The sequence below is a fragment of the Jatropha curcas genome, chromosome 1 (assembly GCF_041381405.1).
Source record: "Jatropha curcas cultivar XTBG-Jc1 chromosome 1, XTBG_Jcur_1.0, whole genome shotgun sequence".
NCBI lineage: Eukaryota > Viridiplantae > Streptophyta > Magnoliopsida > Malpighiales > Euphorbiaceae > Jatropha > Jatropha curcas.
In genome coordinates this window covers 34,503,668-34,768,226 of record NC_143151.1, presented here as the reverse complement: position 1 = coordinate 34,768,226, position 264,559 = coordinate 34,503,668, and the positions used below count along the sequence as shown (strand labels likewise).

General features: G+C 35.9%; 56 protein-coding genes, 2 long non-coding RNA genes, 1 other non-coding gene and 1 pseudogene across 103 annotated transcripts; 26 read left to right on the top strand and 34 right to left on the bottom strand.

Moving 5' to 3' along the window:
• Positions 1–1,213: 1,213 nt before the first annotated feature.
• LOC105631166 (Eukaryotic aspartyl protease family protein) lies at positions 1,214–2,732 on the bottom strand. Its single transcript, XM_012213185.4, has one exon. It carries the CDS (start codon positions 2,674–2,676, stop codon positions 1,267–1,269), a length of 1,410 nt encoding a protein of 469 aa, XP_012068575.1. The 5' UTR covers positions 2,677–2,732; the 3' UTR covers positions 1,214–1,266.
• Positions 2,733–6,818: 4,086 nt separating this feature from the next.
• Positions 6,819–13,645, bottom strand: PRMT6 (protein arginine methyltransferase 6). Of its 2 annotated transcripts, XM_037639570.2 has the most exons (13): positions 13,216–13,644; positions 12,560–12,625; positions 12,117–12,185; positions 11,594–11,629; positions 10,586–10,651; positions 10,121–10,189; positions 9,854–9,931; positions 9,593–9,671; positions 9,367–9,461; positions 8,596–8,680; positions 7,996–8,174; positions 7,419–7,537; positions 6,819–7,327 (listed from the first exon to the last, which is right to left on the bottom strand). In XM_037639570.2, the coding sequence occupies exons 1-13, from the start codon at positions 13,456–13,458 to the stop codon at positions 7,285–7,287; spliced, it is 1,227 nt and encodes a 408-aa protein (XP_037495498.1). In that variant the 5' UTR covers positions 13,459–13,644; the 3' UTR covers positions 6,819–7,284. The 2 variants fall into 2 exon arrangements, with proteins under 2 accessions (XP_037495498.1, XP_037495499.1); XM_037639571.2 differs by lacking the exon at positions 10,121–10,189 and having other exon boundaries at positions 13,216–13,645.
• A 602-nt stretch (positions 13,646–14,247) lies between these two features.
• Positions 14,248–20,991, top strand: TOM40 (translocase of the outer mitochondrial membrane 40). Its single transcript, XM_012213187.4, has 11 exons — positions 14,248–14,500; positions 15,422–15,503; positions 15,580–15,679; positions 15,791–15,886; positions 16,021–16,071; positions 16,900–16,965; positions 17,794–17,895; positions 18,657–18,725; positions 18,798–18,881; positions 20,357–20,452; positions 20,616–20,991. Exons 1-11 carry the CDS (start codon positions 14,344–14,346, stop codon positions 20,667–20,669), a joined length of 957 nt encoding a protein of 318 aa, XP_012068577.1. The 5' UTR covers positions 14,248–14,343; the 3' UTR covers positions 20,670–20,991.
• Positions 20,992–21,126: 135 nt separating this feature from the next.
• Positions 21,127–21,859, top strand: LOC105631169 (uncharacterized). Its single transcript, XM_012213188.4, has one exon. It carries the CDS (start codon positions 21,253–21,255, stop codon positions 21,691–21,693), a length of 441 nt encoding a protein of 146 aa, XP_012068578.1. The 5' UTR covers positions 21,127–21,252; the 3' UTR covers positions 21,694–21,859.
• A 122-nt stretch (positions 21,860–21,981) lies between these two features.
• Positions 21,982–27,780, bottom strand: LOC105631170 (Calcium-binding EF hand family protein). 2 transcript variants are annotated; one of them, XM_012213190.4, is made up of 9 exons: positions 27,161–27,780; positions 26,619–26,821; positions 25,173–25,278; positions 25,025–25,090; positions 24,053–24,226; positions 23,868–23,964; positions 22,603–22,740; positions 22,443–22,465; positions 21,982–22,356 (listed from the first exon to the last, which is right to left on the bottom strand). In XM_012213190.4, the coding sequence occupies exons 1-7, from the start codon at positions 27,532–27,534 to the stop codon at positions 22,615–22,617; spliced, it is 1,146 nt and encodes a 381-aa protein (XP_012068580.1). In that variant the 5' UTR covers positions 27,535–27,780; the 3' UTR covers positions 21,982–22,356; positions 22,443–22,465; positions 22,603–22,614. The 2 variants fall into 2 exon arrangements, with proteins under 2 accessions (XP_012068580.1, XP_020534010.1); XM_020678351.3 differs by lacking the exons at positions 21,982–22,356; positions 22,443–22,465; positions 22,603–22,740 and adding an exon at positions 22,747–22,891.
• Positions 27,781–30,322: 2,542 nt separating this feature from the next.
• On the top strand, positions 30,323–36,392 carry LOC105631171 (Duplicated homeodomain-like superfamily protein). 5 transcript variants are annotated; one of them, XM_020678338.3, is made up of 4 exons: positions 30,331–30,478; positions 31,063–31,124; positions 31,481–32,237; positions 35,473–36,392. In XM_020678338.3, exons 3-4 carry the CDS (start codon positions 31,855–31,857, stop codon positions 35,990–35,992), a joined length of 903 nt encoding a protein of 300 aa, XP_020533997.1. In that variant the 5' UTR covers positions 30,331–30,478; positions 31,063–31,124; positions 31,481–31,854; the 3' UTR covers positions 35,993–36,392. The 5 variants fall into 5 exon arrangements, with proteins under 5 accessions (XP_012068582.1, XP_020533997.1, XP_020533998.1 ...); XM_020678339.3 differs by lacking the exon at positions 30,331–30,478 and adding an exon at positions 30,506–30,801; XM_012213192.3 differs by lacking the exon at positions 31,063–31,124 and having other exon boundaries at positions 30,323–30,478.
• Positions 36,393–37,413: 1,021 nt separating this feature from the next.
• On the top strand, positions 37,414–40,493 carry LOC105631634 (putative GEM-like protein 8). Its single transcript, XM_012213813.4, has 4 exons — positions 37,414–37,831; positions 37,927–38,201; positions 38,287–40,041; positions 40,146–40,493. The coding sequence occupies exons 1-3, from the start codon at positions 37,612–37,614 to the stop codon at positions 38,461–38,463; spliced, it is 672 nt and encodes a 223-aa protein (XP_012069203.1). The 5' UTR covers positions 37,414–37,611; the 3' UTR covers positions 38,464–40,041; positions 40,146–40,493.
• A 2,159-nt stretch (positions 40,494–42,652) lies between these two features.
• Positions 42,653–43,933, top strand: LOC105631173 (GEM-like protein 4). Its single transcript, XM_012213195.4, has 4 exons — positions 42,653–42,934; positions 43,025–43,105; positions 43,220–43,494; positions 43,612–43,933. Exons 1-4 carry the CDS (start codon positions 42,784–42,786, stop codon positions 43,807–43,809), a joined length of 705 nt encoding a protein of 234 aa, XP_012068585.1. The 5' UTR covers positions 42,653–42,783; the 3' UTR covers positions 43,810–43,933.
• A 1,003-nt stretch (positions 43,934–44,936) lies between these two features.
• Positions 44,937–47,039, bottom strand: LOC105631175 (RNI-like superfamily protein). Its single transcript, XM_012213198.4, has 2 exons — positions 46,556–47,039; positions 44,937–46,193 (listed from the first exon to the last, which is right to left on the bottom strand). Exons 1-2 carry the CDS (start codon positions 46,884–46,886, stop codon positions 45,301–45,303), a joined length of 1,224 nt encoding a protein of 407 aa, XP_012068588.1. The 5' UTR covers positions 46,887–47,039; the 3' UTR covers positions 44,937–45,300.
• A 148-nt stretch (positions 47,040–47,187) lies between these two features.
• Positions 47,188–49,739, top strand: LOC105631174 (Nucleotidylyl transferase superfamily protein). Its single transcript, XM_037639575.2, has 5 exons — positions 47,188–47,612; positions 47,774–47,826; positions 48,323–48,458; positions 48,765–48,940; positions 49,021–49,739. The coding sequence occupies exons 1-5, from the start codon at positions 47,353–47,355 to the stop codon at positions 49,527–49,529; spliced, it is 1,134 nt and encodes a 377-aa protein (XP_037495503.1). The 5' UTR covers positions 47,188–47,352; the 3' UTR covers positions 49,530–49,739.
• A 1,008-nt stretch (positions 49,740–50,747) lies between these two features.
• LOC105631177 (alpha/beta-Hydrolases superfamily protein) lies at positions 50,748–54,587 on the top strand. 2 transcript variants are annotated; one of them, XM_012213201.4, is made up of 6 exons: positions 50,748–51,027; positions 51,609–51,751; positions 51,932–52,800; positions 52,891–52,996; positions 53,775–53,974; positions 54,090–54,587. In XM_012213201.4, exons 3-6 carry the CDS (start codon positions 52,064–52,066, stop codon positions 54,355–54,357), a joined length of 1,311 nt encoding a protein of 436 aa, XP_012068591.1. In that variant the 5' UTR covers positions 50,748–51,027; positions 51,609–51,751; positions 51,932–52,063; the 3' UTR covers positions 54,358–54,587. The 2 variants fall into 2 exon arrangements, with proteins under 2 accessions (XP_012068591.1, XP_012068590.1); XM_012213200.4 differs by lacking the exon at positions 50,748–51,027 and adding an exon at positions 51,323–51,542.
• Positions 54,588–54,744: 157 nt separating this feature from the next.
• LOC105631176 (senescence-specific cysteine protease SAG39) lies at positions 54,745–56,152 on the bottom strand. Its single transcript, XM_012213199.4, has 2 exons — positions 55,544–56,152; positions 54,745–55,460 (listed from the first exon to the last, which is right to left on the bottom strand). The coding sequence occupies exons 1-2, from the start codon at positions 55,974–55,976 to the stop codon at positions 54,874–54,876; spliced, it is 1,020 nt and encodes a 339-aa protein (XP_012068589.1). The 5' UTR covers positions 55,977–56,152; the 3' UTR covers positions 54,745–54,873.
• Positions 56,153–56,255: 103 nt separating this feature from the next.
• Positions 56,256–60,061, bottom strand: LOC105631178 (probable glycerol-3-phosphate dehydrogenase [NAD(+)] 1, cytosolic). Its single transcript, NM_001306035.1, is given in 5 exon segments — positions 56,256–56,591; positions 56,758–56,897; positions 57,049–57,296; positions 58,464–58,685; positions 58,791–60,061. Coding segments are annotated over 5 exon segments (1,404 nt in total). The 5' UTR covers positions 59,458–60,061; the 3' UTR covers positions 56,256–56,464.
• A 66-nt stretch (positions 60,062–60,127) lies between these two features.
• LOC119370772 (uncharacterized) lies at positions 60,128–68,028 on the top strand. 3 transcript variants are annotated; one of them, XR_005178323.2, is made up of 3 exons: positions 60,128–60,600; positions 61,674–65,322; positions 66,427–68,028. It is a non-coding gene; the product is annotated as an uncharacterized LOC119370772 (long non-coding RNA). The 3 variants fall into 3 exon arrangements; XR_016320839.1 differs by having other exon boundaries at positions 60,128–62,290; positions 62,384–65,322; XR_016320840.1 differs by having other exon boundaries at positions 60,128–62,779.
• On the bottom strand, positions 64,437–66,891 carry CKX6 (cytokinin oxidase/dehydrogenase 6). The gene is made up of 5 exons (XM_012213203.4): positions 66,270–66,891; positions 65,854–65,981; positions 65,483–65,743; positions 65,039–65,301; positions 64,437–64,955 (listed from the first exon to the last, which is right to left on the bottom strand). Exons 1-5 carry the CDS (start codon positions 66,889–66,891, stop codon positions 64,634–64,636), a joined length of 1,596 nt encoding a protein of 531 aa, XP_012068593.1. The 3' UTR covers positions 64,437–64,633.
• Positions 68,029–70,588: 2,560 nt separating the features above from the next.
• Positions 70,589–73,697, bottom strand: IQD11 (IQ-domain 11). 4 transcript variants are annotated; one of them, XM_020678336.3, is made up of 6 exons: positions 73,158–73,697; positions 72,504–72,605; positions 72,070–72,426; positions 71,588–71,773; positions 71,347–71,478; positions 70,589–71,257 (listed from the first exon to the last, which is right to left on the bottom strand). In XM_020678336.3, exons 2-6 carry the CDS (start codon positions 72,576–72,578, stop codon positions 70,649–70,651), a joined length of 1,359 nt encoding a protein of 452 aa, XP_020533995.1. In that variant the 5' UTR covers positions 72,579–72,605; positions 73,158–73,697; the 3' UTR covers positions 70,589–70,648. The 4 variants fall into 4 exon arrangements, with proteins under 4 accessions (XP_020533995.1, XP_012068595.1, XP_020533993.1 ...); XM_012213205.4 differs by having other exon boundaries at positions 72,070–72,417; positions 73,158–73,688; XM_020678334.3 differs by lacking the exon at positions 73,158–73,697 and adding an exon at positions 72,902–73,151.
• A 1,096-nt stretch (positions 73,698–74,793) lies between these two features.
• LOC105631635 (uncharacterized) lies at positions 74,794–78,197 on the top strand. The gene is made up of 2 exons (XM_020678232.3): positions 74,794–75,086; positions 76,686–78,197. The coding sequence occupies exons 1-2, from the start codon at positions 74,978–74,980 to the stop codon at positions 77,885–77,887; spliced, it is 1,311 nt and encodes a 436-aa protein (XP_020533891.2). The 5' UTR covers positions 74,794–74,977; the 3' UTR covers positions 77,888–78,197.
• Positions 78,198–78,463: 266 nt separating this feature from the next.
• Positions 78,464–81,730, top strand: EMB3131 (Pentatricopeptide repeat (PPR-like) superfamily protein). Its single transcript, XM_089723249.1, has one exon. It carries the CDS (start codon positions 78,565–78,567, stop codon positions 80,707–80,709), a length of 2,145 nt encoding a protein of 714 aa, XP_089579375.1. The 5' UTR covers positions 78,464–78,564; the 3' UTR covers positions 80,710–81,730.
• Positions 81,731–81,836: 106 nt separating this feature from the next.
• HCF153 (high chlorophyll fluorescence 153) lies at positions 81,837–83,190 on the bottom strand. Its single transcript, XM_012213206.3, has 2 exons — positions 82,817–83,190; positions 81,837–82,248 (listed from the first exon to the last, which is right to left on the bottom strand). Exons 1-2 carry the CDS (start codon positions 83,093–83,095, stop codon positions 82,105–82,107), a joined length of 423 nt encoding a protein of 140 aa, XP_012068596.1. The 5' UTR covers positions 83,096–83,190; the 3' UTR covers positions 81,837–82,104.
• Positions 83,191–83,430: 240 nt separating this feature from the next.
• On the bottom strand, positions 83,431–88,775 carry KOB1 (elongation defective 1 protein / ELD1 protein). The gene is made up of 11 exons (XM_089723270.1): positions 88,332–88,775; positions 87,920–88,069; positions 87,770–87,822; positions 87,353–87,461; positions 87,101–87,235; positions 86,940–86,984; positions 86,289–86,476; positions 85,764–85,905; positions 84,701–84,747; positions 84,437–84,524; positions 83,431–84,123 (listed from the first exon to the last, which is right to left on the bottom strand). Exons 1-11 carry the CDS (start codon positions 88,710–88,712, stop codon positions 83,842–83,844), a joined length of 1,620 nt encoding a protein of 539 aa, XP_089579396.1. The 5' UTR covers positions 88,713–88,775; the 3' UTR covers positions 83,431–83,841.
• Positions 88,776–88,923: 148 nt separating this feature from the next.
• UBP24 (ubiquitin-specific protease 24) lies at positions 88,924–93,188 on the top strand. The gene is made up of 7 exons (XM_089723253.1): positions 88,924–89,303; positions 89,633–90,316; positions 90,463–90,647; positions 91,639–91,886; positions 92,078–92,223; positions 92,375–92,551; positions 92,789–93,188. The coding sequence occupies exons 1-7, from the start codon at positions 89,292–89,294 to the stop codon at positions 92,975–92,977; spliced, it is 1,641 nt and encodes a 546-aa protein (XP_089579379.1). The 5' UTR covers positions 88,924–89,291; the 3' UTR covers positions 92,978–93,188.
• A 903-nt stretch (positions 93,189–94,091) lies between these two features.
• Positions 94,092–95,690, bottom strand: LOC149499439 (Transducin/WD40 repeat-like superfamily protein). Its single transcript, XM_089723273.1, is given in 2 exon segments — positions 94,092–94,450; positions 94,452–95,690. Coding segments are annotated over 2 exon segments (1,260 nt in total). The 5' UTR covers positions 95,664–95,690; the 3' UTR covers positions 94,092–94,402.
• A 1,867-nt stretch (positions 95,691–97,557) lies between these two features.
• Positions 97,558–98,945, bottom strand: LOC149499438 (protein EARLY RESPONSIVE TO DEHYDRATION 15-like). Of its 3 annotated transcripts, none has more exons than XM_089716327.1 (4): positions 98,789–98,945; positions 98,341–98,705; positions 98,164–98,217; positions 97,558–97,971 (listed from the first exon to the last, which is right to left on the bottom strand). In XM_089716327.1, exons 2-4 carry the CDS (start codon positions 98,675–98,677, stop codon positions 97,796–97,798), a joined length of 567 nt encoding a protein of 188 aa, XP_089572453.1. In that variant the 5' UTR covers positions 98,678–98,705; positions 98,789–98,945; the 3' UTR covers positions 97,558–97,795. The 3 variants fall into 3 exon arrangements, with proteins under 3 accessions (XP_089572453.1, XP_089572456.1, XP_089572458.1); XM_089716330.1 differs by having other exon boundaries at positions 98,167–98,217; XM_089716332.1 differs by lacking the exon at positions 98,164–98,217.
• A 604-nt stretch (positions 98,946–99,549) lies between these two features.
• LOC149499437 (Bifunctional inhibitor/lipid-transfer protein/seed storage 2S albumin superfamily protein) lies at positions 99,550–100,145 on the bottom strand. Its single transcript, XM_089716339.1, has 2 exons — positions 99,773–100,145; positions 99,550–99,688 (listed from the first exon to the last, which is right to left on the bottom strand). The coding sequence occupies exons 1-2, from the start codon at positions 100,089–100,091 to the stop codon at positions 99,672–99,674; spliced, it is 336 nt and encodes a 111-aa protein (XP_089572465.1). The 5' UTR covers positions 100,092–100,145; the 3' UTR covers positions 99,550–99,671.
• A 436-nt stretch (positions 100,146–100,581) lies between these two features.
• Positions 100,582–107,879, top strand: MUS81 (Restriction endonuclease, type II-like superfamily protein). 2 transcript variants are annotated; one of them, XM_089726390.1, is made up of 15 exons: positions 100,583–100,903; positions 101,623–101,711; positions 101,801–101,879; positions 101,975–102,061; positions 102,160–102,285; positions 103,000–103,234; positions 103,555–103,759; positions 103,857–103,972; positions 104,119–104,267; positions 104,603–104,660; positions 105,356–105,514; positions 105,988–106,067; positions 106,808–107,045; positions 107,334–107,420; positions 107,740–107,879. In XM_089726390.1, exons 1-15 carry the CDS (start codon positions 100,710–100,712, stop codon positions 107,848–107,850), a joined length of 2,013 nt encoding a protein of 670 aa, XP_089582516.1. In that variant the 5' UTR covers positions 100,583–100,709; the 3' UTR covers positions 107,851–107,879. The 2 variants fall into 2 exon arrangements, with proteins under 2 accessions (XP_089582518.1, XP_089582516.1); XM_089726392.1 differs by lacking the exons at positions 101,623–101,711; positions 101,801–101,879; positions 101,975–102,061; positions 102,160–102,285 and having other exon boundaries at positions 100,582–100,903.
• Positions 107,740–111,527, bottom strand: LOC105631636 (putative inactive purple acid phosphatase 27). The gene is made up of 12 exons (XM_012213816.4): positions 111,112–111,527; positions 110,927–111,014; positions 110,191–110,457; positions 109,987–110,095; positions 109,794–109,908; positions 109,386–109,706; positions 109,094–109,280; positions 108,936–109,003; positions 108,760–108,844; positions 108,493–108,681; positions 108,322–108,402; positions 107,740–108,247 (listed from the first exon to the last, which is right to left on the bottom strand). The coding sequence occupies exons 1-12, from the start codon at positions 111,444–111,446 to the stop codon at positions 108,182–108,184; spliced, it is 1,911 nt and encodes a 636-aa protein (XP_012069206.1). The 5' UTR covers positions 111,447–111,527; the 3' UTR covers positions 107,740–108,181.
• Positions 111,528–114,407: 2,880 nt separating this feature from the next.
• LOC105631190 (scarecrow-like protein 3) lies at positions 114,408–117,297 on the top strand. The gene is made up of 2 exons (XM_012213216.3): positions 114,408–114,878; positions 115,712–117,297. The coding sequence occupies exon 2, from the start codon at positions 115,715–115,717 to the stop codon at positions 117,140–117,142; it is 1,428 nt and encodes a 475-aa protein (XP_012068606.1). The 5' UTR covers positions 114,408–114,878; positions 115,712–115,714; the 3' UTR covers positions 117,143–117,297.
• Positions 117,298–117,540: 243 nt separating this feature from the next.
• Positions 117,541–118,926, bottom strand: LOC105631191 (dirigent protein 22). Its single transcript, XM_012213219.4, has one exon. The coding sequence runs from the start codon at positions 118,134–118,136 to the stop codon at positions 117,582–117,584; it is 555 nt and encodes a 184-aa protein (XP_012068609.1). The 5' UTR covers positions 118,137–118,926; the 3' UTR covers positions 117,541–117,581.
• Positions 118,927–119,066: 140 nt separating this feature from the next.
• On the bottom strand, positions 119,067–120,013 carry LOC105631192 (dirigent protein 22). Its single transcript, XM_012213221.4, has one exon. It carries the CDS (start codon positions 119,814–119,816, stop codon positions 119,250–119,252), a length of 567 nt encoding a protein of 188 aa, XP_012068611.1. The 5' UTR covers positions 119,817–120,013; the 3' UTR covers positions 119,067–119,249.
• Positions 120,014–120,288: 275 nt separating this feature from the next.
• LOC105631193 (protein trichome birefringence-like 38) lies at positions 120,289–122,642 on the bottom strand. Its single transcript, XM_089720347.1, has 5 exons — positions 122,172–122,642; positions 121,324–121,495; positions 121,064–121,239; positions 120,818–120,976; positions 120,289–120,725 (listed from the first exon to the last, which is right to left on the bottom strand). Exons 1-5 carry the CDS (start codon positions 122,423–122,425, stop codon positions 120,434–120,436), a joined length of 1,053 nt encoding a protein of 350 aa, XP_089576473.1. The 5' UTR covers positions 122,426–122,642; the 3' UTR covers positions 120,289–120,433.
• Positions 122,643–123,287: 645 nt separating this feature from the next.
• LOC105631194 (uncharacterized) lies at positions 123,288–124,776 on the top strand. Of its 4 annotated transcripts, none has more exons than XM_012213224.4 (5): positions 123,288–123,444; positions 123,668–123,746; positions 123,863–123,954; positions 124,052–124,173; positions 124,323–124,776. In XM_012213224.4, the coding sequence occupies exons 2-5, from the start codon at positions 123,668–123,670 to the stop codon at positions 124,606–124,608; spliced, it is 579 nt and encodes a 192-aa protein (XP_012068614.1). In that variant the 5' UTR covers positions 123,288–123,444; the 3' UTR covers positions 124,609–124,776. The 4 variants fall into 4 exon arrangements, with proteins under 4 accessions (XP_012068614.1, XP_012068613.1, XP_020533980.1 ...); XM_012213223.4 differs by having other exon boundaries at positions 123,851–123,954; XM_020678321.3 differs by lacking the exon at positions 123,288–123,444 and adding an exon at positions 123,456–123,572 and having other exon boundaries at positions 123,851–123,954.
• Positions 124,777–126,090: 1,314 nt separating this feature from the next.
• Positions 126,091–129,586, bottom strand: LOC105631195 (Plant calmodulin-binding protein-like protein). Of its 2 annotated transcripts, none has more exons than XM_020678319.3 (2): positions 126,564–129,586; positions 126,091–126,473 (listed from the first exon to the last, which is right to left on the bottom strand). In XM_020678319.3, the coding sequence occupies exon 1, from the start codon at positions 129,227–129,229 to the stop codon at positions 126,578–126,580; it is 2,652 nt and encodes an 883-aa protein (XP_020533978.1). In that variant the 5' UTR covers positions 129,230–129,586; the 3' UTR covers positions 126,091–126,473; positions 126,564–126,577. The 2 variants fall into 2 exon arrangements, with proteins under 2 accessions (XP_020533978.1, XP_012068615.1); XM_012213225.4 differs by having other exon boundaries at positions 126,091–126,421; positions 126,564–129,584.
• A 3,413-nt stretch (positions 129,587–132,999) lies between these two features.
• Positions 133,000–138,318, bottom strand: LOC105631196 (cytochrome C oxidase subunit). The gene is made up of 7 exons (XM_012213226.4): positions 137,779–138,318; positions 137,082–137,419; positions 136,013–136,165; positions 134,772–134,864; positions 134,089–134,147; positions 133,569–133,662; positions 133,000–133,368 (listed from the first exon to the last, which is right to left on the bottom strand). The coding sequence occupies exons 1-7, from the start codon at positions 138,197–138,199 to the stop codon at positions 133,147–133,149; spliced, it is 1,380 nt and encodes a 459-aa protein (XP_012068616.1). The 5' UTR covers positions 138,200–138,318; the 3' UTR covers positions 133,000–133,146.
• A 255-nt stretch (positions 138,319–138,573) lies between these two features.
• On the bottom strand, positions 138,574–141,288 carry ABA2 (NAD(P)-binding Rossmann-fold superfamily protein). 2 transcript variants are annotated; one of them, XM_012213228.4, is made up of 2 exons: positions 141,130–141,288; positions 138,574–139,511 (listed from the first exon to the last, which is right to left on the bottom strand). In XM_012213228.4, the coding sequence occupies exons 1-2, from the start codon at positions 141,171–141,173 to the stop codon at positions 138,713–138,715; spliced, it is 843 nt and encodes a 280-aa protein (XP_012068618.1). In that variant the 5' UTR covers positions 141,174–141,288; the 3' UTR covers positions 138,574–138,712. The 2 variants fall into 2 exon arrangements, with proteins under 2 accessions (XP_012068618.1, XP_089575978.1); XM_089719852.1 differs by lacking the exon at positions 141,130–141,288 and adding an exon at positions 139,894–140,071.
• Positions 141,289–141,431: 143 nt separating this feature from the next.
• On the top strand, positions 141,432–151,886 carry EMB2765 (P-loop containing nucleoside triphosphate hydrolases superfamily protein). The gene is made up of 14 exons (XM_012213229.4): positions 141,432–142,079; positions 142,168–142,257; positions 142,384–142,446; positions 143,337–143,423; positions 143,514–143,666; positions 143,750–143,901; positions 144,260–144,494; positions 144,635–144,745; positions 145,583–146,641; positions 147,289–147,546; positions 148,227–148,412; positions 148,630–149,784; positions 150,087–150,437; positions 151,316–151,886. Exons 1-14 carry the CDS (start codon positions 141,651–141,653, stop codon positions 151,574–151,576), a joined length of 4,590 nt encoding a protein of 1,529 aa, XP_012068619.1. The 5' UTR covers positions 141,432–141,650; the 3' UTR covers positions 151,577–151,886.
• A 185-nt stretch (positions 151,887–152,071) lies between these two features.
• LOC105631200 (putative disease resistance RPP13-like protein 1 pseudogene) lies at positions 152,072–156,564 on the bottom strand (annotated as a pseudogene). The gene is made up of 2 exons (XR_016320187.1): positions 152,452–156,564; positions 152,072–152,350 (listed from the first exon to the last, which is right to left on the bottom strand). The product of XR_016320187.1 is annotated as a putative disease resistance RPP13-like protein 1 pseudogene (transcript).
• A 645-nt stretch (positions 156,565–157,209) lies between these two features.
• Positions 157,210–158,563, top strand: LOC105631637 (epi-neemfruitin B 7-O-acetyltransferse L7AT). Its single transcript, XM_012213817.3, is given in 3 exon segments — positions 157,210–157,387; positions 157,390–158,337; positions 158,340–158,563. Coding segments are annotated over 3 exon segments (1,350 nt in total).
• Positions 158,564–158,703: 140 nt separating this feature from the next.
• On the bottom strand, positions 158,704–161,975 carry IMP4 (Ribosomal RNA processing Brix domain protein). Of its 2 annotated transcripts, none has more exons than XM_012213231.4 (9): positions 161,759–161,970; positions 161,600–161,683; positions 161,390–161,499; positions 161,194–161,244; positions 160,723–160,866; positions 160,544–160,633; positions 159,718–159,824; positions 159,496–159,580; positions 158,704–159,013 (listed from the first exon to the last, which is right to left on the bottom strand). In XM_012213231.4, exons 1-9 carry the CDS (start codon positions 161,868–161,870, stop codon positions 158,915–158,917), a joined length of 882 nt encoding a protein of 293 aa, XP_012068621.1. In that variant the 5' UTR covers positions 161,871–161,970; the 3' UTR covers positions 158,704–158,914. The 2 variants fall into 2 exon arrangements, with proteins under 2 accessions (XP_012068621.1, XP_089576019.1); XM_089719893.1 differs by lacking the exon at positions 158,704–159,013 and adding an exon at positions 159,031–159,227 and having other exon boundaries at positions 161,759–161,975.
• Positions 161,976–162,233: 258 nt separating this feature from the next.
• LOC105631202 (uncharacterized) lies at positions 162,234–162,948 on the top strand. The gene is made up of 2 exons (XR_001046723.4): positions 162,234–162,641; positions 162,750–162,948. It is a non-coding gene; the product is annotated as an uncharacterized LOC105631202 (long non-coding RNA).
• A 683-nt stretch (positions 162,949–163,631) lies between these two features.
• LOC105631203 (U-box domain-containing protein 44) lies at positions 163,632–167,533 on the bottom strand. The gene is made up of 3 exons (XM_012213232.4): positions 165,997–167,533; positions 165,597–165,897; positions 163,632–165,180 (listed from the first exon to the last, which is right to left on the bottom strand). Exons 1-3 carry the CDS (start codon positions 166,762–166,764, stop codon positions 163,730–163,732), a joined length of 2,520 nt encoding a protein of 839 aa, XP_012068622.1. The 5' UTR covers positions 166,765–167,533; the 3' UTR covers positions 163,632–163,729.
• A 1,120-nt stretch (positions 167,534–168,653) lies between these two features.
• On the bottom strand, positions 168,654–170,987 carry ANNAT3 (annexin 3). Its single transcript, XM_012213233.4, has 6 exons — positions 170,606–170,987; positions 170,258–170,403; positions 169,733–169,960; positions 169,324–169,536; positions 169,143–169,232; positions 168,654–169,032 (listed from the first exon to the last, which is right to left on the bottom strand). The coding sequence occupies exons 1-6, from the start codon at positions 170,679–170,681 to the stop codon at positions 168,829–168,831; spliced, it is 957 nt and encodes a 318-aa protein (XP_012068623.1). The 5' UTR covers positions 170,682–170,987; the 3' UTR covers positions 168,654–168,828.
• Positions 170,988–172,909: 1,922 nt separating this feature from the next.
• Positions 172,910–174,543, top strand: ANNAT4 (annexin 4). The gene is made up of 6 exons (XM_012213235.4): positions 172,910–173,067; positions 173,154–173,326; positions 173,418–173,636; positions 173,736–173,960; positions 174,039–174,113; positions 174,206–174,543. Exons 1-6 carry the CDS (start codon positions 173,022–173,024, stop codon positions 174,413–174,415), a joined length of 948 nt encoding a protein of 315 aa, XP_012068625.1. The 5' UTR covers positions 172,910–173,021; the 3' UTR covers positions 174,416–174,543.
• A 698-nt stretch (positions 174,544–175,241) lies between these two features.
• On the bottom strand, positions 175,242–176,956 carry LOC105631206 (annexin-like protein RJ4). The gene is given in 6 exon segments (NM_001306040.1): positions 175,242–175,445; positions 175,538–175,630; positions 175,713–175,925; positions 176,022–176,237; positions 176,357–176,502; positions 176,884–176,956. Coding segments are annotated over 6 exon segments (945 nt in total).
• Positions 176,957–179,280: 2,324 nt separating this feature from the next.
• On the top strand, positions 179,281–179,353 carry TRNAR-ACG (transfer RNA arginine (anticodon ACG)). Its single transcript has one exon. It is a non-coding gene; the product is annotated as a tRNA-Arg (tRNA).
• Positions 179,354–180,266: 913 nt separating this feature from the next.
• LOC105631207 (agglutinin-like protein) lies at positions 180,267–187,521 on the top strand. 5 transcript variants are annotated; one of them, XM_012213238.4, is made up of 9 exons: positions 180,267–180,536; positions 182,777–183,122; positions 183,207–183,327; positions 183,970–184,288; positions 184,394–184,483; positions 185,095–185,817; positions 185,888–186,042; positions 186,716–187,064; positions 187,160–187,521. In XM_012213238.4, exons 1-8 carry the CDS (start codon positions 180,513–180,515, stop codon positions 187,032–187,034), a joined length of 2,097 nt encoding a protein of 698 aa, XP_012068628.1. In that variant the 5' UTR covers positions 180,267–180,512; the 3' UTR covers positions 187,035–187,064; positions 187,160–187,521. The 5 variants fall into 5 exon arrangements, with proteins under 5 accessions (XP_012068628.1, XP_020533901.1, XP_020533900.1 ...); XM_020678242.3 differs by having other exon boundaries at positions 182,777–183,119; positions 183,210–183,327; positions 186,716–187,521; XM_020678241.3 differs by having other exon boundaries at positions 182,777–183,119; positions 186,716–187,521.
• A 235-nt stretch (positions 187,522–187,756) lies between these two features.
• LOC105631209 (putative disease resistance protein RGA3) lies at positions 187,757–191,632 on the bottom strand. Its single transcript, XM_012213239.4, has one exon. It carries the CDS (start codon positions 191,440–191,442, stop codon positions 188,140–188,142), a length of 3,303 nt encoding a protein of 1,100 aa, XP_012068629.1. The 5' UTR covers positions 191,443–191,632; the 3' UTR covers positions 187,757–188,139.
• Positions 191,633–196,422: 4,790 nt separating this feature from the next.
• RPB5E (RNA polymerase II fifth largest subunit, E) lies at positions 196,423–198,722 on the bottom strand. The gene is made up of 4 exons (XM_012213240.4): positions 198,384–198,722; positions 198,114–198,290; positions 197,534–197,647; positions 196,423–196,730 (listed from the first exon to the last, which is right to left on the bottom strand). The coding sequence occupies exons 1-4, from the start codon at positions 198,648–198,650 to the stop codon at positions 196,605–196,607; spliced, it is 684 nt and encodes a 227-aa protein (XP_012068630.1). The 5' UTR covers positions 198,651–198,722; the 3' UTR covers positions 196,423–196,604.
• A 155-nt stretch (positions 198,723–198,877) lies between these two features.
• On the top strand, positions 198,878–201,519 carry SKIP5 (SKP1/ASK-interacting protein 5). The gene is made up of 5 exons (XM_012213242.4): positions 198,878–199,080; positions 199,821–199,965; positions 200,051–200,129; positions 200,476–200,534; positions 201,036–201,519. Exons 1-5 carry the CDS (start codon positions 198,954–198,956, stop codon positions 201,382–201,384), a joined length of 759 nt encoding a protein of 252 aa, XP_012068632.1. The 5' UTR covers positions 198,878–198,953; the 3' UTR covers positions 201,385–201,519.
• Positions 201,520–201,685: 166 nt separating this feature from the next.
• On the bottom strand, positions 201,686–206,856 carry LOC105631212 (NagB/RpiA/CoA transferase-like superfamily protein). Of its 5 annotated transcripts, none has more exons than XM_012213244.4 (11): positions 206,680–206,856; positions 206,327–206,397; positions 206,074–206,228; positions 204,664–204,951; positions 204,230–204,359; positions 203,887–203,994; positions 203,649–203,751; positions 203,430–203,555; positions 202,653–202,846; positions 202,342–202,471; positions 201,686–202,049 (listed from the first exon to the last, which is right to left on the bottom strand). In XM_012213244.4, the coding sequence occupies exons 2-10, from the start codon at positions 206,377–206,379 to the stop codon at positions 202,375–202,377; spliced, it is 1,254 nt and encodes a 417-aa protein (XP_012068634.1). In that variant the 5' UTR covers positions 206,380–206,397; positions 206,680–206,856; the 3' UTR covers positions 201,686–202,049; positions 202,342–202,374. The 5 variants fall into 5 exon arrangements, with proteins under 5 accessions (XP_012068634.1, XP_012068633.1, XP_012068635.1 ...); XM_012213243.4 differs by having other exon boundaries at positions 206,327–206,394; XM_012213245.4 differs by having other exon boundaries at positions 201,686–202,046; positions 206,327–206,394.
• Positions 206,857–208,085: 1,229 nt separating this feature from the next.
• On the top strand, positions 208,086–211,548 carry LOC105631213 (E3 ubiquitin-protein ligase DIS1). 4 transcript variants are annotated; one of them, XM_012213246.3, is made up of 5 exons: positions 208,086–208,583; positions 209,672–209,825; positions 209,992–210,216; positions 210,457–210,843; positions 211,013–211,548. In XM_012213246.3, exons 2-5 carry the CDS (start codon positions 209,799–209,801, stop codon positions 211,331–211,333), a joined length of 960 nt encoding a protein of 319 aa, XP_012068636.1. In that variant the 5' UTR covers positions 208,086–208,583; positions 209,672–209,798; the 3' UTR covers positions 211,334–211,548. The 4 variants fall into 4 exon arrangements, with proteins under 4 accessions (XP_012068636.1, XP_012068640.1, XP_012068638.1 ...); XM_012213248.3 differs by having other exon boundaries at positions 208,087–208,583; positions 209,672–209,752; XM_012213249.4 differs by lacking the exon at positions 208,086–208,583 and adding an exon at positions 208,625–208,939 and having other exon boundaries at positions 209,672–209,752.
• A 155-nt stretch (positions 211,549–211,703) lies between these two features.
• LOC105631215 (uridine 5'-monophosphate synthase / UMP synthase (PYRE-F) (UMPS)) lies at positions 211,704–215,949 on the bottom strand. Its single transcript, XM_012213251.4, has 6 exons — positions 214,064–215,949; positions 213,877–213,960; positions 212,758–212,840; positions 212,568–212,655; positions 212,236–212,490; positions 211,704–212,095 (listed from the first exon to the last, which is right to left on the bottom strand). Exons 1-6 carry the CDS (start codon positions 214,835–214,837, stop codon positions 211,967–211,969), a joined length of 1,413 nt encoding a protein of 470 aa, XP_012068641.1. The 5' UTR covers positions 214,838–215,949; the 3' UTR covers positions 211,704–211,966.
• A 1,761-nt stretch (positions 215,950–217,710) lies between these two features.
• On the top strand, positions 217,711–220,743 carry LOC105631217 (Calcium-dependent ARF-type GTPase activating protein family). 7 transcript variants are annotated; one of them, XM_037640718.2, is made up of 11 exons: positions 217,711–217,915; positions 218,017–218,050; positions 218,189–218,280; positions 218,488–218,562; positions 218,664–218,748; positions 218,862–218,937; positions 219,192–219,355; positions 219,439–219,658; positions 219,757–219,873; positions 219,966–220,061; positions 220,165–220,743. In XM_037640718.2, exons 3-11 carry the CDS (start codon positions 218,253–218,255, stop codon positions 220,444–220,446), a joined length of 1,143 nt encoding a protein of 380 aa, XP_037496646.1. In that variant the 5' UTR covers positions 217,711–217,915; positions 218,017–218,050; positions 218,189–218,252; the 3' UTR covers positions 220,447–220,743. The 7 variants fall into 7 exon arrangements, with proteins under 7 accessions (XP_037496646.1, XP_012068646.1, XP_012068643.1 ...); XM_012213256.4 differs by having other exon boundaries at positions 217,712–217,915; positions 218,494–218,562; positions 219,439–219,667; XM_012213253.4 differs by having other exon boundaries at positions 217,712–217,915; positions 219,439–219,667.
• A 1,542-nt stretch (positions 220,744–222,285) lies between these two features.
• On the bottom strand, positions 222,286–224,147 carry LOC105631218 (Glutaredoxin family protein). The gene has a single exon (XM_012213258.4). The coding sequence runs from the start codon at positions 223,471–223,473 to the stop codon at positions 222,673–222,675; it is 801 nt and encodes a 266-aa protein (XP_012068648.1). The 5' UTR covers positions 223,474–224,147; the 3' UTR covers positions 222,286–222,672.
• Positions 224,148–226,027: 1,880 nt separating this feature from the next.
• Positions 226,028–231,112, bottom strand: LOC105631638 (putative disease resistance RPP13-like protein 1). Of its 3 annotated transcripts, none has more exons than XM_089720958.1 (2): positions 227,070–231,112; positions 226,028–226,251 (listed from the first exon to the last, which is right to left on the bottom strand). In XM_089720958.1, exon 1 carries the CDS (start codon positions 230,693–230,695, stop codon positions 227,099–227,101), a length of 3,597 nt encoding a protein of 1,198 aa, XP_089577084.1. In that variant the 5' UTR covers positions 230,696–231,112; the 3' UTR covers positions 226,028–226,251; positions 227,070–227,098. The 3 variants fall into 3 exon arrangements, with proteins under 3 accessions (XP_089577084.1, XP_020533896.1, XP_020533897.1); XM_020678237.3 differs by having other exon boundaries at positions 226,028–226,246; XM_020678238.3 differs by having other exon boundaries at positions 226,028–226,191.
• Positions 231,113–231,168: 56 nt separating this feature from the next.
• FY (Transducin/WD40 repeat-like superfamily protein) lies at positions 231,169–238,130 on the top strand. Of its 2 annotated transcripts, none has more exons than XM_012213259.4 (17): positions 231,169–231,537; positions 231,639–231,802; positions 231,931–232,035; positions 232,991–233,086; positions 233,174–233,256; positions 233,380–233,451; positions 233,531–233,628; positions 234,187–234,246; positions 234,334–234,394; positions 234,768–234,855; positions 234,955–235,018; positions 235,292–235,370; positions 235,716–235,805; positions 236,398–236,486; positions 236,657–237,186; positions 237,371–237,619; positions 237,850–238,130. In XM_012213259.4, the coding sequence occupies exons 1-17, from the start codon at positions 231,348–231,350 to the stop codon at positions 237,919–237,921; spliced, it is 2,190 nt and encodes a 729-aa protein (XP_012068649.1). In that variant the 5' UTR covers positions 231,169–231,347; the 3' UTR covers positions 237,922–238,130. The 2 variants fall into 2 exon arrangements, with proteins under 2 accessions (XP_012068649.1, XP_012068650.1); XM_012213260.4 differs by having other exon boundaries at positions 231,170–231,537; positions 231,642–231,802.
• Positions 238,131–238,602: 472 nt separating this feature from the next.
• On the top strand, positions 238,603–244,605 carry LOC105631220 (SNF2 domain-containing protein / helicase domain-containing protein / F-box family protein). 3 transcript variants are annotated; one of them, XM_012213261.4, is made up of 9 exons: positions 238,616–239,349; positions 239,817–242,387; positions 242,475–242,688; positions 242,786–243,064; positions 243,148–243,207; positions 243,310–243,440; positions 243,888–244,002; positions 244,098–244,247; positions 244,334–244,605. In XM_012213261.4, exons 1-8 carry the CDS (start codon positions 238,838–238,840, stop codon positions 244,242–244,244), a joined length of 4,029 nt encoding a protein of 1,342 aa, XP_012068651.3. In that variant the 5' UTR covers positions 238,616–238,837; the 3' UTR covers positions 244,245–244,247; positions 244,334–244,605. The 3 variants fall into 3 exon arrangements, with proteins under 3 accessions (XP_037496726.2, XP_012068651.3, XP_012068652.1); XM_012213262.4 differs by having other exon boundaries at positions 239,210–239,349; positions 239,810–242,387; XM_037640798.2 differs by lacking the exons at positions 243,148–243,207; positions 243,310–243,440; positions 243,888–244,002; positions 244,098–244,247; positions 244,334–244,605 and having other exon boundaries at positions 238,603–239,349; positions 242,475–242,693; positions 242,786–242,999.
• A 136-nt stretch (positions 244,606–244,741) lies between these two features.
• Positions 244,742–252,233, bottom strand: LOC105631221 (PH, RCC1 and FYVE domains-containing protein 1). The gene is made up of 9 exons (XM_012213263.4): positions 251,640–252,233; positions 250,570–250,656; positions 250,174–250,263; positions 249,396–249,476; positions 249,011–249,205; positions 246,814–248,928; positions 246,561–246,707; positions 245,699–246,081; positions 244,742–245,258 (listed from the first exon to the last, which is right to left on the bottom strand). Exons 1-9 carry the CDS (start codon positions 251,691–251,693, stop codon positions 245,126–245,128), a joined length of 3,285 nt encoding a protein of 1,094 aa, XP_012068653.1. The 5' UTR covers positions 251,694–252,233; the 3' UTR covers positions 244,742–245,125.
• A 671-nt stretch (positions 252,234–252,904) lies between these two features.
• On the bottom strand, positions 252,905–254,270 carry LOC110009224 (two-component response regulator ARR9). Its single transcript, XM_020678276.3, has 4 exons — positions 253,879–254,270; positions 253,597–253,784; positions 253,432–253,502; positions 252,905–253,333 (listed from the first exon to the last, which is right to left on the bottom strand). The coding sequence occupies exons 1-4, from the start codon at positions 253,979–253,981 to the stop codon at positions 253,138–253,140; spliced, it is 558 nt and encodes a 185-aa protein (XP_020533935.1). The 5' UTR covers positions 253,982–254,270; the 3' UTR covers positions 252,905–253,137.
• A 4,554-nt stretch (positions 254,271–258,824) lies between these two features.
• On the top strand, positions 258,825–260,303 carry LOC105631639 ((R,S)-reticuline 7-O-methyltransferase). Its single transcript, XM_012213819.3, has 2 exons — positions 258,825–259,693; positions 259,850–260,303. Exons 1-2 carry the CDS (start codon positions 258,914–258,916, stop codon positions 260,144–260,146), a joined length of 1,077 nt encoding a protein of 358 aa, XP_012069209.1. The 5' UTR covers positions 258,825–258,913; the 3' UTR covers positions 260,147–260,303.
• LOC105631640 (Major facilitator superfamily protein) lies at positions 260,274–263,309 on the bottom strand. The gene is made up of 5 exons (XM_020678400.3): positions 263,114–263,309; positions 262,813–263,030; positions 262,464–262,715; positions 262,081–262,361; positions 260,274–261,394 (listed from the first exon to the last, which is right to left on the bottom strand). Exons 1-5 carry the CDS (start codon positions 263,262–263,264, stop codon positions 260,524–260,526), a joined length of 1,773 nt encoding a protein of 590 aa, XP_020534059.1. The 5' UTR covers positions 263,265–263,309; the 3' UTR covers positions 260,274–260,523.
• Positions 263,310–264,559: the final 1,250 nt, after the last annotated feature.

Below are 264,559 nucleotides of genomic sequence, written 5' to 3'. Positions count from 1 at the left end.
CTGGGCCAAATGGGCATGAAGGCTAGCTGTGCAGAACTCAGCTGACGGTGTCGACCAAGTCGAAGGCACATTTGCCACTTTACAATAGTTTTACATGTGTATGTAGTATATACTATATAATAATCAACAAGGAGATGCCCACCGTTTTTGTGAAAGTTAACGTGGGCCAGGAGAAGTGCCCCCGGTGGATCAGATGATGAGATGACTGGAACAGGATCAACTTTCTATGCATATGGGAGTCTTCTTGTTCTTTTCTTTTTTGGCTTTTTACATGGATCTTCTGTGGTTTGTCACAGGCCAAATACTAGATATGTAGGTCAAATATTGTTGATGTGTTATTTTTTCTTTGATAGTTTCTCTATTCTTGTTTCTTTGGGACCCCTTACTGACAATTTGGTGAAGTAATTTAGGTGAAAAAGTAAAATCACTCTATTGAAATATGAAAATTTCTTCCTTACTATTCCATTTCCGCCGCAAAATTAGCAAAACAAAGTCAAAAAGACTGGCTGCCAGTTGGACTCCAGGAAACCCTGGAGTTAGTTTCGAACCTCTTGGAGGCAACATTTTAGGAAGTGTCCTTACAAATTGTTGAATATCTGAGCTTGAAAGCTTAAGAAAGATTATTGAGCAGTTGTGTGGATGGAGAAATGAACGAGGAAACTAGTAAATGTAATGTGTTTAGCAGTGTGAAAAGGGGCTCTCAAATATATCAAAAACAAGGGGGAAAAAGGTAGTACCTTTGCAAAAGTGATTGCTTGAATGCACTCCAACTTAGGTTACATACATACAGAGACAGCCGGAGTGAGTGGGTGTGGTGGCTCCCTTCCCCTCATCATTCATAGCACTGTGGTCTTGTGAGAAAGGAAAGGGAAGGAATCTCTCTATGTCAAGATGTGAAATAAAGGTGTTAACTTTGGGAGCAATGAGCAGTTGTACAGTCTCAGACTCCATCGGAGACCGAGTTATATAGCCTAATAAAAGGACTCTCTTGGATCCTACCATTTCCCCTTTTTCTCATTCTTTTTCTTTTGACTAAACACAGATTTTTCCTCTCAGAATATTTTTGACTCTCTGATCCATGCATTTTCTTTACAGAATCCATTTTTTTTATTCGAAAGCATCACTTTAGTTTCACACAAGATAGCTAATCTGCAAACAAAAGGCCACGTTCTAATGAATATAGTATATACTAGTAATAACAATAGACTGAAAGGACTGACAAAATTTCCTTTACATAATGATAATGATAAGAATAATTACAGATACTTAGCAAACATTAGGACCAAATCCCACAAACCCACTTGCCCCGTCAAAAGAAATCTGAATACCCTCTTGTTGTATGTTCCCTATGATGGAAAGTCCTGAAGGAGAAGGTGCAAATGCAAAACAAAATGTCCCCACGTCATCCACTGGTATCAGAAAGTTCCTTGCTGGTAGTGTCAGGATTGGCCCCCCTGTAAAGTAGAACGACACTGTTGGCACCCGAACCGATACAAACCCAAATAGGTTGTAGCATGTATCGAATATGGATACTCCGGATGCCCGAGGCAGGTTTCCGGTCTGACCTATAAATGCATCTCGGAATGCCTCATAAGCCACCGTGGGGAGCCTTGTCACAGCAGTCCCAGTGTCCATCACAACGCCTCCATTCCCCATTTCATTCAACTGGAAAACATCTTCGGATATGTCCACCTTCTCTCCTCCTACTCCAAGACCCGACAGCCCGATATAATAAAAGCTCGAAGCACGTGGGTTTCGGATCAAAGGAATCCAAGCAGCACCCACTGGCATTGCTCCACGCCCGAATTCCAATGACCCGGTTGAATCGGTCCCCCGACTCACTAAACAATAACTGAATGTACCCCCTGTTTGACCACCCAATTGACCCACAAGTGACATGGTTCCCCCTCCCAGGCCTAACAGTCCGGCCGCCCCAACAAACATGCCGCGGTTCCTGTGCCCGCATCCAATAGCAACGTTTCGGACTACAGCCCGCCCGAATGTAAGTGTTTCAAGGGCAAGTGTCCCCTTGGTGTACGACCCATCGCCATACATCACCTCGTACCGACATCGACCCGCATGGCAATCCGCGTTCTCAACCCGGTCGCAAACGGCGGAGCTACAGGACACGCCTATGAAGGATGCGGAGTTGGCCGGGTCGAATACCGGGTCGGTTTGGTGGTAGCATTGGGTGCAAGGTTGACATTGGACCCAAACAATATCACTACCCGAATCAATAACCACGTATTGGTCTCGTGGCGGGCTACCAACGCCAATTCTAACAAAATATTCTCCGCTACCTTGATTCATGCCGGAAACCACCTCCGCCCCAAAGTCGTTGACCTGGTAAGTGGCAGCGGGGGATGAAAGGCGACGGATGAGGCTAGCCACCCTCTTGATGTCTCTGTTTATGCGTGCATGAAAAAGGTGGGTGTGATTGTGAAGCGAGTTGCTGGAAGTAATTATTCTGTCTCTATGGACAAGTTTAAGCTTCCATATCCCTTGGGATTGGGAGTCATTCTGGTTGATGAATAGCTGTTGATATTGGGAGGTTTGTGTTCGTGTTTGTGTAAGTATAAGTGCTTCTTTGACGTTGAAGAGTTGGAAAGCAGGGTAAGAGATGGTTTTGGCTGCGGTGGTTGCAAGAAGCAGCAGCAGAAAGAGAGAGGGAAGCATGTTTTTAGTTCCTGGGGTTTAGTGTTCGTGGGTTTTAGAGGGAAGGAGGGAGGGAGTGGGATTTATTTGAGTTGAGTGTGGGGTTTAGAATAATTATTGGAGAGATGTTTGTCTGTATGTTTTTACTTTTTTTTTGTAGTTTTGTGCTTGGCTTTTCAAGAAAATTTTTAAAGAAACACAAACACAGTGTGGATAAAATCAAGAATGATTTTGGCCAAATAGCAAGCACCGAATTAAGAATATATATAAATAATCATCTTTATTATATTCTAGCTTTAAACTCTGTTGATATATATTCATCTACGAATGATCAATGTATACGTAGGAGTGCTTTTCCTTCTTCTACATTATTACTCCATTATTATACACAGAGTTTAAGTTTAGAGTATGGAAATTCTGTACCTTCAAGGGGACAATATCATCATTTCTACTACTAAAGTAAAATATCTAGACTTGTATGTACATGCCAAACTGTAAACTCTGTTGTCCTGAAATTCTGTGGAAAACTTAGGTAGAGACAAAGTCAGCTGCAGCTCTCACTCTCTCTTTTCTCATATATATGTATATATATATTTAAGGCCTTGAGTTTAGTGGAGAATGTATATATTTTATTTATAGAAGTAATTTTATAGTGTAGGCCTTTCCAAATGAAAACCCATTAGATAGAAAAAAGGGAGGATTAAAATAATTTAATCAGATGTTAGCAAAAGTAATCATCTTTTTTCACTCTACTTTCTCCAAAGATTCCATCTTTTTTTTTTTTTTTTTGAACCCAGAGATGATCAAAATATGTACAGTAGAGAATAGCCTTATAGTTATACCCTTTCCAGAACATGCATTCATTAATCAAATTAAGGGAAGTTACGTGTGTAATAATGCACGTTGTCTTCCAACCTTAGGTTATTATTGGACATTATTTCACCACCATGGCTAACCATTCTTTTCATATTATGTTAATTATCACTAAACTTTTAATCATGCATCCTCTATGTACATGTATCAATTGCCTACCCCAAAAGAAAAATGGAAAAGAAGAAGAGAGCAGAAGATAAGAGAACATCTCCAATAGCTTGATGAAGAATCATTGAGTTGGTATAATTAATAGACCTCTTCATTACAAAATTAGGTCAAAGATAAATCACATGCATGTATAACCAAAACCCAAATCAATTAATGCTGATTAACCATTATTAATTTTCTGGAATCATATAGTCAAAACAACTAACACCTACAGAGCTTTTCACTTTAGAACAAGTCATAGGACCGTGTTTGGACAAACTATTTCGAGTGCATGATTAGTTGTGGGCACAGACCAAACATTATCATACAAGTAGTGGCCCATATTGCAATTGATTTAGGTAGACGAAGGTCAGAGCTTCCCTAATAATAATGAATCACTACTTTAGCAAGCAAATGGATGCCTTTGAGCTAAGGGACACAGTCACGCGTGGTGCAGGGCCAGGCCACATCCATTATTTCTTTTTTTTTTTTTGAACAAAGTTCTTGCACAACAACCGCAGTTTATGGAGACTTTCTCCTTCACTTCTAGGGTACCCTCCACAATCACGTCCTTTCAAGTTCCAAGTCTCGTGCCACTGGACTATTAATGGCAGAGTACCTGTTCACGTATTATACATGGTGAGAAGTTAAATCAAGATTAAAATCTCGACGCCCTTTTCTTTTAGAAAAAAGTAATGTCCATTTACGATCATCAAAGATGTTTTCTCTCCCTGAAAGCATACATGATTAATCAAAAGTAATGGATGATCCATCCTTTATTAGGTGAATGATATATGGATTATTTGAGGAAAAACTGTGTTTGTTATGTTGCAGCATAATAATGCAAGTTCACCCTTTAATTAATAAGCACTCACAATAACATTAACATCATCTTTGCCACTATCATGACTCACAATCGAGTGCTAGGTTAATCTAAAGTAAAGATTGCTCGTAATCTGACATTTAAAATCTATATTGGTTGCTGAGCTCATTGTCTCTTGGCAGAATTCTACTATAATAATATAAGCTGAAATTGACTATATAAACATATATATTGGCATGTAATGATTCAATTGGCTCAAGCAACTCAGGTTTCAACAAATGATTTGGTGATGATCCTAGCTAATAAATTTGAGCTTTAGAGATATGTTTTATTATATTTCAAGCAAAAAGCTTTATAGAAGATTATAATCTATCCAATGGTTAGAATTCAGCAATTAAATACAAGTGTTAATTGTGTTATGAGGAGAATGGTAGACAGCCTCAAGGCAGGCTCAAAGGGTAGATATTCAAGAAAGAAACTAAAATTGAAGGCGTGCATGCGTCTCTCCACTTACTTTGCTTCATTTGTCCTTTATTAAGTATAAGCTTTTGTAGACAATGAAATGATCTGAAGCCAAGATTGAATTGTGTTAATGCTCCTAAATACGACAAGGCCAACCAAAAATGATAGAATAGAAAATTAGCAAAGGAACTTTGGTGGCTGTACGCAATACAATAAAAAATTGGGATTAGGAGTAGAAAAGATATGCAGTTGATAATAATTGAGCAATTATTAGCACCTAAAAGTTGCTTCCATTTTCAATGTCAATTTTTTATCACGCACGCACAGAATGGTAGGTTGACGCATGTGCGTGCATGCATGCCATGTCCATACATGTACATGCATACATACATATATATATATAGCAGCCAGGCGTGCACACAGCATACAAACATAATAATGCCATCATGTGTGTGTGTAAATATAAACATGGAGATCATTCTTGACACGGATGTATAATGGTATTTTGGTGGCCTCTTTTCAAGAAAACGTGCATAACGCGTTTCAGTGCAGATAGAACCTTATGCATATCGTTTTCAAGGTCCAATTTGTTCTATTATTGTGCCTGGAAGAAAAATAATTAAAGTGCATAAAATTATAAATGTGAAGCTTTTGTGTTTGTGTGCAGATATACACATGTCGATCGGACCCATGAGAGAATAATCTTTCAAGTGCTATCATTGCAACGTTAATTGCTAGCCCAGATTATTATTAATATTCGTATTAAAAATTCATCTGCTGCTTCTAATTCATTGCTTTATATATATAGAGAGATCTTTGAGTTTGAGGCCTCTACCTTATTCATAGTGTCATTGGCCAGAGAAAGAATACATTTTTAGCTAGCTTATAGAAAGAAGAAAGATTCAAACTTGCAAACACATTAAATGAGCCGAGCAAGCAGGTAGAAAGGGCATCCTCTAAGCTAGCCTAACTAAAGTGATACAATGAATTGTTTCTTCTAAATTCTCATGTTGGGGAGATTATTAATCGCTATCTATCAACTCACAAATAATGCTACGTATTGGAAACTTTTTCATTAATTAAAGTCCAAAAACACTTCACTTTATATATATTTATAAAGGTTTCTAGAAGATAAGATAAGGTGAAGCTCTCTCTGTGTAGATAAACAAATATAGATTGGTTCCACTGAACTGTCAGTCTGTTAATGCTCCATTGTTAATGTTGCAACTAAGACTAATTGCTGCAGGTGATGCCTTATGGTATTTGTCCATAACATTTCTTAATTATAGTGCATGATAAGATTAATATATATATCTCTAAGATGTATGTTTATCTGAATATATTTATATATGAAAGTAGGGGTTTTACTTCTCTCTGATTGATGTATACTCATGCATGTGGTTACTCTATATATAGGATCCGTATTATCCTACAGAACTAGTAAATTAGCACGACAGTAATAATTAATGAAATCATAAACTGCCCAGAAGGAAGGGATTTGGTCGGTGTAGAGAGGGATTTGTTGGGCCCATCCTTTTTTTTGGTAGGTTGAAAACTTTTTAAGGATGAATGGGTCCTTTCGGCTCAGGATTTCAGCACTCTTCACCCGACCCATCGTTCTGTTCTTGTACAAAAGAAGCACTCGAATTGACAACCTGGATTGGTAGCCAGTCTTACTATTAAGTCTCTTTGTCTTGCCTCCAGAACTGTAGACATTAAGTGATAATGTCAACATTAGACATACTAGTGTCATTCTTCCTTGATAGATGGTGCAGAATCTTTGCTTGCAAATTGCACTGCATTATAACTTGATTAGTACTGCAATTTGCAAGAAAACGGCCAACTGAGAACATCTAAATTAGTAACAGACAAACGTAATTAACCCATTGAAAACGGTGTACATTGTAGTTTCAATACATAGTGGTCAGAAATCCAATGTATAGTAATCGGTTGGGTTGAGACTATTTCAAACCTGTTATAAGCAACGGATACGACAATTGACACAAACTACCGGCCCTCTCCTTCATGCCTTACATCTAGAGAGATAAACCCATCCCGAGAACTTAAAAAATGCAATCTCAGGCCACTGACAGGGTTAAATTCTAATTTCCTAAGTTGGTTCACCTATTTCTGTTTTGTAACAGTTTCACCTCTGAAGATAATAATTAGTAAGAGCCATAAATTTGCATCGTCAACCGCAGAGCTTCATTCAAAGAGTCGAAGTTTGCTAGGATTTGCATGGAAGGTGGCCACAAGGAGAATTTGAGCAACATAACAATCTCTTGATACTTGAAGAAAAATACTGGTAATGATTCTTAAGGTGATCACCTCATTACTGACTCTTTCACAAATGATCTACCACCAGAACTGCAACAGCAAATATCAAAGAGAGATTGTGTAAGAGGACATTTGTCGAATTTGAGGTGAATCTATAGCTTAAATGAATCTGGTGACTTACGTGTACTCAAGATGGATATTCATGAATCGACGATTTTCTTTGCTTTGTGATAGTGTCACTGAACCTTCAATGAGTTGATCTTGCTCCACCTCTATTGGGTCATAAAAGTAGATCACCGTCTGCAAAATGTTACTAAGTTGAGTAGAATGATTACAGTTACATCATAGAAATGTTTCAGTTGATTACTAGAAAATTCTTAACCAATTAGCAATTTCCTTTCAGGTAAATGCCCAATGGCAAATCAAGAATTTGCCAGTCTCTCTGCTAAGCCATCCTATGTAAAGGCCTCTCTCGGAATTTAGTCCATCATCAGTACATATTCAAGAAACAATATGTGGCAATCAATTGGTCAAGATGATTGCTACCCTGGACTTGAAATAGTTATACATGTTTGATCATGCTGATTAACAATACAAGTATGACGAGGTATTATATAGGTCATACTAGATGATATTATGGTTTTATTTGTTTGTGTCAACATAATCCGTGCATTGTAATTTGAAAAATGCTAGTGTCAATGATGGCAACCATAGAAATGTGAGAATACACAAATTAATGATGAGGACATGAGCAATACCTGTTGCCAGTGTGTTGGTGGGTCCTCAGGGGCAGTGGAAAGCACAAGTGCATCATTTGGATTTGTCCTTTTTTTACTCTGACTACCATCTATTGGAGGATTTGTGAGGGCATTTATAGGAGACATTGCAGGCCCGCTGAATTCAACATCAAACCAAAAGGCAAACCCATGCAATGGCGCTGGAATTTATTCAAACATTAAGATCACACGTAGAAAAAACAGTAAAAGGGACAAGAATGTCTAAAGTCTATTCAAATAAGAAAACAGAGATCTTCTGAAACAAAGCAAATATAAAAGCAACAGACATGAGATAGTATGTCAATACTGTTTTGTAATGTAATAAAACAGTTAGCTTTTCAAGCGAGTGATTGAAACAATGCACTAGAGCAGAAAACAGAGTTCAACAGGAAAGTGTCCCAAATTTACCATTTTGGGGGGAAAAGGTTGAGCCCACTAGAGAGTGTGGTGCTAAGTGTAATACTTTACCTTAATCTGATAATAGATATTTCTTTTCTTTTCTTTTTTTTTTTTTTTTTTTTTTTTTTTTTTTTTTTTGCAGGAGAATGTTGGTAAATTTGATGGTAGGTAAAGAAGATTTACCTCTCATCATTGACTTGAATTTGTATCTCGTTGTAACAGATTCTAGCTCATGAATTTCAATTGTATAGCAGTCCACATGCTTAACCTGTAAACAGTAATAAAATTTATAATTTTGGCTACAAATCATGTTTTGGAAGGGCACTCAAGATGCAACCTCGAAAAATACCAAGGTTTTGCAAGCCACTAAGATATCAAAAGAGTGCTCCTAACTATTTAGCGTCAGGGTAATGTCCACAATATCCATACAGGTACATGTCCAGTGGTTAAATAAAATAGGATGAGATGATTTTAAATGAATTTGTAGTATGATCAAAAAGACTATAACAATAGCATTAAGGGTGCTAATTGTAGTTACTAAGTGCACGATAGGACACATAAAGGTCCAGAAACTTAGGTGTGCACCTGAAACAGTTTAGATACAAAAAGAAAGAGCAAAAAAAAATTTTAAATTAGGATCTAATATTCATAACAAATCCAAAATGTTGACTCCATTAAACCAAATAGACCAAAGTGAAGAATCTTAAAAGGCATCAATCTGAAGTTCACAACTTTTGAACGACAAAGTTCACAATCTAAGCATGAGGAAAGAGAACATAAAATGGATGCAGACATGATAAAAAAAATTGATCTTCTCAATCATTTGTTTGAATGGCAGCATTTTGGGAATTCTAAAACACATAGTTAGGAACAACAATGACTAGCATGGTCAATAATATTATTTTCCAACTACAAGAAAAGTACAACACCAGTTATTAAAATGAGGAGACTCACCACATGTGGCCACGTCAATACATTCTCTCCAGATATTGTCTCCACAGATGGTTCTTCAAATGCGCATTGTTTTGCTAGTGGCATCATGGCAGACACTGCAACAAAGAGCAATGAGACAACTCCCTGGTAGGTAGCATCTCAAGTGCACACCTAGACATCTAAAAGCGAAAAAAAAATGGAAAATCACTTCATGATGAATGAGGATTTCACACATCTGGATACTCACTATCAATCCCATAAACATTGCGCCAAAAGTCAATGCTTTCACTATATCTGTCAGGATGCGTGATAGGGGCCATGTACAACTGTAGGCAGCAATTGTTGCAAATCAGTATCAAACACAAGTTTAGTGCTAGTCTAAATTCAATGTGTTAAAGGCTTTAACTTACAGCCAGCATTCTTCCAATGCGGACTTTTGCGCAAGTTCAGATTTTTCACTGTTATACTATACAAATTGGAATTTAGAAGTTTGATAAAGAAAATTTACCGTTGCATTTGATGGAAGAATAACACCTCCACGTTTTAACCAGCGATCCCTGGCAGTGATTACGCTTCCCAGCATGCTCTACAGTTCAGGAAAAAGAAAATCCCAAGACAATTGCTGGTTATTGTTAATGTTATTTTTTATTTATGAGGAAGGGGGAGGGATTGTCTATCATCAAATAGTTCAACATTTTGGTGACAGTTACAAATCTTAATCTAGTATATTAGCAGTTATAGAAATGGGCATAAAAATGGCGATTCTGGTGATCACCTCATACAAAAGCATGTAGCCCATCCACTCTGAAATTATAACATCAACTTCCTCATCAATTTCAACATCCTGCACAAATTTATTTACCGCGGTTATTCAATTGGATTACGAAAGCATTTCAGCTGATGGTCTGATTACTCTCCTTCTTCCCCAATATTTATAAAAAGGTTTCCTTTCAGATATTTTCAGTTTTCTAGTATGAGAGTAGACATTATGACTCAAACACAAGACCTTCATCAAAAAACATCTTCCGTATCTCCGTTCTAAGATAGGCACAAGGAGTATTTCAACTTTGAAGAAACAAACATACAGTTTTCACAATTCACAGACACGTCTGCATAAAAACTACCCTTCTTGTAAATCAACTACTCATGCATTTTCCAGTGCTCCATGTTACAAAGTTAATCAAACATACTAGGAACACCATAGCATAGGCATCATATCGCACAGTATAGATAGGCCTACCTCAACACGTCCATGTAACACAATAATCTTGTCAGATAAATTATTTGCCTTCACAACTTCATTTGCCTGTTTAAACAAATAGCAAGATCATCAATGCAAACCAAACCTTCATCTTGATTTCTTTAAAAGTTTACAATTACAAGTTTAATGAAACTAATAAGAGCAGATTAACTAAAACTCTATGACACATAACCCATAATCATACACATTTAGCAAAAATTGAGTTGCATAAATCAAGATATGCTGTGATGCACATATGCCAGCTTATTGAAGGTGCTACACATTTACTAAAAAAAAAAAAAAAAAAATTAAAGAAAGAAAAGGGCAGATTGGTTCTGAAGTCTAGAATCATTGCATAACTGATAGGGTGGACATTGAGGTGAACAACCTCTACTTATAGTCATTTGTTTCATGGGAAATAAAAATAGGGGAACTTTGGCAGAAATATTATCTCAGCAAAACATACAACTTGTCATGCCATTACTCAGTCGACCTCCACATTAAAAGAGCATGTATCCCAAGAAAAGGGGAAAATATAAAGTTCAAAAAATTGATAATTTCAAAAGAAAGGAGAGTATACAAGTTAAAACCTGAGAAAAGGGAAAGAGAAAAATACTTTAAAAACTAAATGCCCAATAGATTGCAAAATGTTAGAAGAAATAGTTTCGACTCCCCCATGTTTCTCCTCATTAATTGCATTTTCAGGATGCTTTAAAATATTGTTGAGAGGCTATATGCAAAGGTTAGATTGTAAATTTCATTTCCAGAAAATATAATATGCAGGCAATTCATCCCATAATGTTTAATGTGTATAATCTTTTTTTCCTTTCCTCTTCATAACAGTGAATGCATATTAGATTGCATGCGCACTCTTAATCGTTTCTTTCTTTTTTTTTTTTTTTTGGGGGGGGGGGGGTGGTAACTCATCTTCAGCCATATGGCAACCCAACCAAACAATCAGAAAAGAACAGTTCAAATGCCAGCCAAAAGAATAAGAACTAGGAGTACCTGTACAGCAATATCACTTGCATCCACTGCATATACCTGGAAAAATATTATCATTTTGAAGCATGATGTGCATGTAAATTCAATAATTGCAAGCATAGAAAAATATATGCATTAAGGTAGAATTATAATAAGAATACAAGGTTATAGTCAAAATTAAAATCAAAGGTTCTTTGTTCTTTTCTTTCTTTCTGTTTAATAGCTTTCACATGTAAGGAAAGAATCAACTCAATTGAAAATTGAAAGACCTATTGGCTTTGGACTGCACAGGGTAGGGTAGTCCTCCCCCCTCCTAGGACAAACAAGGGATCTTCAAGTCTTAACCACGAGGGTGGTATCTAACACAAAAAAATTTCTTCCTTTAAAAAAAATAATATGCCCAAAAGCTGGTTAGTATAGGATAACTTCCAGCAACATTGGCACATCATACTCCAAGAACAACATATTTTATCCACGAAACTCATAACAAATTTTGTTAAATACAATGCAGAAACTTTTTAAAAATACCAGTTCCAAGAAATCCTACCCTTTTAGCACCAGCCTGAGCACAAAATATGGAAAGAATTCCAGTGCCACAGCCAACATCCACAACAACCTGAAAACATGTACATATGCAAGCATGAGAGTTCAATTTGTTTGAAAGATTTTTGGCCTAAATACTTCTTAGAACTCAGCAGATAATTAATCTCCAAGAAGGGAAAAAAAATTTGAAGCTCCAAAGTGGAGTTTTGAGTTTTGACATCATAATACAGCACATATATTTCCAGAAGTCATTAAATATCTGACATAAAAAATCTCCTTAAAACTTTCATCCTTTTAGGATTAAATTTGAGAGCAGTTCAATTTACAAGCCTAGCATCATAATACTTATGTGGATTCAAAAAGTAATCAAATGTAAGTTTTTTATCAAGAAAAAAAAAGAGATGCAAGAGCATTTCCTAACTGAAATTTCAACAACAATGATATTACTTTGCCTTCAATGAAACTCTGATGTTGCATGATTGCAGCCCTATAAGTTTCTGTTCGCACACGATCCTGTAAAGATCAAACAAATCAGACATTCTCAAGTTAGTGAGTGAGATATTGTGATGCATGAATGAAGAAAGTTCCCAACAGTACAATAAACGAATTTCTTCAATAGATTATAAAGAGCATCAAAGATATTACAACCCAGTAAACATCTATCCTGCCTCTCGTCTTGTGCCATTTACCCTTGCATTCGCATACATTGAACCTAATAACCCCTTTTACAAGTCTCAGAACTCCATACCACAGGAGAGACATGATCAATGCCTATTTTTAATATTATTAACCACTGAAAGACTTATTTTTCCTAGGACCTGCAACAAAATCTTTATCTGCACTAATCTTACTATATGAAATTCATTTCTTAATTTTATTGGCTGTTCATTAATAGTTCACACCATGGATTAACAAACGAGTATAGCCAAGAGACTGACTCTACAAAGAAAATGAAAGGGAAAAAAAAGATGCTAGTCAACATCTATAAAGCGAGATGATTTCCCAAAACCCACAACCAAAGTAAGAAGGGAACAATAACACCACTGCAATGAACAGGAAAAAAAGTCACAACCATAAGAGAGAAGAGGAGAGGAGAGGTATACCTTAATCATCTCTTCGTGGATACCAACATGAGCATAGGAATGAAAGTATGCCATGTCGAAATCCGTACAAGGAGTTACGTTCTGCTCATCCTCCGACTGCTGCTCTTTAGAAACTCGAAACCCATCTCTACAGTCGCGTGAGCGACCGCCACGCACCCCTCTTCTTGCTCGCTCCCGGTGACTAGCCCCAACTCGATGAGGCTCGTTGTGATAGCCATTACTGTAATCAGAACTCGAATACATGTGGTTTGCTTCTGGAGAAGACTGTCAACTCATTCACAGGCTCAGACGCTGCTGACAGGAAGAGAAGAACCTTCTTTTACCTTCCAACGGCGGCGTTTTGTTTGTGCTAACTTCTTTTATTTGACAATGGCGTCGACCTGCCCTCTGTGAATCCGGATAGCAAACCCGCCCGAATTAGGTTTTTCTAGGACGGGTTTGATTTGTTAATTACGTTAATTAATTCGTCGCAATCGTTTTTTCTTTTTTGACCAAAAAATGTGGAAATAAATTTCAAGCTGTTTTTCTTTTATGGAAATAATTTTAAATCTACATTGCTATTTTTAAATCTACATTGAAAATATAAAATATAAAATATAAATTTAATCATTCATCCAAACTAAACTTATTAGAAAAGTATGAAATTTACATATTTTTCATAAAATTCTCTTTTATTTTAAGTTTCAAACTAATTAAATTAAAAATTTAAAAGAAATTTTAATTAACATGTTATGAAAAAATTGGATTTTCTCTTTCAAGATTTAAGTTTTTTTTTTTTTTTTTTTTTTTGTCTATCGAGCATTTTCAATTAATAAAATATTTAATGAAAAAATTAAAATAAATAAATTCATTAAATATAAACTTAAATTTAAAATTTTTTTAAAAAACTAAATGTAAGCATAAATAATAATATAAATTTATGAGAGTGTATTTGAGTAAATTTATAATTATTCTTCTAACTTTTACTAATCTTTAAAAACTTTTAAGGGTGGACCCCACAAAGTAGGTCACTTAAAACCCTTTCTTAAACCCCATAATAACGGAGTCCCCGAACGACACAGCCACTCTCTCTCGGCCTCTCCCTCTCTGCGCTACTCTGATTCATCGAATTGAAGCACAGCAACTGCAATGGCGGGGATGGTACCTCCAGGTACAACTATGCTAGGAGAGGCGGCAGCAGCAGCAGCAGCATCAGCTAAAAAGATCAATGAAGTAGAGAAGAAAGTCGATTACATGAACCTTCCTTGCCCTATTCCCTATGAAGAACTCCATCGCGAAGCTCTTAGTTCAGTTCCTTATCCCTGTTTCTCTATTCTTTAATTTCTCTCTTGCTCTTTCTCCTTAATTGATACTTCTTGATTTAATCAATAATTTCTTCCTGTTCTGTATTTATTCCTTTTTCCAATACTGATTCTCGATCTGAGTATTTGCTTTGTATATGTGCGTTGCTGTTGACTGACACATGAGATGTAGTTATTGCAGCCAACCTAACCGTGAAACCCTAATTTGTTTTAATTAGTAAATTTCTTATTTTGAGTTTTTTTGGTTTTGGAAAAGAGGTGCTTCGTTGCTAATTCATATTTTGTCATAATAGTGAAATTTTGCTTCTCTGTTGACAACTTGTGCGTGAAGCAGCCTTCTCTGAAAGGTTACAAGGCATGTGAGCTTTAAGGTTGTTCAATTGAAATATAGTGATAAACATCAGAATTATTTTTTTCAAAAGCGACTGAGTTTAGAAGATTTGGGTATTCCCAAAAGATTAAAAAAAGAAAAAAAGAAATTGGTTTCTCTCCAATTTAGGCTATTTTACACTAATATTAGGTGTCTTTTTCTTTTGTTTTTTGATGGACTGAAGTAGATCTTTATGTTATGTGAAATGCCTAGCTATATGTGATGAAAGTAACTTACTATTCCTCCTGAGTTTGGAATGTGGTAGTAATGGCTTTAGAACATCGTAACTTCAAGAAACTGTCTTCCATTTTTTGTATTTTTGGTCATGTTAAAACAGTTTTGGGACTAAATAGTTTCTTCAGAATCTTGTTTTTCCTGTGTTGCAATTGGAATCCTACGTTATTCACTTGTTGCAATACAAGTGCTTAACAGTTAGTTATTTTAACGTGTAATAGCCACAATAGAGCACCATTTTTTTAATGCATGTGCATCAGATATGTAGACCTGAAAAGCTAATTGTTGAAATGTTTTGCAGTGTCTTTAAAGCCAGAGGTTTTTGAGGGGATGCGCTTTGATTTTACCAAAGGACTCAATCAGAAATTCTCTCTCAGCCACAGGTTGTCCTTGCTTCTTCCGTTTTTAGGTGCTCTTCAGAATTCAATTGTGCTCTTTTTGACAATTTTTTCATATCAGTGTTTTTATGGGACCTATGGAACTTCCTTCTCAATCTTCGGAAACCATCAAAATTCCTACTGCTCATTATGAGTTTGGAGCTAACTACATTGACCCTAAGGTAAATATTTGTTCATATTTTGAATCCTCTTGCTCATAGATTCCTTAGTGATTATTGGATCTTCATTCTTATTAATCAAAAATGGTAAGATTAGTAAAGGGATTTCTGTAGTTAATGCTTTTTGGAAGGGTTCTGACGGATGGAAGACTAAATGCAAGAGTGAAGTGTGATTTGACCGACGATTTTACTCTGAAGGCTAATGCTCAGGTGGATTATCTGTTTACTTCATTTGGTTTTTTGGCTCATCTCTTCCTCCTCTTGCCTTTTTATGGTTGGAGTTGGTGGTTGGGGGTTATCTTTGAGCAAGCTACCTAAACTTTGTTATGTTCTTTTCCATCTAGCTTTCGAATGAGCCCCACATGTCACATGCCATGTTCAACTTTGATTACAAGGTTAGCCATCTCTTGCTGCCACCTTTTGGTATCTTTATTTCGTTACATATTATTTTCGTGATTACCTTATGGTTATATGTGTAATTGGCGTGATGGACGTTGTTGTTGCTTAACTATTCATAAAGGGCATTTATGGCAGCAGCAATCAAATCTAGGATGAAATCCATTTTGTTTATGTGTCCGCTGCAAAGCATGAAATGATGCTGTGTTCTTTGTAAGCCTTAAATTTCTTACAAATAACCTATATGATATCTTAAATATTTGCTTATTGTGTCCTCAACAGCCTGTTTTTTCATGTTGACTGTGAAATATCTTGGTTTTCATTTCACAATATTACTTCTCATACTACTTGTGAGACTATGATCTTAGTTCCATATTTGCTATATTCTTCTACTTATTGTTTTCTTTTTATAATATTCTTATGCTTATGATTAGCTTACTTGCAACATTTTTCTTCATTTTTTTTGTAATCCATTAGAAAATGTCCTAATCTGTTCCATTAATGGGGTCTTCTGCTTCTGATCTTTCAGGAAATTTGTAATATCTGAAGCTTTTTTTGAAATAAAAACTTTTTGAATTTATCATTTCATAGAAAATCATTGTTGTATTTAAGTACTTAGATATTGATTAGCATAAGTTCCAGTTACCTTTTGTCTTCTGGGCATGTATTTAGTTATATCTTTGGGCCTATTTTCTTGGCATTTTCGTCGCAGTTAATCTCGTGTTCATCAGTGGAAAATTGGTAGAAAATCTTGGTTATACTCTTTCTCTTTCTTTTCTTTTTCCTTTTTGCATCTCTATATTCTGACAACCATTTCCATTGCACAGGGTAATGATTACAGGACCCAGCTTCAGCTTGGAAATGGTGCCTTATTTGGGGCCAGTTACATTCAGGTAAATGATCTGATTCAAGCAATGCAGATGCCATTGTATTTCTAATGTTGTAAAGGTCAGGCTTAGAATGGATAGGAAATATGCATCTTGCTCTACATCAATTCAGTAAATCATTTGGAATTTTGCATCATGCTTTACATGTTAGGATCAATACTAAAATGTGGGCCAAATGAAAATCAACTTGTCCAAAGTTCCTAGAAAAATTTCCAATTTGCAGAGTAGACAGGAAAAAATTGATTATAAAGGTTTGTTGCATTCTTATAATAAGCAATTCCCTTTTTCAATAAGTGAGCACATGCAGACAAACACTTTTGTCCTTTCCAACTCTTTGAGGGCCTTTCTTGGCAACATCAAACTTAAGCAGAAATGTTTCTTAAAGGCTTTTCTTGGTTGTTGCATTCTGCATTTGGGGAGAAAATGGACCAAATATTACATTTTTTTTTGTTTTGGGGGGGGGGGGGGGGAGAAGATTAATGGAAGAAACATTGATGCTTTGTTTTCTTGTTTTACTGTCGATGTTTCTACCTAAATCACAGTTACACTTCATATGTTGAATTTATAAGCTTCTGATTCCTTCAGTAACATGTTATATAATTTAACTTCCTCGTTTTCATTGTGGTTGTTTACCTTAGTTTGTTCTCAATTCAATTGTTTTTGATTTGTTTTCATCTATTTGATGCAATTTTGCTTGCTGTGTGTTGATCTTAACGATCAGACCAAGTATTATAGTCCTTGGTATATTGGGAATAGTTTCTTCCCATCTCTTCTCTGTTTCCTGCTCTTTTCTAATGTTATTGTTCTTTTTATTGAATCTTCATATCGATGCAGAGTGTGACCCCGCATTTTTCTTTGGGTGGTGAAGTATTTTGGGCCGGTCAACATAGAAAGTCTGGTGTTGGATATGCTGGTCGATATGAAACAGATAAAATGGTATTTCAGCTTGACTTTCATTTTTTATGACAAGTCTGGGCCTTATGATTTATCATTAGCATACAATTCTGTAATACTTCATACCATATCATAACTATATGAGATGCTGTAGTTCTTGTTTCTCACTTTGTTGGTCAAGCTAAGATGGACATCACAATTTTCCTACCTCTGAACACTGAAGAGAGGCATTAAAGTTGTTCATACATCTTGGATAGATGTTGAACACTTGTATTGTTTTCCAATACAGTCTCTGAAAGGATCAATGAAGTCATTGGATTGGAGATCTGTTAGACATGATATTTGGCGGTGATGAAATTGATTATTGAATTAGGGTCTGATCTGATCTTAAAAGTATAAACTGTCACAGGTTACCAGTGTGTTCATTCTGTGGAAAATTTGTATGTAATGTTTATGCCATGTGTCCACATGCAAGACTAGATAACTATAGTTGTAAAATGTAACCCAGAAGAGAGCATAATAAATTGACTTCTGCTTAGGTTATTTTTGGAGGTGACAGAGTAGTGTATTTATCCTGTGAATGGTCCTGTTTCAGACTCCAATTATACACTTTGTGCATTTAACGTCAGTCTATGGGCACTGGACTCATGCAAGCGCACATGTGTACTGGCACTTATATTCGAATAATTTCTGTCTTATATTCGAATAATTTCTGTCATGCAGTGGTTGGAAGAATTTTCTTCTTTATTATGCACTCTTGCATTTTTTGCTTTGACCAAACAAAGTTACCATATTACCTACAGGTTGCAACAGGGCAAGTTGCTAGCACTGGAATGGTTCTTTTAAGCTATGTTCAGAAGATTTCTGAGAAGGTAGTGAAGTTTCTTAAGGAAGTTATTATTTGTTATTTAACCATAATGCTTACACTACTCTGTTCTATCAAGGTTTCACTAGCAACGGACTTCATGTACAACTACTTGTCAAGAGATGTGACAGCAAGTGTTGGTTATGATTACATCCTCCGACAAGTAAGTGATGTGATTCTAAAGTTTTTAATGTTTCATGAAATGCTAATTTTAATTTTACCAAGTAGGTACTCATTTCAGTATTACTTTAAAATTATTGTTTATTGTCCTTATCGTTGATAGAACTGTATGATACAATATCGGTGGCTGTGTTATTGTAATCCTATTATGGTGTTGGGGCTATCGATTAAATTAAAAGGCTTGATTTGCCAATTTTAAATAAGTGCCACCATATTCTATTATTTGTTGCTTGTCAGCATGACAACCGTATCTTTAAGGTTGATGAAACCAAATGCTCCTCTTCCTATATCCTAGACCACAAACCAGTTTGTCCTCTAGGCACAATGCTGTAAGATCTGTGAAAAACTTCTATTTGACTTGGTAGCTGTCTTCTGGATATAATGTTCATAGATAATGATGTGGAAACTTTTCTCCTACTGGTTCTCCTGTGCCCAAAGTTATTTAGATTTGATAGCTTGATTTTAAGGGGTGTTTGGAAGAAAATTACAACGACGACAATTCAGCCTTAGTCCCAAACGAGTTGGGCCTGGTATGTAAATCATTTGTTACCATTTTTGTTCTGATCAAATTAAGGCAGCATATAAGCGGAAGTATACAAAAGAAAACAGGAAAAGAGGTTTTGAAAGTAAAACAATTTTAGTAAAAGTATTTAAGGATTTGCTTTTTTTTTTAAAAAAAGAAAAAAAATAATATTTGCTTTGTTAAGAAGTAAATGAGTAAAAGATAGAAAATATCAAAAGGCCTAATGCTGAACCTAGCTGGAATCGGCTAGGTGGTTCTTTTGTTTCCATTTTGTTATATTCGTTTCTAAGTCTTCATCAATCTTTAGAAATTTTAGATTCTTCGTAACCATTTCCCTCCAAGTGATTCTAGGTCTACATCTTCTCTGTTTAGCCTCATCTACCACCAAAATATCACATTTTTAAACCGGGGAACTTGGCAAATCCATTTCAAACGTCCTCTTATTTTTTTGTTAGTTGCCTTTTGTCCAATGTGGTCATTCTTAATCTTTTACAATTTTGTATGGCACATCTATCTTAATATTCACATCTCAGCTATTTTCATCTTTTGAACATGCTGAGAAGTCAGTTCCCAACATTAACTCCCGTGTAACATTGCAGGTCTCCCTACGGTCCTATTGAATTGCATTGTCTAATTTCTTAATTTGTCAAGTTGAAAGTTACTGCACCTGTATCCTACTTTGAGTAAGGATCCATGTGTTTGTGCTTCTGGGAAATAGGGACATGTTACAATTTTTTTTGTTTTTGGACACCAACACTGTGTCCGTGTGCCATGCTGGCATGTTGCAAATCTATCCATGAGATGTTTTGTTTTTGTGTTGGTCTTGATCATGAATTGTTCAAAATTTAAATTGATTTACCCTAAAATCTAGTCTAGACATAGAGCTTTGATAAGATGATGTTACTTATATTCTTGCTTTTGTTGTGTTGTTTCAGGCCCGTCTAAGAGGAAAGATTGATTCGAATGGCTGTGCCACAGCTTACTTGGAAGAGCGCTTAAATATGGGTCTCAATTTCATTCTTTCTGCAGAGGTAAGGTGGCCAATGTGGCACTTTTTCTATTCTTAATGCGAGCTGGCTTAGAAAATTTATATTCATTTTTAATTTCCTTGTACTCGCATAAAGGTCTCGTAACCGGTATTAGATTTACAGTATGCCAGAATCATAATACTTGGTTTGAAATTACGTTTTGCAGTTAGATCATAAGAAGAAGGACTACAAGTTCGGGTTTGGTTTGACAGTGGGTTAAAATTAAAATTGAAGATCCAAACATTTGTATCATCAAAATCAAATTTTACATAAGAAGTTGTCGGTGATAGCTACTGAGGAAGGTGAACTTTGCGTTTGGTGCAAACGTCGAGGGATCTTTTTGTACTGTTTTGAGAGAACATTATTTGCGGGGGAGTATCAGCCTGCTGCAGACAGTTTTTATTAGCTTTTGAGTATTATTCATTGAATTGGTAGTTGTCATTTTATTTTCATTCTAGAGCTGTACAATTTTTATGTTAATGAGAAGTAGGGATGAAATGATTGCTATAATAAAGCTTTCCTTGAATAATTTTCATTGGAAAGATCCAATCTTTGAATGGAACAAGACTTTCTTACATTCACGAGACAAGCCAACAATCATCAACGGTAAGGAAGCAGGTTTCATCATTGATACAGTGTTTAACGCTACACTTAAAAAAAGTTACTATTATTAATAAGAAAATATAAAGGAAAATAAAAAAATAAAAAAAAAAAAAAGGGCCATATAGAAAGAAGATGAAATAGAAGCGTTTTCGTTTGTGTGTGTGTGTGTGAGGGCCAGTGGCAAGAAAGAGAGGAATAATATGAATAACGGGAAGAAAACCAGAAACAATGATGGAGGTGGAGATGAAGTGGAGGAAATGCTTCAGGCGGCGCAGGATGAGTTGCTCTTAAAGATGTCCGTTGATTCTCATATGTCCCGTGTCTCCCCCGACTACCTCCTCCCGGATCTCGACCGTCGATTCCAGGCTCTCAAATCTCGACCCTCAAAATCTTCAAATCAATCCACAACAGCCAAACCACAGCCACAGCCACCAGCTAACGGCGATGATGATCTCTTGACCAGATTTGCTGCTCTGAAAGCTTCCTCCTCTGTCGCTGTAGTTGACGCTGATAGCGGCGAGGACGAAGACGAAGAGGATGAGGTTGAGAAGATCATTCGGTGGGCCAAGGACGCTGCTCGTCTTGACCCCTCTCCACCCTCCGATGATGACGAGCGAGACGCAGTGAACAAGCGTACATAGTTTGAATTTGTTTGCGTTGCAGTTGCAGGGAGGATCCAAAGACGTCATTTTCATTACTCTTTCCTATCATCAATCATTCCAAGACATGTAATTTCTGCTTGTAATTCCACTCCTAGTTTTCCACCGAATATTCTACTCTGACAAAAAGATTTCTTATTTTCAAGCATTTAGCCATTGCTTGGAATTTTGGATTGTGAGGAAGCAATATTTCACTTATTTTTTAGAGAAATTACAAATTCTATCTTAAGATATCTTATTCTCAATATATAGATATAGAAATTACAAACCTTTTCCATCAGTAATGCAAATCACACTTCATTCTAACAATTGAGGTGATGTTTTATGAATTCTACATATATAGGCAAAAAATTGAAACAAGAGACAGTAAGTACTCTTTGGTATCACCCACAAAAAAATTTAAAACTTTTATGCACCTAAACTCCAAAAATTAGACATCCAACTTTAAATTACTAAACGTTTTTCGCCACAAAGTGGAAATTCGAACTACCCGCTGGCCAATGGAATATTTGCAGTACAGATTGGCATAAGAGCACCATAATCTTCAAAAATGAGAGACAACGCATGATGAGCCTTACAGTCCTCGGCTAATTATGCACATCGCATTGCAGCAGCAGCAGCACAATAGGTCACCAGATTTAGCGACTGTTTGGAGATCAAATTTACAGCCTCTTTATACTACTAATTTTATAGTGCACAAATTCCAGCTAATAAAGAAAAAGAAATCTAACCCTGTTTTCCTTCTCTTAGCAACCTGCATGTAATAGTGGGAGGTGAAATAAGTGATGAATCTATCACCTAACGAGCAGAACATATACTTCATTAATCGAAAGTGAAGGAATCCAAAATTAAAGAAGAAGAAAAAAAAAAAAAAGCAGAACCAGCACTTACCTACAGTTGAAATTATCTGAATTCATCATGGAAATCATAATCTTCATCTTCTTCGTCATTGAAAATAGCACTGTAAAATACGTATGGATTCTCAATCATCTCTGTCAATGATAGGCGCCCATCTTTATCTGTATCAGCCTGCAATGTGTTTTACACAACTTTCATACTTACAAGGAAAATTTGCATACTTACAAGCAACTGTCCTCCACTTAAGCTTCAGGCTTACTATAGAATGCAGCATTGACATGCTTCGTTTTTAACAATAGAATGCACCATTAGAATCGAGTTCCTGTTAGACCCACAAAAGGGTACGTCATAGGAACTTTATGACAAGATCATCTAAGGTAACCCTCATGACATTTAAACAGCAGATGTGGCGACTGAAGGCAATTGGATCCACAAGATGCAGCATGCTATGGTGAACTTACTATTCTCAAGAACAATTCCAAACCAACAGTACCAACTTCATTTCTATATAATCATTAATCAAGGTTCATATTGTAAATCACCCAACTATAATAGCACGTGCCATGGTGCAAACCAAATGCCTGCCATCTTCTCAAATAAGTATGACAGAATAGAGCATTTGCCCTTCGTTTTTTATTAAGGAGCTTATTCAAAGTCATTTCATGCATGTATGAAAGGTCCAGGTGTACACACGAACAGGGCCTTGTATGCATCTATTCATATACATGCAGGACGCAGATAATTCAATTGAGATAGAAAAAGACACAGGTTTAAAAGGCTGCTCCAGATTCTACAGAATTTCTTAAAGGCTTGCCACTTTGGCCCTCTATCTGAGTTAAAACAGTTTGTGATTAACATTTGATGTCAATAGAAGCCTATATATGTTGCTGAGAGACTTGAATGCTATCTTCGTACAATGTCGTAGAAGGTAAAAACTGGTTTTAAGGTTGCATATCTGCCCCAATATTTTAATTTTAATGCATGTGTTTTAAATGTGAATCTTTGTTTTTCAATTAAAATTAGTAACTGTTGTCAGTGGCTACTTCTTCCAAAAGATGTCCTGAATGTATTAACCAATGTAAATACATAACTATTGAATCATTATTTTATGATAGGATACCAAAAGAAATGATGACAATATCTACATAACTATTATCTACCTTGGTTAGGTCTATATTATTTTGAAGTCACTACCCATGCATATCCACATATACATAGTTCCTGTCAGCTGTTATAAGACATATATACCACAAACTGATGTATTCATCTAAATGTAAAACTACACCTGTTTGCAGTACCTGTGATATAATGTAATCAGCTTGTTGTTTTGCATAGTAACGCTCTGATGGATGGAGCTTCCCAATAATAGGTAGTAATTCAGTGTCTGACAAATATCTGAGCAAAGCAAGTTCAAACAATTAATTTAACTTATCAGACTCGGGAAATGATGATAATGATCTATCAATGGATTCCAGAAGTGTACCCATCACCATCTTTATCTAGCTGAGCAAACAACACCTTTGCTGGGGCCTCCATTGAATCATCAGAAAGATGTGAAGAATTCTGATTTTCTTCTTCATAGTTTCTCACCAAGTCAAAGAGCCCATGAAAGAATTCTTTAAAATTAACCTTCCCATCTTTGTCTGAATCCCGTTCCCTAAGGAAAAGAAGAAGGCAATCAGTTAGTTTCTAATGCAATGACTCACAATAAGTTCAGGTGTAACTACAAATGACAGATAAGTAGCCCTAGATCACAACAGAACTTTTTCATCAAGAGAAAGAGTTGCATTTTGACTTCAGGCCAACATTAAGAGTTTCATTAACAACTGCTCTATCTGAATTCATTGCATTAGGCTGCACCACTTGCATGAAATAACTGATAGAGATCCCAAACAAATTATACTTCCAAATATTTTCATGTGTTTCATTTTACAATAAACAGAAAACATTAGTTGGGGATACTTTCTCTTTGGATTTTCCTTCTAAGATTTACACAAAATGAATTAACTTCAGAACAAAAGAACCATCGCATGATGTCAGAAAATAGCCAGTGACATATTTCTCCAATCTGAGCCCTAAGACCACAACACTCTCATAGACTATGAAGAAGCCCACAACTACATGCATCTATGACGACTTTCCACCAGAAGATATTTGGCAGCCTCTTATGACTAAAAAGGGATATGTTCTTCAAGGATGTCCAGACATCTAGATAGAATATAATGAATTGAAAAGGAGAAAAATGTTACTCAAAAAAAAAAAAAGGCACAGAGAAAGATAGAAGAAAACCTATATATATATATATATATATATATGGTTTCAACTATTTAAGGATCTGTCCATCTCACCCATCCCCACTTTCTTTTCCCCGTATAAGCCAAAAGCCCAATGTCGATTCAGAGAAGACAAAACATATAAAACCCTAGATATCAGAAACTAATACAACCAATGTCACCTTACTTCCTCCTTGCACAACCATTGGAGCAGCTTTGGGTTTTTGCTATCAGCCGGATGCAGAAAGCTAAAAAAAGTCAGATAAAAGAATCAGGAGGAGCATCAATTAGAAGAAACTAACAAGGATTGGTAATCCAGTATAAGCTTACTCATTGAACTCTGTTATATTCAAAAGACCGTCTCCATCTGCATCTGATGCATTAAAATGTTCTTCTCTCCACCAACCCATATCATAGCCAAAAGAATCTTTTTCGGCTGCACAAAGAAAAGAATTAGATAAAAAAACTCAAAAAACAAGATCGTGATGGCCAATGAACCTGCTGTCAATGACCTATTCATGCCATTAAATTAAGAAGAAACTGAATGTACTAAAATCCCAGGAAAAAAAGAAAGAAAAACAAACACAATGTTCTAAACTCTATGGGATGAAACCATATTAGTAAGTTAGCACAGCAAACTGCATTTATGCAGAGCTGGAACTGCATGAAAGAAAACCTGACAATTAGTTTATATCAGTAGAAAGCCATGTTAATATTCAAGAATAGAAACTTTTAAAATATCTGGACCATGATCTCCCTCAGAATAACTTTAAGGTCAAGAACACCATTTGCCTCCTATTTAATGTCGTCATGGTCAAAACTCACTGTGACCCTCACCAATGACATTGTTTACTTTAGTTATTCGAGTCCCATCCAGGCATAAAACTAGTACTGAAAGCATAAACCAGTATGCCATATTACACATGAAAGTTTGTATCACAGTTCAGGATATTATTCAAGAAAAGAAAAAATTAACAACATCTTCATCCATCCTACCAAGTCATTCTTATGCAATGTCTACCACTGAAAAACATAGTTCTACGTACTGTCAATTTTACACATCAAATAGAAGGCAAAACTGCTTCACTCAGAGGAGGGAAAAAAAAGAGAGAAAAAGGTAAAGGTCCAAAAGTTGTATACCAAAAATTGCGGCATATATTGCATACATAACGTGACATTTTGTATCTACTACAGCAAGCTTATTTAAACAATGTTAAGCTGACTATAAAATTTTATCAAAAAGTTGAAAAATCACAGTGGCAAATATGATGCTGTAGCTATTCTTAAAATCTTATGCACCAAACATGTGAAATAAAAAAGTAAAGATTGTGTTAGTTTCCTCATCTCGAAGCACTCAAATAGCATACTCAGGTAGTATCCCCCAAATGTCATTCACTTCAAATATGTTCTCTGTTATCTATCAAAGAAGAGAGGATCAATATGGTGTTCACAAACATAGGCAGCAAGTCTTGGCAATTTTATTTGAAAAAAAAAATAAATAAAACAACAGTTCAGAAGAATAAAGACAACATCAGAGCACGCATCACATTATAAACCTGCAACATGGTACAGAGATTCAATAACGACTGCAAAAATATTAAGACATATCTGCCAATGCCATAAAGCTAAATAAACACATTCCAGTAATATTTGGAGAAAAGAAGTATCCAAAATACCAGGACATAATTGCCAATGTCATAAAGCTAAATAAACATATTCCACTGCTATTTGGAGAAAAATGGTATCCAAAATGCATCACAAAGATAAGTTATTAACCTGCACTGTGAACCCAAGTAGGGGGCTCATACTCAGCAAATGAAACGAACCCATCATGATTTTTATCATGAACATCCATCTCCCTTTGAGTCCGATGCAACACTTCCCTCTCAGCCTGGTTCAAGTTCCATTCAGTCAATTCGTGCTCGCTCACATAACCATCGATTGGGTCAACATCAATCTTCGGAAAAAGCAACAACAACCTGTCCAATTTTAGATATGTGTTCATGTCAATGCACATGAAATATTTGAAATAGTGAGAATATCGATTAATTAAATACATTTCCATTTCTCATCAAAGAAAAAAATGTATGAGCAGTACTTGCGCGTAAGCTTTACTCCACACGTAATCTCTGTTCGAGTGAGTTAAACATAAACAGTTTGGTTAGGCCAATTTCTCTTAAAAAGAAGAAGTAAAGGATTTTATGAATCCTATAAGCGGATAACTCCCTCCAGTAATCTAGTTAATCAAAATGTAGAGAATTTGAGTAAACAAAGCAGTAAAGATAGCGTAACATGTAGGTAGAGATGCAAACAAGAACCTGCTAGTGACATTGAATTTCTCTTCGTCATTCAAGTAATCCTCTGCATTGATGAAATCGTCCCACTCAGGCTGGGACTCGTGGCCAGGAGCGGGTTGATGGTGTTCAGTATGCGAAAGGATTTCAGGATGGGCGTGATCGAAGTAGTGCTTCTCCCATTGCTTATCCTCGCGGTGGCGCTCAATGTCGGCGATGAGAGGGTCAAAGGGAACAGGCTCATGGTGGAGAGGCTTATTAAAGTCGGAGAAGTTAAAAGTGGAACGGAGCTTAAGACGGCGGTGACGGTGGTTGGAAGGTTTGGAAGGGGAGTAAGAGATTAGGAAGAGGAAAAGAGCAGCCAAAGTAATATAAACGATAATTGAGAGTTTGGACATTGTCTAATTAAAGAGATCTAATCTTGTAACAGATGCTCAGATTTTTTGAGAGTTTGACGATTTGGACCGAGTCGGAGTCTGAGTTTGATACAGAGAGGGAATCGTAAAACAAAGATCAAACGAAAGAGACTCTTTCACGTCATACAGTTCAGTTCAGATTAGACACTGCGATCTGAATGCGACACGATCTTTCTTTCTTTCTTTTTTTTTTTTTTTTTTTGCCTTTTTCTTTTCAACTGCAACTCTTGAACTGTTAACTAACGAGAAAATATTGATTTAACTCGTGTTTCCCTCAAACTTTAAATATAAAGTATAATTTTCATATTTTCAATTATTTAATAAATATTTAATTAATTTAATTTTAATAATTAAAATATTTTATAGGTACTATTTTATAAAATTTTATTTTAATAATTAGATTTGTGTTTTTTTTAATTAATTTGGTAGTTAAAGTTCAAAATGATTATTTATTTAAATTGACCTAATATTTTTTCAATGGCCTTTTGTTTCACAGGGAAAAGGCCCATATTTATTAAAAAAAAGCCCATATAAGGCCCATATTTATTCAAAAAAAAAGCCCATATATGAATATATAGGCCCAATATTCGTTGATTACCTAAATACAGAAGTAATATATTTATATGGTACCTAGTACATGGAGAGACTATGAATTTTGAAAAACTTGGGGACAATTCCACTCATCAAATTTGCATATGATTTCTTTAAATCTGTAATATTTATTTAATTTACTTTGAAATACATATTGATATTACATTAAAGATATATATTTTATTTTAAAATTTTAATAATTTTTACTGTTAAATATATAAATATCTTTTAAAATTACGTTTTAGAGATCATTTTATAATATCCTAGAATAAATATATTCAATTTAGGATTTAAGAAAATGAGTAGGATTGATAAATAATTTTGAATGATAAATAATTTTTTATATTTTTATATTTTTAAAGAAAAAGTGTTATATTTTAAAGTAGTGAGAAAAATTATAAAATTATCTATAAATAGGATATAAAAAAATCAAATTTGATAAATTGTAAAAACTCCTCTTTCTATCCTAATAGGTAAAAAGGTAAAAAAAATCAATTATTGGACAAGTCTTGGAATGAATGATAGGAGAGAGAGCGTAGGACCACTTATTTGGCGGCCACGTGGTAGTTGGTTGCTCGTGTTTTGACCTTTTCATGCGTTTTTATGACATTTTGGGTGTTACTGTGAGACCTTTTTATCCTTTCATATGTAAATAAATTAATATTATCTTATTACAAAGATAAAAAAAATAAAAATTTCAATTTTTGTATCTGAAAATAAAGATTTTCCTATTACCAACAAATATAATTTTGAATGTGTTATTTTTCTAAAAAAACAAAAAAAAATCTGAATATGTATAAAATGGAAAATTGCATCTGTTGGGGAAAATAACAAAAGAATGCATAAATTCAGTTATTTTATTTTTGGACATAAATGCAATATGTCTCTTAGTCTTACTCTATACCTTATCCGGAAATTGATTGATTTTTTTTTTTCCAACCCAAAATTGATCGATTATCTCTTACTTCCTCCGTTCTATAATTTTTTTCGTTAACATTAAACAAAGAGATTTGAACTGTATCTAAATTTAAATCTAAATCTACTGTCGATCGTAAATATACTTACTTATTACCGGCAGTAAATGCACTTACTGCTGTTGACAGTAGCAGTAACTTCTTAGTTGTTATTATAAAAATTAAAAACAAACCAACAAATTTATTATTAATGTCCTCTTAATCAATAAGTATGGTGTACTTGCCATTCATATCCAATTACGATGAATAATTATAATCTGTAATTACAGTAACTTCCTTAACAGACCTAAAATTGGTCTGGCAATGACACACAAAACAGGAACATATTCAAAACTAAACTGGGAATTATGATCTTAATTTAGAAATTTGTTTAAAATTTAATTTCAAATAAAATATTTGATCTGCCAAAATGATTATTATCTGTAATCACTATCAGCATAGAAAAATACCACCCTTTTTGACTCCTTTCTCATGTTTCAATCTCATAAACTGAAAAGAGAAGGAAAAGCCACAAACTTTAACCCACCAATCAAACATTGGATTTTCTTTGCTCTGAATTCTGTTAGTATACAAGTCGAGGAAGAGGTAATCAATTCACATGCGTGTGTAATCTATATTATTATAACAATAATAATATAATCTCTCTGCAACTACTCTGCGTTCTTTTATATGCTGACAATCGCCAATCAATCAATATTGTTTTTTTGTCTGTTTGGGTAGAAAGAAAAGAAAGTGAGGAAGAGAAAATCAGTTCTATCTCTTTCTATAAAAAAAGGCCTTTGCTTTTCAATTTTCCTTTCCTCTTTTCATTTACTATTTCTAGAGGTTATTATCTTGTCAGATATTAATGGGTATTGCAGATTCCATAGTGTGGCAACTTGAAGCGAGCCTTTTTCAATCCCAGCTGTCCTTATATGTGTAAGCAAGTAGTTGTTGTTGTTGTTGGGGATGGGACCAATTGACCCATCCTGCTCCTGACCACCTCCTTTGTTGTTCTTTTCAGGATAAGCCATCAACATCAATCATAATTTCTATGGGTGCCATTGTAAATTTCAATCTTTGTAGCCCCTGTTTAAGTAATTTTCTTCCTTTTTTTGTTTTCTTTCATGATTTTTATTTTTGGGGCTATCTGGTTTTCTGGATAGTCCCAATTTTTGTTCTTAGCCTAATTTTTATTTATTTATTTATTATTATTTGTGTTGGCTTTGCTTAACATATGGGTTTCATTGTAAGATAAACATATATAAAAAATTAAATATGAGATTCAATGCTGTTAGTTTTGATTAGGCTCCAAGTTTTTTTCTTTATGAAAAGTTTACGGAGACAAAAATGAAGGTGGTAGTAAGGTTTGCACTGTCAAGGTTAGATTTTTTCTCCTCTTTCCTGTTTCTATAGTTTGTCTCACTAGCAGTACAAGTTCTGAAAAAAAAAAAAAAAGGGATTTTTTAGTGGTGGTTAAACTTTCAAAATCTCGTAGTGCAAGTATTTGAATTTGTAGGTAATGTTTCTTTTATGGCCTTTCGCACTGTTAGTGGAGTTGGAGTGTGAAAATGGAATCTGGGGATAGAGATTATTTTTCTTCTCTAATCAGGAGTGAGAAACCTTGAATTACTGGCCGTTCTACTCTCAATTAATGGCTTCTGTTCCCAGGAATTGCCCTTCAAATCTGCTGTTTATAACATAGGTATTAAATAGTGGTTTTACTTTCTGGACATCATTGACTTAAAAATTTGAGGGTTTTGAATTGTGAAAGTTTTTACAGCTCTGATTTTATTACTTTTTTATAGTAATTTCTGCCAATTTTTTTATCTTTCTAGTGAGATGTATGTTGGCTCTCTGTTTCTTCAAGAGTTATATTAGTAGAATTTGATTTCCCCTTTTCAAATAGCAAGTATGCAGTGTATATGTGATGCATGGTAATTGTAGTGTCTGGTTGGATTGGCAGAAGAAAACAAAGAATATGGAGCTGAAGCCTATGCTGTAAAAATTGAGCATGAAAGAGAAAAGGTGATGGTCATTGTATGATGAATTTTTGTGGGCCTGTGCTGTTAAAACTGTTGTTATCAAGTAGGGCACCCGGTTAACTGGGTTTTTGTTGGAATTAGAAATTGCATTTTGAGCACTTCTATTATTCATTGTAGGTTTCTGGGTTTTTATTCTTTGTTTAGTACTTCATTGTCTCTTTCATATCTCAGTATCCAAACCCTAATTACCATTCACTGTTCAATTCACCGTCGCATTAATTTCTCTATATGTATTTTTTTTATTCACTTTAAACTGCCATTTATTGCATCCTTGATTTAATTGTTTTCAGATATTTCTCATGGTCTAACTGAACTTTGTTGCTTTTCATTCAACAATAGGTCAGCAGTTCACAAGAGTCCAATTTTTTGAATTGTGGAGCAAATTACCATTGAATTCTTCACATACTCCGTTGGGATTTTGTGATTTTTATTGGAGGTGATCTCTGGTTCAGTTCTCTTGGCTTTTTTTGTGGGTCCATCTGCTTGTTTCTCGTCTTCCTTACCTCTACACCCTGACACATCCTGCTGCTTTCCCATAATTCTGTTCTACCATCACTCCAACTGTTGGTCATACCAAATATAGAAATTATTCAGATCCAAATTTCAAGAAACCGTTCTAGAATTTTTTTTTCAAGATTGGCTTATTAGTTTAGCCTAGATTCTAGAGCTAGGTTTTTCCTTTCTTTGCGAGTGTTAGATTCAAACCAGTCTAGATGATTGCGGATGAAGCAGACTGCAGCTCTGTGTGGACTAGGGAGCAGGATAAGGCATTTGAGGATGCCCTTGCAACATATCCTGAGGATGCTGTAGATCGGTGGGAGAAAATTGCTGCTGATGTTCCTGGGAAAACCTTAGAAGAGCTTAAACTTCACTATGAACTTCTGGTTGAAGATTTGAATCAGATTGAAGCTGGCTGTGTGCCTCTGCCTAACTACTCTTCTATGGAGGGTTCAATAAGCCAAGCTGGCGATGAAGGAACTACTAAGAAGGGTGGTCAAATGGGGCACCATAACAGTGAGTCTACTCATGGAAATAAGGCTTCAAGGTCAGATCAAGAACGCCGTAAAGGAATCGCTTGGACAGAGGATGAGCACAGGTAGATTTATAGCTGTTGGTTATTGATTTATTTTTGTTCTTCTTTTATTTCGCTGGTGCAGCTGCAAAATTTTGTGCAATTCTTAATTATGCTAATGATTGATGACTGATGTTTACTTTATTAATTAGTGTTGCCTTTGGTCTTGTCTTTGATTGCATGGTATCACAGTTATATCTTATTCTGTGGAATCCTTGTCCTGGTACTGAGTTGAAATCTTACACCTTCCTTCAACTGTTTATAATTTTTATTGTTGGAAGAATTTTAGCAGCATTGATTCTTTGCTGGCTTCCTTGACGTATTTCTAATGCATATCTGCTACTGAATTTGCTGAAAGGCCAAGCAAACAGTTAGGAAGTTTAGACGAACTAGGACATAAGCCATTATAAGGTGGTGATTTCGATAGCATGAGAGGCACCTTACTACATATGTAAAAATCAAAAGTTAAGAGGAAGAGGAGGTCTAATCCTTTACTAGTTGTTGTAGTTTCTTTATCAGCATTGCAATTTTCCCTTTCATTGAAAATTGAGAAAGCACTATAAATCCATACTTTGTGCTAATCGACTCTGGTGTCTTTTTATTTGGTTTAGGATTTTATTCTATTGCTTTAAATAGTTTTGAGAAAATCTTCCACAATTCCAGTACAGAGGTCATCATAGTTAAACTAATGCAAGCAATGGAGAGGAACAGTAACCTAAATAACTGACAGAAGGATGTTAATGGTCTAGAGTGTAACTCTAAGCCATTTGATTAATGGTTTAATACAATCTTGAAGATTGGTTGCCTTTTAATGAAATCTTGCCGATGAGTTTTACTTTGAATCTATTTGATTCTAACCCCCTTTTTTTTTTTTTTTGTGGATTTGCATAATTAATTGGTTCTGCGAATGGCTGAATAATTAAGGTTGGCATCTGAAGCATGGAAAACCATAAAACTCTATACATATGGGATTTAGTATTTGTGTATGAAATTTTGTTGCTGAGTCTGGTTGGTGCACCTGTAGATTTTGTTATTTGTTTAATTCTAGTTTTGCTTGCAAGATTTAATCACCTTTTAGAGTGTCCTTTCTGATATGTAGGTGGCTGTTTGTGAGCCTTCTACATTTTTATTTTATTCATTAGCGGGTGATTAATAGGATTCTTCTTCTATCGACTGCACATTTAACAAAGCTCCACTAGGTTTCTGTTTGGTTGTGGCTATCAGTTTCCTCTGACATTTCTTGGTTTCTCCTCCTTTGGTCTCTGGAGAAGCCTTTGTTTTCATCAAAGTTTGCCAATTATAAACCTATGCCTGTAAGTTGTTGAAATATTTCATCACTGAAAGCCTTTTATTTTTCTGTCTCTCTAAATCTGTTTGTTTTGCTAATGTTGAGTAAGTCTTGTAACAAAGAGAGTGAGAGAGAGTTTTGCATATTTACACTTGTTGACCTTGGAGGGACTAGAAGAGAACTTCTCATTTTTCTGTCAATTGTTTGAAACAGCTAACTATGTTTGCATGTGACCTTGTCATCTTTTGCAACATATATAAGAAACATTAACAATGTCAACTTCTAACACATTCTAAGCCTTGTCGATTTTGTGTATGGCCTCTATTAATTCTATATTCTGTGATATTGATATTTGGCTCACAACCATTGTATGTCTACAATATGTTTACTGTAAAATTAAAACATTAGCAAATTCTTTTCGGACCTTGTTGTCATTGTTGTTGGTTTGTTTCTCTCTCTCTCTCTCTCTCCCTCTCCCTTTTGTTTTTTTTTTTTTCTTTTTTTTTTTTTTGGGGGGGGGGGGGTGTTTGGTAATTGGCCCTTGAATCTCACATTCTAAGGTTTACAATTTACACCTTAGAAATTCCTTATAAACAGGCTGTGATCAAGAGTGTAGATTTATAGATTCTAGTCTTGACATGGTAAATGCACTTACCCTTTCATCTGCTTAGTTTGGAGGATTAATGCACATATTCAACAGCATTAGTGTTTCCATAATTATCCTGTCATTAACTAATTTCAAGTAGCAGGGGATCATAGCTACCGTATATGGATTGGCATTGCCAATCCTGAAGAACAAATTTTAGGCAAAAACTGACATGGAAGACATGAAATCTAATTTGGTGATATTGGACACAGTGTTAGCTAAGTTTATGTTTCTAATACCTCAGCATTATGCATTTCTAAAACTTTTTGCATATTGTTGTATGGTAAGTGGATTTTTGGCTACATGGCTAACTAGTGCTTCTTTTTTTTTTTTTTTTTTTTTTTTTTTTTTTCAGTTTTTCCTATTTAAAGTTTAGAGGTCCCAGTTTGTAGTTCCACATTAAGAATAGTATGCAAGCCAATAAAATATGGTAGGGATCTTGGAAGGCAAAATTTTGAAAGTCAAGTTGATGCTTTGTGGCATGCTGGCAGATGATGGTTAGTTTAGGGTTATGCTTAAAATTTGATGTTAGGTTGCTTGTGGGTAGTAGTGGTTACCACAGTTTGAAAGCAATTTGAAAACTGAAATAGCAGGTTTTGAATATCTGGAAGTCAAAGTTTCCAAATTTTAAGACGATGAATATTAGACACGTGCATATAACCACACATGTATTACATAGAATTTTGATGGATGTTCTGAAAGTGACCAAAGTATTTCTCATACAAAAATGCATATCGCATTGCAAAGTTGAAGGTTGTCTAAGATTAATCTGCTTTTTTTGTAAGAATGCCAGAGCCATCTCATGCATGCATAGAATTATTTTCTACTATGCCTATAGAGTTATGAAATTGAGAGTCTTCACCCTCCTGTTTACTGATTGGAAGTTGCATCGCAAGTCATATCAAAAAGTTGTAACTGTGTAGTGTCTAGATGGACTCCTTCATGTGCACAACTAACTTGCTGTATTTGGTTGGGAGTTAATGTGGAAAGCTTCATGTTTTCTGATTGCAAAGATGCTGTTCTTTTCAGATATTGTTTCTCTCTCAAGTTTTACCTTTCATATTTCATTTGTTAAATAAGAGTCATGAAGCTCTTTCATGTGCATAATGACTTGAGAGAAATATGGATTTCTACTGTGGGTTCTTTTAGTTGAGGAATATTTTTGGGCTAGGATGGTTTTCTTATCTAAGGATGCTGATATGTTCACCTGGGTTTTCTCTTGTTGCTCTATAGATTTTCTTTTTCAACGTCTAAAGTTTGATGACTGTAAGGGTACGTACTCAGATTTTATTGGCATTATTAATTTCTAAACACTTTGTTCACAGGTTATTTCTTCTTGGTTTGGACAAATATGGGAAAGGTGACTGGCGAAGTATTTCCAGAAACTTTGTTGTGACAAGGACACCTACGCAAGTGGCAAGCCATGCACAAAAATATTTCATTCGTTTGAACTCGATGAACAAAGATAGGAGGCGTTCCAGCATTCATGATATCACCAGTGTTGGCAATGGAGATATTTCAGCGCCACAAGGACCAATAACTGGTCAAACAAATGGTTCTGCTGCAGGAGGTTCCTCTGGTAAAGCTGCTAAACAACCCCCTCAACACCCTACTGGACCTCCAGGAGTTGGTGTTTATGGTCCTCCGACTATAGGGCAACCTATAGGAGGTCCCCTTGTCTCAGCAGTTGGCACCCCTGTGAATCTTCCTGCCCCTGCACACATGGCTTATGGCGTTAGAGCTCCTGTACCAGGAACAGTACCGGGAGCTGTGGTTCCTGGTGCACCAATGATGAACATGGGTCCTATGGCATATCCAATGCCACCGACAACTGCTCATAGGTGATATACATGGTTTAGCTGCAAAATGTACAAAGACAGAAGGCTACTTGCTTGTATTTCTGTTGGGTCAGTGGCTTCTCCATTTTAGCCTGAATAAAACTGCTTATTTGCAAGCAAAAATTGTCTGATGTCATTTGTTTATTCTGGTAGCAATATCAAATAAACCAATAGGTAGAGAAACTACATGCATTTGTATAGGCAGCAGCTGTGGAAAATATGGCAGCAGTTATGGGTAGGACACATTTTGGTACTTTTTTTTTGGTTTTACATTACAATGTTTAGTCTCAATAGCAGTCAGTTAATGGTATTTTACTTCTAATGACCAAATTTGTAAAGAATCCATTTATACGTTTTACTATTTTGAGTAGTAGATGTTGGCACATATTGTGCTTTAGCCTTTGTAATTTGTCTTTCTTATAAATTGCTGCTTTGGAGAATTGCTATCAAAATTCTGCCGAGTCAATATTAAATTGTTAGTTCATGGTTCTATAATTCCAATTTCCAATACAAGAAGGAATGTGGAATTAGTCACTAATCGGTAAAGCTCAATGCTTATTATGGTTCCTGGGTTTTTGGAGTTCTGGCACCTAATAGCTGTAGCTCAAGCGTGTGATTGCAATTTATATTCTTTTGCCAGAACCAGTGAAAGGACAATTGCCCATCTTTGACACCCAAACTGCCTAGAGGACTGGAAAAGAAGAAGATTGTTTGCAGCTATGAACATGTCTTTTTTTTAACCAATTCATCATCTTTGAGCACATATGCTGTGGAAATGTTGTGGAATTTGTAGATTAACAAAAGCGCTTTGAAATCCCAAGCTCAACATCAGGTTCTTGCCACCTATTGCTACATGAAATGAAAATAAAGTGGAGATTGCTCCAAGTTATGGGATTGCCAAAACCTTGTTTTCTCTTTTCTTTTTTCCCCTCCCTTTTGTTGTCTTGGATTTTCTTTTTAAAAAAGGGATGGTATCAGAAAGCTAAGATGCCAGCTCACAATCATCAATGAGACACCTTGGCAGATTCAATGCATGAGGTTTTAATAAGCTTACACAATCCTTGCTAGGATTGCATTTCCATGATTGAAATTTGAAAAGTTGTCCCAACTAATCAAATTCCCTCTCTCTTTTTGACCCTTCCACAAAAAAAAAAAGATAGAGATTTTCTTGACAATCAAAGGAGTCTTTGAATCTCATGATCTGTAAGTATATATATAAAACTTGAACCGAGTCATTTTCCATTATAATTTCAAGAAATTGTCCAGTGTGGATAGAATCTTTACAGTTGCTACTTGTTTTTTCAAATTCCATCAAATGTACCCGCCCTTAATAAGTCTTGTACAACAAAAGCTAATGTATATATATGTCTGAGACAATCCCAGAAAAGAAGACTTGACCTTTCTCTTAAAAGCAACCCAACTTACCATCTTCTCATTATCTTCAAATTAAAAATGTCATTATGAGTGTATGGTCTGTGCCTTTGTTACTTCCATTGATCATTGATGAGATGAGCCATGCATGACTCATGCAACAAAAAGCTCAAGATTCCACCCTTTAAATACTCCTGCAGAATAACAACACACACAGAATAAAACATTGGAAACCTATATTCATCAGAAACGAAAATGAAGAACCCATTTCAGGATCAAGTCATTGGAATCCCAATCAAATCAGTTAGCAGGTCTCCTGCAGTGGGATATTTACCTGAACCAGTAGACACCCAATGCCGTACTTCATGTTCTGCTAATGGCTCTAATGTTGCAGGCAAAACAGATTCAATGCTTAAAAGAATAAACAAGCTAGGAAAGAAAGCAGACAATTTTACCAATTGTGTCCTGGAGCATGGTAAGCTGATAAACATATTAAATAAATCTTTGAAATTTTACTTTTCTGAGACTCAGAGTTATGAACTTGGTTGCTTATTGATTTTAAAACTGTAGTAAGACTGGGACCAAAGATCACTGAAACTTTGAGAGGGAAGTTGAGGTTGGGAGCTAAAATTCTTCAAGTGGGTGGTGTGGAAAGAATTTTCAGGCAGTTATTTCCATTTAGTGAAGATGAGAAATTGTTGAAAGCTTCTCAATGCTATTTGTCAACAACAGCAGGCCCTATTGCTGGTCTCTTGTTTATCTCCACTCACAAAGTTGCATTTTGCAGTGAGAGATCAATCAAATTTTCCACTCCAAATGGGAAATCAGTTAGATTATACTACAAGGTAATTAACTTCCAATGCATATTAATTTGCTTCCTTATTCTTTTTATCAAGTACATTTTAATTAAACTTTGACTAATCCTTGCAGGTCTTGATTCCTCTTAGGAAGATAAAGAGTGTCAATGAAAGTGAGAATGTTAAAAAGCCATCACAGAAGTATATGGAAATAGTTACCGTAGATAATTTTGAATTCTGGTTTATGGGTTTCTTAAATTATCAGAAGGCTCTGAAATATATTCAGCAAGCAATCTCCCACAGATCATAATGTATCTATCAGAAAGCACTGTACATGTACAAAACACAAACTTTGCAAGATCAATAAAATTACAATGTATCAAATTTTTGTTCTGAAGTATGCTTTAAGGGATTTCTGTGTTATGGAGGCTAACTCCACTTTGATAATTTCGTTTTCACTGCTAAAACTGCACAACATATTCTTTACTTCAGTTCTACTTAACTTCAACTTGAAACCCTTAAATTTTAAGGCATTGCTCAATCCCGCCAACTTTTTCGAAAATGCGCCAAATGAACTGACAAAAGAAATTCTTTAACTTTACAGCAAATTAATTAATTAGTATCAAAAGCTCAAAATTAATAACAATTTTATCATAGATTGAGGCAAATATTGACTCTGTATAAAGAGTCACATGTAATGATACTATTCAAATTACTTATTGATTGAATTAACATTTCAACCTTTGATCGACCTTCTTGATGCCTATAAAAACGTTCCAATTGGTACTGCTTTCTAATTAAGGCAAAGCCAACAGCTACAGTATCACCCGACATCCTGCCTCCTTGGTTTACTGCTTTTTTTTTCTTTTTCTCCTTGTAAAGTTATAACTCATGCAACGCAAGCATGTCGTGTTAGTCTGCTGCATGGCTATCCATTCATTCCCACATCATCACTATAAAGAAACGAGCAACCTCAAAAAGAAATACTCCATTTTTTGTATTTTGTGCTTTTGTTGTATACCAGTAGTTCTATAATGTTTTTGATGTTTAGCCTTGTAATAAACTCATTTTGTATTAGCTTTATGCCAATTCATGCGAGCCTAACTCTTTATCTCTCTGGTATATATATATATATATATATATATACAGACATGTAGAGAGAAAATGAGGCTGATGTGGATATGATATGGCAAGGACATGCCTTTCCTCGAACAATCGTAAGCAATGAAGATTTTTCAAACTTGTTGTTTGGTATTCTCTTCCTATAGACAACAGAACTTAACGAACATGGTTTTTTGCTGACACGAGCAAATGCAAGAAATGTGTGGCCAACTGCCTAGTCACTTCCACCTCCTCACCATGGATAAAAAAAGATTTCATTCTATACAAGCAAAAAGGACTAGCAGTCCAATTTTGAAGCAATTGGTTGAGACCACGTGCATCTTTATTAATCTGTAAGAGCCTTTTCTTATCCCTATCCCATTGTAAATGGACCTTTCACAATTTAAGAAAAAAGTAGCCGTCCCATGTTGATTGGTCTTGCAAATGACTTTGTTCTGTATTTTGAACAATTTGAAATGAAAAAGAGGCTTCAAACTTTTTAAAAGAACTTTTCCAAAAGCAACCTCAACTGTCAATTGACGAGTCTGTCTCTCTCTCTTTATTGTTGTCAATGGGGCCTTAGCTGACTCAAGCCATAGAAATTGAAAAGGTGACATAACCCTTCTTGAAATACAATTACAAGCATAAATAGCATAAGATTTCTCTGAGTTTTCTTCCTCTCTCTCTCAACTCTTCAACATATAGATTACAACAGTGACAGTCTTGAGTAGAATGAACAAGTTTGGGAAGAAAGCTGAGAATTTTGCACAAGTTGTTCGAGAGCATGGTAACTACTTTTCCCTTATAACTTATACATGTAATTGAAAGGATTAAATTTAGAACCAAGGCTAATCAAGTTCTAACTTCATTTTGTTTTTCTGTAATCTACAGTGAAGTTGGGGCCACATGTAAGCGAAAGGTTAATCTGGGAGATAAAATTCTACAAGTTGGTGCTGTGCAGAAAATTTTCAGGCAGTTGTTTAGAGTTAAAGAAGAAGAGAAATTGTTGAACCCTGTTTTATCAGGAAATGCTGTACATTTGTACTGATGAGGAAAGATTCAAACTTCGCAGACACATTTACTATGTATATAATTTTTCCAATAGTCATTCACTGATAGCTTATCAGTCAGAATTGTGTGCTCTTTTCCCTGCCTGATTTTCCCATCTTCCTTGTTGCAATGAGAAAATTCAGGAAATGTCAGCAAGAACAATAAAAAACTTATTTCAATTAACAGATAGCAGAAGGTTCATGGAAGTTCCAAATCAAACAAATGAAAGCACTTTAGCTATCCAATTTAATGGCAATTAATACAGTACCCATATGATTAACGATACTAATTATATCACAAGCTTTCAACACATTGCAGTTTATTAGATTTGGAACTCAAAAACCCATTGATTAAAAATATAAAATATAAAATATGGGTCCGCCACTCCATATTTGAGTTGAGAAGCTCTGAATCGCACTTGGGATTTTTTGCCAAGTCTATAGAGTACATCAACAATAATATCGGGAAGGAAAGTTTCTTTCTTTTAAGTTTTCACCATCTTCCTCTTCTGTCTGTGTTTCTTCTTGCCATCTTCTTCACTGAGGCTCCTATTTATTGACCGGTCAATTCTCGGGTTCTAACGACAGTGGATCTTTCCAAGTATATAATTTTCACCCCAGATATTACCGTATATGCCCTTATGCAATGACGTAACAACAGATTAAATGTTGTCGTTTCTTATACGCGAACGACATAATAATTTAGTTGCTGTCGTTCATTCCTCCCTTCGCGATATGCTACTACTACTTGTACACATGAGAGAAATTAAAAATAACTCAAGGAAATAAGAGTAAAGATTTAAAAGATTAAAAATTAAAAACAAATCCTAAATTATGTTCAACTAATTAAACAAAAGAATTTATCAAACTTTTGGATTTTTATTTTTATTTCAATTCATTTTTTCAGAATAAAATACAAAATACACAATCAGAGGATAATATTGACCTATGTAGTTTGTATTTTTTTTTTTTTTTATATATATATGGAAGGTCCAATGAGCTGAAATAATATTGTGAGCTACATAATAAGGTAACTCTCTCCTTTGAATAAAATTTGTTAAATTGATGATAACTTTTACAGTAGAGAGGACTCGAACACGAGATGTCTCATTTCCTTGGTTGTATTTTAATTACCTCGCACATATTCATTGCTTATGAAATGCAGATATATTAATTATAATTAATATTAAAATTTTAATGTTTTATTCATTTCTTAATCCTAGTTATAAACGTATATTGACTTCTCCCATACCACACAACATAAGCATCGCAGCTCTTGACAGACAGACAGACATGAGGCTGATGTGGATATGATATGGTTTCCTCAAACATGTAAGCAATGAGGATTTTTTTTTTTAAAGTAGTTGTTTGATGTTCTTGGTAATAAAAAGAACAACATCTCAAATGCAAGAAAATGGGAGCCCAATTGCCTAGTCACCTCCACCTGGGCAGCTTTAAGATAAAAAAAGATTTTTGCTGCTTCCTTAATCTGCAAGACCTTTCTCTTATCTGAATCGCGCTGTAAATGGAATTTCACAATCTAAGAAAAAGCAGCCACCCATTTTGATATTATTTTTCTCGAAATATTATTAACTGCCTCTCATTTTGATTGAACCAACACATGCATGGTCTTTGCATTAAAGAGGGTTGCTGGCACAGAAAGCTACAATGCCAACTCAAAAGTCTTTAATGGCACTTCCTTACACAGTCAGCATTTTGGATAGAACCTCAAAAAGAAGGCACAGTCAGCAATATGGTGTTTGTTAGGATTTTATGCCTGAAAACAACTGTCTCAACTAATCAGGAAATTTTCTTTTTCTTTTTCTTTGGCCCCCATTTGAATGGAGATGAGATTTTCCAAAGATTTTCTGTCAGGAATTGCTCTTTCATTTTTAATCCTTTTTTCTTCCAGGAAATTTTCAAGAACCTCAGAATGATCTAGTCCTGTCTTGATTGATGTTCTTCTTGGCTGGAGTAATCAAGCTAACACTATAACTAGAATGAGCTTACTGTTTAGTTTCCATGGCAGTAAAAGGAACAAGTCAGAAAATGGGGGCCATAATATATTAATATTACTAACATGTAACTTAAATTGAATGGCTAAAGAGAGAAGATAATAAATTTCAAAAGGTAGAAAATTTGGAAAAAAAATGAAAATAAGTAGAATTGGGCCTACTATATCTTTTCTTAAAAGCAATTAAAAATGTCATCTTTTCTTTATCTTTCCTTAAAAATATATCATGTCGAGTCAATTTGTGTGCCTTTATGATCGTGGATGAGCCATGGATGACTCATGCAATGAAAAGTTGAGATTTCACCAAACACATATACATTCTTTTATATATATGTATTGCACAAACAAGGTTTCATCAACCGAATCATCTCCTAGCTACCTCTCTCTACATAGCACTTTCTGCAGAAGAAGTCTCTTACCTTTAAGGCATATACAAGTGAACATTCATTTTCTGTATTGATCCAAGATGAAGAATTCAACTCAGGAACAAGTTATTGGAATTCCAATCACCTCAGCAGCAAACGCAGTTGAGAGAATGCCAAGAATTCTCTTACTTGAAAATGCTGCCCCAACCTATGTTCCAACTCCTGCAAATAAATCCCTCGCAGTCAAGCAAGGTATCTCTTCTCTCATATTCAAGAAAGATTTAGTTTTTCTGTTCTGAAAAAATGAATGTGCTTTACTCATCAGCTGTGCTAATATTGCAGATAAAGTAGATTCAGTGCTTAAAAGAATGAATAAGCTAGGGAAAAAAGCTGACAAGTTTGCACATGGCATAAGAGAGCATGGTAAGTTCATACAGTGAAAGCGATTACAGATCATCTAAATTCTTTTGTGAAGCTAAAGAACTCAATTAATAATGGATGATAGCTAAATTCATATAAAATTTCGCGTAATTGCAGTGAGACTGGGAGCCAAGATCACTGAAACTCTGAAAGGAAAGTTGAGCTTAGGAGCTAGAATTCTTCAAGTAGGAGGAGTAAAGAAAGTGTTTAGGCAGTTATTTACAGTTAGAGAAGGAGAGAAATTGTTGAAGGCTTGTCAATGTTATTTGTCAACCACAGCGGGTCCTATCGCAGGACTTGTCTTTATCTCCACTGACAAGATTGCCTTCTGCAGTGAGAGATCAATTAAATTGTCTTCTACAGAAGGGAAAATAGCCAGAATCCATTACAAGGTAATTATCAGCAAAATAGAAACACTTTCCCTTCTCTCTTCTGCTGCCTTCTTAACAATTCCAAGTAATATTATCACTTCTACTCGCTAACATCCTGAAAACACCGATATTATGCAGGTTGTGATCCCACTGAGGAAGATAAAAACAGCGAATCAAACTGAAAATGTGAAGAAGCCATCACAAAAGTACATAGAGATTGTGACTGTTGATGATTTTGATTTCTGGTTAATGGGTTTCTTAAATTACCAGAAAGCTTTCAAATGCCTTCAGCAAGCAATATCTCAAGCCTGGACGAATGCAAGTCACTCCTTGTGACTTGAAAAGAACCCTTCACTTTTATTCATCTCATCAAATAGCATGATGATATGTCAACAAAATTTGTTGACCACAAAAGATTGTACAAAAATTTTACTAATGAGATTGCTTCTTGATTTTTCAAGCTCCATCTCCGTAGCTCATATTTCAAGAATCAGTTTTTCTTGTGTTAACCAATGTATCGCAACAAACTACAAGTGATTCCCTAATTCTTTCCAGGACCTTTTGTCAATTAGTGGTCTGCTTAAGAGTAAATTAAATACCAATTAATACTGTACCTAAGAGTAAATTAATCCTGGTTTGTTTAGACATATTTTGGGTTAATTAGGGAGTTAGTTACCAGGTCAGGACTATGTTGTTATAGACTGATTGTAACCCCTAAGCTCCTTGACAACTACAACAGAAACCAGAGAACAAGCTTGTGTTTGCAGCCTAATCAAAGGCTAGCGGAGCAATTGGGCTATTGGGTTCTCAAATTGCATTACTTATTAAAGCCACCACCTAAAATTGTGGCTAAAGTTTATAATTTCCTCTGGATGGCCTTGCAGCATGTTAATTTGGTCACAGAAGTAACTAGCTTTCGAAGCACTAAACTATAAAGCTAAAGTTAGTGGCTGGACGTAAAAGAATCTTTAGGATTCTCAGACCTACCCAGATGAGCCTTTTCTTCCGAAAAGGGTTTACTTCTATTGGTCGTGTCTTCCAGGCCACGACTCTCTGTCCATTCCTTCACATGGTAGGTATAAACACTACTGGCTTTTATGCATCTACCAAACTCCAACATCAGGGCCCACAAATTCTATCATACCCAAACTACCAAAGTGCCTAACGTAAGATTCATAGCTGGAAGCAGATATATAAACAGGGCAACCACATTATGTATTGAATCTTTCTGAACTGGTAACACCTTCAATGCATTTCATATAATTCGCTCAGTTGTTATTTAGGAATCGCTAACAGTATCACCTAATGAATTCTAAAGTTGGCATCTTTTGATTTATATGAATAAATAAAAAGGAAGACCAAAAAAAAATGTCACTACCTACACCTACCTCATTATAGCGTCCCACTGAGAAGCAAACAAATCTTCCATATAAAGAATAAGAGAAAAGAAAGCTCAGGGATCATGAACAAGATACTTATCATTATTATTATTCCAAGATAATGATACAACAACATTACACTGCTAGAAGGACAAATGGAACACCAAATATAAAAATAAGCAAACTGCAAAAACAGAAGACACAATGTACATGAAATGATAAAAAATATGCCAAATAATCATAGGTGATGATAAATAAAAGATGCCAAACAAGACTCAGATCAAAGTCAAATGTATGGTTCGAGCGAGAACAGGAGAAGACTCCCCAGCAAAAGCCTTGTTCATTCTGATACACAAACAGCATGGTCAGGAAGGGATAGGGATCGCTTAGAACTTTCCAAAGAATGAATTTCTCAAGAATTCCAATCCATTAGAATTCATCGAGAGTGTCAAACGAGAACATCTGGCTCATTTAAGCTTCCTGTGTAATTTACTTTACAACATTTAGGAAACTGCAGACCAGCCTCATCACAACCTGACTTTGTGACATGTGGGCAGGACCTCACATCAAGGTATTCTAAACCGTTGCATTTCTCCAACAGCATGCCTATCCCAGTCACAGTAATCTTTGGACAGTTACTGACCTTCAAAATCTTCAGCCCCAATTCAGTTTTAATAGTTGCTAAACCCTGAAAAGCAGCATCTGTAATCTCCTCACAGCATCCAATGTCAAGAGCCTCCAGATTTCTGCACTCAGTGAGGATGCAGCTTAATGAAGAGTCTGATACATTTAAACACCAATCCATTCGCAAAGTCTTCAAACTATTTTTACAGGCCGAGGCCAATAATTTTATAGAGTTATCTGAGATGTCTCGACAGCCACCAATGATAAGGGTTTCAAGATTATTGCAATATTTGGCTAAGGATGATATAGATTCATCCCCAACTTTGTAGCAATCCAACATCTTCAGTGTCTTGAGACAAGATGAACATGCCTTTGAAAGATTGGAAATTCCAACATCCCCAATATTGCTGCATTTGTTTATGTCTAAGAATTGAATCTGCTGACAACCACTAACAAGATATGTGAGCCCGTCGTCAGTTATACTGGTGCATCCTTGTAGGCCTAAGTCTTGTAGCTTATGACAGTTGTTAGAAAGAGCTCTTAACAAGCCATCAGTAATGAGTCTGCAGCCAGCAAGATGTAGACTCTGCAGATCTTTACAACCCTCAGCAACAGCCAACAATCCCTTGTCAGTTAGCTTTCTGCAAAAGGATACATCCAAGGATTGTAGAGAAGAAAGACCACATCCAATTGACCGCATTCCACTATCAGTAATACCTGTAATACACTAATGTAACAACAAGTAAGGAAATATGCAGAATGGTCATGTTCAAGAGAAAAATATACAAGAACTCAGGCAAGAAGCTAAAATTCTGATCCACAAAGTTGGTGAAGAGCAAAGTTTGGGAATAAACAAAAAGTATTTTGAGACATCTATACACATAATTAGGTGAAGACATCAATATGCATATCACCATGGTGGAGACACACAACATGAGAAGAACAATTTTCCACTAATGAGACATAACTAGGACCTAGTTCCATCAAATGTGACAATATCCCTCAACAAAATGAGCTCCAAGAATTCCACAACCCGTTATTCATTTTGTAAAATTTTGAGAGAAAGAACATTACTTTACCTTTACAATACTGCAAGCTGAGGATCCTCAAGCCTTTAAAACCATGAGCAATGACAGCGAGATCAGAATCAGTGACCCCAGGATAAAACGACCTGGAAATGGACTGAGAGAGGTCCAATTCGATCAAGCGAGAGAACCTTTGAGCCATTTTCTGAAGCATGTGAGGTCCAGCACGGGCAGCAAGTTTCTTCCTTTCTGTGCTTTGCAAGCGGAGCCATCTCTTGCATACCAAGCCGAATATCTCCTTATCCTTGTCGCTTTCCAGCTTGGACAGAATCGAGCGCAGCTCGTCATCTGTGAGAATTTCGTTAATGCAAATTGAAGAAGCCATGAAATTGGGATTAGGATTGACAAGGAACCCTAATCTATCCTTCGTTTCATCTGGAATGGCTGTTGTCGGTTGGTGAGAGGGAGTTGAAATGGCGTCCGTCCAGTATGTGAAAGTACAGAAATGAACCCCGTTTGTTGGAGAGTTTAAAGGTCGTTTTGGACTTTAAGCAACCATCTTTTAGAATTAGTTAGGTACCAAATTTTTTAATTTGTTTATAAGAGGTGAGAGTGAGATAGAGATGGAAAATATATTGTGGGCTGAAAAAAAAAGGGTCGGAAAATAATTTTTTTTTATAAGTCCAATAAATAGTGACTTCCCAAAGGGCGAAAAAAAATAAAAACAAACAAGGCGATGCGAACGATTGGAAAATCCCAGTACAATGAATTGGATGGTTGATTGAGGAAGAAAGAGCAAGTCAAATTAGAGTTTTTTGCTTCCTAAGTAACTGAAAAACCCAAACTTGATAATGTTGAGTGGTGGCTCTCGTATTTCCCTGCACTTGCGAGAGTGTAACCTCCATCACCATCAAGGCTTCGGGTTAGGGTTTTGCAGCACCAGATTCATTCGCCTCTCTTCTTTCATGTTCAGACCTTCCTCTGTTACCATAATCGGCGTTGCCGATAGTAATTGTTATTTCCCTCACCGGTTGCAGCAGAGAATGGTTTCTTCTTCAAGCCTCCGATCCAAATCCCCTGGCGAAATTCCCATTATGCCCGACTGCCTCAGGTTTTACTTGTATTCTATCCGCATTCGCTTCGTGCTCTTTATATTTAGGTTTCTGTTTTATGATTCAATTCCTAGGCTCCATTCTGTGTATATATGTCGTTCTTCCTGTCTAATACATCCTATGTTTGGTCAAGTAGCTGATGACTTTTCTTTGTGCAAAGCCAACAAGAAGATGATAATGAACTTCCATCTCAAGGATTGTTCCCATTGGCAGGTTTCTTTCTTTTATTTATTTTATTTATTTATTATTATTATTTTTTTGACTTCAGCTGATTTCTTCTTCCTCCATACTGCTTTATTTCTTTCTGTTGCACTTGCTCTTATAATTTAAATCATGGTAATTTGAGCAATTGATTGGCTTGTTAGTAATGTAAATGCAATCCCTGCTTTTGGAGTTCAAACATCTTTGAATGCATTTATTACTTTTGATTTGTGCCTTTTACAGAATGCTTCAATTGCCTGCACCTTACAATAAAACCTCCTATGATTTCTGTCTTTTCTTTTCTTCTACTTGGGTTTTTATCTTTTTGGTCATACAATCTCTTATCAAATGCTTTTTTTTTTTTTTTTTTTCAATTTTTCTATAGTAGCGTCATTCTTAACTTGATAGTTTTAACGCTAATTTGGACTAGGATTTAAGAGTTTTTCTGTCCATTTTTTTAGGCATACTAGTATTCTTAATATTGATCGCTTGATCATTATTCTTGCAGGAGGCATTGTAGCACTTGGTAAGTTTGATGCCCTTCATATTGGTCATCGGGAACTTGCAATTCAAGCATCAAAGGTTGGAAGTCCATATCTTTTATCTTTTGTGGGAATGGCAGAAGTACTTGGATGGGAGCCTAGGTATGGATGTTATTTTTTGTTCTTATTGCATTTTGTCGCTTGTGTGTCCCTTTTATGCTGTCGTCTATTCTTATGCCTTTTAGTTTTTAAAGAATTTAACCCCTCTTTTAGGATGTTTATTACTTGTTCTGATAACACGCGGTGTAAATTATTTGCCTTTTAGGTAGCAGTTTATTTTGTTGCTTCTGTTTCATTACATTGCTGAAAATTGTAGTGTTAGCCATAGCTAGGTTCTAACATGTTAACTTATCAATGATGAACAATTAGAATAACAATTTTGGCTGATATTTGAGCTTGCCTTAACAGGGCTCCAATAGTTGCCAAATGTGATCGGAGCAGGGTTCTTGCCACTTGGGCCCCATACTGTGGTAATATTGCCCCAACAGAGTTCCAAATTGAATTTTCAAGTGTTCGACATCTCAATCCGCGACAATTTGTTGAAAAGTTATCCAATGAACTTAAAGTATGTGGAGTGGTAGCAGGTAAGCTGGCAATGTCAACTGAATTTTCCATTTTTAATGCTATTATATTCAGTTGAAGTCTTAATGGGTAACTGTTTCAGGGGAAAACTACCGATTTGGATATAAAGCTGCTGGCGATGCATCAGAGCTGGTGAGGCTGTGTGAGGAGTATGGTATGGAAGCTTATATTATAAAGTCTGTGATGGACAAGAATAAAGATCTGAGAAACATGAACTTGAGTGATTTAAAGGACAGAGGACAAGTCTCTTCCACCCGTGTTCGCCATGCTTTAGCTGTAGGTGATATGAAATACGTGTCGGAACTTCTAGGTCGCAGACATCGCCTCGTGATGATGCTAAAAGACCAAAAAGGATTGACAAGTACTAGTAGTAAATGGAAATTCTCAATTACAAGGTCTTGTTTACTGAATCTACCCCCAAAGGATGGTTTCTACGAAAACTGTTTTCTTATCTTTGGTAATGCGGAGCCAGTGAAATGTAGTGTATTCATTGACTCAACATATATCCATTTAGAAATTGATGAGATAGGTCTCAGCAATTACAATAGTTCACAAGCTTTCCAGCTCATGGGTGTTGAATTTGGTGATTGATAAATTGATTGTGTTTAATTTATTTGTTTTCAATTTTTGCTTTTATTCAATTAGAGTAGATCACAGATGAGAAGTGTCTTCAATGTTTCAAAGCGAATGTATTATATGTGCTTTATGAGCAAGGGGATTCTTTGTAGTTTATTATTAGTTGACATATATTATTGTTTTCTACATCAGTATTTAATGAAGTTTTTTCACTGATTCTATGAATTGTTGCAAGCATCTGCAAAACACAGTTTCTTATGTGTAGGATGCATAAGACCGTACGAGTTATATGTTTGATTGTTGAATGATCTTTCAGTAGTTGATAGTGTTGCCTTGATGATTATAATCCTTGGAAAGATTTTTCAAGTACCTGGTTGAGGCTGGAATGACTGAAGAGAAAGTGGCTGAGCATGTCATGAAACCTGAGGCAACCACAACCAAATTTGTGACTTCTGTATATCTTTCTTGCTATTACAGTTCCCTATGAGATGCAAATTTTAAATATTCTTTGTGCTTTGTTTGGAATTCACAAATTAGTTTATCCAATCGGAATGAGTGCATGGTTCCTTAAAGTCTCTGAAATCATTTGAGAAATCCGTATTTTTCTTTGTGCATAGGGTTCATTTGTGTGAATGGCATGAAGCAGATTGTATATAGTAATCAAGAATATTTACACAAATAACTGTCTTGACTGATGAAACATGGTTCATACAATATTTTCACCAAGTGAAGGAATAGTGCAGTAATTTATTTTAGGAAAATAAAGGTGTGATTGGCTAGAAATTGTTATGAGTGCATTTTAGGCGAGGCAGGAGTTTGATGGCTGAAGAAGAAGAAGAAGAAGAAGAAGAAGAAATTATGGATTAGTAAGTTAACTGAATCGTGCAAGCAAACCATAAATGAGGTGGTAAAAAGTTACCAAGAAGGGAGTGGATGGTGTTTTTTGCTTATATGGTACGCGTGATGGATGACGATCCAAAGTGAGAGAGATTCCATTGCCATTGCCAACTGCCAAGACCACTCCCTCGCTTTGGTTGTTAGGTTTACGTAAACATAAAAGGAACATTTTATCTGCATCGAATATTCATTTGGGATATTCTATAAATCTTTCCTTTCCTCCTCATAGTATAACTAGTTATGCGGTACAATTTTTTTATAGTATTTTCAAAAATTCAAATAATATTGATTTAATGTTTATCTTCTTCTTATTTAAATTATAAAATTTGTTGTATTAATAAAATAAAAAAAAAGAAACTCTTTCAAAGGTGTTTTGTTTGATTAACTAAACTTCCTCATCACCCACACCGGTCACCATCATCACCTCCACCTCCACTATCAACGATTCAACGAATTAATCTGCCTCTCTTATAACTTTGGCATCTCCAAGAATCGAGGACTCTCACCCGTCCCTTCCTCTCTCTTTAAAACCCAAACACAGAGGAGAAGAAGAAGCAATGCAATTTGCATTCAGAAATAACTGACTGACTCCTTTCCCTTCTGCGGCTCTCAGGAGGTTAGTTCTCCCTTCCCTTTCCGTTTCTTTATTTACAGATCAAAACGGTTTTGAATTTTCCAAAGAAAACCAGTTTGTGTTTTTCCGAGCCAGACTCATTTTGGAAATGTCGCTCTCGCTTGCACGTATCAAAGATTCAAAGGGCAGAAATGTTATTTTGCCTGCAAAAGTTTTTTGTACCCTTCATTTTAGCGGCTCCAATTCTCGGTCTCCTGTTTGGTACTTTTCGGTAATTGCGTTATTTATTCACTTTTCCAATCTTACCCCCACGCCCCACCACACACCGCCGCTAATCTCCGGAACGAATTGTAATTCCTCTCTTTGCTGGCGTCAATCTGGGATCAAAACTGTCATTTTCATTTGATTTATTCATTGTATTAATTTATTGAGCTCCTAAAACATCGGGCATCGATTAATTATATTTTATTTAGCTATATATACGAATGTATCTATCACCATCACACAGTCGCATTCGCATAAGCATGCATAACACGCGAAGCTGAGGCCTGGTCGAAGTAAGATTAAAATTTCTTGTTTTATTATCATGTTGAACTTGTTTTTCATTAAAAAATTTTTCTCAGGGGACGCGTTTGGTGGAGGAGGCTTTTGCGTTTTGACTTCTGAAAATAAACAAATAAAGAAAGAAGCTTCTTGGTCGGTGGGAATCGGGCTGTCAAAGAAGGACGCTTGACAGCCCGATTTTCTTGGACTCTTTCCTATCAAGGTAAGTATCTCCACGTTACAACATTCGAATATACCAACTCTGACTCTTCCCGTGTTTACCCTCCTTGTGTTGGATTTGATCGATTATATCTACTTTTTTGTAAAAAATCAAAAAAACGGTTTTTATTGTTGCTCTCATCTTAAAAACTTCTTATCTTTGATTTGCTCCAATTTTTTGCAGGCGATTGTCTTTCTATTTTCTTCACCTATTTTGCTATCTGGGTTGTTGGCCGCAGTCAATTGTCTGCTTCTGTCTTTTATAGTGGATTTGCCTTCATATTTATGATAGATTTTCCCCTTCAATATCTCCTCTATGGGTTCCCTATCTGGAATCATTCAACGACCAATAGTTGCCGCTGCAGCTGTGGCCGCGGCTTCTGTTTCTACTGACCTTTCTGAGAAACTCCCATCTGTCAAATCTGTAGATACTTGTTCTGGCTCACTTCAATCACATTCTCCATTATCGGATCCAGTGCAAGAACCAAGCTTTTCATGGGTCTCTCATATATCAGTTTCCAGGCTAACCAAATTGTCCTTCGTCAATAGAATTCATGTACCTGTACCTAGCACTAATTTCCTAGTTCCTAATTCTATTCATAAATATGTCCCTAGTACATTAGCTTCTCCGCTTCTTCTTCATTCATATCAGTCAGCAGAATTGGCAAAGGGTCCTAAACCAACTGCATTGACAAATAAAATCTCTACTTCCGCCCCTGATGTCTTGTACAGATGGCATTTGCCAGAGCCAGATGCTATTGATGTTTCTGGATCTTCTAATTGCTCATCGGTGAAGTCTAGGACAGTAGTGGTTTTGTTAGGATGGTTAGGGTCAAAGCAGAAGCATCTTAAGAAATATGCTGAGTGGTATACTTCAAGGGGATTTCATGTCGTTACTTTTACTTTTCCGATGGCTGAGATTCTTAGTTACAAAGTTGGCGGAAAGGCTGAACAAGACATCGACTTGCTTGTGAACCATCTGGCTGATTGGCTGGAAGAGGAGCAAGGAAAGAACTTGGTATTTCATACTTTTAGCAACACTGGATGGTTAACGTAAGCTCTCTTCCATATGCATATCCACGCGTATCTGTTCTTGTGAAAACCTTTTGGCTTGATTTGTTTAGTTCCCGTGTCTTGTTGCAGATATGGAGTTATATTGGAGAAGTTTCAGAACCAGGATCCCTCTTTAATGGCAAATATTAGGGGTTGCATTGTGGATTCTGCACCAGTTGCAGCTCCTGACCCGCAGGTAATTGTGGCTTGCTCTTGCATTGGTTTGTTGATTACCAAGACGGACGTTAAAGATGTTTCACTGTGTACCATGACATGAAAATACCAGTACTGAGGATGGCAAGAATTAGAAAATCATAAAATTATTTGTTTGACACACTAAGTTTGTTAAAGTATTTGTCATTGCCTACTATTCTTCCATGTGACATGCATTTGGAATTGACTCGCATTAATTACCACGTTATATTCCTCTGGCTGCTGTCAAGTGTTGCTTTTCTGATTCTCTAATGATGAATATTTTTTTCCCTGGTGACTGCTGCATTAAGTTTAATGTATTTTTTGATTGCAATCACTTTACTTTCTTGTTTTGTTGGGGGTTTTGAGAGTACAGTTGGCAGGACTATGTTATAAACCTTTTGATTTTGAAACATGCTGCCTCTTGGTTAGGTGTAAGATTGTACCTTGATTTTGTTTATGTAAGCCTTGGCTTTAAGTTCATTCGAAACCCCCTTTCCAACTATATGTATTTACAATACATTTATCTTTTCACTGGCAATTGTATGACTTGATGACCCCTTGAGCAATGACGTGACAATGGTATGCTGGATCTAATGGTATCTCTCTCCTTACATGTTCGTGATTCTGTGCTGACCATTTTATTGGTAATCAATTCTATGGCAAGATAGGTTGTGATGCATCTCCAGTGTTTCAACTTATCATTTCTTTGAGGATGCTCTGTATTTGCCTTTCTTTACACTTTCAGAGATTAATGAGCTCAAATTATTTCATTTGTTTAGGTCTGGGCTTCAGGTTTCTCTGCAGCTTTTCTAAAAAAGAACAGTGTTGCTACAAGAGTTCATATGAGTTCAAGTGATGTGGAGGTATTTGTTGGCGGCAAAAAATTTGTAGAACCCAAACCTGCAGCAACTGAAGCAGCTTTATTAGTGATTCTGGAGAAGTTCTTTGAGGTGGTTTTGAATTTTCCTGCTGTGAGTAGGTAAGTGCTTTTACCAGCAAAAATGAATCTGAAAAAAGACATAATGCCAAATAAATAATATGGATGGAGTCCTTATAAATAGAAAATTATATAGAATTTCATTATCGCATTGCAGGAGGCTCTCTGCTGTGCTAAGCTTATTATCATCAAGACAACCTACTTGTCCACAGCTATATATTTATAGCACCGCGGATAGAGTCATCCCCGCAAAGTCTGTGGAGTCATTTATACAAGAACAGCGAAGAGCCGGGCATGAGGTCAGGGCTTGCAACTTTGTGTCCTCACCACATGTTGATCATTTCAGAAATGATCCAAATCTGTACAGCACTCAGCTTAGCCAGTTTTTGGATGATTATGTGCTTGCTTGTTGCAAACATTCTTAGTTGAAACTATTCAGGCGACAAGTTAAAACCTTGATTCTTTCTTTCTTTTTTAGTAGCTTACAAATTATACAGCTTACAGAAATTATTATTTTTCGAGAGTTTGGGGAATGAAATTCAGAACATCCCATTTAGAGAATAGGTGTGATTATCAACTAGGCTATGCTCAAACGACTTGTGCTAATTGTAATGGTTGTTCACATCAATGAAGTTACACAAATGTTTTTAGTTCATATTTTTTGTGTTAATACTATTTTGCTACATTCTGCTAATTCCTCTTTTGCTCCTTAAGATGTACTCTTTTATCCGAGTTATAGGCAGGGGGGTTCATAATTTTACATCTTGAAACCATTCAACAAATTTTTGTTAGGTTTAAGTTTCCTCTCAGAATTTATTAAGAAGCCATAGATAATTTTCACTTATATTATATGGTAACAGATGTGCAGACGCCTTTCTGATATAAGGAAGTTATGGGTTGTTGCTTAGATAGTACACAACCAATGGAGAAAATATTAAAAGCTACATAGTAGGGTAAGAGGCTTGCATTGCTATGCCACAGAGGCCTTCTTTTGCAGCTATATCTCTCTGCATTCTTATGTATCCTTTTTCACCCCACTGTGTTCCCCATGAGTTCTTCACCAGCCAAAACTTGTTCCCATCGTTAACTCCATAACCAACAGCAGCAACACCATGATCTAGTTCAGTTCCACAAGACCCTGTGAAGATTCCACTTGAATAGAATTGAAACTCAAATCCACTAGCATCAATGGCAACAGAAACTGGTTGGTTTGCAACGGCATTCAGTAGAGCAGCTTCATCATTTGCAGGCACATCTTCATACCCAGTTATCTTAACTGCAGGTTTGGCTTCCTCCTTGGTGTTGCAAGCGCTTTCTGCTGCATGATATGGGTAGGTAGCCTCACTGGCTAGACCATGCTTTTCAATGAATTTAAAAGCATCATCCATCAAACCACCCTGGCAGCCTTGATCCTCACCATTGTTATCACAGTCAACAAGCTCTTGCTCTGAAAGGGCAATCAATTTTCCAGTTTTTATCTGAGCGATTCCTTCCACTGCTGCTACTGCTGAAAATGCCCAACAAGAACCTGCATTGCAATTTGATTAAAAGAATTATGTATACATACATACATATATATATTTATGTATATAAACTTGTATAATGACTTACCACATTGGCCTTGATCCTTGATAGGTGTGACAGCTCCTTTCTTTCTCCAGTCCATGGTAGCAGGTACGGCAGTAACATTCTGATATCTAAAAGGACCTGCTTGGGCAGAACACATATGACCTTTGAATCTGTTCCTTGCTGTGTTGAATTCTTCATTTGTAAGATCTGCAAATTGATTGACACCAAGTCTGTAAGAACGTCTTGTGTCACTGTTAAAAGAATCTATCCGCTCAACATTTTCTTTGAATATTTTGTAACGCATCTCCTTCTCATTATCATCTTTGTACACTCGTCCATAACGAGTCATCCATTGTTCATGCTTCCGATACATTGGTGGCTTGTGGACGGTCCGAGCCATGGATTCACAAGTCCAAGCTCCTAAGATGAACAACAGGCCAAAGCCAATGCACAGATATTGCTTTGACAACCCCATTGGCCAAAGTTTAATAATAATGCAATAGGCATCCCGATGAGCTTTATATAGTGATGACACTGCATAATCTTTCAAATCTACGTGCCCTGGCAAATTTTCAAGCTTGCTTCAAATTTGTCTCACTATTAGTATATGGCAAGAATTTTAGTCTCTATCTTTTGGCACTCAGTGCTTTGGCATCAGAACAAACAAAAATTTCTCTCATCGTGCCGTTGCAACTTAATAATTTGTTTTCATTCCTTAACTAATCACATCAGACTCAAAATACATTGCTTCCTGTTTGGTATAAAAACTGTAAGATGAATTTCTCAAATCATAGTTAAACAAAAAAAATAAATAAATTGCTTTAGATTTGATTTTTGTTGTAAACTCAACAAATTATGGAATCCTAACCCTTTTCTCCTAATAATTTAGATACCAAACCTAAAATAGTTTAAACTACAAGCGGCAACAGTACACGCAAAAGATAGACAGCAGGAGGTATGCCATCAAGGCTCCTGTCCCAAAAGTGAAGGTCTGTAGAAAACATGGCTTTGTGCAATCTCAATGCGATCTCTAGGGTCATTCATTGTTTCATCCCTTAATGCTTGCAGAATGGCTTGTGCCGAGAACTCCCTGAATATTCAGACCAAACGGAAAGCATCATAATTTGATTCTGCACTGTCTCTAACAATATGAATTCAGATAAATGGAAACAGGATAGAGATTCCTGGTTCAACTTTACTTCATGCACTATGCTTGAGTTGCATGTACTCTATATATAGAATGAGTCCAAGATTACCTTGTTATGAGTATTCTATATAGCATCTTCAATATGGGACAAATTTCAACTGGAGCCACAGGCTTGTTTTCTTCAGGATGTAGAACACTTAAGCAGGATTGACTTAGCAGTTCATAGAAGGCTTTCACAGCAGATACACCCTGCAAAGCAAAAGGTGGACCAAGTATCTCACATATGATACATAGACTTAAACAGAACAAATAGAAACCCACATCATTAACCAGACCTCTCTCACTGCAACAGACTTTAGCATTTTTATTCACCATGTCTATGACTAGCAATGATTAATACCTGAATCATCCCCTTGCCCTTAATGCTATCGCCCATATCAAGGTTCAAGTCTCCTTTGGCCAAGTGCTGACCGTACCATGCATTACGACCTTTCAACAAGGTAACGTAAGTATCAGCCAATAGGGGACCGGCAAGTTTCTCAGGTTCTTCTGCCAACAAATGTGTGATAAATATCATCTCTGATGTACAATGTGCAAAGTACACTGATTTACTGGTTGCACTCTCGTTGGTAAGAGCGGCTACCATTCCTGCAATTTCATAATTGAAAGTTGAAACACAAAAAATATGAAACTAAATCATTCTTCAAGATAGTATCAACCTAATAAAGATTTTCCTATAATAGACACAAATTTCAAACAAAAGCAAAAAAGCTACATACACACAGCACGTTACATATCAACAGCAAAAATTTAGGCACTCAATCAATGGCACGTTTTATAACTTCTCTAGAGACAGAACTATCAATTATTCTTTTCATGAAGTGAATAAATGGGAATATAAGCAACTGAATCCTCTCAGATAATGCAAAAAAGGGACCAAGTGCTATGCAAACTTCATAATTGCAATGATAAAACAATTCCATATGATTCAAACAAGTACAGGATAGACACTTCGACAGATATGAAAACCAGTATCACCGACGAGAAATATCAGGAACACTGACTGCTACTGCTTTATCCTCAACAGGATACAAATACACCATAAAATATGGTAGAAACGAAGAGTGTAAGTTTACAGCAGTCACCAAAAAGTATTTCCATATCCTATCACATTAAGAACTGAGATTCATTATCATTTGGGAAAAAGGAGGGGGCAAAAGAAACTGAAAATAGTTCGATATCTCAACCATGGCATAAAAGAACAGCTAGGTAAGTTTAGCCTGTCTCTGTATCTTAACATTTACAGAGTGGATAGACTTGACAGATGGGTGGATGCCCTAATGCAACACACGTACTTACAATTAACATTTCATTTCTGTTGGATCTAAAGTCTATATGTTAACACAAATAACAAACAAAGGATTTGTTTGAACACAAACCTTATTTCTCAGGACCTAGCTATATTTTCAAGTATTACAAGATGAGTGTTCTAATTGTCACACTTGAATAAGGTAACCAATCAAATACCAGACAAAAAAAGTTTTTGGATTGACAAGTCCTATGCATTTTCCCCATGCACCACTATAAGAATGCATAATATGCATTCTAACATTCTTCCATATCAAGAATGCATGTTGCGCTTCCTGAAAACTTAAGAGCGCCATTAAATTAAAAAAGCTGCTTATGAGTCAGACAGGATTCAACTTCAAATACAATAACCACCTTGTCTAGGTTCAACCCAATTTTACTCTCTAATGCAGCGCCAAGCTCAAGCATATAACTGAATAACATCATTATTAAGAAAGTGAAGCATACCAGCTCCAATGGCATAGACATTTTTTAAGCCACCCATGAGTTCATGAGTAACAAGATCACCATTATCCCACACTATAAAGTGGGGCTGCCTTAAAAACATTGCCAAAGGTTTCCTCCATTTTTCTGCGCCACATATTCGGGCATTGGCATATTCCTTATTGTATATCTCTGAGGCAATGTTAGGTCCTCCAAGATAGAGGATGTTCTCCATTGGAATTCCAGCTGCAAAGCACAACATGATCAACTAAGATGTGAGTAAGATTGAATTAAAGAAAAGAAAAATCACAGAATTGATAGGAAAAAGTATTCTAAGAAATGCAGTTTTACTTGCTCGATTGATCATTTGAGTGGGAGTTATTACGCGTGGTTCAGGCTCCAACTCAGCCTCTACACCCTTTGCCAAAGAGATGATGACAGGTACAGTAATTCTCTCCTTCCAATACCTACTAATTTCTTCAAACACTTCAAGGGTTTCAGTTGAGGGCAGCCCGTTAATGACAATATCAGCATCCCACACAGCCTCCTGCAAATTGGTCACAACCTTCAAAGGGCAAAGAGGAGTATCAATCATATTTAAGCAAAAGCCATCTTTCAAAATCTCATCTGCATACAAAGTCCTATCACCTAATCTTGCTTCGACATACTTTAAGTAGGCACAACGCCTAATCAATCTCCTTAGTACATCTTCCCTTGAATTGATCACTTCAAATAAATGCTCAGCTGTGGCCCTATCAACTGATCTGCCAGGCCTTCTCCATATCCTTATCAAAGCCTTATGTCTTAGGTGACCATAACTATCTTGCAACAAAGCAGTAAACACGCTACCCCAAGCACCTGCGCCAATGCCGACAATCCTTAAAGGATCACCTTCTGCTTTGCCCATAAGACGCCGAAGCTGATCGAGTTTCTCTTCTAGAGGACCGTTTAAGGTTTGATTCTGAATCGACCCATTTGAATACACAGTTTGATTCGATGCTTCAGTATTTTCTACCATTTTCTCCACTCAATTACTCTAGGCAAGAAACGTCTACAAAACGTATAACCAATACCAAAGCAACAAACTTTCTTGGCGATATACCCGATGCTCCACAGACAATATTGAATGTATGTCTCTAAAGGTAAAAATCAAGTTTTGATCGATTTCTATGGATTTTGCCACAAGCCGATTTAAATATTTATATAGGCTATATCCCTCGAACAAAAGTAATAGCTTAGGTCAGCAAATCAACAATCGAGCATAACAACAGCTAGATTTTGTTGGCAAACACAATCACTGTCAGCAACCATTGACCCAGAAATCAGAAATTCTAGAGCATCGATCTAGAATGAATATTCTGACTCGAGTTTTTCAAGATACTCAATCCCATCAGCGGCTCACCGACAACCCGGTCAAGATATTGGCGAGAACTGCATATACTTAACAGTTGAAAAAGGAGACACGAAGAAGGAACAGCGAAACAACTTCACTTGTCGGCTTCCTCAAAGCGGTAACACCGATTTTAGTTTTGTGTTTGCTTCTGCTCATTCCACATGCCAATTCACGCAAACTTAACTGGGTACTTGAAGAAATGGAACGCCTTTGAAATGGATAGTTGCTCAGAATAAAGCGAAAGGAACCGTGTCCATGTCATAGTTCGTCAGAGAACGAAGAAGAAGATGGCGTCAGAAAGTTAGAGACATAGCTGACGTGTCGCCAATCACAGCGCCATTAGCAAAGGTTTGGCTCTACGATCATGCCATGTGGCAAAGGCTGTTAATTATTTGGAAGACTAATCATTTCCAGCAAGAAAAATAAAAGATACTGGTAACGACGTCGTTTTTTGGTAAACTGAACAACTCTAGCTGGGCTGGGCCTGTGGGCGACGTCTTCTGTTAAAAATCCATAACAAGTAACCACCTCCTTCACTTGGCGAATCCACTGTGATTGGTGTAACCTACAGTACAATAGCCCAATTGATTTCCGATTATGCTCTTGTTCCTATTGCGGGAACACAGCCTAACGATCAGAGTGTCTGCAACTTCGCGCGCTCTGTAGGGTCTTGCAACAAAGACTTAGGCTTGAGTTGCACTTGTTCTTCCACTTCCTCTTCCTCCAGCAAGAGTGAATGGAATTGTATTTAGTTCTCTTTTATCTCCGGTAACAGTTTCTTCTTTATGTATCGATCAGAGCGGTTTGTGTTTATTTTTATGGTCTTATACCTTACACGATTCTATGTTTATGTTCTGTTGCCTATATTTTCGATAAGAATTTAGCCTAAACCATTGAGAAAGCAAAGTGAAAGAAGTTGATGCATTTTCTTCTTCAGCTGTGTAGCATATTTCAGTCATTATCCCAAATAATATGTATGAACTATATCTTAAGAGCAACATGGTAACTTTTTATGCAAATGGATCCCAACTGGCATTTGTTGTTGAGGATATTGTTATTGCAAGTCATTGCTTCAGCCAATCCAACTGTTGAATGGTCATCCTTTATTCTTGCTTTGCATTAGTCAACTGTCAAGTTTTATACTTGAGTTTGTCAGAAAGAAAAATAGAGAACAATAGCTTCTGTTATGTGTTGCCAGATATCCTGGGTAAAGGGTTTTCAGATTCTATTAAGATCATCGCTAGCGGAGTTGTGTCTTGGTTCATGAGATCAATGAACAGCATTGAGAAGTGGGAGCTAAAACGTGTATTCCTTAAATTTCAAAACTAATAACATCTTATAATCTATTGTAGATTGTACACAACACTTCCCTGGGAGCAAATTCACTCTTGCAAACTTTTACTCTGAGAACAGGGGAAAAGAGGAACTCTCTTGTGAATCTTGTAGGAAAATTAGGATTGATGAACTGTGCATTTGCTTCCAAGTCCCAATACTAGTAGTGAGTAGTGACTTTGACCTTAAAGTTAGTAATATGTTGCAGCAACTTCTCTTCTTGTTCATTGACATTTTTCTAAAGTTTACTTTGACAGAGATAATTACATCTTCTAACAATAATCTAGAACTACTTATATTCCTGGGCCATTGTTTGTGGCATGGATCAATTTTTTTCTTTTTAATTTTTTTCTCTCTAATTGTTGCCTCATGTTTTCTTCTTAAATTTGGAATAAGTCGTAGTCTACTTTAAGCTGTCTTTTTCATACTATAAAGCTGCATGCATCCTGTCTTGAATGACTTATCTTTTATATACCTACTAGAGCTTTTGAATTTGTTTATTTTGCTAGGCTGATGTATGAACTGGAGCAATCAAGATGATTGCATGATTTCATGCCTGAGAAGGTGAAGATGGGACTTTTTGACAATAAATTGGAGCTAGACTAAGATGATTTATGTACTATGTGAATCTATTTATTCAGTTATACATTGGTGCACAGAAGCGACTAAGCTCATCTAATAGTTTTTTTCCCCTGATAATGAGCTCATGTAGTAGGTTGTGAAAAAAGGTGTAGACCAAAAATTATGTGAATTGAAGCGGAAAATAATTTTTTGCTATAGCAACACTTAGTAAAAGATATATTTACCCTAAAAAAGCTTAATAGAGGAAAAAGGATTTGTATATAACTTCACATTAACTAGTTTCAGTCTGAGGTTAAGTTGTGTGGAGTTGTGCAATGATGATGGTGATTCAACTCCATCAAAACCAGATTATTTAGCCAAATATATCTTCCATTGACCTAAAGAATGAAGAAAAGAAAATTGATCTGACCTTTCCTAACTTATATCTGATGCTTCTGTTTGTATATTCTGAATTTATTTTGTATTACTAAGTGCAAGTTGCTTTTGAGGAGTACTTGACTGTTACACCACAAAGGATGAGACTCAGGCTTCAACAGCAAGGAAGGTCATTTCAGTTATTTAGCTTGTGCTTTGTGCCTTGGATTGGATCTCAGATGAGCAAATTTATTACACTAAATGCTTTATTTCTTATCATCAGAGTGTGGACCAAACAATACTCTTACGGTAACTTCAGAAAAGAAAAATAAAAAAAAGGCACGGACTCTGGCCACGTATTCCATTGACCACTGTACTACAACATCTCCTTCATGGGGCACTCCTTCCCAGTTGACCTCAATTCTTGGGTTCAGAGGGATGTCATAAAGGCAGAGTCATTCTTGTGTCTTGCATTCATCATGTAATTTTTTCCATAGTTATCACCTTGTTGGTCAATTTTGCATAGATAAAGATTTGTTAGGATACTTTTTTTTTTTTTGTCAGCAAACAACCTTTTGAGTGCTTTTGATACTAGCAGAATATGTTATTTGTACCAAAAAAGCAACACCAGCGCAACAATTTCTTCAAGCAAGGAAAGTAGGAGATGATACGCTACCAGGTAGATCTTCGAAATTTTGTTTGCACTGGAAAGTTCTGAATTTACTTTCAAGATCATCAAATTGTTGATTTTCATCTGGATATTTTGCTCCTGGTTAGATGGTAGTGTGAGTTTGCTGGTGGGATTAATGTTTTGAGTGCTTATTTGATTTGTCAACTCTACTGCTTGTACTCTGTTGGAGTTCAATTCCTTTTCATGTGAATATTCTATACCATATGTCTCTTTAGTGTTTAATGGAAAATGGAAGTGTTACTTTATGCTGTACCAAACTTGGTCTTTCCAGTGCCCGTGCTAGGTGAATGGTTCCAAGAAACAATGGTGGGTATCTGTTAACTGATGAAAAGTGGAAGTTGCTTTGCCTGTGGTATGACTTTGCTTGAGAACATGTAGTACAGTGTTTACAAAGTACGAACTGTGTGAACCACTGAAAGTGCAATACTTCTGACATACAGATGCTCCAGAATCTCTTACACAACAAAATATTGCTGCTTTTAGAGTTAATTTTTCTTTTTGGCTGACATGGATGAATGTAGAATGAAATTGTAGGACCCAGTTCATTAATTATTGTTCATTGATAAAGCAGGGATATGAGGATCATGTCACATATGCTTAGTAGCCTCTTAAAATACGAACCTACTGATTCCTAGAAAGTTAAAGAGCTTGTACATGTAAACGAGGTCCTTTGCATATTACACCATGGTTCTTTCACTTACATGTTCAATTTCCCTCTCTTTTATGAAAGAATATATTGTAATGTTTTAATCTAAGGATTAGCGTTCTTCAATATTATGACAAACTATTTTATGCCTGGCTGCCAAATTTATTGAGGTTGATGACTATAAATAGTGTCACTGGCCAAAAATCTACAATTCCTTTTTCCTGATATCTCACTTGTGATCATACCCACAAAATGACAGTCAAGTGGAAACTCTTTGATCTAGATGTTTTTGATTGTGTTTTCTTCCTTAATATACTCAATTTGGACGTTTTGCTATTGGACTCACTGAACCTGATAAAATTAAAGAGAGCAAAAATGAGGAGAATGCTTTAAATAAAGAAGGTATTAGCACAGAGCAACGAAGGTAGCTAGAATGCTTCATTGTCATTTCAATGTTGGGTGTGCTTTGTTTGAGGAGAGTTGGTGTTCGCGCTGATAGATTTCAGTGCCTTCACTGATGTTGCTATTGTAAGCTTTTTGAGATAAAGTTGTAAGAGGTGGTATTTGATGCTTCTGCTTTTACTAATTGTGAATGAATCTGAAAGTACTATGTGATGTATTGTTTCGTGCAATCATGGAAGTAGCTATACAATAGTTTCATGTTGTTTTTTGGCGTCATTCTGAAAAGTGTGTGGATTGTAACTAGTAACATTCCTTATTGGGTCTGAAGTATGTCCATGATAAATTTAGTATTTTACTTGGATATACTGTTTATAACTATTATTTGTCCTCTTTACTTTTCAAGATTTCTGTTCACTTTGGAATTTTTTTTTTTTTTTTTTTTTGGAATCATGGAACTGGCCCTCTGTGTGTTTTGTGAAATCATTATGCAGGAAATATAATCTGTAAATATTCAGATTTATTATGGAGAATAATCAACACTTAGTTTATGAAATCACAATACACATTCTTTACAGTGTTATCACTCTTCAAGTGCCGTTTTTGATAATTAATACTTTATATATCAGAAATATTTGACCTTTTTGGGAAACAATTCAACTAGCTCCTGCAGCTTTCCTGTTGCACTTGCAGTATATTACTAAATAGGAAGATTTGATAGTTATCTATTTACACAGAGGTTAAGCCTCTTTCCACGTGCTGTGAGGGCTCTTTTTTATATAAAAATGTCACCAATGTCATGAGAAAGATATTGCCTTTTGAAATATTCTTTGTCCAGGTGCAAGTATTGCCAAAGGGTCATAAGTAGATTTCCTTCGCACAAAAATTTCCCACTGTGGGCCAAAGTGAGCTTGCCAGTCTTCATGTTTAGTGTAATGGGGTAGATATTGCTTGACACCAAGATGTGCAGTGCCACAAAATTCTAGAATTCGTCTGTTCTGAGTTAGGATATGTTCTAAGCCATCCGTTCCTGTGGAAGAGGGAACAGCAGAGGAAAGGAATGCCACTAAGTAGAAAATATCTTCTTCTGGAATAACAGCTGAAGTTCTGTTGTCCCACCTGAAATAATAATAAATAAAATAATCAGTCAAGAAAAACTAATAGAATTTACGGAAATAAAATTATCTTTGTTGAATTGTTACTTTGATTTGTTAACTGGGTAGATTAGGATGGGGCCATTGCTGGTGTCTGTGAGGATATTGCCAAAGACTTCTTCAGCGAAATTGTGAATTTTGCTTTTGGGTACAAGAAGATTTAGCCATGGATGCGGAACTTCCCACAAGCCTTTGGATCGTAGTTTGACCTCAGAAACATGAACCCTGTCCAAGAATTCTACGTATGGAACTTCTGATAGAAAAAGTGTTGATGGGATATATCTTAATTGAGACAACAACAACTTCACTTCCTGCATGGTATAATGTATAAAGTAAGTGCGATTTATTTATATATATATATATATATATATATATATATATATATATATATATATATATATATATATTTATATTTTATGTACCCATAATTTATTAATCAATTTTGCTAAACAATTTAGGAAAACCACCAAATGGTGGGTCATTGCTTCTGACCTCATTCATTACATCTGTCTTGTCTGTGTTGAAGTATTTTGCCAATTCTAAACAAAATAGAGTTCTTCCATCTGACTCAAACTGGCTAGCTTGGACTGGGTCTTGAGGATTAAAGGATGACCTCCAGTTATTCAAAAGACCAGTCCTGTTAATTATCACAAATCCTTCAATATAGTCAAATGTGATTTCTGCAGATATTAAGTGCTCCTGGTCACTGGCAAATGTGGCGAAGTCTGAGTAGAGAACTCTAATCCATTTCACCTATTTCAAATGCAGAATTCTGTTATTAGAAGCAAAACTTTCCACCATAACTTAGAGCTGTTATTCCTGTTCAAATTTATTGATACTCCAAAAGGCCATGCTTTTTTTACCTTGTCAGGTGCTGGTTCCAGTGATATTTGAGCCCTTGTTATGATGCCAAACTGCCCAAGTCCTCCAAGAACACCGTGGAATAGGTCACCGTTCTGCTTCTCTGAGCAGTTCACTACTTCTCCTTTCCCTGCACACAGTTTCAATCTATTCTATGTCAGAATTTATGTGATGCACAGTATTCATGTGTTTATATATTGATGTACGTATGTGACATATGTTATATATATAAAAACTATGGAGTGAATCAAATTATGGTCAATGGTAGAAAACTATTCTCATGGAATGAAGGTCTAAGCAGCGTGCATGAGTAAGAAACCTGCCAATATCATGAATGTTTATTCACTCGATCTTGTTTCCACTACTTATGAGGCAAATTATCACTACTTGGTGTGCCTACAGTTTGCTTTAATTTTACCTGTTACAACTTCCAGCTGATAAACGTTACTTATTTGAGGACCATGCCGAAATGCTTGCCCACTAATCCCTGCATTGGACAAAGTACCACCAACAGTTAAATGTAGGTAGTCTGTCCATGATTTTGGTGCTAATCCATATTTCACGCTTTCATGCAGGATATTTATCCACAACTCGCCTCCAGAGACATCGATATATGGATACTTTCCAGCGTGAATTTGCATTTTAGGGCCCTGGAGAGATTCCATATTGATGACAACTCCTTGGTGGGCTTGTGCCTGACCCTGGAGTGAGTGCCCATGGCCTCTAGCTGCAACTGTGAGCTGTGAATGAGGACCTAACTGCCAAATATGTTTTATTGTATTGGCAATGTCAGAAACTGACCTTGGATGCAGTACTGCAAGAGGTAGCAACTGAAACCTATTGCCAAAGTCCTTGGCTGCATGGTGCAAATCATCGAAGGTAAAATGCCCATCAACAGAAAGCGTTTTCAATGAAGAATGGTAGCTGGAAAAACACAAGTTTAGTCTAATAGTCATGCAGCTTAAGAACAAAACCATGAAGCTTTTTATAAAAAGCATATTATTTTCTTTATGGAAGCTAATGGGACGACAATATCTCATCTTTCGGTAGGAAAAGTTGAAGGGAGTTGAGAGAAAAAAGTGGTTTAAGCAGGTATCTATTGTTTCTTTGTGAGCAAAAGCAAAGGGGGAGTTGTGGAAGAGCAAGAAAATGAAAGGTCGAGGAAAGAATTTAAAGGTGAAGAATTGGGTGGCTGAGGCGACCAATATTCAGTTGTGAGAATCCGTATGAAGACTGCCTACTTGAGTGGGTGGTGTAATGGAAGAGTTTTAGGATTTTACCTTTTGATTCTTTTTTTCTTGGGTTATTATTTATAAGAAGGGGAAACCATCTTATACGTGCCAATTGTTGAATAGGAAAAGTGGCAAGAAAGAAAGATTTCACGAATCTTGAACTTTATGACACAGTTGCAACCACAATCCCGCATTCACAGCCAAAGATAAACATGTCTGGAAAGTTTTTATCCTCAGCTATGTTAAGGATACTCCTCCTATATTTAGAAAAGCGGATGGCATTGGCAGAAGAAGTATCTATCTGCCTTAAATGACAGGTATGTCCATACTTGAGTCACGCACACTTAAATGATGATAAATTATGTTCTTGTTGAATGTATAGCTGTCGGAACGTGAGCATTGCATATCTGCACTGAGATCAGATGAGAGTGACTTTTGGGGCCACTCTTTCGATTTGTTTGACACAGAGTAATGACCAGGTGGGGTATTGATGGGTCCACAGGACATGTGATATTCAAATGGCTGTGTGCTTTTATGAGGCGGGGAAGGATTATGATTGGCTATGTTGGGACCCTTGTGAAGGGGGGGTAAAAATGGTGAAGAAATGGAGATAGAGGTGACAGCTTGGAGGAAGCATTGAAAGACTCGTCTTCCGCCAATCTGGTCTTTGAAGCCTTAGTTCCCAGCAATTGGACAAATCTCCATGATTCTCATGTTTATATGTTTCAAGAATGCAATTAGTGTCATTTTAACCTTTTGTAACAAGTTGCAGTGCATGGGAGATTTGCACTTCCAAAGGGAAGCAAGCAAGCAAGCATCTTTCACTTCCCTTGGTGTCTTATTTATTTTGGGTTCAACAGTAGCAAATGTCTTAAATAGGAAAAATGGAAGTTTAATTTCTAAGTTTGGTCTATATTTATGTCATCTATTACTCAACTTGGGATACTATATTTTTGGGTAACTAGATTATGTGGCCTTGGGTCATCTAAAGAACAAATGGGTAAGAGAGTCCCACGGTCACTCTTTTTGGCTGCTAGTTAGAAGTAGTTGTTTAGTTAAAGCAAACGAACAACTGAGAAGTGAGAAGTTAATGTGTAATAGAAAATGACACGACAACAATGATACGAGGAAGAAAACAAGATGACAATGACTGCATGGAAAAAAACACAAGAAAAAAATAAAACACGCACTAACTCATGCTTCTCAATTCCCACGGAGTGGATTTTGAGTTTGACTAGTATGTTTCTTCTTTATACATATATATTTATACGAAATTCTTCATTCTTTTGTCCTAAACCATGTGTCCTTATAAGGACTACATATTTAGGATTATAATATCATAAATAGTATTGAAATTAGAAGTTCTAGAATGTGAACTGTTTCTCTTTTTTTCTTTTTTTTAAAAGTTAATCTTTAACTAAACCGACCATTAAAAAAGAAAATGAAGACACAATTAGTAGAGTAATGATTGTAAGGTAAAATCCCATATTGTAAAATATACAAATATATAGTGGAAAAGCATCAATCTGTTTTTGTTTTTGTTGTTATTATTGCGATGATTCAGTTGTGGCGTGCATTAGAATTGGGGATTATAATTTAGCAATTGTGCTTGTGCAGGTTTTGTCACGAAAGAAATGAAGAGGGCGGCTGGCTGTGGCTCCCATCCCACTTTGTATGGTCGACTTTCATTGATCCACCACTTGACATGTAAACACCTTCTGCTTCATTTCGATTGGCCAGTCTGCGATTTTAAACTATCCAATCATTTTGCGGCAAGTAGGTGAGCTGACACTACCCAAAGGTGCGATAGGTATTAGACCAAATCACCAATATTACCTTCCACGTCATTTAAATTAAAAAAAATTTCTTTCTTTCTTTAATTCATTCATCAACTACTTTAACAGATTAACCCATCCAAAACAACTTTCTTTATTAGTTTGCTTATTGATTGAAGCAAGCAATAACTTTATTCAATGCTAATTACAAATTACCATACTTATCTTGTTCCCTAAACCACTTTTTATTCCACTTTAATCAATGTCTCCTTGTCTTTTCCCCTGGAATGCCCATTTGTCGTTTTTCAAATTTAACCCACCCAGTTAAAGAAACATACATACGAATTCATTTGTACTGATGGAGGATTGATTAATTTGACCACACCATCCTCCACTATCACTGCACTTGATCTTCTGAATGATCGTGTTCTTGTTGTTTATATTTCTTAGGTAGGGCTTAATTACCACCATAGCCATTAATTAGCAAAGGTAGCTACTTGCTAGAGAGGGTTTTGTTCGTTTGCATTTTATATTGTGATTGTTCAATCTATCAATCTTTTCTTCTTGTCATCACTTTTATTTGTTTTTATTATTTTAGCCAATGCTTCCTCAAAGCTGAAGAAGAAAAAAAAAAAAAAAATACTCTTACTACTTTGAACTATTAGTATTTAGCTTAATGCAGTTACCGTTAGATTATGTTTTAATGTACTACAGATAATCACGTCTAAATCCATTTTCAGTTTTTCAAATTTGAAAAAAAAAAAAAAGAAAAGAAAAAGAAACTTTTACTATTAGGACAAGTAAACAAAGACATGATAATATCTTTGATCGATTTATTCAACTAATAACTCCAAAACCAACTTTTACTATTTCTTCATAATAGCAATAATTGAGTGCCTCAGTCTTATTTGAACTTCAAAACTCATAATTTAATAAATCTTTTGAGTCTTCATATGTTTTCTACATCCATTGAACATTTCAACAATAACAAAAGAAATAGATGATTTGGACTTGACATAAACATGGTCAATCATGCATGAAAAGATTTTTAAGCAATGAAACAAAAAGAAGGCATTCAATCCAAGCATTTGAATTGAGTACTATTCTTTTTTTTTTTTTTTTTTTTTTTTTTTTTTTTTTTTTACAAATGTCATTTTCCAAAGCAATATAACTTAATTACAACAGAAAATGACTCCCACAAGTCACAAATTCAAGAAGATTGTTCTAAAACTCTAAATAGTATCTATCTAGGTGGATGGAGATGGACCTTCCTTTGCTTTTGAATGACTTTTCATTCAAAGTAGCAAGTACATAACGTTGTTTTGCTTGACTATTCTCGAGCCATCACGTGTCAATTTTTTTGTCGGCCGTGGATGACTTCATTTTAGAAATCCACATTTTATAGTGGTTAGGCCCAAGTCCATTTACTAACGTTGGTGACCCTTTACTTAGTGGAACTGGCTACTTTAATCATCTACACCTTTTCAACGTTTATTACAATATCAATCTAGCTTGTAATTGAAAATTTCATATTCTCATTTGGGATAGATTAGATCCATTAATTTAAATTTTTTCTTTTTCAAAGGATGTAATAATAATTTATTGAATAAGGGCCTTGTCTTAATCTTGGGTTCTAATGACTAGGTAGGGCTTGCCTTCTAAGCCCATTGAGCTAAATTTCAGGTAGCTACGTATTGAGCTTCGGTAATCAATTCAGTAGTCACAAACCATTTTCCCGCTAATTCATCATCTTATTATTATTATTATTCTGTAATTACAAACTAAATAAACTAAAATTGAAGAGCAGTTTTTTGATTCCAAGTCCTGAAAGAGCATTCAGAATCAAAGCTCAGATCTTTGAAAGGTGTGTTAGATTTGACAGGACCTGGAAGCCCCTTCAAGCTTGGAGACCTTTGCTGCTGGTAACCACTTGACCTTCCAAATCTACCATTTCCATTTGTAGCAATGGATGATATCCTATTCTTACATGGGGAATAGCTATCAGAATATGCATCACAGGTTCCTGGCCTTAGCTTCGGTGAGCTCATTGATCTTGCTTTTGCCTTTGCAGATTCGGTTGCAGCCATGTAAGTTGGAATCACAGGTGACGTTGAGAAGGGATTTTCTTCCCCTAGCGAGCACTGCCTTCTGTGAAATGATCTTCTTGGAGCTGCTGCGGTTGGAGACTCTGTTCCTTCTACGTTATACTGTTTTTGTAAACCTCTCAATCTCAGTTTTTTCCCTTTATAATTGTATTCTACTCTTGGCTTTGGTGTTGAAGTTATAATTGTATCCAAATCTTCTAGCTCGTTACTTTTAGTAACTTGAGTATCTACCCAGTTCTCTAGCCAATATCTCCAACTCCCATTGCTCTTGTTCCTCTCAGTTTCTGCTGAATTCTGCAAATTTTTTCAAAATTTTCAGTTCCACTGATTCTCTAGGAAAAGCTAAATCTTGAAATGAAAGAATGTTGTCGGAAAAAACTTACGCGGTGATTAAAGGAGTATTCTTTTATCCTTTCTCTCTTCATTGCAGCCTCTTTCTTGCTAAGAAACAATGCTTCTGCTTCCTCCTTTGTCAAAATGCTTCCATCCCATCTTCTTTGACTGTTAGTGTCCATCTGAGATTTGGTTATAAGCAAGTTTCCAGTTTATTTGAGTTTCTGAAATATTGAAGAAACAAAAACAAAACAAACAAACAAGCAAGCATCTTCAATGGTTTATACCTACCTTTATTATCTTATCACTCAAATTTTGCAATTGTTTATTTTCATCATAGCAACAGATTTGTGACTGTATATTTACAATGGATTGCAAGCATTTCAGAGTCTTGATAGCCTGGCGTCTCACATTTCGCCCTCGAATAATAGCTTGAAGCTTCACTATCCCTTTGAGTGCTCGCAGAGCTTTCCTGGCCTGCAATGCTCCCAAATATACTTACCATCATTTCAAGGACACAATACAATTTAGATTCTGCAGTCTTTTGTCAGGTTCTTTGAAATCCAAACTCAGGGTTGAGATTCCTGGGACTAAATTTCATTATTATAAACCAATGAATAATCATCTCAGGTGTTTTCTTCAAAATCCATTCCTATATATTTCATCAAAATGTGTTCTTTATAGAAATTCAGTAATCCAACCTTATGCAAATGGCAAGAAATTGATAAATCTTACAAAAATAAGAATAAATCTAACTCGATAATGAAACTCACAAGATAACCCCGAAAGGCAGCTTGAATTTTAATGGCTGAAATTTCTTTGATCTCCTTCTCATATTGATGAGTACTAGAGAGTATTTTGATGGGTGAATTCTTTTCTTCTCTTTGTTTGTCAAATTGATGGGTAGAGTTGCGCACACCAGTTAGGAAAACAACCTCAGCAGCAGCAGCAGTAGTGGCAAGTGCAACATTTAAAGCAAGCTTGCTCTGCTCTTCCTCTGCTTCACTCAGTCTTGTTCTTTCTCCTTCTATGTCTCTTGGTGGTGATGGTGCTGAGAGTGAGGGTAATCTGCTTTTCACCTTCACCCTTCCAAATAAAACCCATTTTCTTCTTTTGTCCTTCTGATAATGCTTATATCATTTTAAGTTAATACAATTCAATCAATACATACAATTACAAAAAGAGGAACTGTGTGTTCATGTATTACCTTTTCTTGCTTTGCAGGTGTGTCTGAAATGAAAAACTTTCTCACTAGATTGAACCAGTTCCTCTTCTTAGCCATTGAAGCACCATTACTAGTTGTAATTCACTACACATTACACACAACAAAAAGATGTTTTAAAATCTTTGAAATCTGTAGCTAATTTGCTATTTTGGTGTGTGTTTGTGAGGTAAGGAAGCTAAAGCAGGACATGCATTCTGCGGAGAGACTGCAAGAATACCTTTTCTGAAGCTGATTGGTGCAAGAAATATTTTAACAAAGATATTCACATGGCAAATTAATTTAAAAATTCTTTTAAGCTACTTGCGGAGAAATAATTAAAATAGTACTCAAAATGCTAAATCCTATGCAGAATGTGGACAAAATAAACTAAAATTGCTTACTCATCTCCTGAAATCCTGTGATTTAGTGAATAAAACAAGAACAACTGCTTCAAGAAATATGTATTCTTCTTGGGAACTTAGAGTACTAGTTTTCTGAAACTGAGAAAGATTGCCTAAAATTCAGATCAAACTATTGTTTACTACACCAAAAGCCAAAGAAATGTGATAGTAAAAGAACTCTACAAGATGGAGCCTTTTTTTCCTCGAGCAACGGAAATCACAAACACCAAAAAGTAAAGTAAATTCAGGAGTTTACGAGAATCTTGACGCCTGATGGGTATGTCTGAATATTTATGCAATAATGCATATTTTAAATGATGAGTTTGATCTGTTCATAGATGTGGGCCTTTATTGAAGCACTATTTAGGAAAAGGTAGAACGATATTGCACTAATGGAGATGGAGGGAGCCTCTGTAATGAATTATGAGAGAAGTCTTTTTAAGCTTCATGGGACCTCCCCATCCTTTTCCAACTATAAATCTATAACAGACATCTTCAATTGTCTGTTGGGGTTGAAATTATTCAATTACCCTTTTCCCCAATCTCACTCCTGCAAGCATTTGCAATAACTTGGAAGGGCACCTACTATACATAACATCTACTGACTGTATTATCTTCGCTGTAAATGACAAGATTGGTTTTCTAACAACAATCTGTATTAGTCATTACTAAAAGCCAACGTCTTCTTTGAAGATTTGCATATAAACTTAATGACTGTGTCCATTAGCCACAACAGAAGATTATTTGAAGTCAATAAAAGATTTTTTCTTTACTAGAAAGAAATGGAGCAATTTCCTTGAAAGATAACAAGTACAAGCAGACTGTTAAATAAGCACACGCCTGCACAGACACAAACACAGAGAAAGGTGGTATTATTGAGGGGCAGCAATTGCCATAGCTGAGTGGGAATGTGCAGAAGAAACAAAACAGCCTTGGGTTTCAATATGGAAAGACAGCTGTTAAAGGGCCCTATTAGCGGACCTGTCATAATTCTACTCTTCTTTTCTAAAAGAACAGAAAAGATAATTTCTCCTCTCCCTTTGGAGCATATATCCTTCCTTCTCTATCCCTAAGCCATCCATTTTTAGGTTCTTGTTGTTTTAGGTGATAACCCATGTTGTTTTGCAACCAATTTGATGAAAGATTAATCCTTTTTTGATTATAACTTATCATTTGCAATTATAGCTTCAATTAGATACCTGCTCAGAGTTAATTAGAAGCAAAAGGGATTAGCTGCCAAATATATAAGAAAATGGTAATCATCAAAGCAGTGGACTAAACCTTTGACTCTTCATCACATAATTGATAGAGCACTGTTTGAAACTTACAAGCACATGCAAAAGTGGGAATGGAATTGATTGGTTATGAGCTATGAGTATAGATCCAGCCCCCACATCAAATTCAAAGCAACTGAAAAAGAATCTGCCACAACTCAGCAGAATTCTTTCCCTTCTTCAGTATATAAGTTCTTCTCTGTTAAAGCAAACAGTGAATTTGACCATTGTTAGATCTTGACTTAAAGATTTTAATTTATGGGTTCAAACTGTCATCAATACTTTTTTTATTCTCTTTTTCCAAATTACAAAAAGAAAACTTTTTTTAAAATGGGCTTGAAAATTTGCTTCAAACACGTTAAAATTTGCATAACCTTAAATCTTGGAAAAATTAAGGCAAGTCGATCCAAAAACTCTCTTCTGTTGAGGCTATACATTGTAATTGTATGACTATAATTACAGTGCTCTAGCATATTGGGCTTGCCAGAGTGGACCTTAATGACAGGGATTATGTATAGGTCTGGGCTGGGCTTCCAACTTTGAGCTATAAGTGATTTGAGACCTATTTGAGTTCAGGCCCATGACTATCCACCAAAAACCATTTTGATATTTGACTGCTACTGCTAAATGTTACATTTTGGTCTATGAAGATTGAAAGCTTTGTTACATAAAGAGCTTGACATCAGGCAGAGAGCAAGGAACCTTCGTTCTATTCATCCGTCTCACTCGACCTTCCAAATTCTGAAGATGGTAAAATTGGTGTGAGGTTTAATTGAGAAGGTTTGTTGGACTCTAAATTGAAATGGGCAAGTGGAGAAATCGTCGACCGCGTAGATTCTTCTACCAGCGGGAATATAAAGATCCAGCATCTTCTTACTACGACCATGAAGATCCTCCTCCTCCCCATTCAGGTGTGTTCATGTCTGTGGTTATCGGTGAAAGTTTTTTTTTATGCAAATTTGTTGGCTTATGAATTTTTGTTGATGTGTTATAGTTCGAGTTTATTTATATTTGTCTAGCTCGTTGATTTATTTCCTTTTCATTTTTATAATTTCTTTTAAGTTGTCTTCTTTTATTCCCTGTTTGACTGCTAATCAGAAAAGACTTGAAATTTGTGTGTATATAGAGAATCACCAACATTAAGAAGTTCCATGAAATGCTAGCATGTATGACCGTCCAATCCAAGGTATTGAAAGCACCAATAAGACAACCCTATGTAATGCAATTTGGCTTTGTATCTCTCAAGTTATGCTTAGTACATGCTAGCATAGCAAATGGTTTTTGTATTTCCAAAGTGCCGGTTAGACTACCAAATAAGGATGAGGTTTAGTCTAGTACATCGTACAGGTATTAACTAGAACTACAAAAGGGTGACCTATGCATGAAGCATCTCACATTTGTGGGCTTTCGGGAGTATGTTTGTATGCAAACTTTCCCCTACTTTTCTTGCAAAGAAGCTGTTTATAACTATAAGTCGGAAAATAAATATTTTATTATTCCATATGTGAAATAGCATAGCTTAGGTGCTTTTTGAGTACTGGGTCTTTTTTTTTTTTTCTTTTTTTTTTTTGTTTGGATATTATAGCTATACTTCTTGGCATAGTTCACAGTGGGAAAGATCCACATTTTGCTGGGCACTAAGGGGAAGTATATTTCCTTATTAATCCAGTTCAACAAATGCTAAAATATTGCAAAGACCTAATGAATTGCAATTTCTTTAAATGCCTTTTAGGTCCAGTGAGTATTTACAAATTTTTATCCCTAAACACAAATAAGCATCCATCAGTGGCATTGTAACAATTTGTTTCTAGTTTTGTTTTGAGTGCAAATATTTAGCAAGTAAAATTACAAAAATCCACTATGACATAACGTGCAAGAAGTTTCAAATTTGAAAAGAAAAATGTTTTCTGTGTGCTTGGCAGTTTGTATAAAGCGCTCGGTGTTGCTCTTAATAAATGCTAATGTTGCACATCAGATATGTGGGTTGACAAACATTTTTTATTTTTAGATGTACAAGGAAGGAAGAATAGACTAGTCCTTGAAACACGCTCATTAGAAGGAATTCGTAATATGCCAAGGAAATTTTTTCTTGTTTCCTATTTGGAGAGAACATGGCTTTTTCCTAGGTATCATTTCAGCCTGAGGTTTTGACTTTAGCTTTTGCTTCTTTTCATTTTCCCCTATGGACTAATCCAAAAGTTAGAGAAGGGGTCATGGAAATGTGCTGAGCAGTGGCCTCAGACAACCCCTGAAGATGTTAATGCTATGTAAGGAATTTTGAATTGTCAGCTTCTTTATGTAGAGCTTTTGAGTGTTTTCATGCTCTATCATACCATCAAGTTTGGTGTTGGAAGATAGTTAATTTGTGTGTTAATTGTAGGAGTTTTTATCTAATCATAGCTACATGACTTGCAAGATTCCTCTGTCCTTTCTTTTTCATGAAATTTTCTTATCATCAAGAATGACAGGTCTGACCAAGGCTCTAAACTGATATAACCTCTTTTGTACAGGTTTTGTTGAAGATGGTGTGCCTTCATGGGAAAAGAGATTCTGTGATTTGGTTGGATCAGTACCATGGCAGAAGATTGTGAATTGTAAGAAGTTTATGTATTGCCATAGTAGTGTAATCAACTGGAATGATTCAGCTGGGGAAGAGGCATTTCAGAAAGCAAAAGGGCGCTTCTGGGCAGAGATCAATGGCCTCCGTTGGGAAATCTCTCTGCCTGATCCAGATATGTATGTTGATGATATAAACTGGGATCCCAATATTGATCCTGACTTGATAAAGGACTTAGAACAAGCTTTTTTTGCTCCTGAAGAGGGAAAACAGGACAAAATAGAGCTTGAAAGTGAAAAGACTGGGAACTTCATGTCTGTTCCTTCAGAAGGATGGAGCAGGAGTCCAAATGAAGTTAGAAGTTCTTGGGCATGTAACAAAAACACAGAAAGTGGTGTTGCAATGAAAGACAAAGCACAAAGCTGGAGCCAACAGCATGTTGGTACAAATAGTCCAAGTAACCTGAATAATGATGATAATCCCTGGGAGCATTTCTCTGCTCAGGAAAATGAAGCTGCAAAGACCAACACAAGGGGAGGTGGTGGTGATAAACTACAGGGATGGAACCACAATGGATACCATGCCAATCAGTCGAAGGAGTGGAGCAATAATAATTTAAATAATGATGATAACCCCTGGGAGTGCAGCTATCCTCAGGGACATGACGCTACTAAGGGCAACGAATGGGGAGACTGTAGTGAGAAATTATGGGGAAGGAGCCACTGGAGAAACCAAGTCAATCGGTCAAAGGGTTTGGATAGTGGTGCCAATCCTTGGAAGCAAAACAATCAGGTTTTAGGCCATGCAAAGAACAAAGCATGGGGCAATTTTGATAATATTTCTAGGGGCAATAAGCAGGAGCTGGGGAATTCTTGGCAATGCAACTTTACACAGGGCAGTGAAACTCCAAAAGATAGAGAATTGAGAGGTTGGAAACGGTGGGACAACCATAGCAGAGAGCCAAAAGATTTGGAATTTAGACAAATGGGTGGTGCTTGGGGAACACTGGATGATGGTCACCGGAAGAGAGAAGGTACCCATCAATATACAATAAGCGGTAACAAACATACAAGGTTTCAAGGGAATTATCATGAAACAAGTCATCGCTGGAGGGGCGAAGCAACCAACAAGAGGGTAGGTTTTGCATTTGAGTAGGTGTCATTGTAGGATAGGCCTGATGCTTTCCTCCCAGACTCATCTCCAATGCATAGCTTAAACTCCACAACATCAAATGAAGTGGCATTTTGCAGATGCCACCAAGCTTTTTGACAGTTTTGTGCTCTGCTTCTTCTATTATGATAATGTGCGTCCGTCGTGTACAATTCAAACAACACGAGAAAGATCAAATAGTAACAAAACAAAAAATTGCCACTTTCTGTATCCACACTGACTTCACAAAATTTTTGGACTTACACTGTTCTTGTAATAGATACATTCCTTCATTTCAGGCAAATTATTTATCTTATATTCTTTTTTTTTTTTTTTTTTTTTTGTGGGGTTAAATTTTTTGTCTTAAATTAGAAATTTCTTTTAGCAGAATCGAGACATATAATTTATATAAACAGAATTATTTAGTTGTGATTATTATATAGAAATTTTATATTTTAAAATTTTATTATTAAATAAAAAATTCATAAAAATAATAAATTATAGAGAGATTGTACAGCAATGTAATCACAGAAATGGACATAAATCTTAAAACGACGTCGGTTAGAGGATGCATAATTTCGTCTATTCATCAACAGTCCAGCTGCAGCAGCAAACGGCAACAAATCAAAGGGATGCAATTGCAGGAGGAGAGAAGAGGCAGAAGCACTAAGTAGATCCTCGCAATGCCACCTCGTAAACCTTACTTCTTCTACGGCCACCGCAAGCCATCACAAAACCGCCCTGTCGTCCGCGGTGGCCTCTTCTCCAATCGCCAGACGATAAAACCACCAACCCTATCAAAACCCCAAAACCCAAGCTCTCATTTTGACTTCCAAAAATGGGACCCTCAAAATCCATCACCCTCCAACCCCACATCTCTATCCCAAAACCATTCCCTTTCCTCAGTTTCCCAGCGCCTCTCCCCTATCTCTCGCTTCATCCGCGACGCCTTCAGGATAAACGGCAACCATTGGGGCCCACCAGTCGTAAATGAACTACGTAAGCTTCGCCGGGTGACGCCCGACATTGTAGCCGAAGTTCTGAAAGTCGAAAATAACCCTCACCTTGCCTCCAAATTCTTTCACTGGGCTGGTAAGCAAAAAGGGTACCAGCACAATTTCGCTTCTTACAATGCTTTTGCTTATTGTTTGAATAGAAGCAACTTGTTTCGTTCTGCTGATCAGTTACCTGAGCTAATGGATTCTCAAGGAAAACCACCCACTGAGAAACAGTTTGAAATTTTGATTAGAATGCATTCTGATGCGAACAGGGGACTCAGAGTTTTCTATGTCTATCAGAAGATGAAGAAATTTGGAGTCAAACCCCGTGTTTTCTTGTATAATAGAATTATGGATGCTTTAATTAAAACGGGTCATTTAGATTTGGCGCTATCAGTGTACGAGGATTTTAAGAGTGATGGATTAGTGGAAGACAGTGTTACATATATGATGTTGGCAAAGGGATTGTGTAAGGTTGGCAGGATAGAAGAAGCGATGGAGATTTTGGGTAGAATGAGGACGAATTTGTGCAAACCGGATGTTTTTGCATACACAGCAATGATTAGGGTGTTGGTTGGAGAAGGGAATTTGGATGGAAGTTTGCAGGTTTGGGAGGAGATGAAGAGAGATGGTGTGGATCCAGATGTGATGGCTTACGTGACTTTAGTTACGGGGTTGTGTAAAGGAGGGAGGGTAGTAAAAGGGTATGAGTTGTTTAAGGAGATGAAAAAGAAAGGGATTTTGATTGATAGGGCAGTTTATGGATTGCTGATTGATGCATTCGTGGAGGATGGAAAGGTTGGATCAGCTTGTGATTTGTTGAAGGATTTGATGGATTCTGGGTATAGGGCTGATTTGGGAATTTATAATTCACTTATTCAAGGTCTGTGCAATGTGAAGCAGGTCGATAAGGCTCATAAACTTTTTAAGTTTTTGGTTCATGAGGGTCTTGAACCAGACTTTAATACCGTGAATCCCATGTTAGTGTTTTATTCAGAGACAAAAAGGATGAATGATTTTTGCAATCTGCTTGTGCAGATGGACAAGTTGGGATTTTCTCTTATTGATGATATTTCCAAATTCTTCTCATTTTTGGTCGGGGAGGAAAGAACTATGATGGCGTTGGAAGTGTTTGAGGACTTAAAACTGAAAGGTTATAATAGTGTTCAAATCTACAATATTCTTATGGAGGCTTTTCTCAAGATTGGGGAGGTGAATAAGGCATTATCGCTTTTTAGTGAAATGAAGGATTTGAATTTTGAACCTGACTCAACTACTTACAGCATTGCAGTTATGTGTTTTGTAGAAGATGGAAATATCCAACAGGCATGCGTGTGTCATAATAAAATAATTGAGATGTCTTGTGTCCCTAGCATTCCTGCCTATTGCTCACTTGCAAAAGGGCTTTGTGATATTGGAGAGATTGATGAAGCCATGATGCTAGTTCGTGACTGCTTAGGCAATGTTACAAGTGGGCCAATGGAGTTCAAATATACTCTTACAATTCTTCATGTGTGCAGATCAGGTGATGCTGATAAAGTGATTGAAGTGCTGAATGAGATGATGCAGGAGGGTTGTCCTCCCAATGAGGTGGTATACTGTGCTATCATCTCTGGCATGTGTAAGCATGGGACTTTAGAAGAGGCAAGGAAGGTTTTTACAAGTATGAGAGAGCGCAAACTTTTGACAGAAGCCAAGACAATTGTTTATGATGAAATATTAATTGAACACATGAAGAAGAAGACAGCAGACTTGGTTCTCTCAGGATTGAAGTTTTTTGGTCTGGAATCAAAATTGAAAGCAAAGGGATGTACACTTCTGTCAAGTTGAACAGGTACATCGTTACTATTATCTACCACTTGAGAGAATGCAACATGTAATTTCAAGATGTACCTAATTCCTACGCTTCTGTCAAGAAGTACACTGCCAGTGACTACCATTTGAGAGAGCAATCTGTAATTTTTCATTTGCTGTAGATATTATTCGAATCCAGCAAATAAATATCTGAAGCGTTGTCACAGGAGTGAAGTGCAGATTTCCTGCAGGATTGTGATCCAGTTTTCCCATGTATGTAACAATATGGTCAGTATAAATCTGATTCAGTCTGGTGACCAGGAGTATTGTTCTAGCTTACTTGATCTCCATGCATCTCATAACACCTATTCAAATAGGTCAGTTGGATAATAGAGCCACTCTGAGATAACTATATGGTATTGTGCCCGGCAGTGACGAGCTTCAAGTTGGGAGATGCATTTTTTACTGCATATGGGGAGGCCAGACAGTAGAAAGCAAACCAATTTAGGGTAGATGTTGTGATTTTGGGCTTCAGGACACCATTAGATCAGACTAATTTTCACCCATACCATTGCTCATTCCAAAGTTTCTGGTCTTGCCATGGATTCCAACTATTACGTTGTTTGTTTAGGAACATTGAATGCATTCTGCAGCCCAAAGGGGAGAAGGCGAAGCCACTGAAGTTTTGCTTGATTATAATAAATTTATTGCTGATAGTGGAGATAACCAAGGAAATAAAAGGAACATAAGAAGTCCATCTCTCTGGTCGAGGGTGCTCTTTGATTTTCTTATTTATGTAGTTTGTCTGCTTGTTTTACCTGATGCATCGAATCCACTAATGAATGAGCACAGGAGAACTCAAGTTATACCTAAATATGATGGCTAGCTGGTTCTACGACTCCCTTTCTCCTACTAATGTTTTATTCTCAGAATTTTTCTTGGCGTTTCACTTGTTTAAACGGTATTTCAGAGCAGGCATTCATGTATGATTCAATGTAATTTGTAGTACATAAAGGAAATAGCTTTTTAAAAGAATCTGATTCTAATTTTTATTCAACTTTTTACCCTCTTGAACTTCCTCAGGTGCTCATAGTTTTCCCTTTTTTTCCATTATGGCACGTTGGTAACATTAATTTTCTAGGCGTCCAAAAACAGGCCAAGTCTAAAATCCGTTCTCAACAACATAATTACTAAAAATTGCATTAGAAGTATATAGATTATCTACGACAATTACAATATAATTATGAAGGCCAAGAGAAAGCAATTTCAACTAAAATCTAAAGTACAATTACGGAGCAATATATCTAAAGTTGGAAGCTCATTATAAATTTTAGGTGGGCTACAGTTGGCTTTCTATATTGGTTCGCCTGCTAATGCATGTGACTCCAAATCAAAAATTCATAATCATACAAACAAGAATGTAAATGAAGCCTAAGCCTCTCGTTTAGGCCGGTTGCGAGTTCGAGTGTCTCGAAGTGCTGGCTGCTTCACTTCTTCCTCTGTTGGAATATCAATGGCATCATCATCATCATCATCCTCTTCATCTGCTTCTCTGATTGCTTGATTAATTGCAAGCTGCTCCACAAAACAAGTCATGAATTACACTAGTGACACACGAAGCATGTATAAAATAAGTTTAAAATTTGACAACTCAATCAAAGGGAAACAAATCTTTCAATGGATACAAGTAACACAAGAAAGTGAAAATATGTTAAAACGGAGTTGGCAACATACTAGTGGTGGGAGGCCCTAGTTATCCATAGAAAGCCATGTTCAAGTTACACAGTATTCAAAAGCCACTATCCAGAACAGTAAGAATCAGGTACTTTCTATCCTAAGTACAGGGAAAGTAAGGAACTTGAGACCAAAAACTAAAATTTAAAAACTTGCTAGAAATGGCTAATGAAGATTAAAAACTTGCTCAAAGTTCCGGTATCGACTTGTATCAAGCACTTAATGAGTATAGCAGTGGAACTCCATTTCTAACACGAAATCCAAAAATAACCCAGATAAAAATATCAAACCGTGCAACAGCAACAAATACCAAAAACCCAGAATTCCAATTTTCTAAAACATCAGACCACATACACCCACTTCACAATTTCAAACAAATGTAGTACAAGATAAAGGTCTGTATCAAAACCTCCTCAAGATAGTCTCTATCAAGCTTATCAGCAATTTTAATAGAGGTAATGACGGTGGCAATGAGGAGAGACATAGGAAACACGAAAGCAAACACGTAACTAGTCGTGCTGGGACCCGCGCGTGTGACCAGAGACAAACCTCTCTTGGTTTGGCCGTCTCCGGCAAAGCGAATTGCCAGCGAGGTTGGCACGAGCAGAGGCTTGAAGGAGGCACGGATGCTTCTGGAGGCGGTTGGGAGTGTCAGAGTGGCGGAGTTGGGGGCTAAGAAGATGGCCATGGGCGCTTTTGGAGGGAAGAACTTGGAGAGGATATCGTATGGCCAAATGTTAAGAAATAAGAACCATCGAGGCTTTAGCCTGGTGGTTGAAAAAGCAAAAAGAAAAATTTCCTAACTTTAAATATTCATAAATCATAACAACTAACATTTAAGAAATTATTATTTTATCCCTGCAGTCTAACTGAAAAATAACTGATTCCTTGTTGAGGATTAATCCATTTAGACTATTTAAGTGCTGATGAAAATAATAAAATATGAGAAACTAAAATAATAAACATGGTTTTAGCTAAGCCTTCAATGGCCTAACTTTAAGCATTCCTTGACAAGAGAGAACATTAAAGAAACAAGATTAGCATTAGCTCATCTTAAATCATATTGAATCATTTAGACATTTCCTCAGATACAAAAGGTAAGGAATGGAAATCCTCACATTAATTAGTATCTTGAATGTCCACAATATCAAGAAATAATAGTTAAAACCCCTGATTGTCAAGACTCTGGTTTCTATACGATGCAAATGATGAGCCATGTTTCTGGTTGCGGCCAAAGTTGCCAGAACTTAAATCTCTCTATCCTAAAATGTACACAAAGCGCTTGGATCATGATCGGGAAGAACCAACATGTAACTCGCCACAGAGCTTGCTCTTTCTTTTCTCTCCTGATTCTTCCCTTCTAAGCAAGGTAGACCAAAATGATGACTAGTTGAACAGGAATGAGAAGAAGAAGCAATCGCGTCAATATATGGATCACACTTCCACAAGTGAGTGATCATTCACTCCTGGGGGAGACAGTGGTGGAACTGCTGCTTCATGAGAAGTGGTAGCTTCCAAATCCAAGATCTTCCTGGTAGCTGCCTGATGCTCTTTGCTTCTATTGATCTTTCTCGAGGGTAGTGATTCAGAGGCAACAGCTCTGGATGAGTTGTTTTTATTAATAGATGCTAAAAACTTGTCTTTTGAAAGAGTTGTTGGAGCAGATGCAATAATAGAGCTGAATACACCAGACTCTCTTAATGCCTGTATTATGACCTGACATTCCAAAGCAAGAATAGCAGAATACCTTTTAAGACACAAGCAAAAGAATCCAGACATATGTCTTATAAATGGGATTTTTTTTACACCTCTATGGAATGGAAAAGACCAGACTATAGACTATGTGTAACAATACCTTTAATGGTTCACATATAATGATTTCCACCACTTTAAGATATTTATCTTATTAGTAGTCTTCCTTTTAACAAATAAAACCATTCCATTTCATTTGTATGAACACTAATTCATTTGTATGATCGCACTTGATTCAGGAATAAAAAATGCAAAAGGAAACATCTGTTTCTCATACCATGGGAGAATATATGCGAGTTAAAATGCCCTTCCTCAAAAGTTTCAATTTGAGCTCTTTATCACCCCATACAACATGTTCATGGTACCTAAATCATAAGAAAAATACACAATAAAATTATTTTGGAAGGGAAAGATACACAAGTTAAGATGAGCAAAATAACAAAAAACCATGTGAATGTCACAAAAAAACAAAAACATGTGAATGCCACAGTACTGACACAACTATGTGTAGGAGTTCACTTTCCTGTGATCAAATACGTACCAGTTTAGCATTTCCTCCTCAGTTGTAGTTGAAGCAATTATGAATGCCTACAACCCACAATGTTTAATTCAACAGATGAACAAGTTGTTAGAAGAAAATGGATCAAAACAAATTGACGACTTGTAAGTAAAATTTTAGTTAGAAATTCAATCCCCTGCATCATGCTATCAACCAGACAGACCAATGTGAGAACTGACAAAAAGCCAACACCTCTTGGACTAAGAATTCACCGACTGAAAGTCCTATTTATTGGGATTTTCCTAGGGTTTACATCACTACTTTGACTGAGAAATCAGATCTGACAGAAGGCTAATACCATAAGTATCAGCATCCTTGCTGCTTAAATTATGGTAAGGACAAACTAATACCTCTTCAATTGAGGAAACCAGATCACTGAATCCCCAAGAAACAAATATATTCTCACTTTTTAAATGGTGCAAGGACACCATAACTAATGACCAACAAACTTACATGCATTCCCTAACTACCAAAATAGAAATCCTTAGTTTACAGGACACGATTTTTTAGTCAACAATACATAGTAAACACCACTCAGAATTGGCTTATGTCTCCCACTGAAAAGCCAATTAGGCCACCCACTGTCTGCTCATTATAACATATAGAATGCACAAAAGTTTCCACATTACAATTATCAAAACACCATTACTTGGGTCACAGCAAAATCAGCCATTTGTGGTGGTGCTCTTGTATGCCACCCATGTACTTTTAATAAAGGGATGTACACCTCAGGCAGTTCTTACTTCTTATACTCTTCTGTTTTGGATAACAGATCTAAAACAGAAACTTAAAAAATATTAATTATGCCATTATGCAACTAAAATGTCCTACATCTCTGTCCAAAATAGCTTATTTTTCTAGCATGGAATGGCCAATTCTCAAAACTTCAAAGTCAATACAAACTCCATATTCCACATGTAAGTCCATTGTACTTAAATGGCAGTTCATACTTTCATCACCATATTCTCAATGTCCCTTGACACAGAAAAGCAGTGACAATAGAAATGAAAAACGATATAAATAATAAGAAAGAGAAGGAACTCACAGATCTGTCAAATTCCAGCATAAAGCATCTTTTAACATCCTCTTTTGTGGGCTTGCAGCCACAACGATCACGTCTAGAAGTCAAGTCTGAGAATTTGGCATATGTGTAATGTAGAACTGCGGCCTCTTCCAGTTTTACCTCACTAAAATAAATACAAATAAATAATTGATAATTTTACAAAGGGGGGCGAAATTCTCACATCAGTATGACTATCAACAGAGGCAATGGCAATACAATTTTAAGAGCTCAAGCAGAACAAGATAATAAAATAAGTTGTGATTCTGAAAATGTAAAGGAAAGAGGTAAGTGCAATTGTAAAAGGTAACATTCAAGATCTACATATTATTCACAATGAAACCCACAGCATGACTGCTGTAGGGGCCGTGGTGCACCATTTTGTGCACATGTATGAATGTACTGTTGCATGCCTTTCATTGACAGGTTTTTATTTTTTTATTTTTATTTTTTTTGCTTAGATTGGAAGTTCAAATTAAGTACTCACATAATGTGATATAATCAACATACTTGGGGGTTTTCATGTAGTTGTGCCATCTGTGTGCACCATTAGGACGAAGATGATCTTGGATTCGAGCAGCTGATTTCCCATTTCCATAAGTTAAGAAATAGTTTGGATTACCACGAGTTGATTCCTTATACATGCCAAAGTATGTATCCTTTGGGAGGTGGTCATAATTTTTCTTGAACATTGAAACCTGTTAGCATTAACACATTAATATAACATGTGCAAAGATGGCAATTATTCTCAAAGGCATAAAAGCGTAAAGGCATACACAACATTTTTTTCCCCAAATACTAAGAAAAATAAACCAGCACATTACTCATCTAAAGCCAAAAAATTTAGAAACTATAACAATATGGACATATTATTGTTACAAAAGTTTCTTAGATAATAAAAGTCATTCACTATACATGTGCTGCCATACATTGTTTTTGTAACGCAACCTGATCAATCCTTCCATAAACTACAAAAGGTTTACAAGTGACACAAAATTTTGACTACAAAAAGTTCGTCGTACACAGTGCACTTGAAGTATAGCAAACCTAGGATAATAAGTTTCCGCCGAACTAATTAACTCGAATGTTAAGTTGCTAATGATTAATTTACTAAACAAAACTGGGAAAAAAAGGGGACACACATAATAAAAAAAGGTTTACCTCACTAAAGGGATCCTTTACATCATTGCGTTCAACGCTACTCTCCTGGAAAATAAAAGCAACACCATGATTTAAATAAAGAGATACAACACACAACCAACAAACTACCTAACTAATGCTATCATTAACAAAACATTCAAAACCTAAATGATTTCACTCACATAATTTGGAAATATAACCATATCTACATTCCCAGGAACATCCAGTAGTAATTGCCTCAAAGAATATTCACTAGCACCAGCGGGATGTATCAATTCATCAGTGTCAAGATGAAGTATCCAGTCCATGCCTGCATTCTACATTTTTGAGAAGCATAAGAATAAGGTCTAAAAGCATTATACAAGTACCTTTACTACAAACTACTAATAGAGAAAATTGCAACAGATGAGAATAAAATTCAATTTACTGCATACCCTTGCCATGACAATGGCCATTTCCATATTGAGAGATTGCTTCACAAACAGCTCATAATTGCACGGTTTGTAAAAGAAACTTGATAGCCATGTCTCATTCCAGATCCGGCTGATAAAAAAAAAAAAAAAAAAAAAAAAAAAACAGAAAATAGGAAAGGATAACGATAAATAGAACATCTCATAGAGGACATAAAAGAAAAATCATGTTGACGATTTCAAAGATGTTAAGCTCAAACACAGAAATAAGGTAAATGGTCTTAACTGACAAAATTATAAACCAATCCATCTGTCTGCTTCTGTGCTTCAAGGCTATCCTAAATTTGGCTAACTACAGATGCTAAGAACAAAAGCAGAAACTCTACAGGGGCACAATCCAAAGGGCATAATTCAACTGTCAATGAGGAAAGACCAAACTACCTTCTAGCCTGTTGCTCCTCTAGCTCTCTCGTTCTGTAAATCACTTTCACTCCCTGAGAAAACAACGAACTGTTTATGCTCAATATCTTGCAACAATAAATTAACACAAATCAAAGTAGAGAAACTCCGATGTCAACTATGCTAACTTACGGGAATCGATTCAAGAACTTTAGATACACTAGGAGATGCTGCCTTCCCTTCCACAAAAAGGAAAAACGTTGTGACCCCGAGAACCTTATGATAAAACATCCATGGAAGAATCTGATCTAAGCCAGCTGATGTACTTGTTGTAATACATATCTGCAAAGTGAGTAGCAAGGCAGCTTTTGAAAGAATATCACCCAACAGATAAAAAAGACTTCAAAAATAAATCTAAATCCGAACCGTACCACAAAAATTCAATCACCCAAAGGCAAACGAATCAATAACAAACTCAAGAGTACAGAGGTTAAAAAATCTTTAACTCCAACGCCAAGTTTGGTCCGCCTTGAGGTGCATATATTAAGCGTCAAAGCATGAGCATAAAAACATAAAATTCATTCAAAAAGAGGAAAATGCGAACCTTAGGCCTCAAATTGGCGTCGAAATCAAATTTCCAGTCACGATAATAAGGGAAAGAAGGGGACCCACTGCGGGCAAGACTAAAGCAATCAGAGGAATGGTGAGATTTAGGAGAAAGAATAGAAGCTGAGGTTTCCATGCCAGGGAAGATCTCGTGGTTGCGAGAACCTTGTGGAGCCCAGCGAGCAGTGACGGTTGTGGGGTCGTTGAGTCCTCCTCGATCGCCTTTCCATTGGAGGACAAAGGCAAGGGCCGCGAGAGAGAGGGGAAGGAGAGTGAGGAGAAGGATTAGCTTTGAGGTGAAGGATTGGTTCGAGGAAGAGTAAGTAGAAGATGACGGTCGGAGAGGGATATGCAGGTGGTGGTGGTGGTGGTTAGGCATGGTTGTTGAAGGCTGAGAGAGAAAAGTAATGCTCGAAATATTTCCAAGTGAAAAAACTAAAAGACCGTTTCAATTTTTCGAATTATAATAAAATTATAAAAAAAATCTTTTAATATTTAAAACAAAAATGAGAACGATGTCGTATGTCATTAAAACGGCAGGTAGTTCACCGTTCCCTTCCCTTTCCTTACCTAAGAGGGATAAAAGGCTAACCCTAATCAGATCAGGAAAGGAGTGCCCGCAACCAAAGTCCTTCTCTTTCCCTGTCAAGGATATCTACCTATGCTTCGCATCGTCGAGCTTCTCCTCTTTAAGCTTCAAAGAGAGGGTTTCGTCCTTAAATGTTCTCTCTCTTCAGACCCATCACAGTCTGCTCATATTTCATGTCTTCCATCGACGCCCCTCTTTCCTCTGCTCCTGGTTGTTCAGAGTGGAAGTGGTATCAAATCCTAACTGTTTTTCATATCTTCTTTATAAATCTTATTGTCTTTGCAACCCCTCTCTCTTTTTATCCCATAAACGACGATAGGTTCGGTTTTTTACGCTCTGCGGGTACTGAAGCTTTAGTTTTTACACAACATGAGTAACAAGGTCAGTTTTTTAAGCACTGCAAATTTTGCTTGATTGGTTGTTTTATTACTATATGAGCTATTGAATAGCTATCTTCAAAGAAGCCTTTTTTTTTTTTTTTTTTTTTGGAATGAACGATCAATTTAGAATTAGTTCTGGTGTTTATTGGGATTTGCAGTTCCTTGTGATAACTTTCTTCTAATATAATCACTTGGTATAATGACTTCACATATTAGGCATTATTTACAACTTACTGGAGATTCTGTATTTATGCTATTTGGTTATTAGTTGCTTCTTGGTTTCTTAATGTGTGCATAACTTTTGATCTTTTTTTTCTCCCAATCCAACAGGTGCTAGTATTTGGGTCATTCACTGAAGATGAAGCCAGGTCGTGGCTGCAAAAGCCATCATCTGAAACTGATGAAAAGCCTGTTGCCAAGAAAGAATTACAATTTGGTTCTTTAAATTTTGACACTGGAATAACTTTTGGAAATTTTAATAGTGCATCAAGCAGGCAACTAGATTCTGCAAATGGAAAAGTCGGTTTTCATACTACAAGTTCACTTAACAAGGATACGAAGATCGCAAACAAAGCTGACAATTTGCCTGGTTTACTGAGAAGTCCAAAAGAAAATGGAAGCATTAATAATTTTAGCCATAGAATCTCACTCAGTAACCTCACTAATGGTGTAAAAGACTTAAAAATGGAGAGTTTTGACTTGACTTCTTTGCACTCATCCCAGAATGAAGACAGTTCTTTAAATCAATCACAAAGCTCAAACTTTGATGTGCTTGATGTCCTTGATAGTGATGGGAATATGATGGGGTCTAAAAGTGATTCCACAGTATATGTGAAGAGAGAGGACATCCAGAAGCCAACTGATGGGCCTGTTGCAGCAGTTACAAATTTACTGCCTCGCGGCTTAATTAACTCCGGAAACTTATGTTTTCTCAATGCCTCTCTGCAGGCTCTTTTGTCCTGTTCTCCTTTTATTCAGCTTTTGCAGGACCTTAGAATTCGCAACATCCCAAAGGTATGCTTGTTTTGATGTTTTCATATAATTTCTTTTTGTTTGTGTTTAGTGAAACTTGTTTATATTCTAACTAAAACATGCATTATTACAAGGTTTGAATCCTCATTATACTACTGAAGCTATGTGTCTGCTTTACTGTGATGTAGGTTGGCTTTCCGACATTAACTGCATTTGCAGAGTTTTTTTCCAAATTTGACGCTCCCAGTAGTTCAAAGTTGAAAAAAGACACGACTATTATTGAGACTGGTAGGCCTTTTAGCCCTTCCATGTTTGAAGGCGTCCTTAAAAATTTTACTCCAGATGTGCCAAACAGCATATCAGGGCGACCAAGGTTTGTTTTTACTTTGCAAGCATTTTTTTTTCCACCTTACATTTACCACGTCAGTCGCTGCTTAAAAGATCAACCTGAACCTGTTTTTGACAATTATAAGGATTTCTGGCTGTAATAATGATGTTAGTGAGCAATGCCTTCAAGCAAATACTTCTTTTTTTTTTTTTTTTTGAGGGGATAAATATGATAGTTTTAGGTACTTTGTTTTGTTGAGTTCCTATGAAGATTGGAGGCTAAAGAGGGTTCATATTTGGTATCTACGAGTAGATGTGCTATGCAACTGCATATGCACTTATTGGTGTGTGCCATTGCCTCATGGTAATGTTTTTCAATAACCAATAAAACTATGACTTGACTGAAGTGGAATAGTGAGTAGCAAAAACTGTGCTTCATGTAAAATTTTGTTAGCAACTGCTTAATCTAGAAATAGCTGCGCATGCTGGAAAAATAATAAAAAAAGATATCCAATGTGTGAGGACATTCATGAAATTAGCTACCGTGTGAGACCTAATATGGAATATTCCTAATATCCAATCTGGTATAGGCATAGTCCTAAGGAATATAGACTATGCCAGGTCAATGTTATTACAGATATGGGTCTGGCCTCCCTCTACTGTATTAGCATGCAATTTATTTATCAACCTTTGTTCTTGCTGAGGACAATGGGCAGTATGACCAGCTTATGCCCGAAAGACTAGGGTTAGATGTGATGAAATTTGGTCCTTGCCAGTTGTACTGAGATTTATTTATTTGTGTGCTGTATTCATTATTGATTTTTTCTAAAATTCCTGTTTTTATACAAAATTTTTCATACATTTTCGTATTGTGATAATTGAATTAGGGTCCTTAATGTGAACCAAGCTTCTGAAGCTACTGTTGACTTTACTGTAATAATAAATTTTAGAACTACCGAAGATTGCTTGCCCTTGATGCACATATCACATCTTTTAGAATATAATGAATATGGGTTTCTGACATTATTTGCTTACAGGCAGGAGGATGCTCAGGAGTTCTTGAGTTTCATAATGGACCAAATGCATGATGAATTACTTAAGCTTGAGGGACAATCTATTTGCCAAAATGGTGCCAAATCTTCTCTGGTTTCTTCATCAGAGGATGATGAATGGGAAACAGTTGGCCCAAAAAACAAATCTGCAGTGACTAGAACACAAAGCTTTGTTCCTTCAGAGCTAAGTGATATTTTTGGAGGACAGTTGAGAAGTGTTGTGAAGGCAAGAGGTATCTTTAATATTTTTATCTTTACAGTTGTCATTGGAAGAATGTTTGAATGTTTATTTTAGATTTTGTTCTTTCTAGATTAAGTGGATTTGTCTTGGCAATTCATTGCTGGAGTGTAATTCTGCATTATGATCCCTTCTGTCATGGTTTATATAGTTTTCCTTACAATGCATCTCCTTTTTGTGGTTCAGGAAATAAAGCTTCTGCAACAGTTCAACCATTTCTCTTGCTTCACCTTGATATTTATCCCGAAGCAGTTCGTACTATTGAGGATGCGCTTCATTTATTCTCTGCACCAGAAAACCTCGAAGGATATCGGACATCCACGACTGGGAAGGTATCTCTCTTTGTTTTCATGTTGGCTATTATCTTTTGTATGGGAAACTGGTAAAACTTGGCTTTCTAGAGGCTGTTTTTGGAGTTAGTTTCTTAGAAATTGCTTTATATTCCCGAATATCAAATATTGAAATGCATTAATCCCTTTACAGGCTAGTGTAGTGACTGCAAGAAAATCTGTGAAGATACAGACACTGTCTAAAATAATGATATTGCACCTTATGCGCTTTAGTTATGGAAGCCAAGGGAGCACTAAATTGCACAAGCCTGTGCACTTTCCTCTTGAATTGGTGCTAGGTCGCGAACTACTTGTTTCTTCTTCAACTGAGGTGATATAACTTTATCTCGTTTCTTTTTCATTATTGTTTAATTTCTACAATACATCTATTCTGCTTGTGACAAGCTGTTACCTTTCATCAGTATTATTGTTATTGAATTAATCAAAGCATGTTGTGATACTGATTGGCTCCCAAGCCTGCTGTGAAATGGTTGTATTTATTTTATCATGTGATATAATGAGAAAGTTGTAAATGCTTATTGGTATTCCTGGTCTTTTAAATTCTCAGAGCCGGAAATATGAACTTGTAGCTACGATAACTCATCACGGAAGGGAGCCTTCCAAAGGTCATTATACTGCTGATGCCCGCAGCCCTTGTGGGCAGTGGCTGCGATTTGATGATTCATCTGTCACTGCAATTGGGGTGAGTAAGGTGTTGCATGAGCAGGCCTACGTCCTCTTCTACAAGCAAGTATAGAAAAGGAAGGAACTTCACCATGGGAGTGTGTGTGAAAGCCATTGAAGTTGTGTCAAGCGCCCATAGTCTGGTAGTTGACGTTGTATCAAGCAGCAATCTCTGTAAAAAAAAATTTTCCCTTGTCTTTTTATTTTAAATATACCAAAATGTATTGGGATTTCTCGATATTTGACTTGATGGATGCCCTAATCATAATGACTGTACCAGTTAATTGCGCTGCTTCCTTTCTTTCACAAGAATCTATAAGTTGTTTTTAAGGCGTCTTTCCTTTTTCCTCCATGGGCAACAATGTAACTGTGGTCCAGTTCTGGCCTCTAGTATTTTGATCTTAGTTTTCAAGTTTGAACTCTCAAGAGGTGGGTAACCGGTTGCTCATTCAACAAGCTATATTGGTTGCTTTAACATAGGTTAAGCAACTGTTCTTCTTCTTCTTTGTTCCAGAGTCCAATCCAAAGAAGAGTGACTGCAATTTTCTTTTTTTATCTATTTAAACCAACACTTGTAGAATATTATTTAGAACACTAAATCAAATAAGATTTGAATTCTGACACATAAAATTATAAGAATAAGAATATTTGAAATCTCAAATATTATATTTATAGAGAATAGAAGTGGAGAATAAGAATTAGCATTTTCCAAACCGCCAACCTGTTAGCCAATTGCATTAAGGTACTCTTTTTACTGCTTATTTGGTTAATCAAGAATAAATGGAAAGAACAGAGTGGAAAAATGAATAAAGCAAATTTGATAACCGAAGAACAGAGACCCTGGCATAATCAAAAGAAACTCAATATGATTCTTCTTCTTTTTGGTTGGTAAAGATTTTAAATTGGTGGGGTATTAATGTCAGGTCCATATGAAGCAATACCATGTTTTTCTTTAATTAAGTTCACCTTGTCATTAAAAAATAACAGATTCCAGACAGGAATACTAACTCCACATTATGCTTAATCTTTGTCTTCAACCAAGAAAGACAGATTCCAATTATGAATTATAAAACCCTAAGCTGTATGCAAGTCAATCATGTAAATGCTAAAGGACAAAAGTTATTTCATTGATTGTTTTATTCTCAGCGAAAACATTACAGTTATGAGAAATGTAAAAAAGCACAAGATGGAAAAAATAATTCACACCACTCTATTCATTGTATACCTCAATTTTTCTTTCCCTATATACTATTTTACACCAAAACCTCAAGCTCTAAAGACAATACAACAACAACAAATCAATTAAAATCTGGGAAAAAAGAAAAAGAAGAAGAAAATCTCAAAAACTCTTCAGTTTTGCTTTGCCTGTATTCTCCACACACTTGAATCTTAATCAAAAACTATTACACAACCTAATTAGAAGATCAAATGGAAGCACTAAAAGCACATAAAAAAGGGGAATCAGTGCTTCATCTTTAAAACCTTGAAAAAAATCTTGCTAAAACAAATTAATGGACTTTTCCTCTGTACTGCTCTGCAGAGTGGTCTTCTTGCAGCTTATTAGAATGTTTAGGCACCCACCAAACTCTTAAACTCTTGTCAAGACCACCACTATAGAGCAAGAAACCACCACCAACACTATTAGGTGATGCTTGCAAGCACTTGACTGGTCCTTCATGACCACTTATGACCCCAAATTTACAAAGCTTACCATAAGCCTCTCTTTTCCATATGCCAATACTCTTATCAGCTGACCCACTACACAAAAACAACTCCCCCATCAAACACATACACAAAACAGCCATTTGGTGTGCTTTTGTTTCAGATACTAATTTCCAACTCAGAAAGTCACTACTTCCTTCCCATCCCATCACAAACCCATCTGACCCTCCTCCATAAACCCATTTCCCATCTTCTGAGACAATAACTGAATTAAAAGAAACATCCTTATGACCCTCCAAAATCCCTTTCAAAGAATGAGAGGTTTTCCCTTCTTTTCCCCAAGCTTTAATCTTTCCATCTGCAGATGCTGAATAAACTGTCCCTTTACAAGCCACCAACCCATTTATTGCATCATCATGAGCCTTAATTGACTCCAGACACTTCAAATCTGATATTCTCCATACCTTAAGAGTTTTATCCCAAGAACCCGAATAGATCAATCCATTACAAACTGTTAAACAAGAAATACTATCTGCATGCTCTATCCATAATTTCTTATGATGCCTTCTAGTTTGGACGTAATTACTCTGTTTCATGAATTTCCCTAAATAGTCTTTTGTAGTAGGCAGAGTATCAACAAGCCTAAAAACATTCTCCGAGCTTCTTGACACCTTCCATACTCTAATTCTACTATCTTGATGGGCCGTAAAGACTTTATTACCAACTGTTACAAGTGCCTTAACAGAGCCATCTCCTTGACCAAACTTTGTAAATTGCCTTAAATCAGGCTGCTGCCAAACTATAATATCCTTCCCTTGCGAGGCACTTAAAATAAATTCACCACACAAAGCCAAGCAAGAAACTGATCCTATATGGTCGGATAATACTGCAAGAGACCGATACGAGTAAGACCCAGATAAAGATTTGGTTGGACAATGATAATTAACATCTTGGAGCTCAAAACGGAAGGATGATGGCGGGCTATCATCGCTAACCTCACTGCTGCTACTGCTGCTGCTGTTGCTAACGCTTATACTATCGGCTGCTGCAAATAATAAAGGAGTAGAAGGACTGGTTTTTGATATAATAGGATTCATGGTATTAGCCAAATCTTGATTTTCTGATCATAAAAGAGTGTGTTTTAGTTTGACAGGAAAGAGCAGAGATGGGTTTGGAACTTTGCGTATATATAAAGGGAGAAGACAGAGATTTCTTGATGGAAAGGAGATTCCTTGATTTGGTGAGTGTTTAAATGGAATGAGGAGAGGTCTAACGGCTACTTTGGAACTTATATTACTGTTAGTTTGATCATGAAAATCGAAAAGAAGTGGTTTATTACTAATAAGGGGACCACCAAACAAAAATTTCTACGTGTGGTGTTGACTAAGGATGTCATGACACATCGAGGCAACGGTGTCTTTGTAATCACGGCATTTATATTAGTAATATTTTTTTAATAAATTGAGCCACCTAATCAACTATTAGTACTATACTTATCTTCCCATGTAAATTTTGAATACTAATCACAATTTTTTTTTTTAAAAAAAGGACAAAATTACTGAAATTTGGGGAAAGATGTTACAAGAAGGATGTCATTTATTGAGCTAATGGCTATTTTTTTTTTATGACCAATCTCATTTTGGACCGTACAGCATTGACTGTGTCACTTAAAGACCCTCCATTTGCTTTTTTTTCCCCTTAAATAACTCCCAAACCATCCCAGCATTTGAAGAACTTAACACATGATTTGTATTGGTCAAACATGTTATATTTGAACACTACCATTAGCTATTTAGCTTTGCATAAATTGCACCATGCACAATCTTTCTGCTTGTGCCTGCTTTCATGGAAATTGTGAAAAAAGGAAATATGTATATTTTATATGTTGATGACTTCTATTAAAGCTCTCACCTAAGCTTTAACTTTAATACTGGACATCACTACCAAATCAAGATTAATCTTTTTTGTTAATTAATCTCCTAAAAGTGGTCGGTCATTATCATATGTTTATCTTGGAAATTAATTAATAGCAAAGCAACTGGCTCCCTCATGACAATGTCGCAGAAGTTTACGAGCAAAAGCAAGATTATATGTATTTAGTTTATGGTTAAACGATTCTTTCTTTTTTTTTTATTTTTTTTTTTTTAACTGGAAAAATGTTCGAGACATCTTTTGACTTTCTATAGAGGAGGCTAAGGCTAATATAATTGAATACAAGTGAAAAAGTAATAATAAACAATAATCTGAGGGGAAAAAACCGAAAAAGCCTCCCAACATGCAGGCCGCAGGAAGGGCTAAGCAAAATAAAATATACATTTGCAGTCCAAATCTTCGCTGTTAGGTCGGTGAAATGTTGGTTAGTCGGATCAAGAACGCTCCTTAGTTCTGTTTCCTCTCCAAAAAAAGAATTAAGAAAAAGAGACAGAAATTCCTTCTGGTTTTGTTCTTTCTAATTTCCTTGCTTAAAGACTGTTCATGCTATATAATACAATGCAACATCTTCTGCTTTTGTTTTCTTTTGCATTGATGTCGATCGGGTGGTTTCACAAAACATCGATCATTCACTAAGCAATGTTATTGAGAAACCAAATTCTTAAATTATAATTGTAGTTTGTTCTTGAAGTTTGCTGTTTTGTTTTTCATATATCGTGGATACAGACTTCCATGAAAAACAATCTCACAGGTAGTGTTGGACCAAGGATCACCTTTGGGCCAACGATTTTTGGCCCTTGGGTCATTCCATGTTCTAGAAATAAGGATAATATTACCAAAATCAAACCAAGTTTCTACAAGATTGCTCACTGAACTTGGATCCTCCCAAACTATTTTGGTGAATGGATTTGTGGCTTTTCTTGTTATTTTTGGCTCTTGCAGGTATTACTATGAACTACCAGAATCCGATTCTTTATTCAACAACATGAAAATGTCTTTACACTTTTACTCTCTATGAAGAAATGTTTGTACCGATTATTCTCGTGATTGAACTGCTCATAAACCCACAAAAGGAGGCAATTTCCATTATTTCTATTACACCAAGAAAGTACAAAGTACATTGCATTAACATGATCAAACATCACATAACATACAAAAGACCTGCAAACTTTAAGATGGTATGTACAAAAGAAGAGGCAGTTCAACTAAACTAGTGTCAGTGATGTTGCAACTATTCAAGTGCAACTTCAAAGATCCCTCTTTTATTAACCATAAGTCACACAATAATTTTTCCACTTCAACGGGGCTGGTGAATTTGGTGAATGCGTCGTGGAGCAGCAGACTTGGGGCTCAAATTGTGGCCAGCCTTCATTTGGTGCTTCGATGCCTTCCCCGGAGACTTTATACTCCTTTCTTTGCCATATTTTGGTACACTCAGATCCTTCAGTATACCTTTCACATCCATTTGAACACCTAATTAACAAGTTCATCAAACCAGCCATCATTAATCCCACGTTCAACAAGAAATTATCATTAATCCTGAACAAAAATGAAAAACCCTTTGCAATCGCATGCCTTCTTTAATAATTATATTCAATTAGCATAATTGTTAAAGTTAAAGTTTAGATCTTTCCTTTAATTCAGACTAAAGAACATAGATCATACTACCATTGACAAGCTGCTGCCTTTTCACTTCATCTTTGATCAACATGATCAGCTCTGAACAAAAATGAAAAACCCATTGCAATCACATGCCTTCTTTAATAATTATATTCAATTAGCATAATTGTTAAAGTTTAGATCTTTCCTTTAATTCAGACTAAAGAACATAGATCATAATACCATTGCCAAGCTGCTGCGTTTTCTCTGCATATTCGGTCAACATGATCAGCTCCTCAAACTGAGCTTCTAGGTTCCCATATTCCTCATCAAAACCCACGTCCAATCTCTCCGGTAAGAAATCCTCAACGCAATCATCGAACCCGCCGTCGCCACCACCAGCGCTGCCGTCGAAACTCCCCTCCGGATGTTCGCTCAGCCAGTAGTCACGAAACCATGTCGAAGTTGTCACCAGTTCCCACCACTGCGGAGAAAAATCCTCCACTTGACGGTACACGGCCGGAATGAAGAGCGGAGCATTTGGATTCAGTGTTGATCTCTGTCCTGCTACCAAAGCCATCGCCTTTTTCAACAATCAATACAATAACCTGCGACAAATTTGATGAAATTGTAAAACAAAAAAAATAAAAATTAGAATGTTAGAAATGAGAAGACCAGCGTCGATGTCTACCGTCCGATCTGAAGAAAAGCGCTATGCTTGCTGATTATGGATTGTCAGTGCGGGTTGATTGCAGAATCTAAAAAATTGCAGGTGATATAGTGGAAGATGGATAAGGAGAGAGAAAGGGTAATCCAAACCTGGTTGCTTCGGGTGTCCGAACCTGAGATGTAGGATGACTTGGACTTGATATTTTCCCTTGTTTTTTTCTATAACGGGTAAAAGCCGGTATGTCAGCGACCCGTATGGACACGTGGTAATTAAAGAACGTTCGAGACTGGATAATGGATTAGATAGTGGAACACAATCGACGGTCTAGAGGGATTGGCGCTCATCCGACGGCTAGAGTTCGATGGTGGTGGAGATATTTTTTAGTCTTTTGATGGGTTTAATACCTCCTCAAGAGTTTATCGGGCAAAAAGTAATATATCGCACATAGAATAAAAACGATGTCGTAGAAGGAGAAAAATTGTTGGATTGTCCGGCGCCGTGGCTCTGATTCGTTAGTTTTGTACGTTTGATTGAAGAGAGAGATATTTTAATTTTAGGCGATTAAATGACGCATTTGGTAAAGCGGCCGAACGACACGACGTAATAAAATTTTGTCGTTGGCACTCAGCAACGACTACTGGTCAAAGGACATATTTTTTTTTACCGCCAGGCTATATCTTAGCATGCATGATCAGTTTCTACGTGAAGATTTCATTCGAATTTCAGTTTGAATCGGATATATCCGTTATACTAGTGTCATGTGCATGATGAAAATACAGCGATTTAGAGAAAATAGCTACAGATTTTCATTCATTTTAGTTTCACAAGCAATCGCTAGAAAACATAAAATAGCTCGGCATAATCATATTATAAGCACTATAGGCTCTTTCGTTGCAACCAATATTCAGGGGACTGTATAACCTGCAATTTAGATAAAAAAAAGTTAGATTTTGATCCATATTTATATGTAAGTAATGGAGAAGAAGAGTAATAGTGAGTACTGACTTCCACATTTCATGCCATGAGGAAGTGGTTTGCCGCAGAAATCAGCAACGTGAACGACCTTATCCATGTCAAGGGCTTCTTCAATCTCCTTGGAGATATAGTTGCATGCGCATGGAATATCAACTGACTTGATCACATTGCAACACCCTGGAGATGGATCCCTTTTTGGACCAACCTTTTGAACGTACATTGCACATTCTGTTATGAGACCTTGAAGGTCACCTTGGCATGCTTGTCCAAAGACTACACTGTCATTGCAAGTAATCAGAAATGCAAGAATCATCATCGTCATCAACTTCATATTCACGAATGGCGCCATCTGGTTTAATTACTAGTTTCTTGAGTGATTTGCATAAGTAATTAAGGTAACTGGGTTATTATATATAGAGGAGAACTTTTGATCTTGAATGAGGATTTACCTTCTTGAAATGATTTGCATGTGACAAAACGCTTCCATCTTCTTCTTTTTTTGTTGTTTACTACGTTGTTTGAAACGTATACTTGAGAGACAGCTAGGAAGCACAAACGTGAACTTTGCTGTCTTATTTTTGGCAGCATATCGCATGCATATGTCTAAGGGCTTGTTTGTTTCAAAATGTTATATTTTCAAAGGAAATTATTTATTAGGAAGTGAATTTGAATATGGTTGGTACAATTGCCTAAGAAGTAAATTACAAAAAGGCAATAATGTTTGTGAGTTTTAAATGTTTAGATAGTAGGACAAAATCGTAAATTCATTCGAATTAAAAATGTACGAGGTTTTAAATGGCCCCTCAAAATAAGAACCGGCCCAAATGAGGCCCGGTCCATATCGAGAGAGCAATTTCAAACTGCACCCGACTCAGAAAAAACCTGGCGCGATCATTCTTTCTCCCCAAATCGAATACTCCCATTTCTTTGATAAAGTCTGTAAACCCAGAGATTTCAATCCGCCCAGATGCAGAATCAGAAACGAGTAATATGCCCCGAAAACGAAGAACTGGCGTCCTACATGCTGCAAAAGAGGCAAGAGTTGGCACAGAAGCCCAAAGGGATATCAGAGAACATTGACATGACTCTATCTAAGGCTTACAACAGTGTGTGTACCTCAAAGACTCCAATCAAAACACTTAAAGAATTATCTCAGATCAAGTATGTTTATGGTCTCTCTTTTTTTTTTTTTTTTTTTTTTTTCAGACAATTTGCATCTTCTTGGGGTAAAGTTCAGAACTTTAGTATTTCAGGTTGTATTTAAGTTGGCGGGAATTGGGTATCTATTTTGAAATGCATCGTCAAAATGTGACCTCTATCATATCATGAATGTGCGTTTATATTGCTGCACAGTAGGATTATAGCATTATCTTTCTGAAACAAGATGGACTCTTTCTGTGTTTTGATTTGTTTGTTTCTTGCAAGTGGTGGTTATTACCCGGGAAAGTAAGGGTCTTGATAATTTTTGGCAATGCATCTTGCGAGGAGATAGAAAATTTCGTAAATAAAGAACGCATAGTTGTATGCATTTATTCAACTATATCAGTTCCTTTGTGTTTTAATAACTGTTCCTGTATACGTTCTAGAGTTCCTAGATAATTTAATTCCTAGGCATATCATACCTGGTGAAAGAGTGTGTTTAATATGACAACTGCGGGGAGTGGGTGGATGTGTGCTAGAGGGAGAAATATGGTTGAGGATATCAATAAAGTTATTTGTCAATCTTAAAAAGGAAATATTACATTGAATTATTTGTTCATATACGAAACAAAATTCAAATAGTTCTGTTCATTTTGTGACCCAAATTTAGTGTATTCTGTTTTTCTTTTGCTCCCTTAGATTTCTTATTCTAGAAAATTTTGGTTCTATCCATGGAACAGGGGTGTGGGTAAATGGATTTTGAAGCTAATGCAAGAGTTTTTCAATAGTGGTTCAGGAATTTCTGAACCAGAAGATTTGACCAAAAAGGGTATGTATTAATCACATTGGAGTTCCTTGGTTATGTATTGTTTTACATAACATTTTGATTTTCCTAATCATACCATTTTTGTTGTTTAGCTAAGAGAACCAAAGGAGCAAAACGTTATGTGCCACAAAAGAATTCTGTGGCATATGCATTACTGATTACCCTTTACAGGTAGCTAAGCATCTCTTTTACTTGAGATTTTTATAGTTCTTTTTTTTTTCCTTTTAATGTTTCTAAAGAATGAGTTGAATATATCCTGAAAATAGGGGGACTTCAAATGGCAATGAATTTATGCGTAAACAGGAGCTTATTGATGCAGCTGAAGCAAGTGGGCTATCTCGGGCTCCTATTGTGTATGGTTTTAATAGTATTTTGAAACACCCTCATTGATTTTTTGAATCTCTTATGGAATTAGATTGATGGCTTCTGAACTGGGTTTGTACATTCCTAGGCCGGAAAATGGAAAAGGGAAACCTGGACAATTTGGAAGTTCTCCTAGGGACTGGTATAGTGGGTGGAGTTGCATGAAGACATTGATAACCAAAGGATTAGTTGTTAAATCGAGTTGCCCAGCAAAGTACGCTTTCTTTTGCACATTTCCACAATAATCTCTTTTATATGGTCTATTTGGTTTTCTTTTCCTTCTTGGGTTTAGCCTTTTCCCTCCTAGCAATTCATGAGGGGTGTTTCAAATTGAAATTATGAGAATGTTAATGAATTATTGTCAAAAATTTGCCTTGGTTGTTTTTAAGGCGCAAAGCATGAATTGTCATGGAGAAGTTCCTTTTCTCTTTAAAATGACATGTGTCCTCCTAAACATAGTCAAAGCACTAAAAGCTTGTGCTTTTTGTTGATATACTTGTCATTCAAGATTGTGCTTCATAATTTTCTCTTAAATTGTAATGATCACAACGTATTTTAATGTGTCGTTGATTGTTGCACATGCCTGATTGTTGTGCTTCAATATGTAAAGGACTTCTATAATACTTTCTGACAAATACAAAAGCAGCCTTTTGGAATTTGCATTATACTTTTATCCATGTTTTGAGTTCATAAGCTAAATGCTCACTTCTATTTTTGTGCTTCGAATTCTTCCTTTGGAAATAAATTGCATCCCTATTAGAAAACATACACTTAATTACTTGTTTATTTGTGCTTTAGCACAGTAGCACACAATGCTCTCTTGGCTTCTAGTCCTGCTTAGCTTCTTCAAAGCTAATATTGCAGGGACTATCTAAGATTGTTTATTTGATTTTTCATCATTAAAGAAATGTGAGTGTGCTATTTTTAGGTATATGCTGACTGAGGAAGGCCAGGAAGCAGCTCGTGAATGTCTCATGAGATCTTGTTTGTTGGATCCTAAAGAGTGTTCAGCTAATGTGGAGGATTCTTCTGCTACAGATATGAACAATGAGTCAGATTCTGAATCTGCTCGCGCTGATTCAACTAGACCAGTAACATCTTTGACTACTGGTTTAAGCAGTCAGACAAAACGAATTGATGTTCCTCTTGAATCTCTTGAAAGGGTCTGATATTTTGAATATATAATTTATTCTTTTTTTGTTTCCTAGTCTAGGGTGAAGGGTTATTGATTGATAGTATGAAATCCATCACCTCCTCTTCTATCCTTGAACTTTTGGGAGAAGTAATTGTTCATATATTTCTTCAAATGCAGTCTCTCTTACTATGAATATCATTGCTTCTTAAACTAAAGGGTGTACTTTTAGTGAAGATTCTGCCTTTGATTCTTTCTTATGCATAGCACATGATTTTTATTTTATTTTGGCTGCTATATTATTTCTAAAGATTCTGCTCTTGACTCTTTCTTGGACTTAATGTTCTGTAGTTTATGCGCTTGGGATACTCTAAGGAACAAGTTCTTAATGCTTTTGCTGAAGTTTCAGAAACTTCCCAAAACAAGGAGATTTCATCACTCTGGCCCGCAGCCTTGTGTCGTCTTCGAGAAGATCAAGTATATGGTCTCCATTCAGATCCTCAAAATTTAAGAAAGGATTGTCAAGCGACATCAACATCTTATGCATTTACAAATGGTAGGAACCTGACCTTTTACATGGTATTAATCCCTCAATTATTTGGTCATCCCTTTGGAAAATTTTCTTAACCTTTCTGATTGTTCACTTCAAGTAGATGTTGACATCGAGAGTGTTCAGATAGATTTGACTTGTGGTGGTGGAAACATTCCAAATTTCTATTCTGTCTGCTCCACAACTGATGCATTTACCTTGAGAGCTTGCTCCTCATCCGTATGTATGCATTTGTATTGAATACTTATTCATTAGTACCATACAATTTTGTTTCTTCATTTAGAAAAGTACTGCTTTGTTAATTAACTTTTGGTAACTTTATATAATTTATAATATATATTAAGTTACTTCCTGTCATCCTGTAGGGTTATCCCGTGAAAAAGACAAGTTTGGATGGACTGGAAGCAAACGTGAAAGTTTTAAGTAAGCCACCACTGAGCTTAGGCGAAAGATTTGAGGATATGTATGAAGTGATCCTGATTTTGGATGACAGAGAACAATTTGCCGTTCGGGGGTTGGTATTTGGAAACTTGCTTAGCTTGGGCATATCTTTTTTACGGCCTAGCATTGGATTTCAAATCATTCAATTTTCCACGAAAAACATATAAGGGTGTGATCTCTTTTTTTTTTTTGTTGCAACATGGCTATTGCACAACTTATTAGGTAGTGACACAAGAATGTATTGTTATACCTGCTGTTTCGCTATGATAAACTTTGACTCTCTCTTTTTGTTTGCATGAATTTTCTTTTAGGCTATTTTTTAGTGACATAATCTAGATGGTGTAATTACATTGCTGTTAAACTTTTGGGTTCATTGACTTATCATTTTCATGTTTTTATGGTTTACAGGTCAAAATATAGTAAACTTATTGAGAACATTTGCAAAGAACATAAAATTAAAATAGTGGTAAGCTTGTTTGATCTTTTTAACTTCTTTTCCCCCTTTGGAAGCTTGGTGAGAGCTACCTATATTTTATGTCCGAATCAGATTTTGAATGGGTTTTGGTTTGAAGGTTACTATGGAAAACTAGCTAGGGAACATAGCACCAGTTGGGTATCTAAAATTATTTGTTAATCGGTGGTTGAATGAATTTTGTTGCTTTGTGATTCAGTTCACTGAAACTTTCTTAAAAAATTTTGCATTATTTTCAATTCAGAATTTTGAAATAAGGATTAGCCTTTTGTTAGAATAGCATCGTATATTAAGGTAGATGTAAGAGCACCATGACTTTTGTAAATCAGAGTGATTTCACAAATAGAAACATGATCAATGCTGTTGCCATTTGTTCAGAAATTTTTTTCTCATTTGTCCTTTATGCTTGATCTGACCTCAAAATGTTATAAGAGGACTGCACAACTGAATTTTTAGCCTTTGTATTTCTGAATATGCCTTTTTAATGAAACTGAGACTGGTCTACTTCTCTGTTGGAACTTCTTTTCTGCTTCTAATTTGTGTCTCTGCCATTGGATCCCTAGTCTTTTGAAGTATCAAGGCTTCTCTTTCTGATTTTGGTGCAGCTGCCTTTGTTGTAGCAATGGAAATGTTTTATTAATGATCAATATGATATGACTGACCATGAAATTTACATGTCCATTCCTCAGGTGAGGCGATTACCTGTTGGAGATGGCATCTGGATAGCTCGCCACAAGTATCTGGGCAGTGAATATGTGCTTGATTTTATTGTTGAGAGGAAGAAAGTTGATGACTTGCGCTCTTCAATTAGGGACCACCGGTATAAAGATCAGAAACTGAGGCTTCTGGTTGTTTTTTGCACCCACCTCCCTCTCTCTATACATATCTCTGATAGCATTATAGATATATATTATTCTTACTTTATGTTTCATTTGCAATTCTAGTAGTTGATAGTCATTATATTCCTCTCATTTGTTGTGTCCATGATCAGTCAAAGGCTCTATGAAGTTTTTCTGTAAATCCATTTAGGAATTTGAGTTTCATCTTTTCAACATCTTTGTCATTTCACTTTTTTATTTTGGCTACAAATCACAATGTTGAAATGGCAAGAAAGTTCCAAGTATGGGTTTTGGCTAGTGGTCCTTTTGAGCCATGCTTAGGCTTATATTGATTTTGACAATTGTTGATTATTGAACAATTGCAACTCAATTTTTGAGTTAAAACGTACTTGAAATTGGCAATAAGTTGCTTAGGCTTAACTTGTTGATTTGGGTTATAATATTTCATAATGACAATTCAAGCACAAATTTGCATGTCGTAGAGATGCGGGCTTAAGAAGCTGATATATCTTGTGGAAGGTGATCCAAATTCCTCTGAAGCAGCTGAAAGCATCAAAACAGCGTAAGCTTTTTTTCCCTCCTACCAGTCACATCTTTGATTTGATATTTTGGGCAGATGGTTTATGGTGTCATGACGTTTTATGGTTCCCGGTAATGATTAATTGTGATAAAATCAAACAACAATTGTTTTGAATGATAATTCAAGATAACAGCTTTTGAATTGGGTTAGGATGTTTTATACCAAGATATGTAATTAACCCTATTGGCTTGCAACTATACCCTTGAAAAGGACAATGGTTAGTCATTGATCTTTTGTAGAATAAGGTTCTTTTACTTGCAGATTATATGGCAGCTGGATATTTTGATAATGAACTCCACATCACATCATGTTTGTGGGTTTTTGATATGATCATGGATTAGGCTGTGATGTTGGTCCACGCGGAACAGGATGTTTAATACTATTTCCATATTATATTTTGATCCTTATGGATACCTGACAATTAAAACATTCCTTTGTTCCCTCGGTTTCTATCTAAAGCTTTTCTAGCCTTCAACATGTTATAATTTGTCTTTTAATCATTATTATCTAGGACTAGAAGTCGTCCAAATGAGTAAACCTTGTTGAACTTATTTTTAATCTGAAGTCCTGGGACTGTTTCTGCCTTATTTTCAATTGTTTTTCATGCCATCTTTTTGACAGAAAATGTCTGGAACAATTAGTTGTGTATACCAGATGTGAATGCACCTTGCCTGTTGTGTGCTAACCAGTTTCTAACTTCAATTGTTTATAATCCTGTGCAGTTGTTTTACGACAGAGATTCTAGAAGGATTTGACGTTCAGAGAACAAGTTGCTTGCGTGATACACTCAAGAAATATGGCTATCTCACTCAGTCAATAACTCAGTACTATCAGTCGGAGCCCCCTGAAAATGAGTCAAAAAATGCTGGTGTCTGTCCTCCTTTTAATGAATTCATCCAAAGATGCCAAGACCTGGAAAAAATGACAGTCAGTGATGTATTTGCCATTCAGCTCATGCAGGTGCGGACATTTCTGTAGATCGAGCAGCTTTATTACCTGGGGTTCATTCTGTTAACTTCTGTGAAAGAATCTAATTTACCATATTTATGGGTCATCTGCACCCCAAAACCAATTTTGGGCTTTGGTGCTCACTGTTCACTGTATACCTTAATACATATTCTCATGGATAGGTGGGAGTGCATGGGCATATTTCTTGGATATCTTTTTGAGTTTTAAAATTGATAGTACGCCTAATTGCTCGTAGGGTTAAGTGATTTATTTTGCCTGTCTTGGAAATTGTGATTGCAGGTCCCACAAGTAACAGAGGAAATTGCCATTGCTGTTTTAGATCTGTATCCAACACTTATCTCTCTTGCTGGTGCCTATTCTCTTCTTGTGAGTTATTATTTACTTTCCGGAGACTATATTTATTGGAAACTGATGAATGATCTAACTGTTAGAATATAGCTTGCTGAGATATAAAAATTAAGACGAAAACCCAACCTTATCTCTGGCCAGTATATGCTAGTGGTCTTGGGTTAGTGGTGCAATGGAGATCTGTATCTGTTAAGTGGATTGAATTGATGTTTCTATTTAAAGATTTGCACGGTTTCATTGATTATTTTTCTTGTTCTTTTTGCTGTGACTTGATGGATTCTATATGCCAATTTTCTCCTTGTTTTACTCACTAACATCAGTCATCTGACTTTGAAAGGATGGGGATATTCGAGCCCAAGAGGAGATGCTTAGGAAGCAGAGTAACAATGCTGTCAGTGCCATTGCTAGTAGGAATATCTTCCGATTGATTTGGGGAAATGACCATTGACTCTCCTCATGACATGAAAAAGCAAATGCTATTTGCTTCATTTGTTGCTGTTTTTTTTTGTTTTGCTATGTAAATAAGGATTGCGTACACTGTTATTTGGAAAGGAACATGTATAGCACCAGCAGTATGTGTATTTCATGGTTGCAAGTTACGTTTTTGGCATTCTTTTTATTTAAAAAAAAAATTAGCAGATACAACGTAAACAAAAAAACTATAACTATTTATTCATTTGGCTTTGGGTATAGTATAGTCTTAGGTTTGAATCTATGTATTTAGAAAATTTCAAAAAAAAAAAAAAAAAAAAAAAAAAAGGAAAAAAGGAAGGAACAACCTATCTATTTTGCTTCTTGATGATCCGGAAAGTGTCTTCAACTTGTCTTGTATTTGAATTCACTAACTGCAAATAAGGGAAATGGGTTAGACAAGCGCACACCAAATGAAAGTTTTGCATTAAGCTTCTTGAGATTTAACCTCTAATTTGAGCTCCTCCTTAGATGCAAAAACTCTTGCAAACCCAAATTCAGATATCCTTTTCAAACTCCATTCAGGAACCTGTCCACCATGGATGAAATTGGAGTAAGTTTCCTTAATAAAAAGATCAATAGATTTGTCCTGCATTTTAAAAGAGAATAATCAACTTACAATAGGAGAGAAATGATCCAAAGTAAAGCCAGCCATGCCAATTATAGCATGCACTGGTGCTTTGTAACTGTTGTGATCGTAAGTGTCAATCCCACTTGCATCTTTCTCAGGCATTGCCATGCATTTGTTTTTATAAACAGAACAGCTTCTCTCGTAATTGTGAACATGACCAAACAGCACCAGATCAACCTAAACACACGTACACTTACTAATATTAAACACTTGAACCATCCAGTTAATTCAATTCAGATGCAGTAGCTAGCTAACCTTATACTCCAGCAACAATGGCTCCACGTTAGCAACAAAGTTCCCATCCACACTTGACATATCAGATGAGTACATGGGTCTGTGCCTGCAGTTCATGGTCAAAGTTTGAGAGGTTGAAGTGTATATACAATTGAAAAAAAAAAAAAAAGAGAAAAAGAAAAATCTCCTCAACTTACCCTCCGAAGACTAACCAAGGCGTTTTCTTTCGATCAACTGAAGCCATGTCCTTTCTCATCCATTGATACTGTTGACAATTGAAGTAGTATGTGATATGATCAGTTATTGCATAAAGCAGCAGCAGCAGCAGAGAAAATCAAAGTGGAAGAAAAAGTACCTGCTCAGATTTGGGAGTCCAATCATGCTCGGTTGAAATTACAGAGAAGTGAACACTTGCTTGTTCAATGGAGTACCACGGCTTATCCTTTGCTGGGGTTGGCATTGGAAAATAGGTTTCATAAGCAACTCCACATTCTCCACCTGAGTCTGGCGTTATGTAATTTGATCCTGTTTCTATGTAATCCCTGGATTGACAGGTTAATTTGGCCACAACATTAAACATTCTAGTGCATATAATGTATACATTAATGGGATAACAAGTAGACGACTTCGTGTAAGCCTATAATTACCTCTCATGGTTTCCTATTGCAGTCATGTATGAAACTTTAGAGGCCAATGGGGCTATAAGGTGAAGGAAAAAGTCCCACTCAACTAAGAATCCTGTTGCATAGCTTATATCTCCAATGTGGAAGATTGAGTCTACTTTCCCACTTTTTACCTCTTCAATCATAGCTTCAACCACAGACATGGATCCTGGCTGAATATAGTGTTCAACAGAAGCATCTCGAGGTGCTTTTCCCATATCTCCAAATGCAAGAAATCTAACTTCATTTGATCCTCCAACAGGTGGTGTCCGAAACTGTATTTGTTCACTCCACCCAACTGAATCACTGAATTCCAGAGATTTATTATAATCTCAGTTCACTGTCAATTAATAAATTTCTCTAAAAGCAAACAGCATCAAACATGACAGATACCTTCCATATCTGTAAGTGAAGATGCTTGAAGGGTTTAGTCCAGTCATTACTGCAGAATGAATGTAGCCAGGGTCATGCCACCCGAAATCCTTAGCCGGACTTGGAAAGACAGAACCTATATTACAAGATTATCAATCTCTACATATTTAAACCCGCAAAAATGAGAATGGAAAATGGGCAGGAATTAACTTACTGCACATATCTTTCGCGGAAAATGTTGTAACTTGGGATGGCACTGCTTTTCCATCTGCATATTGTACATGTTGAGGTTCTTTGCTGCCACTAACCCAAGTTACTCTCATCTGCACCAAAACTGAAGCTTTAAGTATAAAACGACATATATATTTGCTTCAACTTGTGAAGAAAGAAGAAAAAGAAAAAGGAAAAGAATGGTTACTGATGTTGCTGTAGAATCTGCGCTTGAAATATGTCCATATAATGGAGTGTTTGGATTGGCAAATTTCAAGGGAGAAGACTTGGCCAAAATGCAAGGAGTTTCAAATCCACCAGCAAAGAACACAAACTGGATATCGGTTCTGATATTGATCACATGAAACTTTATTGTACCACTGCAAGTTGTCACAGCACATTTCTTGTCATCGTAATTTTTGCATTCCTTTTTCTTGCATTTTAGATAGTTTGGATCATTGCTCACAAATTCTGCCTGCAAATTCAAGAACTCAGATTAAGCTTTTCTTTACTACAAGAATTTATTTAATTAATTGCAATATTTTTCCCTGATGAAATATATTATTGGAATAATATTTTTTTTTTTTATAAATATAACATTATAATTATTCTTTTTGATGAAAGATGAATGATTTAATTAGAGCAAGGACAAAAGGTCTCCATCCCTAATCAAATTATTGAATTGCGTAGAGGTTTTGTTTGTTGATGTCAACAGGCCATTTCCTAAATGCTTCTATTCCCATAATGCTTTTATTGCTTTACTTAGAATAATAGTGGGTCTATATTTTTTTAGTTAAATAGTGTGGAATGAATAGGCATTAAATGAAAAGTTGGCAACTTTAGGCATAAAAGAAGATGAGGATATTGAATTGCCATTTATTAGGAATAGGATAACTTGTGATGATACACAAAACAAAGAACATTAAAAAAAAAAAAATGCATACCTTAACAGGATAGTGGCAGAGTAGAGGGAGCTCACTAAGATCTCCAGTCTGTACATATTCAAATTTCTTCAGAGGACAGCTATTCACGCTGCACGTTCCACACACATATACATTATATGTATAGTTAATTATAATTATATAACAAAACATTTTTTTTTTTTTTTTTTTTTTTTGGTTTTACGTACTCAGAGTTAGAAGGTGAGATCATGGCAACCCAGTGATCACTTGAAGGATGGGAAACTCCAGTAACAGTTACAGTGACAAATTCTTCATTTGAGACATGAGTAGAGTTTAGCGATGAAGTGACTTTGATTTGTGCATAAGGGTTTTCAGATGGACATGCAATCAAAGCTCTTCTGTTCAAGACTCGAAAACTTGATATTCCTGTATGATTATGGTGTTGGATTATGGAGTTAACGATGGTTGAAGGCAAGGAATATGAAGAAGAAGGACAAGGAAATAACACGAACAAGAAGACTACTGACAAAATGAAGAAAAACTTAGGACGCAAGATATCCATCTTGTTTTCTTTTCTTTCTTTGTTTTGATAATTAGGACACACAAGAAACAAGAAACAAGAAACAAGAATCAAGAATGTATATATATATATATATAGAGAGAGAGAGAGAGAGAGAGTGTCTTTGGATTCTCCTCTCCTCTATTTATGGATTTTTAAGTTCAAAGTAGAGATTGTTGGTTTGGTTATGTTGATGTTTCGTTCAATTAATGTTTTTCTTTTTTGGCCCATACGTATAAATAAAGGTTTGCCGTAAACGTAACAATGTCCTGGACTAGAGTACACAATACATAATTTCCTATGCCAAACCATTGCCAATGTCAAAGATGAGACTACTCTTGTGCTCTTCTTTAAACATGCAAATGCCTAAAATAGTAGTCTTAGAAACCAGAACCTTAATTTAACTGATTTGGTCATATCTTGGTGATTTGCCTAATTACATGGGCTTTAAATAAGGAATATTTGCTCAAGGTTGTTCATATGGAATACAACAAAAGGCTTCAAGCTCTGCCTTGGGCTGGCTCATGACTCATGAGTTTCAGCAACTTAGTTTATTTATGGCCTGCTTGTTGATAATGTATTGATTGTTATTGGGTTGAAGAGTAGACATGGGCTCTTCTCTTCATAAACCCAAAATGTTTTTACTTTCCAATCAAACCCTTTTTCATTTTTTTCAATTCATTGGAAGGGTCATCGAACGGAATAATATTTTTTTACTACACTCACTAAATTGGTGAAACTCTTATAGTCGAGAGGACTTGAATTCAAGATCTTTCAGAACACACTTATGTCGGCAAAGTTTGTTTGTTTGTTTCTTCTTTTCTTATGCACTGCCATATTAATTATCTATGCTCTCTTGTTCTTAGCAAAAGGTAAGCTATAAGCTAGAAGAATTTGCCAAAATGCCATCTTTAACATATGAAAAACATTCTTGTGGGTCCATCTTCATTTGTTTTGACCTACACAATCTGCTAAGTTTTACACAAACTTTTGTTTCAATCGAGTTAAAATTAGTTTAACTTATATGCAATGGAAATTCCCTTTGAACAATTCCCAGACACTAACCTCCAAAATGTTTTGCCTTTGCCTTGAAAACACCCTCAATATACCTTGTTAAGACCGCAACCACTCAAGACAAGAAGCCTCCTTTCCTAGGAAAATGCCAATTTATATATGTCTTCCTAACTCACTAGTTAATCTAGTAAAAATGCCAAAACCCATCAACTCCTCCTTAATTAACCCTATCTCTTTAAAAGATTATATCTACACCCTCACATGTCTTTTATACTTATTTGTATATTTCACTTTTGTTTTTAGTGACCTTTCACTGATTCTGACCAGCCACCCACCTTTCAATTCTATAAAAACAAAAATAAATAAATAAATAAAAGTTATATAAAAACATCTTATTGGATAGACCTAGTCAACTTAGGATCTCATTGGCTGCTCTAAGAATGCCAAATTTAATTTTTTCTTAGAAATTACAAGTTATAGAAATAAGGGTAGACAGTTCGAACCTGAAACTATTATCTCGGAACATTAACTTTATCATTTAAATCGAGGATCATGTGCAAGAAGAATTTCTTATATATGTATATATAATTTTGAGATTTGGGGTTACATTTTCTAGCTACAATGGCCTTGTCAAGCATATTTCATTTAGACTATACCTACCCATCAATTTTTCATTTTCATGGGTTGAAGCTCTCTAATTGATGGATTAGAAAATAAAAGAGACAAAATGAAACCCTAGTTTGAATTACCTATGTTTGGCATTTTTGAAAGCAAAGACAATAAATTAATGGACAACAGGAAAACTATAAGTAGATGCTTTGAGTTGTCTAAACATAGTTCATATGTCATTAATTACACACCTGCCATTCCAGTTCAAATCTAGCCATGTACAAAGAATGTGTACTATGTACTAAGTACACTTTATTATTTTAGATTAGCTAATATTCTCCATTAGACAATAATCACAACGGGGATTACGAAAAGGTTTTAGAAGGTATGATTCTGAAAATACATATGATATATTCCTATCTAAACCTAGGACTAAAAATAATAATTTCTTTTTAAGAAATAAATTTGTTAATTCGGCTCGTTGATCTTCAAATGAATTAAAAAAAAAAAAAAAGACACAAACTTCCATTATAACATGATATAAATACACATGACATTGCCTTAATTTTATATGAAGAGTGAGCACATATGAATGGTGAATCCACAATGAAGAAGTAAATATCAAATCAAATCAAAAGTTTTGTTGAAAGAATGGTAGACACCTCCTTCTCCTCACACTTGTCATGTTTTAAATGTCTCAAATATTAGAAAATATGTTGGCCAATAGCACTATTATTATTAATTATCCCATCACTAAATATATGGAGATCATGAAAAAAAAAAAATTGAAAAATAAAAAAGATATGGTTGAGTGGGTATCATATATAAATGTTGTTATAAGTTCCACTATTAGATTCAACATATCTACTAGCACTAACCCATATAGTGTGGCAAGGATTAAGGGACTATATAATATAATTTAAAAAAGAAAGTGAAAAAAGAAATATTATGTGACAAAAAATAAGAAAAAGCATATTGTTAAATTAACAAGAAATGGGATGGGGGAATAGAATAGATATTCCAAGAACTCCCACTAGAGACTCCAAACCTAAAGTTAAAAGCTTCTATTTAGTTTTGGCTTCTTGTCTCTTTGTCCTAATGTAAGAAGAAAGCACCAAGTGGATGGTCTAATGGGTTTGATGGGTTTGAAAAGAAAACAAATTGGGTTCTGTTGGCATTTGTTTAGTCTTGACCTTGCAATACCCACTATCACCCACTAGCCAACAAGAAAGGGTGTTGTTTTGTTTTGTTAGGGCATGTTTGGAGTTTTGTAGTGTTTGAGCATAATACCAAGTTTTTCGCCAGCTCTTATTCTCCTTCCACCCCACATAGTGACAAAAAGAACTCTAACTCATAGAGAGAGAGAGAAACAAACAAAAAAACTATTTCTAGAGAGAGAAAGAGACTGAACTAAAGCATACGTCTTTGAGAGAGAAAATCTAGGTCTCTCTCTTTCTCTCTCTGTATTGTATTTCAAGAAATTCCATATTCTTCTGATCACTTCAAGGGACAACAAAACAAATGACGACAAAAACAACCTCTTGCATTGTCGCCAACGCAGCCATGGAAAAAGTCCTTGGCTTTAATTTCAAATTTCACTGCTCAGTTAGCAATAAACAAAACCCTAGCCCACAAACCCTTCAGAGAATTCCTAACCCACTTTTGATGGAGTAGGATATTTGGGTCACCAAGATTGGGAATTTCCTCAAGGGTTTTCTTGGATTATTCCGGAATTTTAAAGCCCAGTTGTTAATTTGAACTCACTGCTGATTTCAACAGTAATTCATAGGCGGATCCAGTGGACTGTTTCTGGTAATTTCCCTGTCTCTGTTTCGTGATTTGATTCCGCAAGTTTTTGAATTTTCTTGAGAAGATGGAAAAGGAATTCCTTTCTGGACTTGCTTTTTGAAAAACTCGTGCTTTGTTTATTTTTTGCATGAAAGCTTATTTTTTTGTTTTGTTTATCCTGTAGTTTGGGCTGATGCTCTGTTTGGTTACAGAGAAAATGTTGGAAAATAATGGAAGTGAAGTTTGCGAATTGAATGTTGAGAAACACACTGCCTTGAGATTCTTTTTGGCGTTTGAATTATCTTTCTTTGTGCAAGTCGTGTTCATTCTCTCTAGGGGAATGAGAAACAGTGTCCTCTTTTTCTTCACTCTTTTCTGTCCCTGTGCAACCAAACATCAAGCCTTTTTTTTTTTTTTTCTTTTTCTTTTCTGTTACTGCAGTTCACCTAATTGGAAGTTGGAAGGAGAATGACTGTTTTGTTGATTGTGTTATCCCATTCATTAGTGATTAGTTACTCTAATAGGATATGTTGTGTTTGGGAGAAGATGCTTGCAAGCAAAGCTGTGGCTTTCAAGCTAATAATTTCCATTTGCTTTCCCCATGTGTAGTTGCTATATTCAAAGAAATTCTAACATATGAAAATGTGAAGTACAACTATGAAAATTATATTCACTGATGTTTTATTATATCATTATTTTTCCCTTTCTGTTGATTCCTTTGGGGTCATTCATAATGCTGGGTTAAATATTAGTATAATTGATACTGTTGCTAATGGAATCTGGACTGCTCTGTATTATATTTAGAGCCAGATTTCCATCTCCAGGGCTATTGAGTTTGTTTTCACTGTTAATGACAGGAAATGGCTCCAGAAGACGGAGCATCTTCAGTAACTTCATCTCCTCTTCAGTTTTTTCCCTGGGTGTCACTTTCTCCAGGATATGGATCGCCATACCCATGGCTGAGGGAGTTGAAATCTGAAGAGAGGGGTCTGTGCCTGATTCATCTTCTTCTTGCTTGTGCCAATCACGTAGCTGCTGGTAGTGTTGAGAATGCAAATATTAGTCTTGAGCACATCTCCCACCTAGCTTCTGCTGATGGTGATACTATTCAGCGAATTGCTGCCTACTTCACTGAGGCACTCGCTGATAGGATTCTTAAAAGGGGGTGGCCTGGTTTGCATAGAGCCCTCACTTTCACAAAAAGATCTTTGGTGTCTGAGGAAATTCTTGTTCAGAGATTATTCTTTGAGCTGTTCCCATTTTTAAAACTTGCATATGTGATCACAAATCAGGCTATTGTAGAAGCAATGGAAGGGGAGAAGATGGTACACATTATTGATCTAAATTCATGTGAACCTGCACAGTGGATCAATCTTCTTCAGACATTAAGTGCACGACCAGGAGGCCCACCCCATTTGAGAATTACTGGTATTCATGAACAGAAAGAAGTGTTGGAGCAAATGGCTCTTCGGTTGACAGAAGAAGCTGAAAAGTTGGATATCCCATTTCAGTTCAATCCTATAGTGAGCAAACTAGAAGATCTAGACGTTGAAAGTTTGCGAGTTAAGACTGGAGAAGCTCTTGCTGTCAGTTCTGTGCTCCAGCTACATGCTCTTTTGGCAGCAGATGATGAAATGCATAAACGTAGCTCACCATCAGCATCAAAGGCTGCAAACTCTAACCAGTTTCAGAGAGCTTTGCATATAAGCAAAAACCAACGTACTTTAGGTGAGTGGCTTGAGAAAGATTTGGTCCATGTTTACAGTGCAAGTCCTGATTCAGCACTGTCTCCACTATCTCTAGCTCCTTCACCAAAGATGGGTAGTTTTCTAAATGCTCTTTGGGGTCTTTCACCAAAATTGATGGTGATAACTGAGCAGGAATCAAACTCTAATGGTTTTACTTTAATGGAGAGAGTCACAGAAGCATTGAACTTTTATGCTGCGCTGTTTGATTGCCTAGAATCTACTGTGACAAGAGCATCAGTAGAGCGACAAAAAGTTGAGAAGATGCTATTTGGGGAGGAAATTAAGAATATAATTGCATGTGAGGGAACTGATAGAAAGGAGAGGCATGAGAAGCTCGAGAAATGGATTCTAAGGCTTGACTTGGCTGGGTTTGGTAGAGTTCCTCTTAGCTACCATGGTATGCTGCAGGCCAGCAGGTTGTTACAGAGCTATGGCTATGATGGATACAAGATCAAAGAAGAGAATGGATGTTTGTTTATTTGCTGGCAGGATAGACCCCTTTTTTCGGTATCAGGCTGGAGATTTAGGAGGTATGATTGAGAGATTATTGACTGCGTGCAGATTGTGTTTTTCTTTTTCTTTCTTTTTTTTTTTTTCCCCTTTGGCTGTTTCATGTATAAAGGATGTTACGGTTTTTGTCTGCAATTGCATAGTGTTCCAATGAGAAGTTCGAATAATTTAGTTCTGTCTTACAATTTTCCAGTTATTTATTTCTCTCTATAGTTTCTTTTCTTTAAGTTCATGAATCTATAGAACTTCTTTGTCGTAGATTGCCAGTTCCATATCCGGAGATAGAATTTATTTTGTCCTCGGCAACCATATTCTGGAATACTATCTTTATAGACTCTAGAACAATGATACTGGGAAATTAAAACACTTCCCATTTCAACAAACACTAAAAGAAATTTCCCATTTCAACAAACAGTAAAAGAAAGAAATGATACGAAAAGCTGCAGGTCCCATAAATTAGACAAAATATTCAGAAGTGCATCACTGTCACATTGTATTCAACAACAGCATTTCCTGTCTTCTGATTTACTGACACTGTCTTTGCCAATGCATATCCTCGAGCATATCGGAAAAGTCCGCTACCTCCAATTACTGGCATTTCCCTCACCATACTGAAAATTGGATTACGACCCAGAATAGCTAGGGTACTTCCATTATACATACCCTCTACAAATGCAAGATTCATAACCATAAGCAACCCAATGTCATGTTGAGAAGCCAATCCATACATTCCCTGTGCTCTTCCCACAAGCTTTGAAGTAGGTTCCGGTCCTTCTGTCAAGGGGTCATCCATCATGAAAGTGCTGCCAAAGTTATTGGCAATCTTACTCGGTGGTCCAGCAATCAAGATGGCTGTTGGGTTATTTCCACTTGGGATATCATGGAAGTAGAAGTGGAGACGAGTCATTTTCTCCATTCGTTTTGTGGATATGGCTAAAGGGAATTGCTCAGAGAATTTGCCATTAAAACTGCTAAAGAGTGTGAAGGAAAAAACGATGAAATACAAGATAGAGAAGGTAGCCATAGTGATATTGTTTTTGAGCTGTGTGGGAAATTGCTAAAAGAGTTCATTTATAGGATGGTGAGAAGCCAAACTTCATGTTCTTTTTGAGGGGTTTTTGGGAAATAGGTGTTATGGGGCATAGTGATTATTGCTTGAGTTTGGGTGGTTCATCAAGAACAAGTACTTTCCTGACCAATGTCAGTGCTTTGGTATTCCTTGGATAATCGGGTTAATCGTTTAATATAATTGAATATTTATCTCATAATGTAATGAAATGGTGTTATTGCCAATCCTGCAAGCTAAGCTATGGTTCTTACTGATACCCTTTATTTTTCACCTTTTTCGATTAATGCAGGGCATATATGGATGGTGGGAGGGGTCAAGGTGAGATGGATGTATTCATTATAGCATGGTAAATGAAGTACTCTGTACATGCGCCCCCAATTCCCAGAGCATGCTTGCTTCCTTCACAATCAAAGCTAGGTTGAGCAGACTTATTTTTATCAGTGCCATCAAAGCCTTCCTTGCATGTTCAACTCAGCTCCATAAAGGGAAAAGTGCACTTCCTATTGCACTATAGTGATTAATAGCTGAGAAAATTCCATAGATAATATACTCCGAAACTATTAGAACTCAAGTATTGCGGTTGAAATTTCCAATTTCAGGGGCGAATAATGGACATCTTCTGACTTTGGTTATGCTATCTTAGCATCAGTAAGACATGTTTTTATCTTATGAGATAAGTTTTAACTTTACCTGTAATAATTTCCATGCTGCAGGACATGGAAACTATTACATAATAGTCTTCTTTACTTGATCTTGATGGGTCTTATATAAAAGATCCAGGATTAATAGCTTTTGCTGGGTTTATTTGCACTATGAGCCTATGCACAAGCAAAATTCACCTCTGAATTCTTGGTAGCACTCAGTGAGGTAAGGTAAAGCATAATGAGAACACGAAGTCGACATCCTAATATGTTCACATCTTACAAATACAACAACAATAACAACTAAGCATTGGTCTCAAACTAGTTGGGGTCGGCTTTTTCAAATATCCACTCTAATAACGCATATATTGGAAAAATAAAATCAACAATAGCTAGTTATCTTCCTAGTTCAGCCAATCCAACCTGTTCAGTAGTGTGTCATATAAACATTATATTCCACAGTGGCATCCCCAGTCTCCATATCAATTTGAACTGTATGTGCCAAAGCATAGCCATGAGCGAGCCGAAAAGCCCCACTGCCACCAACAACTGGCATTTCTCTCACGTCATTAAGTACTTGGTTCCTCCCAAGAATGCTAATGCTGCTTCCATTGTACGCACCATCTGTAAATGCATAATTCACAACCATCAACAATGAAAGATCATTTTGCGCAGCCATGGCATATAATCCTTGAGCTTTTCCTATCAGCTTCGAAGAAAGCTCAGGCCCTTCTGTTAATGGATCATCCATCATCATCGTATTGCCAAAGTTACCGAGGCCACTATCTGGGGGTCCTGCAATTCTTACAACAGTTGCATTCTTGCCACCAACTATATCATGAAAGTAGAAATGGAGATGAGTTGTCTTTTCTTCGCGCATTATAGCTATTCCATCAGCTAATTCTTCATAGAAAACTCCATGACTGATGCTTAAAAATGATATGAACAAGATAAAATGGAGGGTGAAGAGAGTGTAACTAACAAGAAAAGCCATTCTGAGATTTTTATTTTCAAGTCTGTATAGAATTACAGAGTTTTAAAGCGGCACTTGCCCTGTGTTGCTGCATTCCTAAGTTTATTTTTATTTTGTGGTTTTTCGTCCCTTTGAAGGAAGAATTTTCATGCTCCATCATTCAGCCCACCATCACAGGCCACTGGACAATTCTACCAAGCAAAAATGTTCCTGTCATTGTCTAAATTAAAAATTTAAAAAAAAAAAAAAAAAAAAAAAAAAAAAAAAAAAAAAAAGATAAAAATCTGAACTTAAGTAATAACACTTTTGCTGAGTGATAATCTTTGCTTAAAGGGAAGCTTTGCTCTGAGATTCTGTGCTTCTCCAATAATTAATTGTCCTTTCCCTTATCAGAACAGTGCTAATTAAGCAAAGGTCTAGGAACCTTTCCAACCAATACCTTATCAGAGATGACAAAAGAACATCATTAAATTCCCAAGTAAACATCTAATCATTAAAAAAAAAAAGTTCATACCATTATATTTCTGCTGGTTTCTTTATTCTGTAAATAAATTCATGAGACCTTTAAATGGCCTGGCTAACTACTTTGAATGACTAAAACAATAAGAATTGGTATCATATTGAAATTTATGTTGTAACTAATTAATAAGAGCTGTATAGAGAAGTTGATTCCAAGTGTCAGGAACTCCAGCAATGCACCAATGAGTGCAATCCATGGCTCTAAACCAATTGTAAGAGCTGGGATGTGCGTCTTTTCTCAGCTGTGAAAGAGTTGTTATGTTCAACAAATGAACTGGTTTCTTGATACCACTCAAAACATCCTCCACTACGGTTAATGCCAATGGCAGACCTCCAGGGTAAGTCGATCCGCTTATTGGTTCTGTTTCCTTTCCACAGTTTGTCACTCCTGGTTCATTCCATTCTGTTCCACTGATTCAACACAAAAAAAAAAATCTGTTTATATAATGGTTGTTTTGTTTCAGAAAGGAAGAAAACAACCAAGAAATAACTAAAATAATTACTTGTAATGGGAAGGAGAAATTCCTTGAAAAAAGACTCTGGTTTTAGTTGTATTCACATCAGAATCAACCCAATTTGCCCATGTCGTTAAGCCTTTACGAAAAGCAACCATACGGTCCATGTCTTTAACAATGCTGTCACCATCTTGAACATAATCCCATCTGAAAATCAAGAAACATTGGCCGGATTATAGATAGAGAAAGAAAAAGTGTCATTCTTCATTAGATAGAATAATTCTGAGTTCATACGGTTGCTTAGCTCCTCTTCTGTACCACCAGAGCCAAGTGTTAAAAATCAGGACATCCATATCTTTCCATACCGTTCCATTATTGATTGAATCAAGCTTTAGAACTCGACCAATGTCTTTCTGTTCAATGTCTACTAAGAATAGGGAATGAGACAGAATTATTGACACTCCATAATCCTGAGGAATTCAAGTTCAAGAAAATTAACAAGAAAAAATGTGTAAGAAAATTCCTTATTAAGTATAATAATTTAGTTAAGTTACCTCAAATACTACAGTAGGAAGAGACGCATTTGTGTCCTGCCTGATACTGGAATTAGGCATGGCAGCATTAAGCAAACACAACAGTGATTCATAATGATTCACACTCACTGAGTCCCCTATGAACATAATCTTCTTGCCTCGAAGCGTTTCCAGAAAATTTTGGCCATCAAACCTATCAGGACAAAGAAACAAACAGAAGACGACTCCTTACTGATTATCCTCCAATCCATAAGAGAATAAATTATAGTGGTTTGTTCCGGTTCATAATTTGACGACAATGTGAATATAAATTATATATGACTTGTCGTTTTGCAGATGTCCTGTGCCGTTTTTAGAAGATAAACGGTGGGGATGTACTGTGTACTAACTATACACATATAATTGTTTAACAATCATAAAGTATCACCAATGATTGTAAGAATAATTATGAGTACTAGTAATCAATCAAGTTGATTAATTTAACTATGAAAATTACTATTAATAATGGAATATAAATAAACAAGTCTATCCTTATCACGGAATTATTTATATTTAACTATGAAACGTCTAGACCCATATTCATTTATCATTCCAAGTAATCTGACTACGTCCCGTTGGCTCCGAGAGGCACCGTAGCTGCCCCTATCACAGAATTATTCATTTTTGGTTTTCGCTGTGGGCTGGCTTGCGTGCACGACAGCTCAAAAGAAGCTAAAAAAAAAGCTTGCCGTTGAATTTTAGTTTTATTGCAATCATTTCATTTCTCCCTAACATACTCCTTAATTGGGAATTAAAAGCTAGCATGTGCTAAAAACAGAAGTACATGTGCAGGTTTTAATGAAAGAGAGAGGGATAGAGGTAATTCTTACCTAGGCAAGTCACAGTGAGTGGGCTGCCATCTGAAATGAAGGTAGAGGTGATCAGTGCGGCCATACTTCAAACAGTCATACTCCTTGCGAATGAAGGGACAAGCCGATGAATTATAGAGTGGATACGACTCGTCGTGCACCCAACTCCCTTGGTACACATTACAGCTGCATTTGACATTGCAAAACAGACAAGAAAATATCACGAGCAGGATGGCTGATAGGACACAACAGCATCTTTTTGTCCCAAAGTCCATCCTCTCTGTCTTAGAATAGTGAGAGAAAGATCTCTTTTGCTTTCTTTTTGTCAAAACTAAATCAGCTGTAGTTGGTATCCACTTACGCTCTCTGTATATATGTGTGTGTGTGTGTGTGTGTATATATATATATATATATATATATATATATATGGAATGAAACAGTAGGTGCAAGCGTTACACACTTTCTTTAACAAGGCAGGCATATGTAAATTAATGAACCTTTTTCTAATTTTGTTCCTACTTATTTGGAATCCAAATGGCAAACCCATGAAATATAAACACAGCTACGTTAAGCAATATATATATATATAACGTTTTGTCATTTGGCCTCATTCTTGCACGTCTCAGAAATAAAAACAGTGAAAGATTGGAATAATAATAATGCAAGAAATATAGAAATGCCATCAAGCTAAGCTAATGGTGAAATTGGCCCACAAAAAAGGAACAAACACATGGCTTCTTTTTTAGAAGTCTTCCTTATAATGATAATATATATATATATATATATAATCACACATGACGCAGACAGGGAGAAAGTGAGAGTCTTTAAGAAAAATAATTCCTTTCTCATCTCACTAAAATATGAAAGAATCTTCCTTTGATTCTCTAAATATATAGTATAAATAGGAAACTTACTTAAATTAATCAATTAGATATCAATAATAAATTTTTTTCTCTCTTATCTATTAATTTTGCTCTCTGTTTCCATTTTTTTTCCTTTTCTCAGCCTTTCTTTCAATTTCTCAGTATCCAATCATCATCTTTTCTCCTTCATTTCACTATATGAGGCACTGCATGCATGTCTTTCTTTATCATTCCGCTAAAATTGTAGTGGGCTCAGTGCTTCTTCCACTGAAAGCTAAAATTATTCCAATGGGCCATCAAAAATCAAACTTTAAGTCCATCTATATAAAGCGGAAGTGGCCCAATAATAACAGCCTCTGCCCCAACCAGCCCTAGGGTGGGTCTTCGTCTTTCTTCTCTGAACTGAAGTATCATAAACTCACCGGAAACAGGTGAGTGTAGTCCTTTTTTTGTTTTGTTTTCTTTATTCTCTCTGTTATTGATCTTCATTTTTCACTTATTGCCTAAATTTTAGTTTCTTTAGGACCAGAACCAGTATAAAATTTTTGAAGTTGAAGTTGTTACGTAGTTTTTTTAATGATTTTTTATTATTCAGTAGCTTATTAAAAAGTTAAAGGAACTTACTTTGAGTTTGTGTTTTCTGATTGATGATAGATGGATGGCAGTTTTGCGAAAGAGCTTTACTCAGAAAGTTTGCATCTATCAAAATTAGAATTGGATTCTATTCCAACTGGTAAGTAGGATTGGTTGCAGAATTAATTTTAAGCCTTTTATTTATTGTTCTCTCCATTTTCTTGGTTGTTTTGGTTTAGAGCACGACATCTTACCCAGTTCCAGTTTGTGATGTAGATGATTTGCAGGCTGAAGATGGAAATATTTGGGATAGTTCTGATGACGAATTGGATAGGGAAGGGGAGATGAGGCGCAACCAATTTCATACGGTGATTTGATCACTAAGTTTCACTCTGCTTGTTGAGTTTTATACATGTAATGATTTACAAACGTTTATCGACCTTGTTTTTGTTTGATGAATTTTAGATTGGATATCGTGATGGTGTCATAGCAGGAAAAGAAGCTATTGCTCAAGATGGATTTAATATTGGTTTTAAGGAGTCGGTGCTTGAAGGATTCAATTGGGGTATTGTTAGAGGGGTTACCAGGTAAACTGAATAAATATGAAAGCAACATACTTGTCTAATTTGCAGAAAAGTCCTGAATTCTCTGCATTTTTGCTGTGAATTTTGTATTTTCTAACTTTGTTTTATTTTCTTTTCCTTTTCTATTCTTCTACATCTTCACTCCATAAAAGTGCACTTGCATGCCTTCCAGAAGGGTTGAGAGAGAGGCTTATTGAAACACAAGAAAAGAGAAACAAATTCCAATCCTTGTATGAATCTGTGCATTCTCTTTCGACAACAGATGCACTCAAATTGTTTCATGATGATATGATGACAAAGAAAGCAGTGGAGCAGAGTGAGCATGCTAATGCTACTTCTGAGACAGCAAGTTCGCACTGCAGTCTGGAAAAGTATACTGGAGTGCTTCAATCCCTTCTTCTGGAATCTCCTGTAATCAAGTCACATTTCTCGAAATGATTGTTGAAATAAAATAACTTTATTTGAGAGTTACACATAGTTGACTAGGAGGATCAATTTGATTGTAGCTCTCAGTAAATTTACTAAAGACGAAAATGATTTATTTGATGTTATGGTTATTTTGTACTGAAAGTAACATAATGAAAATAGTGTGAAAATTTTTCTGTACTTTGTTATTGTACATTTTATTGCTTCTTTCTGTGATTCATGCTTAAGAATTATCCTCTGACATTTATTAAGAATCTCACTGGAAATATCTCTTGTACATGTTCTTAACATTACTAGATGATGAAGCACGGAGATAAAAGCAACTGTAGGACTTTCATCCATATGGTTGTCATTGCTTTTGGAGGACAAATTTGGGGAAAATTTAGTGAAGGGGAAGGAAAAATAACCAACGCATAGGGTCTGGAAAACTGATGAGCATCTGCTAGTGAATTTGCTTAAGTCATCCTGTCTCTGTATATTTTCTGGTTGTAGTTATTACTGATTCAATTATGCATCTATTACAAAGCCTCTTGAAATTGAATCTGGTTGAGAATGGATATTGAACAGACATGTGATATATTCTTAATTTTAATATATTTTTTATCTAAAGAAACTTTTACGCCATTACCGTGACATAGTTGTTTCACAACACAAAATTGTATGTTATTTACTGCTTATAATTCTTCTGTATGTGTGTGTGAGAGAGAACTCATCTCAGGATTCAGTTTCCGCCTTCCTGCCAGTACCCTGCTCTAGTCCCTGAAATCCTTCAGTCATTATGAGTATTGTCATTATATGTCTGTGTTTTGCATGTTAATCAAGTTGGGTCTTATGCACATGCTTTGGTTCTCTCTTTTCGCACACGCTCATTCACAGTGTCTCCCACCTCTACAAGAATGCAAGAAATAAAAGAATTTTCAAAGATTATTGATCCACTAAATGTTAATGCTTGGTTATTGCTATTAGATTTATGATTTATCAACTGCGAGATTGCTGAATGGTTCTGTTAGCTGCAACTTGATGTATTTCTTTAAAAGTTTTAAAGAACTTGTTTAATATAAAAAGGTGATTGCATTCTGGGGACCTCAAACTTGTTCTGTCGAGAGAAGTAAATGAGATACTGCAGGTATTTATATCAATTGGCCTGTGCCAAAAATTGGTCAGACCCAAACTAGTTCAGTTTTGCTGCAGATTTGAACAGGTACGTTCAGGTTTATTATTTTTATTTTATGTTTGTTGCCGGGCCTGTGGAAATTAAGGTAGTCTTGATACTTGTTGACGTATGATATCTGTTTTGTTCTTAAGAACCTACTTGGGACTGAATTTTTTATTTTACCGAGTTTTGTTGTTTCTTGAAATTGATAATCAGTTTTTCCATAACTTTGATCTTATGTAACCACTTGATTGCAGAAAGATTGACGGAATTTCTTCTTCACTTTTCCTGTTGGAATGTGATTACGGACCATGGAGATGAATATGTTGGTCAGTTAGGCATGAACTTAATTACAATAATTTTACAACATTATAATACCAAACAGACAATAACCATAATAAGTTAAAAAACATTTGGAAGTTTCCCTCCTGTAATGACAAATTAACAACATATTTTATATTGCTATTACACATATTATTGAGCTAGAAAGTCTTCACTCGCACTTCACCAGTAAACTTAGCATTTCGACCTCCTTTCAGCCACCACATCAACGAGTTAGTTGCTCTATGTAGTTTACTCCTACAACATGAGCCCGGCTAGCTATGATCATACTCCCTAGATCAACAACTTATTAAAGATAGTGTTTTTAAGCTGCTTTCTCTTCATCATCAACTGCACAGCAATAAAGATGGAATGTGTCGATTTATCAGATTCAATTGAATTTCTGTTGTGTAAGTGACAACTGTAAGTCAATCAGTTATAAATTCTATAACAAAATGAAAAGAGTGAAAGCCTAGAAAATAACCCATTGTACCTTTGAAAGTGGTGTCAACTGCAAGCTTGAATAGGTCTTGAGTGAGAAAAGGCTGCTGATGCATGCCTGATATGACTTTCATATTTTGGTATGGGCAAGACTGTTTCAAAAGCTTCAACAAGTAGTGCCACCTTTCTCTTCCTAGCAGGAGCAAGTTTTGTGACAGCTTGTTGGAGTGCATAATCAAGCATCCATTCCTCAGCATTTTTCCTATCATCCATGATCTGATGTCTGAGATCAACCTTTTCTGACTCTGGGTCAGGAACAACAGGAAGGAAATTTGGTTCTTTTGGGTTAAATGTTCTCTCTTCCTCCAAGTCCATGATGTGCTTCTTGCATTTGATTGTCCATTTCCTGATGTCGCAGGTACTTCCAATTTCTTGGTTGAAATTGCTTCGTTTGTGAAGGAACTTGCTGTTTGATCCCGCAATGTTTCCATTACCAGTTGCAAGGAATGTTTCTGCAGTCTCTGACTTGTTGCAAACTTCCACTTCCATATTCATAACCTTTCCTGCATTGCATTCAGTTAAGCTCAAATCAATCTGTTCAGAATCAGTGGAAGTTGGGGTTTTGAACTTGTTAGCTCCATCTTGATCTTCCTTAAATAAGTTCTGGTTCTCAGCAACATTAATGCTATGATACTGGCCATCCAATAGGTGATCGCAATGCTTAGGTGGACTGTTTTCATCAACAAGCTCTTGACTTGCACTACTGTCTTCAGCAATAAAGTGGTTTTGGTAGTCATTTACCTCTGCACCATCTGGATCAGCTTCTGTCTTGTCAGGCTTCTGGCTTTCATTAGTTTCGACCTTGCTGCTCTCATAAAAAATCTGAGAAGAATCAGCAATTTGGCTTTTGAGCAACTTAGTTACTTCTTCGGCTTGAAGACATTCATCATCCTGGTAAGCATTCAAAGCTTCGGCTGTTAGGTTGACGTCACAATCATTTTCAGCATCTCCGAATTGAGGATTTTTTTCCACAGTAGCATCTTCTATTTCACAAACTTCAACCTTCAGAAAATTCTCATTGGCTGCTTCTGATTCCAGAACAGGCTCCCTCATTGAATTAGAAATGATCATAGCTCCAGTCAAATATCCCTCGGCTTCTTCATTCGTCTCTTCCATAGTTATTGGTTCCTTGATTGCATCTTCAATGGAAGAAATTTGGTCACAAGTTGAATCACCAGTGACTTGTATAGATTCAATAGTTTCCCAAGCCTGCAGCACATCTTCAATCCCGAAGTCATTATCATTGCATTGCGTGCCAAAGGAGGCGGTTTCTGCTTCAAAAAGTTCTTGTAGTATGTCATCAACTAGAATCTCCTCAGTGCAGTTACCAAGTATGTCATCTGAATGAATTATCTCAGGTTCATCAGGCAAATCAACCTTCTTGATATCTGATAGGTATTCAACACTGATATAAGATTCTTTGTCAGGCTTGTCGAGATAATGGATTTCTGTATAAATGTCTGAGGTGGAAAACTGCCCCTCCTCCCACTCCATATCACTAGATTCAGAAATGCTGTCATCTTTGTCACTACTTGCATCAGACAGGTTATCAGTAACTTGCTCCTTGTTTTCTTGCTTAGCTGCTGCTTGATTGCCATCCTGAGAAGAGGAATCGCCATTCTGTTCATTTGATTCTCCAGTAACACCAATTGATCCCTCACCACCGTCTCTGTGCTTTTCAATTGCTTCAGTGCCACCAACCATATTTTTGGCATAGATTTCAATAAAAAAGTCCTTGTCCGCTTCTTTTACCACAGGAGTTGTTGCTGTATCAATTGAATCCTCTTCCTTATGTAGAGGTTTATCATCAGAGAAATTTAGTTCACTGCTAATTTCCTCTGTTCCATCACCCGACAGCTTAGTTCTGCGTGGCGATAAAACCTCCAATATTGCACTCATCTGGGCCTTTAGTGACCTTCTCCTTGCCTTCAAGAAGCACTTCAAGGGAGGCAAAGGAGTGTGATGATGACCATTAAGAGAGCAGTAAGTATACGGACAGACCTTCAGAACCGAAGTTCCTTCTGCATCAGTACCCCCTGGATTGAGCATGAGGTACTCAGGAAACTTCGAATCCTTCAAAGTTGAAGAACAGGTAGCTTTCTGTACATTTATATCTGCACATAGAGCTACCCTGGAACATTTTTTTGCTGTACTTCTAGCCGGCTTAAAACTGGGGGTCTTTGTTAAAGTCCTAACCAGCTTCGAACTAGTCCTTGTCGGTTTATTACTAGAAGCAGAGCTAGTTTTTGAATTACTTGAGTTTCTGCGACGCAGATTCTTGCTATCTGAACCAGTTGAGGTACTCACCTGAGAATGCTCTTTTCTTGCCTCTGAACTGCTTGTAGCCTTCATGTAATTCGGTGATCCACCAGTTTTGATGATAGGCTGCTTCTGAGGGGTTGCTGCAGCGGATGGAGCATTGAAAGGTGGCGGCTTTCCTAGCTGGGATATGGTTTTCCTCGAAGGTGGTGAATTCAAGCTCTCAATATCTGAACGTTTGATTGATCTTGACCTTTTCATTTTCTTTCTCATATCTGGTCCTCTATTCTTGCCATCCTGGTGCTGACAAGAAGTTGGTTTCAGGTTCCCCAACCGCTTCTCGGATTTAACATGATCAGCTTGGATTCCAGGCTTGTTTGGTACCTTTCTTTGTACCATCTTCAAAGAATAGCAAGAAACATGGATCAAAGGTAGGGGATTTGAGGAATACAGGTTATCTTTACCTTGGAGATGTAGGGATCAAGTTTTGGAAGAAAAGTTGTTTCCTTGTGGTTTTTGTTGGAACCAAAAAACCACAAGACTGAGGTATGACAAAACTTCAATAACAAACAAGTAAAGATTCTTCTTTATTTATTTTCTTTTGGTTTTCAGTGGGTGGCTCCTTTGTTTACTTTAAACAGGGATTGGCAAATGTCAAATTTGAACGAGGCTAAGATAGCAGTTTGATGCTGACTTGCCTCACAGATGATGCTTGTTCCATTTGTTTAAGCATTTTCTGCATTTAATTATTGCATGTGTATATGGCACTTTCTCGTTCCTTCTTTCCTAGAGATTGGGTTAAAAAGTGGTGATTAGATACCCAAACCCATTATCTTTTGTGAAATGACATAAGAACCCCTCATCTTTTGGATGAAGATTGAAGTGTCTCTATCTTTGCTACTGGCATATCTATGTTGTTAATGCAAAATTTGGCAGTATTGAAACTGTTGAACCACCTTTTAAATGTGCTATGGTACTGGTAGTTAATTGTAGGACATTTCAGTTTAAATTAGTTAGCAACTGTCATAAATGTGAACGAATGGTTTGCAGTTGGGTTGGGGGCTTGTTTTATGTGCCAATGCTTTTGAGCTCTGGTGCAACTTTATAATAGTGAATTGCAAAAAAAAAAAAAAATTTTTTTGATGCATTATTGTAAAGGATAATTTAATTAAATTATTTTAATTTTATTATAATTTAAGAGAATAATTTATTTCTTAACCTCTGTATAAAAATATTAAACGGTTTAAATTTTAGTAAAGAGAGTTTCGGTTAACTAATGCTACATTTTATATATGCGTGAGTAGAAATCAATTAGTGGCTCTTCTATTGAGGATGATGATGCTCATTCTTGGGCATGGACAATGACATGGGAAGGAAATTGAGCACATTCCCAATGCAAGGGGCAGGGGTGCTATTGGTATTTTAATTTGCAAAATGGAAGAGGAGGGGTATTATTGTCATTTTGGTAAGTGTTGAATGGGAACCGACCAATGTTAACTTAAGGACCGGGCGGGCGGCAGCGGTTTACAAAAAGACAGAAAGGGAATGGTCTGGTCGGCGAAAATGGGCTGCTAGTGGGTCCTACTTAGCTTTACACAGACGCTCCTCCTCCCCACCTTCTCTATCCCCAATGGAGGAGCACCATTGACGTGAAGAAAATAAATGACCCCATTATATTATATATATATATATATATATATATATATATATATTTTATAAATATATATATTAAAATAAATAAAATTTAGAAATTAATTTTAACTTAGATTGTAATTATAAAGTTGAAATAAAATTCTTTTAACGGTCGTGATTAAAGAGTCATGGGTATAGCAAGCTTTCTTAATTTCATTTTTATGAATTAAAATTTGAATAATTGGTACTAGAGATTTTGACTTGTAGAGTGGTTAGTTGAGCTATTTGCCTAACCTTTGTCCGACATCAGAAATTTCAAATTTCAATGAACATGTTTATTTTTGAATTATGCATGATTGATTGGAAGAATTTGGCAAAGAATGGTGTTTTGAATTTTTTTTTTATTTGTAGGAAAATTTTTGAAGTTCCAATCTTGAAAATAAAATAGTGCGGTCGTTAACTAAATGATAATTATAAAACTTGCATATAGAAGATGAGAGATTGATACCAAATTATTTTTAAAAAAATCTAAAAAAAAATAATTCTTTTTTTCCTCTCTTTTTCTTTTTAATAATTATTTATTGGAAAAAAAGGGACCTTATCTTTTTTTTTTAGTGATTTTCAAGAAATGACAAACTTGTATATAGAAGATGAGAAATTGATATCAAATTATTTTAAAAAGTCTAAAAAAAAGTTTAATTCGCTTTTCATCTTTCTCTTTTTTTTTTTTTTTTTTTTTTTTTTTTGTGATTTTCAAGAATTGATAAATCGCTCTACTATAATAATATCTTGATTTAAGCCCTACAAAAAATCTTATCAAATATTTCTTGCTTTTTCAAGAATTCAACCCTGTCTTATAATCATTTCCTATTTCCTATTCAAACTTTTTTTCTTAGCCTGCAACATACAACCTGTTTCTTCTTTTATCTTTCTTTCCCCATAATTTTTACAGTAATATATATATATATATATATATATATATATATATATATATATATATATATATATATGTGCAAACAATTGTAAGACAAGAGAGTCAGCAGCAGTAGGAAATTGTCTGCCAGAATTGGACAAATGAATATGGTAAATTAAAAAATTATCATCAAATGGGTCCAATGGGAATTTCCTTTTTGCTGTTATTTAGACAAAGAAATGTGAAGTTGAACCCTCTGACAATGGAGCGTGCGGTGTAGACATTAGTGGACACAACATCACAAAACCAGATGGTTCCATGAGGCACGTATATATGTACAAAAAAATCCTCAATACAATGATAAAGATTGCAGCTTATATGTGCACTTCACTTGATTACTTATGGGTCTAAATCCCAAATGACCTGCAACAACTGTCTAACAATACATGAACCAGAACTTTCCCATGTTATCTTGTTCCTTATCTATTCAAATAATGGTCTTCATTTCCAAAGGAAAATATTTTTTTCACAACTTTGTGCATGATCCAACACGTGTGAAAAGACTATAATGTTCTGGAAAAGCTTTTTAGCAGTTCAGATATTGCTAATGTCAGACTAAGAGAACTTGTGCCATTTAGCATTTTTCCCCTGCCAATCTATGAGAATTAGATTATTTGCATTCACAGAGCTGAGAGAGTTACAGAAATCTTATTATCTGGTTCACTTTCATAGACATATGCATAAACAGATCAAGTCATTGCCCCTTTCGGGATTTGACTGTGCACCTAATCATGGACAAATGAGGCACATATCTTACTAGCTGATTAGACTAAAGATAAGAGAATTAAAGTAACTTTAATTATTCAAAAAAAAAAAAAAAAATAGTGAGTACCTTCAAAGTAATCACACATTTTTAGGGAGAAAGATCATCAATGGTTTTGGGATCTACTTTTCTTTGTGGTGCATAAGCATGTGCTTCCTTTTTTAATTGCTATTTGTCCAATAATGACAAAAAAGTTGTACAGTGAAGATTTGTAGAAGCTAAGGTGTGGAGAACAGATAACCCCACAAAAATTATTACAACCAAGTTGACCTTAAAAGAATCTATCAGGGTAATTAGGAAAAATAAAGTTACAAAACCATCACTTGCAAGTATGATTAATTAAGGTAATTAAGTTGAGATTAGAGCATTATACCAACTTGTGATAAGATAAAAAGATGGGTGGGTGCACTTTTTAAGATCAAGAAGCATCTTTTAGTTGGAATATTGCAACTAATCCTTTTTCCAACATCATCTATATGCTTTTAGTAGGATTCTTGGTAAAGCAATCTTTTTTTTCTTCTTCAAATTAGGGTTTTAGAAATACACAATCTCTTATGATTCATTTATAGTTGTAATGTCAGTTTAGATTTGATCTACAGTTGCAATGTCTCTGTAGATTGTCATGGAGAGAGAGAGAGATTATAAAAGCATGGAATTGTAAAAAAATCAGTTGATACCTCTTATTATCTGGATAAGAAACTAGAAATTATTGATGAACTGTTCTGCAAACGATTAGATAGACATTATAAACAAGGTCAGAATGATATGTTGGATGTACCTACAAAATAAACTAATTAGAGCTAATAAAACACAAAAACAGCCTAATTCGCAGTTCCTGATTAAGTTAGGTGAGAAGCAGGAACATAGTTCTTTGTGAAAAAGAAATATTGTTCTTGCTTTATTTCTTTTTACGGATTTGAAACTGAATATATGTAGTTGTTATTCCTTCTAATTGATATTCCCACGCTGTACAGCGATAAATAGAACAATGAAAATGGGAGAAACAAGGAAAACCATATAGGGGAGAGCTTCACTCAGTGCTCCTCTGCTTTCAGCCTCTTCCACAAGGTAGTTAGTCACATTATCATCAATAAACTTCTCAAAATATTTCCGGTAGCCAGTGCTTTTAGGTGAGAAATTTGAGCCTGTAACCTTCATCATCTCCATGGCCTAGCAAAATAATTTCTTTCAGTAATCAATCAAAATGGCTACAAAGACAGAACCAACAAAATATAAGATATCCAATTATGAGAATGCATCAAATGTATTGGTTTGCACTGTACAGCTTGTTGTGTTCTATGGTCACAATGTTTGATGCTGCAGTTTATGTTATTATTAAATTACGATCTCTAAACTCAATTGCCAATTACCTGGAAACTGAACATGAATTGCCTTGCTTTCTTGCTCACTTTAGGACTTGAATGAGACTGAAGTTTTTCGTACATAGCCCGAGCCTCATTTGGCCTGTCAATCATTTTGAATTTTTACTTCAATATAGTAGCAAAAAATAAATATATTAAAATTTTCAGCAGGAAATTGAGAAAATAAAAAGTGCACCAAAATGCAAATATTGGCATTCCAGTCACATTACCATCAACATTTGCTGGTATAGTTGAATAAAAAGAAAGGCAACCTTATTCGACACTGAACTGTCTTCCCAAATATGCGTGGAAATTTCACATTCATAAACAGTGAAGGCCATAGCCCTTTTTTTTTATGCTTGAGGTCCAGATATCATTTTCTCATAATGGCGGAATTCTATCCAGTCAATTTTCCTATATCAGTTATGACAGGTAACTGGTTCGCATTTCAATGAAATGGAATGAGTAGTCCGCTTTCAATAGAACATCAATCCATTAGGGATCTAAAAGTTATTGTAAATAAATGTACCTTCCAAGTGAATCTCGACAGATAGACCATTGCAAAGCTGCTAATCCATGAAGTTCACTCTGTAGAAGAAAGAAAATATTGTTCGCAATCAAATCAATAAATGACCAATTGACAATATATCATCAGTTGTCCTCTGCATCAAAAAAGAAAAGCAATAAGCTAATTTAATGTTGTAGACAACTTCGCGTTGAGTGTTTGATCCACTGGAGAGAGAAAAGGTCATAAAAAAGCCAAGCTTAGTTTAATTCAATGATCTTTTTTGCTTGCCAGGCAGCATGCCTACAGATCCAAAAATTGAGGATCATAGTTAAAATTAGATGCTGTTCTAAGGGTTATGTAGCACCAATTGTTTTATCTATTGCTTACTATCATATAACCCCAATTCTTATATCTAGTGCTTAGTATCATGATCATTAGGTAACGGTTACACCCTTAAAGCAATAGATTTCAGTACAGGGGTCCTAAGGCGTGCAAAACTGCCGAACCCTATCAGAAACAAGAGCTATCCAGGATTTCATATTTTATTCATAATTTTGTTGTTCATTCAAACTTCAACAAGATTTGACAATAAGGGCATTAAAAGTATGTTCTTAAATGACTAATTTAAATGGAGATGCAGTAAACATATATAAGCCAGCTAGGATTACCCAAATAGCGGTGATTCATATTTTAGGCAAAATTACCTGAAACGGCAACTTATCAATAACCTTCTGGTAATAGGGCACTGCTTCATTGAGCATTCCAGAATCCATCAAGGTGTCACCATCCTTCAAGGCCTGTAAATCTCAAAGGATTGAACTAGGGGGAAAAAAGGTTGCAAAAACAGTTCTTCTCCAATAGATGCATGACAAGCATTAGCATGTGATAGACTGTGGTTAGAATCAAAGCATGTCTAATCATATGATAAATTTCACAAGGCCCGATGTGGCCAAGTTCTCTTGCAAATACTGACAAACTCATACCCTCAAATCCTTTATTCATCAAGCATCTCTTTTAGCACTTGCATTTTCCCTCCCAAAACTAGCTATAATCACAAGTCCCTTGCCCATTCTTTCAAACACGCTTTTATTATTCTGTAAAGAAAAGGCATAGGCAACATTTTTCTAGGATTAAATCAAAAGTATACTTTGGTAAATGTTATAAACAATCACAAATTGGAAGATGCACAAAAACCAACTTAGGTGGTCAATCAATATATTTAATGGTTGTATACCAAAAAGCAAAGTAGACAACTCGCTATGCATTTCACATTCTTAGTGTTGTAGGTTAGTTCTCAAGCCATCCCTACACATTATATAAAGCAATGTATGTCAAAATTTAATAAAAGCTATTATCAGCATATTAATTTCCAATCCTATGCACGTATATCCATTCAATGCCTAAATATGGATGGATCACTCAAACTCGAGCATGGTACTTCTTTGAGGTTAGAATCTCCATTCATTACGTACTTTGAAATAAAACTTTTAATGGTAAAATAGATTGGAAAAAATTAAAATAGAAAATCTCAAATGGGAAACTTTTTACTGGGTTGAAGTACTAAAAGAGGCCAATCTACACTAACACCTTAAGATACAATAGGTAAGCAATAAAAACACAATTTTATTTCAGTGCTCATATTTAGTCTCCGGAGGCATTACCAATGAGCTGCAATAGTTTTAACCGGAAAAGAAATCCAAACAAAAATAAAACTTAAACAGGCATGCTAGTTTGCAGATAAGGAAGGCATAAACTAGAGTTTTATTTGAAGTAGTATACCAAGGACATGCAGTTCTAAAAGATCTATTTTTATTTTAAAAAAGCTATTTTTATTCCGATACTATGTTAAGTTACTTGTCATCTAGTCTAGGAAATACTTTTTAATGGAATATATATTTTCCATCTTATAATATGAATTATGGAAGTTAGAAGCCAGCAAGTGTACCTTCTCACACTCAAGTTTCAGCTTTGGATCAACATTTAAGCCAACTTTTTTCCTGTAAGCTGCAAGTAATTGCTTTGTGCGCTCATCTTTAGCCGTTCGTTCTTCTGCTGTTTCAAGCACATCTCCAGGGCGAATAGTTCTACCACCACCAAACTAAAAACCCAAGCAAGAAATATCCGAATGAGCATACTTCAGTTTGCATTGCTAGAAAATAGAGAAACAAAAAGGTGCTATTAACAATTTCCATAACTATTGGAATCGTAGGTTTCCCTTTTGTCCTTGTGAAAGAAGCATTACTTTCTTCCTCTTGACAAGTGTAACAGTTGCACAATATTGATTGATGATAAAGAAGGTTGAACAGGAAAAGAAAATTAAGACTAAAGTTTATTTTCTCTTGTTCTACTCTAATGTGGTTGGTGTCAGAAAATTTCTTTAAATATTGTTCCTTTCCTACTCTTTTATGCGATAATATCATTGCTACTACAAGGCTGCTTATCCAGTACAACATGCTAAATCAAGCATACTGAATTGGATATCCATTTTGTGGAAAAAGTTGCTTCTAAACTACTACAAGTTCATTATGTTAGTAGTCAATATCAATTGGCAGATCTGTTTACCCAAGGTTTACCTGGAGCACATTTTTGATTACCACATTCACAATCAGTTTGTGTTACCTCACACTTTGATTGAGGGGGATAATATCTATTAATATCTGTTGTAATTAACTTAAAGAGAAGTATGCTGAGTGTTATCTATTTTACATAGCATTTTTAGTTGTATGCTTGCATACAGCCTATTTATAAAAGGATTCTGTAGACCCTTTGAGCGCCAATGAGAAATATTTGTTCATAAGAAGTCAGATAATTTTTCTCTGTATCTGTCTGGAAAATTTAGATAGAAGTTTTGCTTTCTACTTCATACGATTATTTTTAAACAAACTTATCTAACAGCAATAATTGCAGGATCAATTAATAACTAAAAAAGCCAGAACACTAATTGAGATTAAAAAAATGGGAATTTTAAATAAAATTGGCATTTGAGAAAAAAAATAAAATTTGAATTAGAATACCGTCTTGGAAATATTTCCAGGTCTTGGAAAGACACCCCATGTTGAAACCTTTGGCTTGTAAAATTCTGAATCATTTTCTTGGCTAGGCTTAGGCATTGATGTTGTCGGGTCCCCAAACTTGCTTGTGTCTCCAACAATTATCTCAACTTCAGGTAAGTCCCCTCCTGGAAAAGAGTCTGTGACTGGGGTCAATCCAGGAGGCAGTCCCTTGCCCCGTTTCTTATCCGCAAAGTTAAGTCCCATGAAATCCATGCTTGAAATTGACAGTTTTTCTTTATTACTGGCACTGCTCTCCACCAAACCACTTACTAAATTCTCCCTATTCCCTCCCTTTAATCCTAAACCATACGAATATACAAATGTCAGTAAACAGTATATGCTTCAACTTAACAATGAAATGCTCCTGATTCTGGCAATTAGTTTGTATGCATTCAATACAGGGAACTAGAGTTTCTCAAATCTTTAACCATTTCAACTTTCGAACCAGAAAAAATGCCAAATGAGTTACCTAAATTTTCTTACACCTCGACTTGGTTTTTCTATAAAAAACATTCAGGAAGAAATTTAGACAAGTCCCTGAAAATGATTTATTTATACTACTGAGCATTTATAGGTCTTATATTTTCGTAAAAAAGTGGCTTTACACAATACTGATTTATACTTAATATCGACCAAACTGGATTTGCCCATAAAATACCTGAATTTGTTTCACTTCGTGCCGAACCCTTAACGTCTCCGCCCCCGGCAACCCCTTTATTCTTCTTGTACTCCTTTGCGTTCTCCATCGCAACCTTAACTGAGGCTGGCACTTCCTCATCTTTCCCATTATTCCCAACTGAAGAACCACCAGAACCCTTAACTAGATTTTGCCCAAGTTTCGTTTTCTTGCTGTCTCCAGTCGATTTCTTATATGCTTTAGCTTTCTCAAAAGCGAGCTTTACAGGGTGAGCCGGACCTGGTTCGGGTTCGAATTCTGGTGGATTTTGTGGAGTGGGTTCAGTATTGGATGGATTAAGAGAGAATGAGATTTTGAATGGAGATGTTTTGGAGGGGAAGAGAGCAGGTTTTTGAGTGACAGAAGAAAGCCACGAATGCTGAATTTGATGAAGAGAAGCCATAAATAGGTTTCGAAGTTGTTTTCAGTTTCTCAAGATGCAGGTGAAAGGCCATCGCCTTTTGGGCTCTGGTTCTTGTGTTTTAAATTACGGTTGGATAAGGGTAGTTAATCCTTTTCTTTTGGAGGCAAATAAGGGTAGTTAATAGTTTTTTGGCGACGACGTCATTTCTTTATGTTTTTAGCTTTTTAAAATATGATAAATAAAATACTACTAACTAATTTCATGGTTTTGCATGTATAGCTTCCTGTTTTAGTGGAAAGAAATAATCTAGCTGTAAATGAGAGATAACCAAAGATGAAGTTTGTTGTGGCAATTCTTGATATGGCCAGAGGCTCACGTTTATAATTAATATAATGGCAACAACTGCTTCGAGCTCGAGTTCAATTTGTTTCTACGTGATGATGTTATTTCTATATAGCAACAAATGTTTCATCAACAACACAGGCTACTAATATAATAGGAAAGGATTTCCCGTTACATATATGAGAAAAAATAGTTTGCTTGTTTTATTGATCATCTGAAGACCTTAAAAGAGTGATTTGCAGCAGTGAAGCCCCCGTCGACCATTAGATTAGCCCCACTAATGTACCTTGCTTCTTCACTTGCCAAGAAGAGTACAACATTAGCCACATCATTAGGCGTCAATTCCACCCCTTGCAAATTAGCATTCTTTGCAGCAAAGGCTCGGAAACCTGCCATTGCATCTTCTGTTCTCTCGTCCTCGGGCAAGTGAGCTAAGGCCAGGTCGGTTAGAACTGCATAAGGAGAAACACAGTTGACACGTATCCCATATTTTCCTAGTTCAGCTGCAACATTTCTGGTCAGCCCCAAAAGAGCATGCTTGGACCCTGTATATGCATGGGGACCCAGGCCTCCTATTACACCGCTGACACTGCAGATAGAAACAATCGAACCCTTATTTAGCGGGATCATAATCCGTGCTGCATGCTTCATTCCAATAAATGCACCCTTCACATTTACATCAAACACCTCTTCGAAATCTGATAAATTTACATTTCGTATGTCTGAACAGGGTGGACCTGATAACCCAGCATTGTTGACCAGAATATCCAGTGTTCCAAATTTTTCAACGGTGAAAACAATGGCACGTTGGACCTCATCTTCTATTGTGACATTACCATGGAAATAACAAGTGTTTGAGTCACCACCAAGGGATTCGCAGACACTCTGACCAAGGTTGTCTTGCAAATCAAGTATACAAACTTTTGCACCGTGCTTGTGGAATAGACGGACAATGCTCTCTCCTATTCCGGTGGCTCCACCTGTGACCAATGCTATTTTCCCCAATAACCTGTATGGAAAAAAAAATGTATAGACCTATAAGATATGATTTTTATAGAAACTACTGCAATAAATTAACTCTGTTCAATGATTCCAAATCAACCATGTATGACACAAAATCAAACATGCAACAGGTGTTAACAACAATTTAAATTTGGTGCTAAAAAGTCCCCTAAGACAGATTTGTAAGCTGATAGCCTGCAATTCTCTTACAGGTTCCTTTAATATGCCAGCTCTTCAGTGTCATCTAGCAACAACCAATTTTGCACATAAAATTTAATCTGTATATGTTTTAGATCATGCAAGCATAAATAAGCATCACATCAGAATGACAAAATTTATTAGGATGCTCCCTACTCAGCAAATGCAAGTGACAAATACAAGGCTCAAACCTCTGAGATTTCATTTGCCAAGAATGACAACGTATCTGGAAGTTTCTCCAGTCACACAGAGAAGAGTGAGTGAAAATACATTGCAAAATTGTTAACAAATGGCCTGCCATAAATTGGTACTCAAAAATGCCTTCTGCTATCCAATTCAACCTTGCCAGACTAACCACAGAAGTTGGATATCAATGAACGCACACATCATTTATAAGGATTAATTTAAAAAAAAGAAAAAGTAGCACAACTCATGATAGTAGCATATTTTTTGAAACTTAAAAATGCAAATTACAAAGACTTTAAATTTCAAGAAGCTTGGGCATTCAAAATCATCAGCACATCAATCACACACACAGGTTTGAAATATGAATCAAACAGCTTAGTTAAGCTTACTGGGACGATAGGTTTAGCAACAGAACTTTAACTATTAAAGAAAGGGTAGGCAACCATAATATAGTTGTTGTGAGGGCCTCCTTCAATGAATTCATGTTATATGATGACCAGTACTATATGGTGCAGTCAAGCAATTGTATTCCTTCCTTTCATTTTTCTATGTTCTCTAGTATCATCATTAACATGTATCTTTTGGAGATTCAAACTAGAAAGCGCCTACTTTTCAGTTTTTGCATCTCAAGTTATATCAATGATGCAAACTGACCAGAAATACTGGGCTATCAGAAGGTGAAAGCCAGGTTGAAATGGAAGTAGGAAGGGCATTTTTAGCCTAAATTTTATAAAATTTACCAGTCAAATGAGAAATTTAATCAAGTTTGGAAATTTAAATCAGCTAATTTAACTACAAAATGGAAAACCACTAAAACAAAACCAAAGACTATCAGTCAATCACTGTAACCAAAAGTAAATGAATTAACTTGGAAAATATTTTGGTGAGCATTTGGAACCCCTGAAACAGCTCATAACCTACTAAAGAACAAAGCTTGGCCAAAATCAAGATCAAGATCAAGATCAAGATCAGAACGGGCTACAGGCTAAATAAATAAACTTTGATTATATTATAGCCAACAAATTGCAGTAATCTAACTACCACCCATGGAATTCCTTAGCTTCGCAATAAACCATAATCCCACATCAAAATTCAAAACCACAAATGAATAGTAATAAAGAACAAGCGTAATAGGAGCGAAGCTCTTGTTTTATCAGTGAAAATTCTTACAAAAAAAATCATTAAATACATAAAAAAATATATGTATGCCAGTGGACATGAAAAGGAAATATAAGGTTTACCTTTGGCAAGAGAGGGCCGATACGGTGGAGCTTGTTGTGGCCATGAGCAGGGCTCTTTGCTTGCTTCTATTTCTGTCTATAAATGAATAAAGAAGAAGCTGGTTGTGTTGTGCATAGCACTTCGCTTCATGGGCAGGCAGATGTCGGAAATTAGGTGCATAAGGACAAAGTTTGGTGGGTCCACAATTGGCTTTCAAAGAAGCAGATATTTTCCAAAAAAAAAAAAGAATCACATGAAAAACGACGTCGTGTTAAGCACTTCAACTTCGTAAATTGTGTCCCAAGAATTTTTTGTTTCGACGGTTTTAGCGCCGGGCACAAATTGGATATTATTACAGACCCGACTACCGGTTTCAAAGGACTAACTAACCGCCACTATGGGTTCAACAGTCAACATCCTCCCAAAACCCTAACCTCCGATTTTTGATCTTCACAACTCAATACTCGAATCCCTATCCAGACATTATGTCAATCTAAAATCGAACATAAAAAAAGGAGAAACCCCAATCATTTCCCTTGCAATGACCAAAGTATACGGCACAGGCGCGTACGATTTCAAGCGCCACCGGGTTGCGGAGTACCCGGTCGAGTTGCAAACTCAACTTAGCGACAAGCCAGTTGAGTCCAAACCTGGTTCGACACTCCCTAGCTCGATAACCCTATCGGAGATTCAACGCGACCGGTTAACCAAGATTGCTGCAGAAAATTGGCTAAAGACTGGTGGCACGGAATCCGATGGGACCAAGAAGAAAGAGTTCGATCCTGAGCTGGTGAAGCAAATATACGAGACGGAGTTGAAGGTTAAGGAGGGAAGAAAGACTGTGCCATTGCAGAGAGTGATGATTTTGGAGGTTAGTCAGTATTTGGAGAACTATCTCTGGCCGAATTTTGACCCGGAAACTGCTACATTTGAGCATGTTATGTCCATGATTCTCATGATCAACGAGAAGGTAATTTAGCGCACTATTTTGTGAGAATAACTTATGGATTCTATAAATTGAAAAAATAACTTATGGATTATATGTTTATTATTTGCAGTTTCGAGAAAATGTGGCAGCTTGGTTATGCTTTTATGATCGGAAAGACGTCTTCAAGGGATTCTTGGAGAGGGTTCTTCAGCTGAAGGAGGTTTTTGTCCCTTCTTGTGGTTATTTGTTATTTTCCTCGAGAGTATTGTATCAAGTCTGCTTTAATTTATATGTATTTTTACTAAATATTATGTTTTGACTGCACATATTCTTAATGCGCTTGCAGGGCAGAGAGTTGAGTATATCAGAGAAGACAAATTACCTAGTTTTTATGATTAATGCCTTCCAGGTATGCAGTATAATATAAACCAACTTTGCCATCACGGTAGTAGGTGATCTGTCTTAAGTTTGTGTTTGGGCTCGGAGGGATTTGAGGAACTGGTTCTGAGATTCCTTCTAAGATCCATTTTGTAGGGAGTTTGACATCCTTCCACTTGATGGGTTTAGGGATAACGCATTTTATGTGGAAAAGTCTGTATGTAGGAGCAAGGTTTCTCCTTTTTTACAATGAACGAGAGCATTAAAGCTAAATGCTGTAAACATGGCTTTGTAATGTGACTAGGAAAAAAAATTATATCCTTGAAAGCCCAGCAATTAATTTATGTCATAATAACGAAAAAAACATATCCAATTACTTCAAGTTCCTACTAACTACACGTGCATGTTAGAGAATACTTGTTTTAGAATTATTATGTCCTTCCGTAAATGTGTATCCATTGGTGAGCGGGGAGAAGAGGGAGGAAAACTTGTGTCGAAAAGGCTTATGTGTCTAAATATGCGTGACTGTTGTATTATATTTACTATTGAACTATAATGAATTGCAACTTGGATTCTCAACTACAACTTGTAATTGGCTAGCACATTTATTGGTTGTTAGTGTGGATGCTATGTGAAATTTCTGAACTACATGTTCTATTCATCCCTGACTGCGTTGACGTAACCCACGTATGTAATGTCATGGACAATAGATATTATTGGGAAATTGCCTTTAAAAGCATTTACACATCATTTTCATCACTATTTTCTATGAAAATGTTTTAAAATATAGATTTTAACAAATCAATTAATAGTCTCATTGAAATTTGAATTCAGTACTGCTGGCTTTGTGATCATTCTTCAAGCTTGTGCCCTTTTTATTTGTCTTTAATTTTTAACTTATTTAAAAACTTCATTTTACAGAGTTTGGAAGATGAAATCGTCAGTGAGACAGTCCTGAAATTAGGAAGCTTACAGTCATGGCACTGTCTATCATATGGTCGATTTCAGGTAAGGTTTATATCCTTTATGTAAACTCTGTCATCTTAAAGATTCTGCTATGTTACTCTGCGGTTTATGATTTGCTTCTATCATTTGTAGATGGAGCTTTGTCTTAATCCAGAGTTGATCAAGAAATGGAAAAGGATGGTGAAGAGAGAGATTAAGGAGGCGATGAAAGGAGGACAACCTTTTGATCCTTCAACTTCTCTTGAAGTGAAGTTCTTGAGAAATCTGATTGAAGAGTTTCTTGATGTAAAGTTTTATCTTAAACTGTGAATAGTGACAATCTGTTACATCAACTGGTTTCTGCAGCTAATTTTTATGTTTTTCTTCAGGTGCTTGATTTCCAGATTTTTCCTCAAAAAAGTTCTATTAATGGCGATGGACTTGCTAGTGGTTTTGAGGAAGTTGATGATTCAGCAGTCTTGTACTGTGAGAGGTTCATGGAATTTCTCATTGATCTGTTGAGCCAACTGCCAACAAGGAGGTATAGTCCAACGCACCCTCTCCCTTACCTTCCTTTCCTCTCTTCTGCAATTTTACTGCATCTTGTTTGGTTTTCACTCAACTCGAGTACACCTAAATCCTAGTTTCTGCTTTTCATCCCACTTTTGTACCCTGTTTTGCTCTTATTAGGGTTTAATTTGGGCAGAAGTTTGACTGGTTGGGTAAAGCTTATACATCTGAATATTCCTTACTTTGTAAAGTTCATGTTTTCACAAATGTCGTTTGTTGTCATTTATATGCTTATCATCCTAAAGCAGAAATATGCTGCTCATCCATCCTGTGCCATGTTTTCACTTTTATTCATCTTGCTACTTCTGTTCTTTTTCTGCATGGTACAGGTACCTGAGGCCTCTCGTGGCTGATGTAGCTGTTGTTGCAAAATGCCATTTAAGTGCCCTTTACAAACATGAAAAAGGGAAGCTATTTGCACAACTGGTTGACTTACTCCAGTTCTATGAGAGGTTTGAGATCAATGATCATAGTGGGACACAATTGACAGATGATGAAGTGCTCCAATCTCATTATGATCGTTTCCAAGCTTTCCAGCTTCTTGCCTTTAAGAAGATTCCCAAGGTTTGATTCAGTACTTTCTTTTGAAAAAGAATAAATTGTTCTGTATGTCTGGATTTTGGAAAATTTTAAGCAGTTTTTACTTATTCTTAATATCAGAGCTCTGAATTCCTCCCTTTGAGACCCTTGCCCTTCTTTTGTAGTTGCGAGAACTTGCATTATCTAATATTGGTGCAATTCACAAGCGAGCTGATCTCTCCAAGAAATTGTCTGTGCTCTCTCCTGAAGAGTTGAAGGACTTGGTTTGTTGCAAGGTATGTAAAGGAGAATAGGCCTTATCAGGTTTCTGATGGAACTAAAATATTTACAACTCATTTGCACTAACACATCTGCTCTATGCCAGTGGTCTTGCCCATATTTTTTTTTAACCATTGTGCATTGTATATAGGTTTTGTAGATCTTTATACCTTTATAGTTCCACCTTTATTTAATTGTAGAACTTTTTTACTATTTTTTAACATTTGCTGAGATATGCCTATTTCTGATATTCATTTTTGAATTTAGCTATGCATGAGGCATGTGAATATACAAATACTTTATTGGCATTGAAGTTAGAGATGAAGTATGTTATCAAAAAATAAATAAAAGGTTAGAAATGAAGTACAATTTTGTAGTCTATGTTAATCATCAACCCAAGCTTCCCCCTATAGTTGGACAGATTCATGTGCCTGCCAATTGATGCTTTATTTTGGGAATAGAAAAGGAAAAGGCACTCAAGACAACCATCATTATTTGGAAATAAAATCTTCAGCTTATCCTTTGCTTATCCTTTCATGTGTATTTATTTCTCTTAAAAGGTTGGCAAATCCTTTCTGCCAATATAACAAATGGTGGTACTTGATGCCATGCATGTGGTCAATGTAATGGCAAACAAAGAAGAAAATGTAGTCCACAATTCCAAGGCTATTGGGCAGTGGCGTGTAATATCTAATAATCAAAGCTATTTTGCTTTTCATTATATTTTCTTCATTGCCAGCCCTTTTTTTAACATGTGCATGTGCAGTTATATGAACTTATGCACATAAAATGAACATTGACTTGTTTTAGTGCTCTAAACTATTGCCACTAAAATTTTTGCTCGTTTTACTCAGCTCAAACTGGCTTCTGACAAAGATCCCTGGTCTGAAAGAGTTGATTTTCTTATTGAAGTCATGGTCTCATTCTTTGAAAAACAACAGTCTCAAAAGGAAGCTATAAATGCACTTCCACTTTATCCAAATGAGCAAATCATGTGGGATGAAAGCCTTGTACCAAGCATCAATTACTCCGGAGAAGGTTGTCTGGCACTTCCAAAACTTAATTTGCAATTTCTAACACTCCATGATTATCTTCTACGAAACTTCAATCTCTTTCGGCTTGAATCAACATATGAGATTCGTGAGGATATTCAAGAAGCTGTTCCACATCTCCTTGCCTATATAAATAATGAAGGAGAAACAGCATTTCGTGGTTGGTCAAGAATGGCTGTGCCAATAAAAGAGTTTAAGATTGCTGAGGTAAAACAACCAAATATAGGTGAAGTCAAGCCATCATCTGTTACAGCTGAAGTTACTTTTAGCATTTCCAGTTATAAATCACAAATAAGATCAGAGTGGAATGCCCTTAAGGAGCATGATGTGTTGTTTTTACTCTCAATACGACCTTCGTTTGAGCCTCTTAGTGCTGAAGAAGCTGGAAAGGCCACTGTGCCGCAGAGGCTTGGTCTCCAGTATGTACGGGGGTGTGAAATTATTGAGATTCGTGACGAGGAGGGAACACTCATGAATGATTTTACTGGAAGAATTAAACGGGATGAGTGGAAACCTCCAAAAGGTGAACTGAGAACTGTTACAGTTGCTTTAGATACAGCACAATATCACATGGATGTCACTGATATTGCGGAGAAAGGTGCAGAAGATGTATATGGGACATTTAATGTGTTAATGAGAAGGAAACCTAAGGAGAATAACTTCAAAGCAATTTTAGAATCCATAAGAGATCTCATGAATGAATACTGTATTGTTCCTGACTGGCTGCACAACATATTTCTGGGCTATGGGAATCCTTCTGCAGCACAGTGGACCAATATGCCTGATCTTCTTGAAACAGTAGATTTCAAAGATACTTTCCTTAATGCAGACCATTTAAAGGAGAGTTTTCCAGATTACCAGGTTAGTAGTATTTTTCAAAGAATCATTGTATTTTAGTTCATGTGCAGGCTTCTAATGACAATGCTGAAAAAAGAAAATAAAGACTTTCCCTTCTAAAATTAACCCTAAATCTCCAACTATTTGGAAAAAATATTAAGTGCCTTTTGGTAATTTCAGTATGTTTCAAAGTCCTATACTTGGTAGTACGTTTAATCATTGACAGTCATCCCATCCCCCCTCCCTACTTTTTCTGTCCTCTTCAGAGTGATACCTTGCTAATGTTACATCTCTTGTTGAACTCTTGGAACTTGTTATCTTACAATAATGATATAAGATCTGCATTTTCTGCTCGTACAGTGTGTAAAACTGTTTACTGTTGGCCTCTTCTGGAGCTAAATGGTTATAATGGCAAGCTATTTATGGTTGTTGTTAATTCAATAACGTTATTTTGTTGTTTAGAGGTGGCTACTATTGTTGAATAGAACAATTTGGTTTCTAAAATGCAATTCCTAAAGTTTTGGGCCATAGCACGGTTGAAACTTATGTTAGGAAAAAAACTTTGACAATATGTGCAAATATCCCCAAACAAATGTTACGACTAAAACTTTATGTTCATTTTTTGAGTAATAATGTGAACTAAAACTTTATATTTTTCTATTTATTTGCAGGTTTGTTTTGTGAATCCAGATGGTTCAGAAAGCTTGCATCCAAGACCTCCCTTTCGAATTAGATTTCCTAGGATGCTGAAAGGCAATAGTCATGCACTTCCAGGGAATAAGAAATTAAATATTGATTCGGTGAATGATGTCGACATGGATGGAGGTGAGAAAGAAAAACTTATTGTGGAGGCATACATTCCTCCTGACCCTGGGCCTTATCCTCAAGATCAGCCAAAACAGAACTCAGTCAGATTTACGTCCACACAGGTTAAATTAGAACTCCTAGAACTTAGTTTTCAGGATCTTTTGATTCTCTTAAACCAGATTCTTTCCATAAAGGAATTCAATACTTTGTGAGTGAATTCCCACATTAAGCTTAAGTCTGATGTCTGAATTCCTTTTTCTTTTATTTTATTTTATTTTATTTTATTTTTTGAGGTGGGGGGGGGGTAAGGAAAAAAGAATTCAAAATTGTGGGGTACTATGAACAAATTTCAAATTTTGGCGATATAATTACAATTTTCTAAAATTATACACAATTAAACAAATAACATTCAAGTGAATTTGATAGTCAAATACACATAGACGCATGCACACACACATACTGTTCGAGGGGGCAAATGCATATATATTTAAATTGTGGGTGAAATTTTAAATTTTGAAAAGTTGGGCCCCCTGCCACTCCTAAAGGTAGTTCCGCCTTTCTGTTGGAAAGTTTTCTTGTGCCAGTAGTTTCCTTTTTCTTGGTATTTTGTTTTTGTTTGAAGATATTACAAATATATATGTATTTCTGGCTTCTTCTCAATGTAATGAATTATACCTTCACTGCATTTGTTCCCCAACAAGATTTTCAGGGAGTCAAGGAAGGACGTTGAACTGAAAGCTAATTTTGGTATGGTATATCCTTCTTTTTTTAACTAATCACTTGTATCTTTATGGTTGTGCAGGTTGGAGCAATCATATCTGGTATCCAGCCAGGGCTGAGTATGGTTGTTGGACCGCCTGGTACAGGGAAGACTGATACAGCTGTGCAAATCTTGAATGTTCTGTATCATAATTGTCCTTCTCAAAGAACATTAATAATAACCCATTCAAATCAGGCGTTAAATGACCTCTTTGAGAAGATAATGCAGGTATGAGGTTTGGAAATTCCCCATTTAAAGATGATGACAAGGATTATTCACTTTGATTTATCCTCTTTCTTATGAGTATTATTCCCTCATTTATTTACTGCAAGTGATGTGATGTTCAACATGACCATGGAGTGCTATACTTTATTCTTTATTTAGCTTAGTGTCAGTGGGTCGTGGTATCATGTTCTCTGATGCATGCTACTGTTCACTGTTTCAGAGAGATGTACCTGCACGCTACCTTCTTCGATTGGGTCAAGGTGAACAAGAGCTAGCAACTGATCTTGACTTCAGCCGGCAAGGTCGTGTCAATGCAATGCTTGTTAGACGATTAGAATTGCTTGGTGAAGTGGAAAGGCTTGCAAGATCTCTCCAGCTTCCTGAGGATGTTGGGTACACATGTGAGACCGCTGGATATTTTTGGTTACTTCATGTGTACTCGCGCTGGGAACTATTCCTGGCTGCTTGTGCCGATAATGAAGATAAACCAACATTTGTTCAGGACCGCTTTCCATTTAAGGAGTTCTTTTCCAATACGCCTCAGCCAGTTTTTACTGGTCAGTCATTTGAGAAAGACATGCGGGCAGCTAAGGGGTGCTTTCGTCATCTCCAGACTATGTTCCAAGAACTAGAAGAGTGTAGGGCATTCGAATTGCTCAAATCAACAGCTGATCGAGCAAATTATCTTATGACCAAGCAAGCAAAGATAGTGGCAATGACCTGCACTCATGCAGCTCTTAAAAGGAAGGATTTTCTTCAGTTAGGTTTCAAGTATGACAACTTGTTGATGGAAGAAAGTGCCCAAATTTTGGAGATTGAAACTTTTATTCCAATGTTGCTTCAGAGGCAGGAGGATGGCTATGCACGGCTAAAACGGTGCATTCTTATTGGAGATCATCACCAGTTACCTCCTGTTGTGAAGAACATGGCATTTCAGAAGTACAGCCACATGGATCAGAGCTTATTTACCAGGTTTGTTCGTCTGGGCATTCCTTATATTGAGCTCAATGCCCAGGGTAGAGCCAGGCCAAGTATAGCCAGACTCTATAATTGGAGGTACCGAGATCTGGGAGACCTTCCCTATGTGAAGGAGGCAGCCATCTTCCACAAAGCTAATGCTGGATTCTCTTATGAATATCAGTTGGTGGATGTGCCTGATTACCACGGCAGAGGTGAGACTGCTCCTTCTCCTTGGTTCTACCAGAATGAGGGAGAGGCTGAATATGTTGTCAGTGTCTACATCTACATGCGTTTATTAGGATATCCTGCAAACAAGATTTCCATCTTGACAACTTACAATGGCCAGAAACTTCTGATTCGTGATGTTATCAACAGGCGATGTGTTCCATATGATTTCATTGGTCCACCTAGTAAGGTAAGGATACTGATTTCCAATTTTAGACCATAATTGGCATGAGGTTTTTATTTAAAACAGAGTGTGGATCAAAATGTTTTTACCATGTATTTTGTCGCTGGTCCATTAAATGTTAATACTTGAAGGTGTTTTTGGTGCACGTTGAATTTGATAAAAGGACTCCTAGTGCACAGACTTCTGTTGGGCCAATGGCAAATTGTTGGGTCTTTATGGAACTTTTTGAAACAATAGGAAAAGGGCGCGTCTTCTAGATCTTGCTTGGGGATCATGCTCAGTATAATAACCGTGTGGTTTGTATGCAGGTTACAACAGTTGATAAATTTCAAGGGCAGCAGAATGATTTTATTTTACTTTCTCTTGTACGTACTCGCTTTGTGGGTCACCTTCGTGATGTTAGAAGATTGGTTGTTGCCATGTCTCGTGCCAGACTTGGCCTTTATGTGTTCTGTCGACGTTCTCTATTTGAACAATGCTATGAATTACAACCTACATTTCAACTTCTGCTTCAGAGACCTGACCGCCTTGCGCTAAACTTGCATGAGATTTCTCCATATACAGAACGCCATGTTGAAGATATTGGGTACCCGTATGTTGTCAGCAGTATTGAGGAAATGGGACACATTGTAATTGATAAAATGAATCAATTGCATCAGGTATATTTCTCTTGATCTTATATCTCTTTTGATGCTTTTAGTGTGTGTTTGATTCTTGAACTCACTGTTGTGAGGAACAGCCTAGCAAAGCTTGCTATCTAGTAGAATAAAGCATAACCCATATAAGCAGCAAGTCAAGCTAATTAGATCAGCTTCTTTATTCCTGGCCTTTCAACTCATAACCTTATTCTAATTGGGATTTTATCAGAAATGGTGTCTCTTGAGAATGTGATGGCCAATCCTACAATGACTTTCAAAGGGCAAAGTTCAATGCAAGATGTTTTATTACATGATGAGGCATAAGCTTTCTTAAATAATAGATTCTTAAAGTTTAAAACGTAACATTTAAGTTAACAAAATAGAATTCATTTAGAATATATACTTTTTCACATTGGACTAAAATTTTCATTTAATTATTCGACGCCTCCCTCTGAGTTCTGGTTTTCTTTATTTGTATTTTGCATATTTGGAACCTAGGCTTCTATTGAATTTGATGTGTTCCGCAATAAAAACATGGTGGAAAATAATATGCTGTGAGAAAGGTTTGTGCTATAGTAAGTATTCTGCTAAAAATTTGTTACCACTGAATAGAAGTAATAGTTGGGACTACTTTATTCAGTTGGTAGTCCCAGAGTTGCACCAGAGAATTGAGATACCTACCCTGGGCTTTTTGGCTATTATTGAAGAATTTCGGGTTATATAAATGTGAGATTGTAAAGTTGTGCGCCAATTAAGTTGTGTGATGAAAATCTGATGTGATGCAGTAGACATTGCAATAGTTTTCTTTTCTCCATTTATGATAATCTTCTGTTGGCTGTTATTCGCAACTTTGCGAAATTTGCTGAATTAACAAGTTGTAATGTTTCTCCTAATACCAGGCGAGGGTAAACTATCAGTTTGAGCAGCATATGACTTATTCATCCAATATATCTGCACCTGCAAATGGTGAAGCGGATGACACACTGCATAAAAGTGAACCAGAGGAAGCTAAAGAGATGGACGGCATTGAAAGCGGTGAAAATGGGGATTTGCCTCTTCAGAGCCAAGTGGATGGGGAAAAAGATACCAAAAATGGTCTCAATGGTGAAAGTGGCGAGCTTCCTGAAAGTACAAATGAGGCGACACGGATGGAGGAATAATCTAATTTTTAATTTGGGTGCCTGAGAGTTGAATATTTTTCTCTAATGGCAGGGTACTTTGAATGTTAAATGTAGCTGAGGTCTTCACATGTGCAATGATAGTACCTCACCACATGATCATATCCTATGGCAAAGAAATACAGAAGTTGTAGCACGTGTTTCATCTGTATATTCTGAATCGTCGATGTATTAATGGAGAAAATTTTACCATCCAGAGGAAAGTTTTGCTAATCTTGTTCCTAATTTTGTAATTGTAGTCGAATGCTACATTGTTCAAGTGTTATTTATAAATGTTGTTCCTTTTCCTACATCTCCCATTCGCTGATGTAATTAATAATAATACACATGTATCTTCATCCTTAATCAAGAAATTGACAGGCTTTAGATTTACTATCATATATATATGCCTTGTGGCCAATCTTATCATCGCAGGAGAATATCGTACTAATGTTGATCATTTTCCAAAAATCAGGTGTTGAGAGATCACCAATCTGATAGTCACTTAACATCTTCAGGTGTTTTACCTTTCGCCATAATTACATTCATGAAACCGAAGTATTTGCATTTTGATTATCTAATTACTACAGTAAATAAATGCAAAGGAGAGATCAGAGATCAATATATACCGTTTATGTTCAAATACATGTTAGGAACATACTAATAATTGATTTATTCTAAAACAAGATTGCCACTTCAAACTCGACCAGAACAAGTCACAAATCTTGCCAACTCTCACTGCCCAGCAAGCTGACATTCCTGATATGCTCCATCCAACTTCTGATTCAGAAAAATATAAAAATAAAAACTTGAATCAGAATTAATAATGCTTTACGTGTTACACATAATTAGCAATTGTAATTAGTAATAATTAATACCTCAGCATGTTGGATCAATCTGTATCTCTGGGACGTGAGAAATCTTGTGCCAGTCTTCTCCTTTCTCCTGCTGACACCTTTGTATAAGCAAAGGGCATCTGCCGATACATAGAATAAAAAGGGAGGAGGGCAACCCCTCTGCTGGCAAGGAATGGAGGTTAGGACAGTCATAAATCTTCAATTCTGCAAGAAAGGTAAGGTGTTGAAGCCCCTTGTAGTTCAAAGACTTGAGATTTTCAAGAAACTGAATCTCAAGAGAAGTGATAGTGGAGGGCAGCAGCGTCTCCTCAGGGAATGATTCTACATTTTCACAATCACAGATAGAAAAATGTGTAAGATATTGAAGCATTTGTAAATTCCACAGCTTGCTGCCAGTAAAGAGTTGGTGACATCCATCAATGCGAATTAATTCTAATCTGGAGGGCAAACCCTTCTCTGGCATGGATTGGAGCTTAGGACAGGAATGAATATCCAATTCTGTCAGAGAAGTGAGATGTTGAAGCTCCTTGTAATTGAGAGACTTGAGATTTTCAAGAGAAGAGATGGTAAGATGGGTAAGGGAGAGGGGAAGCAATGTCTCCTCTGGGAAGGATTCCATATTGTTGTAGAAACTAATGGAAAAGACTGAAAGAGAGGGAAGCTTTTGCAAATCCCATTGCCAACGGCCATCAATCAACTTCTTGCATCTGCCAATAAACAGTGACTGCAATTTGGAGGGCAAACCTCCTTCTGGAAAGGACTCAACTTCTGGACAACCAAATATACTCAATTCCATGAGGGAGGGAAGTAAGGATTGCATAAATTCCGGTAGGGAATTCAATTTCAAGCAATTGAATAAGGTAAGGCATGTCAAATTAGGGGCATCTAATCCTCCTTTAGGAAAAGATACTAGGTTAGAGCAGGTATAGATTGCCAAGGAACTGAAATATTTGAGAACCCTATAAGCTGCCTCAGATGCACAAAGAGATTCGAGATTTGGACAATCAAGGATAAGAAGTGAATTTAATTTGGGAAACAACTCTAATGGGAAGCACTTGAGCAAATAACAGGCTGTGATACAAATTTCTTCCAAACTAGTGGAAACAAAGCCCATTTGCTCCAGTACACCTTGTACAGAATCCAGGGAGGGGAAATTATGAATTGTGAGATTAGATTTTTCCAATAACATATCACGAGCACTGTCCTTTAATGTGACGAACACATTTGGAGACCTTGGAAGTGATACCACAAGCTGGTCACATCCATAAATATCAAGTTCTATCAATGATGGAAGGTGACTGGGCAATCCCTTTGTCAGGTTGGGACAATCTAATATATAGAGCTTCTTGAGGAGAGGAAATGCTCCATCTTCAGAAGAAATCCACTCGTGCCATTGAGGCATATTACAGAAGGATAGAGTTTCGAGGGAGCAAAATGGCTTCTTCATGCAACTGTAGAACTCATGACCCACAACCACAATTCCATCAAAACCTGCAATCCAGAGCTCTTTTAGAGATATTAACTGCCCAAGTGGTGGCAAGGAAAAGCAGTACTTACATCCATGTAAGCTCAGGGATATCATATTTGAGAAAGAAGAGTCTCCAACCCAATTTGGAAACCTTGTACCCATGTAACCAGATACAGCAAGATTTTGTACATTAGTATGAGGCTGCAACGACTCAAGTATTTGCTTTTCTTGCTGTGAATTATCAGCAATGCCATCCCATGTCAGCCTCAACATCTTAAGGTGCTTCTTGTCCTTCAAATTAGCTCCTGATGCATCTTGAGCATCCTTGACATACTGAAGATTCTGAATTCCGAGTTTTCCTAGATGCTGCAGCCCCTTCAACTCTTTGATCCTAGACCCATCAGATTTTCCCAAAATGAAATCAGTTAAAGTATGGAGCTTGGTTAATTTATCCATTTGTGATGGCATCTCCTGTAACTTTGTGCCTGTCACATCAAGATGATATAGGTTGACTAACTGGCTCATATTTGTTGGTAACTCGATCAGATCAAAGCATCCCTGCAGATTCAAAGTTTGTAAATTATACATGCTACTCACACACTCAGGTAATCTTTGGGCTGGGGCTCCATGGAGATCGAGATATCGTAAATGCTTAAAGCTGCCAATAGAATCAAGCAACTCAATTGCATCATCCTGATGGAATAGAGCTAATGCTCGTAGGTTTTTGAGATTGGGCAATAATTTATAGATTCCCTTGTTATCAACACGATCTTCAGACCGGTATACTCTCTGCATAAACCCTTTAGGTAGAAAGGTCCGCAAAAAATTGGCTTCACAGATGCTCTCATATCTCTTGTTGGCTTCATGTTTTATTGCTGCAAAGCATAGATGGCGAGCCTTCCTTGTAATTTTGAATGAACCGCCATCTTCTAATCTAAAGCAAAATTCTCCGGAGACATATCTGGCCAAGTCATTAATGAGGTCATGCATAGCGAAACCTGAATTTGATTGATGAAAAAATGACCTTGATACAAGATCATTGAAGTACATAGCACCCATTTCTTCAATTTCCATATCATCTGTGGGTTGGGAGAGAAAACCCTCTGCCATCCATAGAAGAACTAATTCCTCCTTCACAAATTCAAACCCTTAGGAATTATTGCACAGTAAGCAAAACATCGTTTTAGATGTGCAGGGAGATAATGATAGCTCAACCTTAAAGCTGGAAGAATGTCTTCATTTGACAAATTCCAGATATCACTTTTTAATATCTTCTTCCATTCTTGGACGTCCTTTTTAGAACGCAATAAGCCCCCAAGTGTTTTTGCAGCAAGAGGCAAACCGTTGCACTTCCTCACTATCTCTCTGCCAATTACTTCCAAATCAGAAAATGCATCAAAATTTCCTTCATCAAATGCATGTTTCTCGAACAAAGACCAGCAATCATCATCTGTTAATGCCCTCAAATAACGAGCTGGAACAGTGCACATGATCGATGCTACATTTTCATTACGAGTTGTAACAACAATCTTACTCCCTCGGGCTCCGGCTTTCAAAGGTTTCCTCAATCTGTCCCAATCAGTATACTGATCATTCCAAACATCATCTAAAACAAGCAGAAATTTTTTCTCCTTCAATGTTTCCTGCAATTCAAGCTGAAGCTGATTGGGAGTCTTCTCATCATGACTCCCTGGAGTAACCTCCTTCAAAATGTCTTTCGTTACCCTAAAAACATCAAATTCTTCAGAAACACAGACCCAAATTTTAGGATCAAACCACTCCTTCACTTTGATATCACTGTAAAGAAACTGAGCCAGAGTGGTTTTACCAATCCCACCCATACCCACTATAGGAATCACACCTAATTTATTGCCATATGGATCATCAGATAACAACAAATTCATAATCTCTACTTTATCATCATCCCTACCATAAATCTCAGGTTCATCTACCAAAGATGTGGTTGGAGTTCTCCTTAAAGATGATTTTTCTCCTAAACCCTCTTTTAAACCAAGAGCATCTTTCACTTTTACTAAAAATTCAAGTCTTTCTAAGATCTCTCCCAATTTCTCTTCCACACCGATTTTAAATGGATTAAAAGATGAGAAAAGATCCATCACCCGATCTTTGCTGGTTTGAGCATCAGCTTCCAATTGCCATCTCAGAGCGTCATAAGCAATCTCATCCAGCAAGTCATCAGCTTCGTAGACAGCATGTTTAAGTTCATCAAGCCACTCTTTAACAGCTGGCTTACTAAGCTGTTTCTCCTCAGCATCACCAAGAACTCCATTAACAGAGATCATAAAAACCTTTAACTTTTGCAGCAATTGATCATTGAACTTTTGGCCTTTGAAGAAATCAAGAACCTCACGAGAAGCCATTCTATCGAAGAGAACCTGAAGAGAAGCAGAAAGAAAGGAACCTCCCACCAAAGCAGCTGCCATGGTTTAGTTCGAGTGTAAGGAAGGAACTGAGAAGAAAGAAAGATGAGAGCTTTGACGTGGTTTAATACACAAACAGCCAGCGTTGACTAGATTCTCTTTTCTTAAATGGGCTTAAATGTTCATATCTTGCCCTTCAATATCGGTTAGAACTTGAAAATTGCGATATTATTGATCAATTTATATGACTGAAGTTTGGTGTTTCAATCTGACTTGGTGAGTTTTACTATTTTGAATTTCTGATCACTGTTGCTAATGCTTTTTTTTTTTTTTTTTTTTTGTGGGAGTGTTATGAATCAATGTAATCCATTCATACAATTCAATTTAATTCAGTTCTTGACTGTTATACGTGCTAATAACCAATGTAAATTATCCTGCTAGGAACCCGCATATAAATAAAGATTTGAATGATATCTAAATAAAAGAAACAAGTGTAAGCATGTATATTTAATAGTCTCAATTTTCCAAGAATCTTGAATGAACATGTCGTCCTTTCAGGCCTTGTAATTAACTTCAGCAACAGAGTAATTAAATTGAAAGTCTAAAGCCAAAATTCATCTATTACTCATCCTCGGTAACCCAATGCTGCCTAGCCTGAAGCTGGCATCAACGCAACAACAAGAGTAATGAAACAAGAAATAACATGTTCAATACTAGATCACTTGCCGACCCAATAAAATATACAGACAACAAGAGCAAGGACAGGAATATAGGTCGAGGAAAATCTTCCAAACTGGAGCTATATAGGCACTTCAAAATCCTGTCTTAAATGTTAGAAATGTTGGGTCATATTCATAATAATATAACTATAGCAAAAGAGGGGCAAATTCTATTCCAGTACCCAGCAAGCTAATCAAGTAGCTTGAAATTATGGAGGTTGCAGTCATTTCGGTAGAAAGCATTAAACCATCTTCACCTATTTATCAACTGAAACCATTCAAGCTCTGCCTTTTAGATCAGATAACTCTAACAACCTATTCTCCACTCATTCTCTTCTACCCCATTAACAATTCCCACTGGAAAAGCATCCAAATTTCAACTCAGCTAAAATATCACTCTGAAAGACTCTAACTTCCTTTTACCCGCTCTCTGGAAGGGTAGAAGACAATCTCATCATTCAAAACTATGAACAGGGAGCTCCTTATATTGAAACTCGAATAAAGGGTTACAATTTATCTGATTTCCTTCAACACCCACAAATGGAATCACTTAACCAGTTCCTTCCTTGCGAACCCTTTTGCCAACAATCAGACCCAACACTAGCACAACTAGCTGTGCAAGTAAATATATTTGACTCTGGTGGAATTGCAATTGGAATGGGCTTTTCACACAAAATTAATGATGGAATTACAGGAAGTTCTTTTATCAAAAGCTGGGCAGCCAATTCAAGAGGCTCTTATAACAACGTTATAAATGCTAATTTATCCGATGCATCATTGTCCTTTCCTTCACAAGAATCATTGCCTCCCAAATATACATCCTTAATGGAAAGTCTCTGGTTTGGTCCACGCAAGTTCAGTACCGGAAGGTTCGTGTTCGGTGCAAATGCAATAGCTATCCTAACAAATAAAGGAAGAAGTGAGCTCATATGGAACCCAACTCGAGTTGAAGCACCTGGTGCTTTTATATGGAGATGTGCAATGAAAGCTTGTACAAGAGTATCAGGTACCTTAAAACCATCTGTTATGTCTCAAGCTGTGAATATAAGGAGACTAACAAAGCGTCGCCTGTCGCGATATTCCATTGGAAATCTTGTTTGGTCTGCAATTGCTAGCTATAAACCAAATAAGGCGGAGATGGGGATTCAAGAATTTGTGGCTCTAGTAAGAGGCGGTGTGGCAAGAATCAATAGTGACTACCTAAAGACAATGTCAGGCAATGAAGGGTCCATAGCCATTTTTGAGCACCTAAATGGACTAGCAGAGATTGCAAGTGAAAACCCAGATGTATTTAGCTTCTTCAGTTGGCATACATTTGATTTCAGTGATATTGATATTGGATGGGAAGGTCTATTTGGGTTGGCATTTTTGGAGAGGCTGGTAAAAACAGTGCCTGTGACTCCAATTTCATAATTTTGAAAGATATTGGAAGGAGCAATGCAATAGAAGCCTGGATGGCATTACAGGAGAACATAATGGCCATATTAGAACATGATCCTGAGTTCCTTGCATTTGCTTCTTTGAACCCTAGAACAGTGACGGAGCCAAATGAATTGCTTTTGTGAAAAATTATAAATTTTTTACTGACGCTTACAGAGTAATTCAAGATTGACGATATTATTTGTGAAGAAGCCAAGAATTGCTACAAGTAGTCTTTTGATCCAGTAGTTAAAACCCAATTAGTAAAAAGAACATATGGATCAAATTGCTCGAAGTGAATCAGCATCGCAATTTGGTAGTGATAAAAAGTCAGCCTGAAAAAGCATACAAATGTGGAATCATCCTTATTGCTCTAGTACAGTGATAATGAATATCATAAATACAAGTGCAAATTAGCTTGATCAAAATTTGATGCTAAATATGACCACAATACAGAGAGAAAAAAAAAAGACATGATTTCGGATATGGAGGTTGAATCAATCCCCAATAAACTTCCGTTTCTTAGATGTATTCATGTACGGTCGAATCACCCATTCAGTCTGGGCTTCACTCTGATCCATTGTTCCCAGCTTTACCTGCAAATCCAGAGCACAAATGTGACCGTACAGACTTCGTTACATGTATCGAAGATGCAGAAAGCATTTCTTAAAAATCATATTGTGAGGCCAATCAACAAAACCACGTCTTCCGGGAAACCCAAAGAGCTAAGCAGTCTCAAAAAATTTATGGAACCAGGTGCATATTGCAACAAGAGTTTAGAGCATTCTCTGGCCTAAAAGCATTGAAGCTCTGCCACCATCAAGAAAGCAACTAATTACAAATTTTGGATTATAAATATTTATTATTACTATTACCTCCTTCCCATTTTTCTAGATAATGTTGAGCTTAAAATGGAGTGTACAATTGGCCCTAACTACCATATGAGTGTAACCATTTCTCTACACATGAGCAAAAACTCCTTTCTAAATTGCAAACAATCAGGTAATTTTACACTAAACACCAATGCCCTTTTTTGAGGGGTCAAGGACAGTGAAAAGTGGATCTGCACTATAATTACCTGATAAAGCCGCATTTCAAACCGTGGTCCAATCTCTTTGAGCTCAATAGATTTAGGACCTCCATGCTTTTCATAAAGATGATGCCTGTATATTACAAAAAAAAAAAAAAAATAGTCAACAGTGAATACTACTGAAAGGCAGACATGATGAGCTATTCCAACATGATGAGTTATTCCCATAAAAGAAAATATAAGCTTTCAGATATTACAGAATTAACCAACCTAAATGAGATATAGTCAGACTGATTTGCAAAAGTGATAATGCGCTTAGTGTCAGGCTTTGGTACCGGGAAAAGATGCTTTAGAATGTTTGCTGTCCTTTCGCCCAACTATCAGAAGTGTCAAAGAAAATCCATTAGCGCTAAAAACCATCAACAATAAGTAGGTGATAATTGATAATCACGCTCACAGTATGGATATTGCATAAGTTTGATATACAAGCTAAAACCACAGTTGGAGTTCCATCACGTTAGTTAAGAATCCTTCTGCCAATTTCCAAAAGATAAAAACAATAAGCTTTTTGTTGGCCACATCACCTTAGTGTGTATATCATGTCAAAACAAACAATACACCGAACAACCGATAAAATTATGGGATCCTACAGGATATCCAATAAATACAATCCGTCAATATTTTGCCCATATCTACAGTAGTCATCTTAGCAAGTTCAGTGTAGAAACTGTATTCTAAATGTACCCCCAAGAAGCTGTATGAGATCTCTGAATGTCAACCCTCATGGAACTAGACTTGCAATGTTCTTAACAAAAAGCACAAAAGACATCAGAAGCAATAAACCCACAGCCTTAGCATGCACTACTGAATAGTTTCTTCTACAATAAATAACTTCTTTCTATTGGGAAAGAAAACAGAAACTGTTAATGGTTCACTATGAACTTAAAATACATCCAAGAAACATCATTTTAGGATTAGTAAGCCACTCAAAATGTTAAACAGAATCAATTGACCGATCAGCGTCCATTACCACCAAGAACTCAAATCATAGAACTGAGATAAAATAATCAATAATTGAGTAATGATTCATGATTACCTTGGTTTTAAAATTGTTAAGAATCAAATGTGGGTAAGCCTCAGGCATAGTTCCAATAGCTTTCTTGTCCTTGATGTCATGTCTAGTCACCTAAAGCTTAACACTTGATTAGCATTTTAATGATCCAAACAAGAGGCTAACTCAAAGGATCAAAAACACAAGATAACCAGAATACTTGCCACATTGAGCAATCCAAAATATGCAGTCGGACCAAAAGGTAAATGGCTTATGATCAAACCATCAGGTACTCCACGATGTTCATGAACCAAAATTACATCTGTATAATCATGTGCGCGGCAACTTTCAATAATTTCAGAAATAACCTGCAGAGAAATAAAGTGCATTTACATGATGAAGTCCAACTCTTGGCAACTACATAAATAGATTCATGATTCCCCCCTTATATACATGTTTAGCATTCCTCAGATGACATAATGGATAATTTTCCTTTAATATCAGTTAAATTAAATTATGGATAAAAAATCATCACAGAAACAAAAGTACAATGTCTGCTTCCCAGTTTCTTATCATATTGCAACAAAAAGTTAAAGAAAAACTGGAAAGAGATGTAAATATGTCACCAAGTGACCAAATTCTCAAAAGGCCAACTTAAAGTTATCAAGAGTCTAGCTGTGTGGCGAAATGGCTACCTGACCACCACGATTGATTCGTTCTGCATTAGGGAAGACAAACTTCAATTCCTGAAGGAAGCGGGACGCTTTTTAATCACAGTTGACGATATACATATATATATATATATATATATATATATATATATATATATATATATATATATATATATATATATATCCCAAAAAATAAACAAAGAATTCATAAATTTGGAACCTTTACAAACTGTATAAGAGGAGCACTTGGATTGCGAGATGTAGTCAGCAAAATCTTAGGATCCTTTTCAGTCGCGTTTGCATATTCATCATCAATATGAGTCTTTGGAACTAAATTTCAACAATACAAAGTAAGAAGAAAAAATTTCAAGGAACAGCAAAAAAAATTCCAAGCGACAGCGAAAGAATTTAAATAGAAAAAAGAACATACTTGCAGAGTTTTCATCTTCGAGATCAATTTCTTCGCGAAGCTCATCATGTTCGTTTCTGAGCTCCGTAGGAATTGGCTTTCCCTCTGTGAAGAAAAGACACGAATCAGTCACATATATATTATTTTGTCTGTTAATTACGGTTAATTTCAAGAGGTTACCAGCTAGGGCTTCCTTGATTTTGCGTTTTTTTTCATATAGCAATCTCTCTTTTCCTTCTAAGCTCTTTCTGTACAAATACTCTCTCCTCAAACGAATGTTTCGGCGCAACATTTTTCAAACTAAAGAAAGAGAGAGAAAGGTAGGAGACACAGAATAGATGTAGAAAAGGAAGTAGCAGAGGATTTACTAGGGTTTTAGAGTAGTGAAATAAGAAGAAAGAAAGAGATGCTCTTAAGCGACGCCGTTTATTAGCCTATGGCTTTTAATGAAAAATTGCGAACGACACAAATGACATGTCGTGCGATTTAAATTTCGGGAAATTTGGGTTTATTTTCATATGGACTGGCTCTGTTGATATATTTTAGGCTTTCCGTGGATATTTGGCCCACGAGTCTTCGGATTTTTAGTTAAACAGATCTAGCCGATGGGCCTCTTATGAGATATAGGTTTTGTTGTACATGGGCCTTTTCGTGGGTTTCTAAATTAACTGAGCCCAACAATATAAACGACAAGATGTGCTCTTTGGTTTTACTCTATTCTTCTGTCGTTCAATGCTATTCTTGAATCCCTTTGCCACCGCTATTTCAGTTAGCAGCAAGAGATGGTTGGAAAACTAACAGAGGAAAGAAATATTTCCTTTTTCTTTAGATTTAGATTTATAATATGACAAAGCTAAAAGAAAAGATGGAAGCAAGCAAAGATATATTCTCTTTTAGTTTCATATTAAGAAATTCTGGTAGGCATCTTTTTCTTTCTTTATGAGATGCTGTTTACATTTTCATTCTGTATCCACCTGAAAGAAGAAGCGTATCAGAACCAGAAAAGCTATGGAGAAAAGCTTTTACAAGCATCTCAAAGCTGTCAACATAATCAATATTAAAGGTTTCTTTTTTTTCTTTCCTTTTCCGTTTTATTACATAGTTGCGTATTTTAATTGATTTAGGTTAGTGGAAGACAACTAAAGATTCTGATTCTTACTGGATGCTTCAGGAATGATAAAAGCTAGATTTGCAGGATAGGCTGCAAGCAATGTATTACCATTAAGGTTCTTCAATAGTAATTGCTAGTATTTAAAGGGATATAATAACACTTGACAGCCTATATTTTTGTTCTCCTCCTCTTGATTAACAATGGAACATCAGCGAGAGAAACAGCACACCAGTAATGACAAGAACCAGCCTAAACCGGGTGAGGTCCCCCTCTCACTGCAAGACACACACACAGAGATTAATATTTTTCAGTTCATTTATTTACTTTGGAAGTTTTGATAGAGCTCTGGAGTAAGTTGAATTCTGTTCCAAAATAACTTGCAGGAAAGAAGAACAAATGTTGTCCACACACGAAACCAAAAGGGAGTAGAGGCGATAGAGGCTTTCTTGAAGGATGGTAATTCTTCTTTTTTCTCCAATCAATTAGTCTTGCATACTGTTGGTTGTATGGATCACTCATTTATGAGAATTTTTGTATAAAGAACCTCTTTTTCTGATCATTTGAACAATTTTTCATCATCAACTATGCAGCCTCTTCGCTTTGTGCTGCTGTTGGGTCTGTGACATATGCTTTGACACCACTGTTGTAATTGGATGAGAGACTACAGATCATCTTCAACACGCACGATCCTTATATGTTGCCTGTATTTTTAATCTAAGAGAAAATTACTTGTATATGTTGTGATTGAACAAACTATATCATAGTGTGAGTTGCTGAGATTTATGTAATTCTTGGGTTGTGAGATCAAGCTCAGGTTCTTGAGTCTGATAGATCTATGTATTGGTAACAGTTACTAATATTTGCTATGTACAAGCACAGAGTTTCTTACTTTCAACAGTTTGTCTCAAGTAAAAAGAATTAAATAATTCAGAGAAAAAGAACTAAAAAATGTGAAGGTTTAAATTCTCAAGCAACAATGTATACAGAAGTATAATGCAAAAATTCTATGCACAACATTGCTTACATGACACAAAATTGTCTTAGAAGTAACTAGATTGAGGTTGCAAAAGCTCTAGTTGCGCCAAAACTTTTGCAACTGCTGATGTTAATTTTGAATCACCAGTTTGTGCAAGATCAATGAGAAAAATCTGAGCAGATGGACCATATTGTGTTCTGTGTTCCTCAATTCTAAATATCCTCTCTAATATCCACAATGCTTTTTCTCGAGCCTTCACATTTCCAAATTCCAATACTTTCATTATCCCTGGAAAAACTGACATTTTGGCTATATAGTTGCTCCCACTCTCCCAAATTTCATCTTGCAAGAGAGTTGCAAGTGCATCAAGAACAGCTTCATCAGCTCCTCTCTCTTCTCCTTCTAATATCTTGATCAAAGGAGAGATAGCACCAGCCTTGACCAAACAAAATGTCCTTTTAACATTGCAATAACCATCATGAACTTCACAAAAAGCCTCTAAAGAAGGAGACATGCATGTCCACCTCGATTTTGACTTTCTTAGTGCTAATGAATTTTGTGATAGTTGAGCTAGTGAGGTAGCAGCTCTACATTTAGCAACCAGTGATCCATTTGACAGCAACTTCACAAGCAAAGGAATTGTGCCCAATTCTGCAGAAAGAAGCTGTAATTTCCTATCAGATGCAGTAGTAAAGCGAATAAATAAGCCTGCAATGCCCTCCATTAACCACTTTGCTGTGCAAGTTGAAGTTGATTCACTTGAACTCAATATCGAGATTAAAATGGGCAGCAAATTAGATTTCCTGAATGTATCTGTTGCTTTCTTATTGCCAATGGGAAGATTGCTCAGAATTCCAATTGCAGCAGCTTTTTCACTTTCAGATACTGAGGAAGAGGCTATGTTGACAATGTTATTAAGATGAGCTTCTCCAAGCTGCTCCATCAAGTCTTCTGGTGAATCATTAGAAAGAGTGAAAAGCAAATTCAAGGCAGCAGTTCTGTTTTTGATATTAGTTTCTGTTAGGAAAGGCAAGAGAAGCTGGAGTGCACCATTTTCCTTCATCTTCTTTCTTACTTTGGATGCCCTAGAATGTGAAGCAATGCTATCAAGTGCTTGTAAGAGATGAAACTGAATAACTGGACTGGACAGATTCAAAAGTGAGAGCATCTGCTGAGCAACATCTTGGTTGACCAGAATAGATTCTGATTGAGCAATCCTTGCAAGTATGGCTGCTGCTGGCTCCCGAAGAGTCATTAGCACAGATGTGACAGAGAATAGTAGCTGAAGTAGGGGTAGTACAATGCCTGAACTGATTAGACGCTGTGTGTTTTCTGTCAACATTGATAAATTTTGTAATGCATTTAAAGCAGATAACTTGGCTTCAAGTTTTCCAGTTTTAAACATTTTGACAAGGGGTTCAATTGCTCCATCTTCACCCAGGGAAGCTCTACTTGGATCTGTGAGCTCCATTCTTGAGATTGCTGTTGCCATGAGGATCTTACTCATATCAGAGCCTGCGAAAACAAGATGATTATATTTAGAACAGCAGCAACTTGAAAAAGTGCAGCATTTTGTAGGAATAGAATTTGGATCTCAATTTCAATTAAAATTCAGATTAGTAAGATGGGGACAGTAAAAGTCTCCATTCCTTACTTAACCCAACATGAATTTTATGTACTTTCTGCAAAGATAGAAGCCATTAATAAGTATATATCCTTCCACAAACAATTCGTGCTTAGACTTTTACTCAACCGTTTAATGTTCAGGTATCAGATAATCTGAATAATTTCTACTTGTGACACCATCTTAATATGAACTCAGAAATCTGCTAGTTATGATAATTCAAAGGCACATGACAGCACAAGAAAATTTTCCAATGGTTTAAACTCGAAAAGCAAATGTATCAAGTGAAAACAAGTTCTGATACTACCTTCCTTCAGGCAATGCACTAGAGGTTTAAAGTAACCAGCCTCAGCCATATGAAGTGCATTTTGCGTATTGCTTGACAGAGCAAACAACAACTTTCCTGCATTATGAGAAGCAGTTGGATCATCCCCATTAAGCATTGTCACTAGCATAACAATACAGCCTTGTATTCTTCCAATACGCCGCCTAACTGCAGAAATTTCTGAGAGTTCCAACAACAAACCTACAGCTTCCCTCCTTTCATCCTCGTCTCGAGTCAAAGACTTCACCAATAGTGATAAGAACCCAACATCTGCCATCTTTTCCTGCAGGCTACCACAAAATGTAAGATAGCTAACAACTTGAAATGTTTCATTTTTCACACCAAATTACAAAGAGAAAAACGATTGATCCTTGTCTTTCACCTTTTTTTCATTACTATCAGAAGCAAGGATTCTTAGCATTTGAATGATACTCAACCGGCTGCTAGGCTTGTTTGAACCCAGTCGAGTAAATAGAATAGGAATTATTCCTTCATCATTAATCCACTCCTTATCAATCTCTTGATCCTTAATAAAATCACGCAATCCCATAAGTGCAAGCCTAAACTCTTCATCATTACCATACTTAAGTTGCAACACTATTTCTTCAATACTAAGAGTAATGCTTTCTTCCTCAATTTCCCTCTCAGAGTCAATTTCACTCACAAACCCTGATTCTTGACTTGGTCTTGGACTAGGATTTGCACTAGGACTTGGACTTGGACTTAAAATAGCATTATTAAACTTGGTATTCATCAATTCTTTATGTAATGTTGCGACCTTTTCTTTAATTTCCGGAGACACATCAATACTTGCAAAGAGCACAAGGCCTAAAGACCTCCCAAGATCTTGAGTCAAGTCCTCCATTTGCTTAAGAGGTGATCTCGAACCTATGTTTTGAATCAAGTCCTTGGCACGCCTAAGCTCTTTTTCAAGGGATTCAACTGCTTTTCTAACGGGTGGTCTATCCATGATCTTATCATTTTGCTTCAATTCTATGAGAATTGGTGAAAACTTCTCAAGCAGAATTTCAAATTCAGTATAAATTTCTTTTTCAGACTCAGATTCCTTTGCTAGCGATGCTACCTCTTCTGCTGAGGCTTGCAGCTCTGTCACAAGCTTAGAGAAACACTTTTCCTCACATGATTGCATTTTTTTTTTTTCCCTTTCAAGGTAAAGATTTAGACAGGAGTATTGAGAGGAGTGAAATAACCAAGACAAAAATCAACAATAGGAAAAGGTGTAGATATTGAGAATCGAAAGCAATCAAAGATCAAATTAGGGATAAAATCGAGAAGAAATTACAATAAAGAAGATATATATATATATACATAAAACACACAAATACTTGTGTGTTTGTGTTCTATATTTATGAGACTGAGTGTATATATATGTGCTTGCATGTACAACAAGAATCAAAGAAATCAAATAATTCAAGAATTCAACAAGGGGAGAAAGATAAAGAATTCAGACTGGAAGAAATAAAGAGGAAATGAACCTGAATTGACTGCAATAAAAATCCAAGAAAGTGTTCGTGTATCCATTAAATCCGTATTGGGCGGGATTACAAGAAATATAGAAGGAAACCCACAAAAAGAAACCAACAAATAAACAAACTTATGTATGAAAGACAGAGTGTTAGTCTCCTTTTTCCTTTTAATTTTGGAACTACATAAGAAGATTTACTATTGGGCAGCAAATTGGAAGTTTCTTGTTTGGAGGTTTGTGGAGAAGGGTATCTTCTAGGTCAGTGTCATCAGTCGGCTATGACCTGGTTTCTTAATAATAAGATCAGTTATCTTCCTCTTTTTGCTATTTTTTCTTGCACATTTAATGAGCGGTATTGAACAAGGAAGGACCGAGTCAAAAACAGAGTTTTACTACCCTGTTTCTGCATTTTCTGCATTTTGGTATTGCAAGCAATGAAATTGAACTTTGAATACATTTGAATAATAAATTACTCGGTTTTGAATTCATTCAAGAAGAAACCCATTTGAATAATTTATTATTAATCAAATTCCAAAATATTTGGATTAGGCCAAGGACTACGTGATGGGAAACAAACATCAAAACGGGACAAAAGGGCTCAATGCTTTTAAATAAAGCCTTTTCAAGAAAAACCACTTGTCTTCAAGATTTTGCACACAAATGTCAACCCATTGTTCGTTAAGATTGATCTTTTGCCTGCAATTATAAATTGAGAAAAAAAATTGCACGTGATAAGAAAGGCCCTTTAAAAAGGGTCTATGATTAATAAAGTAAGGATTGGGTAAAAAGGTAATGAGAAAATCACATTCACATGTGCTTCAAATTGCCATTTGTAAAAAGTTTTGCCACCTAAAAACAAAAAGCATTAGCACGTATTATCTCCGTTCCATGTTAAGTGTCCATTCAGAGAATTTTACTATGACGAAAGAAATTATGTGAAATCATTATAATTAGGGTTAATATTTTATTAAAATATCTTTTTAATGAACTAAGTTGGCAAAAAAAAGATTGAAAAAGATATTGACTCAAGACGATTAGGGTATATTTGAAAATAGTTGTATTATGTTATTTTAATTCCATGACAGCCCTTTTCAGTCAGTAGTTTTTCTTTTCTACCGGCCCTTTTCTTGATTTTTTGATACAAATATTTCCTGAAAGAGGACAACTCATGAGTCAAAAGTAGAAGTTTCTCAGTAATGTGATTCAATCCCATTTGTTAACTGAATGCTAAAAGTCATTTAGATGGCCAAAATTGTTGTAAGAAACAACAAAAATTTGGACACTTCTCATTGAACAATCATCCCAATGTAACATATTTGAGACATGTCTTGCATAAAGATGTTCAGAAGATTGTAAAACCACTTCTGATTTGGTCATATTCATTTGTTCAACTGCTAAAGATGTTCAGCAGATTCATTGTAGAAAACATAAGGAATTTTGTTGTCCTTGGACATCCAAATCATAAATGTTGCTTCTGGCTTGCACTTAACTCACTTCAAAGTTTACAAATTTTCTTTTGACATTACACAAACCAGAGATTGACATACGAAAAATTATAAGAAATCATTACAAGCAATCTGATTGATGAAATTAGTATCATTACATGCATAATGCTAATGAAGTTTGATTTTTGATCCAGTAGCAATTACAACATTTATTTTATAAATAGCAGCATAAGCAATCCAGTGTCAATGGAGATGAAGACAGAGTAGTTTCAGGTAAACTGAATCAGATTTTTGCACCAAGTAAGGTCATCAAGAAATCTTTGTAATCTCCTGAAGTGTCACCAATAACATCATCATCAAGTTTAGATTTGTACATGTTGAAATACTCTCCCCTGATTTTTGTCGTGTCGATTTCAGCTCGAGTTATGATTGCTCTACTTAGCGAATCTTCATCTGTCCCAAGCCCAATGATGGCAGTTCTAATGACCTGTCAACAAATGAATAATTGCTAACTGAGAAGAAAATTAAAGACTTCAAAACAATGGTTGTGTTTTTTCTCATGGAAAAATTAATCCGCAAGGGATCAAAATCAATGACCTCAGCGAAGTGTTTCTCTGGGGAATCAAGGCACAAAATTACAATTCTCAACAGAGATTCCAAATCATCTTTTCCACATTTCTTTATGTCCTGCAAAGAAAATCAGTCAACAAGATAACCTCTAGAAAAGTTCCTAAGAAAATCATGTTTTCTAAACTCAGATAAATTGCAGAAGCTGAACCTGTTCAATAGGAGCTCCAAAGTTTTCCTGGTAGCACTTGAACGTTGCTCTGAGCTGATACACATTCCGAGTGCCGAGGACAAACACTATATCATCATGATCTAGTTGCTTTCCTTTGATAGCTTCATGCAATTTAGCTGCTTCTGAGTTGGCCAAATTCATATCCACCAGTTCTTTATCATACCTGTAAGAGCTTACCAAACCCACCAAAAGCTGTCCAATGCAAAAATCAGAATCACTTATATCATAAACACTGCCGACATAATCGACAGTCAAGTGCCATGTTTGGTTCCTTTCAGAATTGGGGATCCAAAATGCAGTTCTTTGGATTACATTCATTTCTCTACCGTTTTTTTTTTTTCTATCTTAACTTTCCACCAAATATGGGTTTTTAAGGAGAGTGACTGACCTTTCTAAGTGGCAAAGAGACAGCAGATACAATGTCTTCTTCAAGGGAGCAATCAAATAGAGAACAGTAGGCCTGCCTTACTGCTTGCAAATGATGAGGAGAATTTGCACATGCTATCTCAACAAGCACTTGCAATTGCTTGGCGCCTTTCTTCTTTCCTTTCAATACCTTATTTGCAAGTTTTGCATCCCTTTCTGGCGGATCATACGTCCACAAAATTACTGCTTTCTGTAAGGATTCAAATAAAGTCTTTAAGTTTTCATATATGTGGACATGAATAAAGTGATTGACATGAATGAAATTCCCTATGAAACAGAAGCCTAGTTACTAACAATCGAAGCTTTTACAAAACTGGGGAGCAATGGGATCTCAAATTTTTACCAAAACTCATGTTTCAGTCGGTGGTTTGCCACTCATATTTTAATAATTTAATACTATATGTTCTACAGAAATCAGATTCTAAGAAAAGAATTATTTTGAGGGGGAAAAATCATGAACTGACTTGAATAATGAAAAAGTTCATACTCTAAAATCACCAGAGAGCTCGGAACGGAGACGATCAGTGAGAGATTCTTTGTAAAGCTGCTGATAGGTTTCTTTGATTTCCCTCCTTTGACTTGCATTTCTACACCCTAATATCTGTATAATCGCCTTCTCATCTGTGCCTAATCCTATAACCAGTTACCCATAGAAGACAGCAGCAGGAGAAATATTAAGTCCATTTATGGCCTATCAAATAAAAAGTTCTTAAATTGAAAATTGCGTGAAACCATCACCTCAGAGGAAGTTATGGGGAAAAGAAAAAATTGAAAAGAAAATCAAGAAATTCTAACAACTGAGAAAGGGAAATGAGAAAGGAGATGATACACAGACCTTGAACAGCATTTCTGAGTTTCTCAGCGTCATCGGTTGGGGAAGGAACAGGGTCTGGTATTTTGAGAGTAGCCATTTTCTTCCAAGAGTTTTCTCTGGAAACAAACACGCGGGCTTTTGATTTAATGGATTATTAAAAAAACAGCTAAAACAATGAATTACATCAGAAGTAAGTTATTGCAATTTTCGGTTTTTTCAGTTTCTTTTCTTTCCGATTCTGTTTCTATTTTCCCTCCTAATACCAAGCAAGGATCGAGGCCTAACGCCTTTAGGTTTTGGTATAATTGTAGAAATTCCCATCAACTTTTTTCATTTTATCATTTTGACCCTGAACTGTTGATATTCACTAATTTTCTAGTAGATTGACAAATGCAGAATTATAAAATATTTTTGAGTATCTTGGTGAGCTATTAAATATTTGTGATGTCTAAGAGATAATAATTACCACTTGGAGATTTCAGTTGTCAAACACAACCTATAATCTGAAAATAAAATAAAATAAAATAAAAAACCAGAATATATTATAATTTAATATGATAATTTAAATTATTATAATTTTTTAATTGAAAATTGTCTTTTGCCATCTCATTTATTTAATGATTGAAAATTATTTTTCAATCATTTATCTAATGATAGAAATTACCTTTTCAAATCTAATTATTGAGAAATTCAATGATAATAGATTAAACGAATTTTAATAATATTATTAGTTGAATAAATATTATTATGGATAAGATTGGTTATACGAGTACATAGCACTGTCAATATATCAAATCAATTAAAAATTATTTTTAATATTATTATTTTTGTTTTCAGTTAATGTTCATAAATTAATATCGTTTAAATTTTAAAAATTATTTTAATTAATTTAATGTATCAGATGGGTACGACGATTATAAATTTATAGCGAAGGTGGAAACACACTTTTGATATGAAATGTCCATAAAAAAACGTGAATTTGAAAGTTGTTTTAAAGAAAATTAAAAAAAAAGGAAGAAAGAAGAATAGGAAGGTGCCAAGAAATTCCTAAGTGGAAATGAAAAACAAAGAAAAGAAAGCCCTAACATGTAAAGCAAGAGAAAGACATTACATTATAGGAGTGACCCACCGGAAAATAAAGAAGCAAACAGCTCATCAAATCATTAACATCGGATTCCGATGAGTCAACATATCTTATCAATTGAATTAAAAACGTTTTAGAAATTAGTTGTATCTAATCTTTTTTTGTTTTTTTGTTGGTCTCACATGTCAATCAATTATAATTGATGGGCTTTTCTAACTACTAAAAAAACATTAACACGTGATTGAATTAATGAAAATAGAAAGATTTGATATATGAAAAAAGAACTTTACGTGAATATCATTTCAGGTCGTACAATGATTATATATGTTCGATTTTATAATCAAATACGAGATTTAACGCAACGTTTATCTATATATATGTCATTATCCTCGCTCGGTTGGTATATTTTAAGTAAAAATATATAAATATACATGTATGAGTACTAATTTCCAATTATTCTTAATCCTTAATTATTATAGTCAAATGCAAAACAGCTCATGTGAATGCCAAAAGCTTATCTCTGAACTAACATAACATATTTTTTTATGTACCTAATTTTGTTTGCTTCTCCATTACTAATCAGTTAATTATTAAATAGAAAGTTTAATATATGCATGCAACTTGTGATTATTAATTAATTAAATTTGAGTCAATAGCTATCCAAATCTACCTACCATGGTCAAGTTCATTGACAAGATGCAGAAATATATAAAATTTATATTTAAATTAAATTCTATTTCAGTATATAAAATTACTACCTTTTTTTTAAAAAAAAGAGAGAAATATATTGAGTGTACATTGTGAAATCAGAGTGTTTTTGGTGATTTTACAATTTTGAATTGAATCAATTACCATATCTAAATAAGTATGAAGGGTATGAATGCAAAAAAAACAAAATTGGGTGGTAAGAATTCTGTACTATGAAAGAAATAGGGTTCAGTCGCAAAGATTGAAAAATGTTGGAAATTACAGCAAAAGAAAAAACTAATAAAGTTGTCATGCCAGCGCCTTGTTTTTTAACTGAATTTTAAATTCGACCGTTACTTTTTTCTTAATTAATTAATTAATTTTATAACATCTGTCTGGAATAGTTATTTTAAGCTTTGAAAATTAAAAGTACTTAACAACTTTAAGGAGTCACAGGTCATTTTGCTTCACTTCAGTTTCGCTTCCTTTGTATTATTTCACAATTATTGTTTCTTATAACAATTTTAAGTTACCCTTTATTTTTCAAATGACAACAATAACCTCTGACATTCATATAAATGTAAGATAATATCTTTCTCCTTCTTGCATCTCCTGCTACAAAACACAATAAAGCATAATTTTCAGAAAAAGAAAAGGGTATCAGACATGGCTCATCCTGAAGAACTGGAAGCTCTCTCCAAGGCTTTCTCAGGTTAATTTTCTACTATTCTGTATTCTTCCTTTTTTTTTTCTTTGTAGTTTCTTAATATGAAGAATATAAGTGTTCTTTAATGGCAGGACTTGGAGTTGATGAGAATTCACTAATCTCAATTCTTGGAAAATCACATCCTGAGCATAGAAGAACATTTAGAAAAGGAACTCCTCACTTGTTCATTGAAGATGAACGTTCTTTTGAACGATGGGATAGTCACCGTATGAATCTTCTCAGGCATGAATTTGTTCGGTTTGAGGTATATCTTCTTCTCTGTTTTCCAATTCCACCACTGAGAAATCGTTACAGAGATTGCTAACTGATCTTTTCTTGCATCAATGGCTGTTTAGAATGCACTGGTTTTATGGGCCATGCATCCATGGGAAAGAGATGCTCGCTTGATATATGAGTCCTTGAAGGAAGGTCCACAGTCCTATGGTGTTATTGTAGAGATTGCATGCACCAGATCATCTGAAGATCTTTTGGGAGCAAGAAAAGCTTATCATTCCCTGTTTGATCACTCCATTGAAGAACATGTTGCTGCTCATGTCACTACCAGTGAGCGTAAGGTATAATAATACACTCAAATCCCCATTTTCAGGGAAGTTTTGAAGCAGAGATTTGTCAGATTGATTTTCTTTTTCTTTTGTGTTTTGTGTTATGATCAGCTTTTAGTAGCACTAGTGAGTGCATATAGGTACGAAGGGCCAATGGTTAAGGAAGAAACTGCAAAATTTGAAGCTAAAATATTTGCTAATGGAATTAAAAATGGTGACAAGAAGAACCCAATGGAGGATGAAGAGGTGATTAGAATATTATCAACAAGAAGCAAGCTCCATATCCAGGCAATTTACAGACACTACAAGGAAGTTTCTGGCAAAAGCATCAATGAGGTATACTTTTAAAATGAAAGAATTGTAGTTCATATGTTCATAGTTAATGTCTGATAATCCCTGTCATGTTTTATGTAGGCTCTTGAAGGTGCTGACTTGATCTTAAAGGAGACAATTGAATGCTTATGTACTCCTCAGGCATATTTCTGCAAGGTAATTAAGTTAATTAATTTATTATAATTCACTTTTTTACATTAATTTTTTGGATTTTTCATGGGTTAATTGCATATGAAATGTACTTTCAGGTTGTGGATGAGGCAATGAGAAATGATGCTGATCATCAAACCAAAATGGGACTAACAAGAGTAATTGTAAGCAGAGCAGATGTGGATTTGAAGGAGATTGACGAAGACTACAACAAACTATATGGAATTGCTCTATCCAAGAAAATTAACGAAACTGCAAATGGAAACTACAGGGATTTCTTGCTTGCCCTGATAACAAGAGAGAACTAATTATTTTTATGAAATTATTAGAATGTTGCTTGAATCAATATGTTGTTTTCTTGATATTTAATTTCTCTTGTGGAGTATGTGAATTGTGTTTAGAAAAATAAGCATTAATAAATTATTTTTGGGATAAATTCTCCCCTGTCACACTTCAGTGTATTTTTTATGTTTGATGACTAAAAATAATAATAAGAAGAAGAAGAAAGATGCTTAAAATTTAAAAAGAACAATCTCCAAGGGATAAAATGAGAGTTCAGAGTCGCTCTGTTGAAGAAAATGAAGACACTGCAAATGGAACTAACAGGAGAGGCACTGACATTAGGTGGATTTTAATGAAATGATTAAATTTTGACTTGAAAATGTGATTATTTTCTTTTTTTATTATTATTCTTGATCTTTGTTTTATATGCGTGGCTGAGTACTATTCGAAGAAAAGCTTAAACAAACTAAATTTCTTCCTCCTGTTCGCACCTCCCCTGTCACATTTCCGGCCTAAAAAGATTAAATTTCTTCCTTTGATTAAGCATCATCCCTTCCCTGTCACATCGCAGCTCAGCTATGTTTCGATAATTAAAAGAATGGATGAAGAGAACAAATGCAAATTTGTAGTATTTGGGTTCTTGCTTGGATGAACAAAACAATCATTCAATTAAGAAAGAAAACATGGATGCTTAGAGAAAGAAACAGTTATTACATAAAAGATAATACATATTGTCTCAAGCAAGATAGAAATTCAAGAACAAGACAACCTTAAAAATAAAAGCCTCGCAGCAACAAACTCAAACAAAACCATTATTATTAGCAACTTAGAACTCTCAATCACTGAGATAACTTAGTCCTGGTGTCCAAGCAGAGCAAGGAGGAAATGCTTGTAATCTCCATGAATTTCTTTGTCCACTGCATGATCAAGAGGCACATTGTTCCTCTTGTGGTAGAGTTCCTTAATATGCAGCAAGTCCTTCTCTGCTCTTGTGACAATCACTCGAGTGAGCGCATCCTCATCTGTCCCAATCCTTTTAATAGCATTGCGCAATACCTATAGGGCAAGTTCAACCAACCCACTTCAGTTCATTAAGAATTCAATATTCTGCAATGGAAACTGTGATATATAAATGAAGTAAATTTTACCTTCTCATAGTACTTAAGAGGCTCGTTCATGGTTCGAATGGCTATGCGCAACAATCTTACAAATTCATTGTCAGCTTTCTCTCCCAGCAAAGCCTAAACAACAATTATCAAATTAAACATTCAACTTTGTAGGAAAATTTGGTGTCCAACCTGTTGAAACCAATTTGGTCTATACCTTAGTAATAGAAGTGCCATGGTCATCTTTAAAGTGATTGAAAGTAGTATTGAGCTGTGTCTTGCTCCTTGTAGTGAGGATTCTGATAACTTCATCATGATTGAAGTGTTTGTCCTTAATTGCTTCCTGAAGAACATCAGCTTCAGATTTTGCCAATCTTGTATTTATCTCTGCACCTTCATACCTAAATGCTGTCACCAACCCAACCAATAGCTGCAAAAATAACCAGAATATACAGAATCATCAATAACAAGCCTAAAATACAGACACAAATCAAAGTAAATGACTTGTATTAAGTAATTAACATACCTTCCTGATATCACCAGTGGTATGGGTAGCTACATCTTCTTCCAAAGAATGCTTGTAGCGAGCCTGATAGGCTCTCCTAACCAGCAAAAGCTCCTCTGCAGATCGGGCGCAAGCAATTTCAACAATAACATGGAAATCACCAGATTTCCTTAGAGCTACATTAGCTAATACTGCATCTCTATCTTCTGGGTCCAATATCCATCTATACATAGCTCTCTATATTGACGAATAAAATCATAAACTTCATTTAGGTGTATATATAATCAAGATCAAACAAATTGTGCAAATTGAAATGAAAATGATAAACTGATGGTATTGATTAATAAATTGATCACCTCAAAGTCTCCACCGAGCTCAGATTCAAGACGCTTAACCAGATCCTCTTGGTAAAGATCCCAATATGCTTGCCTGATGTGCTTCTTTTGAACTGCATTTCTATGACCAAGAACTGCAATCACTGCCTTCTCATTGGTACCCCATCCTACAAGATCAAAAATCAAAAACAAAAATACCAATATCAGTCTTTCTTTCTCATTTCTTGGATACTGCATAAAAAATGATGATTAACCAAAAAAAACAACAAAGAAAAAGAAAAGGTTGAAACTTTAGAGAGAAAAATTAATAACCCATCAACTGCTAAATAAAATGTCTTTTTAATGTCTACTTTTCAGGATAAAGAAGGTGATCATGGATTTAAATTAGATTTGTATGATCAGAGATCAAACCATCAAAAGTAGATACTTCAAAAAAAAATCAAAATCAAAGAACAGCATGCATGGTCAATTGATCACTGATCATGAACAGCAAAATTTAAGAACACAGGAGATAGAATCATTGAAAGAATATCTAATAGAATATAGACCTTCAAAAGCTTTTCTGAGAGTCTCAGCATCTTCAACATAAGAAACATTGGCAGGAACAACAATGGTAGCCATGGTTTTAGCTCACAGAAATTTCCGATCTCTCTTTCTACAAAAGAAAAAAACTTTTTTGAGTGGGAAGGAGACTTGGGTGTTACTCTTATTTATAGTACTTGTTTGTTCTTACAATACACCAATATCTTACATAGACAAGAACGCCAACAGAGTGAACTTCATACGGATAGTATTTTTTTTTTTCCAAATGAACAGAAAACAAACTAAAATAGTAAAAATAATCAGCATCGTCCATCTGTTCACCTGCCCTTTGCTGTTACATGCGACCATCTTTTAATTAATTAATTATTATTAATTATGAGAGTGCCAATTTGGATTAAGATATTGGACTTTTAGCCTAATTGAGATAGAAAATTTCAAGATTAGGATGTGAAAAATGTGTCCATTGGATATTTGGCAAGGCAGGCATGTGAAGAGCTGTCCAGCGAGCCCACTTACCGTGTTTTGCTTTGTATTGACATTTTTTGAAGCTGCGGTGTGAAAAGCATACCTGGATTTGGTTATTAAGGCTCAACGTTCAAAATCCTTGAGTGAATTACCAAAAAGGAGAGACTACAACTCATGCTGACGAATCATTCACACCTACTCTTTACCATAAAAGAAGGGAATAAAGACAATAATAAAAAGGGTAGGAAAAAATTTCAAGAAAAGTTATTTTCCTAGTTTATACTTGGATGTATTCTTCCGAATTAAACCGCGTTAGGCTCATAAGACGAAAGTAAAATACTCGACTTTTTATTTAAAGAATTTGAGTCTAAGTGTATCCAGAAATACAAAGAAACTATACAATCACGAAAGCATTTTCTCACGTGTATCAAGTGATAATTCCCAATTGCAACTTTTTTTTTTTAATTTTTTTAATGTTAGGAGGATCATTTCATTTCCCAAAACATTGTTATTATCTTAACATTTCATTTTCCAAAACATTAATTCTACAATAAAATATGAGGAATTTCATTGTTGATTGGCAGTTTGTGTCTAGGATATGTTTGGTTCCTTCTGCCAAATTAGAAATTTTATAAAAAAAAAAATAAAATAAAGAGTTATATTTAACATAATTTTACAAGCCAATGAAATTTTGTTACGGTAATATTTTTTTTTAATTCACGGAAACAAAATAGGCCGAAATAATACGATAAATTTCACAACACCAAATTAATAACTTCCTACCATCCATTTTTCTAATCAAATCACAATTATTTAGCATTATTATAACATATTTATACAAAATTGACCAAAATTCTCGTCAATCGAATTCTCTTCATCTCTCTTTTCCGGGCAGTTTAGCTGTGAACATACGTTTGTTTTGCATTCTTAATTTTTCTTGTCGTCATAGCTATAGTTAATTAGTAATTACCAATTATGTTTTAAATTACATAAAAGCATTAATATTCTAGTTTAGCATAATATCTTGTACCATATACAAAAATTGATTCGATTGGCGATTCTAATTAAACTTGTTAATCATGTAATCAAGAGCGGTTGACTTTTCTAAACTCGTATCCATTCACCGATCAAATCAATGAAACATAATTTTTTTGATAGTATTTCTAGTATACATATATATAAATAGATCGAATCGAAATAAGTAGAGACCTAATTAAGAACGTAGAAGGCGGCTGTTGTCTATCCTCTCTTTAAATAGATTTTTCTTTTAATTAAATTGTATATTACTTTTCGGCCCCTGATTAGAGGATAAGATCTAAAAAAGAATTAACAATTAGCGACAAGAGATTCTCCTTATTGGTGCCCTCCAAGCTGCTTACAACTACCTTAAAATTTTTTATTGGTCCAATATTAAAAAAAGGTTCTTTCAATTGTTGTCACATACATGGCATTATCTACCACATGATGACAGCATAGTTTAACATTATCTCATAATTTATTTTCATTCTTTCTTTCTTTTTTTAATTATATATTGTGGTCCTAACTTTGATTTTTGTTCATAAATTAGGTGCAAGAAGGACTTTTCTCTCCTTTTTTTTTTTTTTTTTTTTTTTTTTTTTTTTGAAAAAAAATGCAAGTAGGGACTCTTCCAACGTAGGCAATTTCTACTTCACAGCAAGTGTTTCTTTTATAAAGTAACTATAATCTCACATCATAGATAATTTTCAAATATAAAATATCCATTTTAGAAATTATTACAAAATGTTGTTTCGTCAAAAGATAAACCACTCTGGATCTTTATCTGTTACGCATTCCAAAATCATCTCCACTTTGAAAATATCAATTACTTTTGGCCTATTAGTCAACCTGGTTTGTTTTTTAATGATTGCCTTGTGTATTTTTGTTATATATGTTTGTCATGAAACTCAAATGTTAAGGACTTCATGGCCCAATGGATAAGGCGCTGGTCTACGGAACCAGAGATTCTGGGTTCGATCCCCAGTGAAGTCGATTTTTTTAATTTTATTTCTTGATCGAGATCTTGCAGGCCCAGCCCAAACCCCAACTTCTTTAACACCCTGAAACTACATATAGCCCACCAGAGCCCAATAGCATTTTCATTTTATTTTATTTTTCAATCTCATGCAAGTCTACATTTTTAAACAATAGCACTTTCTTTCATTTTTTCAATATTAGGAGTCAGGACACAAAATTATACATCCAACGTAGGACAATCAAACTGTGTTGCCATAGTCTCTGATCAATTAAAAAAGTCCAATAATTAAGAATGTTCTTAATTCAATATGTCTATTATTTTATACAACTATAACATTAATAAAAATTACCCCTGTTCAAAAATGATAAATCCATCGTCTCAAAATCTTCTACTTTCCGTATTAATAAAACTAATGAGTAGATCAGATACGAAGAAAAATATAGTAAATGACGTATTTTTTTTTGTATATTCTTGAATGAAGACACTAGTCAAAAATCTAAGAGGCCAGCTTGTTTGCTGTTTGTTGAATTGAACATTGAATAATGGCAATGATATCAATAGTCAATGACTTAATCCCTAATTTACAATCCCTAACACAGACATTGCTTAATTTAATCAGTCTCTAAATCCTTAACAGAGAAAACGTAGATAAGAGCACTTGGTCACAGCCGACCCACGAAAATGACGAAAGCGATCCACAAATCAACCTCAACCACAATTTAGGTGCACTAACAAAATTCAAATTCACATCAAATGCAAATGAAATTCAGCATCATCCAATCAGATTCAAGTATTTGATCTGCCTCTTTCCCAACCACACATTTAGATACTTCGTCACACGTGTCACCTAATTAGCCAATCACTCCCACGCGACAATCACGTGAATTGGGCTCCACTTAGTCCTTCCCCGCTAACCTCTGCTTCTCTGGAAAACTCTGTTACTGTAAGCTCTTTTGCGCGCCTGTCTTTTCGATTCCAGCTTACTCTATGGGTGAAAATTAAAAGTTCATTTTTTTTTCGTCTGTGATTGGCTCTGACTTTGATGCTTTCTTTGGTGCCATCGCTTTGTTTATTCTGAGAAATTTATTGAGAGATTGGCGATGTGTGGAATAATTCACGAGCGTGTTTTTGAATTGGATTTTCGTTTTGAGTTTTGTTCTGGTTTTTCTAGCGATGTTTGATTGGAACGACGAAGAGGTAACCCATTTTCGCCTTTTTCCCTTCTCTTTTTTTTTTTATTATTTATTTTTATTTTTCTCTTTTGGCACGTACATGTACGTGTATGTGTATCATTGTTGCAGAAAATCCAGTTGTTTATTGCTCGTTATATGTATACAGTTGAATTTTTTTTGGTTGGTTTCTCGGTTTCTTGAGTGTTTAACATTATATGTGGGAGACATCTCGGTCAATGGCCTTTTGGATTAGATTTCTCTGGTGTTATTTAGAATGCTTGTCTCCATAGAACCTTTTTCTGTGTATTTTATTACATCGTTAATTCCTCAAAATTCCTGATCTGAAGGGCTGCACTATTATTTGCCTTTCTTAGTATCAGCATTTCTGGTTGTTCATCAAAGTTTTGTCTGTGTCTATAAGTGATGTTTGTAACTTAGTTTACAGTGTGGAAATGTTGGATGAGTACATCTTGAACAATTGAGTTCGGTTCAAAAGTGTGGTTTGTGGTCTACTACTGAATGATCAATGGTTGTGAAAGGATTATGCAGTGTGGAAACGATGAAATGGCGTTCTGGAATTCAAAGTGGCATGCTCCACTTAAAGCTATTAATTTAGCCTACACTTAGAATGGAGTTTCAGTAAGACATTTAGGAGAAAAAGAAAAAAGGTGATTGTGACAAGGAAGCCATTGATGTTACCAAGCACAAGGAAAAAAAAATGATGGTGAGAGGATTTTTTTGAATGTTGTGGGTCTACGATTAGTATTTGGATAAATTCGTTGCTTATGCTTTCTTTCAAGAAGGAATTCAAGGGCAACATACATATCCACGGAGGAGATGAATAGCAGTTGGTCAGATTTAGTATGGATCATGCATGGATGATAATTTGAGTTTGTAGCTCTCGTGAAAACTTCTGAATATCCTTGTGGTTCTGTAGATCTTGTTGAGACAATTGAATATAAGACTTTTTGCTAGGAAGGAAAATCTCAATTATAAATTGCTGGATGCTTTATTGAAGACGATTGGAGCTCGGGTTCTTTGTGAATTTTTGAGAAAATGGATGGCAAGTGGTATTCTAGCGTGATGACTTTTTCTATGAGCTTTTTGAGAAAATGGATAGCAAGTCAGATTCTAGTTTGATGGCTTTTCCTATACCGCTCACCTCATGTAAAGAGTTATCTTTTGGCAATAAATAGATGAAGCCATGAACTTTGGAACTTTATGAAGGAAAGGGTAGGAACAGTTTCTGTAAGTTGATCCAGAACCACGGTTACGAATGTGAGATAAATTTTAAGGATGCAGGATGGATATGGTATAATGTGCTACGTGGTGAGACCAACGCTTGAAAATTTCAGATTATTTTTGAAGGTTTTGGTATTAGAAGATCGATTGGAATTTACTAGGTCTGAGCTTATAGGAGGAAAATTAGATTTGTGACGTTCTATCATTTGTTTACTTCTTCCTTTCAGCTTGAGCAGATGTCATACTAAAAATTTGAGAAACCTATTGAACCTTCTCTTGTTCCACATGGAAATTGGTATTGTATCTAGAGGGTATTGAGCATATATCTCCTTCTAGCCACTTGGGCTAGAGAGACCCTGAGGCTCTCTCTCTCTCTCTCTCTCTCTCTCTCTCTCTCTCTCTCTCTCTCTACTTTTCAGCTGGAAGAAGAGAGCCATTTCTCATATTCAGTCCATCCACCTTTTCAATTAGTAAATCAAGTGTTTTATCTATGATGTACACATGTAATTTTCTAGCTCATTGATTTCATTTTGATCCTTCCAAGTTCTGTTAGTCTCACTAGTTCCATCAAGAACCACATAGAAGCTACTCCTCTGTCCTTTTTAGAATTTGCTACTTATTTTCGTAGATACATTCTGCTCCTCTAGAACATAATTCCAATGCATGAGACCTTTGTTTTCAGCTGATAATTTTTTCTCTTATTAGTTGCTTTAGTAAAAACGCATTTACTGAAGGAATGCATACCTTCTCTGTAAAGTCCATAGAGTGCATGGGATATCTGCAAAAAAGAAAAGGAAAAAAGAACTGCTGTTAAGGCATTATTGTTTGTCTTCAGAGTCCTCTAAATCTGCCTTTGCTGCATAAAAATTTGATTAATTACACACACACAGACATAGAGAACGGACAACACTGCTTCAATTGTAAAACTTCAAATATAAATATTGCCAACTATAATTGGTCGTGACAATTGTTCTTGTCCTGGACAATTTATTTCAATGGTACTTAACTCTAGTACCTTTTCAGCTTACAGATATAATATGGGATGAGGCTGCTGAGAGCGATGACCATATTGTTCCATATCCAGAGGCAAGTGGAGACTTTTGCAAAAAGAAGAAATGGAGCCAAGAAGCTAATAACATCAAGTCTAATGAGCAGAAAGCAACTGGCACTAAAATTGATATCCATGGCAGAAAGCTGCAAAGCAGTTCAAATTTTGATTCCAGTGAAGGAGCTTCTACCTTGGGATTTGGCATAGACTCATGGCCCAACTTGTCCTTATCAACTGCTGCCAAAACTCACCAGGAGTCCTTGGATACGTCAGTATCTAATAATTTAACTGAAATTACAAAATTTGATTCTTCTGGAGGTGGTGAGATATCAATTACTAGAATAAAAGTAGATAGCGTGATGTGTTGTATCATGGCACCGTTTTAATAATAGGATTTTCTTACAGCAGATGCAGTTCAACTTGATAAGGAAGCTGGAACTTTTCAAAAAGATAAAGAACAAGGTGATTTTGTTGATTATGGCTGGGCTAACATTGGAAGCTTTGATGACCTTGATCGAATTTTCAGGTAAACCAGTGTCTTTTCTCATTTTCCTACACTCTTCTCTTTCTTTCTTTTATATTAATGCAATACAGTCAGCTGTCAGAGGTTAGTGGGCTGCCAGAGAATGAGGGTGGGGGAGTGCCCTAGTACGGGGGCTTGTAGGTCTTTAGCAGGCAGGAATACACCACATACTGCACTATCCTAACACCTTTGCCATGCGGGAACAGTTACAGAGAAAGGAGAGACTCTAACATGAGTTACCCACCTCCCCATACCGTAAAAGTAGGGTGGTACTGATCGGGCCATACCTGATTAATTGCTGCACCTTAATGAAGCATTGTCTTGACATTGTCCTGATTTGGAACCTCAGCAGTCTTTAAACATAGATGAAACATTTTCACATATGTTCTGTTTTTGTTTCAGAAAATTGAAAATTAAGCATAATGTAGGGAGGTTCTCTGATGTCTTAGTCATTTTCTCTAAATTTATCTTGTGAATTTGTTGGGAGTTTGGTGAGCTTGTCAATGATGGAAGCTTGGAGCATTTTCCTGCTCTTGTTTAACTCATATTAAAAATTGCTCCTATAACTTAATTTCTTTTCTTTTTCCTTGTGCAATGCAAAGATAACCATCTGACTGAATATCCTCACAAGTGATGATTTTGCAGCAATGATGATCCCATATTTGGCTCTGTAACTCTCAGTAGTGGTGATGAGCTTTGGTCTTCTTCCAAAGATGTAACCAACAGTCCGGGAAAGTCCTTTCCTATTTATGCAGACTCTCCACCTTTGGGGTTGGGACCTTTAAGGAATACATTTGAGAATTTTGAGATTAAAACTGAGTATGTACAAGAAGATGATGAGCCATTTACACTCGACTATGGGAAAGTGAACGATCCTGCATCTCACGTTGTGCAGAATGCATGTGCTGTCCTGGATCATGTAGAATATGCTGGAGGTAAAAATAAGCCCATGATGAAGGAACAGGTATCAGGAGTAAAAAAGTTTGAGCAATGATTAAATATATAATTTTTTTTCTTTTTTTTTGCCTAATGAGGGGACTGAGCTTAATTTTTAATTTGCCTTTTGCAGAGGGATTTGACTGTCATGGGAAAGAACACTACAGCAAACTCTCAGCTTACTGCTGAAAATGTTGTCTCATCAAATCAATTGGCGGATAAGGTTCGCCTCCAACTGATTGGTTTTTTATCCTTTCAATCTTATTATTTAATATTCAGTAAATTATGTCACCCGCATAAGGTTTTCTTACATACATTGAACATATAATTTGGATTTTGAAGTATTCAATTCTGGGGAAAAAAATGAAAAGAAAAACAAAAAGAGGTAGAACTACAGGGAACAGGTTGTGATGCACAACTTTATACAGGACATGATTTTGTTTTTAATATTTTATTGCCAACATGTTTCAACTTGGCAATGACAGTGCCTCCTTGACTGTTGAGCATTTCCTTCATATTTGTTTAGCTTTGATTCTTTGACACAGATTTTTTTTTCTTTTCCTTTTCTTTTTCTTTTTTGGATGTTGAATATTTGGAGGAACACAATAAGTCTTGCAATACATTTTCTTGTCCATAAAACTGCATTGAGCAAAAATTTTTCCAACATAGGATAACAAGCTTTTGAGATATTATTCATTGGCATACATCTAGCATGCTAAATTTCAAGTCCAAATCTGCCTTTTTCTATCTTTCTTGCCCACCAACCCGAAAGTCGAAATTTCAATCTATACTAGTGGTTTAAATGTTTATCCTTTTTATTTTTCATATGAGCAGGTTTATAAGCACAAAAAACCCTTGAAAAGTCGGAAAAAGCTGGAAGAACAACATGAATTAACACCTTATCAAGATATGTATGGTGACTGGTCTTCAGCTGGCAACTTACCTGGCCAATTCAAGAATCAATTTGCTCCCACCATTTTACATTCTTCACCATCCATTCTTGGTCAACCAAGGCCACTACAAGGATGTGAATCATTGCAGTATCAACAGATTTCAAACCCATTAGTGGCCTCTTCTTCATATGGGACTGTTACAAATCCATATTCTGCCATGCCTGTGCTATCGCACATTCAATCTAGGGAATTGAAGCGGCAATCTTTGCTTTCTGGTTATGAAGTTTCTTCAGGTAATGCAAATGCTGTAAAGAAGTTAGCCGACTCACCAGTGAAACGTCAGGCCATGACACCTCAAGAAAAAATTGAAAAATTAAGAAAACGGCAGCAAATGCAGGCGATGCTTGCTATTCAGAAACAGCAGCAGCAGTTTGGTCACCAAGTTTCCTGTTGTGATCATTCTATCACTCAAAAACATTCCCAAGAAAATCAAACCCAGCATGTTGAGGGAGCTGACCTAGAGGTGGAGGATTTGACCACTTTTCCTGCTTTCGATCCAAACTCGCCTGTTGAACAAGATGATTCCAATACAATCTCTCTGGCAGTTAATGATTACTCAGCAGAGGATACTGTGCTCTACCGACTTCAGGATATTATTGCAAAGGTATACTGGCTTTTTTTCCTGGTAGAGTAATTTGGTCTTAGTTTCAACGCAATCCAATTTTTTACTGCAGCTGGATGTCAGAATTAGACTTTGCATACGGGATAGCTTGTTCCGACTGGCTCAAAGCGCAATGCAAAGGCATTATGCTAGTGATACTAGCAGTACCAACAATAGTAGCAGGGATGAGCAGGTTGTTGCAAAAGAGGAAACCAGTGGTCATAACAGGTTGATTGATTTGAGATGCTTCTCATGCTTTATATTTTCAAATCTTTGTTATTTCTGTTTTATCAATCTTATGGGGAAGGTGAAGTTAGAGTCTTCTGGTGGTGTTAATGGTTCTTGTCTGCTTTGCCAGCAGTATTTCCATTTTAATTTCATGTCCTATAAGTAAAACATGCTACCACATCTCATTTTCTTACACTTCTATTCAATTTAAAATTTCAGCAAATTGTAGGTTCTGTTTTTGGTGATGCCTAAATTAGTAGGAGCACTTTGTATAGTGCATGACTTTGGGAGTTTCTGGATTAGCAATGAGAACACTAATGCCATGAATAATACGAGAGGAAAAAATAATTTAAGCGATGTAATTGGTCAAAACCTTCTTGATGCACTTTGTTCTGTCGCTGTTTCCCATGGTACATGTGATCAAGTGTGTTAAAGATGGGATCCTAGCTAGAGTCAGCAGGAGGTCTTCAAAATTGAATTCTAGATTCAGAACATAGAGCTTTTAGAATTTAATAGAGAGAGTACTGATTTTAAGAGTGGATACATGTTTCAGAAAAAAAAAAAAAACATAACATGTTTTTTGCCTTCTAAGTCAGAAGTAATCAGTTTGTTATTATCCTAATGGTCTCATTTTGCTTTCATTGCTTACATTAAAATTTCATGCACATCTTAGGAATTCTAAGATACCTGAAGCAGAAACGGAGACCAATCCCTTAGATCGAACTGTGGCTCATTTGCTGTTTCAAAGACCTTTGGAGTTGTCAGGAAAACATCCTGACACACCTGATTCACCCGCTTCTTCTATGCTACCAAGTGAACAGAAGGCATTAGGCATAGCAAAACCGTCAATGGGGTGCTTGCCTGAGATTGTAAAAAGCAGGAAGATCTATCCTCACCAGTGTAAAAGTAGTGTTTGCATTGACAACACCGATAATGCATCGAACAACGGGTCTGCTGATGCGGGAGTGGAGGAAATAGAAGCCTCTCAATGAAAAAATTAGGCACTTGTGATTTTCATAAGGGTAATTCCTTCCTTTATCTCTTCCATGCTTGTCTTGCTGATGTTGACAATATGTATGGATTTACTGGTAATGCGGAGCTTTTCTTTTATTGTCAGCCCAAGTTTAATATTTGTCAAGTGGGAATTTGAAATTCCTCGAGGACTCAATGCAGCTTGAAATGGAAGAAATATGCACGTTGGAAGTATATTATATATAGTGTGATATAAGTAGTTATTTACCGTTTGAACATTTGACAGTTCTTTATCCTAAAACTACAAGTTATCAAAGTTGTTAGACTCCTAAGTTTGTGTGCTTTGGTCCATTCTGACGTTGTGTGAAAGGCTGAAGCTACTTAATGACGCCTTGAATAAGTCTTAGATGACATGATGTGGACTCCTCAGAGTGACAATGGCCTGCTCTGTGTTCTCAACTTTCTGAACCCCATTTGCAAACATTATTATACATCCTCATTTTGAAATTTTTTTTGTAGGTTTTCATTTTCGAGGATAAAGTATCACCCTGTCTAATGTTAAATTTTAGTTTTACTGCAGCTACTTACTATTATTACTTCAAATTTTTGAAATTAAAATGTTCATAACACAGTAAGTTAGAGAAATTTATAAACCAATGAAATGTTGGAGAAATTTTATTGTGTATAATAGAAATATTAATTCAATGTAACATATAAAGTGAACGCGAGAGAAGACAGAGACTCACGTGAAAGAAGCTGCGGTGCTCATATGCTCAATCTATTTGACTATTATCTTCTCAAGTACTTGAAAGAACACTGTTTGAAATGTAACCAAATTTTCAGTTTTTGAGGAGGAGATCAGTTCTCCATCAAAAAACTCTGTAATTAAATTCCCAGAAGCAACCCTTTTTTCATCCTTTCCCCATCTCTCACAACTTAAATGGAATAGATACAAGACAACTTACATGGAATAGATACAAGTCCTAACAATTCCAACAAAAAAAAAAAAAAAACAGTTTATGTTTCAAATTTCTCTTGGAATAATTAGCAGAATGCCTTCAGGCCAGGAAATTCGTTTCCTTTTTGTCCTCCACATGCAGCTTCATTTCCAATCTTGGACATCATTCATAACGATGAAATGTGCCTTTTTGGAATATGTGCTATCTTTGCCCAATCTTCACCACCTTTTGCGCACTTCTCTTCCAATAATGCACACTCCACGATAGACAATGAACGAAGCGAGACAGATAATCCTGAAACCGGTAAGGATGCTAGTTTTTGACAAGAATGCAAACTCAAAGATTCAAGATTTGGGAGCTCATGGAGACACGAAGGAAGTGTTTCGAGGTTAGCACATGCTGAAAGTCTCAAGTTCTTTAGTGAGCTTGGTAGCTTCTCTTCAGGAAAAGAAACTAGGTTAGGACACTTTGAAACATTCAACTCTTCAAGAGAGGTCAAGTTGTGTAGCCCACAAGGCAGTTCCTTCAAATTACTGCACATACTAATTGACAGATGTTGCAGCTTTATAGGAAGCCCTTTCTCTGCAAATGACAGTAGCTTTGGACAGCATAAAATGTCCAAGTGCTGAAGCGACTGAAGATCATGTAAGCCTATCTCTTCTTGCAATGCTTTGAGCCTGTAAAAGTGCTGAATTTTGAATTCTTTAAGTGCAGTTAGTTGTTGCAGAAGGCCTTGAGGTAATAAATCTGTTTTCCGAAAGTTAAAAATCTTCAACGATGATAGAGAGGTAAAGAATTGCACTGAACTCAATACTGACCCATGACAATCATCTAGCAACAGACCTTGCAGTGATGGAAATTTTGGAAGACTTGAAATGCGAGGACAGTTCAAAACGGAAAGCTCCTCAAGCACTGGGAATTCTCCATCATCAATTTCTTGCCATTCCTTCAAACTTCTCATGTCTTCAAGCTTTAGTTTCTTTAAGTAAGGGAACCCCTTAATCTTACCCTCTCCATAGAACTCGCGACCAATGCTTTCAAGATCTTGCATTGTACGAATAGTGAGATGCTTGAGAAATGGTAGCTGACCAAGAGAAGGGAGGGTTTTGCAGTAGTTACAATGGACTAATTCAATAGTCTCGAGATGAGACAGAACTGAATCTCCCATCCAACTTGGAAACTTGGCTCCAGGATATACATCAATTGTTAATTCTTTAAGGTTGTTGTGAGGTTCAAGACATTCAAGCAACTCCTCATCAGTCCCATCCTCAAGGCTACGATTTCGACTCCATCTCAGCACCAACTTCTGTGTGTATTGCTTCTTCTTCAAGCTAGCCTCCTTTGCATCTGCAACATTCAGAGTGTCCTCAACCCTATCAATACAAAGCGTTGCTCGAAGTTCATTCAGGTTCTTCAACTCGCTGATTCCACACCCAACTCCTTTTCCAGAAACAAATCTAGGCAGCCTTTGCAAAGAAGTGAGTCTCCCAAAGGATGGTGGCATGGATTTGAGATGCCAACAGTCCGTCAAATCAAGGTGCCGTAAATTAACCAAATCTCTTGTACTTTCTGGCAAAGTAAGAAGTTTATTGCAGTTGGCAAGAATTAATGTCTGCAGATTACAAAGGCTGCAAATTGATTCGGGTAGCTGCCTTATATCAGTGTGAGAGAGGTCAAGATACCGCATATGCAACAAGTCTCCAATTGAATTGGGTATCTCTTCTATCGAGAAATGGCTCATACCCAGTGAACGAAGGCATCTCAAAGAGCATATCAAATCATGAAGGATATTCATATTAGAGGTCTCATGTGAAATTTTATTGCAAAGCAGAAGCATTGTCCGCAATCGCAAGTCTTTCTTTGAGTACACCTCAAACGGGACTGACTTAAATGTGTTGACTAAGACAGATGAATGCTTGCATTTATCTGAGATCTTAGGTAGCTGCCCATCTTCCAACCTGAAGCACGTTTCCATACCTACAGACTGTGCAAGGTCATGAATCAAGTCATGCATAACAAACTTCTTTGGATTAGTTTTTTCTTGCTGAAAGAAAGACCTCAGCAACAAATCATCAAAATAGTTAGAAGCAACATCTTCCAACCTTCGCCTGCCATTAGGAAGAATAAAGCCTTCTGCCATCCACAGCAAGACTAAATTTTCCTTGTCGAAATTGTAATCTTTTGGAAATATTGAGCAGTACACAAAACATTGCTTAAGATGTGCTGGAAGATGATTGTAGCTTAGCGTAAGAGCAGGTAAGATTTCATTTTCCTCCTCTTCCAAATCCCACACATTACTTCGCAAGATCATCTCCCACTCGCTAACTTCAGTTTTTGTACGCAGGAGTCCTCCCAGTGTCTTTGCTGCTAGAGGCAAACCTCGACATTTTTTCACAATTTCCTTGCCAATTGGTACTAAATTTGGATATGGAGCTTCATCCCCATGTAAGAATGCCCTTTGTTTGAACAGCAACCAGGAATCATCAACAGAAAGAACTTCCAAATGGTGAGTTGGTAAAGTGCCCATGATTGTAGCAACCTTTTTACTTCGTGTCGTCACAATGATTTTACTTCCCAACGCTCCTGCTCTGAAAGGAAGACGCAACAATTCCCAGTCTCTTTCCTTCTCATTCCACACATCATCAAAAACAACCAAAAACTTTGTCCCTTTCAACTTGTCACGGAGACTAGTTTGAAGGGTATCCAAATTCGTAAAATCATAACTTTTCCTCTCAATCTTCTCCAAAACTGATTGTGTGAGCCTTCGAACATTAAAGTCATCAGACACACAAATCCATAATCTAAGCTCGAAATGCTTAGAAATCAAGGGATCCTTGAAAACAAGCTGAGCAAGAGTTGTCTTTCCTAGGCCTCCCATGCCCACAATAGGAACAACCCCAACATCATTTCCACAACACTCATCAGAAATTAACAAGTTCACTATCTTCTCCACGTCCTCGATTCTACCAAAAACCTTAGACTCATCCATCAAAGAAGTAGTCTCCAGTCTCTCCCTGTCCTTCAATTCTCTACATGCTACGGCAACCCCCGCTCTCAAACCAAGATCGTCCCTTTCTTTAGCAATTTCATCTAGTCTTTCGTTGATTTTCTTGATCCTAGGAGCTAACCCTGTTTTGTATAGAAAATCTTTTGATATGGAGAGCAAATTGGCTTCCTCTTTCTTCTGGTTACAACGAAAAGCCTCCGTTGCAACTTCATCTAGCAAATCATCTGCATCATCGGCTACTTCTCTGAGCTCACTAAGCCAATCTTTGATTGTCCTATCACTGATCTGCTTTGCCTCAGCATCATTCAGCACAGCTTGTATTTTTGAAAGAGTTTTGGTCAGTTTCTTGAGATCTTTATCGATGCCAAGCCGGCTTCCAAATTCTTTCAAGATTGGTGAAGCCAAATTTTCAAGAGCAATCTCAAAAGCAGCAGAAAGAAACGCCTCAACTACTACGGCCATTGACCTCAACAACTAAGCACTCGAACAAAACCCAGATCGTCTAGAGAATTCTCCTCTGTGGTTCTAAAATTCTACTCGGTTTTGGTTGCACAAAACTGTTTTACAACATCAAAAGATGGAACCAACACGGAAAAGAGAAAGAAAGAAAGTTCTGAAGTCTTCTTCCGCTGTGGGCCTCAATAAGATAGGCAAGTGACATTCTTTTTTAATAAAATTTATAATAGTATTCACAGTGGAGGAGCCCGTTTTATGTATGCAGTTACGTCGGTTGATATTTCATTTTAACTATAACCCAGAATATTCACACCAATCGTGGTCGTCCAAATTAGCATTAGCCATGATCATTATGTTGTGGGTCCCTGAAACATGTGGGACCCACACGCTTTGAACGAAGAAAAAAAAAAGAAAGAGGAATCTGTGGACGCGTCCTCCTCTCCTATGAATATAATGAATTACAGCTCACAAAAAACGCAGTAGAAAGAAGGAAAAAAAAATATAAAAAAAGAGTTATCTAGTTTTAGGATGAGATTTCGAGAATTGAAAGAGAGAAAAATAGTAAGAAAATTATTATGAGGTTTTTTGAGAAATACTGAGTGTCATTATTTTTATATTACTCTATTTGTATACTTACTATTGAAGAATTATTCAAAATTTGTAATGTAGCGTTAAACAGTAAATGGTGAATTAAGTAAATTTCGGTGTGTCACGATTTTTATTATTTTGCTGAGTAATTATTCTCCTAATTTTATTGCCGTACCTTAACAAGTGGTATCAAAGCTGAGTCAAGTGATACCTAGGCCTAACAATTGATATCAGAGCCAAAGGTTTTGGCAGGTTCAGTCAGTCAGATAGCGGTACCGAATCCGTGGATATATTTTGAAAATAAATATACCACGACGAAGAGAAAATTATGACGAGTCCATTGGTGTTGTCCGCTCGAAAAGACGTTGCAGAATTGACTTAGTGATGAATAGTAAAATAGTAACTCAAAGTTGATGGTGAACAGTACTATTGGCGTTACTGTTGCTGAGTCCGTTTCAAGTAAGCCCAACACTATTCACGCATAGTATTATTCACGTGTATAGTTACTATTCACGCATACAGTTACACCAAAGGTTCATTTGTGGTAGCTAAAGACCGAAAGCTGTACGGGATGCATGCGGAACTCTTCTAAGACACTTTGAGTGTAGCAAAGAATAATAGTACAGTTGAATTGTGGCATAAATGACTACGCCACATGAGTAAGAAAACTCTGGTAAGAAGGAATGTACTACCTAGATTGGATACAGTTCACCTAGACAAGTGTCCTGATTGTATGATGGGAAAGCAAAACAGGGTAGCTTTCAAGATTACCCCTCCTTCTAGAATGAAGAATGTATTAGATCTGATTCATTTAGATTTGTATGGACCATTGACGATGTCATATGGTGGAAATCGATATTTTTGTGACATTTATCGATGACCATTCTAGGAAGACCTGGGTATACACATTGAAGTCTTCTAAACCTGGTTGAGAGACAGACAGGCAATAAGCTAAAGTGTATCAGGACAGATAATAGTGGAGAATACACTGGGCCATTTGATACTTTCTATAAAAAGCATGGCATTCGACATCAAACAACACCTCCCAAGACGCCGCAACTGAATGGTTTGGCTGAGAGGATGAATAGAACTTTGCTGGAGAGAGTCAAATGTTTACTCTCACATGGAAAGTTCTCTAAAAGATTTTGGGTGAAGCTTTACTCACAGCAGTTTATCGTTCACCCTATTTTCCTCTACAGTATGATACTCCAGAGAGAGTATGGTCAGGAAATGATGTTTCCCGTGATCATTTGCGGGTGTTTGGTTGCAAAGCCTTCGTGCATATCCCGAAGGATGAACGATCTAAGCTTGATGTCAAGACTCGACAATGTGTATTCATTGGCTATGGCCAAGACCAATGTGGCTATAAATCCAGAAGACGATTCAAAGCTAGACTGGTTATGAAAGGATTCAATCAAAGAAAGTATTGATTTCGATCTTTTCACCAGTTGTGAAATGACATCCATTCGGACAGTGCTCAGAACGGCTGCCAGTTTTGATCTGGAAATCGAGCAAATGGATGGAAAAACTACCTTCCTATATGGAGATTTGGAAGAAGAAATATACATGGAGCATCCAGAGGGTTTCGTAGAAAAAGAGGATTGTGTTTGCAAACTAAAGAAGAGCTTGCATGGCTTGAAGCAAGCTTTGAGACAGTGGTACAAGAAGTTTGAGTCTGTTATGGGGGAGCTAGGCTGCAGAAAGACTACTTCACATCACTGTATTTTTGTGAAGAAATTCTCTAATGATGACTACATTGTTTTTGCTTTATGTGGTTGATATGTTGATTGTTGGTCAGAATTACTAACTTGAAGAAACAGCTAAGTAAGTCTTTTGCTATGAAAGACTTGGGACCAGCAATGTGACATCCTACTGAATCGAGTCATTGCATTTAGCTAGTCAAGTCGAGTCAGAACGAACTAAAACCCGGTTTGAGCCATAAAAATTAAATAAATCAAAGACTTGGACTTAATTGAATGAAACATAAAGATATAGAATCAATTGAAATAAAATTAAATAAACCAACAGCTGGGCAGATTGGAAGTTGCTACTTTAATTCAAAATTTGCCTACTTTACCAACATATTTCAGAGAGGCGATAGAAGACATATTTGTACCTTAATGTGTTAGCTAACCGTAGAATGACCTAAATTGGACTTAAGAAGAAAGAGTTATGCTAGAATTTGTGAAACAAGTACAGGCTGCCCCGGCATATTTTAAGGCTACATTAGAAATGATGTGGGAATGCATATGTAGATTCATTCAGCCTAAGATTAGTACTTAAATTAAAATAAAAAATTTCCTTAATTTGAATGGTCTAAATTAAGTTACATAAAGAGTAGTAAGAGTTACGTCGCGGGTGCAACAGTTAGATTAATTTCATGCAAGTTCCTTGACAAGTTATCAATTGTTTGCATTATTACTCATTCGATATTACTTGAAATCCTTTTAAAGCATGAAACAGGTTAGCGACGTATAGAATGAGACAACATACAGGTAAACAGTATGGTTTATGCATTTTATGAATATTTCCGATAATATGTTACTCTGAGGTTAGGTAGAAACCACGTAGATAAGGCTATGTCGCGACATAGGATAGTAGATCTGCGTCCCATACAGTTTGGTACTCCGGCTACAAGCCGTTGAGTGGATATGATTTATATACGGGTCATAGCAGCCCAGCCATACAGTATTCATCCAGTTTCATACAGTCCTTCTTATCACTTCGGTTTCACTGTAATCTTATGGAGCCATACAATTATGAAATTGTGTTATTTATAAATTATACGATGTTTAATAAAAATTGCATAATTCATACAGCATAATGAACAGCAAGTAAGACCATGAAAGTATAATGAGATGTGTGCTTACATGCTTATTTATTTAATTTTTATTAAGTTGAGATATCCACTGAGCTTTATTTGCTCAGCGAGTTACCTGTTTTAACTCGCAGGTTTTGGGTCTGGACCGTAGAGAGTCATCTTTACAACTGTTGCAGTTCATCTTTTGAAGACCCAGTCTTCAGGGTAACTACTCATTTTGATATTTTGGTTCTATGGCATGTACAGGGCACATAGTTGGCCCATTTCATTTTGGAAAATAGTGTAATGTCTTTTATATATTAAATAAATGTCTGTATATAAATGATGTATAAAGCAACAGCATGACATAATATTTAGCATACAGGATGATATCAGAATGACAGGACATAGGTTCAACCAGATTGTAGCTTCTCGGCTCGGTTCATTCGGGTTGATGGGTGGACCGGGAAGGGATGTTACAAGCAAAGCAAATTCTTGGCATGAAGATCGAAGAGCCAAGAAATTATGATTGTCACAGGAGAAGTACACTGAGAAAGTACTTCAAAGGTTTAGAATGGAGAACGCTAAAGCGGTTAGTTGTACTCTTGCTAATCACTTTAAATTAAGTTCTAAAAAGTACCCTTTTACCGATGGAGAGAAAGAAGAAATGGATAAGGTTCCATATGCTTCAGCAGTTGGAAGCTTGATGTATGCCATGGTTTGTACATGGGCAGATATTGCTCACTCAGTTGGAGTAGTGAGTCAGTTTCTTTCAAATCCTGGAAAGGGACATTGGACTGCAGTGAAATAGATTTTCAGGATATCCAATCACATTTGCAGTGGGAGCCGTGTCGTGGCAGTCAAGATTACAGAAGTGTGTTGCTCTGTCAACAACTGAGACAGAAGGAGAAGTTCAAGCTGTGTGTTAAAGCGGCATGAATGAAGAGTCCTACCATGTCGTCGGGAGGGGGAGAATTGGTATGGGTCCCTCCGACATGTGAGACCCACACACTTTGAATGAAGAAAAAAAAAAAGAGGAAAACGTGTGTACAGTACACACGTTTTCTTTGAAAAGAATCAGTGGACGCGTTATTAACGTGTCCTCCTCTCTTATAAATAGAATGAATTGCAGCTCACAAAAAACACAGCAGAAAGAAGGAAAAAAATGTAGAGAGAGAGTTATCTAGTCTTAGAATGGGTTTCTTGAAACTAGGAGAGAGAAAAATAGTAAAGAAATTATTATGGGAAGTTTTTGGGAAACACTTTGAGTGCCACTATTTTTTTTGTATTACTCTCTTTGTATACCTACTATTTTTTAGTAGTGGAAGAATTATTCAGAGCTTGTCCCGTAGACGTAACCCTAAACAGTTAAGGGTGAACCACTTAAATTTCTGTGTGTCACAATTTTTATTATTCCGCTCTGTAATTATTCTCGTAATTTTATTGCCGGACCCTAATAAGTGGTATCAGAACAGAGTCAAGTGGTACCTAGGCCTAACACATTATGGTGATCAAAATCCAGGTCAGTGCAGAATCACGTAACATAAAACTAGAAAATTTCATGCACGGTATAATCTAAAAGTAACATTTGGGTGCAATTAGAAAAAGATAAGTACTAATTTTACTATTGAGATACTCAATCCTGCAAACTTAGCTTCCATAGTGCATATCATTGTGCCGATTAATGAAGACAAATACACATAATCAAGGAAATCTAAATCACAGTTTGGCAATAATGGATGGTAAAATGCTGTTGCTGCAAAAGTACAACATAAGAGTATCAAGTAACGCAGCGGTACGTGTCAAGTGAATCAACAAGTCCACCGCTGTAAGTAATTTTCACCACCTGCCCCTTCTCCAATCTGTAGTATCGCGCAATAGCATCAGTTTCAAGCATCCTAGGCAACTGGAAAGGAGAAAGACAAGAAGAAGAAGAAGAAAACTGTCAAATTATGTTCTTTAGCTAGATCAAGCTCTCATATGCAGTAAGATGATGAAACTGATAATAGAAAGCTATGGTCGCTTATTTTTTTCCTTTGATTACATACAAGCCAGTCTAAATGTTGCATCTAAATTTCTAGTTTTCAATATAGTTACTACATAATATTATTCCAAGGAATAATTTTGACATTAGAGTTGCATGTGATAACAGAGCAAGGTGTTACAACTCTGAAGTGCTCATATGTGTGTGCAAATGCTTTTTCCCTTGCCAACAAAGAAACAAATGTAATGTGATGAGTTCTCTCTGTCAGCACCGAGGGTTTAGGTTATGAAATTGTCCATTTTTGCTGACAAGCAGAACTAATAATTACTTAGGTCTTACTTGAACCTCAGTACTGACCAGAATTGCTGATTCTCTTGACCCATCCCTAGCCTAATAATTCCATTCCCTTCTCTTATTTTACTAATCTACATAAAAAAATTAAAAATTTTGAAATAGAAGTGCATTGTGGCCAACTCCAAATAGTTCATTCTTAGTCTCAATTCCCACACACGATAAATTTATAGTGGGTTTTTATGCTCTTGCCAAGTCCACTATAACCCGTCAAGATGAAGATAGACTTAAGATACTACTTTTATATCAAGGAGGGTTATCAATATAATACAAAATGACTGTGTAGGCAAATGGACACATAGATGTCAACGTTGGCAAATGAAACAAAAAGTACTTCACTGTTAGGAGAAAACACAAATATTTAAATATTTTACCTGCTTGTCTTCAGCTTTGTACTTGTTCAAAAGCTGTTCCTTCTGCTGAATAGTCAATATCTCATGCCTTGGCACTATAACGTGCTTGGTTATGTTCATCAGTAAGTCAGTGATCTACACACAGAGCAAATCATTGAAGGAATTGTTAAGACTAAAAAGCTTCAACAGTAAACCTTTTTAACTCACATCCCCCATGAAAAAGCTTAAGAGTTAAGGATGAAATGACAATAGAGAGAGAATTTTTTACTTTGGAATATAAAAATGTCTAGTGACAACCGAAGAACCGAGGACTGTTATTAATATTACTGCTACTTATCAATTCATCATTAGCCATAACATCAATCAAAAGCTGCTAGTAAGTTATCCAACAACCACAGGAATCAACCTACAAATATCATCAATATATTGAAAAAGAGGGAAGCCTAGCTTCCAAGAAACAGAACAATTGCACCTTAACCACTAGCTTGGCCTTAAAAACTTCATTAAGCCCAAATAAACATGAGCTACCAAATTCTCATCTTCACAAAAGCAACAGCCAGAAATTGAACATTGAAATTTATTATAAAAACTGGACACTCACTTGAAAAATCTCAACTTTAGATGGGAATTTAGCCATCTCTTTCCGGGCATGATGGTTCATTTTGCTTTGCAAGATCAGCATTAACCCATTTAAACTTTCTCTGTTCACAATCTGAGCCAGTACACAACGAATAGTTGCCTTTTTTATGTCCTCTGTCCCCATGAAGATTACCAACATCTGCTACATATAATAATAAATTATTATTATTATTCTCATAATAAACATATTATACACGTGATCACCTAAATATTATTAAAAATAACGATCAACCTTTTTGTAAGGATTGGTGCGGAGAGAGACGGAGATACGGAGGCGTTGGAGTTCGGGTTTGTCGCCGAACTCGGCTCGGAACTGAGTGAGTGACCCAGCAAGCTCTGAGTCGGCCACGTCATAGCCTCGATCTCTTAGCATTTCCAGAACAGTCCTGCGAGAGAGGTAATACCTATGACTCTCTATGCTGCCATGGTCAACAAACTGCGTTATGCATTGGGTTCCGCCGTCGCCTTCCACCAAACCAAAACCGCCGTCAATCTCCATTCTCTGTCAAACACGCGATGCGTGTCTTTTCAATGGCAGAGGGACAAAATCAGAATCGTCTGTCAATGATTATAAAATAGCCTTTGACTCACTCCTTGAAGTGAAAAATAAAATTGACAGTTCGAAAACGTCAAGTCGTTCCATGACCATGTCTGTTATGGGCCGGTTTCACTACAGCGGGCCTCGAGGCCTTCAGCCCATGCTTAGGTCAAAATACCGGTTGATGTAGAGGTTGTATCACACCATCAATTTCCGGAAATGGTATTTCTATGATAAATCGCTGAAATTATCGCGGTGGAGTCCATGGAAGAGGAAGTGAAAAGGAAGTGGAAGCAAAAGAAGCCAGCTTCGTCGTCGAATTCTTCTCTGATAAACACTCTTGATGATGGTTGCCTTATGCACATCTTCAGTTTCTTATCTCCTATTCCAGGTTTCCCTTTCTTTCACTCTTATGTGTTTGTTGTGCTTTGTGTTTTTGTTTATGTATGGAACCTTATTGAACTGAAATATGAATCGATTTCGCTCTGATTTGTTCAGCCCGAGTTATTAGGGTTGATACTGTGAAGCTCTAATTTTTGCTTTGTCGGCTCACTCATGCAAGATTGGTTTTTTAGGCGTTTGGAGTTCTCATTTTAAAGTCCTGTTTACCTAATTATAGGGTAAAAAAAGATAGAAGCTTTGAACGTGATGGATGTAGGAAACGAACTGCAGCTTCTGAAAAAGAGAGAGGAGCAATTAAGGGAGTCGATTGTTTTAGTTGGATTTTATTTTTCACTTAAATTTCTATGGTTCAAATACTGAAGAAAATTTGTTTGTGAACGTAGTTTTATGCGGAAAATTTTAGATCGAATAAGAATGCTAAATTGTTAATTTGTGGGGGAGAAGACACATTGAAAATGGTACATTATTATTAACTTAAATGTTCTTAGGTGCGCATGCAACCAAGTGGTTCTATTTAGTTAATCTACTTGTGTGTCTCCTGTTTAATATCGTCAATTCAATATATTCACATTTCCTCTTTGTGTTGATTGTCTTACTTAAGTGTCCTTTTGGTGATCTTTAATAGAAAATGTCCATATAATATTAATTGTCATTGTAAAGCTTGTATCACAAAAATACATTTAAGATATATTTGTGCGCTCGATTTCACATCTGCTATTGAGTTTGCAGATCGGTATAACACAGCCCTCGTTTGCCACAGATGGCACTACTTGGCATGTCACCCTCGATTATGGCTCCGAGTAGATCGGGCTGTCAAAGACTTATCAGAACCTGGAGTTTACCCTAGCATTGAGATGGCTGTCTCTGCAGCTAGGTATGTATATTGACATCTTGCTGCATGTGATTTTTTAGTTTAGAAGGTGGGATGGAAACACTAATCATGAAAGTGCTCATTTTAGACCTGGTGACACCATTCTTATCTCAGCAGGTGGCAATCATGTTGCCTCCAATATTCAAATAAATAAACCACTTTGCCTGGTATGTGCTAATGATCTATACTCTCTAGGCATATTTTTTTTTAATAGTCTGCACCACCCTCGCCTCACCCCATTATCCTTTTCTCTTTTAAGTAGATTCTGGTTTAACTATAGTGGGGATCTCAGTTAAGAATTTCATATTATTGCAATAAGAATGAATAAAGAAGCTAATTAGCTATCTATGCATCAGAGTTTTGGAATTGGTGTTGTTTTGTTTTTTGGTATCAGAATAAAATTAAACCCTTAGTCATATGAGGATGGTCATTATCATCTTTGGTTTCTTGCTTAATTTTGGTAGTTGTTAATTCTACCCGCTGTGCATTTTCTATCTCAATTTCTTTGTATAGATTGGTGGAGGAGAGCTTCCTGATCAAACAACACTCTTGTGTTCTCGAGGTTCAGACAGGTATGCAGTTTATGGATTATGTTTGCTTATGTATGGTGATTTTTGTGAGAGTTGACTATTAAAATGTTAAAAGATTTCTCTGTACTGTTGAATTTCAATGGCATAAAGTGAAAGTAAATGATGATTTTTGACCATTCGAATGTACCAAAAAATGAAGGATGGTTCATTTAGGCCTCTGATCTTGTGTGGTGCTCAGTCGTGTATGTCACAGATAAAACTCGGAGATTGATTAATTCATTTCCTTTAATTGTTATTATGAAAAGTTCCCATCAATATCATATTCTATTATATGGATTGAGGTGTGCCTTTTGTTTTGACTCCCCTTGGTTTGAAACTTAACTGTTTTCAATGCCCTAACCATTTTATCCAACATTTTAGAGTGGACTCTTTGAGGTCACTGTTCCATATATTTCAATCACTAGACAAAATTTGTTATGTTCTGTTATTTATTTATTTATTTATTTATTTATTTATTTATTATTATTATTATTATTTGAGCAGTGCATTGGAGTTCTTGTCGACTTGCAAATTAGCAAATCTAACAGTTAAGACGGAGCTTGGTTGCTGCTTGCTTCATAGAAGTGGAAGACTAACCATAGATGGCTGCATACTTCAATGTGAGTCAAACCCTTTGGACTATCTCTCGTGCCCGATTGTGAGTACAGCTGGGGAGAATGAAATTTTCTCTTCCTCTGTCAAGACTGATGGTGATGGTGTGCATGTTTCTCAAACTCGGATAGAAGGAGGTGCTAAGGCTGTCCTTACGAAAGGGGACCTTGCCTTGCATCGAGTTCGAGTAATCTATTCTCGAGCTTATGTTTATTTCTGGTTTGATGTAGAACATAAATGATATTTGTCATTATGAGCTAGATTGTAACATAATAAAACTAGCTTGCTTTTTTTTTTTTTAATTTTTTTTTATTTCTCAATTCCCATTGTTGTATTTATTTTTCAAGTTAAAGTGATTTAATTGGTATGATGTTCAGGATTTCTTTGCAGAAAAATTGGTCCTATTATGTGCAATATTGGGAATTTAGATTTCATAGTGTGTTATTGATTACCTGATTCAAAGATCCTTTGAACAGTTGAAGATATCTGAAGCTAAAAAAAATTGTTAAATGACGCATGACGGTAGCAGAATATATATTCAGTTGGAAATAAAAAATTTTCTTGCTTTTATCTTATGCTGCTGCGACAAAACGCTCGGACTTCAAAAGTCCCCACTAGAAAGCAACTGTCAACTGCCATCAAATTTGCGGGGGAAAAATAAAAAAAATCAAATACAACAGTGGCTGATTGGTCAGTGCATGGTTTTGTCACAACGTACAAAGCTTCTAACTCAGAGTTACAAACATCACTTTATCTATTTCATTGTTTCTATTGTGACAATCACAAAAATGGCCATACCCTGGCCCATCTCCTAGTAACCTTTCCATTCTCACTTGTGGAGGTTAACAGTACCATAAACTGAGCTAAATCTCTAATCTCCCCGTCCTCTTGCTTGGAAAATTCCTGCTGAGTGTAATAAAAAAGAAAAAGACGTCAATATAACAGCTGTTACAATTGCAAAAGTACATACGATATGCAGAACCAAATGATACAATCTAAATAGTTTGCAAGTTCCAAAGCTTCTGAAACAAAGAAGAAAATCTAGATATACAAAATGGAGACGAACTATAAAAAAATTGACAACATCATCAACTTATGCAACTTTAAAGGAAAAAAAAAAGGATATACACACCAAAAACACTAAATAAAAAGTGAAAAAAAAAAATGAAAGAAGAGGAATTAAGAAAGAAATACTTACTAAGTATCCAAGTAAACCAATGGGAACTACAACTCAATTTCCAGAAGCATGTCTTCGTTGCACCACCAAATCATCAGCAGAGTAATAATCGGCAATGAGCCTATACATATATGACGGATTATGCCCTCCACTGTAAAGCAATTTGAGTTAGTAGCTGCACCAAAAATTTGTGATTGTACGATTCATTCAAATATCCATGTGTTATGTATAGGTATACATCAAACATTTTATATCGTACAATAGAAGTGCCTAAAACCAGAATAATGGAACCTCTAGAGTTTCATGAAATCCCTAAAAGTAGTAGAACTTACGTGTCAGTAATGAACAGACTAACAAGCTTCGGTGGCACATAGTCAAATGTTGGGTTGATAACCTGAAGAAGAGGAGAACCAGTGCCAACCCCAAAATCCAAGCAATCTGAGAATTCTCCAAAATCCAGCAGCTCAGATGGGGATCTCAATTCATTAAGTAAGACCTCAGGATTGTGCGGATACAAGGGGCACAGCTGCAATGTAAAAAATTGGACATGTTAGAAGTATTGGAAGAAATTGAAACACCGGCTTTCTCAAGTACAGTTGCAGCATTGAATTAAGAGGTCAGTTACTATGAGTTTTAAGTTCACTAAGGCATATATTGGGCTAAGACTGTCCTATATTTTGAACTAGGGCCCAGTATCTTGGCCCAATCCAAACATTAGAAAAGTCCAAACTTGTCAAACTACTGTGAAGCTGGCTAAATTATTTGATTGGGTCCTGGTTGAGTTGGGCTTCGTTTAACAGAAAGATTGGCATGAAAAAGCAATTGAACCTTAGGCTTAGCCTCAGATTGGCCCAAGTTGCTGAGGCATGCCCTAGCTAAATATACATGAGTAAGCGCACAGACAAAAGAATGCTCTGACAATGATTAAAATTGAAGAACAGAATCTTTGAGGTCCTATTTATCCATTTTATTGGCCATCCCCAACCAAAAGCCTGAGCAGTTACCAGTATCAACATCTTAAATCCACTTGAGAGCAAACGAAGCAAGCAATTCAAGGATGGAGCTTTCTCAAAGACAAAATTTCAAGAAAGTTGTTAAAATTAACTTACCTTGTGACTTCCAGCAAGCACAACAAACGGCACAGCGTGTTTTTGAGCTGCAAGAGCTACCATATTCAGTCCAACAGGGGCTATAACACCACCATTGGCCATGACAGCATGAGCTCCAACTATAACCTTCACAGCAAAATTTTCAAAATGAACAAGGAACAGTCCACCAACGCATGGCAAGAAATAAAGTTAAGGAAACAAAATTCTTTTCTGATATACCATATTCACTCGAGAAATCATGGCAAAAACTGCAGAGTCAGTTATCAAAGTAGTCTGTAAACCCCTTGCAACCAATTCTTTGGCAAGAAGATGCCCTCGATACCTAATTGAATACCAAAGTTGTGAAAACATTCATACAAAAGAGCATTCCATAATTTCACACCACAAAAAAGATTTTTTTTTTTTTTTTTTTTTTTTTTTTTTTGTACAGCAAAGAAAGATAACCATCTGTACAGACCTCGGAGCACCCTCTGCAACAAATACCCGGAATGATCTTTTCTTCTCCTTTGCAGCACAAAGGAATTCCAATACTGTTTTTGAACTGCCTAACGTTAATATTAACTCGCTGCAGATGTATTTAAGAATCGAATCAGTAATAACTAACAAATGGTAACTATATATAATGCTTAAATTTTGCACTACCCAACGCAAAGCAGATAAGCATTTGCTTTCACATAAATGTAGAAATAAGAGCAGATATTTTACACCCTAAAACCATCATATGCAACAATCAAATATGAATAAAGCATGAATCTGTGAGGACAAAATACTTGTGTCATAGGCCAGGAAGGAAAATTTACTTTTGATGGATATGTTCCACTGCTTGCTCAGCAATCTGTTCATGACAAGTAGCAATGTCTTGTATAAGCTCATTAACCGCTTCAATGACATCATGTTTCAGCTTTCGAGTTCTTGAACTTTTATCAGCAGCTGTTATGGCAAATAAAACCTTAAATGACAAATTGCTAGATATTACCTCTTCTCAAAAAAATAGAAGTAAAAAAAGAGGTAAAAGGCATTTGAGGTTAACATAAAACTTCTAACAACATTCAATGCTACTACTATCACCACCACAACTTTCGCCAATTTTCATTACAAATAAATGTAGTACTAACTAGGTCCAAAGAAAAATGGAATCAAATATTCCAATCCAATGAGCAGAATCATCGAACTACAGTATTATATATGATGCTGTGTACAACAAATTTAAAGCAGCATAAAATGAGGATCTTACATTTGCTTTTTCCTTCAGAATCACCTCCAGATGAAGAAGTATGAGGAACAGCTGCTGAGTCAGGCACATCCTCCAGCAGCGTCTGCAATGAAGGTGGACGCAAAGTACTTCTTGCAGCAGCAGCAACAGCAGCAGCTGACAAAACTGGGTGATCATCTCGTTCACCATCATCATCATCATCGCTTACAGCAGATAAGTTCAGCCCCGCAATAGCAGCTGTTGTCAGAGAAAGATCCTCCTCCCTAATAATGTGCAAAACACGCCTCACTATATTACCCACAGCCAGCTCTGCAATGTGTTTATATAATGTAAATATCAATAAACAGAACATACAAGCATCAGTAGCTCTTACAACAATGGGCATAAAATGCAAACCATCTTGGAGAAAATAATTCCTGAGATAAGAAATATTCCAAAGCATAGCTTCAAAGTTTATCAATTCCATTTGACTAAAATAAGCCCTCAAAAGGCTCCTGTGCACAGCTTTTTCTTGTTTATTTCCACACTCTGTGTCTATTTGTAAGTAACTGACATCTGCAATTCTATAGTTCCTATCTTCAAGAACAAGAAGGAATCTAAGATAATAAATTTTAGATGGATGTGCAAAAGCAGAAAAAGGACATCAAAAACTGAGTGGATTAATAGGTAAAAAAAGAGGAACTCGTCCAAAATAAATTGAAGAAAAATTGTCTGGATTGATTCGCCGATATACCTGTAGATGCAAAAGGCTCATGGATGCAGTGCTTAAAAGTGGATGAAATAAAAGAAAAGCCAACAAGACGAGATATAAAATAATAATGGTATCCAATAAGATAAAAATAATTTTGTATCAGAATGGTTAATTGAAAATTCAGACCTAAACAAAGCTGAAGGGATAGAGTTATAACTTTAGCTATCCACAACTAGTTCAGAATTGGATCTCTGTTGGGTTGAGTCCAAGGATATTGGTTCCAATGCAACATAAGCAAACAAAATTGTTTCAATAGCAAAACAAGAGTGTTAACAAGTTCTAATAAAGAACTGAGATAATGATGATCATACTACAAAGTAATTTTGGATAATCTACAAAAACCTCAGCCAGGATAGACCTCAATGGCAGCAGTGATTGAGTTCAGTAGTTACTCATAGAATATTATTGATTCTATAGATATAGTAATATGGAGAAGACAAAATATTGTTTCAAGCACTGACAACCAATACAAAAATTTTATAAAGTTTTTCTAGTAAAGTTATACAAAGCTATCTTCACATATCTGCCATTGCTTCATTAAATGGGGATTTTCATTGAATTCCCAAAGTTAATCAAATGCAGGATTTGCAAATAATAAATGAGTCAATAAACTAAATACCATGTAGTAAATGATCAATATAACATTACAATTATCCATTTAAACTAATTTACATCCATACCGACAGGATTTGCAGCAATTAGCCGCTCTCCAACAGCCTTAACAGCATCAATCAAGGCTCCTGCCTGGTTGGTGTAAGGCACTCGCTGCTGTGAAATTACAGACCGTAAAAGTTCTGCTGTCTGCCTTGCTGTGGCCTGCGAGCCCTCAATCTTACTGCAGAAAACGAAACAAAACAAAAATGAAGTCACGCATTAACATAAAAAAAAATCAATAAATCACCATATATATATAGAGAGAGAAAAGGAATTCACCGCTTCTTAAGCTTGTTAAGAAAATCATTGACGAGAGCTTGCACGTCAGGCATGATTCCCCCAAAATGCTGCTATTATGAATACAACTTCAATTATACTGCACTAAGATTGCTAAGAAAATAATCGCAAGAACAAATAACAGCAATATTTCTCAAAGTTCCTTTAGTTTCCTAGCCAACCAAACAGAATACATAAAAACCAAAATTCCGGCGGTAACTTTTACTCAGAGCGAATTTCACCAGAAATGAATCGACCAAGCTAAAAATTAAATTCAAATAAGGGAAAAACTAAAAGATAGAAATTAGAGAAGAAGTGGTGTGACTGTAAAAATAAAGAAGCAAAGAGAAACAGACCTACAGGCGAGATCAAAGAAACATGTGAATGGAAGACGAAGGTTTTTGCTTCACCGACGCGATGCACAGAGTGTTGAAGAGAAGAGCTTCACGGTGAATCCTCGTCTTGTGGTTTAGGCTTCATGGGTTTTTTCTTTCTCCTTCTTTCGAGTTTTGTTCGAGTGGAAAATGGTTTTGTCTTATGGGTTGCACGCTTAATCGGATCGTCTGGATAGTAATATGGATTACCCGATCCGAACCTCTTTTCTTTTTATCAATTTACTAGTAAGTGTAATTTCAGTAATAGTATTTAGCATGTAGTCTTTAATCGTTGGTAGGATGTGCATTAATTGGGCTGTGCTGGGCCGTTGGGCGGGTTGTGCTCATTTGGATTGGGCTAGACTAGGACTCTTGGTCTGGGCCTGGCATGAAATAGGCCTACAACTAGGATAGGCCTTAACATAGTCAGCGATTTTAGTGGTGAAGATGATTTTTTTTCCGACAGATAGAGATGTGTACATAATTAGAGGAAATGAGGCAATATTGAAACTGAAAAAGTAAGGATTGGCATTTGCCAATGATAAGACCATGTGAGGGAAAATCTTCTCATTTGCTTAATAATTATATCATTCAACAATGGAGTTGTCAAAAAATCGTATGATGGTGTACCTGTAACTGTAACAGTATTATATATATATATATATATATATATATATATATATATATATATATATATATATTTAACAATGATAAAGGCCATCTAATTTTCAAATACAAATTTAAATACATATCCATAAATTGGATTCAAACTCAAACTTACAGTTCAAAATTTGAACTGTAAGTGTAGGACATCCTTATCAGAGTATCACATTACTTTAAAAACCGAGAAATTGCTCCAAGGAAACAAAGATAAGTATTTAAATAAGTTATCTGAAAAGCATAACAAAAGTAAAGAAACAGAAGCATGAGAAGGAGAAAGTTCAAAGCTGCCTAGAATAAATTAATAGGCTTAGGCACTTATAAACAACCTTAAAAAGTGATTTCTTAACGATTTCTTGCATTGGCAACACAAATGTAAGAGACTTGGGTCCTGAAACTTCAAACTCGATGCCCCTTTCCAGGAAATCATTTATTCCAGTGTCCTGTTTTGATTTTTCGAAGTCTCGGAATTTAAATCTTTTTCTAATGATAAGAATTTTCAACAATTTAATAGTTGGTAACTAATATTTGTAGTTATTCCAAGAAAAGTATAATCTTTGTTTTAAATAGGCTTCAAACGCTGAAAAACTGGTAAAAATATACAGATAATCCAGATTAGAAGAGTGAAGTCCACGCGCATTGAAGACTATGGCAAAGTCTGCTGAGACCGTGTCCACCAAAGACGAGTAATACATACCATCCCAGTATTTCCGGTCCGTTGCTCATTTCTCTGTCACTCTTTCTCGCCAGTACTAGCATTACATAGACTTGGGCTTTCTTACTGTTCAAAGGCTGAAACCTGAAATAGAAATATATTACCCTCTTTTTCTCTAACTTTCTGGGATTTGATTGGTAACTAAGAAAAACACCGGGATTTTTTAGGATATAAGAAGGGAAACAAAAACAATACTCGGGTATAGGGCCCCACTTCAACTTAACCTTTCCTTTTTGTATTTTCTCGAGAAATTTCTCTCTCCTAACCCCTTCTCCTCTCTCTATATACACGCTCCTCTCTCTCTTTAAAGACTTTAATTTGAATTCTATATCTCTCTCTGTCTGTCTTTATGTATAGTTACGCGCATTTCCTGTCTGTTGTTATTTATTGCAGTATCATTTAATAGACGACCATAAACCAAATTTCTCCTCTTTCATTTTGTCTCTCATTACTAGGGTTTGTCTTTCTATATCTTCTTCAATGGGGTTTTGATTCAAAACTTTGTGCACAGGTACATCTTTTGTTAAATGGCAATTTTTTTTACTTGTTTTTATACAGATTTTTCTGGGTTTCCCATTTTTGTGATTGGTTTTTGTCACAAAGTTTCCTTTTTTGATGTGAGTTTACTTTTGGAATATTCTAGATCCACTGTCGATTTGCTTTAGATTTGCATGTGGGCTTGCTTGTTTTAGGGTTTATTTTGATTAATATTCCCCATGTTTTCTTCATCTTCTTTGATTGAGAAAGAGAAGACCTTTTCTTTTACACTTTTGGTCATAGTGTTTAAAGGGATTATTTTTAACGGATCTTATGTGCCAACTATAGTTTATAAGAGTATAGGTGTTCCTAATGGCCTGCAGAATTCGAGTAATTACTCTTGCATTTCTTAATGTTCTGTCTTCTTGTTAATGGCGTTGTAATTTTGTGTTGCTGATCTCCATTTACAATATTTCTAGTTTCATTTTGTTAAACACGTGCGTTCTCCTCCATATTGCATTTCAATGTCTTGGACTATAAGTTCTTTGCCTTTATATGTGCTGAATCTGCTGATTATTTTTCTTGCTCACTTGTATTACTCTCGTACTTGATTTCTCTTACTACGTTGATTGGATTAATTTTGTTGTTGTATGCTGTACTTTGACTGCTTGCTACTCATTTAGCCAATTGGTGCTTAACGACTCTGTGCTGCAGCCTGTGAGGCCACACATTTTTTTTTTTTTTTGGCATGGCTATCTGGATGACCTATAGGAACAAAAATATGTTAATTTTATAGGATGTGTTTGTGCAAGACATAGAAGCTTGAAATGTTTCTATTCAAGAAATGAATATGAACCATTGCTTAGAAAATGTGTCCTGCGTTACAAGTGGTGGGCTCAGTTATTGCTATTTGTTATTTTCAGTAATGTCATTCTATCATGTAGTCATATCCAGCTGCCTTTTCTTTTCTTGCATGATATCTACTTCCCATTGTGATTGCTTATATCATGTGTTTATAGTATCTGATTAATTGAAGATTTTGAATGGAGGATTACCTGTTTATTGCTCTGTCTTGAACTTTGAGTCAAATTATAAATTTTTTTATGATTTTGTGTTTAACAGTATAGCTAGATTGAGGATTCAACTTGTCATCAACATTAACAAATAAGGAAAAAGAGATTGAGAGTAGACCAAGATTTGGCGGTGAGAGTTTCTTGTCTATGAAAGTGTGTCCACTCTTAATTGCTTTATGCAACTCAGAACTGTAAAATCAATGGTATCTTTGATTTAATTCATGAATTCTTATTAAACTTAAAGTATGCAGAGAGAATGAATTCTTATTAATAATATAAGGTGATCTTTAGTTCTTCGCATTTGAATCACCTAATCTCTGATCTTGATTTTCCTCTTTTTTTTTTTTTTTTTTTCCTTTTTTTGCATAGAGTGGCCAGACTAGCATGGCATCTGGCAATCCTTTTTTCGAGGACATGCGAAGTAAGCCAGAGGTTATTGATCCTCCTCAAAATGAAGACATGATGGATGTTAGTGAAAGTGTGAATGATCCTGCTCAGATGGCTTTGAAACCGAATGTGACTGTATCTAGCAGTGTCCGTGAGCTATTGGAGTGCCCTGTGTGCTTAAATGCTATGTATCCTCCAATTCACCAGGTTTGTTTTATGGTATTTATTTAGGTTACCAATGCACATGACTGAAACTTTTGGCAGTCTTTAAATAATTTATGCAACTGTACAGTTCACATATTAGATTCTTCTTGTGTTTAGATGTCTTTTACTGACACATCGGTGCAATGCATGTGTACACACATGCGCAAACACATAATAGGAAGAATGTTGAATTTTTCACTTGAATCTTGTTCTCTCTTCACTGGACATCCTCTCCTGTTGCAGTGCTCGAATGGTCATACATTATGTTCCGGCTGCAAACCCAGGGTTCACAACAGGTGCCCCACTTGCAGGCATGAACTCGGTAACATAAGATGTCTTGCGTTAGAAAAGGTTGCTGCGTCTCTTGAACTTCCATGTAAATATCAGAGTTTTGGGTGCTTGGGAATATACCCATACTACAGCAAACTAAAACATGAATCACAATGTGTCTATAGACCATATAACTGCCCCTATGCTGGATCAGAATGCACAGTTATTGGTGATATTCCATACCTGGTGGCCCATTTGAAGGATGATCACAAAGTTGATATGCATAATGGCAGTACTTTCAACCATCGATATGTCAAATCAAATCCACACGAAGTTGAGAATGCAACATGGATGTTAACGGTATTTTTCTTTGTTTGTGCTTATTCTGAGATTTTGTTGGATATATGTAGATCTAGTTGGTAGGAATCCTTTTTCTTCATGCGTTTTTATAGTCAGTATAAACCGAGTCATTAGGAACTTTTGCAAAGCCTATTTCATGACTGTAATAATCTTTCTTTTTTCTTTGTAGGTTTTTAGCTGTTTTGGTCAGTACTTTTGTCTGCATTTTGAAGCTTTCCAGCTTGGGATGGCCCCTGTCTACATTGCATTCTTGCGGTTTATGGGTGATGACAACGAGGCGAAGAACTATAGCTACAGCCTAGAGGTGGGTGGAAATGGAAGGAAGATGATTTGGCAAGGAGTACCTAGGAGCATAAGGGACAGCCATCGGAAGGTCCGAGACAGTTTTGATGGTCTCATCATCCAGCGGAACATGGCTCTTTTCTTCTCTGGAGGAGACCGGAAGGAATTGAAGCTTAGGGTGACTGGGCGGATTTGGAAAGAACAGTGACGAGATTTTTTCCATTCTATTCTACCATTAGAGCTAGTAGATTGGTTTTCGTTTTGTAGTCTAATGAGTCTTCCGGTCATATATTTTTTGAGTTGTAGGAAGCAAACTCTCTTTGCTTGTCTATGCACCAAATACATGAGTGGGAGCCATTACTCTTATGCCTGCTACTATAATATTTATCCATAGAAATTCAGATGATCCACTCTGCATTGCCATGTCTTGTCGTGAAGTTATTCTAGCAATTACTAATTACCGTTGGATGCCCACTAAGACTTCAAGCATAACATTATTCTGGTTAATAATTGGAGAATCATCATCGATTGACTAAACCAAGATCAAAAATGGGGGGCACCCTTCAATCTTGACCATCTGAAATAAATTTGTGAATTCATATTCAATAATTTCTTCAATTGGAACTCATAGAAAGCTTTCACTTATTGACTTCAAAATGTTCCGCTTCATACATGTCAAAATTAAACGGAACGGAACGGAGCAGTTACAAAGGATATGCTCGCAAGCTTCTATCAAGTTCTGTATAAGTATACCAACCAAGAAGTGGTTGAAAAATTAAACATAAGTTCAACAACCAAACACAGTTTAGCATTTAAAAACCAACGAGTCGCATATGGAGCATCAGTTGCATTTAGCCAAGTATGCATCCCATCCTTGAAGACGATATTCACGGGCTTCTTCTGCAGGATTTGCTGCTTTTATAATCCCACGGCCCACAATGATTATGTCACTACCCCTATCATTGATGACCTGAAAAATAATGTCCCTCGGTTATTAAGGCCAAAACTTAACGTACTCTGCTTTTTTTTTTTATCATTGGAAAATGAAGTAACTCTCCAACAGTCAAAAAGAATAGAAAGTTGCGAGGAACAACACTTCATGTAACTTACTGAAAATGGAGTATTATATTGCTGGCCAAGGGAATCTCCCCCAGCAACCTTTTGAACTCCTGGGGTTGCCTGAATAAATGCTGGATTTACTGGTGCCCCTGGCCATGAAGCTGGATTAACTGAGATGAAGCCGATTACAAAATCTGAATGCTGCTCAGCAATTTTTACTGCTGCAGCTGTGTAGTCTCCAGTGGCAAAGTTGCCAGCTGAGCTCATTTCTGCAAGCAGCAACAGGCCCCTACCACAGGGTAAACCCTGAACAGAGTTAAAAAACATATAAATGTTAGATATGGATCAGGTGTGATATAAAAAGTTGAGCAGCTGTGTCAAACCTTCAATTTGAGTCCATCCACAATTCCAGGACCAGAAATAATGTGTGCATTAACTATATCAGCCCAATCCAATATATGGAAGACACCACTGCGACCAATAGGTACAGGAAACATCAGGCAGGCGCAAGGATACTAATTACAACAGGAAAAATGAAAATACTAAAAGGCCAACATGGCATTTGAAAATCACCTCTCATACTGCATTGTCACAGTGTTACCAATATCTGCAAACTTGCGATCTTCAAAAATTAAGAAATTGTACTTGTCTGCAATCTTCAGTTTACCAGAGACAGAGAGCTTGAAGTTAGTTATGAAATTCCATAAATTGCCAAATAATTAGAGAAAGAAGGGCATCCAACTATTTAATATCCTCTGTTACCAAGACTGATCATAAAAATGAAGAGATAAGATGAAACTTTAAAGGTAATTATTGAAAATAATAATTTGAATTCAGCAGGTATAGGGTATATATTTAAAAATAAAGGTGAAAGGTTGAGAGACTTTTTTGCTGAGTATAGCCACAGACCATCTCTTTATAATGCCGGTAGTGTGTGTTTATTTAAGCTGTGCATTACAAGAGCAGCACAAAAGCTCCAATAGAGGGAGCTAGTGTTCTTAATAAGATATGTTTTGAAAAGGAAAGCAAGATATCCTAACACCACGTTGCTGTACATGAAGGCTGTAACAATATGCTCATTATCCTAAGGATTTAAAAGAATTTTGATATTTTGTAAATGCATTAACTTTAAGCCAAATGACAAAAAAGAATCCTTAATTCTTTTAGGTTTATAAACCAATACCTTGTTTTGTATTTTTCATAACTATTGTGACTTTCATATGATTGCCCTTCAAATTTAGTTTATATTGCCATTATACCTGACAATATTGGCCCTACATGTAACACGTACTCACATATTGGCTCACTTGTCATGTGTAAGACCACATTATCATTTTTAATGACGCCTTGAACTGAATTAGCATAGTCATATCAAGGCCATAATCACTATGAAAATAAAATACAAACTATTAATTAACAAAATTAAAAGAATTAATCAAAATTGTCAAAAAAGTGTAAGGTTTTATTTTTTATTTTTTTATTTTTTTGTCATTTAGCCCTACTTAGGGTTCAGGAGAAAATATGAGCATGTCATGACATTGATCAAACCATAACTCTATAGGCTATCAAGCAGTATGCATGCCTTCTCAAATAAAAGCAATCCCTATGGCATATATTTCACAAGAATAACAACAAAAAAGAAGACTGTGTCAAAGTAACTATTTTGAAATATTATGCACTTTAGAGAAATACCGAGCGAAGCTTTGACCCAAAATCAGGAGTGAAATCAGGCAATATATCCACATGGGTTTTCAACATACAAATCTCCGGTCCAACCTACAATTGAAACAACAATAAAAATTAGTCCACGTTATTTTTTTAAAAAAAATAAAGAAGAAAAATTTATGGTCCAAACATTTGCATCAACATAAATACTCACCTTCTCAGCAAGGTCAAGCAACTCAGCAGCAGTACCAACATCAGCAGCCAAACACAAGTTACTCTCCTTTTTAACCATAACTTCAAACAACCTTTTCCCAGTTGGATTCCTTGCCAGCTTAGCTCTGTCTTCAAATTTTAAAGCTTTGACCCTAACTTTCTCCATAGCTGGTGCTGCAACCTTCTTATTCTCTTCTAGGAACTTCATAACCATTTTCTCCATTTCCTCATCAAGCTTCCCTTTTTCCCGCAAAACCCTAACCATCTCACTCAACTTAATAATCGAATGCAATTTAATCCCATTCATCTCCAAATTCTCCCTCCCACCTTGCTCTCTATCAATCAAAACGACAGCGTCAGTCACATTCATTCCCGCAGCACGCAAAGGAGCAGCAGTCTCGAGAACAGAGGTTCCACTAGTAACAAGATCCTCAACAATAAGACACTTCTGGCCATCCTTGAAAACTCCTTCAATGGCTTTCGCAGTGCCATAGTCTTTAACCTCCTTGCGGCGCATGACCATGGGAATATTGTTAGAGAGAGAAACGCAGGTAGCAATAGGAAGAGCGGTATAAGGGACGCCGCAAATAAGGTCGAAGGAGGCGGAGGATGAGACAGAGGAGATTAGGGTTTGAGAAATATGGCGGAGTAGATTCGGGTAAGAGATTATGAGACGGAGGTCGATGTAGATAGGAGAGGTGATTCCGGATTTTAGCTTAAAGTTGCCGAATTTGACGGCGGAGATTTCGTGGAGCTGGAGGATTAGAGACTCCATTGATGATATTGGTGGCGGAGACAGTGAACGAGTGAGTGAAGAGAAGTGGGAATTTTCAGTGGGAGAAAGTAATGGAAAACGGATGTTTGTATAGGGGCGTGGAGGCGGGTGGGGGTTTCTTTTCTATGTTGCGTTAAAGACCGGAGATTGAGGAAACGCCTTTATGCTGGGTCAGTTTTGTTTTTTCTTTTCAACATTGATTTTGAAAATATATATTAACATATCTTTATACTGTGGCTGAGCTAGAAGTTATAAAGTAACAAGACAAATGTGTAAAAATATTAATAGGAGGTCTCGAGTTCGGATTCGAGAAGAGAGTCTTCTCGGTTGTCAAATGAATTTGTTTATTGTGGGAGGTCTCGGGTTTGAGGGAGAGAGTCTTCTCGGTTGTCAAATGAATTTGATGAATAAACGAGAAAATTATTCTATTATATAATCCATAATATTTTCTGATTTAAAAAATTGTTCCCAGCACAGTTTTAGCTTAATTTGAGATTTGAGATTGACATGAAATGCATAAAAAAAACCCACTATTAGATAAACCAAATCAAGTAGTAAAAGAAACGCAAAAATAATTTTAGGAAAAAACTTTTCTTCAAGTTCAAGCTATTCATTGGTACATGGGGTCTTTTTGGCTAAAATTCAAAAGTGGGGTTCATACGTTGCATTTGTCAAAATACAAAGCAAAACCCAGAGAGAGATACTCTGATCTGATCCTTGGAAGGAAGAAGTTAAAAAAAAAAAAACCTAATAAACCAAATCCCTTCCTCTTTCTTGTCATTTTTCCTTTACGCATATAGAATATCTCGTTCGTTTCTCGCGACTAATGCCACTTGGCCGTCCTCCCTTGTGTCTTTGTTATCTTCTTCACTCATTTATTTCCTTTTTATGACACACTATGGTGTATTCAAACAGATTTTTAGAAAAAGAAAATCCAACAATGGAGGTAACTAGGCAAGCAACAATAAAATTTATAGATTAAAGTAATTTGTCTACATGAGTTTTCTTTTTTCTGTCAAATTGCTAACTAGCTATAGAAATTAATAATATATATCAATGGCAATCAATTTGGAAGCAAACAAACAAGGTATAATTCTCAATGCAGTTAGTTCAAGAAAAGCCTCTAAGCTGGAAGAATGGTTGCTTCTTTTCTGTTCTTAAAAAATCTGGCAAATAGGAAGAATGCAAGAAAAATGAGGGATACAAAAGACACTTTGATTGGATTGTCTTTCCCTTGAAGTAAATAGCCATAACCAATGCTTGCAAAAGCAGTCTGAATCTTGGCACCCAGTAGGATTAAACCATCAAAGAAACTATATGGATTCTTTTGATTACCTGAAGAAGAACATGGAAGCAGAGATTTCAAGCATTGTAATATACTAAGCTTTTCCTTTATTATTCCTTTATAAATCAGCTCAGATGCACAAACTAACATCATCGCAAAGCACAATCCCCAAACCACCAATCCATATTGAGGCTCTTGCAGCGATGCCATTTGATCGAATGTCAGTATCAGCATTTCCAAAACCAGATTTATAAGAACAAATGCCCATCCGAATTCGAAATTAGATTCCTACAGAAGAAATTCAATCAATAAAATTGCTTCATAAAATTAAAGAAAAGCAATTGATCTTGTATGATTAAATATCTACCTTGATTTCTTTTTGATAACGTCGATTGCTGCGATCTAATAAGCTGTCGTCTCTGTTTGAATCGTCTAGCTGATCAGTGGACAATGCTACATGAGATCGCGAAGCCATGGAGACAAATCAAGCAAGAAAATCAATTGCTTGTGGATCGATCTTCTTAGAATTATGGTGTTTTAGAGGAAATTTCAAAATCAAGAAGACGCATTGTAACTTCTGAATATAAAGGGTATAAAAGAAGAGATAATCAGAGATAGGTTTTCTTGATTAAACGATCACAGCGCGAAGACGACTTTGTCTTCTCTTCTGCCCTTTCAACTCCTCAAAGGCCAAGCGTGACTTTCAAGTTTGAATTTTTTTCTGCGAACATGACTCAGAATCTTTTTTTTCTTTAACACTCTGTTTGGAAAGGAGTGAAAATAAAAAAGAAAATAGCAATTAATATAACCACATTGATTTGATATTAATTTGACTTTGGCAATATTAGTTTTATTTTTTATAATATTGGCACTCGTTAAAAAAATATAACGAAAGTAAAATATAATAATATATTTCAAAAAATGCTAGTAGACAGTTTTATATTATTAAAAAAAACCAAATAATAAATTTTCCTTTGTAGTATTTAAAAAAAAAAAAAAACACACGTCATGTCATGGAGCTAGAGCATATAGTATATTAATTAACTATTTGAAAAATAAAAAATTAAATTTTGTCATCAATATATATAAAACGAACAAACAAATAAATTTCAATGCGCGTTTAAGTTTTACGAGTCCTACTGTCGGAACTGTGTTTTACGGAGTATTTGTATGCTCCTAACGGGACCCAAAACCACGTTTCGGGTTGTCGGCAAGCCAACGCGGACTCAAACAAACGACACGTGCGACACGGAGAAATTAAACTTGACTTGACGTGCATTTATTTCCAATTCCACGCGCCCGGGAAATCCTTGTCCTTGTTCCCTTTTTTAAAAAAAAATTTCTTGCAAGAAAATTGAAGTTTTGAAATGAAGGAAATGCCTAATTAATTTTTTCGACAATAATAAAATATTTATCCAATTAAACAGTCATCCACGGGCTAAAGCAGCGCGTGGAATAAGCATTTTTGGTAAACCAACGACCTGAAAGTCATTCCCCAAAAATCTGATTGTTTATTTGGCTTTGGTGGCAGTGAAAATAAAATAACCTCCAACAATAAAAAATAAAAATAAAAATAAAAGACAACTTGAAAACTAACGATATCCAAATCCAATCACAGGTGGAAAGAACATTACTGTTCTTCTAATCATAGCCATTTCATTCCTCTTTTCAATCCTTTATTTTATTTACTTCCCAAAAAAAAAAATCCGTTTCTCATCCAACTAAATTCCATCCAGCCATAGTTATTCCAATTTTTTGTTTTGGAATTGGCTGTCTTTCTTTCTCAAATTCTTGTGAGAACCTTTTCTTGGATTCTTGTTCTTTATCATTTCCTTTTTCTTTTTCTTTTCAAGATCAATATGATTGACTTTGAATTCCAACACGTTTGATGCAGGGAAACAGATTCAGGGTTCTTTTTTAATATATATGTAAGGACCCTGTTATTTTTGTTCTCTTTTTTCTTTTTCAATTGTTCGTACAATTTAATGTTGTTGGCATTTCTTACTTTCTTCAACATGTTACCTCTTCTTCTGTTGGTTTGTAATAATTAAGGTCATTGAATGCAGAGGAGAAGGCAATGAATGGCTGTTGATAATTTGTAAGTTTTTAGTTATCCCTCGAAAGCTGGAGATGTCTATGCGACAGGAGAATTCTGATGGTAATCTTCTTTTATCATATGAATAATTTTCTGCAAATAACTTTAAATATACAGATAAATTTTATTCCCTGCAACATAATAATTACAAGGCTTATTTCGAAATTTAATTTAAATGGTTTGTTTTATGGTAAACAAATGCAATGATGATGTTACTTTATGAAGTTTTTATCCTGAAACTTGAATGATCCTTGAAATTCCCATTTGTAGGATCAGCTAACGTGCTGCAAGATTTCTTTGTTGGAGAAAAACAAAGTTGGACCAAGAAGGAACGACACAAATCTGGTAATCCTCAAAATTCCTTGTCCAAATCTATTTGTTCTAAAAATCGTTTCTTTCCTTAATCTATTTGGAATTACGTAATCAAACTTTCTTTATTTTATAAGGTCCACAAAAAAAACTAGAGAAACTGCTGAATCAAAATGCAAATAAGATTTGTGCAGATTGTGGCTCACCAGATCCAAAATGGGTGTAAGTCGTTAAAGTTGAACAAGAAAATTTTGTTTTTTCTTCCATATCTAGCTTTATTCGCTTAATCAAACAGTAGATTGGTTTTATTATTGACTGTATATCATGCGTGTCAGGTCCTTCAACCTTGGAGTATTTATTTGTATCAAGTGTTCTGGTGTTCATAGAAGCCTTGGAGTACATATATCAAAGGTGTGGTTTCTTTTATATGCTCAGTTATTTATTCTGTATTCTTGGTGAGCATTTGTTGAATCTTAGTAAGCAGTAATGTACTTTAGAAAATATACCTCATCTGTGAAAAGTTTTCGGCAAAGGTTATGTTTTTTTTTTTTTTTTTTTTTTTTTTTTTTTTTCCTTTTGCTGCTTTTTCTCTTCCCTATATTGATTTGGTATGCTGATGCTCTAACGTTGGTCCTATCTCTAACATTGGTCCTATCCTGCGCTAGGTTCTATCAATCAAGCTAGATGAGTGGACAGATGACCAGGTGGCTAGTTTCATTGAATTGGGTGGCAATAATGTAGCAATCAAGAAATATGAAGCTTGCCTTCCAGATGATTACAGAAAACCAAAGCCAGATGCCACTATAGAGGAGCGCACTGATTTCATTAGGTAATGTTAGTTGGCACATCAACTAATCATACCTTAATTTCATTCAACAACTTACACAATCCTTTTACTCTCTGAATACTCAGGAAGAAATATGAGAAACAACAATTTGTGTACTCTCCTGAACAAATGATCTGCCCATATCGGCCCCATCGAACTGCATCATCTTCCCAGGCTCTCCCTCCTTCTCAAGAAAAGAAACACTTTGACAAGCAAGCAACAAGGCATCGCATTGGACATGCATTTCGTAACAGCTGGGGAAGAAAAGATGCTGAGTACAAGAACCCAAAGAAGAGCAACTCAATGGTGATGACGGTAATCATTTCCTACTTCAATATGGACTTGTATGAAGCTCACCACAGAAAAAAAATCTGATTTCTTGCTTGAAATTGTTCTGTTTATAGGCAGGGATGGTTGAATTTGTTGGCTTAATCAAGGTTAATGTTGTCAAAGGAACTAATTTAGCAGTGAGGGATGTGGTAACAAGCGATCCATACGTCATCCTTGCATTGGGTCATCAAGTAAGCCTATTTTTCTTGTGATCTTATTAGCATTATAATTATGATGAGCTGTGTTGCTAATTTGTGCTCTTTATTGCCATTTCTTGTTGCAGTCAGTGAGAACACGTGTCATAAAGAACAATCTGAATCCAGTCTGGAATGAAAGTCTAATGTTGTCGATCCCAGAACACATTCCTCCTCTGAAAGTGGTAAGTTGAATTTGTAAGTTACTTCAAATTTTGGTTACTGCAGAGTCTTTGATCTTTTTATTGGTCGAAAAATGTTACTTAAAAAGTTCTGGACTATATGCAGCTTGTCTATGATAAGGATACTTTCTCAACTGATGACTTTATGGGTGAGGCTGAGATTGACATTCAACCTCTGGTTTCTGCTGCCAAAGCCTATGAAACTTCCTCAATCAATGAGCCAATGCAACTTGGTAAGTGGGTAGCAAGCAAGGACAACACTCTAGTGACAGATGGTATCATCAATTTAGTAGATGGGATGGTAAAGCAAGAAATAACCCTCAGGCTCCAGAATGTCGAGAGGGGGGTGCTAGAGATTGAACTTGAATGTGTTCCTCTTACTCAATAGCTAGCATGGAGATGCTCCCAAAATATGATTCAACTGATATTCTTATAAACCGGATGATGCATAAAAGTAGCGAATGTTTAGCCTTGCTACTGCTATATAGTCCTTGTTTTGCTATCAAGATCGAATGACAGGGAACCGTAGGATTTTTCTTGATGATTTTGTGGATATTATGTAAAGTTTTTAGTCACTAAGCACGACTCCAAATGTCGTTCGAGTTAAGCAGCTCCAGCGCACTAAATTTGCTGGTTTGCTTGCAACTCTGTTGTTATGAGAATGTAATTAGCCATCTTTGCTAAACTTTGTTCCTGATGGATAAATCAGCGTTCAGTTTAGTATTTGCAGCTCTCCTGATAATAACCACAAAACACACAAAATCCTCCAGTAAGCATGATGATTGCAGAATATTAATTTTAATAGACATGAAAAACAGAAATGAATATTCTGATTTTTTTTATACGCTCTTCTCATTTTCATAAATTTTAGAAATGCCGATAGACTTTCTGTCTATAGAACTTTAGCTCTTAAAAGAAAAGGCATTCAGCAATCAACAAAATTCTTTAGTTGTAAACGATAAATTTGTAACAGAAATTCCATTAATCAGATAAAAAGTTGTGAACGATGTCATGTGTGATTCAATTTTCATGGAAGAAAGTTTTGGCTATAAGACGGAAACGTGTTATTGTGGATCAAAATTTGAACAATCTGTTAAATTCTTTAGTTGCTCAAAAACGAAAACAGTATCTGTAACTAAACTAAGCAATGGCGCTCTCTGGCTCTCGCGCAAGTTTATCTCTCCGCATATTATATAACAAAGATGCAAAATTTAAGCTAGCATGGGATCATGAGAAAGGTAATTTTAGTGCTGGATTCTTAAATGGTGGTTAACATATTTCTGGTCTTTTATTTTAGATAAAAGTTGGGAGTTCGTTAGCCTCGCGTGTCTTTGAGAAAGTCTAGGCTTTAACTGTTTCCTAGTTCAGATTTCAATCTGAAAATGTAAATGGGATATATGAAAATTTTTGAATGGCATTAATTCTTGGCTTGATGATTGCCCCTATCTACATATAGAGATTTCAAATGTACTTATCTAGAACTGTGTAGCCACCGTAGAATTAGCTGGACAATTACTACCATTCAACGAAAGCAAACAAAGTCCCAAGTCCAACGGCCAAAAATTTTGATTGGACCATAAACCCTTTCGCTTTAAAAATTTTGAACGGTAAAAGACACACATAAATCACCTTTAAATTCATAATGGAGAAGACATAATTCAAGATAAGGTGATCAATCTACGGGTCTGTCAAAACTGCTCTGATATATAAATCATTAAAGAAGTTCAGATAGGTACAAGTTAACCGAAGACTATGACCTTAAAGAAATGCCACCAAACCAAGAAAGTAATTTGACAAGGACATCCTACATATTTTACAGATAAGAAGAGAACATCAGTTCTAATAGATTGAAAGAAAGGAAGGGAATAAAAAAAGTAAACATTTTTGAAGCTGCAGAGGGATGATTCTGAGCAGAACTACAAAAACACAAGGTTACGGTGAATTAAAGAAATCAAATGAATCCATTCTTGGAGAAAGCAAACATTTTTTACATCGGAGTATTCAGTGTTCTCCCCATAAAGCACAATATAAATAGGTAAATTGCTAAATTTCATTACATCACAGAGCATTTCAGAAGAAACTGAACATCAATGGTGACCAATTCACAAACACAACCTAGACCAAAGTTTGGGTTGATCTATAGTCATTGGCACACCATTCATGCTAATGTTGGACAACATTAGTAAAATGAAAATCAGCAACTAAAGCAACTAAGGATAAAACAAAATGATAGGGAATAAAACACACCCATTCTCATTACAATCCATCCATTGGACATTGGCTTTTTTGTTCTTTTTTTGCATTACATTTCCACTAAATATTTACAATGCCATAAAGGAGAAAGTCTCTCCTTGAATAAATTATTAGCAAAACACGCAAACAAGTTTGATGTTTTGATAACACAGACCATTATTTTCTCATGACACTCTTCACAGAAAAATGAACACCGATCCCCTAACCGATGATCATACAACAATAAAATGAGAAAGGAAAAAGCCCATGAATCCAAATAGCAATATTTTGAATTCAACCCTTAATACATCATCCACATTCATACATACATCAAAAAAACATCCAAAACCAAACACCAAATCATATGTGTACAGCAGGAAGATCATGAACAGCAATCCGGGCAACGAATCAACCCATTCTCATTGCACTCCAAACACCTCTTAGGCACCCCTTCGTCTTCGTCAAACACTTTCCTACTGCCACTACAATTTCCACACGGAACAAACCTCACATCCCCACATCCTTCACAAACAAACCCCGTTTGTCTTCTTGGAAACCCATCAAGAATCTTGGCTAATTCACCAGTCTCAAACATTTGCTTAATCACCTCAGCTCCACCCATATGGTTTCCCCTTATAAACACCTGTGGCAAACTCACAAAACTCTCTCCCAGCAAACTTTGCAACTCCTTTCTATAAGCTGAATCCATGGAGATATCCCTCTCATCAATCCACACCCTAAACCCTCTAAATATCATCCTAACTGCGTAACAATCCTCATAAGTCCTTCGAACCCCACGCAAACTAGTGACATAAACCACAATTCTATCCTCTGTACCTGGTAATTTTATTCCGCTATTGAGGTACCCAAGAGAGTACCTACTATATTCAGGCCCCATCGATTTCACGGATTTAAGCTTGCTGGCTTGCGTAAGTAATTGGGATTGGTGTTCATTGAGGATTGATTTGGGGGATTTTGATGGTTCAAATAAATTTCGTAGCTTTTTAACCTTCCCTTTCATGGATTCGAAGGAATTGTATAATCTTGAGGAGGGAGAATGAAGATAATCTATGGCTGATGATTTTGTCGAGTGAATTGTAAGGGAACGGTTAAAGAAAGAGGAGGCTATGGTGCTAGTTTTCGATTTACCAGCGAATTCCTTGTTATTTTCGAAATCTGCCATCGATGCAGCTCAAGAAATAACAAAATTAAATGATTAGGGTTTTCCCTCTCTGTTCTCTGGGTTAGAAAGAAAGGTTTCTTTTGAAAGATCAAAATGGAAACGATCTTGACCTTACAAAAGGGTTGTCAAAAATCAAGACTTTAATTACCAACCGAAACCAAAGATTAAAATAAAGAAAACAAGAAACAACCCTAACCGTTCAATTCGAGGCTGCAAATGATCCGATGATGATTCTGATGAACGGAAGAAATTCCGGCAACAAGAAAAACAATTGGGGCGGATTATTTTGTAGCTTTTTGAAGGTAGGTGAAGGACAGAAAATTATCTTATAATATGAAACTGGGTTTGTTTCTTGTTTCCTGTTGATGCAGATTGTGTTGTTTTCGGTGTATTTGGTTACTTTTTCCTTGATTTTTCCTTCCAGATAGACAGAGAGGAAAAGAGAGAAAGATGTGAGGATTGTTTGTTTTTTTTTTTTTTTTTTTCGGTGTTGGTTTGGTGTTGGTTTGGGTTTAGTTTTTAGCTTTTTGAGAGAAAAATGTGGAGGAGGTGATTTTGGAGGCGTGGGTATAAAGCCAAGAATACATATATATACATATATATTTTATTACTGTTCGTTGCAGAGAAAGAAAGAAAAAAAAAGAAAGAACATGAGAGAGAGAGAGAGAGAGAGAGAGAGAGACAGAGAGAGAGAGAGAGAAGCTTTAATAAGTGTGAACTTTTGTGTTGGAGATGGACAGGTTAAGAAGGCGGGTGGTGGAGGTGGAGGTGGTGGGCCCGAGATCAGACCCCACACAGCCCCGCCTTGCTTTTTGGTCTAAAAGACGCGGTTCGCTTTGTTTGAATTTGGTGAATGTTTTTTGCTTTCTAAATAGTAATTGCTTTTTTGCTTATTTATCTTGGAGATTATTTATTTATTTTATTACTTATCCTTTTTATGTATTTAAAAATTGATAGCATATATATATAATTTTATATTTAATTATAAATTTTATTAGAGAAAATAATAAATTATACACTATAAAAAGTATATACTAAATATAGTAAAAGTATAATATCTTGCATAAAAAATTTTATTAGTTCAAAAAATAAAATAATTTGATTTTAATTTCTAAATCTAAAATTTATTAGACAACTAAGGAATTACGTTATATAATAAATAAATTATATTTTAAATAAAATAAGAATATAATACTTTAATGATTTGATTTTAATTGATTATATTATACTATATAAGATATATATTAAATATAGTAATAATATAAATAAATTTTTATTTTAATTGATTATAATTATTCCCTTATTTGTTTTTTAAAGAATAAATATTTATTATTTATTATTAAAGAGCATATTATAAGATTTATTATTAATAAAATAAAAGATAAAATTCACTGATATTATATATAAAATCATGATACAAACACGTTATATTAGTAAATCATATAACATTTTGAAAAAAAAAATTTTTTTAAGGAAAAACAATCACAAATCAATAAGAAAAGAAAGGATATCAAAATTATAAATATATATTAATTATTTAATAATTACCTATCTATAATATAAATTTAAAAAAGGCAAGTTAATTATAATTATATTTGTTTTTAAAGAAAATAACCTTTATAATTTTCTATTTCATGGTTATCCATTGTTTATCTTTATCCACAGAGTAATATTTTATTTCCTATTCAATTTTCACTTGTGGTAAATAATAATTTTATTTCCTTTTATAAGAGAGGATAATGTTACATTTGTGAATTTACTTTACATCTATATTTATTTACCCTAATTATTATGAATAAGCAAATTAGTAATGTACAAGACAATTATGTTATTCATAAATGGTATTATGTTGTTGACCCAACTAGTAATTTGAAGTTAAAGTTTATTTTTATTTATTATTTATTTTAAGATGAAGTTACAAGTTTAATTAATTTTATTATTGTTGAGTGGTGAAATTAAATCTTTTATGCAAGATTGATGTAATCTCATTTATTTTATTTTTATTTGATGCATTTAAATCTAGTTTTATTTTATTTTTTTTAGAATAATTATTGAAATTAGTGTATAAGGTATTACCAACTTATTGACCAATTGTTCATCTAAATAGATGTGAAAAATCTTATTTTACCATATTTGGATAATCTTATTTCTTTTCTAAAATGAATTAATTTACTTCTCTTTTTATAAATTTTTCTATGTGGTTTAATTCCAATTCCTTTTGGGAATTTGAAATCTAGGGCTTCATCTTTTAAATTGAATTATAAATCCAAACAAATGTTACCCATTGATTTAAATATTCCATTATTGGAATTTTAATTAGGAATATATTTCCAATTGCTCTCTCTCTCTCTCTCTATTAATGTTATTTATAGCAACTACTTTTCATTGTTTGCAATGTAATTGGAAATGCCAAGATATTTCTTTTTTTGTATATATATATTTTGATTATAAATTATAATCCTACAAGTAACTTATTTTACAAAGAATAAATATAATTTATTATTATTTATTAAAAAAATATAAATATCCTTTTAGTGTTTTTTTTAGACTAATGCAATAATAAAAATTTATATTTCAGTCACCATTTTTTATCACCATTTAAGTATCACGAAAAAGCTAAATCAAATAGCCATGAACGTTTCACATGCTTTGGTTTTGGCACCGCAATGAGACTTATGCTAGAAGCTCTTTCATTGCCTGTTCATCAACCTTGCCTATCTGCAATTGGAACAGCAAATAATCGAAGTTGAAACTCTCCAATGTGTAGAGGATCCTGAACTTGAAAAGAATAGAAATAGAGGATGACTTGGATATTCAAAGTTTACATTAGCTATTAGCCACATAAATTTAGTATCCGTTTGTTTCTGTAAAATAACTTGCAGGAAAATAACTTTAGAAAAAATATTTTAACAGAAAACAGTTTTTTTAGAAAAATATTTTTCAAATGACTTGTTTTCCTTTATTGGGTTGTAAGATTGAAAAATTAGTTAAAAATATTAAAGTTTTTATCTCATAAAACTATAAAAAATATTAATAATAATAGAAATTTTATAATTTAAAATTTTCATTATTAAATATAAGAAGAATACAAAAATATATATATATATATATAAATTATGAAAACCGCCGGTGGCCGGTGGTAAATGATAATTGGTGGTAGTGACTAAAATGATTAATAAATTAAAAAATATAGATTTATAAGGTTTGACAATGTCCGGAAAATGTTTTACTCTCTCGAGACTGGAAAATTGTTTTTCTTAAAAAATGACTTAATTTTCCTTTGACTAGAAAAATATTTTCTGTTAACTTATTTTCCTGAACGCCCCAAACAGCGAAAAATTGTGGAAAATATTTTGCTGTAAGTTATTTTACAGAATCAAACGGAGGCTTAGATAGAAAGCACAGGAATGAACAATGTCATTAAGCAAAAATGCTGACAATTGACAATGAGATTCATCAAGTAAATAAAAGATACTGTTTGTCTATAAATTTGTAATCTTTGTCTTTCCTACAGAATAAATAAATCAGTTACTGGAAGAGGGAGAAAAGGAAATGAAAAAATTTTAATTGAAAGTTGAAACTCTAATTAGCAATACCTGAATAGAACAGAAGCAATGCAGAATCATCAGAACTGAGTCGGAGTTTTAGCATCACAATCAATCTCTAAGTGTGGGATGTGAGAAATTTTGGGCCAATATTCCCCACCATCCTGCTGACATCTCTGTGACAACAAGGGGCAATCCCATATAATTAGAGAAGAAAGAGAGTCAGGAAATCCTTCTTTTGGCATGGACTGGAGCTGAGGGCACTTCCAGATAGTCATTTCTCTAAGAGAGGTCAGGTGTTGAAGCCCCTGGTGATCCAGAGATTTCAGCTTCTCAAGATTCTTCATTTTAAGACAGGTAAGTGTGGAGGGCAGCAGCATTTCCTCTGGGAAAGATTCCAAGTCATTGCACCGATCAATACTCAAGTATGTAAGAGAGGGAAGTGTCTGCAACTTCCATTGCAGGCGGCTAGCAATGAGTTTCTCGCAGCATGAGATCTCAAGAGATTCTAATTTGGACGGTAAACCCCCTTCAGGAAAGGACTCAAGTTTTGGACATTCACCTATTCGTAGTTTCACAAGAGATGGCAGGATGCGGTGCAAATGATCAGGTAGCCTCTTCAAATTGAAGCAATTCCATAAATAAAGCTCTGTCAGACTTAACATGGAAAATCCTGTTGGCAAAGAAAATGACTTCAAATTTCTACATCTCCCTAAATCAAGTCTCTTTAACTTTGGGAACAACTCTAATGAGAAACACCTGAGTGAATAGTATTCTTTTATTTCAATTTCTTCTAAAGTGATGAAATTTTCATATGCTTGCATTGCTCCTTCTACTAGGGAATCTATGGAGCTGTAAACTGCATCAGCTTGGAGACGATACAGCCCAGAAGGCAAGTCACTTAAGGCCATACGACGAGAATGGTCCTCAAAACTCATTCTACGAATGGTTGGGGCCCTTGGAAATGAGGGCTCGAGCTTATGGCATTCCTTAATTTCCAATGTTGTTAAAGATGGAAGGTGATCAGGCAAGGCCTTCATTAGGTTGGGACATTCTCTAATGTAAAGCTCTTGGAGGAGAGGGAAGGCTCCACCTTCATCTTCAGCTACATGAGGAGTCCATTCTAGCCATGCTGGCATCCTTTCAAACTTTAAAGTTCTAAGAGATCCAAATGGCTTCTTAATAGACATGCAACTGCCATAGAACTCGGGACCAATAATCAGAATTCCATGAAAGTCTGCAACTGATAGTTTTTGCAGAGAGACTAACTGTCCAAGTGGCGGTATGGAAGAGCAGTATTTGCATCCATCTAACTTCAAGGATACTAAGTTTGAGAATGATGGATCTCCTACCCACACTGGAAATCTTGTACCCTCATAACCAAATATGGAAAGACTCTCCAAATTGGTATGAGGTTGTAATGATTCAAGTACACATCTTTCACGTTGTGAATCATCAGCACTGCCATCCCATCTCAAATCTAATTTTTTAAGGTGCTTCTTACCCTTTATATTAGCTCCCAAAGCATCCATAGCATCCACAGAATTTTGAAGATTCCAAATACGAAGTTTGCCCTGTAAATGTTCCAGTTGCCTCAACTCTTTAATGCTGGACCCATTATCCTTTCCTAGAAAAAAATCAGACAACTTTTGGAGCTTTCTTAGTTTACCCATTTCTGATGGCATCTTTCCCAAAATTGTCCAACTAATATCAAGATGACATAGGTTAATCAAGGTGGTGAAGTTGGTTGGTAAATCATCAAGAAACACACAATATGCCAATATTAAAGTTTGCAAATTGTACAAACTGCATATAGTTTCAGGTAACCTTCTAATTGATGTTTTAGAAAGATCTAGATATCGCAAATGTTTCAATTTCCCAATTGAATCAGGCAACAAAGTGATTCTATTATAATGAGATAGGGACAGAACTCTTAGGCGAATGAGTTTTGGCAATAAATCTTTAATTACCTCGGTATCAATGTGACTACCCCACCACTGCACAGCATCTAAATGCAAGAAGGTCCGCAAATGTTGAGCTTTACAGACATGCTCAAACTTTTTAAAAGGATCATGCAGTGTTCTCATGTATGATAAATGCCTCGTCTTTCTAGAAATATTACAAGAATTATCTCCGTCTAACCAGAAGCAAAATTCTCCAGAGACCAATTTAGCCAAGTCATTTATGAGGTCATGCATAATGAAGCATGATTGGTCACCATTTGAGCGTTGAAAAAATGACCTTGATACAAGATCCTGAAAGTACTCGTCACCTACATCTTCTGCTTCTAGAAATCCCTCTGCCATCCATAAAAGAACTATTTCATCTTTTTCGAACTCGTAGTCCTTAGGAAATATTGCACAATAAGCGAAACATCTCTTTAAGTGTGATGGGAGATAATGATAACTCAACCTTAAAGCTGGGAGAATCTTGTCATTTGCCAAATCCCAGATATTACTTTTTGATATCTTTTCCCATTCATCAATATTTCTTTTACCACGCAATAGTCGCCCCAGTGCTTTTAAAGCTAAAGGAAGGCCTTTGCACTTTCTCACAATCTCTTCACCAATTTTTTCCAACTCCAACTGCGCACCTGAAATTCCATTATCAAATGCATGCTTTGCAAACAATAACCAGCTACTGTCATCAGTCAATTCGTTCAGATGATGATAAGAAGGAAAAGTGCACATTACTGATGCTACGTTTTCATTCCTTGTTGTAACTATGACCTTACTTCCTTTTGCCCCAAATTTCAAAGGTGTATGCAAAATGTCCCAATCAGAGTATTCATCTGTCCAAACATCATCTAAAACAAGCAAAAATCTTTTTCCCATCAGTATCTCCTTTATGTCAAGTTGAAGTTGGTTAAAATTTATAATATCGCATTTCTTTCTATTGAACTCCTCAAGCATATCTTTTGTTACCTTCAAAATATCAAATTCTTCCGAAACACAAACCCATGCTTTGAGATCAAAGAACTCACATACTCTATTGTCATTATAGACAAGCTGAGCAAGGGTGGTTTTGCCGATCCCACCCATACCCACGAAGGGAATCACACCTAAGTTGTTACTATATCTATCATCTGATAATAGCAACTTCATTATGGCCTCCTTATCATCGTCCCTACCATAAACAACAGACTCATCCACCAGAGAAGTTGAAGGAATTTTCTGGGACGATGGTTTTCCTTCGATGCCCTCTTTTAGAGCAAGGGCATCCTTTTGTTTCACTAAAAATTCAAGTCTCTCGAGAATCTTTTCCAGTCTTTCCGGAATATCTCCTAAATCTGCTTGAAGATGCTTCCCCTTTTCAAATAAATTCAAAGAAGAGAAAGATTTCCTCAACTGACCTGTGCTGGTTTCAAAGGCAGCAGCTTCCATCTCTGATCGTTGCAGAGCTTCATATGCAATTTCATCTAACAGGTCATCGGCTTCATACACAGCATCTTTGAGATTATCAAACCACCGTTTCACAGCTGGTCTGGTAATCTGCTTCTCCTCGGCATCATCAAGAACTCCTTCAACAGAGTTCATTGTTATAGTCAACTTCTCCAGCAATCCTCGATCGAGTATTTGGCACTTGAAGAATTCAATAACCCTCCGGGAAGCCATTCGGTCAAACAATACCTGAAGGAAAGCAGATAGAAATGATCCACCAACCAAGGCTGCATCCATGCTTTCTCTTTTTCGCCAAAGCTATTGTGAATGTAAATGATTAACGCTAAGAAGAAAAAGAAGAGCAAACTGATGCAATGAAGAGATTGAGATTAACTTCAACGAATGTTGCATATCGAGAGAGGCCACGTTGAAAGAGGTCATTTCATGACTTAAACGAGGTAATGAAAAGACTTGGAACTATAACAAGAATTATATAAAAAGAAAGACTTGTTTTGTTATTATAGTACTTCATAAAAAGAAAGACTTGGAACCAAAACAAGAATTTGTTAGGTTGAATCTTGTTTGGATAGCATTGAAACATTTGTCGTTTGATAGAATCCCGTTAAGGAACGATTGGTCGTTCTCTGCAACCATACCCGGTTCTTGTCTTCAAACAAGGGCTCGTCGTTTTCCAAGTGTAAAATAGATTTTTGGCACTGCACGTGCACGGCACGCAATAAACCCAAGGTTATATATATTTTTCCCGTCCCACCTTATAAGCGTTTTCTTTCCCGCTCTCTCCTTGAACCGGTGACCCAAATTAGGGTTTAGGCCTTGATAACTATCGGCACACCAATATCCTCTTAGATGAATTAGGTTTCAGAGTTTCTTATCCACTAACTAACTCTGCATTTGAGACATTTGTTTCATTTTAAGCTTTGCAGTAACAATGATGTATGGTGATCCGCAACACCAACACCAACAGCAGCAACAGCCAGGCGGCGGCGAATTCCTCAGAGGTCCTCCGCCACCGGCACCAATGATGCGACAGCCTTCTGCCTCTTCAACTACTCTCAATCCCTCAGATTATCACCACCCTTCAGCTCCTGCTCCTGGCCCTCCTCCCCCTTCTTACGACAGTCAGATTCTAATTGTACATTTTTTGGCTATATTAGTCATAGCTACACAATGTAGCTATATTCTATGTGCAGTTCTAATATTATCTATTGAATGGTTGTAGCAGCTCATGGAGATAATTTCGGTGCAAAAAGAATGAGAAAGCTTACACAAAGGAGAGCAGTTGATTATACGAGCACTGTTGTCCGTTATATGCAGATTCGTATGTGGCAGCGAGATTCGAGGGACAGGACAGTATTGCAGGCTACTCCAGCAGCAGCAATCGATGTTAGTGAAGATTGTTTGTAAATAATATCACTTCCTCAAATATGCTTGACTTAAGTATTCGTTCTCACACAGTTGATTCCTCTGTTAATAATGTCTAAATTTTCCTCATTCTTTGATCTTTGTTGCAGATGTTACCAACAGCTGCCTATTCTGATAACCCATCAACAAGCTTTGCTGCAAAATTTGTTCATACATCTCTTAACAAGAACCGTTGTTCAATTAATCGAGTTTTGGTATGTCAGATTGACATTAAATTTTTGACATCATTATATTTATATGTTTTCTGTCATCTACTTATGGTGTTTCATTAATTTTAACAATGAATTTGTTGAGCAGAGAGTAAAGGAGTAATTGCGATCGCAGTAAGAAATCTTTCTCACTAAAATAAAGAAAAGGGAAGAATAGAGTCCATAAATTTTGTCTCTAAATTTGAACTTTTGAATTGGAAGTTCATTTGGAATATCATTTCAATTAGTTGTTGTTGATTTTAGCTCTGAAGAGTTTTGTAAAACAAAGTGTTGAAAAGCATCATATTTATTAGGTTGGAATTCACTCTTTTGATTATGTAGCTAACCTTTTCCAGCTCAAGATATTAACTATCTATATATACATTTTAAATTGGCTATTTCAACTTTCTTTCTATAGTTGTAACTTGGATTCAAACATGTTTTTCCCTCTGTAGTTTTAGCCTATGCTGTAAAGATAATAGTAGAAAGAACTAGTTGCTACTAGATAAGTAGGTAGCTTGTTGAAACGCACTAAAATCGGGGAAAATTGAATGATTAGGTGGTGCTTGTCTGTAATATTTTTTTTTCTTCTTAAAACTGGTGCTTGTCCATAATTTGGATAAGAAAATGTAAAGAAACTATCCACTTACCTTTGTTGATTAATTTATTAATCGGCTGCTTTGAGACCTTTAGTCTACAGCTGTTGCGGGTAAGTTGGTGTAACATGAGTGAGACTGGGTCTTCTTAATTGGTGCATGCATGTATATTGGCATATGTTGGCATGTGTGTGAACTTGGATGTACATAAGCATGCCAAATTTTTATTTTTGTTTTCCAATGATATTTTGATTCTGATGTTTTTCATTTTTCTATTTGACTTGTTGCATTATATATTCTTAAAGTATCTAAAATGCTTTAACTAAGCTTTATATTTTTATCCCTAACCTGTTCTTCATTGTCAGTGGACTCCTAATGGGAGACGTCTAATCACTGGTTCTCAAAGCGGTGAATTCACTCTTTGGAATGGACAATCATTTAACTTTGAAATGATTCTACAGGTGCATGATTATACCTATCTGATACTTCCATAGATTTAGTTTGAAGTAAGAATCAGATTGATGACTCATGCGTTTTTCAACGTGTAGGCGCATGATCAAGCCATCAGGTCCATGGTATGGAGTCACAATGACAACTGGATGATCTCTGGTGATGATGGTGGTACAATTAAGTATGTATCTCCTACAATTTCCATTACCTTTGGCTTTAGCTATTATTATTATAAATATAGTTCGTTTTGGATGGATATATTTTCTTCCATGTGCTATTGATGTTAATGTAAAGCAACTTTTAGGTACTGGCAGAGCAACATGAATAATGTTAAGGCACATAAATCTGCTCATAAAGAATCAATTCGTGACTTAAGGTAAGTAATAATTTGCTTCATAACTATTCTCTGTGATCTTTTCTCAATGAAGCATCTCACAGTGCACCTCTTTGAACAGCTTCTGTAGGACAGATTTGAAATTCTGTTCTTGCTCTGATGATACTACTGTCAAAGTATGGGACTTTGCTCGATGCCATGAAGAGCGTTCATTAACTGGTAATGTGCTTTTACTACTTGTTAGATGTGATAATAACTCTGTTGCCTTAAATTTGATTGGTTTTTCTGACTCTGGTAGCAGTTTATGACTTCTGCTGCAATTATGTGTGACATAATCCTTCTTATGAATCAAATAGTGGTTGTCTCGCCCATGCGTGCTTTATTAGACATGTATTATATGTTTATTCTGCTTTTTGTTTGCAGATTTATTGTGAACTTATTATTGTGTTTTTAGTCAAGATACTTTTTTTGTTAATGTTAGATATATCTTTTGGTTAACATTGTGATAGGAAGGTTTGTTCAATTTATTGCCCTTCTTAGGGTTAGCAGGTCAGATGTTAATCATGGGCCTTCCTTCCCTCTCCCTCTTTGGGGGAGTAGGTCCACTCTTAACTTATTACTCAATGGAATACACAATAGGCAATTAACATAAGATTACTTATATGTATCATATTTCTTTAAGAAATCTAACAATTTTATGGAATGATTGTTGACTTTCTGTGTTGCATGTATTTGTTTAACCTTAGTGTTCTCTGTGGTTGTTTTAAACTCAGGCAGGCCATGGTTGGGATGTCAAGAGTGTTGACTGGCACCCTACAAAATCTCTACTTGTTTCAGGTCTGCCGTAGACTTTGTCATGTATTTATTGAACTTCATAAAAGTTGCCATTGTCTTTTCTTAATGCCCGCAATTGGCCTATCTTAGGTGGGAAAGACAACCTTGTAAAACTCTGGGATGCTAAAAGTGGGAGAGAACTTTGCTCATTGTGAGTACAAAATTGACTTTGTGATTACAAGCATTTTTTACTGTAAATCTCTCTCTTTGGTTCTGCTATTTGAATGCTTTTAGCTAAAGCATTCTTTTGGACACTTTGGTTGCCCATTGGACCCTTCTTGTACATTCCTTAGAAGGACACAGTCGGCCTGCCTTGGCCTAATGTTGTTAGGTGTTAGTCATACTATTGGCCCTCCAGTGTACCCAAAGGAAAAAAATAATTTCAAAGGTATCTTTTTTTTCTTGGCTTTCGTCCATAGAATCCAATGGGGTGCTTTTGCTAAAAGCCAAAACTCAGAAGCAACGTAATGGCAATTATAAGCAGACCTGCTGCCACTTTGACAAGCTGTTCATGTGTTTTGCAGTCATGGCCACAAAAATACAGTGCTTTGTGTCAAATGGAATCAAAATGGTAACTGGATTCTAACTGCTGCAAAGGATCAAATCATTAAGGTTGCAAACTTCTGCCTAAATTTGGAGCTCCCTTTCAAAATGGCAATTTCTTTCCTTCTCTGACCTTGTTTACCTTATGCTCTTTCTTGGAATTCCCAGCTTTATGATATTAGGGCAATGAAGGAGCTTGAATCTTTCCGCGGGCACCGAAAGGATGTGACTGGTTAGTAACAGCTCTCATATATTGCATAGTGTACATGGATAAATTTTGTTCAATCCCTCGAACAAAAAGAAAACAAAAGTAGAAGGGCTAATATGGACAAATTACTAATGAATACTGGATATAATTTATAGCAGAACTTCACTTAAATTAATTGACATAAGCATATATAATATTTGTAAAACCAACGGCAATTTTTATTTCAATTTCCATCTATAGTTGTTCTGTTATTTCTTTGGGGAAGTACTAATATTGTTATTTTCCAATCATTTCTAGCATTGGCTTGGCATCCATTTCATGAGGAGTATTTTGTCAGTGGGAGTTTTGATGGGTCCATTTTCCACTGGATTGTTGGGTAAATTTTTTCCACATGCTGAACATTGTTCATACAATTTATTTACTTCATTCCCTCATCTGATTGGGAACAAGGCTTAGTTGTTCTTTTGGTTGTATGCCCTCATCTATGGTGTTTTCGTTGTGCTCTTCATTCAGCAGACAAATTTCTGTTTAGTATATTTTCTCTTATTTTTTGGTGATGCATGGAACATTATTCAAAGGAAAACAATGTAGGAAGGGGAACATTGTCAAATTTGTTTCTCTTCTTTTTTATTTTTTTGCTTGCTTCTTTCTAAATGCCATTTGCTTTTTTTTTTTTTTGAATATTATAAACTTGGAATTAATCTTGCATATTTATATACAGGCACGAGACTCCCCAGATTGAAGTTCCTAGTGCTCATGATAATAGTGTGTGGGATCTTGCATGGCATCCTATTGGATATCTTCTTTGCAGGTAAAAGATATTATTATTTATGATGATGATTTTTGGTAGTCTATGCTTTGTTCATTTAATGTTAGAGCACCCACACTGGAATATGCTCACACAAAAGAAAAAGGCCTTTAAGCATATGAATCCAAAAGAAAGGAGAACAACCCTAGTTGATGAAACCAATCTTTGACTCTTCAATACTCAGATTTGATTTTCATCGCCCCCTTTTAGTTATGAATTTAAAAATAAAGAAATAGCAATCCAGATTAATAGACTGGAAACTTTGATCAGTGCTGCATAACTATAGTTGGATAGATGCTGTAGGACTACTCTTCTTCCCATGGTCTATGGTGGAGTGGTCAGAGAGATGTTGCTTATAAATTTTACCTATCTATATGACTATATCGATCCTGAACTGATAAGATCTGGAAACTACAAATCCTATATGTTTAGGAAACTCCATTTGTGTATGTGCATTGTGAGGTTCTGATGTACAGTGACTAGCAAATTAATGGAAACATTAATACATGAACTGTTTGCAATCATTTTTTGGCTGAATTTCTTATGAGCTTCTGCCACCTCTGTGCATAATTAACTTTCTTAATATCTTTTGCAGTGGTAGCAATGATCATACAACAAAGTTTTGGTGCAGAAATAGGCCAGGAGACACTGCTCGGGATAAATTTAACATGGGTCAGAACCAAGGTAGAACATTGCTGATCATGGTCTATTAAGCTATATGATATTTTGTACAAAATTAGATCACGTTTTGTGGTACTTCCACTGGTTTTCAAGCCACAATCTCTTCAGTAAACGGTACTAATTTAGAACTTACCCAAGTTTAGCTTCTAAGTTTTAGTCTGTGTATTTATCAGGTTATGGTGAACAAAACCCTGCTCTTGGTGGCCGCTTGCCTGGCAATTTTCCTATTCCTGAAGCACCAACAACACCAGGACCATTTCCTCCTGGATTGACTCGAAATGAAGGAACCATTCCGGGTGTTGGAGCTGCAATGCCATTAACGATTCCATCTATTGATACATCAGCTCAGGGAGAGCAGAAACAGCCTCTTCCAATGTCCATTCCTCTAGGAGCGCCTCCTCTACCTCCTGGTCCACATCCATCTCTTCTTGCTGCCAATCAGCAGCAGGGATATCAACAAAATCCTCAGCAGATGCCACAGCAGCAACAACAGGCACACCCTCAGCAAATGCCCAATTTGCCTTTGCCACCACCACATATGCGGCCGTTACAGCCTCCATCACATTTACCCCTGCTTCCTCATCCTCAGTTATCTCGCCCGCCACAAATGCCTCCTCATGCTATGCCTCAATCAATGCCAGGATCCTTGCCTGCACCTTCATCAATGCCTACATCACATCCAATGCCAATGCCTGGTCCAATGGTATGTTAAATATGTCTTATTTGCTTTTTATCAAATTTTGCTGTTTGTTCGATTCTACATACCTGAGATGGTCTCATGACTTTTTAATGCGAAATAGATTTTGAAATAGTCTTTTAAAAACATCTGAACAAGTTACTATTGTTGAATCACTGTAATTTTTAAATATGCCCGCATTTACTTTTAGGGGATGCAAGGTACAATGAATCAGATGGTCCCTCCAATGCAACAAGGCCATTTTATGGGCATGAATCCAATGCATTCTGGACCCTTACCCACAAGTGCTGCCCCTCCAGTTGGGGGCTTTCCTAATGGCCTACCAAATATGCAAGGCCCATCGAATGCAACTGGGGGTCAAATGTTTCCACAAGGTGGTCCATTCAATCGGCCGCAAGGTGGACAGATGCCAATGATGCCAGGGTTTAATCCCTACCAGGTATGATGATCACTAACATTGTAAATTAATTAATACTCACAAGCAATGTACCTGGTATGTTCCGTCTGAGCAAATAACATGTGTGGAACCATGAAATGACAGACTTTAGGGTGTTGCTCAATAGCTTATATTTTTGGCAGAGACAGTTAAAGAATTTGATGTGACAATAGTTTGAAATTGAAACATAACACCTTTCAAAGGAACTAACACAGCAGGTTGCTTCTTTTCAGTCTGGAAATCAATCTGGTATGCCTCCACCACTACCACCAGGTCCTCCGCCTCATTCCCAAACACCTCAGTAGACCATTGTTTCATCCAGACCAGCTGCTGCTTATGCGTGGAAGGAAGCTACGAGCTGCACCGGCTTGCTTGCGTTCAAGTCAACTCATGTCTATTTTATTATGTTGGGATGGTTCTTTTTGCATTTTTTGTTCTTCCTGTGATCATTGTACAATTTGGCAGTAAATACCTTTTAACATATTCAATGAGATAGCAGTAGTTCAGTGGAAAATCCTGTGCAATCCTTTCAGTCTGGAATTTTGCACTCTATTCTGCTGTTTAATGTGTTTATGATGGTAATTCTATTAATATGCTTTGTACTATAATATTTCTCTTTTATTTCATTTTATACAATAAAAATGAATAAGTGACTTATAAAATTGCATAAATTAAATAATTTAATTCATAACATTATTTTATTGAAAACTTCAACTTGTAATATTAGATTAATTAAATATTTAAAATTTTGTGAAAATTGTTATTATAGAAAATAAAGAAAAATTTTTATTATATACTCGGCGTAATAAAAATATTATTGTGAATTTGAGTCAACTTTAGAAAATAAAGAGAAATTATTATGAAAATCTCTTAAAGTTAACTAAAATTACTATTTAGTCCTACTATAAGATTTTAATTGAAATCATTATTTAGGATACAATTATGGATTGACTTTTGAGGTTTAGGTTAGCTCCGTCGCCTGATTTGTCCCAATTGGGAAGTGAGCTTATAAAATTCACAAACAATTGGCTGAGGCTTTCGGTTACTGTGGTTAGGGTCAATGGTCAAAGCTCAAAACCAACAAAACCTCACCCCCCTCTCCTCTCAAATTTCTAAATCGGAACGAAATTCGGGTTTGCTTTTCGGCTTTTTTTTTATCCTCTGCCTAAATTATATATATATATATATACGTCTCTCAGCGACAACGAAAACCTTCCATCAATGGAAGACCCCTATCCAGACTACAAGCTATGCGGTTATCTCTATGCAGTTCTTGCAATTCCTTCGCCCCAACGCGATCCCGTTCCCGTTCCCGTTCTATCCTTTCTCTCTCCCTGCCACGTGTTCGCCGACGGTGCCCAAATTGGATTCAAGGCCACTAATGGCGTCGTTTTATCCTCTCTTAGCAGCAATACAGATTCTTCTTCGCCCTCGCAGCATAGAAATGGCGACGTTGCTTCCAGCAGTTCGAGTCCGGGAAAGAGGAGGTACAAGAGAGGGATTGGGATGGTGAATGGAAGCTTGAGCGTTGTCCACCAGATTCACTCGTTAGTGGCCAATAAATGTATCAAGATTCTCGCGCGTGTTTTGAATGTTGAAGTTCGCGAGAGTGGGGAAGGCGAGGCCAGGGCTGTGGTGCTTGTAGATGTGTATTTGCCTGTTGCATTATGGACTACTGGTTGGCAGTTTCCGAAATCTGGCCCCGTTGCTGGAGCTCTCTTCAGGCACTTGAGGTTTGTGTTTATTTTAATATTTAAATAAAATCCCCACCTAGTGGTTTTATTAGATTAATCAAATGCAGTTTGGTTTTGGAGAATGGAATGTAAAGTATGAATATTGCTTTTATAATAAAATTTCCTTACTTTTCATTAGCTTGTGAAGTGAATTAGTCAGCTAAAGGGACAGTGTTATTCCATATAGCAATGCTTACGTGAAGAATTCACTTTGCATTTCTAGATAGGGTATTAAGAAAAGTACCAGTTTTCTAGACATGCATCTATATAAGACTCTTGCTAGTTTATTTGACCAAGTTGGCTTCTTGGAATTAAACTTTAACTTGTTGATCTTAGGCAAGCTATAACTTTGGTTCCAGATAGCTTGTTAGTATTTTCTAGAGTTTTTTTTTTTTTTTTTTTTTTTTTTTTCTCTCTTTGCGCTTAATTTACCAAACCTAATTTGTTAACGTGCTACAAGTCTGCAGTTGTGATTGGGACAAAAGGAGCTCAATGCTTGTTGATGGAGCAGGGTGTTTTAAAAATGTCCATGGAGGTGACAAGAGCATCTGGAATCTCTCCGACTGTCATGTTCTTGGATGCCAGTTGCATTGTAATGTCTCTGATTCTTCAAAGAAAAGGCGTTTTGAACTCCATGAAATTTTTAAGTGCTTGCCTAGTGTGACAAATAAGGAAAAATTATATTCTTCAAGGGTGAAATCAGTTGATGGCTCTTATGGTACTGGTATTTGGGATCTGACAGATGATACTTTGATAAATATTCTAACTGTCCTTGGCCCTATGGACCTTGTCAGGGTTGCAGCAACCTGTCGTCATTTGAGATCATTGGCTGTATCAATAATGCCATGTATGAAACTTAAACTATTTCCTCACCAGGAGGCAGCTGTTGAGTGGATGTTACAGCGAGAGCGGAATCCTCAAATTTTGTCGCATCCTCTATTCATGAATTTTCCAACAGAAGATGGGTTTGTCTTCTATGTAAATACTGTTTCTGGTGAAATAGTTACTGAAGTGGCCCCAACTGTGAGAGATTTTCGTGGGGGACTGTTCTGTGATGAACCTGGCTTAGGGAAGACTATAACTGCTCTTTCCCTTATTCTGAAGACTCAAGGAATAATTGCTGACCCACCGGATGGAGTTCAAATAACCTGGTGTAGACATAATGGTGACCAGAGATGTGGCTATTATGAGCTTAGTGGTGACGGGTTCATCTGTAATAATAAGCTTTTGGGGAAAAGGAATATGAGCCAGAGTGCTCGTAGGGGACAATTATCTTTGGAAAAATTCACTCCAATACATGATCCAAGTTATTCTTCACCTAAAAGAGCTAGGTTAAAGGAACCAAGTGAGCACGTTGTACAGTTCAATAAGTCTTTTCCAGGAACAGGAAAAAAATTGCTATCGGCTGCGCATTCGGAGCCAATTGCACGTGTAGTTCGATGCTCAAGGAGCTTGAGTCGTATCAAGAAAAATCTTCTTTATTCATATGGTGAAGAATCTGGCATAGGCAGCAAAAGGAAAGTTGGAGAAAATTCAACCAAGAGGAATTCGGGTTTTTCTTGGGAACATCTGGACATGTCATTTGGAAAGACTACTGGAGATATTTTAGCATATAATGAAACTTGGGCTCAATGTGATGCCTGTCGAAAGTGGAGGAAGCTTAAAGATGCCGTGCCTAATGCTACTGCTGCATGGTTTTGTAGCATGAACACTGACCCTTTTCATCAGAGATGCAAAGATCCAGAGGAAGCTTGGGATAGTTGTGAATCTATAACATACCTTCCAGGATTTTGCCCCAAAGAAGCATCTGGAGGAAAGGAACAAAATGTATCATTTTTCATCAGTGTGCTTAAGGACTACTATTCAGTGATCGGTTCTAAAACAAAGAGAGCCTTAACTTGGCTTGCTAGACTTTTGCCGGAAAGACTTTCTCAAATGGAAACAATTGGTTTGCCAAGTCCCATCTTAGGCACTGGAGATATGCACGTGTTTCATACAATATTTCAATCCTTTGGTCTTATAAGGAGAGTAGAAAAGGGTGTCAGTAGGTGGTATTACCCAAAGACTCTTGAAAACTTGGCATTTGATGTGGATGCTCTTAGAATAGCTCTCTGCAGTCCGCTGAATTCTGTTAGATTGTATTTGTCAAGAGCAACTTTAATTGTTGTTCCAGCAAATCTGGTTGATCATTGGAAAACACAAATCCAAGAGCATGTCAAACCTGGCCAGTTGCGTGTCTGCATCTGGACTGATCATAAAAAGCCTTCTGCTCACAGTTTGGCTTGGGATTATGATGTTGTAATAACAACCTTTAATCGTTTAAGTGCAGAGTGGGGTGCCAATAAGAAAAGCCCTCTGATGCAAGTGCATTGGCTTAGAGTCATGCTAGATGAAGGGCACACACTTGGTTCTAGTCTTAACTTGACAAACAAATTGCAAATGGCGATTTCATTGATGACTTCAAGTCGCTGGTTGCTAACAGGAACCCCAACACCTAATACGCCCAATAGTCAGCTCTCGAATCTTCACCCAATGCTTAAGTTCCTACATGAGGAAGCTTATGGACAGAACCAGAAGTCATGGGAAGCTGGCATTCTTAGACCATTTGAAGCAGAGATGGAAGATGGTCGCTTGCGTTTGTTGCAGTTGCTCCATAGGTGCTTGATTAGTGCCAGAAAGAAAGATTTGAAAGCTATTCCTCCATGCATCAAGAAGGTGACATTTCTCAATTTCACTGAGGAGCATGCAAGAAGTTATAATGAATTGGTAGTTACTGTACGGCGGAACATACTAATGGCTGACTGGAACGATCCTTCACATGTTGAAAGTTTGCTTAACCCAAAGCAATGGAAGTTTCGAAGTGCTACGATTAGAAATGTCAGGCTATCTTGTTGTGTGGCTGGGCATATTAAAGTGACTGATGCAGGAGAAGATATTCAAGAAACCATGGACATTTTAGTTGCAAAGGGTCTGGATCCTGTCTCAGAGAACTATGCTTTAATTAAGTATTATCTACAATATGGTGGAAACTGTCAAAGGTAATTTTGACTTTCTAAGTTTTTGGCAACTCCATTACGAATTCACAGACTGAATTTGATATTCGCTTTTTTCTATTTTTGGGTCAGATGCAATGAATGGTGCCGTCTTCCTGTTGTCACACCATGTGGGCATCTTTTGTGTCTCGATTGTGTTGGTTTGGATAGTGAAAGGTGTACTTTTTCTGGCTGTGGTGAACTTTATGAGATGCAAAGTCCTGAAATTTTAACCCGGCCTGAAAATCCCAACCCAAAATGGCCTGTTCCCAAAGATCTTATTGAGTTACAACCTTCATATAAACAGGCAAGGTTTGCTCTAAGTTGAAATGTTCTATTTTATTTGCCGTGCTCTATAAACACATTTCTGATTATATACTTACATTTTTTTTTTTTTTGTACAGGATAACTGGGATCCTGATTGGCAATCAACATCTAGCAGTAAAGTGTCTTATCTTGTTCAGAGGCTGAAAGCGCTGCAGGATGCTAATAGAGAGTGTCTTTCTTCGATTAATGAAAATGATGCCAAGAACATTGAGCAAATTCATCCCTCTGTAATGGGTGATTCAAGTGCACTGTTGCAGGACTGCTGTAGGCAGAGTTCCAAGTCTTCCAAATCAGCTCTGGAGAAAGTTATAATATTTTCACAATTTCTTGAGCACATACATGTTATTGAACAGCAGGTAGATGTTTTTTGATTATTAGGATTGTGTGATTTCCTTGTATAGCAGTGAAAGGTTCTGACCTCTTTTTTTCCTTGTTTCAGTTAACATTTGCTGGTATCAAGTTTGCTGGACTTTATAGTCCAATGCACTCAAGCAACAAGGTAATTGTTTTATTTTTCGTTTTTCTTCTTTTGTGCTTTCTTCCTGCTTTTCCTTTTTAAGCTGTTTGCATTTTATTTGGCATGTTCATTATGCTCATTCAGATGAAGGCGCTAGCCTCATTCCAACATGATGCGACGTGTATGGCTCTTTTAATGGATGGAAGTGCTGCATTGGGTCTTGACTTGAGCTTTGTATCACATGTGTTCTTAATGGAGCCAATCTGGGATAGAAGGTAATATTTTGAAAAAACCAGACTCTCTCTCTCTCTCTCTCTCTCCGGTTAGAAATTTCAACCCCTTAGTAAAAAAAATGAAAGATTGACTTTTAGTTGCTCAAAGTTGTGTGCCTCTCTCTCTCTCTCTCTCTCTCTCTCTCTCTCTCTCTCTCTATATATATATATATATATATATATAATTAATTAATTTTCACTGTCAACTTTTGCAAGTTCAAAATGAAAGCACTATCTTACCTTTTGAATCATGATCATCTTTTTTTTCTCTTTTTTTTTTTTTCTGGGGTAAAAAAAAATGGTAAATGGATTATTCGTTGCCACGAAGCACATTTACTGGTTATTAAATAAGGAGTTCCTTGGAAACGAGAAGTTCATCACCTTCCTTTGTATCTCGTTTCATCCTTTTGGACCTATTCCTTAACATATTTTATGTTAAACTGTTGTCAGCATGGAGGAACAAGTGATCAGTCGCGCTCATCGGATGGGTGCTACTCGTCCCATTCAAGTGGAGACTTTAGCAATGCGTGGTACAATCGAGGAGCGAATGTTGGAATTCTTACAGGTGTGCCTTTTTTTTCTTAAACTGCAAAATGCAAGTATATGACTTGACCACTGAGCACTTCCCTTTTTTTTGACTTTTGCTTGATTTTTCTCTAGGACGGTGATGACTGTAGAAGGCTGGTGAAAGAAGAGTTTGAAAAACTTGACCATCAGGGGACAAGACCTCATCGCTCACTACATGACTTTGCTGAGCGCAACTATTTGGCCCGACTCAGTTTTGTTCACACAGGTCCTAGAACATAAGAGGTAAACAAAAAAAATTCGACTTTTGTCTCTTTACCTGTGAACGCATCAAGAGTTTCTCTGGGATTTACATTGTATATTCCTTGCAGTTGTGATGCAGATCTCAATCAAGTGGAATCCGAAGGTTGCATCAAATTTAATTTAACTTTTGATGAAATGTTAGTCTGATTATTTTCGAATTAATTGGTTCTTGCCTTCTCATTTCTAAGCAAAGCCACTGCTGCATTGATGTTCATCATTGTTCTTGTTCATCCATATACAGGAAAGGAAAAAGAAACATTATGCTTCCAATGTATTTTTGTTGTATCATACTAATTGTTATTTTAATTCGTCAAAGAGAAATAAAATTAATATTCGATCATCTTTTTTTTTTTTTTGACTTAACAATATTGTTATTAAATAACTCTTATTTTTCCAGCAGGATTTTTTTAAAAAAAAATTAAATTAAATTGCATAATTACAAAAAATGTGCCTATTTCATATTTCTAGACACCAAGTTAATGGGCCAATTTAATATTTTAGGATACCAAGCCCCAAAATCAAACTCGTGCTTAAGTTCGTGTTAGGCTTGGAGCACACTGGTTCTTACATTCCACGGAATACACAGAGGCAGCAACCTACTTACAAAGAATTTACATAACCTCTCACCACTTTTCAACCTCCCCTTTTGAAAAAAATTACAGGAAATATGAAAACATGGATACGTTTAATGCAAAATATCAAAATAGAAAAGTAAGATAAGGAAGAAAAAATACCCCTACCCACGAAAAAACAAAATTGGCTTCCACCAATCATAAAGGCAGAAATTTAGAATCAAATTTCTGATATTCCAAACCATAGCATTTGCAAGTGCACCATAGTTGCATCTTGATTGTGGAAGGTCAATGAGCCAGACCTTCCCTCCCCATGCCGACAATAGATTTATCAGCCATGGGAACATTGTATTGCTGATATACTCTTGCTCTGTTCGCTGCCCACCATTGCTCTGCTTGTTTCTCACTGAATCTCTTTCGGCTGCAAAAGGATAAGTTAACACATAAGAAGCTAGTGATCTCCAACGAGATACTAATTAGAAATTTCAGTTTACTCAGGACCCAAATTCAGTTTACTCAGACATCTTTCCGCCAGGGTAAATCAGGACCCAAATTCAGTTTACTCAGACATCTTTCCACCAGGGTAAATCAGGACCCAACATGTAATAGATAAGGAGCTTGAAACAGTACAGAAACTGTGATGTCTGAACTTGTCTACGGCCAAGTGCCAATAAAAGTATGGCCATAGCTTCCTGCTATGCCATATTGCATGCTCTCCTTTCTACTTTGTCAGTAATGTTATACTCATTACCATTAAAAGAAAATAAAAATATGTTCAGGCCTTTTGGGAAAAAACATCTCAGTTTTGAGAATAAACATTCAGAGAGCGGCAGAGATAGTCCAGAATGCTTTAATACATACCTGAAACGGACACGCTTCAGATCTTTGGCACCTCCAGGCAAGGAAACAAGGGTAATGTACACACCTGGTTCATCTTGCTCAACCCATTCATCCCCATGGCAGGGTTCGACTTTTGCTGTTCTGTTTTTACTCCTTACTGTTGTTTCCAAATGTGGCACTTCAGAGTGACTTAAAGTTTGATTACTAGCAGTGGCAGACACGTTAGGAATCAGTAAGCTGCTTGATCCATTTGAATCTGGTTCGTGGCATTTTGTGGGACTATTCAGTTGCTCATTAACTGCAGAAGCAATTTCCCTTGTGGGAGTGGCACTAGAAAAATAAAAGGAGGGTGAACTGCTGTTTCTTGCTGCTCCAACAGGCAACCTTTCAGCCATATCCTTCAACTGCCAAGGCATAAATTTAAATTGATGACTGATTGATTATCATTATACACTTTTGCAGACAGAAAAATTTATAGCCTTCTGTTGTGATGCAAATAAAAAAGATCATGTTGATCAACATAAATGTAGCATAGATGCATAAGCCTCAGGATGGACGGAATTATTTCACTCCAAGTCTATTTTCCCTACCTTGATACAACTGATTTGAGGCTTAAAACAGGTAATCATTGTGCACATGCACAAAATATCTGAGATAGCAACAAAGCATGATTAAAGTTTAAACACATCAAATCCTTCATGTTGCAGACATAGTGCAGTTCATTTGATACCATAAGTAGTGGTGCCACCATTCCTACTCTTTACCATCAAATTCTAGCTTTTTCATGTCAGAATACACATTTATTCCTAGGCTTTTGGCAGTCAAGATTCCCTAGCATGTGAAAAATGTAATTTCCAAACAAGAACATCAACTTTTAACTTACTTGAGCAGTAAGTGATTTCATTACTTCTTTTGCTGCTTTGCATTTTGCAGTTTCCTCCTCTGCCACTGCAATAGCTTCCTTCAATTGTTTAGTTGTTCTTTCCAGCTCAACTTCTTGAAGTTTAGCTTTGCGGGTAAGTTCTTCAACCTACATTATCAGCCAGTCGGCCATTATACAAAGACAACAATACAAGGCAGATAAAAGGAGAAGACTTCTGAACAGTAATTGATATTATGAAAGGTAATCCAAATACCTGAGCTCTTAATTTAACGACTTCTTCACTCAACCTATCATTTGACCTTTTAGCATCATCCACAACAATTTTTGGCAATGGATGAACAAGATTCGGGGTTGGTGTTGTCGCACGAGGCGGACTAGATCGTCTTGATGTTGGTGATGCTGCTCGAGACATAATTCTTGATCCTGGAAGAGAAGCTGAGAAAAATTTCTTGGATGAACCAAAATATTTAGAGTTGTTAAACCCATTGCATTGAGAAGAATCATTTGCATTGAATGAAGCTTGAGGACCATTCAAGTTTAGTTTGTTTCTCTTCAAAGATTCCCTTTCCGCATCTTTAGATGATTCGATCGAATTATTTCTTCCTAGTTGGACATGGGATCTCGCATTCAAATAGTCACTGTTTTCAACTTCAAGTAGTCGCTGATTTATACTTCCCCTTCTACTTAGAGCAGAATGAGATGAAGAGTCAGTTTCCGTAGCTCTCCTAAGTTTGCTAAAACACTGATCACAGACACGATAAGGTTTGTTCGGATTTGGTGCCATTGAAGCCTTGAGAGACTTTTTACTACTACAAGAATGACAAAAAACAAGTCCACAATTGTAACAGTTGTGTCGTTTCCTTTTGAAATTAAATGGAAGGCGGCAGCCTGAACACATGGATTGATCAATACCAGAAACCCACTTATGAAGACAGATAACTGCAGTAAAACTAGTGCCACAGACGACACTTTTAACCTGTTTGTCCTTCAATGCTTCAACAATTGTTGGGGAATTTCTATCATCTGTATCACCATGACCTAATCGGCCATTTGCACCTTTTCCCCAGGTGTAAACTTCAGTTCTTGAAGTTAAAACTGCTACATGGTAGGCACCGCAAGCTATTTCTTCAACAAAATTTTTTGCAAGCTTTCCTTCAACACGAACAGGCAGTTTTCCATCAGCTTGAGAATTCCCAAGTTGACCATATACCGGGCTTCCCATTGTGTAAACATGGCCTGTAGTTGTCAATGCAACAGTCATGCTGTGCCCACAAGCAACCTGACAGAAGTTTGGTTCTACAAGAGCAGCAACGCAAGTGGGTACCAGTCTAGGTTCTTTGTCACCATGCCCAAGACGACCCTTATCTCCATCTCCCCAAGTGAATAGCTTGCCCGAAGAGCAATTGCTGGAACTTGAAGACCCAACCATGACTTCAACAACTGCAGCAGTGTGCCAAACACCACAGGCTGCTCGCACAGTGCGAAGGCCTTTGAGGGACTCCACTTCCCTTGGTATAGATACACTTCTGCGGTCGTCATGGCCTAAAACACCAAAAGTTCCATCACCAAATGTAAACAATTGCCCAGAAGAGGTTACAATAGCTGTGTGCCATGGTCCACATGAGACCGATGAAACATGTATTCCCTCTAGAGGTCCATTTAACTTTTTGGGAACCCAATTACTAGCTTTATCTCCATATCCAAGGAGTCCAATATTGTAAGAACTACCGCCCCATATATATAAATCACCAGAAAGTGTTACTGCACAAGAATGGTACTCTCCACATGCCACAAGTTCAACATTGATATTTTTTAGACCATCTACAAGCTTTGGATGCAAGACATCGGAGTCAACTCCATGCCCAAGTCTGCCTCCAAGTTCCTCCCCCCAAGAGAAAACCTCCCCTTGTTTTGTTACCAAAGCAGCATGTCGACGACCACATGCTATAGTCTGAACATCCAATAGCACTGCAGATTCCAAGGCTTTTGGAACACAAGAATCCATCCTAACACCAGAACCTCCAGCTCCATGCACTCCCCCACCAAGAATACCATCACCAGTGCCTTCTCCCCAAATGTAAACATCCCCCAATGCATCACTATCATCATGGCCAGAGCCTTGACTCGATGAGCTAACAGCACTTGATAAACTAACTCTAAAAGCATCTATGCTCATACCCTTTAAACGGCCATTTATTGCATCTGAGCCTCCTGATGACACAGAATGGACTGAGCCACAAGTAGATTCAGATGGACATAAAACCTTGGGAGCCACAGCATATAGTTCCATGTCAGATAAAACTTTTTCTAAACCAGCTTTAGGAGGACTGTCATATGGAGTACGAAGACGTAGGGGATCCATGTCATCCTATATCAGCAACAAAGAAAAATATCTTATTCAACAGACAGCAATGAAATGCAATAACGCGTGAAGGAACAAGGAGGATCACCTTCTGTGAACTGTCACCACTACCAAATGCAGAGCTCAAAGGAGAACTTCTTTGGGTGTGTACTCTAGGACTAGTTGCTTCAGATGAGATTCCATCACTTCTAGATTCTACTCTCCCTTTACGAAGATGGTTACGTGATATTAACGCTTTTAGACCAGTAATCCAAACTTCAGCTTCATCTTTGTCCTTGCAAATCTGGTTAAAAGAAGTTTGATCAGTAGATGATAGAAAAAATTTTCATATGAAAAGTTATGGATGCAATCAAGACAATATATTAACAGTTGAGATCAATTACTGCAGGTGACTCTCTAGATTTCAGAGACAGTATAATGTTGGAGAAAAAAAAAAGAGGCAAAAAAGTAGAAATCATAAAAGATATACCTACCAAATCTAAAGATCTATCATTATATAGAAGAGAAAATGACTGGTATTCCTTCTCTGGTCGAGGATATCTCTGAAATATAGGCTGCAATAAGCAAAATTAAGAACAATCCATTAAATAACAGTTCTCTTTTAATTGAAATAATAACATTGTTCGTGTATGTGGGTGTATGCACACAAGTGATCACAAACTTTTCTTTTGGGGAAAATGGAAAGAGGAAAAATGGAAAAGAAGCAACAAAAATAAAAGCATCAGAAACAGACAATTATTTTACATCCAAAAGGATATATATTACGACATAAGAGAGGTGTCATACAATACCATCATATATCTTCGACTTTGCCCAAAAATATAAGATAGGTTACAGGCAAATGATTGAACAAGCCAGTTCTGATGTGCATAGGCAACCAAATAAAACATCATACAACAAAGTGCCACTACTGTCTATACACCATATAACACTTTCTAACCCTTTTTTTTTACTTGCACATAAAATGAACCAATTCATATTTTTCCAATTTTGCATCTCCAAAAAATACCTCCAGTTTATCAAGTGAAAGCAGAATAGCAATGTGTGAAGCTCAGTCATCTGATAAACAAGGTGATTTGTGCATATACCCAATGCTTAAGCAGCAAGCTTAATCTGCCAAGCGTAGATCATATATACCTATATTATATGCTGCAAAGTTGCAACAGGCAACATATTTTGTACCCTCTGTCAGCATGTTGCTGAAGCATGCAGCACATAGAAGTTGCAAGAAATATCAATAGATGAACTTACAGTGCGTTGCCCAGATATGATTCTGGAGACATGACTCAGTTTAAGATGCTTCTCCTCTTTCCCCGATAACCATATTAAAGCAGATTCATCCTGAAACAACAAAAGCAGGACACAGAGCAGAGAATTTCAATAGAGATAAATCAAATATCCAATACCCCAGAACATAAGAACTAAAGATAATAAAGATAAGACATTTGAATTAATTAATTTAGCACCAGAACGAATGAAACAGAAAGCCTGTGCTGAGAGGAGATAATACATTATTGGGCTTCTTATTCAACAGTGAAGAAACATTTGCACATCAAGTTCAGTAACTTCGCCCAGCGGCCCAAAAATATAAAACTTTTGCCTCAAAGGAAAGGAAACTACAGGGAAAAATAAACATATTAATCTTACATTGGCCAGCCTAAATGGACAAAATTTGGGTTTTCCTCTACGTCCATACTTCAGCAATTGGGCTCCTTTTTTAAGAGCAGTGATGGCCTGCAGTAAAGAATGTACCAAGAACCTGAATTAAATTAATCTGAGCAAACTAGGAAATTGTTCTTTTTGGATGGATATGGAAAGAAACAATATGAGCACTTAGATGGAGTTATGATGACATGAAACATCACATAATACAATCGACAAATAAAGTATGTTCTTCCCCTTAATGCAGTGACAAATAAGTGTTGCCTTCTCGATATAAAAATAAGTTGATGAGCTTCATGCCAGCACATGTCTAAAAATTTTAAAAGTGAGTAATAAACTCCTCCATTTGAGCCCTTGGTATTGTTATCCAAGGAGATTTGGCCACTTTACATCAAACACGTTAACACCCATAACATATTTGGCATCACTGCCATACTCCATCTTCTAAAGTTCTTCCAACAAAATCCAGAAAACAAGCATAAAGACATGAACTTATTGATTGTCTAGCTTAGTTTTAGAGGTTTTGCCATCTATATAACCTCTTACTGGGCAGAATTATCAATTTTCAATTTTAGGCTCATGAAACTTGGTTGGACATAATAGAACAAAGACGTGCACATTGAATACAATATCATAGAGAAAAACTTTGTTTTATCAAGAAATTACCCATAGGATAACATGGTAACAGAAGTACATCCTGTGATAATAATTCATAATAGAATATAATTTCTGATTAATAATTATAATAAGAAACTTCGAAAAAATATCTACCATTTGACCACGTTGAGCTAATCCAGATTCTCAAATCTATTAAGGCTTAGTAGAGCTTAAATGCTAGTTGGTATAGTTAAAGTTATTTGATTTTAGCGACAAAATTATCTAATTGCAAAGAACAAGTAAAATTCCCACTGGAGTCACAACCAACAAAGCAAACTTTCCCCCAATGTTAACATTCACGTAGTGTATGTCAATACAATACAAACTCCCGTATATATACAATTCAAGAAAAAGCATCATAGCGTCAAAAGGAGATGTAAGATAAATGAAGAAATTACCAACTCAATGTCTCTCTCTACAGAACCCGGCCTCGACTGTTCGGCGGCAGTCATTTCTTCCACTCGCAATCAACAACTTTGTTTGCCCGACAAAGTCTTACTCATTACACGGCTTCATACTTCTACACATACACATTGCTTCATTTAACAACTATAAACCCTAAATCACTGACTCTCACACAGTTCATCGATGCTTCATGTCAGCTTATATATATATATATATTTTTTTTCCTCCTTTTCCTTCGAAGCTGAAACCAAGTGAATAAAGAATCAGAGTTCAGAGCCGAAATTGCAGAGCTAATCGAACACAAGAAATGATCTGATTTGGAAGAAAGCTGTCCCTCGGCTTTGCGATTTGAGGATTTAAAATTCGAAGAAAACTAGATAGAAAGGGGGCAGAAGTTGCGTTTTGCAGCAAAACGACGAGAGAATGCGGTTGGAAAGAGGGTTCTAAAGATTCCTCTGAGAGACTAAGACCCGTTAGGCTCGAGGATTCCCAGTTGGGAAAGAAAATGCGGGAAAATGAAGGAAAATTAGCGGTGAGACTCGGAGTAGCAGCTACTACGCAGATACTGTGAGAGTGAAAGGGAGAATCTAATTGGAGAAAGTTTAATGAAAATGATAGATTTTAGTCAACGTTCTCTGTTGACTTCAAAGTACTGTCCAGTATAGTTCAGTGACCATTGATATGTTGCCACGTCGCAAATCCCGCAGATTTAATGAACAAAAATGCAAAATTTTGTTTCGGTTTCGAGCACATGCCATGTCATAAATCATAATGACGATTTAATAGGCCGCTTTAGAAATTTAAAACTAATAATAAATTTTCTTTTCGATAATTATTTAATATATCTCCATTTATTATGTTTAATTATTTTCCATTCAATTATTTATTGGAACTGACATTTAATATTAATATAAATAATTTAAAAAATAATAATAATCGTCTCGTGCATTATGCCGACTATTGGTTGGAGTCCATGACTACTTGGGCCGTAGAAGGATTGTCATAAATAGCAGCCCAGTATAGCCTCCTTAGCACTTACACCAAAAGGCCCATTTTCCTCTTTTAAAAATTTTCTTTTCTTTCCCCCTTGTAAAGAGGCTAACACACAAATTCTTTTTTTTTTTTTTCTTTTTAAGTATCGAGAAGGGATTCGAACCTATGTCTAACCGTACATTTATTTATTAATCGACTATATGCTAAAAAAATAGATAGTGAAGGGAAAAAAGATTGCAAAATTATCATTTAGGCAAAAAGAAACTTGAATGAATAGTTTTTTTTTTTACCTTTCAATAATTTACAATTGATCCTTATAGGATCATTCTAAAATCAGTGAAAACAATTAAGTGAGACTACATTTCTATTTGGACTGTGTTATAATTCCAAAGGAAAGGAAATTAAAAAAAGAAAAAAGAAAAAAGAAAAAAGAAAAGGTAAGGAAAAAATTGTGTTGGGAATTTCCTAAACGGTGTTGTATTATGAAGTAAATATTTGTTAATCAAAAACAACTTCCAAGCCTTCATATCTTGTTCTTGTTCTTTCTGGTGAGTGGATTTCGTCCATGCCCTTCCTTTTGTTACTTGGTTCATCTTCTTTAGCTTTTCCCTTCATTAAATGGGGTTTAAGCTTGTTCACATCTGATAATTGAACTGGCTTTAAAAAGAACTCTTCAGCTCCTTCTTCCAAGCATCTGTTCATCAATACCCATTAATGCATATTAGATCTAAGATCAAGAAACAAACAATTATTGCAAGTTTTTAAATTCTATGAATTAAAGTTTATCAATACCTATTAATTCTTGATGGTACATTCTCTGAGGACATGATCACAACTGGTATGTCTTTTAAAGATTTGGATTCCTGCACATAAAAATACATTTAATCTTAATTTATTCCACAATTTATAGATAACTATTCATTGTTTAAACCTAATTAGGAAAAACAATCAAAATACCTTAATCTTTCTGAGGAGATCATAACCTGTCATCCCTGGCATACAGTAATCTGTAATGATCAAATTTACTTCAACATCTTGATGATGATCACCTGGAGGGGAAACAGAGGTAAGGTTTGAATCTATCTGTTCTTCTTCATTTAAACCCAAGAACTCCAAAGCTTTACTTCCTGAATCAACTGCAGTAACTACACAAACAAAAGAAGAATAACAATCAATAACCAATTTCAAAGATCACAAGAATTTTAAGAAACCAGATTAAATAAAGAAAAGTAAACCTACCATGATAAGAAGATGTTTTAAGAAGCCTTTCAATCAATTTTCTATCGATGAGGCTATCATCAACAGCAAGAACATGGAACTGAGGCTCTGTAGCCATACCCATAACTGGTTCAAGAAAATGAGTTCTTGGGGTAGAAGAAGCAAGAAAGAGAGATGAAGAGGGAAGAGGGAAGGTAGGAAAGTTTTAAATGGAGAGCCATACAGATAGAAATCCTGTAGGAAATCTGGACAGTTTGGAAAGGAAGATCCTGCAGATTTCATTCAGAATCTCCCGGATCTTCTAGGTCGATATTTGAATTAGACAACAAGCAAAGAAGGTGGTGTGTTTTTCATTTAATAATTGTACATTTTTTTATATTCATTTTCGACCTTTCGATTAAAGATTGAGACAAACTGTTTGTATTGTTGGTTTCCAACTTGGCCTTTTCAAGAATACATAAGGTTGCCCTATTATTACATTTCATGCACGTGCATGTCTCTTTGACTCCTTCTAAATTAATGAATATAGAAAATGTGTTTAATTAATATTTAATTAGGGGACAAACCCTCCAATGCATAGTATTTACAAATTTTGAAACATTAGGTAAATTCAATTTCCGCTTTTAAAATTAAGTAATTGTTGTCAATATCTAAAATTCTAAAATCCGGTAAAAAGAACAATATTGGAAAGGTGAAAATTTTTTAATTATGATTCTAGACAGAATTTCTTTTCAAAGGTACAAAGCAAGATTGTGGTTTCTTTCTAAAGAGATTATTATTAGGGAATAAAGGGATGATTATTATCTTATTTGACATATTATAAAAGTTTTAATTTAATTTATTTAGAATATGAACAATGTTTTAATAGCTATATATGGGTTGTCCAGATGTGCCTAATCTCTTACAATCACCAAAGCAAGAAATGACAACCAATGGTGACAAACAAGACCTTAAAAAGATTTTTATTTACTATAAAAAGCATTTTGTTAATAAATTATTGCCGCCAAGATTCTTTATGAATATTTTGATTATGCATATTTAAATAAGTCAAAGCATCTAAAACGATATATACTTTAACACCAGAGGTGGTGGGTTGATGGTAAAGACATTGATCACCCACTTGTTTGCTTCATTCACGTTACGCATGATATTTAAATATTCACTCTCCTGCTTAGGAGCCACAGCCCCCTTTGTGGGCTGTTTTAGACCGAACTCTATTGTCATGGGCTGCGGACTACAACACTATAATCCTGCAGGAAAAGGGCAGTATCTTCCACCAATACTCGGCGGATCGATGCACCCTATAGGGGTCAGAACATGCACACCTAAACCGGTGGCCTGATCTAATAAGGCAGTGACTAACACATTTAATAGTGCTTTTTTTTATTAAAAAAATTAAAATGATATATACTTTTTATATAACATATCTTCAACATAATACCAATTATCTAGTTAAAAGCCATCCACCATTTATTATTATCCCACAATAATATTTTATTTTCTATCTAGGGTTTGTGGTTATCCATCTCATATGAGATTAATATTATTTTTTATATACAGATATTAATCGCCCGAATACATAAATTTACTCATAAATTTTACAGCAAAACTCTAAGAAAACACCGTTACTCATGAATTTTACAACTTTAATCATATAATACTTTGAATTTTGTGAATGACATGTCATGCATTCAAACTTATAAATTTTGGTAATATTACACACATTTTTACACTAATAATACTAGTTTTTAGGTTTTTGAAGCAAAATATACATTTGATATGTAGTTAGTATAGCTTTTGAAGTAATAATTTTCACAAACTATTTAATAGGTGTTTAATTAACTAAAAAATAAATATAATTTTACAGGTTGGAGTGTTTAATATATGTAATTTTATAAGTGAAAATATTTAATAGGCGCAAATAAAAATTGACGGTGCTATAAAATTTAAATTTAGGGGTAATCGAGTTTATGTATTTGATGGGTATCAATTTCTATATAAGTGCATTTTTCTATGCATCCAACCCTAAATTTACAGAGATTGATCGTAAATATTTTTTTGTGGATTTAATCCTGATTTTGTAATTGAATTCAAATATATTTTATGACTGAAGCATTTTCCATTTCTAATAATACAAAATCTCATTATGAGTGGATTTGAAATTTTATTGGTTTTTTCTTAGCATTTTCCATTTTTAATAATACAAAATCATGGTAGATGCCAGAGGTGTTGAAACTTGAAACTCAGTACGCACAAAAAAAAAAAAAAAATCAAATTGGCTTGGAGGTGAAATTCCAGGTAATGGGGAGCTGGACCCACCAAATCAACAGGAAGGATATGGAATGCTTTGGACAAATCATGTGCTATTATCCTCTAATTAATTCTATGATTTGTTTAATTAATTAAGCTTTCGTACTTACGGATTCCTTAGTTTATTTTTATTTTTTACAGATATTGCTGTTTTTATGATCTCTTGGGTCCCTAAAATTTATTCTTGAATATCACAGACTGATGTCCAAACATGCTATTGCAAATCTTATAAATATTGGCCAAATACTAATTATTAAATCGTTTTATAAACGAAGCAAACAAGTTTGAATTTGCCGGATTTGAAACTCAGCTCGAATTTCATTCTTTGATATAGAAATTATCACGATGAAAGAATCGTTTTTATATAAACTCTGCAATGCTCGAGCCAATCGCAGCCGGAGATGTTAACAAACAAGATTAGATTAGAATGACCAATAAAACAAAATTGAAAGAAGTGATGAACACGTTGGATTGGGGTTGGTTTTCAAAAGTGAGAAAAAACAAAGGAAAATGTCTATTCAAGAGCTGAGGGTGATTGAGCATCACTAACTGACAGGGCCCCCATTGCCACTATCTTCTTGAACACCGAACAAGCACCACCACCACGCATTGTTCACCCACTACTTACTGTCGCCAAATCACGCCTACACAATCATCACCATGCCCTCATTCTATTGTTTTAAATAATAATATTAAGGGAAAATAATTATTTCATCCCTGAAATTTATCATAATTATTTAATTAGTCCTTGATATTTATATAAATATTTATAACATCTTGAGGTTCAATTCTGTCATATTAATTGGTCCTTCCGTCTAAAAATTACATTTTTTCCGTTAATTTTGAGAGAAAAATACGAAATTATCCTTTGAAAAAATAATTATTTCGTCCTAGAGGTTTGCCATAATTATTTAAGTAGTCCCCGACATTTATACAAATATTTATAATGTCCCTGAGGTTCACTTCCATCATATTAATCAGCCCTTCCGTCCAAAAAAATACAATTTTTTCGTTAATTTTGAGAAGAAAAGACGAAATTATCCTTTATAAGTTTTGATTGACATTATTGTCAATCCCTTTCTGCTAAAATACCTAAAACTCAAATTTTCACCATCTTCCTCAACCCAACACAGTCTTTATTGCAACCATCGTGTCTCTGTCAATCATCATCTCTATAACGCGATCACAACCATCATCTATTGTTTTAAATAATAATATTAATACAAAATAAAAGCTCATAATTGTTTAAATATATTTGGAATTTTATATTTATATATATATGATTCAATTCTCAACGTTTTTTTTTTTTAATTACATAATTATTATTATGTACTATTTTTTTTTCTTTGACCAACAAAACACCCTTTTGGATTCAAATATGTTTAAAATGAATTTTATTTTACTTAAATATTTATTTATTTTATACGATGAAAGGGAAATTAGACCTACCACGAGCTTATGTTTGTTTAAAATAAAATAAAAGCTAAAAAGCTTGAAACATGCTAGAATTATACTAATCTAAAATCGATTTAAAATCAATAATTCATGGAATTGACCGGCCTTGTAAAAAAAGTCAACTCATACGATGCAAGGGAAAACGTTTTTCTCATTATTTTTTGTTTTAATTTCTGCTTGCTCAGCGATATACAATGTTTCTATAACTAATTTAACTACTACCTCTACCAACTATAAACAGATTCAACAAAATTAAATTAAATTAAATTAAATTAATTGTATATATATATACACACAGTGTTGTTATGTTTTGACCAAGTGTAGAATGATAGCTGGTCAACCCCATGAACCTCCCTCCTCTCTTCTAATTCTTTTAAATTAATATTTAAATATCTTGGTTGACCTTTGATTATTTTTCTGCAAGTTGTCAAAGAGATGTTATAATTCTACTTAATAATTAGACTGAAAAATAAATTATTGCCTATAGTTGGTGTATGGATGCTTCCGTACATCAAACCAATCAACAAAGAGTTTTAAAATAATGTTACTGTTTTCTCAATGTATAGTACAAAATACCAACATTTGAATCAAAAATATTTTTAAGGAGTTGTAGATATCGAATTCGAGACCTTTCAACCATTAATTTCGTGAGTCAAGGAGAGAATTAATTTTTATTTTATAGCTTGTAGTGTTATTTCGGCCGACTGGACCTTTCATTAAATTAAAAACTTAATGTTGATTTTTCATTAAATCAGAATTTCAACTAACCAAGACCAATTTTAAATTCTGCTATTGGGCCCTGAGCAATATGGGCCTGACATAGAGGCCAGTTGAATGTCCATAATCTAAGTCCAGCCCATAAGGACAAAAAAAAAACTAGTGATATAATATAATATAATAATATAAAAACCGAAGCAGAAATGCATTATCAGGCCTGCTTTTTTTAATTTTTTTTTTATTTTTAAATAATATATACTTCAATATAAATAATTAATCATAGAGTTTTGAAAAATCATCCGCTTCCCAGAAAGTATAACACGTGTATGTTGAAATTCATGCATGATACAATTCAACTGTGGCTCCCAGCTGACATGGCGTCACATATATAATAGTAAATATATACAGTCAAAATTGATTGCCTTCTCGAATGTCATATATATATATATAATATATAGTATAATATTATTTTATTTACAACTTTCTACATCTATTTAATTCGCGTCGAGCATCCTTTCTTTTACCATTGCATAAACAGCAGGTTTGAGAAAGAAAGAAACAGAGAAACAAAGAAATGGGAAGGCAAGATTTAGAAGATGAACAAGAAATGCTACTTGGCCAAGCTAAGATATGGCAATACATTTTTGGATTTCTTGATGGCATAGCTTTAAAATGTGTCGTGCAATTAGGTATTCCTGACATAATAAACTCCCATGGCCGCCCTCTTTCCTTCTCGTCCATTGTTAAAACCATCAACCAACCTTCTCTTGATGCTGACCGTCTTTCCCGTGTCATGACACTGTTAGTTCGTCGAGGAATTTTCACTGCTACTAGTTCAGAAGAAGAAGATGGTGTTCATGCTACTCTTTATGGGCTAACAAACGCCTCCAAATGGTTAATACGTGATTCAGAAATGAGTCTTGCTCCCATGTTGCTTTTGCAGCACCATAGAGAGTGGCAATCGGCCTGGCAAAACCTTCCTGATATAGTAAAAAATGGTGATTCTGGGTTTACCAGTAAGTCTCACGGCGGGTCAAGTCTTTGGGATTTTGCGTCTGCAAATTCTGAATTTAACACCATATTTAATCAGGCTATGGCTGTGACCTCGAAACTAGTTGTAAAAGCATTTATGAAGACTTATAAAGATGAGTTGAATGGTATAGGATCGCTTGTGGATGTTGCTGGCGGGACTGGTACCCTGGTGAGTGAGATTGTGAAGGCTCATCCTCATATAAAAGGTATTAACTTCGATCTTCCACATGTAATAGCTGAGGCACCGGAGCATGCCGGAGTCACTCATGTTTCCGGCGACATGTTTACAGGCATTCCACCAGCTGATGCCATTATTTTGAAGGTAAACCTTTTTTTAACCTAAAAAATATTTTCTCTGCTCTTGCAGTGAGGCTATTTTCCTGGCTCAATTCCATGACCTTAGCTTGTATCATGCATGGTGAATAAATTTGTTGCAAAAGAACAATTTGATCCTTATTTAATGCTACTCAAATTGCAGTGGATATTGCATAATTGGAGTGACGAAGATTGTATCAAAATCTTGAAAAACTGTCAAAAAGCTCTGCCGGAGAAAGCTGGACGGCTTATAATAATCGATGCAGTTTTACTCCCAGAAGGAGATAATCTATTCGATGAATTGGCATTGATAGGTGATATGGCGATGATGGTTCATCTCAATGCGCAGGAAAGGAATGAAGCAGAATGGAAAAAATTATTAGAGGAAGCAGGCTTTACTAGCTACAAGATAATCAAAATGCCAGACCAAGCATCCATCATTGAAGCTTACGTAAATTAGTTAATATGAATAAGATTATTGTATTCCTCCAAATAAATAATTATATCCTTTTGAATTAGTTTCCTTTAATATTGAATGTAATATGTGATCTGTAATTTTTCTCTTCTTATGATTTGCTAATGTAAAGTTACAAGACACTTGAAATTGATATTTATTATATATATTATTCGGAATAGACTTCATTGGATCGGTCCATCGCTCTGTCTGTATACAAAACTTATAAAAATGAAGTTTTCATCACAACTATGGTATTTCTAATCATTTGCACTAATGATATTAGAATTCTGAAATTGCTTGTTTGCACTGCTAATTAATTAACTACACGTCTGATTTTTCATACATATGGATTTCTTCATTAACTAATAAGTTGAGCTGGCTCAAGACTCACCACCTTTCTCCTCCATTTCCGTTTTCTCACCTTCAACTTTCTTGTACTCAAAACCACTGGCAATCCAGACATAAAGACACAAATTTAAACCACTCAATACTGCCAAAACCCAGTAGAAATAATCTAGATGGGCAAGATTAAGATTATCTCCAAGCCAAACACCGCCACCGCCGCCATGTCTAGACGTAACAGCCTGCACTACAGATATAACAGCAGTGTTTACAAAGCTTCCAATTCCAATTATACTTATATAAGCAGCTGCTCCCATGCTTCTCATCGCTTCCGGCATTTGATCATAGAACAGTTCTTGTAATCCAACCACCGCAAATGCATCTGAGAATCCACTAATCATGTATTGCGGGACCAACCACCAAACGGACATGGGTACTATTGCTTTTGGTGTGTCTAGTAGACCATGTTCTTTTGCAATGCTAATCCTTTTGGCTTCTACTAAAGCAGCAACCGCCATTTCAAGAATTGATAAGAACAACCCAATGCCTATCCTTTGAAGCATGGTTATACCAGATGGGTGCCCTGTTATTTTTCTTGCTAATGGGACGAAAAGTTTGTCGTAAACTGGGACTGTGACGAGAATTGTGAGGCCTATTAAGCATTGAAGTGATGCTGGAGGAAGAACGAAGTTGGGTCCGATTGATCTAATCATTGTACTTCCTTGCTTTACGAAGAATGTGTGGTTTTGTACAATAATGGATGTGAAAATTAAGCAACTTAGCCATATTGGGATAAGACGAAGAACTAACTTCACTTCTTCTACTTGGTTTAGTGTGCAGAGCCGCCATGGATTTCTGGTTTTGCTTGAGGCATCCATGTTGTCGATTACCATTGCCTTGTCCAATAACCTGCAAGTAAATTTTGCTCTAAAATTGAATCTAGTCTGCTAAAATCTTTGCAAATAATTATTCTTTCCATAATCTTTTTGAAGTTAGACCTGTTATCTGTAGCCAAATGAGTTTTTAGTGCAGTGAACTTAGGACATGTTCGATGTTTTCCATTATAGTATCATCAAATGGGTCTTAAGCCATGTTCGATGTGTCTATTGTAATATGATCAAATAAGTCTTATTATATAATGATGCCTCGTATTATCATTTGGGTGTGCACATGCAATGTTCTATTGCCACTAGCTCATGCTCAACTCACCCCTCATTGAGAAAGTATCTAATTGAATTCTTCTATAGAAATACAAGATTTGTTAATTCGATCACATGATGTTTGCAAAATCAAGTTTAATTCGGTCAGATGATGTTTGCAAAATCAGGATTTGATAGATAAAAAAGTGTTTATAGAAAAACACAGTTACTAGCTTCACAATAAGATTAATCATAACAGAACAAAATCAAGGTTGGGTAGATAAAAAAATGCTTCATAAAAGCTTATTGCAAAAACCCAAAAATAGAAAGGGTAGAACTAATGAATGCTTCATGTGCTTAATTTCAGCAACCATTAAAGAGGAGCAGACTTTGATCACGCTCTCTCACACATAACGAACAAGAACAACTTCGCCTTTTTAAAGAATTGACCCATACCTGAAATGTTTAGTGCGACACAAAATCTTGCCCTTAGGTTGACCCTCAAGGTCAGCCCCAACTCTCTTATCATCATCTTCGCAACAAAAACCCCATCCCTGCTGCGTCTCACTCACGCGACGCTTTCTTACTGCCGCGACTAGCACTTGCGCCACCGCAGTGTAAGGGCTCCCAACAGGTGCCTCTTTTCTGTATCTCTTCATTCCTACCAAGAATACAATTAAGGCCACCACTAATGTTCCTGCCAAGATCGCTAATCCTTCTGTCCATCCAACATTATCCTATTTACACATTCAAAGTAATCAAATTATTAATTTGTTTCTAATTACATCATTAATTAATGTGACATTCAGAATTAATTAATATTACTACAAATTAAATACCTGAACGTAAATGACTAAGAATACAGCTACGGTGGCCCCAATTACTATACCCAAGTACCACCAGTTGAAGAATGAGCTCTTGGCCGCCTTCTCCTCCGGCTTCTCCTCGTTGAACTGATCCGCCGCAAACGTCTGTACACATGGCTTGTGTCCGCCTTCACCAATAGCTAGTATATAAAGAGCTAGAAAGAATACTGCTTCACGGTAATGCATAGGAATTATAGAGACTGAGAAGGTCAGTAACACCATTCCCTGAGACAAACAAGAATAGAAATATGAGGATTGAAGAAAACTGGGGAGAGAAAGAAAACTGGTATGAGCTTAAGTTAAGAGATATAATGAAGTTTACTATGAAATATATGATTGAGGCTAGAAGAATGGTCGTGAACCGGCCAAGAAAAGAATCAGCAAGAACTGCACCGAATATTGGGAAGATGGCGGAGACGCCAATCCATGTATTAACGTTCTTGACCGCAGTGGCTGTGGGCTGATGAAGTTCATTTGTTAGGTATGTTATGAGGTTTCCGGCCAAACCGTAAAAGGCAAATCTCTCTGCCATTTCCACAACTGCACAAAACAATACATTCTTCAACAAAATAATTAAAGTCAAATTGACAAAAAGGAGGTGAAAAAAGGGGGGGTTGGCTTACAAATGATAAACAAGGCAGCTTTCCAGCCACCATTGGAGGGTTTTGTTGTGGAAGCAGAGACCTTGTTATTGGTTTGTTCATGGCTATCTCGACTGATCATGATAGGAGCAACAGTGTTATACTTAGAATTCTGGTGTAAGAATTTAGACATGTTCTCTAAAGAGGAAATACTGAGGAGGTCTTGGGGGCATCTCTTCCTTTTATACACTATGAAGCTTGCTTACTTCTGTAGTTTATCTCAAAATATTTTAGTAGACATTTAGTGCATGGGTAGTGTCATACACTAGCAAATCAAAAAAGAACTTTTTAAAACAGTGTTACTGTTATTTTTTTTTTTGACTGCGTAATAAGAAATACACTCGTTTAAACTAAATTGTGATTGTTTAGTGTATAAGTAGGCTATACACCGGGTCTAGGGAAGTAGAATGGATTGGAATGATAACCCGATATAATAGCTTCTTTGCTTTATTTAATTAATCGAATCTAAATTTATTATCATGTCGTATATGCACTTATCACTAAGCTATGTCTTGATGTGTCATACTTTATTTTTATTAGATTGTGATTGCTTCATTTCAGCTTCATACGACGGTTTTAGCATACATAATTTTTCTTAAAATGGAGAGGGATCAAAATATACTCAATTGCCATAAAATTCTAATGAATTGATTACGATATATATAAATGATGGAAATATACAAATTCACCACATGACTTTACAATTTTAATATTGTTGCATTCTAAATTTTATAAATGATTCATCATGCACTTAAATTTATAAATTTTTTTATAATAATTAAATTTATAAATTTTAGTACCATTGTAAAACTTTCTATATTGACCTAGCATGCACTTTTTTTTTTCTTTTGATATTCCTACGATCGACTTATTGAATAATTAAAAAATATAAAAATTATCATTTTTAAAATTGTAATAGCCACACAAATCAAATTAATATTTTACCATTGTTGTTAGTACGAAAAGATGTGTAACTTTTAACGGTGAAATATGTCCCTTGCAAAATTAAAAATACCACGATATTTTTTATAAAATATAGGGAGATTTTTATGCATTTATCCTTTTTTTTTATTAAAGAAATTTGTTTTTTTTTTTTTATTCGGACATGCATTTTTATGCTCGAATAGAGGCTACTAAAATTTAAATGAAGTGATTAAGTTTATTAGTGCATTTATTACAAGGAAAAGGTAAAAAATGATTGGTGTGACCGTGTGAGTTGAAGTTGATCATATCATCTTTGAAAATGGAAAAGCATTCAACTCATGTGGCAAAGACAGCGATCTCCATCTCTAATTCTTTTATTTTTATTTTTTTAAATATAATCCCCATTAAAAATGTTCCTAAAATGGGTTTTACCGACATGTTCGATACTTCCATTTTAATAATTTTTATTTCTTTATTTTAAAAGTTAATATATAATATCATATT

Bases quoted from the DNA above. Each gene is read 5' to 3' on its own strand.
- LOC105631215 (XM_012213251.4), bottom strand. From the start codon at position 214,837: ATGGAGTCTCTAATCCTCCAGCTCCACGAAATCTCCGCCGTCAAATTC. The intron at 212,491-212,567 runs GTTTGACACAGC...AACTCTGTTCAG, and splicing joins TGGATGGACTCAAATTGAAG to GGTTTACCCTGTGGTAGGGG. The intron at 212,096-212,235 runs GTAAGTTACATG...ATTATTTTTCAG, and splicing joins AATATAATACTCCATTTTCA to GTCATCAATGATAGGGGTAG.
- IQD11 (XM_020678336.3), bottom strand. From the start codon at position 72,578: ATGGCTAAGAAGAGGAACTGGTTCAATCTAGTGAGAAAGTTTTTCATT. The intron at 72,427-72,503 runs GTAATACATGAA...AAATGATATAAG, and splicing joins CACCTGCAAAGCAAGAAAAG to CATTATCAGAAGGACAAAAG. The intron at 71,774-72,069 runs GTGAGTTTCATT...GGAGCATTGCAG, and splicing joins CTGCCTTTCGGGGTTATCTT to GCCAGGAAAGCTCTGCGAGC.
- LOC105631207 (XM_012213238.4), top strand. From the start codon at position 180,513: ATGTTTGATTGGAACGACGAAGAG. The intron at 183,328-183,969 runs GTAAACCAGTGT...ATGATTTTGCAG, and splicing joins GACCTTGATCGAATTTTCAG to CAATGATGATCCCATATTTG. The intron at 185,818-185,887 runs GTATACTGGCTT...TTTTTACTGCAG, and splicing joins TTCAGGATATTATTGCAAAG to CTGGATGTCAGAATTAGACT.
- LOC105631195 (XM_020678319.3), bottom strand. From the start codon at position 129,229: ATGGTACAAAGAAAGGTACCAAACAAGCCTGGAATCCAAGCTGATCAT.
- EMB3131 (XM_089723249.1), top strand. From the start codon at position 78,565: ATGCCACCTCGTAAACCTTACTTCTTCTACGGCCACCGCAAGCCATCA.
- LOC105631209 (XM_012213239.4), bottom strand. From the start codon at position 191,442: ATGGCCGTAGTAGTTGAGGCGTTTCTTTCTGCTGCTTTTGAGATTGCT.
- LOC105631640 (XM_020678400.3), bottom strand. From the start codon at position 263,264: ATGTCTAAATTCTTACACCAGAATTCTAAGTATAACACTGTTGCTCCT. The intron at 262,362-262,463 runs GTATTTAATTTG...ATGTGTAAATAG, and splicing joins TCTTAGTCATTTACGTTCAG to GATAATGTTGGATGGACAGA. The intron at 261,395-262,080 runs GTATGGGTCAAT...ATTTACTTGCAG, and splicing joins TGTCGCACTAAACATTTCAG to GTTATTGGACAAGGCAATGG.
- LOC105631192 (XM_012213221.4), bottom strand. From the start codon at position 119,816: ATGGCTTTTCTTGTTAGTTACACTCTCTTCACCCTCCATTTTATCTTG.
- LOC105631639 (XM_012213819.3), top strand. From the start codon at position 258,914: ATGGGAAGGCAAGATTTAGAAGATGAACAAGAAATGCTACTTGGCCAA. The intron at 259,694-259,849 runs GTAAACCTTTTT...CTCAAATTGCAG, and splicing joins CTGATGCCATTATTTTGAAG to TGGATATTGCATAATTGGAG.
- LOC105631169 (XM_012213188.4), top strand. From the start codon at position 21,253: ATGAATAACGGGAAGAAAACCAGAAACAATGATGGAGGTGGAGATGAA.
- LOC105631634 (XM_012213813.4), top strand. From the start codon at position 37,612: ATGAAGAACCCATTTCAGGATCAAGTCATTGGAATCCCAATCAAATCA. The intron at 37,832-37,926 runs GTAAGCTGATAA...TTAAAACTGTAG, and splicing joins CAATTGTGTCCTGGAGCATG to TAAGACTGGGACCAAAGATC. The intron at 38,202-38,286 runs GTAATTAACTTC...TAATCCTTGCAG, and splicing joins CAGTTAGATTATACTACAAG to GTCTTGATTCCTCTTAGGAA.
- LOC105631213 (XM_012213246.3), top strand. From the start codon at position 209,799: ATGCAACTCAGAACTGTAAAATCAATG. The intron at 209,826-209,991 runs GTATCTTTGATT...TTTTTTGCATAG, and splicing joins TCAGAACTGTAAAATCAATG to AGTGGCCAGACTAGCATGGC. The intron at 210,217-210,456 runs GTTTGTTTTATG...CTCCTGTTGCAG, and splicing joins TGTATCCTCCAATTCACCAG to TGCTCGAATGGTCATACATT.
- EMB2765 (XM_012213229.4), top strand. From the start codon at position 141,651: ATGACCAAAGTATACGGCACAGGCGCGTACGATTTCAAGCGCCACCGG. The intron at 142,258-142,383 runs GTTTTTGTCCCT...ATGCGCTTGCAG, and splicing joins GGGTTCTTCAGCTGAAGGAG to GGCAGAGAGTTGAGTATATC. The intron at 143,902-144,259 runs GTATAGTCCAAC...TGCATGGTACAG, and splicing joins AGCCAACTGCCAACAAGGAG to GTACCTGAGGCCTCTCGTGG.
- LOC105631175 (XM_012213198.4), bottom strand. From the start codon at position 46,886: ATGGCTTCTTCAATTTGCATTAACGAAATTCTCACAGATGACGAGCTG. The intron at 46,194-46,555 runs GTAAAGTAATGT...AGTGTATTACAG, and splicing joins CAGCTTGCAGTATTGTAAAG to GTATTACTGATAGTGGAATG.
- CKX6 (XM_012213203.4), bottom strand. From the start codon at position 66,891: ATGAGATATTGTCGTCCCATTAGCTTCCATAAAGAAAATAATATGCTT. The intron at 65,982-66,269 runs GTAAAATTAAAG...AACTGTGTGCAG, and splicing joins TCAGCTGGAAGTTGTAACAG to GGAAAGGAGAAGTAGTGAAC. The intron at 64,956-65,038 runs GTAACAATTCAA...TTATTATTTCAG, and splicing joins TACCCAGTTAACAAATCAAA to GTGGGACAACAGAACTTCAG.
- ABA2 (XM_089719852.1), bottom strand. From the start codon at position 140,003: ATGGCAGGCCATTTGTTAACAATTTTGCAATGTATTTTCACTCACTCT. The intron at 139,512-139,893 runs GTTTGAGCCTTG...TTTTCCATACAG, and splicing joins TGGCAAATGAAATCTCAGAG to GTTATTGGGGAAAATAGCAT.
- LOC105631635 (XM_020678232.3), top strand. From the start codon at position 74,978: ATGGGCAAGTGGAGAAATCGTCGACCGCGTAGATTCTTCTACCAGCGG. The intron at 75,087-76,685 runs GTGTGTTCATGT...TCTTTTGTACAG, and splicing joins TCCTCCTCCTCCCCATTCAG to GTTTTGTTGAAGATGGTGTG.
- LOC105631177 (XM_012213201.4), top strand. From the start codon at position 52,064: ATGGGTTCCCTATCTGGAATCATTCAACGACCAATAGTTGCCGCTGCA. The intron at 52,801-52,890 runs GTAAGCTCTCTT...GTCTTGTTGCAG, and splicing joins AGCAACACTGGATGGTTAAC to ATATGGAGTTATATTGGAGA. The intron at 53,975-54,089 runs GTAAGTGCTTTT...ATCGCATTGCAG, and splicing joins AATTTTCCTGCTGTGAGTAG to GAGGCTCTCTGCTGTGCTAA.
- LOC105631221 (XM_012213263.4), bottom strand. From the start codon at position 251,693: ATGACTGCCGCCGAACAGTCGAGGCCGGGTTCTGTAGAGAGAGACATT. The intron at 250,657-251,639 runs GTAATTTCTTCA...TCTTTACTGCAG, and splicing joins TAGAGAGAGACATTGAGTTG to GCCATCACTGCTCTTAAAAA. The intron at 245,259-245,698 runs GTATGTATTAAA...ATCCTTTTGCAG, and splicing joins CTGAAGCGTGTCCGTTTCAG to CCGAAAGAGATTCAGTGAGA.
- LOC105631217 (XM_012213253.4), top strand. From the start codon at position 218,253: ATGTCTATGCGACAGGAGAATTCTGATG. The intron at 219,668-219,756 runs GTAATCATTTCC...TTCTGTTTATAG, and splicing joins GCAACTCAATGGTGATGACG to GCAGGGATGGTTGAATTTGT. The intron at 219,874-219,965 runs GTAAGCCTATTT...TTCTTGTTGCAG, and splicing joins TCCTTGCATTGGGTCATCAA to TCAGTGAGAACACGTGTCAT.
- LOC105631203 (XM_012213232.4), bottom strand. From the start codon at position 166,764: ATGCAATCATGTGAGGAAAAGTGTTTCTCTAAGCTTGTGACAGAGCTG. The intron at 165,898-165,996 runs GTGAAAGACAAG...GGTAGCCTGCAG, and splicing joins CTGATAGTAATGAAAAAAAG to GAAAAGATGGCAGATGTTGG. The intron at 165,181-165,596 runs GTAGTATCAGAA...TTGTTTTCGCAG, and splicing joins AGTGCATTGCCTGAAGGAAG to GCTCTGATATGAGTAAGATC.
- RPB5E (XM_012213240.4), bottom strand. From the start codon at position 198,650: ATGGAGATTGACGGCGGTTTTGGTTTGGTGGAAGGCGACGGCGGAACC. The intron at 197,648-198,113 runs GTGAGTGTCCAG...CTCTGTGTGTAG, and splicing joins CTAAAGTTGAGATTTTTCAA to ATCACTGACTTACTGATGAA. The intron at 196,731-197,533 runs GTAAAATATTTA...TCTCCTTTCCAG, and splicing joins ACAAAGCTGAAGACAAGCAG to TTGCCTAGGATGCTTGAAAC.
- LOC105631220 (XM_012213261.4), top strand. From the start codon at position 238,838: ATGGAAGACCCCTATCCAGACTACAAGCTATGCGGTTATCTCTATGCA. The intron at 239,350-239,816 runs GTTTGTGTTTAT...ACAAGTCTGCAG, and splicing joins GCTCTCTTCAGGCACTTGAG to TTGTGATTGGGACAAAAGGA. The intron at 243,065-243,147 runs GTAGATGTTTTT...TCCTTGTTTCAG, and splicing joins TACATGTTATTGAACAGCAG to TTAACATTTGCTGGTATCAA.
- LOC149499438 (XM_089716327.1), bottom strand. From the start codon at position 98,677: ATGGCTTTGGTAGCAGGACAGAGATCAACACTGAATCCAAATGCTCCG. The intron at 98,218-98,340 runs GTATTATGATCT...ATTTTTGTTCAG, and splicing joins AACGCAGCAGCTTGGCAATG to AGCTGATCATGTTGATCAAA. The intron at 97,972-98,163 runs GTATGATCTATG...CTTGTTAATTAG, and splicing joins GCAGCAGCTTGTCAATGGTA to GTGTTCAAATGGATGTGAAA.
- ANNAT4 (XM_012213235.4), top strand. From the start codon at position 173,022: ATGGCTCATCCTGAAGAACTGGAAGCTCTCTCCAAGGCTTTCTCAG. The intron at 173,327-173,417 runs GTATATCTTCTT...ATGGCTGTTTAG, and splicing joins ATGAATTTGTTCGGTTTGAG to AATGCACTGGTTTTATGGGC. The intron at 174,114-174,205 runs GTAATTAAGTTA...ATGTACTTTCAG, and splicing joins CTCAGGCATATTTCTGCAAG to GTTGTGGATGAGGCAATGAG.
- LOC105631191 (XM_012213219.4), bottom strand. From the start codon at position 118,136: ATGGCTACCTTCTCTATCTTGTATTTCATCGTTTTTTCCTTCACACTC.
- LOC105631212 (XM_012213244.4), bottom strand. From the start codon at position 206,379: ATGCCTGACGTGCAAGCTCTCGTCAATGATTTTCTTAACAAGCTTAAG. The intron at 203,995-204,229 runs GTAAATTTTCCT...ATACATCTGCAG, and splicing joins GTGGAACATATCCATCAAAA to CGAGTTAATATTAACGTTAG. The intron at 202,847-203,429 runs GTAAGTTAATTT...TTTACATTGCAG, and splicing joins TGCTTGCTGGAAGTCACAAG to CTGTGCCCCTTGTATCCGCA.
- PRMT6 (XM_037639570.2), bottom strand. From the start codon at position 13,458: ATGTATTCGAGTTCTGATTACAGTAATGGCTATCACAACGAGCCTCAT. The intron at 9,932-10,120 runs GTGATCACCAGA...CCTGAACTGTAG, and splicing joins GCTACATGCTTTTGTATGAG to AGCATGCTGGGAAGCGTAAT. The intron at 9,462-9,592 runs GTGAGTATCCAG...TCTTTGTTGCAG, and splicing joins CAATGTTTATGGGATTGATA to TGTCTGCCATGATGCCACTA.
- LOC105631171 (XM_012213192.3), top strand. From the start codon at position 31,855: ATGATTGCGGATGAAGCAGACTGCAGCTCTGTGTGGACTAGGGAGCAG. The intron at 32,238-35,472 runs GTAGATTTATAG...CTTTGTTCACAG, and splicing joins TGGACAGAGGATGAGCACAG to GTTATTTCTTCTTGGTTTGG.
- FY (XM_012213259.4), top strand. From the start codon at position 231,348: ATGATGTATGGTGATCCGCAACACCAACACCAACAGCAGCAACAGCCA. The intron at 232,036-232,990 runs GTATGTCAGATT...CTTCATTGTCAG, and splicing joins GTTCAATTAATCGAGTTTTG to TGGACTCCTAATGGGAGACG. The intron at 234,856-234,954 runs GTTGCAAACTTC...TGGAATTCCCAG, and splicing joins CAAAGGATCAAATCATTAAG to CTTTATGATATTAGGGCAAT.
- LOC105631196 (XM_012213226.4), bottom strand. From the start codon at position 138,199: ATGGCTTCTCTTCATCAAATTCAGCATTCGTGGCTTTCTTCTGTCACT. The intron at 134,148-134,771 runs GTAATTTTGCCT...TTTCTTCTACAG, and splicing joins TTGATAAGTTGCCGTTTCAG to AGTGAACTTCATGGATTAGC. The intron at 133,663-134,088 runs GTACATTTATTT...AATGATTGACAG, and splicing joins TGTCGAGATTCACTTGGAAG to GCCAAATGAGGCTCGGGCTA.
- LOC105631174 (XM_037639575.2), top strand. From the start codon at position 47,353: ATGTTGAGTGGTGGCTCTCGTATTTCCCTGCACTTGCGAGAGTGTAAC. The intron at 47,827-48,322 runs GTTTCTTTCTTT...TTATTCTTGCAG, and splicing joins AGGATTGTTCCCATTGGCAG to GAGGCATTGTAGCACTTGGT. The intron at 48,941-49,020 runs GTAAGCTGGCAA...TAACTGTTTCAG, and splicing joins AGTATGTGGAGTGGTAGCAG to GGGAAAACTACCGATTTGGA.
- LOC110009224 (XM_020678276.3), bottom strand. From the start codon at position 253,981: ATGGGTATGGCTACAGAGCCTCAGTTCCATGTTCTTGCTGTTGATGAT. The intron at 253,785-253,878 runs GTAGGTTTACTT...TTGTTTGTGTAG, and splicing joins TAAAACATCTTCTTATCATG to TTACTGCAGTTGATTCAGGA. The intron at 253,334-253,431 runs GTATTGATAAAC...ATTGATGAACAG, and splicing joins GTACCATCAAGAATTAATAG to ATGCTTGGAAGAAGGAGCTG.
- LOC105631193 (XM_089720347.1), bottom strand. From the start codon at position 122,425: ATGGACTTTGGGACAAAAAGATGCTGTTGTGTCCTATCAGCCATCCTG. The intron at 121,496-122,171 runs GTAAGAATTACC...TTGTCCTGATAG, and splicing joins ACTCACTGTGACTTGCCTAG to GTTTGATGGCCAAAATTTTC. The intron at 120,726-120,817 runs GTAATTATTTTA...GTGTTGAATCAG, and splicing joins ATTTCTCCTTCCCATTACAA to TGGAACAGAATGGAATGAAC.
- UBP24 (XM_089723253.1), top strand. The intron at 92,224-92,374 runs GTATCTCTCTTT...ATCCCTTTACAG, and splicing joins GGACATCCACGACTGGGAAG to GCTAGTGTAGTGACTGCAAG. The intron at 92,552-92,788 runs GTGATATAACTT...TTAAATTCTCAG, and splicing joins TTGTTTCTTCTTCAACTGAG to AGCCGGAAATATGAACTTGT.
- LOC105631170 (XM_012213190.4), bottom strand. From the start codon at position 27,534: ATGTCCAAACTCTCAATTATCGTTTATATTACTTTGGCTGCTCTTTTC. The intron at 25,279-26,618 runs GTTAATAACTTA...TTCTTTGTGCAG, and splicing joins TACTTGGGTTCACAGTGCAG to CCGAAAAAGATTCTTTTGGC. The intron at 23,965-24,052 runs GTACACTTCTGG...TGCTTTGCTCAG, and splicing joins CTAGATAAAGATGGTGATGG to ATATTTGTCAGACACTGAAT.
- SKIP5 (XM_012213242.4), top strand. From the start codon at position 198,954: ATGGAAGAGGAAGTGAAAAGGAAGTGGAAGCAAAAGAAGCCAGCTTCG. The intron at 199,966-200,050 runs GTATGTATATTG...TGCTCATTTTAG, and splicing joins ATGGCTGTCTCTGCAGCTAG to ACCTGGTGACACCATTCTTA. The intron at 200,130-200,475 runs GTATGTGCTAAT...TTCTTTGTATAG, and splicing joins TAAATAAACCACTTTGCCTG to ATTGGTGGAGGAGAGCTTCC.
- ANNAT3 (XM_012213233.4), bottom strand. From the start codon at position 170,681: ATGGCTACTCTCAAAATACCAGACCCTGTTCCTTCCCCAACCGATGAC. The intron at 169,537-169,732 runs GTCAGTCACTCT...TGCATTGGACAG, and splicing joins TCTCTTTGCCACTTAGAAAG to CTTTTGGTGGGTTTGGTAAG. The intron at 169,033-169,142 runs GTCATTGATTTT...ATTTGTTGACAG, and splicing joins CAGAGAAACACTTCGCTGAG to GTCATTAGAACTGCCATCAT.
- KOB1 (XM_089723270.1), bottom strand. From the start codon at position 88,712: ATGCCTAACCACCACCACCACCACCTGCATATCCCTCTCCGACCGTCA. The intron at 87,462-87,769 runs GTAGTTTGGTCT...TTTTTTTATCAG, and splicing joins GAGGAGCAACAGGCTAGAAG to CCGGATCTGGAATGAGACAT. The intron at 84,525-84,700 runs GTACGTATTTGA...CTTATGATTTAG, and splicing joins GAGGAGGAAATGCTAAACTG to GTACCATGAACATGTTGTAT.
- TOM40 (XM_012213187.4), top strand. From the start codon at position 14,344: ATGGCGGGGATGGTACCTCCAGGTACAACTATGCTAGGAGAGGCGGCA. The intron at 15,887-16,020 runs GTGGATTATCTG...TTTTCCATCTAG, and splicing joins CTCTGAAGGCTAATGCTCAG to CTTTCGAATGAGCCCCACAT. The intron at 16,966-17,793 runs GTAAATGATCTG...ATATCGATGCAG, and splicing joins TTGGGGCCAGTTACATTCAG to AGTGTGACCCCGCATTTTTC.
- HCF153 (XM_012213206.3), bottom strand. From the start codon at position 83,095: ATGGCCATCTTCTTAGCCCCCAACTCCGCCACTCTGACACTCCCAACC. The intron at 82,249-82,816 runs GTTTTGATACAG...TTTGTGGAGCAG, and splicing joins ATAGAGACTATCTTGAGGAG to CTTGCAATTAATCAAGCAAT.
- LOC105631173 (XM_012213195.4), top strand. From the start codon at position 42,784: ATGAAGAATTCAACTCAGGAACAAGTTATTGGAATTCCAATCACCTCA. The intron at 42,935-43,024 runs GTATCTCTTCTC...CTAATATTGCAG, and splicing joins ATCCCTCGCAGTCAAGCAAG to ATAAAGTAGATTCAGTGCTT. The intron at 43,495-43,611 runs GTAATTATCAGC...GATATTATGCAG, and splicing joins TAGCCAGAATCCATTACAAG to GTTGTGATCCCACTGAGGAA.
- MUS81 (XM_089726390.1), top strand. From the start codon at position 100,710: ATGCAGAATCAGAAACGAGTAATATGCCCCGAAAACGAAGAACTGGCG. The intron at 103,973-104,118 runs GTATGTATGCAT...GTCATCCTGTAG, and splicing joins TGAGAGCTTGCTCCTCATCC to GGTTATCCCGTGAAAAAGAC. The intron at 107,421-107,739 runs GTGAGTTATTAT...TGACTTTGAAAG, and splicing joins CTGGTGCCTATTCTCTTCTT to GATGGGGATATTCGAGCCCA.
- LOC105631218 (XM_012213258.4), bottom strand. From the start codon at position 223,473: ATGGCAGATTTCGAAAATAACAAGGAATTCGCTGGTAAATCGAAAACT.
- LOC105631190 (XM_012213216.3), top strand. From the start codon at position 115,715: ATGGCTCCAGAAGACGGAGCATCTTCAGTAACTTCATCTCCTCTTCAG.
- LOC105631166 (XM_012213185.4), bottom strand. From the start codon at position 2,676: ATGCTTCCCTCTCTCTTTCTGCTGCTGCTTCTTGCAACCACCGCAGCC.
- LOC105631176 (XM_012213199.4), bottom strand. From the start codon at position 55,976: ATGGGGTTGTCAAAGCAATATCTGTGCATTGGCTTTGGCCTGTTGTTC. The intron at 55,461-55,543 runs GTAAGTCATTAT...ATTGCAATGCAG, and splicing joins CAAGGATCAAGGCCAATGTG to GTTCTTGTTGGGCATTTTCA.
- IMP4 (XM_012213231.4), bottom strand. From the start codon at position 161,870: ATGTTGCGCCGAAACATTCGTTTGAGGAGAGAGTATTTGTACAGAAAG. The intron at 161,684-161,758 runs GTAACCTCTTGA...TTTTCTTCACAG, and splicing joins AATCAAGGAAGCCCTAGCTG to AGGGAAAGCCAATTCCTACG. The intron at 159,014-159,495 runs GTAATTATAGTG...CTGGATTTGCAG, and splicing joins TTGAAATGCGGCTTTATCAG to GTAAAGCTGGGAACAATGGA.
- LOC105631638 (XM_089720958.1), bottom strand. From the start codon at position 230,695: ATGGATGCAGCCTTGGTTGGTGGATCATTTCTATCTGCTTTCCTTCAG.
- LOC105631194 (XM_012213223.4), top strand. From the start codon at position 123,668: ATGGATGGCAGTTTTGCGAAAGAGCTTTACTCAGAAAGTTTGCATCTA. The intron at 123,747-123,850 runs GTAAGTAGGATT...ACCCAGTTCCAG, and splicing joins ATTGGATTCTATTCCAACTG to TTTGTGATGTAGATGATTTG. The intron at 123,955-124,051 runs GTGATTTGATCA...GATGAATTTTAG, and splicing joins GGCGCAACCAATTTCATACG to ATTGGATATCGTGATGGTGT.
- LOC105631636 (XM_012213816.4), bottom strand. From the start codon at position 111,446: ATGGATATCTTGCGTCCTAAGTTTTTCTTCATTTTGTCAGTAGTCTTC. The intron at 108,682-108,759 runs GTTAGCTAGCTA...ACGTGTGTTTAG, and splicing joins CATTGTTGCTGGAGTATAAG to GTTGATCTGGTGCTGTTTGG. The intron at 108,403-108,492 runs GTAAGTTGATTA...CATGGTGGACAG, and splicing joins TGGATCATTTCTCTCCTATT to GTTCCTGAATGGAGTTTGAA.
- LOC149499437 (XM_089716339.1), bottom strand. From the start codon at position 100,091: ATGGCGCCATTCGTGAATATGAAGTTGATGACGATGATGATTCTTGCA.